The 285,303-nt window shown below is 41.0% G+C and overlaps 13 protein-coding genes and 1 long non-coding RNA gene across 46 annotated transcripts in view; 10 read left to right on the top strand and 4 right to left on the bottom strand.

Annotated features, from left to right (window-relative positions):
- Positions 1 to 60,610, top strand: part of nbeaa (neurobeachin a) — a 99,377-nt gene extending 38,767 nt beyond the window's left edge. The window contains exons 6-60 of one of the 12 annotated variants that reach the window (XM_040033289.1): positions 641 to 767; positions 2,564 to 2,683; positions 3,550 to 3,696; positions 8,744 to 8,941; positions 9,878 to 10,011; positions 10,640 to 10,748; positions 12,636 to 12,788; positions 14,653 to 14,821; positions 21,386 to 21,465; positions 21,845 to 21,907; positions 22,291 to 22,388; positions 24,647 to 24,739; positions 27,318 to 27,426; positions 27,535 to 27,616; positions 27,873 to 27,996; positions 28,126 to 28,318; positions 29,190 to 29,876; positions 30,012 to 30,455; positions 31,155 to 31,372; positions 31,550 to 31,703; positions 32,179 to 32,202; positions 33,382 to 33,562; positions 34,949 to 35,073; positions 35,184 to 35,249; positions 35,384 to 35,552; positions 35,800 to 36,191; positions 36,599 to 36,735; positions 38,856 to 39,010; positions 39,839 to 39,965; positions 41,682 to 41,801; positions 42,708 to 42,841; positions 43,448 to 43,509; positions 47,849 to 47,913; positions 48,378 to 48,486; positions 50,105 to 50,271; positions 50,795 to 50,919; positions 51,005 to 51,151; positions 51,608 to 51,744; positions 51,876 to 51,993; positions 52,174 to 52,276; positions 52,358 to 52,473; positions 53,261 to 53,373; positions 53,631 to 53,771; positions 53,879 to 53,998; positions 55,186 to 55,338; positions 55,481 to 55,645; positions 55,723 to 55,812; positions 56,408 to 56,600; positions 57,042 to 57,113; positions 57,486 to 57,641; positions 57,986 to 58,156; positions 58,348 to 58,449; positions 58,858 to 59,054; positions 59,166 to 59,317; positions 59,417 to 60,610. In XM_040033289.1, the coding sequence (XP_039889223.1) occupies positions 641 to 767; positions 2,564 to 2,683; positions 3,550 to 3,696; positions 8,744 to 8,941; positions 9,878 to 10,011; positions 10,640 to 10,748; positions 12,636 to 12,788; positions 14,653 to 14,821; positions 21,386 to 21,465; positions 21,845 to 21,907; positions 22,291 to 22,388; positions 24,647 to 24,739; positions 27,318 to 27,426; positions 27,535 to 27,616; positions 27,873 to 27,996; positions 28,126 to 28,318; positions 29,190 to 29,876; positions 30,012 to 30,455; positions 31,155 to 31,372; positions 31,550 to 31,703; positions 32,179 to 32,202; positions 33,382 to 33,562; positions 34,949 to 35,073; positions 35,184 to 35,249; positions 35,384 to 35,552; positions 35,800 to 36,191; positions 36,599 to 36,735; positions 38,856 to 39,010; positions 39,839 to 39,965; positions 41,682 to 41,801; positions 42,708 to 42,841; positions 43,448 to 43,509; positions 47,849 to 47,913; positions 48,378 to 48,486; positions 50,105 to 50,271; positions 50,795 to 50,919; positions 51,005 to 51,151; positions 51,608 to 51,744; positions 51,876 to 51,993; positions 52,174 to 52,276; positions 52,358 to 52,473; positions 53,261 to 53,373; positions 53,631 to 53,771; positions 53,879 to 53,998; positions 55,186 to 55,338; positions 55,481 to 55,645; positions 55,723 to 55,812; positions 56,408 to 56,600; positions 57,042 to 57,113; positions 57,486 to 57,641; positions 57,986 to 58,156; positions 58,348 to 58,449; positions 58,858 to 59,054; positions 59,166 to 59,317; positions 59,417 to 59,507 (8,197 nt within the window). In that variant the 3' untranslated portion in view covers positions 59,508 to 60,610. Of the gene's footprint in view, positions 1 to 640; positions 768 to 2,563; positions 2,684 to 3,549; positions 3,697 to 8,743; positions 8,942 to 9,877; positions 10,012 to 10,639; positions 10,749 to 12,635; positions 12,789 to 14,652; positions 14,822 to 21,385; positions 21,466 to 21,844; positions 21,908 to 22,290; positions 22,389 to 24,646; positions 24,740 to 27,317; positions 27,427 to 27,534; positions 27,617 to 27,872; positions 27,997 to 28,125; positions 28,319 to 29,189; positions 29,877 to 30,011; positions 30,456 to 31,154; positions 31,373 to 31,549; positions 31,704 to 32,178; positions 32,203 to 33,381; positions 33,563 to 34,948; positions 35,074 to 35,180; positions 35,250 to 35,383; positions 35,553 to 35,799; positions 36,192 to 36,598; positions 36,736 to 38,855; positions 39,011 to 39,838; positions 39,966 to 41,681; positions 41,802 to 42,707; positions 42,842 to 43,447; positions 43,510 to 47,848; positions 47,914 to 48,377; positions 48,487 to 50,104; positions 50,272 to 50,794; positions 50,920 to 51,004; positions 51,152 to 51,607; positions 51,745 to 51,875; positions 51,994 to 52,173; positions 52,277 to 52,357; positions 52,474 to 53,260; positions 53,374 to 53,630; positions 53,772 to 53,878; positions 53,999 to 55,185; positions 55,339 to 55,480; positions 55,646 to 55,722; positions 55,813 to 56,407; positions 56,601 to 57,041; positions 57,114 to 57,485; positions 57,642 to 57,985; positions 58,157 to 58,347; positions 58,450 to 58,857; positions 59,055 to 59,165; positions 59,318 to 59,416 lie in introns of all 12 variants that reach the window. The other 11 variants (XM_040033291.1, XM_040033290.1, XM_040033288.1 and 8 more) reach the window with 11 other exon arrangements.
- A 2,298-nt stretch (positions 60,611 to 62,908) lies between these two features.
- LOC120734432 (serine-rich and transmembrane domain-containing protein 1) lies at positions 62,909 to 73,479 on the bottom strand. 2 transcript variants are annotated; one of them, XM_040033287.1, is made up of 2 exons: positions 72,976 to 73,479; positions 62,909 to 65,044 (listed from the first exon to the last, which is right to left on the bottom strand). In XM_040033287.1, exon 2 carries the CDS (start codon positions 65,041 to 65,043, stop codon positions 64,702 to 64,704), a length of 342 nt encoding a protein of 113 aa, XP_039889221.1. In that variant the 5' UTR covers position 65,044; positions 72,976 to 73,479; the 3' UTR covers positions 62,909 to 64,701. The 2 variants fall into 2 exon arrangements, with proteins under 2 accessions (XP_039889221.1, XP_039889220.1); XM_040033286.1 differs by having other exon boundaries at positions 62,909 to 65,048; positions 72,976 to 73,455.
- Positions 73,480 to 81,454: 7,975 nt separating this feature from the next.
- ccna1 (cyclin A1) lies at positions 81,455 to 90,032 on the top strand. Its single transcript, XM_040031956.1, has 9 exons — positions 81,455 to 81,797; positions 85,961 to 86,107; positions 87,699 to 87,918; positions 88,008 to 88,102; positions 88,248 to 88,474; positions 88,608 to 88,812; positions 88,922 to 89,035; positions 89,134 to 89,267; positions 89,403 to 90,032. Exons 1-9 carry the CDS (start codon positions 81,795 to 81,797, stop codon positions 89,452 to 89,454), a joined length of 1,197 nt encoding a protein of 398 aa, XP_039887890.1. The 5' UTR covers positions 81,455 to 81,794; the 3' UTR covers positions 89,455 to 90,032.
- Positions 90,033 to 90,477: 445 nt separating this feature from the next.
- On the top strand, positions 90,478 to 97,608 carry sparta (spartin a). 4 transcript variants are annotated; one of them, XM_040033277.1, is made up of 8 exons: positions 90,478 to 90,566; positions 90,922 to 91,753; positions 93,293 to 93,487; positions 94,193 to 94,349; positions 94,614 to 94,808; positions 94,911 to 95,072; positions 95,829 to 95,919; positions 96,934 to 97,608. In XM_040033277.1, exons 2-8 carry the CDS (start codon positions 90,953 to 90,955, stop codon positions 97,175 to 97,177), a joined length of 1,845 nt encoding a protein of 614 aa, XP_039889211.1. In that variant the 5' UTR covers positions 90,478 to 90,566; positions 90,922 to 90,952; the 3' UTR covers positions 97,178 to 97,608. The 4 variants fall into 4 exon arrangements, with proteins under 4 accessions (XP_039889211.1, XP_039889209.1, XP_039889210.1 ...); XM_040033275.1 differs by having other exon boundaries at positions 90,481 to 90,710; XM_040033276.1 differs by lacking the exon at positions 90,478 to 90,566 and adding an exon at positions 90,694 to 90,810.
- Positions 97,609 to 97,907: 299 nt separating this feature from the next.
- On the top strand, positions 97,908 to 103,433 carry ccdc169 (coiled-coil domain containing 169). Of its 4 annotated transcripts, XM_040033284.1 has the most exons (9): positions 97,908 to 98,243; positions 98,342 to 98,424; positions 98,702 to 98,812; positions 99,228 to 99,268; positions 100,360 to 100,458; positions 100,884 to 100,937; positions 101,078 to 101,106; positions 101,658 to 101,734; positions 102,118 to 102,235. In XM_040033284.1, exons 1-8 carry the CDS (start codon positions 98,167 to 98,169, stop codon positions 101,731 to 101,733), a joined length of 570 nt encoding a protein of 189 aa, XP_039889218.1. In that variant the 5' UTR covers positions 97,908 to 98,166; the 3' UTR covers position 101,734; positions 102,118 to 102,235. The 4 variants fall into 4 exon arrangements, 3 of the variants coding, with proteins under 3 accessions (XP_039889218.1, XP_039889215.1, XP_039889217.1); XR_005696007.1 differs by having other exon boundaries at positions 101,078 to 101,734; positions 102,118 to 102,165; XM_040033281.1 differs by lacking the exon at positions 101,078 to 101,106 and having other exon boundaries at positions 102,118 to 103,433.
- A 4,320-nt stretch (positions 103,434 to 107,753) lies between these two features.
- Positions 107,754 to 153,374, top strand: dclk1a (doublecortin-like kinase 1a). Of its 4 annotated transcripts, XM_040033270.1 has the most exons (17): positions 107,766 to 108,055; positions 108,629 to 109,024; positions 110,037 to 110,386; positions 123,465 to 123,564; positions 128,223 to 128,330; positions 138,145 to 138,239; positions 145,467 to 145,548; positions 146,190 to 146,362; positions 146,998 to 147,117; positions 148,546 to 148,692; positions 149,454 to 149,587; positions 149,761 to 149,838; positions 150,016 to 150,112; positions 150,214 to 150,294; positions 150,384 to 150,497; positions 150,626 to 150,699; positions 151,804 to 151,989. In XM_040033270.1, the coding sequence occupies exons 2-17, from the start codon at positions 108,664 to 108,666 to the stop codon at positions 151,859 to 151,861; spliced, it is 2,172 nt and encodes a 723-aa protein (XP_039889204.1). In that variant the 5' UTR covers positions 107,766 to 108,055; positions 108,629 to 108,663; the 3' UTR covers positions 151,862 to 151,989. The 4 variants fall into 4 exon arrangements, with proteins under 4 accessions (XP_039889206.1, XP_039889204.1, XP_039889207.1 ...); XM_040033271.1 differs by lacking the exons at positions 107,766 to 108,055; positions 108,629 to 109,024; positions 110,037 to 110,386; positions 123,465 to 123,564; positions 128,223 to 128,330 and adding an exon at positions 128,349 to 136,883; XM_040033273.1 differs by lacking the exons at positions 107,766 to 108,055; positions 108,629 to 109,024; positions 110,037 to 110,386; ... (1 more) ...; positions 128,223 to 128,330; positions 150,626 to 150,699 and adding an exon at positions 128,347 to 136,883 and having other exon boundaries at positions 151,804 to 153,374.
- Positions 153,375 to 154,807: 1,433 nt separating this feature from the next.
- Positions 154,808 to 159,587, top strand: LOC120734431 (regulatory factor X-associated protein). Its single transcript, XM_040033285.1, has 3 exons — positions 154,808 to 155,488; positions 155,608 to 155,718; positions 158,772 to 159,587. The coding sequence occupies exons 1-3, from the start codon at positions 155,063 to 155,065 to the stop codon at positions 158,874 to 158,876; spliced, it is 642 nt and encodes a 213-aa protein (XP_039889219.1). The 5' UTR covers positions 154,808 to 155,062; the 3' UTR covers positions 158,877 to 159,587.
- Positions 159,588 to 159,973: 386 nt separating this feature from the next.
- smad9 (SMAD family member 9) lies at positions 159,974 to 166,103 on the bottom strand. Its single transcript, XM_040033279.1, has 8 exons — positions 165,956 to 166,103; positions 163,645 to 164,200; positions 162,814 to 163,029; positions 162,385 to 162,648; positions 162,176 to 162,286; positions 161,374 to 161,595; positions 160,597 to 160,853; positions 159,974 to 160,223 (listed from the first exon to the last, which is right to left on the bottom strand). Exons 2-8 carry the CDS (start codon positions 163,838 to 163,840, stop codon positions 160,080 to 160,082), a joined length of 1,410 nt encoding a protein of 469 aa, XP_039889213.1. The 5' UTR covers positions 163,841 to 164,200; positions 165,956 to 166,103; the 3' UTR covers positions 159,974 to 160,079.
- Positions 166,104 to 169,391: 3,288 nt separating this feature from the next.
- Positions 169,392 to 177,598, bottom strand: alg5 (ALG5 dolichyl-phosphate beta-glucosyltransferase). The gene is made up of 10 exons (XM_040033280.1): positions 177,248 to 177,598; positions 176,164 to 176,332; positions 175,921 to 175,967; positions 175,226 to 175,294; positions 174,997 to 175,089; positions 174,771 to 174,884; positions 174,595 to 174,654; positions 174,349 to 174,500; positions 170,385 to 170,470; positions 169,392 to 170,074 (listed from the first exon to the last, which is right to left on the bottom strand). The coding sequence occupies exons 1-10, from the start codon at positions 177,308 to 177,310 to the stop codon at positions 169,959 to 169,961; spliced, it is 969 nt and encodes a 322-aa protein (XP_039889214.1). The 5' UTR covers positions 177,311 to 177,598; the 3' UTR covers positions 169,392 to 169,958.
- Positions 177,599 to 178,083: 485 nt separating this feature from the next.
- On the top strand, positions 178,084 to 180,737 carry exosc8 (exosome component 8). Its single transcript, XM_040033269.1, has 11 exons — positions 178,084 to 178,160; positions 178,511 to 178,547; positions 178,642 to 178,705; positions 178,789 to 178,862; positions 178,959 to 179,004; positions 179,098 to 179,203; positions 179,310 to 179,355; positions 179,447 to 179,543; positions 179,687 to 179,807; positions 179,920 to 180,026; positions 180,515 to 180,737. Exons 1-11 carry the CDS (start codon positions 178,144 to 178,146, stop codon positions 180,631 to 180,633), a joined length of 834 nt encoding a protein of 277 aa, XP_039889203.1. The 5' UTR covers positions 178,084 to 178,143; the 3' UTR covers positions 180,634 to 180,737.
- A 712-nt stretch (positions 180,738 to 181,449) lies between these two features.
- supt20 (SPT20 homolog, SAGA complex component) lies at positions 181,450 to 199,443 on the bottom strand. 6 transcript variants are annotated; one of them, XM_040033266.1, is made up of 24 exons: positions 199,296 to 199,443; positions 198,687 to 198,782; positions 198,508 to 198,543; positions 198,238 to 198,363; positions 196,760 to 196,886; positions 196,560 to 196,663; positions 196,269 to 196,385; positions 196,106 to 196,159; positions 195,819 to 195,958; positions 195,454 to 195,610; positions 191,278 to 191,334; positions 191,052 to 191,129; positions 188,723 to 188,892; positions 188,592 to 188,624; positions 188,374 to 188,485; positions 188,111 to 188,216; positions 186,843 to 186,998; positions 186,160 to 186,472; positions 185,959 to 186,074; positions 185,704 to 185,759; positions 184,990 to 185,067; positions 183,626 to 183,716; positions 182,839 to 182,927; positions 181,450 to 181,720 (listed from the first exon to the last, which is right to left on the bottom strand). In XM_040033266.1, exons 2-24 carry the CDS (start codon positions 198,687 to 198,689, stop codon positions 181,571 to 181,573), a joined length of 2,469 nt encoding a protein of 822 aa, XP_039889200.1. In that variant the 5' UTR covers positions 198,690 to 198,782; positions 199,296 to 199,443; the 3' UTR covers positions 181,450 to 181,570. The 6 variants fall into 6 exon arrangements, with proteins under 6 accessions (XP_039889200.1, XP_039889198.1, XP_039889197.1 ...); XM_040033264.1 differs by having other exon boundaries at positions 184,990 to 185,103; positions 185,959 to 186,071; XM_040033263.1 differs by having other exon boundaries at positions 184,990 to 185,103; positions 199,296 to 199,442.
- A 56,511-nt stretch (positions 199,444 to 255,954) lies between these two features.
- On the top strand, positions 255,955 to 258,930 carry LOC120734418 (UDP-glucuronosyltransferase 1-2-like). Its single transcript, XM_040033252.1, has 4 exons — positions 255,955 to 256,129; positions 256,328 to 256,626; positions 256,720 to 257,433; positions 258,209 to 258,930. The coding sequence occupies exons 1-4, from the start codon at positions 256,111 to 256,113 to the stop codon at positions 258,791 to 258,793; spliced, it is 1,617 nt and encodes a 538-aa protein (XP_039889186.1). The 5' UTR covers positions 255,955 to 256,110; the 3' UTR covers positions 258,794 to 258,930.
- A 1,961-nt stretch (positions 258,931 to 260,891) lies between these two features.
- LOC120734420 (UDP-glucuronosyltransferase 2A1-like) lies at positions 260,892 to 284,133 on the top strand. Of its 7 annotated transcripts, XM_040033255.1 has the most exons (7): positions 260,939 to 260,997; positions 261,152 to 261,334; positions 261,461 to 261,545; positions 261,745 to 261,939; positions 262,639 to 262,808; positions 263,368 to 263,414; positions 283,488 to 284,127. In XM_040033255.1, the coding sequence occupies exons 4-7, from the start codon at positions 261,869 to 261,871 to the stop codon at positions 284,070 to 284,072; spliced, it is 873 nt and encodes a 290-aa protein (XP_039889189.1). In that variant the 5' UTR covers positions 260,939 to 260,997; positions 261,152 to 261,334; positions 261,461 to 261,545; positions 261,745 to 261,868; the 3' UTR covers positions 284,073 to 284,127. The 7 variants fall into 7 exon arrangements, with proteins under 7 accessions (XP_039889192.1, XP_039889195.1, XP_039889189.1 ...); XM_040033256.1 differs by lacking the exons at positions 260,939 to 260,997; positions 263,368 to 263,414 and having other exon boundaries at positions 261,004 to 261,334; positions 283,488 to 284,133; XM_040033258.1 differs by lacking the exons at positions 261,152 to 261,334; positions 261,745 to 261,939; positions 263,368 to 263,414 and having other exon boundaries at positions 260,892 to 260,997; positions 283,488 to 284,131.
- On the top strand, positions 270,469 to 273,595 carry LOC120734422. The gene is made up of 3 exons (XR_005696006.1): positions 270,469 to 272,592; positions 272,720 to 272,795; positions 273,089 to 273,595. It is a non-coding gene; the product is annotated as an uncharacterized LOC120734422 (long non-coding RNA).
- Positions 284,134 to 285,303: the final 1,170 nt, after the last annotated feature.

The raw sequence follows: 285,303 nt of genomic DNA, 5'->3' as shown, positions 1-285,303 counted from the left end.
TGCTACTCCAGCTGCCTGTCTGATACTGGCCTCAGCAGCTGCATGAAGGCCATGATAACGCAGTACGTGTCCTACTAATGTGTACCAGGGATTCACTTGAGAGGGATTTATATCTCCTTCCTGCTGTATGCGCGATCCTTCTGGGTCTATTTTAAAAAGAAAATATGTCTGCTTGTTTCAGGAAGAAGCTTAGCTGTGAGACTAGGTTTTATGTGGAGGTTACAAGCGCGGGAAGAGAAAAATTATGCGGGTAAAATGGAGGGAAGAGGATTAGTGGTGTTTCTCACAAACCTACAATCTGGGACCCTTGGCATCGCTGAAAGGAAAGCACCTTAAAATCCTGCTTTTTGTGACCCTAAAGGATGCGACATGTAGCTGTGAAAGGTGCCTTGTGCATGTATTTCAGTAGTAAGGATATCTTTAGGTGCAGTTGTATTTGTGAAATAAAATCCAGCTCTTTTAGTCTAAGCAGCTTCATGGTTCACATGACATTTATAGGGGTAGCTCATTCATGAAGTTAGCCTAAGCTAATTTGTTTTCATTTACAGCTAGCTGAAAACTTATCACAGCCATTTTCAGACTCGTATCTCGACTCTACACCAAAGTGAAATGAGTGTTTCTCTTTCTCATTCTTCTTCAGTTTTCGCACCAGTAAAGGAATCGGTTACTCCGCGCACTTTGTGGGAAACTGCCTCATTGTGACATCGTTGAAGTCGAAAGGAAAAGGCTTCCAGCACTGCGTGAAATATGATTTCCAGCCCCGCAAGGTAAGAAAAAGAAACACCCATTTTCTGGAGCTCCTGTGCCACTTGTTAAATGACACAGCATCAGGAGAGTGCTGCTGCTCTCCCCGTCTCTCTGCACACACGTCGAATGTTGATGAGTCCAGATAAGGTCTGTCAATTAAGACCTGCACGCTGCCCCTGTACCGCGCTGTCAGCATTTTGCCACTGTCCCACACACGCGCTCGCACACATCCTCGCACGCGCACATAAACAAACACACATTACTTGATGAGATGGCCTTCCAGAGGATTTGCTGACCCAGTAGAATCCCTGCACCGCCTAACGAAGTTCCCAGTGGTTCCATTTGATAAATTTTGAAGCCACCGTGTCTCACAGCGTTTTGCCTTGTCGTGCACATGCGTTAATGCGTGTGTGCATGCATGTACGAGAGACTGAACGCTGGCAACGCACACTTTGTGCTCCCTACTCCCCATGTATACATGCACCTGCAAAATTATAGCTTCCCCACCCTCCCCTCTGCACTCCTGTTCCCCATTGCAGTCTCTCTCCAGGGAACCTGTGTGTATTATCACCAGGGAAGATGTTTTCTAATGAAGGCACACAAGCATATTGCTGTAGCCATACACTATAAAGGTGGGCAAAGTGAAAAAAGAGAGAGAACAACAAGCGTTCTGTTGAGTAAATGAGTTCAACACTGTTGTAATTCATGTTAGCTGACCTTCTTATAGTGAGCTAAAGTAGAGGGCAGTGAGAGTGAGTATTCTCTGTATTACAAAGATATGAATTTTCACTAAGCTAGGAAATAAAATAAAGTCTTGATGAAAACATACAGTAGTGGATACAGCAGGAGGCTTTTGTCAATATCTTTCAGTAGTTTGTGTTTATTAAATAACAAGTGCAAAGGTGCAAGTAACACATTTTGTTCACCACAGGCTTCAACAGGTTTGCTTTTACAGTAGCTTAGTAGTCTGTATGATGCATTCAGCCACCAACAGAGCCAATGTCCAAATCAACAACATCAGTGTACCAGATATTTTGGAGCAATCAAGGCTGACAGTGTTTTTCCTTTTATTACTTGCAACCCCGAGAGATCCCTTCACTCTCTCTGAGAAGCAAAAGGAAAAAAAAAAAAAAAGAATAAAAAAAGCAAATTATTTGCTTTTATTTGCCTAACTTGTGAGCCCTTTTTTTGTGTTTTTTGTCGTTGTTGGTTTCACTCTTGGTTTTCCTCTCTGCTGTCACAGCACAACACCCCAACAAACACATGACAACAGGCTATAACTCGCTCTGCATTTCAAAAGCAGATGAGGTATAAAAATAGGAAATCCCAAAAAATGCAATTGCAGCACGGGACTCACGGGAGCTCAGGTGTCATCACTGTGGACCGCCTGACCCCCGTAGCAGTAAACATTATACGCCAAGGCCGTTGCCTTATTTCTCAGTTCTCAGTATGAATGCGTCACCTTTTCACTAAGTTTCAATTTAGTTTAAATTCAGCCCTGAGGGTTTGGATGTAATGCGTCTGATGGACAAACAACTGTCAGTAATAGCCAAGGTGAGAGCAGAGGCAGAGGAATAAAATCGATTAAAATATCGTTCTGGTTGTATATAAAAACGAAAAAAACCAAAACAAGAAAGGTCTCAGTCGTCACGAAACAGTTCTGAAGAACTCCCACAAATATAAAAGCCTCGGGTAAATCAAAGAAATTTAGTTCTTGTTTTGGTAATTTGGTGCAGTGATGCTTTTCTTGTTTTGATTAATCATCTTGTGTGTGTGTGTGTGTGTTTTATTTTAATGTGTTTTTTCAATTTTTCAGTGGTATATGATCAGCATCGTCCACATCTACAACCGCTGGAGGAACTCTGAGATCCGTTGCTATGTGAACGGTCAGCTGGTCTCCTATGGTGATATGGCCTGGCACGTCAACACCAACGATGTAAGGGCGCTGATGTTGTTTGCTGTGGATTTTACGTGGTAGCGTGCACAGTTGATTATGAACGTGGAGTTCATTATTCAGCTGCTTCTATTTGACGATTGCTTAAAAAAAAAAATAGATTTAGCTTCAAAATAAGGATTTCCGCAGCACTGTCAGAAATCCAGTACTGGCCTGGCTCTACTTCACACCTCTCTCCTGTTGTGATATTGGCAGACATCTGAGGTTTGCCCTCTGCATTTGTCAGCAGGAACAAAGTTGTCCTTGGGCCTCTTTCCAACATAGCTCACCCAAACTCCAACTTCCAACTTTTCCATTTAGCAGGTGACAGGTAGCTGCACGGCCTTTGTTCCCCTTCCATCCTGGCCAGCTTTTGACATTGCTGCCGGTATTGAAGGTTGGCGTTGTAAGAAACTGAGGGAGAGGGTTTTGCTGTTCACGCAGCTCATTCAGAGACTTGAAATCAAGGGTCTCGGAAAACGTCGACGCTATCGGGGTTTGTTTGGTCCCGAGGGCCCAAGATAAAACGTTTGTCCTCATTTTGAAAAAAGGCAGAGGAGTAAAGATTTCATTGTGATAAGGGCTGTGAGAGCGAACGGGACAAATGTAATAGCAGGTGAGAGTAGAGTTGGGACCGAGCGATTAGGAACCAGCAGCTATCAAAGACTTATCTGTTTTCCACCATCCACTGTTTATTGCTTCAGAGATCTTATGACTCAAAATGAACCATATCTGTCTTTCAGATCACTGTAAAGATCAGCAAACTTCAAAACATATTATTTTTCTCCAAACTGTCGATTACTCTGATTACATTTCTGTTTGATTATGTCTGAAAGGTAACATTATCTTGTGCTCTGTCTTTCCTTCAGAGTTACGACAAGTGTTTCCTGGGTTCATCAGAGACAGCAGATGCTAACAGGGTGTTCTGCGGTCAGCTGGGGGCCATTTACGTTTTCAGTGAAGCTCTCAACCCAGCTCAGATTTTTGCTATTCACCAGCTCGGCCCAGGATACAAGGTGAGATAGCGCCCGCATCCATGCTTATCACCACTATAGCACATGTTCTCCAAATGCTTAGCAGTGCTTCAGTGTCACAGTTAGAACATCCCGGCCTCCTGACTATTATTTAATGTTTCTATATGCTGTCGGTTTCCATTCATGTTGTTGTTTATAACCTGAGGATTTTACCTGTATCATCAAAGTCTGCACTGTGCACTGGTACCTGCTGTGTGCTGATTTAAACACCAACAATAATGGTGTTTGATCAAATGTAATATCATAAATCAAAGCGATCTTGAAATATTGGGGCCTCACCACAGACCACAAATCTTAATAATTGCACTATTTTAAAGTTAAAGGCAGGGTTGAACTTTAAAAAAACTAAGAAGGCTACAAAACCAACACTGGATAGAAGCTTGGAAAAACATCTGGTTTTTATGAGTCTCCTTGTCTATTGTGATTGTATGGTAGGGTCCGAATGTGTAAACAACATGAAAGCATGGGTCCATCCTGCCTTGTGCCAAGAGTTCAGGCTGGTGGAGGGGTAATGGTGTGGAGCATATTATCTTGGCACACTTGGTACCAAGCGAGCATGGTTTAAACAACACAGCCCCACAGAGTATTGTGGCTGACCACGTCCATCGCTGTATGACCACAGCGTACCCATCTACTGATGGCTGCTTCCAGCAGGATAATGTACCAAATCATTTCAAACTGGTTTCTTGAACATGACAGTGCACTCAAATGGCCTCCACAGTCACCAGATCTCAACCCAGTCGGGCACCTTTGGGATGTGGTGGAACGAGCTGTGTGGTGCTATCATGTCAATATGGACCAGAATCTCTGAGCAGTGTTTTCAGGACCCTGTTGAAGACATTATGAAGTACTTCATCCCAGTACTAGAATATGAAGTGTGTTTAACGAGCTGATTAGAAGTAGTATTTTAAATAAGAACATTTTTTTTGGACACTTCAAACATTTACCTGTTTATAAGACTTTTCTCTGCTGCTACTGTTGACGTGTCCATTGTCTTGAAGTTGAAGCTACTTCTTGCTTTTTAGCTCTAATGTGTGAAGCCGTAACTTGAAAGCAGGTAAAAAACATCTGTACACATTTTTAACAATAATACCAAGTTTATTCCAGTATAGAAAAAGCACGTCTTAGAAAACTAAATGTAAAAATATACATCAAACGTTATTGTTCAAAGCCAGGCTTTCTCATAGAGGTCATCAGTAATGTAATCTAAAAGGTGCAGGAGTTTTTCCATTTGATTCATCGTGCTTCTGTCAGTTTCAGTGTCATCAACATCAGTTTGTGAAGACAGCAGCAGATGATGTTGTACAGCTTGAGTTCATCTACCTTCCTTCTCAGTGAGCTTTTTGAATGCCTAGATTTACTCATACACCTAGTTGTTTTTTTTTTGGTTGCACTCATTTCCTTGAGGTTAAAAAGGCACAAAAGGCAAATACAGAACTATCCATACATGCCACATTTTAACTCAAGTGTTTTTTGGGTTTTTTTTTTTAGGACTTTGTGTTCCTGTGGTTATTAAAGTTATTCAAATGAGGCTTCACAATGTTGGGTGTTGAGCTCTGATTGCTTTAGAAATCACAGTTTCTGCCTTTTGGTCTGGCTATCAGTGGCAGCTGAGATGCCTTGCCAGCTGTCTGCTTCTTGTTTTGGCACACTCGCACGCCTCAGGCCACTTACGACTTGTTTATGAAGGTGTCCAAAGATGTCAGAATTTTAAAAACCGCGAGTCGTCATGGGGATAAGGCAGCTGATGTGATTTCAGCTGCTTATTAGAAAGAAAATATCCTTAATCAGATTTTGTTCTTTTAAATAATGTTTTTCTTTGGCATGTTTGCATGTATTAGATGGCAGCTGTGTGGATACATGAGCGATCTGGGGGAAGGAGAACAGGTGAATGGGATGCAGTAAAGATCTGGCCGGCCTGAAAGTGAAACTACAGCTGTCTCTCATATACGAGCGCTGAATCATACATGTGGCCTTTACACCTTTCCTTTTTTCTTTTAATCATTGAGGCATTTGATGAACTAGACTTCTCTTCAGCTCCTCCTAATGATCGCATGCATGGGGTTTGCTGTTTCTCTGCCATGAATACTGATTCCTCTCTCTGTCACAGCCCACAGTTTCCTGAGGCTGATCAGTCAGATGATTGCCTCTCTGCATGGCTTAGAATGAGCTTCTCAGATGCCCAGAAGAGACCATTAAATGGCTCAGTTGTTTTAAAGCCACAGGCCTTGGCGCTGGCATTGTAATGACAAGTGCGTGGGCTTTTCGCTCGGCCAAAGGAGGGACGCCAGTGGGTCTGTTTGTGTCACGCAGCTTCCTGTCTTAACTCGAATGTAGGTCGGTCCTCGTTCCCGTGGCTTCACGCAGATGTGGACGTGTGTGTGTTATACGTTTCTTCTTGGGTTTTGCCCAATCTGTGTTTAATCGAACTGTATCCACATATATACACACAGTATGTGTGCGCGCAGCCGTATGTGGCTTCTTAGTCCCAGCCACTGTCAGTGTTACTGTTCAGTAATGAGGAACAGGAAGCAGACAGACACTCTGCTTTAGCACAGTGAGGGTGCGCGTGGTGTTCCGGTTCGACGAGGCTTATGATGGCTGACACGCTGATTGTGCTAAATGTCTGCGTGCGCAGTTCAGCACTTCCATGCTCTCCTAATGACAGAAGAAGAAGACGGGACATAACGTCTTGTTTTTCTGTGCGGGCCACGGTTGAAAGGAAGCTCTGGTGTTATTTTTATCTTCCTCTGCGTGTGTATGTGTGTGTTCTGTATATGTCCCGCCACTCGTGTGTTGAATATGTCATTGGTTACACTGTTTATAGGAGGTCCAGATGTCCTCGTTGCAGAGCTCTGCCAGCAATCTGGCCACAACTTAATTAATGAACCATGCGAGTATGTATCTGGACACCTGCATTGTGCGCTTGTGTGTGTTGTTGTGTGTATGTCTCATATGTTTCATTATAGTGACATTCACAGTCTTTTTTTGTGGTGCGAGTTGTTAATGTTGAACCTTTAGATTTCTGTGCAGATTAACATGTGTGACTAACGCTGGCTACAAATGTCTTGGTAGATTTCTGATATTTTTGCTCTAATTCAGTTTTAGAAAGTGTTTAGAGTTGACATTTAGTTTTGATTATTTACAGATAGCCAGTCCTAGATTTAGATTTATTTATTTTTTTTATAAATAGCTTATAATAAGTCAGGCAACATTTCTGTCAGATGCTGGAATTCTCATCCTGAAGAGTTGGCCGTCATTCAGTAAACTGTCTGGAGTTGCAGGCAGGCGAAGGATGAGCTGAATGGTTTAAGCGCGCGTGCACGGGCTCGTGCGCCGTTATCACTGCAGGCCATGTCGTATCTGCATCTGTCAGGTGCGAAAAAGGCAAGAGTTGTCGCTTTCATTCCTCTCGGTGTGAGGGGACACATGTTTTTAAGTGCAGCCGCGTAAGGCTTTACATATGTAAAAACCCGCGCTTTAATGCATGTTCCTCCTTCCACCTGACGGATATCCCCTTATGTCTTCGTACTTTGAAGAGTCAGCAAAGATCTTTGACGCTTTCAGCAGCCCGCCTTCCCCCTTTTTACTATGGCAACCTGAATGCAAGCTCACATTTAAAGGAGCTGCGTCTATACATGCACACACACACACCTTGTAAGTACAGCACAATAAACAGGCTGACGCTGCAAAAAATCTGCATCCTAATAAGTGCATTAATTTCACATTCAGGCTATACAATACTTTTGTAGGGCCCACTCCAAAATAAACTGAAGAGGCTTTTTATTAGTGATTGTGAAGAATTATTGCAGAATTTCAGGCAATTTTTAACAGATAAGCTTATTGACACACGCTGCTTCACAGAGGAGCTGTTTAACACGGGGTCATCAGCTCCCGTATCTGACTAAAGTAATATCTTCTTAATTCAGAAAATAGAAGCATGCTGTAATTACCATTAATTACTCTTGCAAACAATGCTGTGCTGTGAAGACTGTGAAAAGTGGCTTTAGATGCAGATTAGTGGCCTCTCCCGGCTCCTCTTTGCGTGTCCATGCAAGGAAGCGTTTTGTGTTTCTCGTAACTGAATCAGAGAAGATTTAGTGTAAATTTGTATTCAGCCCTTGGATGGAAATAAGGATGTTACATTTAGTGGTGCATGGTTAAAACTGCTCAGGGCATTTTTAATCTTTTTTTACGCTAGACCTCAGATGAAAGGTTTAGAAGAAGACGGGCCTGCAGGTCTGTCATCGGCCCGCGGCTTTCCTGTGCAGTCAGGCTGAGTGAGGTACCTGGGGACCCAGACGCTTGTAGGTGGAGAGCGGCCCCCGCCTAGAGCTGCTGCAGAGGGTGGCAGATCAGTCCGCTGGCCTTTCATCTGCTGGGCTTTATACTTTGTGTGTAGCAGCACTGCTGCAGGACACATGAACCCAGAGACCTGTGCAGATAGACGGATATAGATACAGATGAAGTGCAACCTACAGTTCCTACAATTTGTGCGTGGACTAAAGAAATGCGTCTATCTTTAGACCGCGTGTCCTGGTTTCAACATACTGCTGTGTTACATTCGTCCATAATGTCAGTGGAGGAACAGAAAAGTGAGAAAATGATCCAAAGTAAAGCTATTTTAGATTCCAGGCTGTGTGGGTTTTTTGTTGTTTTTTTTGTGGGATAAATGTAAATAATGTTTCCCTTCTCTTTTGTGTGTTTGGTGTTGGTGGACTACAAAGAGAGAGATAAATTTGGATCTCCGAGTGCTCCTCTCCCACACATCCGCTCCCCCATCCATCTCTTATTCTGGGCTAATTGAATTAGTGCCCGGGTTAGCGCTGTGTTCATTAAGCTAATGCTGTGTTGTTTACACACGGCTCATGCTGCAATTAAGCAGACTCCATTTTGGGTGTTGAACTTGTGCACACAGAGACGCGCTTCTGTCGTCTCGGGGAAAGTCATTTGTCTGTCTGATTCAATGGTTTCCTCACACAACCCTTGACATCTTCTTCTTCCTCCTCCACCTCCACCGCCACTGCAGAGCACTTTCAAGTTCAAGTCCGAGAGCGACATCCACTTGGCTGAGCACCACAAGCAGGTGCTGTATGACGGAAAGCTGGCCAGCTCCATCTCTTTCACCTACAACGCCAAGGCAACGGATGCCCAGCTCTGCCTGGAGTCGTCGCCCAGGGAAAACCCTTCCATCTTCGTCCACTCACCGCACGCACTCATGCTACAGGTTAGTTTGGCTTGTTTCTTCTGAGAGAGCTCGCTCTAAATCACAGCCCACAGCTCTTGATGTGTTTAGTAATGCATATGTGAATGACTGAAGTGGAATGAAGTGATTGCTCAGTGTGATTATCGAGCTAGTTTTTCATAGGCTGACTCACACTCGCCTCAATTGCATTTGTGAAAATAAGTGGTATTTACCTTGCACTGTAGATATAAGGGATTTCCTCAGTATAAGATATTATAGCTGATATGATATTTAAGAAAATATATAAAACAGATTTTATTTTGACAGGACTCTTAGATCTTAGTTTAACCTTCTTTGAAGGATACTGCTTGTAGTTATGTTTAAGCAAATATCTTTCAAGGTTGATGGAGATCTGCTCAACCAGTGGTGCTTTCCTTTTCTTTTCTTAAAAAAATCTCCTGATTTCTGAGAATTCCCTCAGTTGCACAGTGTGTGAAAAATGCACCAACCATTCAGGCAGCAAATTCTCTATTTTATAATTACGAGGGCACAAAGGGAGTCCTGTTTTCTTATCCGGTTAATTTAGTTAAGGGAGGTCTTGCAGTCGCCTTTTTCATGATTTTAGTTCAGTGGGTTAAAACAGCTTAAAGTGGTACACAGGTACCATTTATAGCCCTAAGGAAATGCTCCGTTTTGAGATAATTAAAATTATTTTGAAGTAAATTGTTTCAATTTGTCTCCGTGGGATCTAAAACTAGTCTTTTAAAAAAGCAAAACAATAGATGCACTAAATGTGTGTGAAAAGAAGCGAGTCTTAAATTACCATATGTGGAATAAAAAAATGTCTGCAACATTTTCTATTCTTAAGTCTGCATATGAGAGCTGTTTGCTCTTTAATAGTGGAAGTGAGCATGTGATTTCTACTGTGTGAACATGTCAAATAAAGTCAGCGCTAACAGTCTTTTTTCCAACCCCCAGGATGTGAAGGCTATTGTTACCCACTCCATCCACAGTGCCATTCACTCTATAGGAGGCATACAGGTCCTGTTCCCTCTCTTTGCACAGCTGGATTACAAGCAGCTCAATGACAGCAGCGTGGACACCACTGTCTGGTGAGTCATCTGCATAAATACAGAGAACCTGATGGCTGTCTGAAGAGCACTTATATCAACTGCACCATTTTTTCTTTTTCAGCAGAGGAAATCAGGCTGAAGCTTCAAAATATTACATGTTTTGTTTGCTATGCAGTGCTGCAGCTGATCCTGGTAGGGACCCCGAAACAAACTAGGGAAAATGAGAAGAAGTAAATATAGACAATGGTTGACATTGGTATGTGGGAGAGTTGTCTTCCTTTTAAAAGAATAACCTTGGTTGTGCTGCAGGCTACAAAATAACTGATTACAGAGAGTAAAAGGAGGAAGAGCGAGGTGTTTTAGAAAGTCAACGTGTTCTCCTCGCTCCGAGATTCCCCTAAACTGCCCCATCTCATGAGTATTAATCCAGTTACATCCAGTATCGAGCAGCTTTGCAGTCCGATTATTTAAAAAATATATCATCAAGGAAATGACAATAAGAAACAGCAAAGCACCTTGCTTATTAAAAATATATGCTGGGGTATGTGAATGTGGGTCTGAAGAGTGATGAAGCAAACACGACATGGATCGTCTTGCCTGCAGTAGTAAACATGTTTGTCCAGTAGTGATTTCAATGCAGCATTGCTGGTGTGTGCTTATGTTGCAGTGCTACTCTGCTGGCATTCCTGGTGGAGCTGCTGAAAAGCTCAGTGGCCATGCAGGAGCAAATGCTGGGCGGTAAAGGCTTTCTGGTGATCGGATACCTGCTCGAGAAGGTCAGTACAAGAGCCTCCAGGAAAGAGTTTGCATTCTATTTGAGCTCCATTAAGTTCATCAGGGTTTTTTATCAAGCTTTACTTACATTTCCGCTGTATTCTCTGCTAGGTAGCTTATGTGTATATAGCTATTTAAACCTGATGCGGTGTAATAATATTTTTGTCATTTGTGGTTTTGTTAAAATGTTTTGGGCTATACTGACAGGTGTTTCTTTTATTTTGTTCAGTGCGATATTAAAGGTCAAATTTAATGCAATGTTGATTGCATTTCATCAGTATTACAGAACTGTGCAAAAGTCTTGAGCCACCTGTCTTTCCTTTATGTTTTGCTTCTAATGAGCCAGAAATTCCTGATATACATGTTTGCATGTATGTTTTCAAGCTTTCTGAAGGTCTTTCAAAGTTTTATTTGGACATTGGCTGCTTTTCCACTCATTTTCAGTCCAGTCCTTGTATCTAGCCATCTTCAGAGAAATGCTTTTGTTTGTTAGTGTACCTATGAATCACGAGATAAACCAGTGTTGTGTCTACACATGAACCACAATTTAACAAATTTAGCATTTAGTTACTAGCAGCCTGTCACAAAACACATAATTTGTTTCCCATTTCTGCTGTTGAATCTGTAAATTTCAAAGATAAATTTGACATAAAATAGTATTATTAGTTAGTTAGTTATTTCCAGAGAGCTATTAGCCAATAATGTGACATATTTCCACATTATACCGCATGTGCAACTTAGTGAGAGGAAAATGGACTAGTGGAGGACAAAAGCAGAAGTGGCAGGCTGAAAAATCATACAGCAGATGAACAGTATGTGAGTCAGGTCCTTAAGAAATAGGACAAAATCCAGCAAAGACCTACCACAGGACCTGAGAGATGTATCTGGATCTTAAGTTGATCCATTTACTGTTCACTGAAGCCTCATCAGAAATGGTCTGAGTGGAAGAGTGGCTGTCAAGAAGCCATACTTAAGGAAGAGAAATGGGTGGGGAAGGCTGAGATATGCTAAATTACATTAGAATAATTGGACTAAAAATCAGTGACAACAAGTCTTATGGAGCGATGAATCCAAATTTAAATATGTGAAGTTAGGAGAGAGGTACAGCAGTGTCTACAGCCAACTGTAAAACACGCTGGAGACTTTTACCATGCAGTACCATCTGCAACATCTTTATCAGTGAAAACATTTCAGCATGATAATGATCCCAAACGCCAATCTAGTAAAAGCATACCTGGATAGAAAAACACACTGAAACACTGTCTGTCATGGATTGGCCTCCCCAGAGCTCACACCACAATATTACTAAAGCAGCGTGGGATCATATTGACAAAGAACCGAACAAAAGGCAGCATAAAAGAGCTTTGAATGTCCTTTAAGAAGGCTGGAGAACTATTCTGCTTAAAGACATTACAGGAAAGCTTACCTAAGAGAGTTCAGGCTGTGCTAATAAGGTGGTCATATCAAATATTGACTTACAAGCTTGTTAGAATATGATTTAGTTGTGTATATGTTTCCCATTCTTCTAGAAAAACGTAAAGAAAGGAGCGTTGTCTCAAGGCCTCGGTGCAGTGTAGGTATTAGAAGTTGTTGTGCGAAGACTGAAATGTGCAGAGGAAAGAGACAGCGATATCATATGCACACTTCTTAACAAAACAGATGGTGTAAATTAATTACCTGAGACCTGTGTTGACCTCTAGCTTAGGTACCTAAAATTATGTATTGAAAAGCGTCATTCAGCAGGTGATTGGCTGTATCCCGTGGTTACACTGGCTGTACTGTAGGATGACAGCAAATAAAACGTTAATAATAATAATAATTTAAAACAGTGTTTATCAGCTTTTTTCTTTTATCAGCTTCAAACCTATAATTGCGTGCTCTTTTCCTAGTCTTCACGGGTCCACATCACCAGGGCAGTGCTTGAGCAGTTCCTGTCCTTTGCCAAGTATCTGGATGGTTTACCTCATGGAGCGCCACTCCTCAAACAGCTCTGTGACCATGTCCTCTTCAACGCTGCCATCTGGATACACACCCCCGCCAAGGTCTGTTTATTTTCAGGCATCTCCTAAAAATGTGTGCGAGTGTGTTTTACATGACCTTGCTGCAAAGAAAATAAAGGTCTGGAGGCCTGTAAAAAAAATAACCAGCGGAGGGAAGAACATAAAACATAAAAAGAAAGCAAGAGATACTGTTTTTTTTCTGATTATTGTGTGCTCTAGGTTTGGTCTGAATTCAGGAAAAAAGAGAGACATGTAAACATCATAAAAGAAAGATGAAGGAGGGGCTGATATCTCTCACTGGCTTTTGCCCTTTACAATAATATAATAAACAAGGATGGAAGAAGACATTGGGGGGAGGGGCTGGGGCATTACACAGGAGAAGGACAGAACACGCGAACGAGGGGAAAGAAAAAGTGACATTTGAAAAGACCTCGGGACAGAGAGCGATGTGTTGTTCCTCTTTTCCTCCTCACTCTGAACTCGATGTGGCATCGCTGAAGGGCCCCTCAGCTCTTGCCTCCATTTATTCTCAAATCTTCCTGGCTCCCTGTCTCCTTCCCTCTGACCCCGTGAGCTGATTGGCCTCTGGGTATAGCGGTGCAGCCGACGGCGTCCTGGAGTAAAAACAGAAGCTATGCAAGCTTCTCAGGAGATGGAGGAGTGTGCGAATGTCAGAATGCAACACTGTACAAATACAGCGTATTGATCTTGGCTTTTATCTCAGAGATTCAAAGTGACTGAAGTATGTGATTACATATTGTGTTTTTTTACCTGCTATTGAGTGCCACTGCAGGAAAGACGATAAGTCCTTATTACATGATAATAATTAAGAAGGGTCACAATAAGAACAGCATAATAAACATACTAAGCAGCCCCACACACACAAGAAATCTTAAAATCCTTTAATCTTACTTCCTTTGTACCGTTCTGCCTCCCGCTGAGTGTTATTATTTTCTGCCTCTCAGTGTATTATCATTACCTTCGTTATTGGCGAAAATAGCCTCGGTCATGTTCAGGACCTAATGAAACACTTGAAGAAATCACATGTGAATCACATCGCCCGTCTCTCATAATGTGTCCCCTGCTCAGTTTTAAAAGAGCCCGTTTCTCCTGGTAAACACATTCCTTTCAGAGAGGGAGGAATATATATTCTTCTTGTTTTTGTTTTAATAAGCCATTGTTGGAGCAGCGGAGCCCGAAGTGTTGCAATACGATCAAGAATTTTCGTAAGTTCTGCTGAGACGGTTTTAAATTGCACCAGATAAACAGCTTAATGTGTGAAATGTAATATAATGAAGGCCATTTAAGTCATCTGAGTGCACTCTCCTTTTTAGATGAGCTGTGATGTGGTATGGTCAGGCAGTGGCACCCTGCTAATTTCATCCGTTTAAACAGAGCTAACTCGTTAAGGCTGGTCCTTAGCGTCACGGTCACTGTAATGAGCTCAGAGATTTCTGAGCGTACAGCACGCTCCAATCTATGAAAGTGCGACTGAGAGGATTGGTTAGTGGAATATCAATAGAAGGGGGGGACTTTTTACTTTTTACTTTTTTTTTCTTTTTTTTTTTTTAAACGGAACATAAAAGGAGGAAAGGAGCAAATTAGCGATTGGAGAACGCACGCCTCAAATGCCAGAGTCAGTAACTGCCTCCTCAGATGAGGCTCGAAGAGCTTCAGGCACAGAAACATCAAAATAACACAAAGCAGGAAAACACTGGTGCTTTTACTGGAGGGAAGTTTCCGCTGTGGCCGTCCTTTCACTGTTAAACAGCTTTTTTCATGTATATCATAAACACAAAGTGATGATTTATTTCTCTCCCCAAACTACTTGTCCGTCAACATGCGCATATAAAGACAACGCACGTACCGTGCATGTGTTGTTTAAATGTATTTTGTGTATATACAGGTCCAGCTGTCCCTGTACACATACCTGTCATCGGAGTTCATCGGCACTGCCACCATCTACACCACCATTCGCCGCATCGGCACCGTCCTGCAGCTGATGCACACTCTGAAGTACTACTACTGGGCAATCAACCCCCTGGAGTGCAGTGGAATCACCCCCAAAGGTCTTGGTATGTTTACAGTGCACACAGTTTGCATGAACACAAAGGCATGCTCGCTGTAAGAAGAAAGACAAGAGTGAATAAGGAGCAATGACAGTCCCTTAGGCTCACAGCTCACATGCTCACAGTGTTTCCATCACTTCACCACTAGGGACTCAAAGACAGTGCATACGGTGCACTCTGAGAGAGACACACACACACACACACACCTACACACACACACACACACACACACACACACACACACACACACACACACACACACACACTAGTGATAAATTGTGCGCAGTTTTAGGGTTCAGTATCAGGTCCAAGGACAGTTTGTTATGTGAACTGAGCCACAGCTGCTCTGGCTTTGCTTCTTTTACTTTGTTTTTGCTAATTTGTCAGATCCCATCCTCTGTGATTCAAATATGTAAAGAGGCTGCTGTCACACACATCACAGAACTGATACAGTTACAGCCAAACTAATGCGCAGTTTAGCTGGTCTATTACCTTAGTTTAACAGACTTAACTTTCTAGTATTAATACATGACCACATAAAGGCTTCCAGTCGTCTATCCAGGAAGTTTCTTTTACTGTGTTTTGCTCTAAATCTCCATTATTTCTAAATTAATACGATAATTGTAACCTTTACACGCCTGTTAATGACTTCCTTCTTTCCTTGGTTGTGTTAAAACGCTTCGTCTCCTGCCTCGTGGCGTTGTTGTTTTTGTTGTCTCGGTTAACAAATGAATTTCACACTTGTCATGAAAATAGAGAGTAAATAATTCAGAGCTCAGACAGAAGATATTTGCTAGAATATACAGTAAAATATTCTCTTCTTAAAAGCCTGACAGTCGCCCCTTTGAACCACATCAGTTTAACATTTAAACGAATCTTAAAATCATGATTATGTGAGATTTAAGGAATGTTTTCTTTCACAGTTATGAGCAGTAAGTTTGAGCTTCTTGTTAATCATTTTCATTTGATTTTTATTGTGCTGTAATAGTGGTGCACTTGCTTTTTTTGTTAAAAGATGGAGATGGGCCTTGCAAAAAAAAATAGTTTTAGAAATGCAGCTCAAGAGGTTTTTAAATTGTGAAAGGGAGTTTTTGCTGACAGTTCAAAACTAAAGGTCACCTCAATACCTGAATAAGTGATTAATAACTTCAAATTGCCGTACAAATTTGCAGTGACATCGTACTCACAGTCATTTCAAATAGTTAAAGCTATGAATGTATATACAGTAAAGAAAATGATCATTTCTGCTATATATTACACAGTTGTCTTGATGTATGCTCAATCATCCAGGTAAGTAAATCCCCAGAAGTTGATTCTGTTCATCTGGACGTAGTTTTTCAGTGGGAGAAACGTTTCGTCACTCATCCAAGTGACCCTAAAAATAAACTGAACTTGACCCAACCTAAATCGTTGGACTAAAATATAAATTTTTATTAAGATATCTACATTGTGGGCACTTTCTTTTGCAGTTCTCCACAGGGTGAAACAGATTTATGCCTCCACAATATGAGTAATACATGTATACACACACAGACACACACACATTCAGAATTTTTCCCAACAACCACTGGTGTTTATGGGAATGGCTGAGCAGCTTCTTTTGTGTATTTAAGAGTGAATAAGACCATTTCAGAAGCAGACACTGCATGTTCTCTTTTCCAACTGCTGCATTTTATTTCTTAAGAACAGAACAGGTGATAGCTGTGACACCTGTGTAAATAAATCTTTTATATTTCCTTAAATGTACCCACACCTTGTGCTTCTTGTGAATGCAGTGTTTTTGGAAAAAGGTCTCAAAGATTTGTCCATGGTTTTTTTTTATAAAGCCACTATAAAACATATCTATGTTAAAATAACACAGGGCTGACTCAGATATTCAATTTTCTTTGCCTTTGCAATAGAGCAGGGAACAGCTAGCAGTGCTAGCACCGCCGCTGTTGTCACGCTCTGTAGCAGCAAAAGGTCGGAGGAAGCCTCACACTTTAATCAACCTCTCCTTTTGCCCGGGACCCTCCGCTGACTATGAGTACGCATCCCATGTCTCCATGGTAACAGACATGTGATTGGCAGATCCAAGGGAGCTTTTGGAATTTCTAATCAAGTGGCTGTCTGGCTTCTTTTCTGTTTGGCGATATTACTGTTTGCCTGCTGGGATTTAGCCCCATAAAAAAAAGGCGCAGATAACAGTATAGCAGCAATTAGCCCCAGACACATTCGTACTGTAGTTCAAAGCTAAAAGCAGCTAGTTGTGGTTTGAAAGCCTGCAAATGTATGCACTTGACTATACTGTATGAATGTGATATGCACTCATTTGCATAGTAATGGACAGTTATGTTGCTCATACCATGAGCTTTGTGGATAAAAATGCATTCAACTAGCTGAAGAATGGGCTTGAATCCGAGTTGGAAGGACAATTTTGTATTTTTAGTATTTTCTTTTTCATCTTGCACCAGACTTGGACTGAGCTTAAAATACCAAATTCCTTTAACTGTGTATTTTACAAATGGCTAAATTAGGTGGTGGTTGGAAGTTCCAAGGAAAGAGCGTGTAGTCTTCACAATAAAACCTCTTGGGTCTTTTGCTCTTAAATTGCATTAACTATAATCAGATGTCCTCCACTGAATTAAAAAAAAAAAAAAGGAAGGGGCTCTAAATGAATTACACTCAGCGGACACTTAACGTACGACTTGTTAGTACCAGGCTGGAGCTCATTTTCCCTCCAGAGCTGCCTTAATTCTTCATGTCAGAGATTCAATGAGGTCCTGGAAGTCCTCTGACATTTTCTTTCTGCATTGACGTGATAGCCTCAAAGAGTTGCTGCAGATTTGTTGTGATGAGAGTCTTCTGTTCCATCACATCCCAAATTTGCTCGCCTGGATCTGGTGAATGGTGAGACCATTTGATGACGGTGAACTCCTTGTCATGTTTCATAAAGCATTTTGATATGATTTGAGCTTTGTGACATGGTGTGGTATCTGTCAGAAGGTGGTACACTGTGGTCTTAAATTGAAGGACGTGGTGTGCAACAATAGTCAGTCAAGTAGGCTGTGGTGTTTAAACCATGCTCAGTTGGTACCAAGGGACCTGAAGTGTGCTGAGAAAATATCCTCCACTGCCCATTACGCCACCATCAGTCTGAACCGAATATACAAGGCAGGATGGAGCCGTGCTTTCAGGTTCATGTTTCACACTAAATTTTGATTTTTGTCATTAAAACGGAATTGATCAGGTGATTATCAATTTTGGTAAGTTTTTGTTTAATCTCAATTGTCCCTATTAACCCAGTGTGGTCTTCTGTTGCTTGTAGTCGATCTGCAGTCAGAGATGCTCTTCTGCAATAATACCTTGGTTGTGACGAGTGATTATTTGAGTTACTGTTGTCTTCCTGTCAGCTCAAAGTAAACTGGCCATTCTTCAGATTGTTATGAGCTGACAGGTATACCTAATAAAGTGGCCAGTGAGTGTCTTAGTCATGACAAATCTCTTTTTTTTTTCTTTCTGTCTATTCACTTTTTTCTTTATGTATTAAGCCTCGTTCAGCCAACTTCAGCGACTTTTTCTATGTACTTTGTGTTAATTGTTGTAAAATGGGCAAATCTTGAGGAAATTCATTTTCTTTTTAGATCAAATCTGAAGTGTGTGTTTGTGTGTGTGTAGTTGTGGCAAAGGGCCCAAAGTCAGAACAAAATCGCACCACTTTAAACCTCTTTATCTCTCGAAAGCTTGCCATTATCCAGTTAAAATAAAAACTACTCGTTTGTTATCGTAAATTAGACTAGATAAAACTGTGCAGCCAGACTAGGAGCACACAAAGACGAAAATTAATTTCAAAGAGTAAGTGATGGTAATTAAACCTGCCCAAGGAAAGCTGTTTAGAAGAATATAAGCTTTATTCAAGGCGTCTTATGACAAAAGAGCTTTAAATAAGGAGGTTCCACTCACACTGCTTTCACCTGGTCATTTAATGCAGAGTGGCTGGGTAAACATGATGGATGGTCAGTGTCACCAGTTCAGGCTACACGCACCAGCTTGACAGATAAGGATGATGGATCGCAGTGGATTGCTTGGGTGTCATGTTTTGGCTCCGTGAAGAGCAGGAGAACAGACTGAAACACGTACACACTCGCGTGATTGAAGGGCAGCAGAGCGTGACAAAGAAATGGAGGGACAGGCTTCACATCGTCTTCCTTTCACACCCTCGGCCTTTTATGTTTCTCGTGAGCCTACTTCTGCTGGCTAAGCAACAGTGGGTCAAGTCTTGTTTCTGAGAGGACGTGGTGCATTTTATTCCGTTTACAATAAACACTGTTTGCGATTGTATTTCTCTTCCTTTGAGGAATACATAATAAAGGATAGTTTCAAACACCCTGACACAGCAACGTGTGAAATGACAAATACACACAAACTGGACATCATAAATGTTTACTGGTTCTAATAAACAGAACAATTCTGTCGGGAGTGATGAGGACACGTAGCATTTGAGGTTTATTGGGTTGCATTGTGGGTGCTTGGTTGCTAAAGGCATCGATACAAAAAATAGAGTAGTTGAGGAAAATGGAGAATAAGTAAAAAAAAAAAAAGTAGGAAAGGAAGAAGGGAACTTTATCTGACTGCAGTGGGATTCAGAGGATAAATGTCCTTGTTTTTGAAGGGTGGGTCTTATATCATTCTTGTTTTGATCTAAATCGATGCATTTTTAGGCTTCCTGGCACTGCTTTCCATTAGCTAGTTATTTGGCAGCTGTTTTGAGCCGATTCATCACAGCTATAAATTCAACTGTATCTGACGTGCACATTAAACACTTAAAAAAAAGAATGAAATACAGTTACATCAATTAAAATTTAATGCCATCATCTGAGTTGTCAGTTTTTTTGTCTTAATCATTTTAAAAGTGATAGAGTTGTGAAGCTTTGACGCAGCTAAATGTCAGAAGGAACAAACACTATTGCTCTTTTTGCATGTGTGTGTGTGTAAGTTGCCCAGTTCTAGATGTATCGGCTATAGAAAGTATGCACCTTTTCCTTAACAGAACTTTAGTAATTCAATGTTAGTTATATTCCGCCAAGTCACCACAACAGTCTCCTCAGCCTGCTTTATATTTCAAGGTAAAGACAGCACAATAATACAGAGAAACCCAACAATCAGATGACCTCCCTATGAGCAAGAACTCGGTAACAGGGGGAAGGAAAAACTCCCTTTTAACAAGAAGAAACCTCCAGCAGAACCAGTGTCAGGGACAGGCGGCCAGCTGTCGTGACTGGTTGGGGATGAGTGGAGGGAGGCGGGACAAGAGACACACTGTGCCGCTCTCAAAAATACATTTTAAATCATTTTTGCATCATTTGGTTTTAAAAACAAAAAAAAATGGCACAGCATTAAATCAACAGGGCACTGCTTTCATCTTTACATAGTTCTACATTAAGTTAATCTTCATAAATTAAACTATGCAGATAAATAATAGAAAGTCTTTCACTTCATTCATTGTACCAGCGTGATGGATGTGACTAAAACTCGTAGCAGAGTAGTCGACAGCTCTTTTCCCTCCTGCATACCGTGCAGGTTTTGCCACATTGGAAAAATAATTGCTCAAGGGGAGAACATATCTTTTGACAAGTATGTTGACCATTTTCCTGAAGCCTTCATTACTCACTGTGTTTAATGGGTGCACATTTTTGGCCTAATGGAAGGGGAATGTGTTGGTTATTTAAGGGCTTCTTTGTGTGCTCGGTGGATTTGCAGATGCGTTTGAGTTCGCGATGGACAGTTCACGTTACAAAGCACTGCACTGTTTTTCTTGGTCTTCATGCATTTATCACACTGCAGTTTGTGGTGTGTTTTCAGGTGGTGGAATTGTTAGTCCAATAATCACACAACTGGTATGTTAACTCCAACTTTAATGGTTGCCTTCTTTCGTTCCTCCACACAAGAAGAAACCGACCCTCCAAAAACTTCTACTTCCCCTTCCAGCCTCCGCGTAGCCATGCCCCCCTTCACTGGACACTTGCGCAGTGGGACAGATAAATCTTAAAAGAATAATTCAATGTTTTGCTTTGCACATGACTTCTTCTTGGTTAAAACCAGAGTATTTCAAAGCATCGGATGAGGACCTTTTATAAGGGCATGCTCTTTGCCTTCTGTGAAAGTAAACTTACACGGAAAAAACTGTTGTGTTTTTTTTAGCTCGATTATCTGTGTGTAAACCACCACAGCAAACAACTCATCCAGTACCAAAGCTGTAAAGTATATACAGTGGATTACAGCGGTTGTTTGGTTTGGATCACATTTTTGTGAATTACTGCGTCTTTGCTGTAATACGTTAGATTAGTACAATCATAAAATATCCAAATTGCCACTAGAGTTAATGACAGTTATTTACAGTCATATAGCAGAGTGAGTGTGTGCGAGCGTGTTTGTGTTAACGTGTTTTTCTCTGCTCTCCAGGAAGCCTAATAAAATCCAATATCAGTAAACACCAAGGCTCAGTGGTGGGCTTATTTAGCCGATCATTATCGAGTGTAAAAATGTATTTTTAACAGGAAATTAATTTTGTGTTTGCGCGTCTTTGTCTAGATGGACCACGACCGTCCCAAAAGGAGATCATCTCACTCAGAGCCTTCATGCTCCTCTTCCTCAAACAACTCATACTCAAGGTAAAATGAGAGAAACCGATTTACCGTGATCTTCATCGCATAAGATCCAAGAAATCGCTTCTTTTTTAGCTTTCTTTTCCTATTATGTCCTCTGTTGTTTTTTTTCTCCTGGGGACTGTTGGCTTAATCTAAAATGTGTGTGTGGAGAATTGCATTATAGATTTGCAGCGTGAATAAAACACTGTAGCCTTTGTGTTTGTGCGCTCTGATATTGATTTGTTCCTGTATTTGCATGTGTGTGTGTGTGTGTGTGTGTAAGGTTGTTACTGCTTCATGGTGAAAATGCAGCCAGGAACAGAATTAATGAAGCGGTGTGTAGTTAATAAGAGGTAAAAAACAACAGATCACGAATGTTTAACTGAATGTCTGGTTTTCACAGGACCGGGGCGTGAAGGAGGACGAGCTGCAGAGCATTCTCAACTATCTACTGACCATGCATGAGGTAAATGCTAAATTCTGTATTAAAATAGACACTGAGAGAGGGCAAAAGAGGGAAACGGAGAGACTGTGAGAGCGGTTGAGTGGAGCTGGTGGCAAAATGTGCATTATAATTTGTGGGCTGAAGTTATGGTCCACTTAAACGAGTGAGTGTGAGTCAGCTTCAGTGCTGTGACCGCATGAAAAATGGAGCAACAATGAACTGAACAGAATGTTCTCTTCTGTAACAATTATATCTATTCTTGCTCTGAAATACCACCTGCTATTCTGTAATCCACCCCCTCCGCGTCCACCCTTACAACTCCGTCTTTGTCCTCTTAACCCTGTGTCCGTCTGTCCCACAGGGCTTTCTCCATCTCACCTGCTTCATCTTTCCTTTCTTTGCAGGATGAGAATATTCACGACGTGCTCCAGTTGTTAGTGGCCCTTATGTCTGAACACCCGGCGTCCATGATCCCCGCATTTGACCAGAGAAACGGCATAAGGTGAATGCTGCTCACACATCTGCATACACATTAAAAAGGTTTTACACAACACCAGAACCTGAAAAAATAAGTTTATGGTTAGAGCTATGCTGTTTGTGTCAACATAGGCATCCATATGCATCTATGTCGATATCTATATTAGTATTATATATTATTTTGTTATAATAAAACCCATGATTTATTATGAATAATTTAATTAAAGTAGATAGTGTTCATTCAGAAAAGTGTAATATCTTTCATAAATCCCCAAACTGCTGCGTCATAGGTGTTGTGTTTCTTATTATTATTACTATTTGCCTCCTTGTGCTCTTGGCAAACTTTTAAAAAAATAGGAATGGTAGATGTGGTTTATACATTAAAAATCATTCGTTTGTTTCTTGGGAATTTATTGTTTCAAATTAAAACGACAGGATGCTTTCATAAAGTTTTATAGGTGCATAAAGATTGAAAATATGGCAGTTTAACAAATTGCTACTTGGTTGCCAGGCAGCATGATAGCGTCATAATTTCAACATGCATAATTTAACTTTTGTAGACGAGTTAAATGTTAGTGTCATAAAATAAAAATTGTACAATGCTTTTAAAGGGTGATATAGGTGTATAAACGCTAAAAACTGACCATTTTAACCTGTTGGCAGGTGGCTAGAAGGCAACATGATGATGTTATATTATCTGATGTAGATAAGAACCTTCGGTGGTCTAAGATTTACCTATGTGCCAAGTTTGGTTGCTCAGCTCCTGGTGGTATAGGAGGAGTTTGGGGACAAAGAAACAAATGGAGATTTAGTATATTGTAGTAGGATATTTAACAAGTGTCTCCATAGTGTAGTGATTTACACATTTGCTTGGCAAACCAAAGATTACTGGAGAAACAAGTCGTTTTTGGAGTTGTGTCAGGAAGGGCACCTGGTTTAAAAGTCAAACACGCTGGCCCCCCCACTGTGGCGACCCCTTGTGACAAGGGAGCAGCCAGAAATAAATGTTTAAGAGCAGGTCGGTCAAATCAAGGCATACACCAACAAAAGTTCGAATGTGACCTGCTGAAGTGTGAAGATTGCAGGAAATTAGGCCATCGATGTTTGACTTTTCACTTCTGTACCAGTAAGAATTGCGTTGCAAATTGTTCAGAAAGAAAAGGACCTGTTGTCCGAAAGGTTAAATTCATCGAGCCAGAGGTCAGAATCATCATCGGGGCCTTCTTACTAACAAAGGCATTGCATTAAGGTGGTAGGTGGGCGGATGTGTTTCTTTGATTCATAAGAAGAGTTCCTTTGTAACAGCAGACTAATTGAATGTGGGAAAACTGAGATGGGATGAGCCCGACTGATATAGGATTTTTAAGATCAATATTTGGTCATTTATATATCTGACATATTGGCCAGTTTTTTTCCTAAAATTTGATATGTGTAGATATTCAAAAGCCAAATATTACTTATGCTCTGCCTGACTGCCTAGCTGGTTTTATTTGTGGTGTTGCAAACGCCTGTGCCCTCTGGTGGACAAACTGTGCAATGTCAGTATTTGTGGTTGAAGGGTGTTTCTCCCATCTCTTCTTTACTTTTTAAAGTTTCATTTATTGGATGTTATAAATCCTGATACTGATATATCAGCACCACTCTAGTAATTACCCTTGTGTCAGTCTGTTCTGTTCATCATCCATAAAATGTGAATGTTTTCACAGTGGGCTGCTTTACAGTAAAAGAAAGGGAGGGGGGGGGTGGAGAATGTGTTGGTTTTTGGTATGAAGCCCCTTTCTAAAACCAGTGAAAGATTTAGACATAGATTTAAAATTTACTCAATGGTATTAGTTTAATTGTTTAATTCAGATAAAATTCCTGTAGTTTCACATTATGTTTCTCGAGTAGCTCGAACTACGCAGCCTTTTTCAAAGACGTACCCTTGCTGTGCTTGTAATTCCCCCAAAGCACAACGACACATGGATGTCTTTTTGGTTGCTATGGTAACTCTTCTGTTGCTAGAGAGCTAGTTGCAAACTGTGGCTTGTTCCTCTTTTTTTTTTTATTTTTTTTGATGTACTGTGTGCACGCTTCTTTGAAGAAAATGCTTCAGTCAGCGCTCGTGTTGCAAACTGTGACTCTTAAGAATGTTTGCTGAGTTTCAGGCAGCAGGTGTTTACTACACAGCGAAGAACCTCTAATTTTGCTCTTGTTTTTTTGTTTGCTTGATGTTTGCTATTGTAGTAAAGAAAGATGTTATAACTGTCTCTCTGACCTGTGACTCTGTCTCACATGTTACAGGGTAATCTGCAAGCTCCTGGCCTCTAAGAGTGAGAGTATCCGGGTCCAGGCACTCAAAGTTCTGGGCTACTTCCTCAAGCACCTTGGTCACAAGTCAGTACTGTTTGCTGAGCTTTCCTGGTATATTTCCTTTGTGTGGTTTTCTGCAGCACTGAAGTGAGGGAGTACTTGATATTTTCCTATAATCCTTTTATCTTTTACTACTAAACCCCCCCCCAAAATGCTGCATCAGTGGAGGGAGATGGAGATGTGCCACGCATAGTGTAGGTTTGAGTGTGTGGAAAGACACTGCAGTAAAGCTGCAACAGTGCAGTCTCCACTGAACCTTAGAAAGACTGTTTGTTTGTGTGTACACCAAGATAATGCCCTCGTCATCATGTCCAGGCGGAATAATCCTTTTGACAGTGTGCACTGGCAGGGAGGTGGAACCTTGATGAGCAGCAGTGAATGCTGGGGGATTTATTCATCCCATGTGACAGCCGCGCCTCTCGCTGCCTGACATGAGAGCAGGCTGCCATAATGCACCTGAGCCCTGCACCGTCAGCCCCCCACCTACTTAACATCTGCTTTAGCCAAACATCCCGTAGGGCTGCCCCTTTCAGTCTACATGTCATTTCATTGCATATGGAAATTTAATATCGATCCTAATTGGTACATCAGTCTTAAATTAAATAGTAAAGCCAATCATGCATACGTTACAGTAAAGTAAAAAGTGCTTTTTCCTAATAATCTTCAAATATTCTTAAATATACTGAACATTGTCAGGTGGTATTAGATTTACTGATAATCTGATTTCTCATATTAAAAAAAGAAAGCACAATAAAAAAATCAGGGTTCTGCTATAATAACGTCTTAAAAGCCAGTGACATTTTGAATTAAAGATTATCTTACCCTGAACTTATCTAGACATTTCCCAGCAGAACTGCATGTTAGAATATAAATGTCTGATGTAGCCAGAGCAAAATCTTTAAAGTTCATGCGCTGTCCACTGTAAGAGCGATCTAGGTAGCTGTTGACTTTATATTTAAATAAATACACGTCTGCTGCTGTGTTTCTTGGGAAGGTTTTTTTCCAGCTGTCAGTCAACTCAAAGCGCAGCTACTCCTAAAAGGCAGATGGCCTACTTTAATCATGCGGCGTAATGCAGAACTGTGCGCAGGTCTTGAGCCATCCCTCAAGTCCTTAAAGTGGTCTTGAGTTCTCCAGGCTTTTCAAGTTTACCAAGTTCTTTTGGACATTTGCTGCTTTTTCAGCCATTTTCAGTCCAGTCCTTGTACCTGACCATGTTCAGCTGAGCTATCTGCAGCAGTATCTGAAAGTCATGTCAAGGAATAGGAGAAAATCCAGCAATAAACTGACACAAGACTTGGTAGATCTAGCTCTAGCTAGTTGATCCATCTACTGTTCCCTGAAACCTCATCAGAAATGGTCTCTGTGGAAGGGTGGCTGTCAAGAAGCCATACTTGAGGAAACAGGAAAAAAAAAAGAGTGAATTGTGCCAAATTACACAAGAAATGGACTAAAAATCAGTGGCACAAATGCAGAAATGCGCCAGATTTTGATCCACCATGCAATGCCACCTGGAAAGCAGCCTTAATTGCCAGAATGACAGTGGTCCCACACACTGTCAGTGCAGTGAAAGCATGTCTGGATGGGAGACTATTAGTCATGGATTGGTCTCCCCAGAGCGCGGACCTCAACATTACTGAAGTGTGTGATCATCGTGGTAGAGAACAAAATAAAAGGCAGCAAACATCCACAGAAGAGTTTCAAATGTGCTTCAAGAATTATTCTATTCCTGAAGACTACTTAAAGAAATTACAACAAATTTTGGCTCAGAATTGTACAAACAGTGTACTTCCATGTGTGTTTGCACGTTTCAGTAAATCGCTGGATCTTTTTTCCATTTTCCCTGCAAAATATAAAGAAATGTGAAGTAGCTCAAGACTTTTACACAGCACGGTAGTCGTCTTCACTGCCATCCTTCACAATAGCCTGCCAGACTCGGTAACAGCTTCTTGAGTACAGTTACACTGAATCTATAGACTTGCCTTATTATGACAGCCAGGTATATAGACGATGCTTTTATTTATAAGCCATTTTGCCTCGAGTTTATTCCATTTTTTTAAACAAAGTTGGAAGTTTGAGCTGATGTCAAAACCAATTTCTCTAAATGAGAGTATGTTTTTGGAAAATATAATTTAAAACGGCACAATAGTAGCTAAAGTGACTCATTATTTTGACTGTATATGCGCGTGTGATTAAATCCTCCAAAGGCTTTGGTCAGGAATATGAAGGCGCTTCAAGCATTATTCATTTAATTCAATTGTAAAATACTCAGAAGTTATTCATCCCTGATTCCTGAGCCTCTCAAGTTTAAACCCTCTTATAAGCACAATTTTTACCCACCGGCAAGGTAACTAATAAAAGTTAATCATTCACAGCCATATGAGCATTGCCCCGCTGCCTCCTATGGTGTCGTCGTATTGTTAATGCCTCTTGTTAATTTCTCTTGTTGGTATTCAATTCGTATCCTCTCTGGTCCCATCATCGCTGACAGGGCCACATGGTGCCACCTGCCAATATCAGACCGTCACCCGGTCAGTGACAATCAGTGTCAGTTTCAACTGTCATAAAGCCTTTACAAATGTGTGTGTTTGTTTCCCTGCAGGAGAAAGGTTGAGATCATGCACACACACAGCCTATTCACGCTGCTGGGAGAGAGGCTGATGATGCACACCAACACCGTCTCTATCACCACCTACAATACTCTGTACGAGGTAGGTGAATGTCAGTAAATATTACAATGGATCAAGCCATCGGATCTGAGTTGTTGGGATCTGTGTGTTTATAATTTAATGACTGCTGTCAATCTTCTAACCGTGCAGATTCTGACTGAGCAGGTCTGCACTCAGGTTGTTCACAAACCACACCCAGACCCCGACTCCACTGTCAAGATCCAGAATCCCAGTAAGTGCATAAGCACTTCACCTCGCATCTGTGTCTCTCTGCGGTCTTTGGTCTGCCAGTAATGGAGTGTTTTGTTTGTTTTGCCTTTTCTTAATGCGAGTAAACAAACAACAAAGCGTAAATTGAGAAGCTGACACTGCTGCCATCTTCCACTTCTTGATCTCATTCCAAATGCTTTAAAAGTATTTGCTTCTCCTTCTCTCTCATCTTGTTCTTCTCTTACCTTTACTTGGTTTTCTTTTTACCTCACACCCAGTGATTCTGAAAGTGGTGGCCACCTTGCTGAAGAACTCCAGTCCCAGTGTGGAGCTGATGGAAGTCAGGAGACTTTTTCTTTCTGACATGATAAAACTCTTCAGTAACAGCCGCGAGAATCGCCGGTAAAAAGCACACAAATCACTGTACCTGCACTTATCCAGCCGTGTTCATTAGCTCCTCACTGTGGCTTTTATTTTGAAATCAAACTCATGCTACAGCTCATCTCACATGCTGCCTGTTTTGTGCACCAGCTGCTTGCTGCAGTGCTCCGTGTGGCAGGACTGGATGTTCTCCCTCGGATACATCAACCCCAAGAACCCAGAAGAGCAGAAAATAACCGAGATGGTGTACAACATATTTAGGATCCTTCTCTACCATGCCATCAAATACGAATGGGGAGGATGGAGGGTCTGGGTGGACACCCTTTCAATAGCACACTCCAAGGTAAGAGTGGGACATGCACAATTCAATAACAGTTCCCAGTAGTCTTATTTCGTTTAGTACAAGTATAGCTTGTTATTTCGATTATGTTATTTCTGCTGTATTTTATATTTGGTGGTATGGCTCTGTCCTGAGACTTCCAAAGCCTTCCATGTACATACATGAATGCCAAAGATGGCGAGATTGGCAATAAGACCGAGCAAGAGCAGTGACGGTGTCAATAAAAGCAAACGTGACATTAGTAAAAATCAGAAACGGCAAATAAAAAGGAGGAGCTGTAGTAGAGAGGAGTGCAAAGTGGCTTGCAGATCGGTAACAACTGCAAGCAAGCTAATGGGAGATTGTCCAATAGGAGCCTTAGATAGGGCTTAAGCTCATGTGGGCTGCCACTGATGACAGCTGTTGTGCAGCACTGCCGGTTGAGCTTGACTTTCTTGTCTGCTGTTTGGCTACAAATGAGCAGATATTAATGGGGATTTTCCAGGTGCTGATATTCTGATTCAAGCTGCTTATAAGCTGTACAGAAACCTGGTGATTTGTGCAATTTGACCACTGTTATGTGTTGTTTCAACATCTTCCAGGGCCAGAATGACCCAGCATTGAGACACTTTCAGAAACTGATCACCTCTCTTTTCACTGTTCAGTGACAGAACTTTAACTCGCCCTTTTTTCTCATCTCGGGGTAAAAGTGAAGGGGCATTATGGGTAATGGTCTAATGGCCCCGGAAGGCTAGTGTCCCAGTTTTCTGCACTTTGGTGTAAATGATCTATGAGTCTCCTTTGGACTACCGTGTGGCTATTGATGTGAAGATTCACTTTTGTTAGTGCTTGTGTGCCGATAACATTACCAGTTATAATCTACCATCTGTCACAGGTGACCTATGAAGCCCATAAGGAGTATTTGGCGAAGATGTATGAGGAGTACCAGCGACAGGAGGAGGAAAACATGAAGAAGGGAAAGAAAGGCTCAGTTTCCACCATCTCCGGCCTCTCTGCCACACCTGCGCCTGTCGTCAATGGCAACTTGGAGATCGATGACAACTCCCAGACGCAGACACCTGAGAGTGAGGCGGAGTACAGCGAGGGGACCGGCGCAGACTCACGCAACCTCCTCGCAGAAGGCGCGGTGAAGAGACCTAACGGAGAAGCACTTACACCTGGGGAGCAAAGTGCAGGTCCAGGCGTGAGAGTGGAGGTCCATGACCTTCTGGTAGACATTAAAGCAGAGAAAGTAGAAGCCACGGAAGTAAAGCTGGATGACCTGGACCTCTCTCCTGAAGGTCTTGGTGGAAGTGTAGGTGGAGGAGGTGGGGGAGGAATGGAAAATGGACCTCTGGTTGAGGTAGATTCTCTCTTGGACAGTGCTTATTGCAGTGTGGTTCAGAACCTAAATGGGAATCTGGCGCCTAAAGATGACACATCTGGTTCGGGGGTTGGAATGGGGACAAACCTCGGGCTTTCAGGAGTCAGCCTGGATGATGATGGGAACATGGGTCCCCTCATCACATTGGCGGATGAGAAAGACAGTGTCCCGAGCAACAACGGATTTCTCTTCAGTAAGGTAGGATTAGTATTACTGTGCTGCCTAATCCTTCTTAGTCCTTTTTACTCTCCCAAATAATGTTTCTAAATTTTCCTCAAACCTGAAGCTGTACTGTTTTCCCTTTTTTTTTTTTTCCCCATTCATTCCTTCCAGGTTGATGAGAAGTTGCTTCCAGCTTTGGCAGCCACAGACCCCCTTGTACTGCCCAGTCCAGATCAGCCCACTCCATCCGGCCCAGCCCCAGCTCACTCCACCACCAGCGCTAGTGATGACCTCAGCCTGCTGGCCCACATGACCAGCTGCGGCTCTGATTTAACACAGACCCAAAGCCACACTACCGGGGAACTTCCAGAGGATGGGCCCTTCAAGATCCAAAGCCCTCTTGCTGACATCAGCTCAATTGCTGAGGCTGAGAGCCAGACCCAGGGAACCTCTAGACCAGATTTCCCAGAGGGAGAGGGCACAGCCGGTGCAGACGGAGAGACTGCAGGGCTTAAGACTGGAGGAGATACAGCCAGCACCACCTCTGACACAGAGAGGTCAGATGATGGGAAAGACAAGGACACAAAGAAGATCCAAACTACTGCAACCACTCAGGTGTGTTTAAGTGTGTTCAGCTGGTTAAGAGGGAGCTCCTCACATGTTGTGTACACACTGGTCAGCAAATAAACTAAGTAACTCTGCCATGAGGTGTTATCCTGCACATATGAGTGATTTTTTTTTAATTTCCTTCGCTGTATTTATCAAAATGTTAAAAAAATTATAATGTGAATGCATTAAAATAAAAATAGAAAAAAGTGTGTAATCATCCTTACAAATCGCATTAATACCTATTGTCTTTCATCTAATACCTCATGACTTTCAAGTGGCTGCAGTGCCTCATTATGTTACCCTTGCTTGTTGGAATTTTGGGTAATAAAATCACAGAAAGCTGGGGAAAGTGCTTTTTCACCTCCCCCACTGAGATTTATCCTCTCAGTTTAAGGACTGAACAAGTGAGCCACTGGTCACAAGCCTGCCTCTCTACCCTGTCCAATGTGATTTGTATTGTGATTAAAATAAACAGTTCAGCAGCAGTCCTGTTTTCCCGGCCAAAAAGCTGAGAAGCTGCCCACACACGAGCTAAGTTTCAGCAACCGATCAGTGAATGCACAATGAGAGTCTTCTGTGTTTTTTGGGGGGCTTTTTTCCTGTGGTTTTGACACCTTAAATGAAATTGAATTTCATCGATGCGTGTATGCCAAGTCTTATATTAGACCAAATGAGCTTCACTTGCTTATTCAACAACTGTTACAGGCCCTCCACGGTCGCACTGCAGCCCAGTTGGAGAGGGACCTACGCGTTGATTTGGGTTTCAGGGGTATGCCCATGACGGAGGAGCAGCGGCGTCAGTTCAGCCCAGGCCCGCGTACGACCATGTTCCGAATCCCAGAATTCAAGTGGTCTCCAATGCACCAGAGGTTGCTCACTGACCTGCTGTTTGCCCTGGAGACAGATGTGCATGTATGGAGGAGGTGAGTTCGATGCTGTGTTCGCCAGGTGTGTGTTAGTTGACCATTTTTAGTCATTTTACGCCTCGTTTTAAATAAACTGATTATGCTAAAGATCTGATTCATGTGACAGCTATATTGTGTTTTCCTGTTAGAAACGATGTCTTACTTTCAAACGGTTTGCATTTTATTCTCTTCCAGCCACTCCACGAAGTCGGTGATGGACTTTGTGAACAGCAATGAAAACATCATCTTCGTCCACAACACGATCCACCTCATTTCTCAGATGGTGGACAACATCATCATTGCCTGTGGAGGCATTCTGCCTCTCCTGTCTGCTGCCACCTCCCCTTCCGTAAGTGGCTCTTCTGCACCCCTCTGTGGTAGGAGGTAAAACTGCAGGTCGACAGCTCTTTCACAGGCCTGTTACTGGAGCGTTAAAGCCCACACAGACTTTTTTTTTTTTTTTTTTTTTTTTTTTTTTGTATGTGTGTGTGGTTTTTTTTGTTCCCCTTGCAGCACAGATCTTGTGTGCCTTGATAGGGTTATTTCCCTGAATTAACCTATAAAATCACAGTAGACAAAAAAAAAAAAAAAAGACTTATAAACGAATTTAACTCCCAATTAAACCAGTATGTGCAACTGTCAACCTAACCCTTCTTAACAATATTTAGTTCTAATCCCTTCAATTAACCGTTTTCGTTAGCTTGATAGCCTATTGTTTTAAGCGTTTTTGCATTTTAACCTTTCTTTTCCTCTCTGTGTTACATGTGTTTTGTGTATTTTCTTGTCTTTTTTTCTCTCTGTTTTTGTCTGTTTTGCATGTGCAGAATTCTAAGAGTAGTGCCAACACTGTAAGTTTGCAGTTTCTTCCTCTTTTTCTATTCTACTAATACTTAACTCTGGTTTATTAACCATTGTGACTGACACTAACCCTTGCTTGTCTGACATCCATAGTGTTTCTGCGTGTTGTGCTCCTCTGCTGCTTACCTTATATTGTCTAAATCTATTGATTTCTTAGTCTCTGTTCATAAAGATTAAGTATGTCAACCCAGTTAGAATACTATGTGAATATAGGGGGTGAAAAAGCCTAAAAAGCCACAGGGTGGATCAATAAGAAACAAAAGGGAGAAGATTATTTGGGGGGTATATAGTCTGCTTATATATTTTACGAGAGAGAGTATTTCCAAACGTCCTTGGGGGTTGCATCTGCTAAGCCTGTCCCATTTGTATCAACGCTAAAGAAGGCAGGAGGAGCCGGACCCCAGAGGGGGTCAAAGGGAGAGGAGGTGACCCCTGTTCCTGGGGGAGGAGGCGCAGGGGGAGAGGTGCGTAAAGAGCTTGAGACTCTCATCATCACCAGAAGAGCTAAGAGCACCAACCCAAGCCCTTCTGTCTTCACCTTGTGTGTCTGTTATCCCCCAAAATGTCTGTGCTCACTTGCTCTGATGAGCCACCAGATGCTTGCGCTGTCAGCTCTCCACAGCCCTGCACGTCCTGCTTACTGAAGCAGAGACACAGAAAACTACACCACTTGGTTTTGACCCCTGCAATGCTCCCTTCAGATTTTCAATGTAGTCGCACCACAGTTTGATAAATCAAGGGGCCCATAAGATATTCAAGGCTAGCCCAAGTGTGTCCACACTACTGCTGTTAATGCTAAAAACCCACACTGTCTTTGCCACAACCCCACTGTCACCATTATATGTGTGTCACCAGGCTGTACTTTGTGTTTTGTAGAACACCTCATGTTGCCAAACGTCATCATTATAAGAATGTTTTTCACTAAACCAGCATGACACTCAAGGTTGCCTTCCGTGTTTGTTGTGCAACGGCCAGCCGTGACCGTTTTGGTCCTGCTCATTGCAAGGCGCGACTGCATAGGTTTTTTTCTGTTGTTTGTTAAAATAATAAGATAACTCAGGATTTCTTCATCCCTCCTAACTTCTGAGAGCATCCAGTGCGTTGTGTTTAAGTGCCAGTTTTTCACTGAATAACTGGCGAGCACGTGTTGTGTTTTCCCTCTTTCGCAGACGGAGTTGGAGAACATCGAGGCGACGCAGGGGATGTCTTCAGAGACGGCCGTCACTTTCCTCTCTCGTCTCATGGCCATGGTGGACGTGCTGGTGTTTGCCAGCTCCCTCAACTTCAGTGAGATTGAAGCGGAGAAGAACATGTCGTCAGGAGGACTGATGAGGCAGTGCCTCCGCCTCGGTGCGTCCGAGTTGAATCTCTTCAGTGTTTATAAAATGTTTAGATGAGCTGATTCTTAGTCGAGACCAACAGTTCTCAACTACGAGGGCCGCAGGAAGAAGTGCAGGAGGAGCATGGGTGACCAGGTCAAGCTAAATTATAAGGCAGCTGTTGTGTTTTGGCAACTATCAGCTTCTGAAGGCTACGTGCAAAAAAACAAACTGCTTCATGGCCTTGTTGCATATGACTGGAACTGAAAGTTACTTATGTCAGCATTAAGATACTGAAAAGTTTTCAAATTAAATGTGTAGTTTTAAAGTTAAACATATGAAAATATGCCAGTTTTTATTTCCCTGAGGTTTAAAATGCTTTTTTGTTTATCGCTATTGGAATAAGTATTTTTAAATTTTACAGATATACTGTAGATAAGTCCATCCATTTTTATCTGCTTAGCCAATTCAGGTTTTGGGGAATTGGAGGCACCTTGGGTAGAGAGCTTAGAGAAAGAGAGGGACAACCACTGGAGATTTGAAAATAAAAAAACAAATTCATTTTTTGCTAATTGGCAAAATAACCACAACAAGCTTTCATTCCAAAATACTTGTTGATTCCCTTTACACCATCTTGGAGGCAGTCCTGGCTAACTCTTGCTAATAATTGGCTGTCTCTGTTGTGGACCACCTTTTTATCATTTAGCAGCTTGTGACAAATCCCAGGTCTCAATCCCAGATGACCCCCATTTTTCACAAGCTGGCTCAAGCTGACTAACAAGGAATCCATGCAAGAGGTTTATGTAAATAAAACCTTCATTAGAGAGAAAACAAACATGAACTTGAGTGGAAAACCCAGGTGAGCTGCTTTAGCCGGTGAAAGCAGGCCACGACCGCATCAGTAGGAGGTTCATCACAGGGTGCTTCCAGTGGATCCAGATTACTTATATTTAATCTCTGAGTCTTTCTGTCGCTGTACCTTTCTAAGGAGGAAAGATGGAAGGCAGTTCCTCAGTTTGAGAGCTCCAGTGATTGGTTAATTAGCTGATTATTGACTTATTCAGTGTTTTATAATCAAGTAGAAATATTTGATTGCTGGCAGAGCACATCAGTTTACTTAATTTCTTAGATTATTGTAAGTGGAGTATTTCTAGGATGACCTTACATTTCTGCAACACCATATTGTAATGTAATTTCTGATGTAGGGCAGAGAAATGATCACATCACAAAATAAAAAGTTCTTTGTTTGTAATGTATGGGTGCATGTATGTGTGCTTTAAATAAATGCTTATACACGCTGGAGTCACGACATGCATGACTTCAGGACATCCCCTGTTTGTTTTTTCTTGAAATGTAAAAGCCGACTCCATTACACTATACTTACCTGTTTTTTCCTCTACCTCTCCGTCTCGTTCAGTATGTTGTGTGGCGGTTAGGAACTGCCTGGAGTGCAGGCAGAGACAGAGAGATCGGAGTTGCAAGTCCTCCTTAACCAGCAGCAAGTCACAGGACAGCCTCCACAGTGCCTCCACCGCCAGCAAGGTAGCACACGCATGAATCGAGGACGCATTCAGCAACACCTAAAACTGTCACAGAAACATGCATATATATGACACGCCACCTTTTGATATCCTGTCTTCCATATTTAGCAGGATCCAGACAGACTTCTCCAGGATGTAGACATTAATCGTCTCCGAGCTGTGGTTTTCAGAGATGTGGTAAGCGTGCGGGTGTATTTTTGGTATATACAGTATTCGTCTTGTTATAGATACAGGGAGCAAAAAAAAAAAAAAAAGATGCCTGAATGTTTCTCTGCTGAATAACTTTGTGTGCGTGTGTTGTTTTGCTGCAGGATGACAGTAAGCAGGCTCAGTTTCTGGCGCTGGCAGTTGTTTACTTTATCTCAGTTCTCATGGTTTCGAAGTACCGGGACATTTTGGAACCCCAGCGAGAGATTGGCAGATCTACCAGCTTATCCGGGAGAAGCATCCGCCACGAGATTAACTCTCCAACCAGTACAGGTGACCTTTGTTTTTCTTTTGCTCCATCATCCTCCACATGCAAGCATGATTTTGGATGTTTGCATTGTTTGACCAAACAATGATACTGATAAGAAGAATCAATATGACACCAATAAAAAATAAATAATAAAAAAAAAAAGAGTATGTTGTAGAATTTCTTGATAATCCAATCTGCACTGAGAAAATATACTTCTTTAATTGTATCAGTGTTTATCCATAAAAAAAAAAATCTTCCAAATTTCTCCAGAACATCCATCCACAGCCTTCTCCGACCGCGACAAACAGACCCCCACCCCTGTGGATGACTCCCCTCGTGCCGGCCTTCCACACACAGACTCGGGCATTGGAGAAGAGGGCCATGTGAGCGGATCGCTAAACGGTTCGGAGATGGGTCTTGGACTCGGGCTGGGCCTGGTGGGGAGAGAGACGGATAAAGACAGAGACAGAGACATCGGAGGAGGAGGAGGAAGTGGGGGAGGAGGCACAGATCTGTTATGCAGTCTGTCATCTGATGTTAGAAGGTCACAGGAGAGCCTTTTGGATTCTCCCCATAACCCCGGCTCCACCCCCAACGCTAGTCAAGCCCCGCCTTCGTCCATCTCCAGCATCAGTCAAACAAACAAAGGCATCAATGTCAAGGTGGGCGTGTGATTCCAGCATCCACATGAGCCTAATTCTGAGAAAACAATAGTCAGCACGTATCTTTAGATCTCTGTTGTAGTTTCTTTAAATATTTGAAAATCACTGTTTTATTTTAACTAATAGAAATCTGGTTTAATGCAGTCAAAATGTATGTATCCATTTATGTTTACCCTATACTGTAGAGGTCACGTGAATTTTCTATTACTTTTATCGCCTGTATTTGTAGCTGGTTGATTACCTGAGCTTAGATGCTCCTTTCAGTGAGCTTATGTGTGATTAGAACATACTCACTTTTCCATGTTAGATAAAAGAACAAAAATAAAACCACCATTCAAAGCAAAATTTAGTGATACGCCTCATAAGTATCGTGTTCTGTCTCTCGTTCGCTGCTCTCGGGAATGCAGGAAATCCTGAAGAGCCTGGTGGCAGCTCCCGTTGATGGAGGGGACTTGGGACAGGAGTCTGGGCCAACTCCCTATCACCCAGACCCTGCCTTGAAGACGCACCCCATGCTGCCCATGCAGTTCCACTCCTTCGACAGGTCAGTCCCAGTTTTTGGACCTACGTGGGGCGTAAAACAAGCAGAGGTATTAGCTTCGGTGCAGCCTGACACATCCATCAGTTAACCGATTTTGGGTACAGAGACTACATTGTTTAGTGTAGTGCTGTTTGTCAAGTTGCTTTGTACCAGTTTTAGAAAAACAGTGGGTGCAGAAACCGATCGTTGCCTCATATGTGGATAATTCTCACTTTGAACAAAGTTCTTTTGATGGTAACATTTACAAATACACACATTGTGCTCCCCTGCCAGCAGTCTGTGATATGTTTTGTTTGATGGTGACTACAATGGCACAAAGACAAGAAAGGCAAATGCAGCTGAGTGGTTTGAGTAAAATGGATGCATTAGTTTGAAAATTCAGTTTTAAAAAAAACAACAGTAATGTTAATTTTTGTTTATCAGCAGTGATAGCAGGATAGTTTGGATTTTAGATTTAGATACTTGGACACGATGGGGGATGATAAGTTTAAAAAAACGTTTCAGGTTTTTTTGCTGACGACATGCTGATGTCTCCTGTACAGAAACGGGAAACAATCACATCTGTATTATTAGTAGTTTTGAAATGCGTGCTCGCCCTTTCACAGTTTTGACTGCTATGTTGACATTTTTGGAAGATTAATCAGATCTCTTTCTGTATCTCTGCACAAAAGAAAGACCTGCACTTGTTTTAAAAAAAAAATAAAAAGCATGTTCGCAATAGTTTTACCTACCGGTACTTTGACATTTAAAATAGTCTCTAATATTGCTGCTAAGCTCCCAGTAGTCTCTACATCTGAAAAATAAATGTCCTTGTTGCTCCCTGATTTTTGTCAGCTGTTATGAATAAAAAGCAGAAATTACTCTTTGAGAGGACGTCTCCATATCTTTGGGGACATTACTGGGCCCTGAAATTCACTCGTACTAAAAGGGATGTGAAAAAAATGTAATGATGATGATTCATAGGTAGAAAAATTGAGTTTGCTAAAAGAAAGTTTTCTGTTTCTTAGGTCAATAATACATTAATTAAATTAAGAAACAGTAGTTTCTACATTGAAAGACCCCTCCCCGAGCCTGCTTATGCTGGAGGTTTCTTCCTGTTAAAAGGGAGTTTTTCCTTCCCACTGTCCCCAAAGTGCTTGCTAATAGGGATCATATGATTGTTGGGTTTTTTTTCTCTGTATGTATTATTATAGGGCATGGATGGGCAACTCCAGGTCTCGAGGGCCGGTGTCCTGCAGGTTTTAGATCCTTGATCCAACACAGCTCTCGAGGCCTGGAGTTGTCTACCCCCGTTGTAGGGTCTGCCTTACGATATGAAAGCACCTTGAAGCGACTGTTGCTGTGATTTGGCGCTATATAAATACAACTGAATTGAATTGATGTTTGCACATCTGTCTGAAGAAGAACTTACCCCTTGAAAGCCTAATAGGAAGAAGTTAGTGAGGGTGGTCTACCCTTGGAAAAACTCAGAAACTATTCTAACTTTATTGATATATACTGAGGTGTCAAAACTCATCATTAGTGTTACAAAGGACGTTTTCAAATGTCATCTTCGTGGGGAAAAGAGTTTATTCTATTCTATTTTATTTATTTGGTGCTGTAGCATACAGTAAAACCCAGTGATTTGACAGTCTGACCATGCACTAGGCGACAGTGGGGAGGAAGAACTCCCGTTCAACAGCAAGAGACCTCCAACAGAACCGGGCTTAGTGAGGGACAGCCATCTGACATGACTGGTTGGGGTTTAGGACGGAGACAAAACAGAAAAGAGGATCATAGAGAAATGGCAAACGGCAAATGGGATGCACCACATCGCATGCAGTGGTCGTATATGCATATATGGAGAATTCAGAGGGTAGTGGAAGTGAAGTACTCAGAGCGTCATGGGATGTCCCTCAACAGTCTGAGCATATAGAAGCTTAACTTAGGGATGATTCAGGGTCACCTGACCTACAGGGTTTATTAGAAAGCATAGTTTTAAGATAAGTCTTGAAAATGGAGAAGGTGTATGTCTCCTGAACTATCGCTCACTGTACTTTTACAATAAGCCTATTTCAAGGTCTAGACGTAACAAATACATGGATACATGTTTGCCTGATGCCTTTATGTCTCGTCTTTCACAGGAGTGTCGTGGTTCCAGTCAAAAAGCCTCCACCCGGCAGCCTGTCAGTCAACACTGTGGGCACGCCCACCACTAGCGGAGGAGCCTCAGCTGGCAGCACACCCAACATTTTTGCTGCTGCAACAGCAACACCCAAGAGCATGATCAACACTACAGGTGGGAGAGAACACACAGCTGTAGCGCACGCTTAACCCACCCATGTCTTTTTGAACCTACTCGTGTAATTTCGACGTGCATATATTCGATATTTTACTCATAAAGACTTTTGCCCAGTTGGTAGTGTGTGTGCTAAAGGAGATGGAGCACATAGAGAACTGCAGCATGACAAAGGTGTTTGTGTAAAAGGCCTCAAGCAGCTCAGAAACCGCTCAATCAAGCAAGGTTGAATTTCTTCTTTTGTTACAAAAAGTCTTTGAAGCTTCACGCTTTTGTCCTTTAACAGGCGGAGCAAACTGAACCAGCAGATCCTTTCAGGGTTAGTTTTAGCTTGTATATGAGGGCAGATGAAGGAAGTTGCAGACTGCGCAGCAACTATAAGATACTTATCTTATGGTGGACGTTGCACATATGGCTCATACTTAATACTGAATGCAGAAAAAACAGAGAGATATTGTTTATTAGATGATCCTTGACCCAAATTTAGGATAACGACAACATCAGCAGACTTGCAGATCATCCTTTCTGAGTAGAATCATGCTCAGCAGATCCACTGCAGCAGAGTGGATTTCTATTTGAGGCTTTGTCAGCCTGTTAGACATATTGTACTTTATCATACATGCATAATGGAGAAGGAAGGGATTTGTTCTCTGGAATGGATTCTGTATATTGATTGAAAAGCTTTTTTCTCAAACCGGGGCCATTACCAAAAGGACAAGCAGCAGCATGTCCAGTTCCTTTATTACTACCATTACTGTTAACTTCATACTAATCTTGGTTCTTGTTACTATCGTGCTTTTACTTTTTATCATTTTCCCTCCTGTCCAGGTGCCGCAGATTCGGCCTCCTCATCCTCATCTTCCTCTTCATCTTTTGTCAATGGTGCAACTAGTAAGAATCTGCCAGCGGTGCAGACAGTGGCACCCATGCCAGAAGACACCATGGAGAATATGAGGTCAGAACTCTCGCCATCATACAGCCTTTGGCCATTTCATTTCATAGGTTCAGTTCCATCCTACTTTATTTTGTCCCCCTGTCTCCGGCTTTTGTTTTTTATGTTAAATTGTCTTTTTTCCTGCCTCATTCCTGTCCCTTCATCCTCCCTAAAGATTTCTCACTTCACTTACACGTTCATTACAGGATTATAGGGTAAGATGAAGTTTTTTCTGGACTGATGTGGCTGTGGACATTTTTATTAGGCTCATGTAAGACACACCACATTTGACATGCTAAACTAATCAACCGCAAAAGACGGGTTCAGGTATCGTTCCATCAGCTAATATCAGCTAATATTAATCATCTTCTAGCCACACATATTATATGTTGTCATGCACACGTACCCCTGACACTTCTCACTTACCGTACAGTATGATGCTCATCACCTCTGATATGAAAACTTTGTATGAAAACGTCACCACTTACTAATTAAGACCGTTAATGTCTTAAGCTCAACAGTCTTTTTTTTTTGTATTTGTAAACATGTAAATGAACTTGTCATTAACAAAAATCTGTTTTGTCTTCAGACTTTATAGGTGTCACTAAAAAAATTATGATCATCTGCAATATGAGGTCTTTACTAATTACCAGTTAGCATAATTAGCAGTATTCCTTTACCATTGTAGGAGTTTGCACTGTAACATTTTTGTTATACTCTACTTAGACATGTTAGCAGATACAGTCATGTGTAAAAGCAAGTTTTCGCAGGAATCTGTGCAGTCCTGTGAAAAAAACTAAGTACACCTTCACGGAATTAAGAAGGTAAGTAGCAGCCAGGTGCTGCTAATCGAATGCACCTGATTAATTGATCATCGCCACGTGTGAGCATCTCTATAAAAGCAGATGTTTTGGCAGTTTGCTGCTCTGGAGCATTCAGGTGTGTCTAAGCACAATGCCGCAATCTTCCCCAAGTTTACTCCAACGTCAGACTGTGCAATGCTTAGGGAAACTGCAAAAAACTCAAGAACTACATCTCAGACTCCACATAGTAACACTGCTTAGGTTTGTAAAGCTGCACAGCTGAACAAACCACAACGAGATCAAGTGGAGATGTTTAGCTGTAATGCACAGCACCATGTTTGTCAGCACGGTGGTGGAGGGGTGTGATGTTGGCTTGTTTTTCAGCCAAAGAACCTGCTTTTTGGCTCCTTTTGTTATACCAAAGTATTTTAGAGTAAAACATGAGGCCATCTGTCTGTCAGATAAAGCGTGGCCCAAATTGGGTCATGCAGCAGGGCAATGATCCCGAGCACAGCAGCAAATCTACAACAGAATGGCTGAAAAAGAAAATGATCAAAGCTCAGACCTCAACCTGATTAAATGTGGCGGGCCCTCAAGAGAGCTGTGCATAAATGAATGCCTGAAATCTTCAGTGAAGTCAAGCAGTGCTGTAAAGAAGAGTGGGCCAAAATCGCCACACAGTGATGCAAGAGACTGATAAGGAAATCAGGAAATCATTACTTTGCTCTGTAAGGTGAATCGTGGGGTTTACTTTCACAGGTTTTTCACAGGACTCCATATAGTTGTGTAAAAAGTTTTTTTCACATGGCTGCACATGTTCTTCTAAAAGTGCGCACACACAGGAGTGGGTGGGTGCGTGTGCATGTCTCCCTTAATCAGTGCGCATGTCTGCACGTGTGTTTTTATGTGTGTGTGTGTGTGGTTTGTATTGCAGTGCCTATTGTGAGGTGGCGCAGTGTGCGCTGCGCAGCGGTCAGACGCCCCCTGAGCTCAAGTCTTTTAGCTCTCTGGCTGGCTTCCAGGCAGCCCCCCGAGATGCAGGACAGTGTTTTAGGCAAGGAGATACTCGTCCTGTCCCCATGCCCCTCCCTCTGCCCCTCCTCCACCACACACCCTCTGCCACGCCCAACCACTACTAAATGTTCCCAGAATGCCATGCAAGAAAGGGCCGACTTCCTCAACAGCTTCAACAATTTTTCAGTAGCAGAGTCAATTCTGTCATTTCTGGCATGGTCATCTCCTCACACTAACCCCAAACTCCAGGCCAGACCTGAGTCGAGATGCTTGTTTTAACCTTCACCGCAGCTTTCGCAAATCATCTGGTTCTCCGAGCAGGTTAAAACAAAACCACAATTGGTAGATTAGCGACCCAGGTCTGTTTCAGAGATCGCATTACCTACAAAGCCAGGAATATAAACTTCACTGCCATCGCGGCTCCATAATTGAGTCTGCTGCTTTGTACTCTTCATGTCTCAATTTCTAAAGAATGGAAAAGCATTTAAAATGCAGCTGTACACACATAAAGACGCAGTATACCATTCAAGAGACAAGTCTGGCAGTTTTTCAGGTTCAGTTTTTATCACACTTTAACCTTCACTCATCCCACAGTGCTAAGCTGACCGGCTAACAATTATCCTTTCTAACTCATCTTTTTCCTAGTAATACTAATACAGACATACTGCTTCCATACCACACCATCGTTTTTTTCTACATTCTGTGTCCGACTCGCACTTTTTTCCGTTTCGTTCACCTGCTTTTTCTCTTCTCCTGTGTCCTGTGCCTCCCTTCCTTGTTCTCACGTGTCTCCACATATTTCTTTCATTCACATTTGTCCCTTCTCGCCTACTGTATATCCCCTGAGATTTTTCCTCAAATGCTCTTGTACCCTCATCTGTATGTTGCTCATGTTATCGGCACGCCTATCGTTTTCATCCTTGTCTCTCGATTATCTCCGCCACAGTATCACCACAAAGCTGGAGCGCGCTTTGGAGAAGGTGGCCCCTTTGCTCAGGGAGATATTTGTGGACTTTGCTCCGTTCCTGTCCAGGACGCTGCTGGGTAGCCATGGGCAGGAGCTGCTCATAGAAGGTACAGGTGCTGTACACGGCTCCTTTTTCTCTAACTGGCGTCTCTCTGTGGAGTCTCCTCATTCACTGTCCCTCACAGTAATGTTTGTGTGCGCGAGACAGAGTGAGATCGAAAAAGAGTGAGTGGAGGGTTGAGAACGAGGTGGTGTGTGTGTGTGTGTGTGTGTGTGTGTGTGTGTGTGTGTGTGTGTGTGTGTGTGTGTGTGTGTGTGTGTCTTTGAACTGGCTGCTTCACCCATTCGTCAAGCAGGTAGGATTTTGCACTGTTTCTATTCAGCTAGCTAGATGTGTCAATATTTTTAGATAAGATTATGCCAGTTTTAGCGTTACGGGTGTAAGAGATTGTACTAAATGCGTTGCAGTCCTGCCTCTGCTCACCTGCTTCCTGGTGTCCCTCATCTTTTTCTCCACCGTTTGTTCTTGTCTTTTCTGTGGCATGCTTTTTTTAAACGATGATTGTGCACAGCAGCAGAAACCGCTGACACTACAGTGTCTTCTTGATGATATTTTTGTATCTTGCAGTGGTGTGTGTGTGTGCGTGTGTGTGTGTGTGTGTGTGTCACAGAGAATAAAAGAGAGGCTCCTGACTGTGTTGTATGTGTCTGTGCCACAGGTCTGGTCTGTATGAAGTCTAGCACGTCTGTGGTGGAGCTCGTAATGCTGCTCTGTTCTCAGGTTGGTAACTTCTCACCTCTCCTCTCTGTGTCTTGATGAAATGTCCTCACGCTTTCAATCAGTTTTGTCAAAACCTGACGTGTCTAAGTGTTTTTGAAAGGCTTTTTTTTTTTCGGGTGGGGGGGTTAGAGCACACCGGAAGCTTCAGAGTTATTGATCTGCCCTGTGAGGCAGGGACGACTGTGTAATAAGCGCATTGCAGATGTAATCTAATATCACAGCATAGTTTTCCCTCAATAATAATAAAATCAGGGCTAGAATTGTGACATATGCAAGGTTTAAGTTTTACATAAAAACACATTATGTCACAGACGTTGCATCTTAATTCGTTTTGTCTGGCTCATTTATCCGTCTGCTATCACAGTAAGCCAGTAAGCTCAGTTTTCTTCAATAAAACTCCATAAAACTCAAAGCGAGAGTGACACTTACCTTCGCAGAGCCTTTCACAAGTGGAACCTGTCACCAGCTTTTCTTTTCTTTTAAGTTGTAAAGTTTCTCAAAGCGCTCTTGTTCTTTTAGGCGTTCATTTCCATCCTCTCGCTCTCCATTTTCTTCATCTTTACCTCTATGTCATCTTCTCTCTCGCCTTTTGTCCTCTTACATCTTCAGCCGTGGTCATTTTTAAATCGGTGTTTCAGGAGCAACTGCTTTCATCTCGTACCACTCTCCACACTGCCCTTCTCTTTACCACTCCCTTTTCTTTTCCTCTCTGTTCCACTTCTGGGTGGCTGCTCGTCAGCATGTATAGTATTACCATTGGCTCCGGCCTTGTCTGCCATTAGAGACCCGGGAGAGCAAACCCTAGCCCAGAAATCGATCCTCCGGATGGGGGGATGTAACAGGAGATAGTCCCACGTGTCCTTCACAGCCTTAAGAGCCAGTGGAGCTAATGGAGGTCTGATAGTTTGAGGCTTTCAGCAGCACTCTTACCCTTCTCCACTCTCCATTCTCTCACAGACAGGAGCATTTTCACTTGTTTCTTTCATCTTTCCTTTGATCAGTGTTGCACTACTGTGCACTTTTCACACAGTCAGTGGTAAATGATGAAACCGTTTATGTCCTCTGAAATAAAGCTTTTTTTTTTCTTTTTTTTTCTTTTTTAAGCCGTTTACGTGTTGATCAGCTCGTCCAGTCAGGGTCTGATGATGTAACAGCATTTAGTGTGAAAGAATGAACAAATGTTTGACCAATTAAAGGAAATCCCCGATATAACAAATGCAGATGCCTTCACACAGGTTCACTGCAGTACTGTGTATTAATAATCAAGGGTTTCTGGCATGTATTGAAAAGCCAAGAAGGCATAGTTGTTGTTGTTTTAATTAGCATCATTGAAGATAAGTGGCTTTGAAGGAGGAATCATAGTTTAAAAGGATGGCCTGGATGATTTTAGATTAGTGGAAAAAATACTTCAGTATTATTGGTTGAAAATTGTGATTACCAACACATATTTTATCACTGTGATGCTGGTCATTAGGTTGATGTTTAATGAAAACAAGAAGGCCAAGAAAGCAGGACATTTGTGTTGTCATGGTTTGAGGAAATGCTGGCTGCAGATCAGTTTTGTCCTGTATTGAAACTTCTCTATCCTGATGAGAGAGATCCTTTCCAGTATATGACAGTGCCCCCATTGCATGTCACGAGAGCTCAGTGAAGGTTTGAGTATGAAGTTAATGTGAATAATGTCCTGTGGCCTCCGAGGTCACTAGATGACAACGATATTGAACGCCTATAGCAGACGAATTCTGGGAGACCAGTTTTCTCCACTTTCACTATCAAGACACCAAATGAGGGAATATGGTTTGGAATAATCATCCCTCCTGTAGAGTTCCACGCGATCAATATCGGATCAGTGAAGCTGCTCTGGCATCTGCTGTCACTGCGTTTCTGAGGTGCTTTCAGCAGGTTTCTCAGGCAGGAACTTCAACCTACTGCAGGCTAAAAGAAAAATTAAATTCAACATGTAGTGTAAGCTGTAGTAGATACTACATGTGTATATACTTTGCATTGCATTGCATTTGCATGCCCGTGCTATAATATTGTTTGGCCCGTCGGTGCTGGTTCCAAACTGATTTACTTGATAAACTTGAGAAATGTTTAAAAATGGGGCGGTAGATGTGGTTGCTAGGCAATATAACAGCATCATAATATAGCATCCTTTCTGATCTAGCACAGGTGACTCAGAAGGGAGTGCGCTAATTTACAGGGAGTGCAGAATTATTAGGCAAGTTGTATTTTTGAGGAATAATTTTATTATTGAACAACAACCATGTTCTCAATGAACCCAAAAAACTCATTAATATCAAAGCTGAATGTTTTTGGAAGTAGTTTTTAGTTTGTTTTTAGTTTTAGCTATTTTAGGGGGATATCTGTGTGTGCAGGTGACTATTACTGTGCATAATTATTAGGCAACTTAACAAAAAACAAATATATACCCATTTCAATTATTTATTTTTACCAGTGAAACCAATATAACATCTCCACATTCACAAATATACATTTCTGACATTCAAAAACAAAACTAAAACAAATCAGCGACCAATATAGCCACCTTTCTTTGCAAGGACACTCAAAAGCCTGCCATCCATGGATTCTGTCAGTGTTTTGATCTGTTCACCGTCAATATTGCGTGCAGCAGCAACCACAGCCTCCCAGACACTGTTCAGAGAGGTGTACTGTTTTCCCTCCTTGTAAATCTCACATTTGATGATGGACCACAGGTTCTCAATGGGGTCCAGATCAGGTGAACAAGGTGGCCATGTCATTAGTTTTTCTTCTTTTATACCCTTTCTTGCCAGCCACGCTGTGGAGTACTTGGACGCGTGTGATGGAGCATTGTCCTGCATGAAAATCATGTTTTTCTTGAAGGATGCAGACTTCTTCCTGTACCACTGCTTGAAGAAGGTGTCTTCCAGAAACTGGCAGTAGGACTGGGAGTTGAGCTTGACTCCATCCTCAACCCGAAAAGGCCCCACAAGCTCATCTTTGATGATACCAGCCCAAACCAGTACTCCACCTCCACCTTGCTGGCGTCTGAGTCAGACTGGAGCTCTCTGCCCTTTACTAATCCAGCCACGGGCCCATCCATCTGGCCCATCAAGATTCATTCTCATTTCATCAGTCCATAAAACCTCAGAAAAACCAGTCTTGAGATATTTCTTGGCCCAGTCTTGACGTTTCAGCTTGTGTGTCTTGTTCAGTGGTGGTCGTCTTTCAGCCTTTCTTACCTTGGCCATGTCTCTGAGTATTGCACACCTTGTGCTTTTGGGCACTCCAGTGATGTTGCAGCTCTGAAATATGGCCAAACTGGTGGCAAGTGGCATCTTGGCAGCGCCGCTTATTTTCTCAGTTCATGGGCATTTTGCGCTTGTTTTCCACACGCTTCTTGCGACCTGTGATATTTGAATGAAACGCTTGATTGTTCGTGATACGCTTCAGAACTGCCATTTAGACTGCTGCAAAGATTATCTCACTATTTTGATACTTTTCTGAGCTGTCAATTTTTTTGACCCATTTGCCAAGGATTTGCTAATATTATGCACCCTGAAGGGTGTGATGCTAGACCACCCCTTCTCTTCAAGATGCACATCACCAATATCTAATGGGTAGGCTTCGAGCCAACAGCTGGGTAGACAACAGCTGAAGAGGATGATGTGGAGAATACCATTGCCTATATTCTGCACCCTTGAGATTCTGCAATAAAGAAAATGTGTTTGTGACAAAATTATATGATGCATTTTATAAGATTTCACAGGTGCATAAATGGATTATTTTAGCTTGTTGCTAGGCAACATGATGACGCCATAGTGTCTGATATGGATAAGAACCATCAGGGCACCAAGATGTACCTGCATGCCAAGTTTGGCTGCTCAACTCCTGATGAGCTAAAGAGGAGTTTGCAAACAAACAGACACCCAAACATAGATTTTGTGTATCGTAGTAAGATTACCTGTGAGTGTTCAAGGATTACAATTTAATTCTTTAAAACAAAGAAATGGAGAGCAGAAGTAGAAGGCAGCATAGCACAGAAACACTCAAGTGAAGTACTTGTAAATCATATGTTTTATTTCATATTTTATTGAAGTATTTGGGTAATTGTATATTGCGCCACTAGTCATTCTGATGCTCTGATCCACTTTCATGAGCCATTGTAAAACCAACAGTAAATGAATTAACATTCTTTAGTCTCCAAAATAAACTGACTACATGTTTAGAACATGAATAAAACCAGTATAAAATGACCCGTAGAGGTGTGTGCGTGGCATGACCTGTTCATCATTTACCCTTTTTTGCTCCCAGCTGTGGTTCATCGTACTCTTTTTGGTGTCTCTTCTACACTTAGGAGTGGCAGAACTCCATTCAGAAGAATGCTGGACTCGCTTTCATTGAGCTTATCAATGAGGGAAGGTAATCCATCACACTTAATGGTTATCGCAGCACATCACTCTGTAATTCACACATTAACACTAATTCTGTATCAGTGCTTAACAACTAATGGGTGTGATAGAGCCCTAATGAGAACCTTGCCAGGATAAGTGCACAGTGCCATGTGTGACCAGCAGGAAGTCGAATCATTATTGTGCAATTACATTTACAGCTGATTTGAGCCGGTCTAATTTCAGTGCTTGCAGTTTTGCTTTTCCTTTTTACTCCAAACTACCCGAGTATCACTGCTAAACCCAACAAAGAAAGCACAAAGTGGAAAACGACAGCATTGCATTGAAAATGAAGCAGATGTTAGCTGAAATCATTAGCCATTCTTATTGCTGCACTTCCCATCTTGTTGAGAATTTATGTTTTCTCTAAATAGAGATGGTTCCTTCCATTTTATTTTATTCTTTTGCTCTTTTTCCACTTACTTCCACTGCCAGACTCCTGTGCCATGCCATGAAGGATCATATTGTGCGCGTTGCGAATGAAGCAGAGTTCATCCTGAACAGACAGAGGGCTGAGGATGTACACAAACATGCTGAATTTGAGGTATAAGCACAAAATACAACTTCTATTTGTCACTTGCTGTATGTATGCGAGCAAGAAGCCACAGAAACTGGACGATATGTATTGTTTTCAACGTTTTTAAAAAAATCAGCAGTGCAGATAAGTGAAGTCCTTTTGTTTTGTGAGTGCTTCAGGTATATATTGTTCAGGTTTATCTGGTCCATTTTCCAGAAAGCAGGTTCAACAAACTAACTTTGAACTCTGGGTTGGACGAATTTAAGTTTTCAGCTCCAGAAATAAGGTCAGTAAACTCTGCGTTAAGAGCATGCATAAGTAATGGAGCAAAAAGCCATCATTAATGGAGCTCTGATACCAAGAGTCACCATGGCAACAAGTAAATAATAAGCAGAGCTTATTTTTATCCATTGGAATATGAGTGTGAGTCAGTGTGGGCCATGACTTTTATCTTATGAGAAAAGAGTCAATTCAACCATCGTCTGGGTTTGGGTCAGCAGTCTCTGTGGATAAGCCACTACCCACACCTCATGACCGCAGCTGAGTGTCGGACCGTACACTGATTTCTAAATCAAATTTTTACACCCAGTATCACTGATTTAGATGATTTTTAGTGGAAATGGCCTCAAAGTTTTCAAACTGTGAATTTTCAGACACTGAAACCTTTACAAATTATGCATCTAGTAACTGCATATCAAGGTATAATCGATGCATATCGAGGCATATATTTGCAGCCTGTTTAACTTTACAAAGTTTCGTTCTGTTTTATTGTCATGCTCCCACTTTTTCTGTCACTGTGAGCGACTACAGCATCACAAATTATTGTGTTTAAATTTAATATTTAAACTTTAGTTTTAAAACATTTGCAAATATTTCTGTCACTGAAGTGAAGTGACTTGAAAAAACACTTTTTTATTTTTTTTTAGAAAAAACGGCTGCATTATTGTTCAAAGAATCACGGAGTTAGAAAGATGTAGCCTGTTATTTTAAACTGTTCATAAATCCATGATGTCCACTGATTGCTGTCTATGCGCTGACATCATTGACTGATTGATCATAAAAGCACTTGTGTGAAATATAACAAGAAGCTAATATGTAATTGGGATTTCATGTCTGCAAAGACGTAAAATTGTGCGATGAATTCGCTCTGCTATTCATTTTTCTATCAGCCTTACAAATGAGAAACTAAAACCAGACAGCAGACAGGTTCACAGAGTCTGTTACCGCAATAAATGCCTCAAAGTTTTATTCAACTCTTTTTGGAACAGAAAACTCAGTTTTTTTCTCATCTCAGGGTTGACAAACAGCCTTGATCCTCCAAGAAAATGATAATCAACTAATTCCCATGTTGATATTTAAGAGTAAATGGACTATCAGTATATTTTTTTATATAAACATTTTTTACTTAAGTTTTTTTTACATTAGATTGCAATTGACAGTTTCGGAATAACTTCAGATAAATCTTGTTAGCATATGTGCAATATAAGATAAGCCGTTATCCACGCGTGTATCGGCCTGATGTGTAAGGATCCTCATCTGATCATCTACTGACTCCTTGTCAGCACCATGTCCTCATCACAGTAATGGTCCACGGTCTTACTGTTTCTGGTCCTTATTTAACTTTCCACGTCCCCTTCTCCTCCAGTCTAACTGTGCGCAGTACGCTGCAGACCGAAGGGAGGAGGAGAAAATGTGTGATCACCTCATCAGCGCCGCTAAGCACAGAGATCATGTGACTGCTAACCAGCTGAAACAGAAGATCCTCAACATCCTGACCAATAAGCACGGAGCATGGGGAACAATGTCACAGAGGTAGACCATCACCGTGTAATCTCACGAGCGATCCCTGCAGGAGTATGAGTAAGGAGTCAGATTTTGATATAAATTAATGAAATGGGTGATAAAAATGTGCAGTATCTGACTCCTAATATATTTACTGCCTGGAAGCATCAAGAGACTGATGTCCTTATTTTGTTTTAATGCACTTCAGCTTTTGCTCATCCAGACCTTCCTACAGGCTGGCGGCCACATGTGATGTAACATGTAACATCTAACCTTATCCATCCTTCATTGAAGTAACTGTTGGTTGTTTACAGTTCATAACTCAACAATATTTGTTCTTCCTCTTTATCTAAAAGCCCGTTATTGGTGTTTGTAGAGTTGAAAAGGCCCTCATGGTCAAATGATGCCCTTTATCCTAATAACGAGGAACCTTTTAGACTGTAGGAAATTAGTTTGGGTGGTTTTTAGCATAAATGTCACATATAACGTCATCTCTGTCTTTAGACAAGTGCCTCAACTGAAATTGCTCATCTTTTTTCCTCCCGACTTTCAGCCAATTACACGACTTCTGGCGTCTAGACTACTGGGAGGACGACCTCAGGAGGAGAAGGAGATTCGTGCGAAATGCCTTTGGATCTACTCACGCCGACATGCCGCTCAAAGCTCTCGATGAGTACAGTCAGTAATGTTTACTAACATACAAATATTGCTTTGTTTTGTTTTTTTCCTGCATATTCTAACATGCTCACTTAAACATAAACAGGTACAGAAGACGAGGAGAAGGGACTCAAAAAAAAGAATTTCCGGAGTCAGTCGGTGGTCACCCAAAACCCGGAGGCAGAGCTCATGCTGGAGGGAGACGATGACGCTGTTAGTCTGCTGCAGGAAAAAGAGATCGATAACCTCGCTGGTAAGAAACAAACACACACACACACACACACACACACACACACACACACACACACAGACTTTGTTACAGTCCAGCTGAACAATAAACTCTCTGACTCTTGTTTTTAGTACGTTTTCGTCCGAGACTTTTTATCTCCAAAGGCAAGTTTGACATTTGAAAGCTTTGCAGCTAATCTAACAGTCTGGCTGATTTATCTCACAGAAGAAGATTAAATCACAATTCACTAAAAACTGATGCAAATCAGATCAAACACCTTGTTTAATCCAGTGATTCCTCCCTGGGTTTCATAACCGATCGGTTGTTTCCAACAGAGGGGAATGATTGGTCAATCTTAACTAACATGAAATGACCCTAATGTGCTGTTTTATATTCCCCTGTGATCATGCTTATTGGCATGACCCGGATACTTGTATAACTACCGATAGTAATGCCTGACCCTTGAATTTGTCCCCACAGGTCCGGTGGTTCTGAGTACTCCAGCTCAGTTGGTAGCACCAGTGGTGGTGGCTCGAGGCACTCTGTCCATCACTACTACTGAGATCTACTTTGAGGTAGATGAAGAAGATACTGCGTTTAAGAAGATGGACCCTAAAGTAAGAACAAATCATTTTTCTTTATAAGTGATCAGTGCACAGAAAGAGAGAGGAGGAAAACCGGTAAATTACAGGGTTAACTTATAAGTCTTTCTTTGTGCTTTTTTCCCAATAATGTGCATCTTCATTAGGTGCTTGCCTACTCGGAGGGTTTGCATGGCAAATGGATGTTCAGTGAGATCCGAGCTGTGTTCTCCAGACGATACCTGCTACAGAACACTGGACTAGAAGTCTTCATGGCCAACAGAAGTAAGTCTCCAGAGTTCTTACTGAAACGATCATACTCACAGGTGACACTGCAATTAACCCGCTTTAGTATAGAATGACTACACTACCTGATCTGTTTAAATGTACTCTTGGATATTAGCTCAGTGTTAAGTGAGTGGTTCATTTTAAATCAGCATTAACTGTATCTTGTTCTCCCTCTAGCATCTGTGATGTTTAACTTCCCCGACCAGGCCACCGTTAAACGGGTGGTCTACAGTCTCCCGCGGGTCGGTGTAGGAACGAGTTACGGTCTGCCACAGGCCAGGTATGCACAGCTCTGTCTTCGAAGGGCAATGCCAAGATTTGATAAATGGAGAATTAAATTTCGTGTGTGTGTACATTTCAGGCGGATTTCCTTGGCCACTCCTCGCCAGCTGTTCAAGTCATCCAACATGACGCAGCGCTGGCAGCGGAGAGAGATCTCTAACTTTGAGTACCTCATGTTCCTCAACACTATTGCAGGTGAAGTCCACTTTAAATGAGCGCTGACTCTTCTACCTCTGGACCTGTCAATGATATACGTGTGAACAGAAGATCGGTCAAGCACACAAATCTGGCTGATATGTCCAAACATTTCTGCTGAGTCATACGGACATTTCTTATTCACTGTGAAGTTTTTTTAGCAGTTTAAACTTATTTGGTTGCTTCGATTGCCAAGGGTAGAAAACGCACACTTCCATTGTGTATTTCCTTCATTGGTGATTCTATAAACACTTTAATGAAGAGGGCAGACAAAGAAGGTGACAGATTTGTAATAAGATGAATGCTTTGTCTGCAGTTTGCCAAATTGTTCTTTATATACTAGAACACAGATTTAGAAAAATGAATAAAACCACTTGTTTTAATACATGTCGAGATACTGAGTAAGTGTCAGAAGCACACAAAGAAACTGAGTGAATATTTGTTTAACTCCTGACATCATTTATCAACAGTTTGTACTTTTATCTCTCTGCTTGACTTTCTTTTTTTTTAACTAAAAACATGCGTCTTTAGTTAATGAGTGTATAACATTTCATCTGGGCTCAGCGGTTCGTTAATATTTCAGCACGAGTCCGGCATAATGGATGTGTAAGATTTTAAAATATTTATAGCAACATTTCTTTTCCCAGAGTAACATTTACACAGACATTTTATAGTTTGTTATAATCTAAGAGTAGTGTGTGTGTGTGTGTGTGTGTGTGTGTCCTTGCAGTTTATAACAAGACTAACGCCACACTGTTGTCGCTGATCGCTGTTGTGTCTTCTGCAGGGAGGACCTATAATGATTTGAACCAGTACCCTGTCTTCCCTTGGGTCTTGACCAACTATGATTCAGAGGAGCTCGATCTCACACTACCGGGCAACTTCAGAGACCTTTCCAAGGTTAGAGCTCCCACCCATAAAACTCTTTATGCACCTTTTCCAATTTCCTGCGTGTGTGCTACTTGGAGATGCTATCAACTCAAATGAATCAAAGTCACAAAATAGCATTTACGGTACATAATGTGCCAAGGAATAGCACAAATCTCTCCTTATCACATCCCCACCAAGAGCGTATACACCCCGCTATGCAGAAGAACGCTAATGTGTGGTTTCTCTTCAAAGTATTCATCCAGTTATTTCTCTCTGATTTCTTCTAGCCAATCGGTGCCCTGAATCCCAAACGAGCAGCATTTTACGCTGAGCGCTACGAGACATGGGATGACGACAGCGCACCTCCTCACCACTACACAACCTTATACTCCACAGCTCATTCAACACTGATGTGGATGCTCAGAATAGTGAGTGCCTACTTAACACACTTATAAACTGGAAACAGCTAACTAAACACACGCCAGACACTCAGGGCTGCTTTTCACATGAACGTGTCTGTTTTTTGTTCCTGTAGGAGCCCTTTACCACATTTTTCCTCAGCGCTAATGATGGTAAGTTCGACCATCCAGAGAGAGCCTTTTCTGGCATCGGTCGCTCGTGGAGGAACTGCCAGAGGGACACGGCTGATGTGAAGGTAACGTGGAACAACCTACTGAAGTGACTGGTTTGAGGTTGTTGGACTAGATGTATTCAGCATAAAATCCATCCGCACTGAGACCTAACACCAGGAGCATGAAATTATGATTTCATTTCTTTCATTTCCAATTTGAAAGTATTTAGAAGTGGCCTTATGGCCTCAAGTGGTTAACATATTTGTTTTGCATATGAGGAAAGGTCCTCAGCTTGATTCCAGGAGGAGGCACAACCCCAGTTTTGAGGGTTTACAAGCCAGCGGTGGTCGCACTCCAGGATAAATGGGAGTTTTGCAGGGAAGGCATCTGGTGACAAATCTGTGCCAGATCAGACATGTGGAGCCATTTGCTGTGGTGACCCCTTGGGAAATAAGGGAGCAGCTGAAAGTACCATATGTGAAATATTTGATAATAATTTGCTAAAGGAGCATCAATAATTGATGTGGATTTTTCTTAGATCCAGTTAACTAAAGCAGCAGCATAGCCTGTTATTATACTGAGAGTGCAGAGGGTGGATTGTTAGATGTTCACCAGGCTAGGTATTTTGTGTGATTTTGGTTTGTTGGCTGTTTGTTTCTGATCGTGGGGTGTTCGTTTTATAATATAACCCACAATTTCAATGTTTTTTTTTATATGAAAATGCATTGAAATTAAATTTAGCTTCCACTAAAACAACAAATAACGAGTTGGTTTTTTACATGTAACAAAGAAATAATTATACTGTAAGTAATTTTAAGTGCTGCATAATTATTTTCAAGTACTGCATAATTTTCTGGTAATTTGGCTGAAAACAAAATAATATTTTGCCATCTTACAGAGCAAGTAGGCTGTACCTGTGTGTGGGCTGTATTATAGAGTGGCTTAACCGAAATTGTTTCTGTTTTAAGGGAAAGGAGATACAAATTGTACTGCTTAAGTAATTTTCGGTATTGTGTAATTACCTGGTAATTTTGCAGAAGAACAATATTTCCCCATCGTAAGTAGGCTGTACTCTTCAGGTCTTTATTTTTTCTATTATTTAATTGTGCTTTTTTGTTTATGATGTACTCAAAATCAGTTACAATATCATTTGTGTCTCCTTTCCAGTAAGATATGCAGACATTAAGCAAGGTTAAGCCACCACACGGCACAGCATGCTCCTCAAAAAGAGGCAGTGACTGAACAATGTGTTTTTGCTCATGTCCATAAGGAGCTGATCCCAGAGTTCTACTACTTGCCCGAGATGTTCGTCAACAGTAATGAATATGAGCTTGGGATGCGCGAAGATGCAGTTCCTGTAAGTGATGTGGAGCTTCCCGTCTGGGCCAAGAAACCCGAGGATTTTGTTCGCATTAACCGCATGGTGAGAAAAACAGAGACTTGTTTTTTTTTTTAATACTAAACCTGGAAGTTTTGTTTCTTTTTTTTTTTTTTTTTTGCCTCACCTTCAAATCTGGAGATAAACTGCGAATATTCTCTCTCTCTGAATCTTTCCCTCTCTCCAGGCATTGGAGAGCGAGTTCGTGTCGTGCCAGCTTCACCAGTGGATTGATCTAATATTTGGCTACAAGCAGCGAGGGCCAGAAGCGGTGCGAGCTCTCAATGTGTTCAACTTCTTATCCTACGAGGGAGCAGTCAACCTAGACAATCTAGATGCTGTACAGCGTGAGGTTTGTTGACGATTATCATTAAAGTGCAGAAATCGAACTTGTGCGTGGTAAGCCCATCTCTTCCTCTCTGATTCCAGCTGATTGAGGCCCAGATTCAGCTTAGTGGTCAGGTGCCCTCCCAGCTGCTGATCGAGCCACACCCACCTCGGTCCTCCGCCATGCACCTGGTGAGATACCTCAACAGCCTTAGCACATCTTGGCACGCACTTACAGACAAACACCTGATGAAAACACCAAGTCAACTGTAGGAGCGCTGCAGAGCTACTGAGCTAGTAGTGCTTTGAATCTTCATTGTTTTCATTTATTTATCATATTTTTAAAACATTTCTACCCAGTGCATCAATTATTTTTAGTCCGCATTCTCCGAGAGGAATAGCTTCCATTAGCAAGATGTAAGCTATTTGAAGTTTTATTACATACAGTAGTATGTAATGGTGTTTGTAGCCTCTCTGTAGTCCCTGCTACCCTCAGCAGCATGAGGCCTCTGCTTCTCTACATCAGAGCCATCAATGTCAACCCAAACCCGTCAGACCCCGAGCCCTCAGCAACCGGTGCATCCGCCTCCTTTCCTAGACCTAGAGCCGCCCTCAGTGTGTGTACCTGCTCTGACCCTGTGCTCCCACTAATATACCGTTTCCCCTGCCGTCCCTCTGTCTCATCTGTTCTGTCTGTCCCTCTCCCTTCGTCTCCATCCCCCTTCCTCCAACCTACCCTCTTGCCCTTTCTCTCTCTCCCTTTCTCTTTCTCTGTCTGTCTCACCAGTGTTTCCTTCCCCAGAGCCCTCTGATGTTTAAGGATCAGATGCAGCAGGATGTCATCATGGTGCTCAAGTTTCCCTCCAACTCTCCCGTGACACACGTTGCGGCCAACACGCTCCCCCACCTCAGCATACCAGCAGCCGTGACGGTCACATGTAGCCGGCTGTTCGCCGTAAACCGCTGGCACAACACTGTCGGTGAGTGTACATTGATGGAAGTCCGCGTAAAATTTAAATTATTAAAGAATTTTTGCGACTGATTTCCCAAAGCCGGTAATGCTTGTATACTTACAGCTGAGCCCGAAGCATTTGCTCTTGTTGTTTCATACTGCCCTTTAGTCCTGTTTTGTTCACACCCTCGATGTTGACATAGAAATATTTGTTAATTAAAGCTTCAATTAACCTTATTAATGACCTCATTAGCGCAACAGACTACGTGTAATTAATCATGGTAATGTGATTATACAGGATCACGGGCAGCTTAAGTGGCTTTTAGTACCGACTGCCACACGAGGCACTTAATTTTTAATGTACGCTTGCATCAGAGCTCCCATCAGAGAGCACTAGATCAGGCCTTCTTCACCACTTGAAGATGTGCGTATGTATGACTGTGTAATATTTGTGCCTCAAACCCTTCAGGCCTCCGTGGAGCTCCAGGATACTCCCTAGAACAAGCTCATCATCTGCCCATTGAGATGGACCCTCTCATTGGTCAGTGCTCACACATATTCACAGCATTTTATCCATTCAAAAAGTTATAGATGCAATTTATGTTGAATTTTATTGACCAGAGGTGGGATGTGGCCCAGATGCAGATCTGAATCAAGGAGTTTTTAATATTATAGGTTATTGCAGAATTTATCACAGATGCTTATATGCAGCTCTTGTTTTTATATAAGCAGTTGCAGTATAACCATAGTTTTGATACACATGTTCTGTAAGTAGATAAAGGGAATTTCCAGATCACTGGGGGAGCTGTGGCCAAAGGCATCACGTGATGCATCGGGGATTTAGATATACTGTTAACCATTTTCCATTTTTCTGCCCTCATTAGCCTGATTACATCTTTTTCTTCCCATGTAGCAAACAACTCAGGCGTGAACAAGCGTCAGATCACTGACCTGGTGGACCAGAGCATCCAAATTAACACACACTGTTTTGTGGTTACTGCTGATAACCGTTACATCCTCGTCTGCGGCTTCTGGGACAAGAGCTTCCGCGTTTACTCCACAGAAACTGGTTGGTTTTTGTATTATTTATAAGTCATGTCAAGCACTAAGTACAGCAAGCATTTCCTCGAGGCTGTCAGCTTCCTTTTTGAAGCTTAAATTTATGATTCTGTCAGAGTCTTTGCTTTGCATGTTTATTAATTTATTACATAGAAGAGATGCAGGCTTTTTTGGAAATACATGCAGGCACATGGAGGTAGATGCTGTTTTTACTGATCCTCGGGTTTAAAAGGAGACACGGCTTGATTAAGTTATCATCACGAAGCACTTTTATCCCACCGTCGCCTTCCAGGAGTTTGATAAGGAGAGGCACACACACGTTGGCAAACTTGTCTACCTCCCTGCTCTCCACAGGAAAGCTGACCCAGATAGTTTTTGGCCACTGGGATGTGGTGACGTGTCTGGCTAGGTCAGAGTCTTACATTGGAGGAGACTGCTACATCGTGTCAGGATCCAGAGATGCCACTCTTCTTCTGTGGTACTGGAGTGGGCGGCACCATATTATAGGGGACAACCCTAACAACAGTGAGTGGTGAAATGGTGGATACAGAATGTGTGCAAGTTAACTAGTCGTTGTTTGGGACATGAGTGCATGAATGCGCTTCAAGGTCAAACATTAAGTTGAATAATTAGAGCATGTTTATTGTATATTTACAGCAATGGAAACATTTTGACTGCAAATGTAGTGGTTTGACTCCTAACTGTGTTTTCCTCAGGTGACTATCCTGCTCCCAGAGCAGTACTGACAGGACATGACCACGAGGTGGTGTGTGTGTCCGTCTGCGCGGAGCTGGGATTGGTTATTAGTGGAGCCAAAGGTTTGTACATCTTTATATGTCTTTCCCCAGAAGAGGTTTATTTGCAAATAAATATTTAATTTAATTAAAAAAGACCCATATGGAAAAGAAATAGTAAAAACTTATATGTGATTTACTCATGAAAGTGGCCACTTTCTCATTACTTTCATATATTGTTTTAGTAAGTATCCAAAACATACAAGTTTCATTATATAATTTTTCAAGGGATCTTATATCTGTTTTCACTCTTATATGCTTTTCATACAAGTTTCACACAAGACAGATACAAATTTTATAAGATTTATAAATATCTTTTCCATATGGGGATGCACATCAGAGAACAGTGGCGTGGACGCAGTGAACGTTAATCACAGTGAATGTTGCTTTTGCCGAAGCTTTACACTATCTTGCTTTGATCTTTTCCCTCAGAGGGCCCGTGCCTCGTCCACACTATCACAGGGGACCTGCTCAGAGCCCTGGAGGGTCCAGAGCTGTGCCAGCAGCCACGCCTCATCTCGGTGTCTAGCGAGGGACACTGCATCATCTACTATGAGAGAGGCCGCTTCTGCAACTTCAGCATAAATGGAAAACTGCTGGCACAAATGGAGGTCAACGATTCGACGCGGGTAAAGCTGTCAGGGTTACTCGAATGCAAACATTTTCATACACTGGTGTTCACCTTATTCAGCCATAAACCAAGAGCTGCTTTTAACTTGGACTCTTTTTTTCTTTTCCAGGCAATCCTGCTAAGTAGTGACGGGCAGAATTTGGTGACAGGAGGCGATAATGGAGTTGTTGAGGTGTGGCAGGCGTGTGACTTCAAACAGCTTTACATCTATCCGGGCTGTGATGCCGGAATCCGTGCCATGGACCTATCACACGACCAGAGGTAAAACAGGAAGAGGACAAAGACTGCGTCACCTTTGTGATGTGATTACAAAAGTTTCGATGGTTCGCAGATGTGATTTACTGTGTTCTCTGCCCTCAGGACTTTGATCACTGGCATGGCGTCTGGCAGCATTGTGGCATTCAACATAGACTTCAACCGCTGGCACTACGAACACCAGAACAGGTACTGAGGACAGTGCGAGGAAGAGGACGATGGCGGGAGGAGAGGAGGTGATGCATTCTGCTGTGTATCTGCAGCACAGGGGAAACTACAGGTTCAGAGACGATGGAAAAACAAGTACCGGACCTTAGGCTGTATTCCCTTGTGAAGTTCACTTGATTTTAGGATGCGACGGCGCTGGTGGAAACTGCTTCCTCTGTGCATACGTGTATGTACGCGCACACACACGTGTGTAACCACAGACACTTAATACCCAGAAGATACACACCAAAACCTGCTAATAGAATAAGAAGACTGCAGAGTGGGGAGGGGGAGGCAAGGTGAGCAGATATTGTAGAGGTCTTTCATACCTGTACCACTCACAGGACTGGTACATTTGCTGTTCCTCAAAGAAATCCTAGGTTTTCTTTTCTTTTCTTTTGGCTATGTTTAACATTTTGTTCTTTACTTTTCATTTGAGGAGATGCCAGCACATCGCTTATTGGGTGGATAATTAATGAAATATGTATCTAAACTGATAAGAAATGGTCAGAAATGAACCAGCTCTACCCATTGTTCAAAAACAGGTGCTATTGGCTTGATCTTAAATTCACCCTTGAAAAATTGCTGGAAGGTCTAATTTTTTAAAATTGTTGAATCTTGTTTAATTTCACCTGTTTTATTCTTTTCTTTTCTTTTTTTGAATATTCATTTAGGTTTTTTTTGTTCTTTACCCTCAGCAGGCTTAAATCAGATTTTTATGTAAATAAGGCTCTGCTTCCTTCAGAGTCTACACTTCTACTTTCACTACACGAACTGCGCTTATCACCTTTAATTTATTAATGACTTGCTGTATGTAAAATACTGTGTAATAATTATTATAATGTTGACAAGGCTGATGGTAATAACGGTGGTAAATGTTTTGCCAGGGAAGGTAATGATAAAGAGGTCTTACCAGTGCCACCAAGGATGACGAACACAAGACTGACATGATTTCCTTTGTATATTTGGTGATCGTTCTGTCAAATATGTACATATAGTCTCGGTTCAGGCTTGGCGGGAGACTTGATCAGCTGAATAAGACTGGAAGCGCAAACTTTCACTTACCCACATTTGTTGATTATTTAAAAAAAACAAAAAAGAGAGAGAATCAAATCAATGTAAAAGTTTTGTTTTGTATTTGCACTTTGCACCAATCACATATCATTATTTATTAGCTTGGTTCTTTCTGGTCGGCTGCCATTTCGTTTAGGTCCATTTTCCTACGGGATTATTTGTGCATTGATGTTTGTATTTAAAACGTTGAGCTCATGTGTGATTATAAGTTTTACAACCTCACAGTTGTAAGCAATATCATGATTCTGTAGCTGATAGAGGCGGGGCGGAGGGCGGAGAGAGAGGATGAAATGTGAGATGTACCGTATGTGTGAAGCCATCTTGATCAAATGCGCACATGCACATACTCTATCGACAGGTTCAACTTACGTATCCAAAAAAAGGTTAAATATTTTTGGATCTATGAAACCCTAAAAAAAACTATTGTATTCATGTTTTATTGCAAAGATGTAAAATATGACGTGTGAGTTGGAAAAAAAATCATGATAAGAAAATAAAATATGCAAAGAATTTGATGACTTGGCTTTTCATTGATCACAACCGTGTGTCACGCGTACATTTATCGCCATTTTGAGTGAAATCTTACTTCCATAAATGCGATTTCTAGTTAAAACGCTGCATTTTGCACACACTTGACATTTGTTGAACTACCTGCTGTTTTTTTTTTCTTTCCTGTTTGTGAAAATAGCAACATCCTGCATCACAGACATCAATACCCTGTTAGTAGTACAAAATTACCACTTTCAGTTTTCAGCATTTCCTGCATTGTTCTTTTCTAAAGAACCCATTTAAACCTACTCCTGTGGAGCTTCTTCAAATAACACCGGAACAGAACAGCCGTCCTCACTGAAAGTTGTCTCAGTGATTATACAACCTGAAATTTGACAGACGACATTAAAGAGAGGTTCAGTTTTATCTATTTTCTTTTATTTCACCAGTTTAAAATAGTCATTTGTTCCCATAGCTGAACATCTTTATGTGCAAAATTAAACTAAAAGCTAAAATTATACACAAGTTGTTGAATTTGTGAACTTTCGCTGTGAAACTATAAACAGATTAATATTTTACTGCTTTGCTGCAACTCTTAAAAAACACAATCTTGCTTGCTTGGCTGCTTATAAAAAATGGCCACACATTGCTCTCATCAAACATCATTTAATAATTTGATTCAATTCAGTTTTATTTATTCATTAAGCAGCCTGAACTGTTAATACAAGGCAGGATGGATCCATGCATCGTTTTTCCAATCTTCTGTTGTGAGCCCTTACCAACTGTAGCTTCAGTTTCAATTCAATTCCATTTTATTTACATAGTGCCAAAACACAACTTGCCTCAAAGCGCTTTATAATGTAAAGACTACAATAATAAAGAGAAAACCCCAACAATCAGATGACCCCCTGGGAGCAAGCACGTGGCAGCAGTGGGAAGGAAAAACGCCCTTTTAACAGGAAGAAAGAAAATGTTTGTTTTCTAATAAAGTTTCTAAAACGCGCCTTTCATATTCACCCAGTGCATCAAATGTAAGTCACTGACCGGCCATTGGGAGTAACTTGGGGGTTCAATGTCTTGCCCATGGACACTTCAGTAAGCCACTTACTCTGTGATACTAGGTCTGCAGATTTTAAACATGCCTCAGCTCTTTGTTCATGAATATATAGACTATATATCTCTTTATGTTTTAAGTGCTTCTAAATAAGAGAAACATTGGTTTTGATCAAATTTACATGTCAAACAGTTAAAATGACCAGGCAGTAGAAAATAACAGTAGTTTAAGTATCAATTTATGCCACTAAAAGTGAATTTTATAGTCTAAAATTATAAATGAAATATTAAAATGATATGACTTAATTTCATACTGAAACATTTTGATTTCTATTTTTTTTTTAAATTAGATTTAAAACTAATTACTTTAAAATGACCAGAACTTTACAATCTGATTGACTGACTGACCTGGGTGTTTATTAATCCGATTACAATAAGAAATATAGTAAAATAACAAGGCTATGGTCACTATTTTAATATTAAAATTAATACCACCTCATGTTTTAAAAGAATCTGTATTTGAATGTGCTATTTAATGCTATCAATGTTACCTGGAAATATTTGCGGTAGTTATTACTTTGTAATAACCTTAAATCAGGCCAATATGTTTACATATTATCATATTGTAAAACATGAACTGTACAATTACAAACTACACTTACTTTTATTTGCACATTATCAGCCCTAGTTATTAATCTCTTTATTTATACTTTATACTATACTACATCTACCATTGCTCACCTAAAAACTACGTTCAATACCGCACTCTATATATGGTTATTATTGCTTTATTACTATATCGTGTACCCACTTTTGTTTCCACTGAGCTGTATAGCCACCGAAAATTCAATTAAGGTCTTGAATACTTAATTATGGCATCTTATTGATGTGTCTAGCGCAGTTTTTTTTATAAAGATATTACCAGAATTAGCCAAATATTAATAATAAAAGAGGAATGGATACATATTTTTGTATATATTTTTGGGTTGTATGTGGCATTTTTTTCAATCATTTAAAAAAAAATTTAAATCCAGGGATTCGTGGATTGGGAAGAATGAGCTGAAGTGAAACTACAGCAAAGCTAATAATTACATCCAATTTGTTTACAGTATATTTGACGCTTTATCTTATGCTTAGTACTACATCCATTTTCCTAATTTTGCAAGACAAACAAATCCATTAACACCTCAATTATAATTGGAATGATAAACGAAAGCATTGCCGCTAATCTCTTTTTTAATTAGTGTGATGTTTCAGCATGTATAGAAGTTGAAGGGATTTTGTGATTAAAGTTTATACATGGGGGAGTGCTGAGTCTGTCAGACCGTACCACCTGAAATACACAGATTAATTGGAGAACAGTGAGGATTTGTCAAGGAGTCTGACAGCTCTGGCTGTTTTTATTGCTTGTGGCTGTCATCTGTGAGCCTTTGTGGTCTTTACAGTTTATTGACTTTTCTGACAAAGTGTGGCAAAGATGAATGAACCGTTTTCAAATAATTCTCTCTGTACGTGCCATACATTTTTGTCACAGTGTCAAAAAGACTTCAACTCACAATATTAAAAAAATAACAAATAAGTAAATGATGTATTTTCAGAGTAAACAACCATTTCTCTAACCGAAGCCTGGAATAAAAGCTGATGGCAGCAGAGAGCTGCTGTAGTCTCTATGGAGACCGGGATCGGACGCCTTATAAATTGACAGGCAAGAGTGGTAATCTGTCACGCTGGTAGACCTGTCTTTCAGGCTCTGAATTTCCTCTTGTAGTTGATGGCACTTTTGACCTGGCCTGTCTGGAGCTGGAGTCCGTGGGTGCCTGTCTGTCAAGTCTCCAAGCGTCATTTCTTTCTTACCTTCACATCCACATCACCTGTTATCGGTCCTCTTCTTGTGCAACCTCCTTTCTTCATACTTTGAATGATTACAAGCCAACCTGACGTGATCACAGTTCGGATGTATCTTGCCTTTTCATTTCCAAAACCTTACTGAGACACATGTATGTACTTCATGTACAAAGTTAAAGAGCTTTAATAGGATTTTTATACCGAGTTTGCAATGTAGTCTACAGACATTATGAAGCATGCTGTACAAAGCTTCACTTCAAACAATAGTATTTCTTCTAAGTTGAACACGAGTGCAATACGAGAAATGACAAAAAGAAAAAAAGAGGAGAAAAGATAATGAGTCCCTCATTATGCTGTTCCCCGCAAAGGGAAAGCAGAATCTCAGATTCATTTGTCTTAATTGTGAAAGTAAGACTCAGAAGGGTGCGTTCACACTCACCCTTCAAGACCTCGTCATCACATTATGAGCGATATTTCCCCTGTGCCTATGCAGATTGCATGGCCCCGCCAGAATTAGAATATGCATGCACGGACTGTAATGCCATTATGTCAGCTTCTTTGGGGCTGACAAAAGGTTTTTGTGTTTGTATGTCACAGTGAGGAGGTGCTGGACCTCTGTGTGCTTTATATGTGTGCGCATGCTTGCCTTTGTTTGCATGGGCATGCACGAATGAGAGCACATGTGCATATGTCTGTACTGTATGTGCTCCCTCCCACATCCCTCAGGTGGAGAGTGCAGAGATAGTGGACCTCTGAGATGAGATGCTACATATCTCCATGTTGGTGAAGGAGCTTCCTCCCTCGCTGCTGCAGTCGGGGACAGAGGAAGAAGAGGAGATGATGTTCTTGAGCCTGTGTAGGGAAATGACGAGCAGCGTCAGAAGGAACACCAGCAGGCCGAGAAAGAGCCATACATAAACATAAACATTCCCTGGACGCCCCGGAGATGAGGCGGCCGCAGATGTGGAGGCAGAGGTCGGGGAGAAACGGAGGAAAGTCCCATTGTCTACTGACGAGATTCCGGTCTCATTTTGGTCCATCAACGGAACGTCAATCCCAGACATCCTGACTGTTGTTTCGTCATGGAATAACAAGAGAGACAAAAGGAGCAAAAACATGTTTAGTTTAAAAATCCAGTATTTACAAAAAGCCTTTAAAAAGTGATTTCTCTTTGTCTGCTGAAGAATGGGAGATGCTTCCTGATGCCCACACCCTCACATAATCCCAAACAGCCTTGGTTGGAAATGATCAATTAAAAAAAGGATTTTTGTTCAGATTAAAAGTCAGGAAGCTTTTTGTTTTACTTTTTTTATGCCGATGACACTGCCATGAACAGCAGGGGGAGTGCTTGTCTTATTGAATGCCTGTCAGGCTCGGTGCCCAAAGCTGTGCGTGCTCATAAATGAAGCCATCCTTATCTGATGAAATTAAACCCCTTATAATCAGCTTTCACAAAGACAGATGAAAACCAATCCTCCTCCACTGTATATTAATATTGTTAATAATATTCCATCACAAATTACTGCATGGCACGAAACTGGCGAGGAAATGCGAGCGACCGCTGGAGGAGCAGTCAGAGTCTTTGTGCTGGTGAGACACAGAGGGGAAGGGGGCTGTGCTGAATTTGGGTTAGACCAGCCTTGTGTCTTGACTTGATCTATGACAGCAGAGGAAAGACACTTCAAAGCGAGGAATAAATGACCATGACCGGTATGAAAGCTAGAGGTCAGCAGCACACTTTTCATCTCCCAGTGGTATGAGCTCAACTTCTTTCTTATCTTCTGTTCCTGGCCTCCTTTTCTCCCCATTTTTTATAGCCTACATTTCAGCATGCCCCATATGTGAGCCCGGCCACTCGTGCGATATTAAGGCTGGAGAAAATTATACTCCTGCCTTTTGATCTGCAGTAATCACCTCTATTAATCAGATCAGTGCTGCTGAAAACTGCGAAAGTAGCTACAATGTAAAAACATGTTAGAAACTGGAAGGTTTCACTTTAAATGCTTTGCCATTTCATTTCATTATGATGTTTCATTGGGAATGTTGCTCTGACAATATTAATAAAAACATTATAAACTTGTCTCAGTGTCACAAAGTGTTCTCTCAATTTTGTAGTTTGCTGCTCAGACACCAAATCAGTTTGATGTGGACTAATAATCATTTATTTAACCTGACCAATGAACACTGTGTTTTAAATTTAATAATACTACAAAGGGACAGTTAGCTAGTAGATTTAACCTTCATAAGCTAATTAGTTAACTAAGCTTGAACTAGCTGCTTGTTATTCTGAATTGGCAGAGATTAAATGATGCAAGTTGAATAGCTGGTGAATGCAAGTTATAAGCATTTTCAATCTATTAAACGCTCATAATGCTACATTGTTACAGTCATTAGTATTTTTTATATATTATTATACACTGATGAATCCCAAGCAGCAAACCTCTGGGTCTGAAAAATGATAATACAGAAGTACAAAACTGAAATTCTTCAAATGGACATTTGAGCAACTGAAGTCCATGCTAACCTTATGGAAGCTTCTTTTTGACACTATTTTGATTAATTAATTGCATTTTTCATCAGTAGGCCAAAAGTTTTGGTTAGTATCTCAAGACATTCACACTAAATTTTAAATAAGTCATCTCTAAATTTGGATTTACCCAGAAGTGACTAGAAACTGCAAGATACTCAGTGAAAACTTGAAATATTGAGAAATTTCTACTTCTGTTCGATCCTGTTTGTTATCTAACAAATAATTCCCTGTCATGCAGTTGATTAAGTAGCACACAGTAAACCGAAAGTTCAAATTTTATTAGCAAGTTGCTTACATCTAATTAGCCATTTGTGGATAGTCTTAGCAAACGAAGTTTGCTAAAACATTAGCTAACAACTGATGCTTATTAGCTTAGCACTCCATGCTTTCTTTCAGATAAGGTAATAAATGGTGAGAGGTGTAAAAGATTAGGCTCCTTTTTGATAAAGTTTACAGTTAAGGCTGCCTGCCCACTTTTTTAAGAGCTTCATTTTATCCACTGACGCTTTGGAAAATCATTACTCAAAGAGTTATAAGACTTGAACCAAGCCAATAAGCTACTAAGTGAATATGACCATTAAAAGATTTGATTTGGATAATAAATAAATAAATAAATAAATAAAAGAAAGTGAAAAGACTGTGCAATTTAAATACATTTGGCAGTGAATGAACTAATCATGCCAAAATGCACACCAAATGCCAGCTTCCAAAGGGACTAACGTCAAGCCTTCACGAATGGAGTTGTTTTCATCTAAAATACTACTACTACGTCTAATAATAATAATAGTTTTGTATATATATATATATATATATATATATATATATATATATTTTGTGTGTGTTGTGTGTGTAGTAAAATATTTAGTACCCTAGTTACTGATATGGTGCTCCTAACTGCATCCACCGCTCTCACTTTCTAAGATTTTGCGCTCTCTGAAGTTTAAACATTTCCATGATAACAGTAACCTCCACCAATCAAAGAGATCTCTGTTTCAGCTGAGGATTGTGGGTAGAGTTCTTTTCCACAGCACTGCAAATTAAACACTTTTTTTTATTAATAACACAAAGTTGATAGGTTTCCACAGCAACACATAGCATCATGCCACAATGTTGCACTTAGTAACAGTGGATAGCTGAATGGTTACAATATAGTGACTCCAAATCAAAATCCCAGTGGGGAAAATGAGGGGGATTTTCACTTCTGGAAACTCACTTTTCTACTTTCTTCTTTACTTGACTATATTCTACATATTGCTGAATAGTTTATGTTTTGTCCTTGTCCTCCACTATGCTCTCCTGCCGTGGCCTTGAGGCTGGTTCTACTAGAGGTTTCTTTTTGTTAAAAAGGAGTTCTTCCTCCCCACTGTCACCAAGTGCTTATTAATATGGGATCATCGGATTGTTTGGGTTTTCTGTCTAATATCTGAGTTATGTACCTTACAATGTAAAGCGCTTTCAGGCAGTTGTTAATCTGAGATTGCTCTGTATAAACAAAACTGAACTGAATGTGCAAACCAGTGGGTGACAAACAGTGGCTATATCCATCTTTTATATACAGTCTGTTTTGTTGCACAAAGTTTCAGATAATTTCATTTGGTACAAAACTTTCTGTGATGATTTTTGCTTATGAAGTTTGGCAATTTGGCACTCCATTCCCAGAATCTTTTCTTCCCTACGTATTCACTCCATTTTATTCTCTTACTGTCTCTCTCTGGATGGTACATTTGGCAATAACTCTAGCTCTCTTTAATTTAAAGCCCAAACTACCTTCAGGGAGATGCACAGCATAATGAGGAGGAATGAGTTGGGCTGCAGCCTTTCTGTGATTGCGTGCTCTCTTGCCCTAACTCTGTATTCTTTATCAAACGCTCCCAATGGTTGTCCTGGCCCAGTGAAAAACTGTCTTGCCGCTTTTGTTAGCTTATAGTGCCTCTCTTTTTCCCCCGGACTCTTTTGGAAACTTGTATTGATATTCCCTACACACGCTGCTCACATTGCCTTTCATTGCTTCTGCTGTCTTTTTGCAATGCATCATTCTCTGTACTGTTTTCTCTCCCAACCTGACATCTTTCATTTAGTGCATAAAATGTTTTGGTCACATTAGATTTCCAATATATTGAGGTTAAAAAAATGTCAGTAATTAGTCGTGTACACATCTGAAACATCCCCAAAAACTTGCCAGTGAACTCCTGCCTACTTATCTATCTTCAAATCTCTCTTCTTCTCCTTCTTCTCAGCCACATTTCCTCATCTTATCTGTTGGCCTCGTCTTTCCATACCACTCTTTCCTCCTCTGTATAGGTTGTTGATTTTAATGATATGTTGTTTTGAAATTTGCACTGAAGCTTGTTCATTGTGAGCTGAAGTGGCTGATAATTGTGCTTAATGATGCTTTTTGTATCCAGGCAACGATGCACGCTCAGTTCTTTTTTTCAAGCTAATCTACTTTAAGAGGGCAGGCCATGCAGTCCTTCTGACTCTGGAGAGGTGAGCCATACACATGCACACACACACACATGCACACACCCGCCTACATATAATAAATACCAGTAGCTATTTTCCTTAGGAATTGCTGCAAATGTAGTACAGAGAACACAGAGGACTAATTGGGAAAATGAGCTATCTTTATACAGGAAAATTATATGAATTTTAAAAGTGGCTTGGCTTTCACGTATTGGAACATGAGTTGTTTATTCCTGCCTCCAGTGAGTCAGCAATCTCACATCACATGCTTCTGTTAACAAATTTATGGTTTTTCTTCTATCTGTCAGGTAGAAACCCAAGTCTTTGACTTTATGTATTAAGTCTGTTGCAAAAGTTTTCTTTGTTGATCCTTAACTGCATCCGGCAGTGATGTAGTGCACAAGTGTACGAGATCCCAGAAGGCTGTCAGCAAAAATATTTACACTGTGTTAAGTTAAAATTTTAAGTGGCCTTCGTCTTATCTCTTGTTTTTCTCTGGTTGTGCTGGATCTGGGTTTTGTATAATGTATAATGTTTTGCTGCAATCAGGCCTTGCTCACTATTCGTTCTGCTGACTTTGGACAGATCGTTGGTTATTTGCCCTTGAGCCTCCCTACACCTCCTTTCTCTGACAGAGAGGATAAAACGCTGGCTGCTGAAGATGGACTTAATTTCTTTTGCCTGTTTTAATGTGTGCGCTTTATTCCCATCTTTTTATGTGTCTCCCACAGAGTTGTCGTCTCAAAAAATGATGTATCTGCTCAGTAATTCATGATTTTTATTAAGATTGCTCATAAACATGGATATCAGATATTCAAGCCCATTTTGGGGGCAAGAGGCATGCTTAATACCTCATGAAAATCCTTACATCATTACAAATAAACAGGATTTATTTTCTAGGTGTAAGGTTGGCGACATAATTAAAAGCTTTGTGATCTTAAATTGTTGCTCAGAGAGACACTTTTTTTAATAGACACAATATAACATTTTTTTCTATCCATGCTGTCAATGTCTTCCTATTCTTGCCACATCTCAGATTCACTGAAGTGTGATCTGGACTGCTCTCACACCTCCCTCTGAGCAGAAGCTGCTTTTTTAAAGCCAGAATGGCCCCTCTGTTGGACAGCCTCTCCAACAGAGAATGAACACCACTGCTGGTAGCTGCTCCTCTGAGAGGAAATAGGATGAGTGAGGGCCGTACCTTGAGGCTGGACATCAGCAAACTTTACTTGACATGACTTACATCTCTGTCCTTTAATACTTTTCTCCCAGTTTTACTCCCAGTCAGGGTTGCAGAGAGTTCAGCACTGTGAGACTATTCTGCCTGTTAGTCCTCTTATTCTCATGTTTCCCCTTGAGTCTAGCAGCCTGGAGCTCATCAGTGGGTTCTTGCTGAAGTGCTCTCTTTTTTTTGCTCTCTGATATGACTTGTGTCTGATTAAGTATTTCAGCTTTTTATTCCTATAGCAGCATTGGTTTCTGGGCTTTGTCATGAACTTGAAATATGTTCTGTATAGACACGGCTCTCTGCTGCACAGTTCAGCAAATTTTCTGCGTATCTTCACTGTTGCTTTCTTAGACTTTATATGTATATATATATATATATATATTTGCCACTGGTCTATCTCTATAGACAGTGAGCCTCGATTCCCAAGGCTCTCTCTTTTTCCTGATCAAACTCCTTCTCTTTGATCTGCACAATTTCTCGAGGTCTCTCCTCAAACAACCTCATCCTCTGCTACTGGAGTATGTTCAGCCAAACTCCTTCTGAGACACGGTGCCGCGTAGCTTCCCGTGCTCCACTTTCTCAATCTGTTCTTCACCCAACACCCTCCTAATTTTCTCATCATTTGTGTAATCTTCTTCACGGTCACCATTCAGCTTATGCCTCTGCCCATTCGTCCCCATCAGCCCTCTTGTCCTATTTTGCATGTTTTCATTTCTTAGTGCGTATCGTCTTTTTTTTTCTTCTATGCTTGTTGATATTGCTGGACAGTGCACGTCTTTGCAGTTTTATACCCGATGTGTTGATAAAATCATAGAACAAAGCAAATCTTACTGTGCTTTCTTGTAAGCCTTGTATGAGTCTAATATTAATTACTTGATTAATAAACGTTCAGGCCTTATGCAAGTCTTTTTTTTTTCACATTCAGCATCATTTATGCTCATTCAGGGCCAAACAGAGACAGCCTCGGAGCCTCTCTGCAACTTTTTATTAAACCTTGTGATGTCCGAGAAAGAAAATAGGCCCGGCCATTGCTGGAATTTTAACAATCCATGCATGCGGCTTATGCAAATATTTACTAAAACTGAAAGTTCCCACTGAGATGGATTCTCGTGTTTGTTTAGTTCTGGTACTAGCCCTTCACTTCATGAATAATGGACAACATCCATGTGTTTCAAAATGTCATGGCATTTGGACCATATTCTTTTGTGGAAGTGTGTGCATGTGTGTCGATGCGCACATACTTTTTCATGCACGAAAAAGCACACAAGAGGAGCCAAAAAACCCCCCAGAAATCCTGGGGATATACATTGTATTGGATGCATGCAACACTTGCACATGCATATGTATACTTCTATAGTCCAAATAGCAGATTACCAGGAGATAAAAGTAACCTGGATTTCAGCCATGCTACGTATCTTACATTCAAAGCCAGATCAGCTGAAAGCAGACCTAAGCCTCACCACATGAATTCCAATTTGCTTCTGCAGTTGCAAATACCACAGATAACGCACAAAGGGTCAGAGATATGCAGGAATGATGAAAGTATGAAGAAACAGATGTTACAATATTCACCAGAAGCTGTAAACCGTTTCTCTGCTCTTCTTGTTTAGCATGACAACAAACATCATCTCTAGTTTTTTGTGCACTTAAGCAAAGCATTAAAAAAATGTGCACAAATATAAACATAACTGAAGAGGCTCCAGATTTAGAAAAAGGAGGAGTTGAACTGACTGCAAAACTACTAAAGAGCAAACTGCAGTTTCTATTCTGCGCTTTTTACATTTCAATAGCAAAATCTCGAAGCGCACCTGACTGCACTCAAAGCTTTACCGGGGGTCGTGCCCCGGTGTTCAAGCTGCTATCTGATTCTCTCAGATATTCAGGGCATGAAAGTGCTGCTTTCAAAAGGCCAAATTGGAGTGAGATCTCAAAGGTGCTGCGAAGGGTTTAATCTAACTGACAATAAGGTAGCATGAGTTAACCCACGAGCAGACAGGAACAGTGATCATCATGAATAGGAAGCACTGGACGATTTTTTTGGTCAGTGGCCAGTGTGGATAATGAGCTCCTTGCTTTGATGTTTCACTGTGTGTATGTGTGTGTGTCTGTTAGTTCATCCCTGTGGTAAAGTGTATTTTTACACCTCATTCTCATATCTGTTAATTACTCCTGATATTTCTGAGCGCCGTGGCATAAAACCCGATGCTGAGTTACTCTGCCTGTGCAGCTCATTTACTCTCTGATTATTATGATGAGCTGAGTGAGTCATACATCAGTTCAAATGCAAACAAACCCCGCTCTTGTCAGGATTGCTCTGAAAGGACGCTTTCCTCACCCTCTTGGGGGGAACAATTGCCCCACTCATCGCTTGTCACGCTTTTCCTCCTTTTCCCAACTGTCACACCGGAATCCCGCTCACCTTCCAAGTTGGTGACTAAAATGAATTCTTCCCGCCATGCATGCGTACATCTCGCACACTTTTCCTTTTAAATCTCTCTGACTTTGACAGGCTGCCGGTGACAGCAGCTTCACCGCAGCTCTGCGGGTGTTGATAAACCATAAATAAAGTTGTCTGTGAATGAAGAGATGAGTTCAAGCTGAATAATCTCTCTGTGTTTAGCAGGATCCTTCCTTATAGATCTCATCAACAGATTCCCTGCTCTGTCTGGTTCATTATAATAATTTGGAAAAATGTTGTAAAATAAAACAAAGTAGCCTGAAGCATCAGCAGCATGCATGCAGTTGATGAGAAAAGAAAGAGGAATGGATACAGACCTTTATTTTTCTTATGTGAAGCAGCTGCTCCTCTCTCACGTTGTGCAAAAATCCATCTCTTGTTTGGTCTTTCAGCCGAGCAAACCAGATCTGTTGCCCCTCAGAGCTTCCCTGTGAGCCTCCCCTCTCCCTCTCTCTCTCTTGCTCTCTCTCTCTCTCTTGCTCTCTCTCTCTCTCTCTCTCTCTCTCTCTCTGTCATTCAGTGTGAAACACGGCCGCACAGGCTCGTCAGCCAGAGACGAAGCAGTCACATATGGGTCCCTTCTAGAAATGGAGTAACACATATAAAAGGCCTACAACAAAAACTGTGGCTGCTTAAATGTACTGACACTTCCTTTCCTTGAGAAGCAGCAAAGATGGGCAGAAGAGAGGAAATTTTAATTCCATCCTCACCTCTCTCCCCTTTCCACTTCTCCGTCTCCACCCTCCCACTTTTCTCTTTGCTTGCTCATCAGCTTCAATAACGATCACACCAACGGTCAGACACATTCACAGAGCAGAGCCGCCTGACAGTTAATAAGCTGCTCGCAAAGCCTGTTAACGCCACACAACAAGTTGTCAGACAGACACGCAGGTAAATGAAATGACAGTTTTAGCCATTTTAATACATTTCTGTCAGTGTGTGCTCAAACACACAATTGAGCCGCCTTTGCTTTGGCTCTTCTGTTTGTGTGAGGGACACACGGCCAGCTCTGTGCTCTCAGCTAAACTGTGTCAGTAGACAGCATCCAGTGGTGAGTAATAACCGGCTGCTGTTGTGGAGAGGCAGACCGAGCTGTTTAAATGAGACCCCAGACCTGCGGATGAATGAACAACAACAAAAAAAAAGTAAGTGTGTGTGTGGGGGGGGGGCCCAAGTGGAAAGTCGTAGCATTCAACATCTCTTTCTCACCTCTCTTCATCTTAAAGCTCTTATCTCGTGTTTTCACTCCCGTCTCTCTTCTCTCTTTTTTCTCCTTCACCTCCTCAAAGCAGTTAGCAGCGGCTAAGCGCATCTGTTCTGTTGAAAAGTCTTTTTATGTGAACTGAGTATGGACACATGCCGCAAATTACACATGAAACGAGGCGCCTTTTTAAAAAAGGCTTCCCGTAACTTATAACTTGCTGTATTTCATCGAGTGATGAAACAGAGAGGATCGTATTCTCGACAAACTATGTCGATTTATAAGCAGGAGAAACACTCTGCCAGTGGTGTCAACCACTCTGGATTTATTGGGACAGGCTTTGAAATATGTGTCTGCAGCTTGACAGCAGAGATTTAAAGCAGACTGGTGGCTGTTACAATTTCCGTCTCTGTCCCTGCTCTAGGCCACTCTCGCTCTCTTAATAGGTCCCTGCATTCCATTAGAACTTTGTAGATTTGCCCTGCCAGCCACGATCACACGACTGCACACCTACCAACATCCCAACTATCTTTCTGTCTGCTACTAACAACAGACCAGCTTCTTTTACTCCTGGCTGCCTGTCATTTTTTTAACCTGCTTGTTCCTCACAGTAGCCTCTGCCTATCTGCTTGCCCGGAAGCCTCAGCCGTTTTTCATCGCCTGCTCTCCATCTGTGGCCTCCAACCTGTGCTGCACATGGTTTTTGAGACTAAGGCACAGCTGTGATTTGACTAGATTGATATGCTAATTTCAGCATGCTAAAACCTTTTAAGAAAATGATGCCAGTGTGTTAATTTTAACTAGATAAAATTCTTATTGTGTGCACCATGCCTGTTTAGCATGTTAGCATGCTATTGATCATTTACTTCATTAAAATTGAGCTTGATCATGTCATTAAATGAAGGGTCCAGTAACCTCAGGTGCTGCTGGAACTGAAATATTTCACTAAAAAGGGACAGGCTAAAAGCCTCTAGATGAAAAGCTACTGAATTCATTCTTTACATGTCTCTATCAAAGATTTCAACCCATTAATTATAATTATTTAATGTGTTTATAATTATTTAAAATTCTTACCACACTTTGAAATGCCCCACCCCCTACTTTACCTGACTTTTCAAAAATGATTTATTTTATCTGGATGAACTGACGTTTAAATTGCTTTGCTTAGCACTAGATATGTCTTCTTTTGGTGTAAAGCACTCCAAATAAAATCCAGTCTCATCTGACTTAGCATAAATTATGCTTGTTAGCACCTTAATGGTATTCATGAGGTGTTAATTGTGTGGCAGATGTCACCTGTCTCTGCTCTGTGAAGGGAAAAAGGCACCTCCTCCTCCACAGATGCCTCTATCTCCTGCCATCTGCCCGCTGACATGCGCACCAGAGAGGAATAGCAGCAAAGAAGAACGCAGGGCAGAGATGAGATGACTTTATTTAACATCCAAATCCAGCATCGGCAAACATCACAGCTGGTATTCAGGTGTACGTACTCTGACAGCTATGCTAGAAAAAGGGCTTTGATTTATTGGATCTGCACAAATATATATATGACTATATTTTGATTGGCAACCCAATAAGAAGCTGGTTTTGCATTTCATTTAACTACTCTAATAATTATTTGGCCTGATCTCACACCATAGAAGACTATTTCTAAACCTATCAAAGGGAATCACTGCAGACACAGAACTTTTTTTCTAAATAGGGAATATGCTAGGCAAAGCTAATTAAGGCAATGGGAGTACATGCACCCTCACTCTGTGCAAACTCAAATGTTCTTGTGTGCGTTTGTGTTTCATGTGTGTGTGTGTGTGTGTGTGTGTGTAAGAGCAAGAAAGAGGACTGAAGGATAGAGATAAGCGCTTCGGCCTCAGCTGGCTTTTGTCACTAATCCCAGAAGGCGAAGAAGTAGCTGCCGATTCCATGTCATTCCCTGATTTCCCAGCCTGTTCTCAGTCCATGCCATCCTAGAGCTGCCCTTGTAAGGACACCAGTCTCTGCACTGCATGTTAATGAGAAGAAACATGCAGCAGTCGGGGTACAGCTGCAAAGGAAATCTCTGTTTGCTAAAACCCGTGTGAACACAACTATGAACTCTGAGATAAACGGCAGGAAAGTGTCACAATATTAGTTACGGATTATGTTCCAAGATGCGTACATTTTAGATGTGCCGCAAGATATGATTTACATCCCTCTGGTAATTTGAACCAATTTGCCGAGCATCCCGCTGAGAGGGAGGCTCATAAAAAGCAAAATTTCCCTCTGTGATGAGCACAGGAAAACTGCTTCATATCCTCTCCTGACTGCAGGAGAAAGTATTGCTGCGTCTTTAATCACGGGGAGGCAGCGTGCCTTTGTCTCCAAGATGTACGAAATTATTAGTGACATTTGAAAGATTCTGAAACCAATAAATATGCAGCACACTGCCGCTTTTCGTCTCACGGCGGTGGCGTGCCAATCAGAGTGATCTTCAGAGATCTGAGAGCGTGGAGCAGAACGAACATACTGAGGCGTATCAGTGACACACCCACATGTCCACGCACACACACACAGAGGACAGAAGCCTGATAGGCGAGCACTTGTCCAGAATAACAATGAGAGATAGCAATGTGATACTGGGGCTGTCTCAAACCACCCCCTAGCAGTGCGGGCAGCTCGACCACAAGAGCACAAGTGTAAGCTCAAAAGTCCGACAGCCGACCGAGGCACCATCCTACTCCAAACTTCACCATTAATAGCACTTTGCAATTTTTTTGCGCTCTCCTTCTGCAGGGTACACTCTAAATTCATGAAAGAGGAGAAGAAAGAAAAACATCCTCAAAGTCAGATTCATTTGAATATATGAATAATTTACTGCACCAAAAGATTTGAGGCCCTTAAATTGCAAATAAAAAAAAATAAAAATAGAAGCCCTTAGTCTCTTACTCAGACATTCATAATTCATATGTCCCACAGCTCTGACTGGGAGATATTTGATGTACGAGCAGTCCGCAGAAGGTACTGGGGATACAAGGACAAAACGCGGCACTTTGTCTTTCAGCGTGATTACTGAATCGTTTTGTCTTTGCTGTGAATATCAAGTGGTTGACTTTGTTTTCTGTTCTGCTCTCTCCTCCTTTATGTTTTCCTCTCATTTTTTTAATTAATGAAAAGGGGAAAAAAAGAAGAAAAAAGCGGTAAACAAACTTTTTGTCAAAGGCATGCCGTGATATAAAGTGTAGCCCTGGGGTTATAAACTGAACAGCCTGTGTGTGTGTGTGTGTGTGTGTGTGTGTTATACGGCATCCTGATTTAAGCAACATAATTATCCTGCCATTATAAGAAACAGACAATAGCACACCCCTGCTCTCTGTGCTAATTTTCCTTTCATGCCTCTGGTTTACTGCAGTGATGGACCTCTTAATGAATCAGACTGGCACCAAGCTTCCGCATCATATCCCTGATTAAAAAGTCCTTAAATCTACATGACAGCTTATAAGTAAACAATAAATAGAGTGGGTGGACGGTGGGAAACAATATGACCTTTAGTTAAGAGACAAGGGAGGAAGATTGTAGTCATCATATTTAATGTAGGTTGTTGGCATCTCCTGCGAGCGCTTAGACTCCGTCCTGCAGTTTTCTTCAGTTTGGCACAGGTGATTTGTCCTCTTTGGAGTTCTCTGATTTGAAAATGTGCTTATTAAAGCACTGATTGCCTTCTTTAAGAGCCAGTCACTGCTGCTGATCAGTTTTCAACCCCACACGAGGCCTGTGTTGGCAGCAACTAACAAAGCAATGCTAGAGTTAAAGACCTCTTCTGTGTGGTGTTTGCGTGCGCAGATAGGCTGCAGAGACAACGGGCATACAATGGGCTTGTGGGAATAGGGATTGGGATAAGCTTAATCAGGCTGAGCTGCCAGTGTAGGTTAGCTACATAATATTTCCTCTTCTTTGAGCAGCTGTAGCATGAAAATGGCAAAAGGTAAAAGGCAACTGTAAGAAGATATATCTGACTACATTCCAGTTTGCCATCCTCTAAATGTGCCATCACTGGGGTGATTCACTGGACTCTGATGATACATTCATGACCAATTAAATCTTTTTTCTTCTTGCAAACTTGAAAGTGAATTGGAAAATATCTGTCCAGCAAGAATAATCCTCAGCAGATTGGGGATGCCTTTTCATCTCCTTATCCTTCAAGTTAGTGGCAACTTTCATCATCCTTGCTTCTATTTTTGAACTTTTCTGTGCTCAGGATGGGAGACAGTCTCAGCTCTGGTCCCTCTCAGCACTGTAACACCTCTGGACCAAAGGCCTCCTAGAGATATGAAACTCGTCCTCAGCTTGGTGTCTCCTGGACTGTCCTGCTCAAACCCCCAGCACATCTGATGCATCCAAGCCTTTCACTGGCAATGCATCCCACTAATGAAATGGTACCAGCCCTATGCTATCTGTCACGGGCAATCTGCATCTGCTTAGGGAATGAACGGAAATTAGAATGAGAGATTAAGAAAACAGAGGAAGACGGACAGACTTTGTGTCCCATGAGCTGGTGCCTGTGCAGATATTGATTTTATTTTAACAGAAGAAAATAACCACAGCAGGAAACCTTATCCCCCATGCCTACTGTATAAAATAGGCGAGGATATATTATCAGGTCTTTGGTAGAACAAAGTTCCAAAAGCGTTTTTCCTGTTAGAAAGAAAATTACTGCTCTCCCTCGACGTAACATCCTCCTGTTTGTGTTTGTTTCTCCCACACACTGATTCAACAGATGACGGATGATTCAAATTTTAACGTATCAATTTACATTACATTACTTTGGAGGAAAAGAATACACAGCTGAGTTTAAAAATGACATATAACAGTGGAAGAAAGATGCTCCTTCCTCTGCTGTGGCATGAAAACACTGTTTAAATACAAATCATCAAACATGAATTTTAAATACATGAATATGTTGTTATATGTGTGAGGAAAACATGTCTAAAAAGGGTCGTTTTGAGACACTGTGGACTCTGTTTAAAGGTGGAAGGTTTGGTAATGTGCCCGTAAAAAGGCACAGTCGGCTACAAGCGAAGGAGCCTTACATCAAATACTAGTGTCAGAAAATATTAAGAGCAATGATTGACTCGAGGCTAAAGAAGCATCCTTGTGACCGAAAGGCTAAAAGTGGGAATTTCTAAACTCAGAAGCAGCATGACTGCTTCCTAAATACCTCTATACCTATAGTTCCTGCTGTGACGAAATAACACTAATAAAAACAACAACTCAAGATTATTCCACAAGGTCTGTTGCCAAAGAAAGACATAGACTTTGAGACACTTTGGAATTTTAATTAGCTGAACATTTCCTCGATTTGCATCACCTCCTTTCCCGAGTGGGCAAAAGTTCAGGGCTTTTTTTGCTAAATTAAATTTAACAGGGTCACAGTGTCATATGCTTAGAATTTTATTCAAATCTTATTATTATTATTTCCTTGCACCATAACTGAAGAGAAAGCCTGCCACCTGATGGACTACACAAAATGTGCACTCATTTTTCTCAGGCAAAACACACACAGGCTTCAATAAAGATCATTCATTCTCTGTGAATCCACTGACTACACATTTTTGGGTGTATACTTATGTACATGGAAACTCCCTGTTCAGGGGCACATTACATAAAGGTATTTTTTTAACTTCTAGCAATTTATAGCTTCTTGGAATACATTTTAATGTTTGGATATGAATGTTTCCGCTTTGTTTTCTGCTTGTTTGTTTTTGTTTTTTTGGTGTAGTTATCTAATAATGGATCAGTTGTGACTCCGACAATGTGTCATCTTAAAAATGTAAAAGATATTATTTGCATTGCTGCTTGTCTTTGATCAGTGGCTGTTGATCAATGGTCATGACAATTTGCATATTAATGATCAAAGAACTGACCTCACAGCCCATTGTTCACCAGGGGTGCTAGTTTCAGTCATTGTGCAGAGGTACTGTTTATAGGTTTGGGGAAGCCTTCAGGAAACCTGAGTAAGGAAACATTTCTCCCACTGAAAACGCTACGTCAAGATGAACAAAATCAACTTTCTGTGACTTCCTTACCTGCATGATTGAGCCTGCATCAAGACGTGGTGCTGAAGGTTCTACAAAAGTCTTTTAACATGATAACTTGTCTTCTACTTATGGATCTTTATTGACTACAGCTTAAAATCAACCCATTTAAATGAACTCAGTCAATTCTGCCATGAAAGTTCAAATTTCACATTTCAAATTTTATTTGTCACGTTCACAATCATACACATGCAGTGAAATGCTTGTTGCTCTGCAATGCCCGACCATAAAACTACAGGAAACATTTACAGGAAAACGGATATAAGAGTTGCATAATAGATAAAAAAAATAAACATTGAAGTAAGCTTGTAAAGAATAATATGTAAAGAATAAATTAAGAATTTAACCTAAGAAGTAAAGTTTGAATTAAGAATGAAAGTTACATTTTAAAATAAAATGTGCAATAAACAAATTGAAGAAATTATAAAAAAAAGTGTGCAAATAAACAATGTGCAAAGTAACAGTTTACAGTGGAGTAAACAGGTTACTGAGGTATAGTAATGAGGTACATCATGTTATTATTATTAGAGTGCATGTGCATTGATGTGATGTATGAGAGAGTCCAGTCCTACGGTCCTACACCTGGTTTAGAGACCGAATAGCCTGAGGGAAGAAGCTCCTCCTCGTTCTCTCTGTTTTGGCCTTAAGGGAGTGGAAACGCTTCCCAGACCTCAACAGTGAGTAGTCCATTGTTGGGGGGGGGGGGGTCAAATACACTGATCTGATCAAGCATCTGATTGAGAAATCGAAAGAAATCATCAAAATCCCACAAATTGCTATGACATCCATGTCCATGATGACTGAAGGTAAACTTCTGACCACACACGGTTGTGTGATCAGGCCTGTACAGCTTCAGGTGTTTCACCAAATGCTGCTTGATGGAGCAGATTTAAACAGTGACCCAGATAAATGTCATCTTTACTTTCTGCTGTCACATTATTCCTCCATCCATTACCAGGTTTCCCATGTTTTAGCACGTGAGTGAGAGAAGACACAACGTTAATATTATTTATAATATAATATAATATTTATATTTATAGTTGTGAAAATAAAAGTAGGTAAATAGATTTTGTACTCAAAACTTTACACAAGTTAGGGTTAATCAGTGTGCATATTTTTGTAACACCCACAACTTTATAGATGACGAATATGGTAAGAAAGTGAATTTAAAAATAATATTTAACATTATTCATAAAGCAGAAGAGGGAAAAAGGCCAAGTGAGATTCTCTGTCAAGCAGTTTTTTCAGCATGTTATAAAATGATAAAGTCCTCTACGATTCACAGAAATAATCTTTTCTTTTTCTTCTTTTCCCTTTTTTGGCAAAGACTATTTATATGTGGAGTATGGCGAAGAGTATTAATAACTTATACATGCCACTTTAATGAGCGGCAGCCTTCCTGTTCAATAATTCTCCTACAGCCCCTGCAGCACCTGTAGATTTAATAAAACACACTGACCGAACACAACTCATTTTTCTCGCCTCAGGGCAACAGTTAAGATTGATCTATAATATGTAGAGTCGAATTTGTGAAGAGTTCAAATAAAACTAATCAATCACGGGAAAATATTGAGCGGATAAATCCAGTAACCCATGTGACGTTGACCGTCGGCGGTTGCGTTCTGCCACGTGATTGGACAGAGACAGGAGGAAATAGCTGATTTTCGAGGCAAACATCGCCGAAAGAAAGTAAAAAAAAACAAACCCTGCTACACCCAGAAACCTGCTTCAAGTCACGCGAAGAGATCCAGAGGGCGCTGTTGGTACAGATTATTAACAACCAAGTCAGGGGCAGCTGTCGATTGTCCGACTTGGTCGGTGGTGGTGACGCTGAAACGCTAAACTGCTAACTGCACTGATCCTGATCATGGTGAGTTTACAGTTAGGAACAAATACACTAAAAAGTACATGTAACCATGAGCGGGCAGTGGTCTGTGATACATCGGGGTGATGCACTGTGTTTTCACAGTGCAACATCCTGTTTTCCTTGATTTTTTTTCTGACTGATTCCTTCTGCTAATTTTTAGTAACCATGGCAATGTGAGATCATAATTGCACCGGGAATATTCATAGTGCCGTGCAGGTCCTGAGTCACCCCTGATTCCTGGATATTTTTCCTCCAATGATCCAGACTTTCTTGTATTTTTTAAGTGGTCTTGAGCAGTAGCTCTCCAGGCTTTCTAGAGCTTTCACAGTGTTTTTTTTTTTTCACCCATTTTCTGTCCGGTCCGAGTAATGTTTTTGTTTTCTTCGGGTTTCTTTTATTTATTTGTTTGTTTGATAAGGCACTTAACACTGACACGAATGATTAAAGCTTAAAAATAATATATCAATGTTGCATCTACAACAACTTAGCAAATAAAAAATTTTTAATATCATACTTAAAAAGGCCGACACAAAAACATCATAATTTGTTCTAACTGCTTTTTTTTGGCGAAGAATAAAAGTGTTTATAGCAAACATTGATTTTCAGTCGAAAATTTTGAAATGTATCCTGCATTTCCATGTATGTTTGCACATTTCAATAAATCTGTCCTCCAAAAAACAAAAATATAAAGAAAGGAAGGGTGGCTCAAGACTTTTCACACTACTGTAAATGATTCTTTATTTCATTTTTAGAAAATATGAAAACAATGCATACTAATCTTTCCTTACTGAAAGATTAAAAACATGCCTTTTTAAAAAATAGAATTACTGAAAAAACACTGTGTTCACACTCTTAGTGAATGAGAACTTTTATACTTTTTAACATCCTAATAGTGGATTATGCTTCTGAAGTCACAGAAAGTTGATTCTGTTCATCTGGACGTTGCATTTTCAGTGGGAGAAACTTTTCACCACTCATCCCAATGACTTCTTCAGTCTTAGCTGATTCCAGGTTTTCCCCACCCTTCTAAACAGTGCATGCACTGACTAACAATGGGCTGTGAGTTCAGTTTTATGACTGTATACAGTTGTCATGACCACTAATCAATGACCATGAGTTAATGTAATTAGCGAACTGTGTCCTGATATATTTATATGGCTCAGTGGTATTTCAGAACAGGATAATAGACCCCTTCTTTCACTTCCTCCATATGCAAAGTAGACATTCTGGGTGAAACTGGGGAACTTATGGCATGCCCATGTTTATGCCATATTTGTCTACATAGTGTGTTGATGTTTGTGACACACAACTTCTGATTATTAGCTCAAAAGTAGATCAAACTTCCTTTACTGCCTGATCTCATACTTTAAATTCAGATACATTTTGAAGAGTTTACTTATCTCAAAGTCTTTATTGGATCTGCTTTTCCTCTGATTTTAATAATAATAATGGATTGGATTTATATAGCGCTTTTCAAGGCACCCAAAGCGCTTTACAATACCACTATTCATTCACTCTCACATTCATACACTGGTACACTTTTAGTACATTAATGGTAAAAACAAAACAAAACTGTCTCACCTGTTCGTTTAGCAGGTGACTCTATGGTTTTTGAAACTTGGAGACCCTTAACAGAGGATTTCATTTATAGATTTAGACTCGTAATTTTTCTGCAATCCACGACTGAATCTCGGTTCCTGTAATCCGCCATCTTACTCACGCACTAGCTTTAGGCAGTCCTTGCCAAAGTGAGTAAAAATGACATCAAGATGTCATTTGTAAGAGTTACAAACCCATTCTCTCTCACCGTAGTATTGAAAAAGGACATGCTCAGGAATACATGGTGTAACACTTTTGCAAACAGTTTTTTTGCTGCTGTGACCTCAGTTGGTGTAGATTTAAGATGACCTATGACTTTTCTCTCTTTTACCATTTTTTTTTGTGTATTTTTACTTGCAGAGCTGAAAGATTCACTTTTCAACTTTTAGTTGTTTAACTCATTTAATACCAGCAGTTTTTAGTAATAGTAAACTGATCAATCCATGCATTTTTTTTTCACGTAGCTTCACCGCTCCCTGCCTCTTGTATTTGATAGCTACAGTTGTGGTTAGTTTACAAGTTTACATTTGCTTATCAATGACATGAATGCCCTGCTAATTTTGGGTTTTGCCATCTTCAACCAAACAGTTTCAGTAAAAGCAGTTTTAATTATAGTATAAGCAGCACAACACTGAGCATCATCCCTGCCATACATCCTCCATCTCCTGTTTTTCTAAAAACAGGAGATGGAGAGTGATTGGAGTCAAAATGAGCTGAAAATCTGTGACAAACTAGAATTAGTAGAGCTTTAAAAAGGGAACAGTACAAATTTTATATAGAAATTCCACCCATGATGCCAGCAGGGACACAAACAGTAACTATATTCTACATTGGAGAAACTAAAAGGACATTCAGCTGTGGTCAGAAGTTTGAATTGACTTTTCTGTAATCCACACAGGGTCACAATTATACATACGGGCTCAAATACATGCATTCACTTAAATCTTTTTATAAGTGGTCAAAGAGTTGTACAAAGTCTTGACAAGGCCAAGGAGTGTTAACACCACATTAGTGATTATGGTTGATTACAACCGTTATTTTCATTTGCCAGGATAAAAAATATTTGTTTGACAGCACTCATTGGATGGACCAATGCTCAGAACAATAGGGACGTCTAAGAAACTCAGTGAAGATCTAAGAAGGAGAATCGTAGAGTTACAGAAGTTGGGAACGTCGCTAAACAATTTCTAGACACCTGCAGATTCCAAGATCATCAATTCAAACTAGACTATATAAGTACAAGTTATTCAGATGTGCCTGAAGTCTGGAAGAAGACACAAACTTTCACCTTCATGCTCATCTGAAATTTGCAAGTGCATACATGGATGACCCAAATTCCTGTTGGAGAAATGTTTTATGGCCAGAGGGGTTTAGGAACAACCCTTACATTGGGAGGGGGGTCTGATAAATTTGTTAAGCAATATAGGAATAAAAGCTTTAATCGTTACACTCCAGAGGCACGTCATCTCATCAGAAAAAGACTTGGCTATGTTGATCATGACTCAAAGAGGGAAGGACACTCTTGGCAGGGTTTACATTCTGGGCCAGAGAAGACAGACAGTTTGAGAAAGCAGTAAAGGAAACCAAAGCCCCCATCTGTGAACGACCATCGTTCAAAACGGGTGTTGGCTAACGACTCGAGCTTATCCACATAATCATAGACAAAGATTAAGCTATTTGGCCTCAATGACAAGTAAATGTAGTAAGGAATAATGATATGTAATTCATCAACTTCACATCAAAACAACAGTTAGATGGCTGAAGCTTGGACACAGTCGGGTGTGAACTGTGATCCCAAACACAAAACTGGTTTTGTAATGGATAAAGCAGGCTAAAATTAAGCTTCTGGATTGGCCTTCCCAAAGCCCTGACCTCAACACGACTGATAATGTGTGACACATGTCCACCATAGTTTAAATATGAACCCTACCAATTCTGTCAAGAAGAGATCTACCCAGAATTATGCCAGAAACTCATTGATGGCTACCAAAAGCATGTGTTTGAGCCACAACATGCTAAGAGACATTTAACCAAAGAGACACTTATACCATAGGTTAGTGGGGTGTGTATGTATATTTTAAAGCCTGCGTGTGTACTTTTGAGCCTGTGAGAATTATAGAAAGCTATTAAAGATGCTGTACAAATATTGCACCCTGTTAAAAGAGCAGTTGAAAGTAATAATTAAAAGCCCAAAGTGACCATGACTTTGATGCACATGATGAATGCGTATAAACTTCTGACTAAAACTGTAGTTGATCTCCCTTATATGATATTTTCTATGTGATAGTTTTATTAAAAAAACAAACAATTTCATCCGCTTTAGCGCTGCGAAACCTGTAATGTGTTTTCCAACATTTCCCTAACTTAAAATCAGTCACTTGCAATCCTGTTTGGCTGCTATACTGCTTTAAAGCATTTTTACTCTGAAAGTAAAGTCTTCATACTTGCTTGCTGTGTTTGCCAATGTATACAGGAAATTGACAGAGACCTGATAATCATTATAGTCTTTCTGGATAAAAAAAAAAGCATATTTTTTACTTGTTCTTTTCCAATGTCTTTGTTTAAAGATGAACTTTAGCAAAAGTCAACGCAGTCGAGCCAGCAAAGAAAATATGGCACCCTCAGCCAGAGTAGATACACTGCAGAGGTCCAAACAGCGGACGGTGCTCGGAGTCTTGTCAGAAAATGAACTGCGAGGTCGATCCCTCAGCCAGGTAGGTGACAGAGAAAAAACACTCCCCACCGCTGTTAACATGACAATCATGTTAGCTTGTCTATGTTGGTTCTCAGTCATCTAGGACAAAGTAAACGTTTCAGCTTTCATTTAAGAGGCTTCTTCATTTGATATTCAACCTCTAATGGAGATTGTGCCATTGGATGTCATCCCGAAGGTCGCTGAGCTACTATTGTCACATGAGCCAGGTACAGCAAATTTATTACACCATAAAAACAAGAAAAATTAAATATTTTAGAAATACCTCAAAACCTTTTTAAAACTAGTAATTACTGTATTTACCAACATACTGGTCTTGTCTGAGAAGCCAGAAATTAATCAAGCATAAGATTTAACATCTAAAATGGATTTTTCTGTTCAGGAATGCAAGTAAATAATTTTAGTTTGGCTTTGTAATCACATCATTTTCCTGCTTTTTTGTAAAACAGTAAAATTGAAAATGAACTGTTCACCAAAATAACAGTAATAATTATATTTTATACTTAAAATTGTCATTCTGATTAAAGAGCTTATGCGTATTGGTAGATTAATATTACAGAAACCAAGGTTGTTAAATCTAAACTGAAAATTAAAACTAGACACAAAAAACTAAAAAGCAGACCTTTGAAAAAAAGTTAAATTACTTTGTGAACTTGGAAAACTAAATAAAATAAATAATAATAAATAGTGGTTTTTTTTAAATCAGAAATTGCCTCATGAGGCTTTGATAGTTGTGTTTATTGAGACTGTGGATGACTGTGTCAACTGCTTTCAAAAGGTAATGGGTCGTTATTGTAATGTATTTACTGATGTCCTTAAATCTTGTCTCTGGTATGTGCCCACCATAATAAAGTGAATTACTAACAACTAACAACTAAAACTAAGACTGAAACATTTGACTTGAAGCAAAAGGTTAAAATGAAATAAAAATAAAAATTAAGACTAGAAATGAATTAGAAAAGTGTTTTTGGTTATTATCAATACTGCTGATTTAGGGTGGATGAGTAATAAACCTTACACTAGGAGTTGGTCGGATAAATTTGTTAAGCACTGCATGAATAAAAGCTTTGATCAGTGCCAGTGCAACACAAGACTCCACTAGATTGATCAAAGGAGAAAGGAAACTCTCGCTAATGTTCACAATGTCTGGACTGAGAAAACAGACGGTTTGAGAAAGGTGTAAAGGAGGCCTTTGTCCACTGTGAACGACCATCGTTGACAACGGGTGGTGGTTGACGACTTGGGAAGCTTTCTCAGGAGTTTCAGCTGCCAATCAAGTTGCCTCAGATAATTTTAACAAATCAAACGATGATGAATGGGACAATGGTAGACAGAGGCTTCACCCTTTGTCCCCATTCTCAGTAATGATCAACGCCCCTTTTTCATACCTTCACTCATGTGTCGACCCAATAGTAGGTCAGCGACTCTCAGGACCAAGTCCCACTGGGGGTTTAAATATCTGGAAGCTCTCCCCTCTGTTATTTCAAAACTGAACAAGACTCGTGGAGGAGAAGGGAAACATCACGCAAGAAATCCAGCTCTTTTCTTTTTAAGGAACCAAGGCCATCATGTTGGGTTATTATCATTTTCAGGGTGGCCAGTTTTCCAAACACAGCTCAACCTCAGAAAGCTCTCAACTCAACTGTCTGGGCTGCCCTTCCAGCTCCAGCTTTGATATGTACGTTGAAGAGGCTTGCGAAGTTGTCCTTGCGGCTTCTGGCGAAGAAGTTGTCGGATACCGTAATTACCAAGATGAGGAAACCAATGCCCTGCACAATGAAGATGTGGTATACATGCTGGAGCTGAGTTCAAGTGAGTATGACAGATTAAAAAAGAATCTACCAAGAAAACTTGTTGTTTTTTCCTCTTTCCTTAATGCTCATTACTTTTTACTTTTATAGGTCCACGCCAGGATGCTTCTACGCCTTCTGAATCTGAGGAGGTTTTTTGTGTGGAGTATGCCAGAGATATTCACCAGCACTTGAGGAATAATGAGGTTTGAATTTTTTGTTTGTATGTTTGGTTATTTTTATTTATTTCTTTGCCCAGTGACCTCCATAATTTCTTTCAACCTTATTGCAATGTAATTGTGACTTGTTGTTCTTTAGTTCACTATATAATGTTTTGGCTTCTGATTGCAGATTGCATTCAGGCCAAGGCTAAAGTATTTAGAAAGACACCCAGAGATCACGGATGACATGCGCGTCGTTCTGGTGGACTGGATGGCTGAGGTGGCGCAGGAATTCCAACTTCAAGCTGAAACTCTTCATCTTGCTATCAATTACTTGGACCGATTTCTCTCCCTCATCGGAAATGTGAAACGAGGCAAGCTGCAGCTGGTTGGCACGGCTGCCTTGGTGATTGCTGCGTAAGTCACTGTTTGTTTCTAATGATCAATGCTTTTTTTTCCCTTTTCTTTTTTGCTAATAGTCTGTGCTAATAGTCAACCTTACATATAACATGCCATCTGATCTGCTACTTTTTTTTTTTTTTTTTTTTAGAAAATATGAGGAGAAGTCACCTCCTAAACTCGACCAATTTGTGACCATCACAGACAACACCTACACTAAGAAACAGCTGCTCCGGATGGAGCAAGCATTTCTAAGTGTGCTGGGCTTCAACTTGGCGGCACCCACCATAAACTCGTTCCTTCACCTTTTCATGGCCATCCAGTCTGTCTGTGCCAACACCAAAAACCTGGCCCTGGTGAGTAAATTGAACCATTTAACAACAGTCAGGCCAAATGCCTTTAAGGAATATGGATATGATTTTCTATTTTTATTTATTGTATTTTTTTTTTATTTCTGCTTTCTAGTATGTGGCGGAGTTAAGCCTGCTGGAAATGGATCCATTTCTACAGTACAGCCCATCTATGGTTGCTGCTGCAGCCTACTGCCTAGCTTCCTACACCATAAATACGTCTTTATGGGTAAGTTTAATATTTTATTTGGTTAATCTAATTTTATTGAAATTTCTTAAGAAATTAGGAAAAAAATGTGACTTTTAACCTGTGTTTTTCTGCTTTAGCCCGATTCTTTAGTGGCTTTTAGCGGATACACGATGGCTGAAATTTCTCCCTGCCTGACTCACCTGTACAAGCTATACGCCAGCGCAGAGAGTCGCCCACTACAGGGCATCAGAGAAAAGTACAAAAATTCAAAGTAAGGAATGGTTTATGTATTTTAAAATTCAAACCACTTAAAAAACAACTATGATAAGATGAAAGCCTGTCATGTGCAGTTTTGCATGTCTTATTTTCTGTCTTTCCTTATGATGTTTTCTGTCTCTGTTTACAGGTACTGTGGCGTTTCATGGATCACTCCCCCTGCTTTTTTGTTTTTCCCGTGACTCACTGCTACACCCATCTGACACAATGAAATGAAGAACAAAACAAACAAGCAAGCAAAGTGGCATTTGCTGCCAAGACTATTCATACAAGCTGATCTGGACATTTTTTTTAAATGTATGCAGATGAAAATAACCTGTCCAGATGATCCAGATATCTGCAATACATGTAATAAGCCATGTCTGATATTTTTGGAGTTGTTTTGCATGAAAATGTCTGTTTTCTGGTAAGATGCCGTAGAAGTGGTTACCTCAGAAGGTTTCCTGCATCACACACTATTGTCTTTTCATGCAGAATATTTGCTTTTTACATTTGTATATATTTGCAGTGTGTGCTTTTTAAACTTTTATTAACTTTTTTTTTCTACAGCACTTGTACATGTGCAATACATACTTGCAAACACAAACCGCAAGATTTATGTTAACACAGAAAATGATTTGCATTAAAACAAACCGCCTTTTAAGCCTGAACTAAGGCACCATTCTGCGCAGTTAATGTAAAAGTGAACTAAAAGCCACTTTTTATATGTACATGGTGGCAATGGAAAAAGTTTTGGAAGGTAGTATTTAGTGGTAGTTTACTAGAATTATGTGTTATGACTGATTGAAAAATGTTTTTAGACGGTATGAACTTTTCAATAAAAGTTCATAGTTTCACAAGAGTTTTTGTCACTGTTTTATTTCTTCTTCTGAATGAAATTCTTAATGCATTTAAATTGCAATGTTTAAATATTGTGCATTAAATTGTAAATTAAATTTCACACCGGGATTTTCGGCGTTTTTAATTTGTCATGTAAAAATGACATCTTTATTTTTAACGGTATAATTAAAGGATATATAAAAGTCCGTGATTTGGGGGTCTAAACGGCTTTATCGTCATCATCATTCAGACGGGATTGACATATGTTTCGTAGATTTTAGACTGGCAAGGCATCTACAACAGTTAAAAGACGGACAATCGGTTTGGAGTTTACTTTGAAAGGACTGGCCGGAAGGCGTTTTTTTTTCTCTCGCGCCTATCCCGGTTACTTTGATGCGCGAGGCTGGTGGAGCGCGAGAAGACGCCGCAGAGTTAAGAGAAAACTGATATGAGGAGGGGATTTTCAAACCTAAATGTCAGTAGAACACTTGAAGATTCAAATAACGACTCTTTGAAGCATTTTCTTTTTTTGGCAGTAATTGAAGTTCAGTTTCCTAGTAGTCTCCCAGTGATGTATGGGAAAGCTTTAGAAAGCTCGCACGCAGGTCTTGTTGTTCAGGTAAAACCTGCCGTTTAACCTCTCTGCTGGCAACAGCTGCCAATAACAGTTACATTGCTGAGATTTTTCTCACGTAACTCATAAACGCTGCTGTCACAGAGTACGTAAGCTCTGAATTAGTGCCACTGACTACATTTTCTTTCTAGAACAGGTACTATACACTATACACACACAGAAGAGAGCTAACAAGCTTTCATTATCTCCTCTCTAGTTTTCTTGCGCCCTTTCCTCAGTGGTAGGCGATGGGTGAACCTGCTGAATTACTGCTCATCAGGGACCAGTATGAGCTGGCGTTTCATTCTTTGAGTCGTGGACTGGCTGCTGAAGAGGCAGAGAAAAGAGCCGAGGCCCTCGAGTATTACAGGAAGGGTCGGCTGCACCTCACTCAGGGACTGGAGGTTCCCACTGGAGGGCAGCGGCAGCAGGGAGCGAACTGGGACACAGCCCGGCAGCTTCAACAGAAGATGAGGGATACTTTAAAGACAATTGAGAACCACCTTTCTGACCTGGAAACATCTCAGCTTACTGTAACAGCAAACCAGAGAGACCAGCTGTTGAAGGATCTTTCTGCTCCCCAACTTTATCCAGACCTGGCACCTGACGGCCAGCCTCCCCAAAGCTCTTTCCACCATCTCTACCCCACCATACCTGCTACCACCCACAACATTGTCCCAACCCCCAACACAGTCCCTGTCAGTCCCGCGTCCCCTCCTGCTCCAGACACACTCCCTGCAGTGGTTTCAAAAACTATAGCCATGGCCAGTCCAGCAGAGCAGCCTCCAGCATACACACCACAGCCCACAGATGGACACCGTATTCTGGCTTATGCTCCTGTTGAAGGTGGCTTTTGTCCAGGAAGACAGACTGCAGCAGTAGCAGGAGAAAATGGAACTGAACTGCTGTGCATCCCTTCCGGGGTGCAGCTGTTTTTTGTGGCACCAAACGGGCAAGTCAGCTCACTCTCCTCTCCAGGCTACCTTCGCATCATTGTGGTGAACAGTCAGCAGGATTCCCCTGCTGAAAAACCTGCAGTGTTTTTACATGTAAGTATATTTGTTGTTAAGTGTATGTTAACCTGTGAGAGTGTGTATTTTAGAAAAGCATTTTTATTTTGGGCGTGTGTCCTGAAGAGCAAGCAGGTGTGACCCAGGTGTGTTGAGAGCCCATACTCGAGTCAAGAATGTTCCTTACAGAATGATGACGTGTTCACTTCTTAACCCTTAAACAAAGAGAAGTAGTACCTTTTAATGTGATTGTTTATGTACAAGTCGAACAGACATGTGGGACTTTTTCATATATACGATAGCAGTTTAGTTTTATCACTTTTAAGAATGTATGTGAGAAATTAAAAGGTCCTACTTTTTTATACAAATGGTATAAAGTCTTAGTTTTTTGTAGACTGTGTTTTGGATGTTTTATTCAACAATCAAAGTGTGTCTCAAAATGTTGAACCTGACTCTAAAAAGGCAGGTGTAAACTGAATTCTTACACTTTTTTTAGCAACAAATGGTGGATTAGATGTATTTCTTTTCAGAAAAAAGGCCTTTAAATTTTTTATAAAAAAATATTAAAATAGTTACATATTAAATTTTAATCATGCCACCAATTGATAGATTGCCCACATGCTTCACCCTCAGCTTGCAATCCCATCATTGTTGTTACACTAAAACAGCAATGTTGCAGATGAAATTGGTTGCTGAAGTACAAATGCTTATTATTTATTAGACTGTTAAATGAATAGCATGTTACTGTTGCTAGTTTGTAACAGTTTCATTTGAGACTTATTATAGCTTGTTCATCTATAGAACAGATATTCGTTGCTTAATCTTTCCTGTGCAACAGTGTGATTTTATCTACTTTATATCCATTCATATCCTTTTTACTTTGTGCTTTCTGGCAACCTTCTGTGTGATGGCTTTTGTATTGAGTTTATATAAAATACCAATCTATTCTGGCACCTTTACAAAGCCTGTATTATGCTGTGCTGTAAACTGCACTGCAACCCATGACTCTTGTTTCCCACCCGACCAGGCTGGTAGGCTGCTCCTGTATTCTGTCCTTGCTTTGTTTTGGGCCAAGACAATGGTCCCATTAACAGATGACTCTGCGCTTCTGTTGTATTGCTGTTCAGTGTCCTGTGCCCTCACAGGGGTCATGTTATCAGCCGGCATACCAGTGGTACGATGCAGCAAGTGTCTGTATTTTGCCTCAGTTGAGAAGTGACATTAATCCTGAATCCTTAAATCCTACAACGTGTCTATAAACAGACTAGAGGACATTGTAAATACTTGGAAATGAGAGTACAGTTTTATGCTCAAAAGAGAAAAAGAAAGCACAAATCCTTGGGAAACCCTTCAAACCAAATCTTATAATATCTTCCAGTGAAGTTATTTGATGAAATAAATTGCATATGGGACATATTCCCCCTCATGGAAACAAACACTCAGCAGATGTTGTCATTTCTCACTCTCTGTGTCATATTAAAGATTTCAGGTTTCTGTTATAAACAGCAGATGTGGATCTAATTTCAAGGACTCTTAACATTCATCACCTACATATTTTAATGTCATTGTGTTTTCCAGGTATGCGATTGGATGTACCCACTGACAAAAGACACCCCAGTGCTGCTGGCTAACTCCGGGATCTTTATGTTCCCTGACTCCTTGGCAGAAATGCCAGGGTGCTATGCGGGTATAGTGTTGTCTTCTGAACTGCCTCCTGCAGACCTGCAGACTTTTCAGGACCTCCTGTCACAGCTTGCTGAATTCAGGATCCAGGTCAGCTTTTACTTCCTTTAGGAAACAAATGCAAGGGTGTGTATGTGTTGGAGCAGAGCTTTGGTGTAATTTTTATAGGATGTTTCTCCTGGTTTGGAAACAGAAAGACCTTGTAGGTAGTAGCTCCTGATGGTGCCTTGGAAATTTTATACATACATATACTGTCAATTTGCTAACTAGTACAGGGAAGATGAAGCTTTTTGAGGCCTGCTATTTATTTGTGCCCAAAAATGATCATTGGGTATGTGAGGGTGTAATGATTTTATCTCTCCATTTTTACCTGTCTTATTGTCTCTATCACAAAGGTTAGCTGTAAAACTACCCAAAACTGTCAAACTGAATTAAAAGCCTTGTGAAACTCTACATTCAAAGCAGTTTGTTATATTGTGTCCATGCATTTAAACAAGCCCTGATTTAATACCTGGAAACGATGCAAAACAAACTCACTGTCTTAGTGAGTTGTCTTAGTAAAAGCATTAATTGAACCTTTTTGTGGAAACTGAAAACTCATGTTGTGGCTGGTTTAAGTTGTTACACTAGATATACTAGAAACACATTTTTCTTTGACACTTCTTTGACACAGGAGGAATGAAGTGGTTATGTCATGTTGTAGGTAAAAAAATAGTCCATGCCAACTCTGTTTGGGCGTACTTTTTTTTTTTTTTAAAGCAACCCACCCACTGTTTTTGTCCCTTGACTTAACAGGGTCCAGAGGGCACAGAGTCAGAGGTAGTCAACTTGAGTACGAAAGTCCCCCTTAATCCCACAAAAGAGCAAGTAGAACCGACTACATCAGCAGGAGAGCAGGAAAAACTACCACTTCCTGGATGGAGTGAGAAGATGGGTCAAGGAATCTTGACAGGTGAGTTTATAAGCAAGGGTCCTAATGAAGGGGAAAAAAATAACTTGTATATATCCCTTCAAAGTGTTGTATTGAATGCTTATACATTAGACATCCCTCTGTATAAAAAAATGCCCACTAGTGGGTGTTGTTTATCTTTGTAATGCCCTTCAGTGCTTCAAAGAAAATGTTGTTGAAATAGCTTTCATATAGTTTTATTAGAAATTTTTTAAATGACAATTTCTTTGCTGTTGTACATTCACTATCTCAAATATATCTCCATAGGAGCGCTTCGGTTGAGTGATTCACTGATAAAAGGAGCAGAAGCTACTGGTAGGGCCATTCACAAAGGAGCAGCCAAGATTCGAGACCAACTCACACCTGAAGAGACTCCTTCAGAGGTCAGCCCCAGTACCACCAAACGTCTGGAGATGGCCAGAAAGGCCACTGGGGGTGCTGTTCGAGTCAGCCAGTTCTTGGGTGAGCACTACTTTGAAATAATCCAAGACATCATGTTTTTAAGTCATGGAATCTCTGAACTCTACTTCCAAAATAATAATGATTACCTTTCTGTATCTTTAGTGAATGGTGTAGGCACAGTGGCAGAAAAACTGGCAGAAAAGATGGCACCTCATGTGAAGAAACATGGTGCAAAACTGGTTCCAGAAGCTTTGAAGAAGAAAGAAGACGGCCAAGCTTCCAAAATGGATGGAGCCAAGTTTGTAGCGGTCAGCACTGTGCATGGTATGTACAAGACTTCAGGATGTTCACAACAACGTTACAGTGCAGTAAAAAAAAGTACTGAAATGAGTAGACTTGTTTCACATTTATCAAAAAAAAAACATCCTGATGATTCTCAAGACTTTTGGAAAAATATTCTGTGAATTGATGAGACAATTTTTTGGAAGGTTTGAATCCTCTTGTCTGCCATAAAGCTAACATAGCATTAGTAAAAAGAAGATCATACTATTAGTCAAACATGGTGGTGGTAGTGTGATGGTCTGGAGACTGGTTTGATGCTTCAGGACCTGGAGAACTTGATGGAAATCAATTATGCTCTGTATTAGAAAATCTTGAAGGAGAATATCAGGCCATCAGTTCACATCCTGAAGCAGAACTGTGTTTGAGTTATGCAGCAGGACAGTGACCTGAAACTCACCAGCAAGTCCACGTCTGAATGATTAAAACCCCCCAAATAAATGTCTTGAAGTGCCATAGTGAAAGTCTGAACTTAAAGCTAACAGAACCAGTTATTAGGTTTAGAGGGCATTTACTTATCTTTGTCCAATATTAAAATTTGATTGATGATCTGAAACAACACCTGTGTGACAAATATGCAAAAACTCAAGGAGAGGGCAGATGTTTTTTCAAGACACTAAATGTTAATCAGTTAAAAAATTGTGCATAAACTGATACAATTCTCATATCATCACTAGCACTAACTATCACATTAAAGTTCTAAAGTATAAGGTTTCTAAAATCGGTGATATTTTGAACTAGGTTTGGCTACCATTTGGTCCAGTCTGGAGACTGGAGCAAAACTTGTTGGGAAAAGTGTGGCAGCAGAGACGGTCTCAACTGTCACTTACAAGTAAGTTCATATATTTTAATTAATTCATGCTTTAGTATCATGAGTGGATTAATGTTATCTTTTGTTTCCATCTTGTTTCTGAACCTGTTTGGTCATTTTAAACATCAGTACCAAGCTGGATCAGAAACCAGTCTGATTCTTACCTACTTTGCCTCTTTCTTCTTGGGATGGTGGTGCTCTGACCTGCTTTTCACACCTATTTCTTTTCAGATTTAGGGGCTTAGAGAATCTTTTAAACTTGTCCAGAAACATATGACTGCACAGCGGACTAAAGGAAAAGGCTTGTAAACTAACACGTGTACCTGCTCAACCCTTTAATGCACACAGCAGTAAACTGTCAACAAGATAAATACAACACAACATAACGCGGAACTAACTTAATCAAAATGGCATTTCTTAGTCATACATGTCAGACACAGAAAGTATGTGTTTTGGTTTCTGTTTTGACTCTTTGTAATTTAAAACCTTGCCTAAACAGGATACGTAACAGATTGGGTTTTTCCTTTGCTCTAGCCCCATAAATGCAACACTGCTTTTATGCTTCGTGTCTAATTCCCTCTGTGTGTTATGCAAAGAACAGTAATGGCTTTGAAAACATAGGTGACCTACACTCAGTGATATGCCTGAACACCTTCTGTGTAGACAAATACATCCCTGGAGTTGGTGCTACTGGGCTAATGTTCTGTTTGAGCTGTGGCTTCTGTGTAGACACAATATAAATATCAGGTGTCTTTCTGGGTCTGTCCATGTTACTGTTACATGTCAGCTTGTGCTGGGTGGTGATGCTTATGCTCTTCATACTATTTATCTGTAGATATTTTCCATAGTTTGTTGTTAATAAACAGCTATAAATAATGATATGACTGTGTTTTCCTAATTCTTTTGTCTTTTTTATGTGAATGACTGTAGTAAACAAACTTGCCCCAGATTTCAATTCACATGCTCATTAAATTTTCTTCCATCACACAACTCTACCACCATTTCTGTAACCTCACCACATTAATTGTGGTGAAGGTACGGCAACAATGCAGGCGAAGCCACAGACACTGGTCTCCAGTCGGTGATCAACATTGGCGTGACTGCAAACAACATCGATAATGTAGGCATCAAAGCCTTTTTCAAGAAGGCCGGCAAGTGCACGGGCAAGGAATTGGCCGCAAAATCAAATGAAGAGAAAAAGTTGCAGAAGGAAGTACAAGAGGATGAGGCTGAGGCAAAAGATGTACAGAAGAACAAGGAAGAAGAGAAGAAAAAATAGATTTCCAGTGCATCTTAATGCCTTCCTGCATGTTTTATCTTTGATAGGGATCTTATGAAAAATAGACCTTTCAGTTCTTTGCTATATTTTGTCATGTCCATGTGAACATACTAGAATTAATTTAACACTGAATGGAGTTTTGCTTCTAATTTTAAGTTATTTAAGTCTGTGTTTCATTTATATACAGATATTAAGATATTCATGTTATATGTACAGATAGTCTTCAGCCTTGAATGTATGTATTCTTTTACTAATGTGATTAAAAGTTTTTATGATTTATAGGCGCATTTAAGCAAGAGATGAATTTATAAAATGTCTGTCAGGAAAACAGAAAAGCAACAAACCAAAAACTCCTGCGCCCTTGTCGACGTTTCCTGATAAGCTGTGCCAAAAAAAAAAAAGAAAAAAAAAAAAAGTCGTCTGCCAAAAACTGCTCGTATTTAAACTATGAATAACTTGTTGGTCTATAATATGTGAAACATATGTCACATGCATCCCTCGTGGAGGATATCAAGTCATCTTGAGCCACAAACAACATTCGTGTAACAAGGTAGAAGCCGCGGTCAGTTTTTGGCAGTGACTTCTATATATCCTTAATTTTTCCAGTTATAAAAATCTGGTTGATATTAAAAATGTGTTTTTAAGAGTAATCTGGCCAAGAGGATAGCAGATGTTGCAACAAATATAACAATAGTTCTGTAAACATACTTTAAGTGGACAAAATGGACCGGGTTGGTTATAATGTAAGTACAATAGAGGGAGTTATAAAGATACTTAAAAAAACATCTAATTTTAAGATTTGATATATAACCCCTTTGTAAACCCTGTTCACGGAGGTCTCTCTACCAAGATACGTAAAGATATTCCACATAAAAAACACAAAAAAAACACTGGATATCATTTTTTGGCACGCGATCACTTTTTGGCACAACACCGGAAACGGCGGTTTCCGTAGAAACCCAAACAAAGCTTAGATTTTTTTCAGAAACATGGCTAAAGCTAGCGAGGACTGTAAATACGCGTTGGCACGGCTGCAGGTAGAACTGGAAAAGGAGAGGGGGATGAAGTAAGTCTGAAATAACAACAGAAAGACCTTTTTTGTTTGTTTAAATAAATGTTAACTTACACACTGCAAGAATAGTATAATTTAGTTCTTGGTCGTAGAGAAATGCTTGAAGAGTCAGTGTCTGATCTGCGGAGTACCATGAGTGAACTCCAAGAAAGACTGCACAGTGTTGATGGGGAAGGTAAGCAAAATTAAAGTGACTGGTAGAATTGGTTGGTCAATTGGTTGACTAAATATCCGTGCTAAAGAGCGCTTGAACAGGTGTAATAAACTGTCTAGTGAGTGTATGTGTTTAAATGTATGTTAGCTTGAGTACTGTTTACCACATGATATTACATTAGGACCTCCAGAAAAAAAAAAAAAGGTCAGACATGGTTCTCTTTTTGTTGTCGGTAATGTCTTCAGTCCTCAAAAGGACTATATTATGATGGTTTTCTATGTTTCTGCTGATGTATCAGGAAATGAGTGGAGGACAAGGTATGAGACACAGGTAGAGCTAAATGGGCAGCTGGAACGGCAGATCTCACTCATCCGTGAGAGACTGGAAGACATAAGAGGAAACCCTGTGGGTAAGTTCTCAGGCTTTCAAAAAACTTTACTGTGAAAGCACATTCATTATGTTGCAGTTTTTTCACAAGTGTTTGTAAGTAACCACACTATACCTCTGTGTATAGTGTGGTTATCTTTCTCCAGATCAAGAGTAGTGTCATCTGCAAAAACTCTTTTAAATATATGAGCTCAACATTTCCAATACATGAAGCATTTGTGATGATGATGCTCGTGTAAAATAGGCAACTTGGGAGGAAAATATTTTTTTGCATCTTTTAAATGATTAAAATGCATGATTTTTCAAATAAACTCTTTTTTTCCATTTAGTGCAATAAATAAGACAAGATGGAATACTTCCACCCATCTCGAGAAGTTTCTTTTTTTCAGTATTATGCATGCACACATAATACTCAAATACTCTTGTTTTTTTTGCAGACCGACTGGCTTCTATTCGGTCGTATGAGGACATGCCAGTGGTGAGTGCAAATGTTCATTTTCCACTGAGGGTTTGTCTTTATCAGTTTTGTTAAATTTTATATTTCTTTCCAAGGACAGTTTGACAAAGCGAGAGGGAGCTGCAAGTGTAAGACAGAAGCACGCGCCACAAGATAGAGCCAGAGATACAGAATCGGTTAAGGAGAGTGGACAGCACAGGCAGGACTGTTTGGCCAGCTGCTCTCTATTCTCCTGCTGATGCAGGATGAATCAGCCAGAGTTTAATCACAGCGCTGTAATCACAGGATTACAAACCATGGGAGAGTAATACACACTAATTACAATACTTTAAGGCACACCAAAGGTTGCACAATACAGTCTAAATATGTGTGTATTTCTTAGAGCAGTGCTAGCAGATGCTTATTAGTGTAACCAAGGAAACAATATTGCATACTGGAAGTCTTTAGACAAACTGAGCATGACCGTATGAGAGAGTGAGCATGTGAGAGGAATGTTATCACGATACTGTTAATATGGAGGTAAATGAAAGTGTTCTGGTAAAGTAAGCAATACAAGAGCATGCTACCATGTCTAAAGCTCTAAAGAATGAGGCTAAGAATATTTCTGATTAGTGATCTCAGTGCCTCAAATGCATCCTCTTAGTGGCATACAACTCTAACACAATTAATGATTAGGAAGAAAGAAATGTGATCTAACCAAGCAGAAAAGAACACTTGGCTGATCCGAGGATTCAGACTGATATTCAGAGAGTGGTACTCATAGATTTCAAGTATTGCAACCTTAAAACACTCTGCTCTCAGGTGCACAATGAAAAGAAGCAGACTGTTCCAAACCTAGAAAATTGCAAAGGTCTTACTGGTCTTTTCTGGGCTATAAATCTTACCATTTCACAGGGCTAATGTGTTTATATGGTTATTAAAATATGTATGAGCTCAGTCCATTTTTGTACTCGTGTTTTCTGCATTAACGATGCTGTTATTGTTTGATCCCGCGAGGCAGCACAGTGCAATTCAAGAACAAATTGATTGGTAATTCAGCAGCGTGACACCCTCGTACTCTGTGGCCTCTTTGTCGTGATTTGTTTCTAATTAACGGGAACGCTTTGGCACAGGAAACACTGAGACAACGTCTGAAGCTCCTGACCGGGGAGAAATCTGACCTCCAGAGTCAGCTAATGGATTGTCATCTTCAAATTGAACAAGAAGGAAAGGTGTGACTCCTAGCTGTCCCTTTTGACATAGAACAGTGAGAGGGATTGTTTGAGGCCACAACGTCTGCTGTTCTACTTATGTTTTTTTTTTTTTTTTTAATTTCTTAGACAAGCAGCTTTAGTTTTTTCCAGGTAATAAATAGTTTACTTGTGAGTAGCCACCATTAGCAGTGGATTGAAAAAGATTTAGTTTTGTTTATTGTTCTGCTCAACAAAGAGAGAGATATTCGCTGAATGCTGGTTTAGCAAACGGCATGTGCAGTCAGTAATCCCTGTTGCTAATTAACATTGAAGACTTGAGAAGTGCACACACAAACATACACACATTGTACCCACGAGCAGATAGATTATTGCCTGATAGAACAAGCGTGGCTCATGAATACAAATTTGTGACGGTATATCTCGCTGTTTTTTCCAAATTTCAGGCTTTTCATAAAACCAATGATGAGAGGCGGGCATACCTGTCAGAAATTGCTAAGGTAAGCAGTCACAATCTTAAGCAAATACCCGTTAACGACTAATCCTTGACTGCTAAACACATGCTCTGGTAAGTGTTACAGTAAGTGTTATACTTCTAATGACATACTCTGCATGCTGTGTTTCTGCTTTTTTCATGCAGCTCTCATTTATTCTCCTGTTATATAACAGGTCAGTCTGCTCAGGCAAAAAAGGGAGTCAAGGACTTTCCTCTGTATGTTGCAACAAAACAGGTTTCTGCAGAGCGCAAGCTGAAGTGAAACTGAGTTCACTGTGTTTTAGAGACCATAGGTCACAGTTACTGCAGCTTTACATCATGTGTCTACAGCAGGGATGTCAAACTCATTTTACATCATGGGCCACATATAGCACACTCTGATCTTAAGTGGGCCAGACCAGAAAAGTACATTTAACTGAAGATTTAATCACTGAGATGTCTTTAATGTACAAAAATGTCAGTTTAATGGTGCATTTACGTTTTTCTTCATAATAATGTGTAAAATTACAGAAAAAGGTTCTGGTAGCTCATTGCTTGCCCAGCTGTAAAACTGATGAAAATAAAGTTAAAAGTTCAAAATCTATGCACTTCTTCACATTTTTCAAAGCCTTCCAGTGAGCCAGATTTGAGTCTTTACTGGGCCAATTCCTGCCCACGGACCTTTTGTTTGACACTCCTGGTCTAGAGTGGACTTGAATTACTAATCGGTTCTCTTCTCCTACAGCTGTCATCTACCCATGAAGCTCAAAGAAGACAGTACTTTGCACAGCCACAGAGGGCACCAGAGAGCAAACAAATGAGGTCTGTGAAGCACAAGGCCCACAGATTATGGACAAAATAACATAAACTGCAGCGCAATAACATGCTTTATAGAATGAATACAGAATGAGCTTCACTCAAAGGTTTTTATTTTTATGGTGTTTGGCTTAATTCTGATTTCACTTATTCATTTGGGAGGAAGCAATACATGTGTCACTGAAATCAGTTTTCCCTCGACTCCTTAACTGTGTATTCATGCTTGACAAACAATTCATGCTGTAAATAAATAAATCGATTCTGACATTTTCTAAGGCTATTATTGACATAATGACTGTTATATAAAGCCACTGACATTGTTGTTTTAATCAAAGCAATTTTGGTAGATATAAATTGTACTTTTCTCCCTTTCATCTCCTGTTGCTTAGAGGGAAGCAGACTGGCAGGAAGGCAGAGGCTGATTCTAAGAAAGGAAAAGAGGGAGGAGAAGAAGATGGCGGCGAGGCCTTTGTGAAAGAAAGAGGAGGAGGTGATGATGGAAGAATAGCAGAGAGAAAAGGAGAGAAGAAATTACAAAGGAAAAGCAGGTTACCCACGCTTAAGCACAACCCGAAGCACGATCCGTAACCCAAACTTAGTCATGTTGCTTTTGGTTATGCTTTAGTTCACATTGCGACTGATTATGTTGAAATACTGCAGTTTCTACACTAACCAGCCACTTAATTAGGTACACTTTGTACTGTCCAGCACTCAGCTGGACCTCCTTTTTCTTTAAGAGCTGCCATAATTCTTTATGGTATTGATTCAACAACCTGCTAGAATAATTCCTCACAGATTTTGGTCCTTTTTGCATCATGCAGTGGCTGTACATTTGTTGGCTGCACATCCATGATCTAAATATCCCATTTCACCACAACTCAAAGTTGCTGTACTGGATTGAGATTTGGTGATTGTTGAAGACATTTGAGTAAAATTTGAGGTGATTTGAGCTTTGTGACATGATGCAGTGTCTTGCTGCAAGCAGCCATCAGAAGATGGGTACACAGTGGTCATAAACAGATTATTAGCAACAACACTCAGGCAGGCTGTGGTGTTTAAACAATACAGCGCTGATACTAATTGACCCAACGTGTGCCAAGAAAATATCTCCCACACCATTACACCACCTCCAGCAGCCTGAACTGCTGATAAAAAGTATGATGGATCCATGCTTTCAAATTGTTTATACCAAATTCTGACGCTGCCAGCTAAATGTTTCAGCGGCAAGACTCATCTTGCCAGACGACATTTTTCCTATCTTCTGTCGTCCAGTTTTTGTGAGCCCTTTTTCAATTCAGTTAAATTTTATTTATATAGTGCTCAGTCATCACAAGGCACTTTATATTGTAAGGTTGAGAGCCCACAGTAATACAGAGAAAACCCAAACAATCAGAAGGAACCCCCATCAGAACCAATTTTGAGGGAGGGGCAACCATCTGCAGCAGCTGGTTGGGGGTGAGGGGAGGGAGACAGGACAAAAGACACAGTGTGGAGAAGAGCCAGATATTAATAATGACTAATGATTAAAAGTAAAGTGGTGGATAAACACATAATGAGCAAGAACAGGTGAATGAATGAGAATTGCTCAGTGAATCATGGGAATCCCCCAGCAACCTAAGCCTATTGCAGTGCTGCAGTGGGAGGATTCAGGGTCACCTCAGAAAGTTTTAGGCCTGATCCTAAAATCAGAGAGGGTGTCTGTCACCAAAACAAAATCAGAACCGCAATTAAGATAGCAGTCTGAGTGCTCTATATGGTACTATGAGGTCTTTGATATGAGATGGACCTTTAGATTTGATTCTGGATTTAACATGGAGCCAATTAAGAGGACCTAAAATGGGAGAAATACTGTCTTTCTCATGTCAGGACTCTTGATGCAGCATTTTAGATTAGCCAAAGGCTTTTTAGGGAGTTTTTAGGACATCCTGATAATAATGAATTACAGTAGTCCAGTCTAGAATTTGTTTTTCCAGCATTACTCTGACACAGGATGTTTCTAATTTTAGAGATGTTGTGCAAATGCAAGGAAGCAGTCCTACATATTTGTTTAATATGCGTATTGAAGGACACATCCTGGCCAAAAATAGCAAGTAATACCATACTGAGGTGCGGTATTCTACTTCAGTAGCTCGTCTGCTTCAAGGTTCAACGTGTTGCGTGTTCAGAGATGCTCTTCTGGTTATTTGAGTTACTGTTGCCTTCAATTCGAAGAAGTCCATTCTCCTCGGACCTTTGACATCAACAAGACATTTTCAACCAGAGAACTGCTACTCATTGGATATTTTCTCTTTTTCTGACCATTCTCTGTAAACTCTCAAGATGGTTGTGTGGGAAGGTCCCAGTAGATCGGCAGTTTCTGAAATACTCTCTGGCACAAACAACCAGGCCACATTCAAAGTCACTGAAACCACCTTCATTCCCCATTCTGATGCTCAATTTGAACTTTGGCAGATCAATTTGATCATGTCCACATGCCTAAATGCTTTGAATTGCTCTCGTGTGATTGGCTGATTAAATATTTGTGTTAACAAGCAGTTCAGCTGGCATACTTAATAACATGAATGTGAATGTATTTCGTTTTTTCTGTCCATTTGCTGCAGTTGGTATTGTGTTTTTATTTTTGTATTTTTTTTTCCATTTGATAAGGTAACCACAGTATTAACCTGATGTCAAGCTATAAAAGGCTACATTCACAACAAAGTGTGGGCTTAGTGTTTTCTTACCTGTTTCTTTGAACAAGGAGATGAATTATTTAAAAAGAGAAATGTTTCAAATATGGGTTTTTAAACTTTTGTGGCTAAGGCCTTTATTTCAGGACAGGAAACAAGCTGAAGGCTTTGAGTCTAGTGTGCTACAAGCCTGCCAAGTTGAACATTTCTTGTGTCACTGCAGTTTTTTTTAACACCTCCTACGATTCACATTACGTATGCAGCACCACATCACCGCTCTCGCTGTTTGTAGTTTCTCCACAGAGCAAACAGTCACCCATGTCCCACCTACTGACCACCTTTTCAAATGTGGGTGTCAGAAAACTCTATCGATATGAGATGAAGTAGTGAATAGGAAAAAAAAAACAAAAAAAACAAACACCAGGAGTACTGCTTCAGTTGTATTTGTGAAACGTGTAGGATGGTTTCAGTTCTTCTCAGCCTTGCTGAATTACACTGAATTAAAACAAAATCACAAAGCGAACAACATGGTGCCATAGGCATAAATTGTATAATTAAATTTTTTTGTCCTGTCCCTGTAAATCCTCTGAAAAGTATCGCCTGATCAGCTCGAGTCCTAATGCTTCAATTTCCACGGGAGGAATTTGTTTATTGAGCTGGTATTTACTTTTTGATATGGCTGACTTGGTGTACGCTTCTAAGTGTGATCCACAACAGCTTGTTTATCTTAGATTCATGACTTCATTTAGACATAGCCAGTTCACATCACCTCATGAAACACTGAGCACATTTGGAGTGTACCACTCTCTCCTCCTAACTAGTCTCTAGTCTTCTGCCATCTCAATTTCACGTATAAGCTTTTTTTATTTATTACAACTCAATGCGTCTTGCCGATGAATCACACAGCCACAGAGGAACTACCCAAATGTCTTCTCCTGACAGGTGAAAGAGAATGACAAATCACAACAGCGACTCTCAAAACACAATGATTCACAATACTGCTGCATTACTATGCTAATTCATTTGGCTCGCACACTTTTGTGGTAGCACACGTGTTCACACACCCTTCTGTGTAGTGTGAAAGCATTGCATCAAAATACATTAATCACAGGTTGTAAATTGAAAGCAGGTTTTAATTACTCCAGATGAGACTTCAATATCAGTTATCAGTCCATAAATCCATCCAATTGAGCTTCAGCTTTCTTTATCATAACCTCACAGAGGTGTATTTGCAGAAGTGTTCTACATCGTGCCTTTTTGTGTTTTTCTAACATTTGAATGAAAACGTGGCCGTTATGCACATTGCTGAGAAAAGGAGCTTGGCATAAAAATATGTTTTTATGATTGTAAAACTGTCTACTTACATACATAATTTACAAATAAAATCATACATGCCCACATGGAGGCTTAAAAGTCTTAACCACACACACTTCTCTTTATATCTGCTACGAGTCATGCTGTGCTACACTTCAAGAGTTGGCCTCTATGAAGAATTGAAGAAATGAAGAACTTACCTAATTAGTATGGATGCAGTATTTCCAAGCCTATTTCATTCTGATTTTGTTCCACCCGGTCTGTAATTAGTCAGTGGCACTGGTGACACAAATGTAGATGGAAGCAATATATGTTTGAAATGCTTGATTACTGTGAAATGCTGCTTGCTAACTGCAAGATACTGTATGATCCTAAGACATACAGAGCTGCTTTCACAGTGTACCTCACATTTTGTCAGTTCTAACATCAGATATGTTTGTTTTAAGTCTACCACAACACCAAAATCCATTTCTCTGCGCTCTCATCTGTTATTTGAAAAAAATGTGGAAATTTATAAATCTGACATATCTGACTCTCTTTTGAAAATCACATTATGTCTGAGAGTGTCATCTCCTCTCTGTTTGTGACGCACACCAAGTCCCCAAAATAGAAAAAAAATTGTGGGTGTGTTTTTTTTTAATTATTTTATTTTAAACTTAGTTATTTGTCTTTCACTCTCACACAGTAAAGAATTCATGGGCACTCACAGGCCACTTTATCAGGTACAAGTACTGGGTTGGACCCACATTTACACACATTGCTCTCAGCAATGCTTATTTTGTTGTGGCGCAAATTCAGCAAGGTGCTGGACACGTTCCTCTGAGAGTTTGTACCATATTGACAGGATAGTGTCACACAGTTGCTGCAGATTTATTGGTTGCACATCCATCATAACCTCCTTAAACTACATCCCAAAGGAACTTTAGTGGACTGAAATCTGGTGGCTGTGGAGGACATTTGAGTGCACTGAACTCATTGTCATGTTCAAGGCACCAGTTTGTGTTGATCTGAGCTTTGGGACACGGTATGTTATCCTGCTGGAAGGACCCATCTTCTGATGGAAGCAGCCATGAGAATATGGGAGCACTGTGGTCATAAAGGGATGATCATGGCTAGCATGGTAGGCTGTGGTATTTCATTATCACACACAAAGACACAGAGACAGACTCTGTATTATTACTGATGAAAGTGACATCATCAAAACATAACGCTGTAAATAAAATAAACGAATGGCAAAGATGTGAGAAATTGACGGCACCTTCTTGTTCTTCTTTTTTTTATCATCATCACTGGCACATATAAATGTTAGATAATACGCACATGCATGTGTGTGGTTCATTAGTGAGTGGTGGAGTGGGATTTTTGTAGTCTCTGGAGTCTATGATGTAGGTCAGCAGTCTTTATCTCTTCCTGCACTGTGAGACTGGTTCCTGTCTTAACCTCAAATTTCAAAGCTCGTAGGAAGAAACGAGACAGAAGCATCATTTACATCTCTCAGTTCTCTGCATTGATGAATTCAGTGTAACTGAACCTCTTTTGAGCTCATCCATGCATTTAATTCCCAAGAAAAAAAAGTCTTCATACAGCAACAACAGTACATCATTGTAGAAGAAATCCAGCATGTGGGTTTGTGTATAGAGTTAAAGTATTACATAACAACCCACGTGCAAATGTGGGTTAAACACAATGCTGCATTTACGATCAGTTAAGTTATAAATAATGATTTATGTGAAATATGAGGAAGGAATTAAACTGGAAAATAATCACAGAAAAATATTTGTGTTTTCTCTCTTTACTGAGCACCACAGTGATGATTTAAAATGCCACAAAGCAGGGTTGACACCCCCATCCACCCACCTCAGTTGACGCGTGCTTTTGAGGGGCTGGGTGGGGGTGCAGGACCAACATCCTCCCCAGCACGGGTGGGAAGCGTGTGGTTGCATCCTAATGAGGGGTGGGGGCGCCGAATGAAAATCACGACAGAGTGACGTGGAGGAGGAGAGAGAAAGGGTGGGTGTAAAAAAAAAAACAGAAAAGAGAATGGGAGGGGAAGCAGCTGCCTCCAAGTCCATTTCCAGTCCAGCCTCTGCTGCTTGCTTTCTCACAACGCGCGCACAAGCACACACACGCACGTATTCACTGGTTTGGTGTGGTGGGGCACATCAACCGGACAACAAAGAGACGCACAGGGGGGGCTCACACACTGCAGCCAGGACAGCATCACATATCACCGGCGTCCAGTGTCAGGGACGAGCGCACTGAACTCCTTTCTCACATCTGCTGGGAATTAAAGCGTCAGTCAGACTGGAGGTGACCGTCACAGAAGCGTTAATTGCTCGCGTAGGTAAGCCTGAGCAGTTGCTTTTTAAAATTATTATCATCATCTCATACCAGCGTGATTAACTGTTTTATTTGTGGTTTGCTGCAAAGTCTTGAAACACACTTTTATATGTTTTTAACGAGTCTTTTTGGGACTGCAGAATATAACCTGGCATATTTTAATGATGGGCATCTATAACGGGACCGCGATGTTGTGTTTTAACTCCGGCCCAGGAGGGATGTTGGTCCAGCTGCGGCTCTTCTGAATATTTATAGGGCCAAATTAATAGGTTATTATCGATTCGTGACTGAGGCTCTCCAGCCATCTGCACGTCACAGTAGCTCGGGCGCACTGTCACACACAGCGTGGGTCGTCAAGAAGCGCACTGTCCACTGCTCGGCTTAAGAGCACTTAATCTGTCATTAGTGGGGTATTTTGAGACAGTGCGCCAGCGACGGATACCGGCTGGCTGTTATATCAGCCTTCCGAACCTCTCCTGGGTCGGATATTCATTTTCGGCACCTCCTTTTCGTTTGTTATTCGGTAGTTCAAACTTTATCTTCTCCCTCACCTCCCCTCCTCTTTGTTGTTTCCCAGACAGTACTGCCGTACTTGTGAGCCTCGGTAGCGAAATGGAGATGGAGCATTTTGACGAGCGGGACAAAGGTCAGAGGCACAGCCGCTCTAGTGCGAAGATGAACGGTGTGCTGAGTCCCACACACAGCGCCCACTGCAGTCTGTACCGGACCCGGACCCTGAAGACACTGAGTGCGGAGAAAAGAGCCAAGAAAGTCCGCTTCTACCGCAATGGAGACCGGTACTTCAATGGGATTGTGTACGCCATTTCTGCTGACAGGTTCCGGACCTTTGACGCCCTGCTGGCGGACCTGACCCGTTCCCTATCCGACAATGTCAACCTGCCTCAGGGCGTCCGGACCATATACACCCTGGATGGGTCAAAGAAAATCACCAATATTGAACAGCTAGTAGAAGGTCAGTATAAATACATATGTATATCTGCGACAATTCAAAGCACTGAGACACACTTCCTCTCATCTATGACCTTATCAACATGTTTGTGGTTATCTAACATAATAGGATGCCTCTCTTCTACTCTCTAAAAGAGTAAACACTCCCTGACCTGTGAGCTGAGGTGTTATGTGATCTTCCCTTGCTCCCCCTCCTGCTGCATAGAGTAAGGTCACTAACAAGACTGTAAATGTAAAGTAAGAAGCCCCAATGATAGATAATTTGAAACAGCCTGTACATGATACTTTTAGGGGGCATTTCTTCACATAAAAAAGCCTAACCCAGTGAGCACACTGTAGATGACTGCTTTAAGATTATGCAACTCATTTGATGGCCAGATGGCGGTCCAGATATCCGGTGTGTCAGCTCAGGTTATCTTGGTCTGTTTTACTCTCTAAAAGTTACAAGCCAATATCATTAGGTCAGGAGGGGTGAAAGAGGAAGAGCTCTAAGCTGTTGGCAGCAGGTTTAGATGATATGGACTGTTGATTATGTGCAAACAGTAAAGAAATAAAAACAACCTTTGACCTCAAAATTGATAGGGTCCACTGACTCTGGCATAATTATCGCCTGAGATGGAAAGGTCGCTTCAGATCAATACAAAGCTGATCTGAGTAATCGCATTCGTCCAGTGATGAAACATCTCTATTGTGACGGGAGTGGCCTCCTCCAGGATTTAAAGGGCACCAGGGGTCACTGAATGGTTTGAGGGATCTGAAACCAATGTTAATCATATCCTTTATATGCACAGATCTGAATATAGCAGAACAAATAAGAGTGTATATTTTTTTAAAGAATGGTGTTCACCCCTTCAGTAGAGTTTACCTTTAGATTCTCACCCAAATATATAGTTTTTACTCTTTATAATCTATTTCTTTTGCCAAAAGAAGCCTAAAGATTATCTCTTTTGTTTGGCTGTTTTCTAAATAATCCATCTTTGATACCCTCTCTTTTTTCCAACCCCCCATCCCAACAGGTGAAAGCTATGTTTGCAGTTCGACCGAAGCTTACAAAAAGTTGGATTACGCAAAGAACGTGAACCCCAACTGGTCAGTGAATGTCAAGGCTGCGGCAGCATCGTCCCGCGGGCTTCCGTCTCTGGGCAGCACCAAGACCACCGCCTCAGAGGGTCGCGAAAGCAAGGACTTCATCCGTCCGAAGCTCGTGACGGTGGTGCGGAGCGGAGTGAAGCCCCGGAAAGCAGTGAGGATTCTTCTGAACAAGAAAACAGCCCATTCCTATGAACAGGTCCTTACCGACATCACAGACGCCATAAAGCTCAACTCTGGAGTGGTGAAGAAGATCTACACGGTGGATGGCAAACGGGTGAGAATTCCTTACACAGTTCACTGATTTGTAGTTGTATGGAGTAAATAGAATTGCGCTTGCAGAAGAAAAGCAGCCTGTTAGTGTTTGCATGGTATCAAAGAACATTAGACGTGGCTTTGAATTGGTTTTATTGTGGATGACATTGGCTGTTAGCCTGTATTAAATTCGAACTAAATCTCACAATGGAGCCAGTGGGAGATGTGTCACACATGATGAGTGTCTCCACTGAGAGACACACTCAGAAAAAGAGGGAGATATTATATGGCTGTTTTAGACTGGATTGGAGAAGGGAACTGAAGATCTATGGTCTGGTAAAGGAATCAAAAAAAGGGTGTAAATATTTAATGAACATGATCCTGAGCCTTTTATGAATGATGAACATTTTTGTCCCCATTCACAGCCGGAGCTGTGTAGGGAAAGAGCGGCACAGAGACTGAAAGAGGTCAAATGAAGGTAAAAAAAAAAAGAAATCTATGAATGGAGTCTGAGTTCTCACCCACGCTGCAGCGATGTGTGCCAGAAATCAGAGTCATACCCCCCCTTGATAGTCCACCCACCTAACCCGCTTCCTCTCTCAGTGGGTGGGAGGCAGACACTATAAAAAGAACAGGGTTTAAACCAGTTGTGTACGCAGACGTAGTGTGTGTACGTGGATCACACATATTCCTCTCTTTATGTCTGAGTGGAAACAGCACTGGACTTGACCTGCGTGGCAGCCGTGTGAGATCAAGTGCTCTTTCTCACACCTGTGTGTCAACAAGAGGACGGTGCAGAGAGAAAGAGGCCGTCTCTGCCAGCGTGTCAGGTTTTAGCTTATACTTCTGACATGCTTTAACTCTCCAGTCTCTTCCTGTTTGCTTTCACGTCCCCAACTCCATCCCTCACGCCAGCCCACATCATCATCATCATCGTTTCTGTCTGTGCATCTGTCCGTGCTCTCTGCCTCTCTCTAGGTCATGTCGTAAGTTATTGAATGCACCGCCAGCAGGAGCATCAGTTAAACAGATTGTACTGGATGTAAAGGGTGTCTGGCTACTTCGTGTCATACAGCTATCTCCTAATAGGGCGCTGTTTGACTCGTCTTAACAACTCGTCTCTTTGCCTTGTGGTATTTTCATGCTTAATAGGCATTTTGATACACTGCGCTAGCATCTATCCCAACTCTAAACATTGATCTGCATGTGTTCGCACTGGTTTATGATCCCATTTCTGAAGCCACACTGTCTATTTAATGATCTACCGCTAACCCAGCAGGAAGTGACCTGCTGTTTGAACGCAGGCCCAGCCAATAAAATCCTAGGATCGCCTTAAGAAACCTCCTGTCGGGGATTAAACTCACACTTTTGCCCAGTGCCCACTTCCTCTGCCACTGGTTACACTTATGTTGGAAATTACAGAATAAATTCTGCTCCTACCACGTTCAGCCTTCTGCAATTTGAAGTAAGCGTATTACGGCTATGCTATTTTTAGTTAAAGTATTGATCGGGCCTGTAGGCATGGTAACACGCACACTGCCAAATTAGCTGGGCTGGGCTGAGTGCAGATCCAGCTCCTTCGCATTTTTATGTCTGATTTTGTACGTAGGTGTCGGTTAATGCCTGTGGGAGAGTTTGCGATTATGTTATTAAGAGAGGAGAAAAAGGGGAGAATGTGGGATTCAACTTGTAAGGTGGGAATTAATGGTGAATAAGCAGCGAGCAAAAGGGTTCAGAACATTTTTGCGTGGCTACAAAAAGGGGAACTCATTAAAGAAATTTAACCTCAGCATGTTTTTTTTAAGTACCAATGAATGAACTATTATGTCTGAATAAGCATAGGAGTAACATTTTGGATAAATAATGGCAGGGGTTACCTAATGTACCTTTTGACATATCAGAAGTGTGCCAAAGGTAATTTCCTGAGTGTGTGTAAGGATAAAGGGACTTTAAGGTTTAAGTAGAGTGTGCGCGCAGGTGCATGCTCGCGTCCTTGCATGGTTTTGCCTGTGTGGCCTGCTGCCGTCAGCTGAGCCGCGTCAGTCATTGAGCCTACAGCAGAAGTAGGTTTCTGGGCCTTGCTGGCAGTAGCGTCGAGTCCCAACAGAGCTGCAGAGCCTAGAGAGAGAGAGAGAGAGAGAGAGCTTGTGAAAACCAGAGCTTGGGCTTCTTTCCTTCATTAACCCCTGTAATGAGGACAGAGTCAGTGCGGAAGGGTTTACGTGTACACGAAAAACGATCTTCAGAAGTTCAGTTCAAGGAAAAACATGCATATAGATGCTGCTGAGGGAATGTGTTTAGCTGTCAGTCATTTGGTTACACCTGTTCATTTCTATATGCAGGTTCAGGTGCATGTATGAATCTGTACCTGACTGTGTGCAGTGTTTCAGGTCTTTTGGGTGAAATGAAAGCAACGGTCTTTGGGAAACGCTGGGATATTTCTGCAGTGCTTGTTATGTTAGTATGTTATGTAATCTCAAACAGTCTTATAATAACATACCCCGATTAAGAAATACATACTACATATAATACAGCTATAAATTAGATCTGATTCTTAGTTTGAACAGGCATTAAGTAACACATTTCTGCACTTAGTGCCGCCAGTACATTTTAGTCAGTAATAATAAAGCATTAGGATGTTCTAAATGCTGCATACCTACATGTTTATCTACAGTAATGCATGTATGCAATAATGCATGCGATGGAGATTGGATAAGTTCTGAACTCTCTCCGCGAGCTCATTCCACCGTGTCCATTTGGATATCATATTTCCGACTGTAATGCAAGAATCTAGATCAAGTTCCGACCCCCACTATACTGCTACATTGATGCTAACATGCTGGTCTCTTAGTATCTGATAGCTGTTATTTTTAGCTCCATCCTTTCGCCTTTGGGGTTACCACAAATCTCCTATTTCTCAGCAAACTCTTAACCCTGCCAGTTTCTATGAAGATTTGATCTAGTTGCTTAGGAACCAGCGAACCTGATGTGATATCATAGCACGGTGGGATTGTGTAGCTTGGTTGGTCTTAGGAGAACAGAGACGAGCCATAAGTGGCTTAGGACACAGACACGGCTGGCCTATTAATACTTTTGAGCTGTGTTTACACACACACACACACACACACACACACACACACACACACACACACACACACACACACACACACACATTATGTAGGACCCCAGCTGCCAGCCTTGAGCCTGCTGAGGCCACTTAGCATGGATAGTGACACACACCCTTTTTTGAATGGATTCATCTAGATTTCTGCTCATGCATCACTGGCCATTAACTGCAGGCACTTGATGCTGATTACTCATTTCTAAGGTCGGTTGCATTCTATTATTCAGAGTCTCATTACTCAGACCCTGCAGTTTGTACCTCAGGGGGTTGAGCACAGGGAAATAGTAGCATTCTCACATTAAGCGCTAATGCTAATGCTAAAGCTAAAACACGCATAAAAAAGGGGACACTTAGCCAAAGTGGTATAAATGTTTACAGAAAAGGTTTTAAAATGGAAAAAATATGCAAAACAAAGAGAAAAAAATGCTAAAGAAGAGGAGCTGGCAAACAGTCAATTAACTTCCATAAAGTTAGAAGACAAAAAAAAAAAACATGAAATATTTGAAATCATTGGTAAATTAAGCAGCATAGGCTGATATGCTATTTTTGTTCTCTAAACTGAACAAGGTGGAACATTACTTGAGTCCACGCTTCTCCTAAAGCATCATATCATATCATTAAGTTTAATGCCATGGTGGCCATGTTGCTGTAGGGTTAATGGCATCAGCGTGTCTACTTGTTCGTCCCTTCAATGATGAAATTATGCTAAATTATAGAAAAAAAACACAACACTGTTACATGTAAGTTGCTGTTTGCTGCCATTTAATTTGATTTAATTTAAAGAGGTTATGCACTGTTCATCTCCTTTTCCATTATATTCTTATGTCAACCCTCTTTTACATTTGGTATTAAAAAACAACATAATAACGTCTCTTAAGGTGAGGTAGAGGTTACTTGTAGGAGTGATGAACTACTTGTTCACTATCTGCAGTGCAGCTCTCGCTTCTTTAACTGCATTGTTGGCTTGTCCTTCTGCTTGTTGGCAAGGCAAAAGAATCTCTTATATCCTTTTATCGTCATCTTCTGTTTCCTCTGCAACCTCCTTTTTCTCCACCACGCCCTCTTTAAAATTTTCTCTCCACCCATGACTGCATCTGTTCTATTTGCATCTTCATATATTATTCATCCTCATCACCCAGTTTTCAGTCCCCACATCTTTACGTCCTCTGGTCTTATATGTCCTCTCTCCTAACTTTTCTCAGTATGTCTGTCACTTTGCTGGCAGCCTTCCACTGTTTTCTTTTTTTCATGGCTGTCTAGTCTTCATTTAATTAGCACACTCGACATGCATCCCCAAATCCAAGAGGCTGCAACATATGGCATTGCTCTTTCTGCCCCCCCCACCCTCACTACCCACCCTCCTTTTTTTTTTTTGCATTACTCCATATTTGCTTTGTTTTTCATTGTTTTAATTGTGCCTGTCTCCTTTCTCCCTCTGAGTCTGAATCCAGCTCTGCAGTGACTATAGACAAGGTGCTACATTAGTGATACTTACAGAACGCAAGGACAGCAATTATGTTATGCTCATATTCAAAGCATTAGATCTTGTTATTCGCTGTGGGATGTATTTAATGTTGATGATGTCACATTTTCTGTATATGAGGATCGTGGGAAGCAGAGCCCCCATCTGCTCCTGCTGTTCTGCTGAGTCACAGTTACTCAGCACAGTGTGGATATGTGTATTTGTTGCTAGTACATAGTCAATTTGTTACTGTGGAGTGTAGTTTTGCATTCCCAAGCAGAAATGCTAAGACTATACTGCTGTTTTTGTGTGTAAACAGGCAATATAGAAGGCTTTTTTGTCAGGCTGTCTGTCTGTCCGTCTGTTTCCTTCTGGTTTGGTAAACCAGTCTGTGTGTGTGTGTGTGTGTGTGTGTCTTGGTCCACCAGTGAAGAGTGACTGTAGCAGATTGGAGAGCCCATTGTAGTCAGAGCATCTGCTGCCAAATTAGGATCGATGGCAGACGTTTCCAGCCCTGGCAGACTGTTCAGGACTTAGTCACACCACAACTTTATCACACGCACACACGCACACGCACATGCATATACATATACAGTCTGACTCATTCACTTCCTGAGTCACTCGTTCTCTAATCTGCCTCAAATGAATCTGCATTTGAAAGATTGGATTCCAGCTTCATGCTTTTGGCTGCTTAAAGAGTCGGACTGACACATATCATCTATCAGATTAGATTTTGTCTAATGTGACAGAAGATATATCTTATTTGAACAAAGCTTATCCAGGCCAGCTGGAAGGCAAAAATGCCGTGCTTTGTTAATAAACACCTCAGAAGTTTTAAAATTGCAAAAGATAAATGTTAATGTGTGGCTAACAGAACCAAACCTTCAGAAGCAAAATCTTTGCATCCTTTATGACCAAGAGTTGTATTTAATGCAGTAGTGGGTAGTCAGCACAACTCACTACACTTATTATTATGCTTTTTTTTTTAATGGTGTCATGAATGTTTTTTAAACCATCATCAGAGCCTGCACTATTGCTCATTGTTCTTTTTTTCTGTCTATCAGCATCAACTTCAAAAGGTCAGAGTTTAATCTGCATGTTATGCATTATAGAGTAGTGCATGTTTGTCTTTCCTCTATTATTGCAGTTAAAAAAGGCTGAAGTTACATTTTAATTGGAAGCCATATTGGAAGATTTGTTTAGCCGTGGTTGAGTCAGTCAGACTTGGACTGACGACTTATTTGTTCTTGATTTATTGGTAAATGTGTGTTTATGTTTACTGCAAGTAGCATATTGGGACCGCATCCTTATCCAGCCTCGTTTTGTATAATAATTAACCTGATTTTGAATCCTTGCCACAGGTTTTATTTTCTTCTGTTAGTTGAGCAAAATAAGACATTTCAAAGCATTTGTCAGAAAAAATTATGATGGAATTTACATTTTATGGATTAATTGAGAGCGTGATCAGCAGGTGAATCAACCATGAAAAGAGTATTCCATCTCAGCCCACAAGTTTGTTCTGCTTAGCAGTTAGTTAGACTGCTTCCTCGCTGCTCACTTAATTGATCCCGTGGCACCCGCTTACTCTAAAAACCTGTTTTAGCTCATTAATTCAGCATACATTCGTATTTTATGCATCGCACACACGTGCTCCTGCACGCGCACCGGTTTCCCACTATTGGCTGAAACCAGTAGCTTGAAAGAGAAAGAAGGAGGAAAAACATCTTTACACAAATGAATGACAGGAAGATGTTGTCAAATTTAGAAAGACGTGCATCAAACAGCTTCACAAGAAAGTTTGCTTTCCCCCTGTGGAGGCCAGAAGCAGTTACATAAACTGTTATGCAACAAAGCATCCAGCCAGGCAGGCAGGCAGTCTGCTGCTCTGGTTTGAGGTGAACGCAGTAACACCAGCGCCAACTCAGCCTGCTGCACAGTTAATTGGCCCCACATCAATGCTGCTTTTTGTTTCTTCTGTTTGCTTTCCCCCCCGGTTCTTCCTGCCAGCCCTTGTTCCCCGCTCCTCTCTGTCAGTTCACATTCAGTTTCTGGTGAAACTGGGCTCTTTGCGTTGTGCTGATTAAATCAGCGGGAGGTCACGTGTAAATTCACCGTCAGGGTACGGACAGTGTCCTGATCTCTGTTAGATCACTGTCTCTCTGTCCTTTAGTCAGGTGGCTCTGCACTTCTCTGTGTCTCCTCTGGGTCTACGAGGACATTAGGAGGTGATTAGAAGAATAAGGAAATTAGCTTGCTTTAGTTGTTTCATGTGAGAATGTTTTTGGTGATGCTGTATTGCTGCTTAAATATTAAAGCTTTGTCAGTCAGTGTCATGGTTTTTTTTCTTCACATCAGAGGCTCTGAATGATAGAAACAAACACTTTACCCTTTGTTGTTTCTGTATATCCATATTTGTGTCAGAGCATCTGTCAGTTAATCCGTCAGTCTGTGTGTCTGTCAGTTCCATCTGTCTACCCTTCCATCTTCGGTATCCTTACAAGGAAAGTTTTTTTTCAGAGCAGTGTGAAAGGCCCTGTTGGCTCGCTACGGTCGATTCAGCACCACAGACAGCTCCTCCTCAGTCTGAGACGTGGCATTTCCGTGGGCTGGATTATGTTGACCTCACCATCTATTGTGGTGCAAAAGATTAGTGGTTGAATCTTCTTTTCTTCTCCTTCTGCTCTTGTTTCTTTTTTTAAATTCTGGATTTGTAGCCATATGTTTGACTAAGTTTGTTAACAGAGAAAGAAAAAACATTTTAAAAAGTACCCAAAAATGAGGTGCAGGAAGGGTACAGACTCATTTGTATTTTTGTTTTCTTTTTTAATTAATTGGGATTATTTCTGGTTCATAAAAGTCATTGAATGATCAAAATCACAAACTGCCACCTATGCTGATGTGTTCAAAAGCCAACAATATAAACTGAGTGACTAGTGATGTGAAATCAAGAGTACGAACTAAGTGAAATTTAAGCAGAATTCAACCTCCTGTTACCTAGTAGTAAATACAATTGCATGCAGCCTCACATAGTTACACATTATCGTCTCTATCTATGATTGGCTGTCAGAAATTCTCACTAAAATGTGACAGGAGCTGACAGGTGTGTCTTCCACCTGTCAGCTCCTGAAATCAGACAGAGGGACATAAATAGGCGATCCAAATGAGTAGAGCGAGAAGTGTTGTCACTGATCATTTGCTACCAGCATATGATTCACGAGAGCGGATGGAAAGTGAGAGCCAGGCAGATGCTTTGATTTAAATGTGTGTGTGTGTGTGCAATTTTCCTTGCCAAATAAGCATTAACACTGTATATGCCATATGTTATGTGCGATCTTATAAAAAGCAGGATAGATGCTATGACTCACAGTAGATTAATCTGCATACTTAAACTGTTTTCATGTGTTTTTTAAAGTTCTTTTGAGTCCCAGATGTTCCTACTTAAGCTTTAGGTAGGCGAATTTAGGTGAATACATTTGCATATGTTTAATTTCAATTGTAGGTTGTTCTTTTGTCATTACATTTATGTGCTTCAGTTCTCTTGATTCAAGGTAAATTGAGTCAATTTCTTTTTTCATTTGTGGGATTTTGCATTGGCTGTGTCCTCTTCCTGTGATTATTAAACAGCGCCACCGTGTGGTGGCAGTTATTTCCCTGCGTCAGTTTCTCATCCACCTTTGCTGTGATGTTCTGGACATTGCATTAGCTGCGACACCGTGTAAGACCAAAACCTGCAGGTTTCCCCAAATATGATTTGTATTTGTGCTGAAAGACAAAATGAAAAGCAAATAGAAGAAAGAGCGAGGAACAGACACGTCATGGAGTTAGGTGATTCTACACTAGATGGCGTAGTGGCGACATAAAACAGCTTCATAATGGACTGTTGGTTGTTTTATGCACGTTGACTGGGAGCTGGAGGCTTATTCTGCAAGGATTTCTCTAACTGTTTTTTTTTTTTTCCGTTGTGGAAAATAAACAAAACTTGCCCCCATTGTTATATAAAACACAGTGATACCTATTAAACTGGCCTGTTAAGCGTGATAGCAGTGGGCAGTAAAGGAAGAAGTTCGGGGTCAGGGCCATAAGGCCCAGGAAAGAATAAGCTGACATTTTTTCCTTACTGGTGCTGAGCTGACGGGAAGATTATGAAATCTCCACACTCCTCTGCTCTCCTCTCACTGTTTTAGATTAGATTAGATTTAGATGAGTCTTTTCCTCCGGTGCTCCGTTTCTCTCACCCCGGCCTTGTTTATAGCAGCAGTAGATGTTGTGTAACTGTGCTGGTTCTCTGGGAGAAGGGAGCATCAGAAACATCAAAGTGGCTTGTTTTGTCATTGGGCTCGGATAAGGGCTCGGAGCAGCAGTCAGGAATAGATCTTCTCCGCTGCCCCCCCCCCCCTCTGTTTGCTTCCTCTCTAACTCAGGGGATTTGATGATTTGGTTTAATCTCTCTGATTTTCTTTTTGATTGTTTTCTTTTCCTTTTGTTCTCTTCACCTTTACCAGCTCACTCATCTCCTCATCATCAGTTGATCCATCTTCCTGAGTGTTTCAGAAAAGCACTTCTTCCTCTCTCAACGTCTTTTTTTCACCATTAACCAGGTCATGTGCCACAAGGGCGTGTTTCTGCATTTTTGTGAATGAAGCAGATCATATCATACTATGAGCAAATCATACTCATAGTAGATAAAATATTAATGATGGAGCTCTCTTATCACCATGTACGCATCGTTGCAGTCAGTGGCATGCATCAACCATGCAACAGTGCCTTAAGGGCATCATCACCATGGCAGCTATACTTTTACTCACCAGTCTCAGTAGACAGTTTGTGTTTGTGTGTTGCTCATTAGCTGCCCCAGATGAAACTCGTCCTTATCTTCCCGTCCTTATCATCCCTGAATCCTCATTCTTTCGCTTATTTATCTTATTACACTCTGCTTTTTTCCCTCCGTGTTTGCCCAGTATTTTTGTTGTTCTCAGGTTGATATGCTTCAAATATCCTAATTTCAAACAAGGGTCTTTGTTAAATAGCAGCAGTCCTGGCTTAAGGACTCAATCTAACTAGTTCAGAGCAGCAGATGTATACAGATATATAGAGCCCTCTGCTCCAGTCCTGCACAAATTGATTGGAACAACAGGATGTGCGTCATGCCAATAAAGAGCACAGATTTCAAAAGAGCCCAAGCTTTAAATCGATGAGGCTCAAACGAAGAGTCTTAGACGTCAAAAGAAAAATCTTTCCATTAGAGATGAAACAACTAGTGGATCAATATTTGCACTCAACATTTTGCAGTTGTAGCTCCTCAAATCAGAGAGCATTGTTGGCTCACTTTCTTTTATATAGTGTATACAACATAAACATTGTTAGAATAGCTCTAATAAAGACATTTTTTTTTAGAGATCATAGATTTGTGCATAAAAATGCATATATAAGAGTCATTTCTACAGTCTCTGGTATGGATGAACACACAAAAATATAGTGGTTCATATTGATTAATAAACAATTGTGCAAATGAAAGGCTGTATTAAACTAAAATCATCAAAAGAAATATTTATTTAAAGTAATTTTTCTGTGTTAAAAAAAGTGCAAAGGTGCTGAGACTTAGCATGATAATTACTATAATTGCATGCAGTACAAGAGGGCAAAAGGTAGAGGGCGAGGACAGTTTGGCAGTTTTTGCAAAAAGGAGAGAGAGCCACATGTGTTGGTTTATGTTATGCTGTCTGTTATACACCTGGAGAAAAAATCTGTGTGGTTGCACTTTTTTCCTGTTTTTAGGGACGTAAATGAGAAATACACAATATAACATATGGTGAGCCCATAGGATGGCAAGTCCATGCCGTGCTTTTGGGCTGTGCCTGGCGGGCCTCTTGGAGTTAGATGAGGTGCTTTGGGCATCTGGCTAGGGGACCTCCTTTTCACCTCCTAGATGAGATGTTTCAGGCATGTCCTGCTGGGAGGGGGATGCAGAGCAGACCCAGGATACTCTGGAGAGGTTATTTCTCTCAGCTGACTTGGGAAACTGGCTCCTGTGGTTTCCTGCAGACATCAGTGGTCAGAGTGCTTGCTGCGACCACACATGCTGCAAGAAGTTAACCACTGAGCCCATACAACTGATAGGGGACACTGCCACAGCAGCTGAGAGTGGCTCAAGATGGCTATGATTAACGAGAGCTTGCAGGTAAACCCTAACCTTGTCTTCACCACTCAGGTAACCTTGACACACCTACTGAAGGGTTCCCAGGAAAGTGAGCACTCTCACCACCTCGCCTGTCCTTGATTATGACAAGAAAGCCATTACATCCAGTTGCTTCAGCTTATAGCAAAGCATCTTTGACATTTGTTTCACCCTGTCAGATCAGTAGTTCAAAGTGCAAAGATATCATCAGGACTCAGGAGCTCAACATCTCTCATCTCTCTCTCAAAAACAAGGTCACAATTGTGTTTGATTATCTAAACAATTGGCAATTCATTTTCTTTCAGTCAGCTCATTAATTAATTGACCAAGCAGCATGCGTCATTAGAGAGTGACTGATGTAACGTAGGCTGTGTAAAGACAAAGAGAGATGTGTTCATTGGAGCATCACAGGTGACAGATTCAGCTTGCTGCAACTAAACACGAGTGTATGTGAGACCAAAGTTTGCCTGAGCCTGAAGCAGCCAATAACATTATCAGTGACAAACTTTTCAGTAATCGCTGTGCTTTCAAAGTAGAAGTTGTGTTCAGTGTACTGTAAGCACAAAATCTGATATCACTTTGAAAAAAATGTGAAAAATACTCGAATTAAAAAACTTTACCTTTAGAGAAGTGGCCAAGTCGTCAGCACTGACGCACTTGGGAAATGTTTCCGGCATCTGTATCACGCCATCTTGTTAGGAAGTTGAGCCGCTCGCCCCTGAAATAATCACCAGCGCTATCAGGGGACATCAGGGAACAAAGCAATATGCACTCTGTTATGAAACTGGAGTAATATCATTTCCACACGCAGACACACACACACACACGCACACATACGCAGACACACACAAGCCTTAATTTAAAAAGTTAAATGAAAGTGATCCATACTCCACAGAGAGCCTGTGTCTGAGATTAAACTTGTTTTCTATCTCCCCGCTGGCTCATCTGTGGGTCTACGGGGGGTAAAGCAGGACAACTCCCTTCTTGACATACACAGACGCACACACAGAGTGGCCTCTTTGCTGTTTATTTGGCATTTTGCTGATAATGCTGTTACATCATTTGTGACTTTCTTTTGGGGCACTGATTGGTGGCTAATGGGAATCTAAATGGATTCTTGGATGCTAATTGCCATGAAAATGCAATAACTGAAGCTTTGTGTTTGTGTGCTAACTTCAGGCGGTGTTACACTTGCATGCAGCCTAAACTATAATAGCTCCTAATAGGTTTTTGGTAGGAGATTTGTCATACTAGATGAATGAACTATTGTCTTCCAGTAAATCCCTTTCTGACTGTGCTGTTTCCAGTGGAGAAATATCATTTGGAATATTGATGTCTTGGAATTGAAATGTGATGGTTGGCCTGTGGGGTGTAATTAAAGTTATTTGAGCAATTCACGCAGCGTTTAGATCAGATATGGAATTAGCTGTTGACTAAATCAAATAGGAAAAAAATGAACGGTGGTGTGCTTTTCATCCTGTTTGTCATCATAAACAGCCCATTGCTGAGGTTTCTTCCTGGTAGAGAACCAGTGGTCTTACAAATTAAAAAGGCACATAACACCTGTCTTGTGCTGCAGCTGAAGATTTGTGAACAATGTGTTTATTAGGCATGTCTTAATGAAATGGTATCCATCTGTAGACAGCCTTAAAAAATAATCCAACGCTAACTGTGGTGTTAACCAAATCTGTGGCTTTGGTTTTAACTGCACATTAGGGAGCTCATCAAATAATGACAGCGACGCCTTCAGAGTCCTTTTATCTGTAGGTCCGTCTACCTCATCCATCCTTCTCTTTGTTATTCACCACCATTTATAAGATACTGGCCTGCATTTAACCCCACTTGCTTCTCTGGATGTCCGGTGCATGAGCTACGGTGCATCAACAAATTAGTGAGTCAGCAAGGTCCCATTATAGTTACTGATAGACTGATTAGGTGCAGAAGCAGCACAGCGCTGCTGCTTGGGGACTTGTCGGGAACATGGACTGTCTATAAAGAGGTTTGGCGAGCACACAAAATGAACCAAACAAAACCAGCACGCACACACCTCTGGTGTTCTTCACAGTCCTCGGGCTCAGTGAATGTGCCCCTTCACCCGAGCACAGGCAGAGGAAGCCAGTGTTGTGAGCATGCACAATGCAGAGTATGTGAGTGGCTCTCGCAGTTTGCAATGTATACATACAAACACTATCAGCAGCTTAGAAGTAACTAAAGTAGACTATGTGACTAAATTTGGCAACATGTTAGCAAATTGCTGTTGTCAGAAAATCTCATTTTCCTGAATAAAACGTTGAGCATTTATCCAACCTTACAAAAACTGAACTCTTCCATCTTTTCAGGTGTCATGCCTGCAGGACTTCTTTGGTGATGAGGACATCTTTGTGGCTTGTGGACCAGAGAAGTTCCGCTATCAAGATGACTTGATGCTGGATGAAAGTGGTGAGAAATACCTTCTCCTCCATTTCTATCCTCATGTTGCCTATTTTATTCTTCCCTCCCTTCCTTACTTTCTATTTTCTATCAAATTAACCAAATCTTTTTTTTTTAAACCATTAGTCATTTTATAAGCACTCTTTAAATGACCCCAACTTTGTTATTGTTACGGTTTGACGGGGAGAACTCAAGCGCAGGACTCCAGAATCAGCTGTACACAATAATTTATTTACAGAATCCACCTTGTGTATTTACAGGAAGTGCAGGGCAGTGCTATATACAATTAAGTGAGGGATGGGGCTCTGGGGAAATCCAAGGGGGTAGTCACGCGTTCTCCAACTCTCCACACTCACGGCCACAGGTTCACTCATCCACACTCGACACAAAGAATCACACGGGGAGGGAATCCAGGAGGAGAGATGGGGAGACGAGGAATAGTTACACAGTTCACTTTTAAACATTTGACTTAGCTTTGCTGTAGACTTGACTTTCACTAACGCGTGGCAGACAACGATCCAGCGAAGAACAGCAGTCACCTCCTGGCTTAAATGCTGACCGCCCTGATTAGGCTCAGTTGTTTCCTCCCACCGAGGGCGTGAACCCACAATGAGTTCTGCCCCGGCAATAGAGAAGAGGAGAGAGAGAGAGTGGAAGTTGGAGAGAAAGATAGAAAAAACCTCAGATCAGCTGGACACTGATCCTGCTGGGTGTGACAGTTACTATTTGTGCTAGAGACAAAAGGAAAATACTTTTGGAAAGAATAGAAGATATTTGGTGTATCATGGCAGCACAGAGCTGTCATAAGGTTTTTTTTTTTCCAACGCCATTGCATGGGCCAAATTGGAGTTTTTGCCAGGCCCATTCTGGCCACCGGGCCTCATGTTCGACACCCCAGCTGTAGGCTGTCTACTTCATCCTCATCTCTCGGTCCACTGCACTTAAACCACCGTCTAACCTATTTTACCATTGTTCCTCTCCCTCTTTTCTGCCTGTCTCCCCACCGCTATCCACTGAGGATGTGTTCTGTCCTCACTTTACCCATCTGTGTGTGCTGCTGCCTGTCTCTCTCCCCCTTCCCTTCACTCCTGCCATTTAGTGCTCATCTGTATTCTTACCCTCTCATCTCTCTTCCTGTCTCCTACATGAATGAGTGTGCACTGGGTTTTGTTGAAAGGTTTATTCAATTTATTTGTTTCCCAGGTATCCATCCCGCCATGGTTGCAAACCTCCGCCCCCTACCCTCTTTTGTCTCCCTTTTCCCCTCACTCCTCCTCCTCACTGTTCTTTCATTTGGAGCACATTGTGCCTTCCTGCTTTCATTAGCTATCTCTTCCTTTGGTAACCTTCCTCTGTCTTGAGAATGATAACAACAAAACTTTCTCCTTCATGCGGCAAGGTTTATAAGCCTGTGATTCGACTATGTTTAATTAATTACTGACGATTGTCTCCATAAGCATTTTAAACCAATCACTTATAGCTAAGAAGCACCTCTTATCCGTGTGATGAAAATTTAATTATCTGCCCACGCTTGCTACAACTGTGTGTGAACAAAAAACACACTAACAGCACAGCAAGCATGCCCACTGTCGTCCTTGCTCTTAGAGTTCGTAGAGTACATTAGTACATTTTCTAGTACATCAGGATTTGCTGTATTTTCTTGCTGGAAGAATACAATAGGGTCATTTCCGCCTCAAAGCTTCCTCCAAATTCGTTTTTGAGCTGCTGTTGTGAAAAGAGCTCCAGTCCTCTTCGAAACACTGTAAATCTGTGGAGTTCAGCTGCCTGTTTTCGGTTTCTTTTCATGTATTCCCAGTTTGTCTCAATGATGTTGAAATAAGGGCTCTGTGGGGACCACAGAAGTGGTTGCAGGGCTGCTTGTTCTTGTGTCTCTGCCTGTATCGTAGGCTGCTGTCATGCTACTGAGTGAAGACTAGTCAGACAGCTCCCTGATGAAAACACGTGTTTGAAGAATCCAGATATGTCAAACTCAAGCCTGTACATCTCTAACTTTCACCTAAAACTGCGTTTAAACTTCAAGCGTTGATTTCTGACCTTGTGTTGACTATTTAATGTGTGAAGGACATAAAGGCCTGGTAATGTAATCGTAATTCAGTTAATTATACTATAGTGATCTAAAGGAAAGTTTTCAGGCGCCCATGTTTATATTTTGCTAGAAAAGTGTGAAATAGGTCCAAAGATGCATTTGTGTTAAATAATAGTTCTCCAGGCTTCTTGAAGGATGTTAAAAGCTTCCTTTTTTTTTCTGTTTTCTGTCAAGATGATCTCACACTGCTTCAGTAATATTAAGGTTCAGGCTCTGGAGAGGCCAATCCATGACTGATATAGAGTTTGTGTGTTTTTCTATTCAGGTGTGCTTTACGGCAGCGGGAGTGTGTTTGGGATCTTTCGCATAAGACCTGTTGTCACTAATTTTCCATACAGTTCTTGTGTAATTTGGCATCCATAAGTCTTTGTTCTCTATTTGTCTTCCTTGAGAATGGCTTCTTAACAGGTACACTTCCATTAAGACCATTTCTGATGAGACTTCAGTGAGCATTAGATTTATTAACTGAAGGGACAGATGTTGTTGGTACAAAAATACTATTTTAAGTCCGTCAAACTGTGTTATCTGTATTATTTTTCATAGACTCATCTAAAGAAATTGGAACAAATAATGTGTTTTGTTCAGGCTCCTAGTAACAAAGTGGCTAAAGATACTATTTAAAATAGATTCTGTGTTATCCGTTACGTGTGGACACAACACTGGTCATTCCTTGTGTTATGTGCATTTTTTAAGCCTGAATGATTCATGGGTCAGTGTTAAGTGGCTTAATAATTAATGAATAAAAGCATTCCTGTGAGAATGGTCCGGTACAAAAATGAGCAGTGATAAAGCAGCCAATGTCCAAAGAAAAACTTTGAAAGACCTTCAGAAAGCCTGGAAAACTAAACCAAATTAGTAATGGCTCAATACATGGTACCATATATCAACTGTCCCCCGATCACTCCCAGTATTTCCCAAGAATGTGTGCCAAATGCATTTAAATGCAACACTTCTAGTTGCAAATAGCCAGATGTAACATTATCTGATTGTTGTGATAATTGTTGTAATCAGACTACTCCTTGCTCCATCCCCAACCATATCCAATATTTATTAAACTTCAGTTTCATTTAACTTTTATTAAAACGAAAAAGGGTGCAATCTCTTACATTTATAGGGAACATCTTCTTCATATCCAAAATGTTTCCACTAGTCTCGTATGAAAGGTCCTCATGTAAATATTGTGAATAACAGATTACCATAAGAAAATGTACCCCAAAGATACCAAAGATAAGAGTATACATTCAGCTTTTACCCACGTAGGATCCTTTGTTTAATTTCTCAATTAAATGCTCTCATGTGACCATTGAGGGGCAGTATGGTAATGTTCTCTAAACATCCCAAATGTCCTTTATGAAAGTTTGGGCACAATCAACACCGTTAAAAACGTAACACAGATTCTTCTACATAGGTCGATTTTTATCCAGAGAATTCGTCTGAACCACATTTCCCCCCCAAAAACAGTGATTAAAACACAGCCATATCTAATGTTTTATAGACACAGAGCATGATTTGACACCTCATCATGCGCTGGCAGACAGAGAGCAAGAGGCAGAAATAGACAGACAGGAACGGAGAGCGACAAACGAAACAGACAGCGTAACAGAGAGACATCTGGAGTCAGAGCTGCAGACAACTTCGCCTCCTCTCAGCATCGCTATAATTATCGCCTCTGCCTCAGCTCTGGCACACTGTCATCATGTTAACACTCGGTATTGTACATTAATCACTGGGCCACAAACGTCTGCCACACAAGCAAATGCAAATGCAGACAGACACAGCCAGGCTCTCATATGCACGCACGCACGCACTCGCAGGCAAAAGCACATACACACACACACACGCACACAGACATGTGCGGGGCAAGCTGTACAATTTGTCTTTCCCACTGGTCTATAATGGCAATGAGCTATAATGGGGCTGGGTTAATGAACAGTGGAGGAGTAAAGTTTTGGGGATGGAGCCGACACGGAGCGTGTGTTTTAATACCATCACATGGCTCATTTACTAGCGCTGTGTGTGTGTGTGTGTCTGTAAGACCTCCGTGAGTCATAGCTGTCACTTCTGAAGCACCACAATAATTGCGTTTGGAAAACGAGCCCACTGAAGGTCAGGGCTCGTTTTTGCAGGGGGACCTGAAGGTAAAACCAATTACAAGTGTGCCGATACATTAGTGGTTTGCTGTTCTCTTGCATGGCTAAAGGTTAGACTCACTCAAAAACAATATTAAAACAGTAGCTGGCTTAAAATCCATAAACTTTTCATTTCAGTCTAACAGAGCTGTCGTGTTGTTCGAGTGCTCTGATGGTGTAATATTAAGGCTGTTTCTGTGCCACAAACCAGTGTCATGTTACAGTGTCGCACACCTAATGTCAGTTTATTTGAGCATGAAATCCCGAGTGCTGCAAGAAGGTAAAAAAGCTGCTACCTCCTTAGGATTTGAATTTCTACAGCTTACACATTTTGGATTTCAGCGCACTGGATGAATACATAAAGGTGAGTGAATGAATATTTGCTAAACAGTCCCTGAACACCTCTATCTGTCCTCTCTTTGTGCTTGCAGAGTGTCGTATGATGAAATCGTTGATCTATGGGAGGATGTCAGGCTCTTTGAACCGAGGCTCCCCCAGAACTGTTGTCCAATCGCTGCGCAGCAAGTCGCCTGCATCTGGTAAGACAGCAAAAGTTTCTGTCTTCTTCTAGTCCTCTCTTTAAGTAGTTTAACACACCCTGTAACTCATCCCCTGCCTTTTTTTTTGAGCTTGTGCATGTCTGCAGCACCTCAGATGCGTTCGCCGTGGTCGGGAGTTGTTTGTGTAATAATAGCTCATCGTCTGATTGCTTGGTGTTTTCTAGATCGTCACTTAATCGGCATCTCAACGCAGTATGAATGAACACGATGAAATCTGAGCTCTGTGGAGTGTCTCGCGGCGTACATATGTGAGCTGCGCCTTGTTGCTTGAATGTGAATTCAAATGAGAATGTTTTCACAAGGGAGGAGAGAAAAAGGCAAACAGGGATGAGAGAGGTAAAAAGCAACAAAAAAAAGAGAGAGAGAGGGAGGGTGGAAGGAGTGAAGATGAGAGGGAAAGATGAACGGGGCTGGTGACTCAATCCTGCAGCTCCCAACAAGCCGTGCTTCACCTGACATACTAATGAAATGTAATAAGCTTGCACTGGTGCCTGCTCTTATTGTTTGTGCCTGAGAGTCTGTCTAGAAGTCCTTTTGAGATAACAGCAGACAAAACGTGTGTGAAAACAATCATTCTGATAGATGAATGCAGCTTTCATTAATGCACCACAACTGTTTGTGTGTGTGTGTGTGTTTAAGAGGCCAAACATTCATTCAGTCTGTCTCAGAGCTGGCGAGAACTTGATGATTAGTTTAGAGCTTTGAACAAAATCAGGCCATTCTTTGTCTGATTGCACAGCTTGAGCTTTGGTTGTGTGTAATATGCCTGGTTATGCAACAGTGCACTTAACTTTTCCTCCACACTGTAATCATTTTATGATTTGTACGCGTATAAAGACCTATTGGGGTTTTTTTTTTTTGGTAGGGGGGTTATTGAGTGGGTGATGCAACACACAGAAACTACTAAAGAAGAATTTGTTCCACCTGCTGCTGAAGTCCAGAGGCACCATTTATTTCTTTATTATTATTATTATTATTATTATTATTACTATTATTATTATTATTTTAACCTTAAATCGTAACCGTAACGTGACCACGCAGAACGAACGCGAACATTTGCTGCTGGATTTTTTGTTGACCTGAATAGGAAGAAGGATGTAAACAGCTGGGGTAAGGAGAGAAACTTCTGGATGCTGAAGGCTTGAAAACTTTGGGGAAAGGTTATGAGAGTGAGTCATACACCACCATCTGATCTTGCTGGCTGCAGCAAAGTCTGGAATAAAGGTGTATCCTGGTGTGTGTGTGTGTGTCTGTGTGTGAGAGAGAGAGAGAGAAAGAGAAAACAAGAGACTGACGGAGGGAGGGACTGATTCGTCTTGGTTGCCATGGGAACATAGCACAGTAGGAGCATGTAGCTACAGACACAATGGCCTGTGACAACCATATATGGCAGGGACTTCCTGTGAAATGGCCTGCAGAGGGGAGAGGAGCTGACTGACATTCGGCCCTCGCCCTGACTCAGAACGTCCCTGCGTTTTTTTCACGTCGCCAAAATGTTCACCTTCTGGTGTTGCTTCCGCTGCTTAACATCATCAAATATTCCCTGACTGGTGTTGACTGTTTTCTGTTTGTATTTACTCCCTCAGACATTGTTGGTCAGGAACAAAACAGCAGTGGAAATCTGTCTGACCCTGACTAACCTTCTGCTGCTCTATTTTATTCAAATGTTAAAAGCACATCGTGTTCCCTCCCCTTGAGGACAACATGTTCTGTTATAGTAGTGAACAACAGCTGATACTGCTGAACCAGGAGCACATTCACTTATCAATGTGTATGTACAGTTAGGTTCATATTTTCTTTGGACAAAGACACAATTATTGTAGTTTTCTGTGGATTTTAAATCAAACAATCACTGTGTGACTGAACCATAGACTTCCAGCTTTAATTCAAGGGGCTCAGCAAATGTATTACATTAACTCTTTAGGAATCACTTTTTTTTTATACACAGTCCCCAATTTTTAGAGGCTCTAAAGTAATTGGACATTCGTCTAACAAGCAGTTTAATGGCCATGTGAGGCCTGTTCTGCTGTTATTCCTTGAGCTCATTCCAAGTGTTAAAATTTGAATTTGGAAGCTGTTCACTGGACCTCTCAATATGAGGTCTAAAGATCCATTCTTAAAAAGAAGGAATGAACTGGCCAGCTCAGCAACACCGAAAGACCAGAAAGATCACAGAGGAGAACTAAAGTGGATCAGTGATCAGAGAATATGTTCCCAAAGAAAAACAACTTCATAACATCAAGCCAAGTCAAGACCAACACTCTTGGGGAGATAGGAGTATCATTGTCAAGGTCAACAATCAAAAGACACCTTCAAAAATATAAACAGACACTTGTGCAAACTACTGGTTTGGCTCAAGAGCAAGACATCCATCCACGTTAGGCTTTGCCAGAAAACATCCAAAACAGCCTGCACACTTCTGAAGCAAATTCTTTGGACAGATGAAACCAAAATGAACTTTTACCAGAATGTGGGGAGGAGAAAAGTAAGAGAAGGAGAACAATAGCTCATGATCTGATCTACAGTATCTGCCAAACATGGTGGAGTCAGTGTTATGGCATGAGCATGGATGTCTGCCAGTGAAACCAGTTTACTAGTGTGTGTCGATGATGTGACTGCTGGTAGAAATGATAGCAGAATGGACTGTGATAAGGCGTACAGGGCTGTACTCTGCTCAGACTTGAGAGCATGCTTTTCAGTTACTGAAGAAAAACTGAAGACAGAGAGACCCACAAACACACATCTGAAGATGATGTAAAGGTCTAAAGAAAACACAGCATTTGGTGATATCTGTGGTTTCTAGACTTCAGGCACTCACGATTTTCATCTAAGCACTGAAAACAGTCTTTATATTTAAAATCATGTTATTTTGTTCAATTACTTTTGAGCGTCTGAAAATGGGGGACTGTGTCAATGTCCAATGACATTTGATAGGCGTTACTGTGATCAGGTCTCATCACTGGTAATGAAAATAAAGACAATGTATTTATTTACAAACTTTATTTACATCTAAAATGTTGCGTTAAAGGCAAGTTCAGTGGTGCAGTTTCCCAGTGTGTGCCGTCTCCTCTTGCTATGTGCGATTTGCAGGTTTAAGTATTACTACTGCTGAAATATTTGATCACAAGTGTTTCTTTACTCTGTTTTATATCATTCTGATCGGGCACGTTATGGTTATTGGACTGCTATTTACAGATGTCAACTTGGGATTTTTGGAAATTTTGAGTATTTTGGGTAATTATAGACTACAAGCATTTAATCAGTAAATCAAGAGAGAAATTAACAGATTAATTAGCCGTGAAGCTTATTCTTAGTCCTAAATTAGAATAAATATAACAAAAACTGAGATCTGGGGAGCATGTGATCTTACATCATCAACACATTTTCTCAAAATAGAGACATTTTGAGCGGTAACCTGCTATTCCTGAGCTTTGAGTTCACAGCCTCCTGATATCAGGACACAAATTAGAGTTAGGTCTTTCAAATAAACATCACAAAAGACATCACATTTTGGGCAGTTACATTCACTTGAAAGCCAAGGCTAATTTTCTCCATTGTAGTCCTGTGTGCACCAAAACATTAGTTAAAGTTGAATAAATCCTCAGAGTTAAAATGCAACAAATTACTCAAAAATCACTGTGTGATCATATTGCTGTTAGTTATGGATGGACATCTTCACAGTGGAAATAAGACTTCGACATCAGTATGACTCTTGGCAGACAGTAGAAGTGTTATTTTTCATCCATGATGTCAGTGCATGATGACGATCTCCTATAGTTTTTAACCTTGCTCCGGGTCTTTGGGTGTGCTGAAAAAGCAGCCTTGAATTCCCACATTAATTTTCCCTTCAGCCAACACAGACATAAAATTCTTGATCACATATAATAAGCTGGACCTGAGGAGCTGCACAGAGCAGATGTGAGGCGAGAATTATCTGCAAGGTAGTGAAAGCCAGATAGTGAGTGCACGTAACACAACACGTGTGCTGCTAAGCACCACCTGGTGTTCTTTGTGTGTGTCTGGCTGCTCCTCATTCTGCACGTTTGCAGGGTAGACCTGGACACCACTAAAGAGGCACAGAAAAGCAAAACAAGCGAGCTATAGACAACCGCACACTCATACGGAGACAAAGAATGCGATCGGGAGAATCAAACTGAAATCAGAGCTTTTAAAATGTATCCACATAAGGCACAGGTGTGGTGTTTAGTCTGTTTAAATCAAACTCTGGTTTGTTTTCTGACTTTGTGCGGTTCGCTTGTGCAGGTGTGTCGACGCAGTGATCGCAAGACCTTTGGAGGAGTTGGTCTCGTTGCGTTTCTAAATGAACTCCAGAGTGGTTAGTTTTTGGTGTGAACCTCATCCAATCAGGATCCCAACCAGCTACCAGGTGTATGTTGTAAGTTATAGCTAAAAAAAAACTATAACCCCATGTGCTTTGCATTCTGAGACGCGGCAAGATACTATAGATTTGCAAAAGTCTACACCAGCTAACAGCTAACTGTGAAACAAATGCAAATGTTCAGTGTACTCCAATAGTCCAGGACACAGCACCTTTTTCCTGTATTTACTTTTGTTCCTTGCATCCCAGACACATCTGGGCATTAAGGAGACTGTGTAAAAAAAAACCCAACCAAACAAAATAAAAACACGGGGAAAAGCTCCAAGCTCTTCCATGCTGAAAGAAGGTGGCTAGGATGCCTCCTGGGCAATTCCCATTAGAGGTTTTCCAGGCACCCCTCACTGGGAGGACACCCAAAACTCACTGGAGAGATTATGTACCTCATCTGGTTTGTCTTGTCATCTTATCAACTTTAGATAATCAGAAGGTAATGGATGGATGGAGAAGTTATGTGACTTGTGTGGTGGGAATAGGCAGCAAACGATTAGGTAGAGCTACTCTACAGACCTGCTGTGCAGTATGTGGAGCAGGTCATCTACTGATAAGAATCCCTGGCTGCTCCAGTCTGCATGCCAAATATGCAAGATACTAACCCCAAGTTGCTATGAGTATGAATGTGTGTGAATGTTAGAAAGAAAGAACTTAAGCATAGAAGAAAGTGTTTATGTGAATGAGGCATGTTGTATAAAATACTTTAAGTGCTCCGGTAGAGTAGAGAAGCTCTATATAAGAATCGGTCCATTAACCACGAGTCTGGTTCACGCTGAAAAAACGCTTTCTTAACTAATCCCTAACTTTTTAACAATTTTACTGTGTTTTCAGAAGAAAGCAGCTATTAAAAAAAATCATTCTATTTTTAATAAGCATTAGATCTAAAAAGTTCACACTAAGGATTTGTGATAAACAGCGGTTGTATAGTGATCAACAAAGCAGTCACAGTTGTGTATTGCTCGCAGTGAGCTTATACTCCATATAAACTGCAACACACAAAAGTGAATGGAATATATGTAAAAGCATCTCTGTCGAGTATCGGATTTATGTTGGATATGTGATGGAGCAAAAAAAGGATGGTGCAGCCTTTGCGTTCCTTTATCAGACTAGAAAAACACGTTGTCTTTGGTCTCTTTCATGAACAGAAAGCCTTCTGAGAAATACGCTGAATCAATGCAGAACAAACAACTTCTCGTCCCGCTTCCCAGCACAGATGAAGTTTAACTCTCCGTCCTTGTACGTACCGAAGAACATCAAAGCTCAGAGACTTGTGTGCTGAATGTTTGTTAGGTGAATCATGCTCTGTCTCGCCGATGAATCATAATTGCACAGAAATAGAATAATTTGAAATTAACGAGAAGGCATCAAAGTGAAGGAAAATTAAATGTTATGTTACAAATTCCATTTAAAATTATTCAACCTTGCAATTTTAATGCGTCGCTTGGATGCTGCCTCGTTCCCCTTTCGTATTGACGGTGGTCGTATTTAGCATTAGTCTTTTGGTTGTGTGTCGGCGTGTGGGCAGATTGTTGCTTCTCAGGCTGACATTGTCATCACTCGAGCGTCGCTCTGAGATGATGTCACAAGCACACAAACCCAAAATAAAGTGAGAAAACATTTTGCACTCATACATAGTTTCTCCTTCCCCTCCCCTCCATTTCACCATCTGTCCCCCGGCTCTCCTCGGATGCCTCATGTCAGCTAAAATTAACTGAGAAGTGCAGATGTAGTCAGGAAGAATCGCTCTCTCGCTGCCTCGGCGTCTCACCTCGTGCTTTCCGTCATAAGCGGCTCCTCGTGAATGGAGAGACTTCACGCTGAAGTGTTTGGGGCAGCTGACCCAAAAATAAATGCAGGGTGTCTCGAGAGGATTCCCTGCTGGCAGCGGCAGCTTCTGAACCAGCCTTCAACGCATCTCTTGCTCGGAAAAATCCAATCATGAAAGGCCCGAATGTACTTTGAGCAGAGGGGATGTAACAAATACAAAACAACAGCACTAAATGCATAAGGACACATCCTTTCAGGCAGCTTTGGTGTTATGAAACAGAGCTGCTCTGGTGCTTTTATTGACTTCTGTTATGTCATTTGAGAATTGAGAATTGAGTCATATGAGAATTTGTAATGTTTCACTGTGTTGTCCCAAAACCTGCCTTCATGCATGATTTTATCTATAGAATTTGCTCAAATATGCTGAAAATGTTCAATTTTTAGAACAGAGTGTGCATATTTGGATCTAAGAATAAAGGCTGGATACACACAAGCTTCCAAATTCCTCATATGGAGCAGGATGTGAGCCGATGACAATGTAGAAAATCAAGATCACACATTTTTCTCTTATACTGACATTATTAAATAACAGTTTTAAACCACTGTGCTTGTTTACCCATACAGCTTGTAATAGCTGAATGTGTTGCTGCTGGGTACCATAATTGAGCAGGCATTATTTTATGCTTGTGTGGATTAAATAGAATTTTTAGACGCATTAATGTCTCGACTTGAGGAAAGGCAGTGTTGGTCTATACTTGGTCCGCTCTGTCACAGAAATTTACAGTTCCCAGATGAAGAACGGTGCTGTCTTGTTTTCTACTTAGGAACCGAAAACACTTTAATTAACTCGCAGGCTTTATGTTGGCTCCGTGTAATGGGTTATTTAAACAATGAACATTGTACTGTCACACTGCTCGTCAATAGCAGTGACAGATCTCCTGGATATACTTCACATTCACTCTGAGGCTGTGTTTTTATTTCTTTTTTCAAGAGTCTTACATAATATGCAGCCAGTGCATCAATCAGGGCATCACTCAGCAGGAGACAGGAGCACACGAGGTGCTTTTCAATCTTCGATACTAGCCCAGCTCACTTGTCATTAATATTATTATTATTGTTGTTGTTGTTTTTCTAAGCATAACACTTGCTGCATTTAACACAGTAGGTGTGAAAGAAGCTGAAAAACAGCGTCTTTTTGTGGCTGCATTGTGGCCAAATTGGTATCCTTACTCCAACAGTGGATCTCCTCATGTGTGAATGTTGAGTCACGCTGGAAAAATGAACCTAGAAAGAAAACAAGTTACACTGAATTCATTTGGAACCGTTTGCTTTACAACCTGGCGACACATACTGGGAGAAAAAACCTGCCTGTGTATCACAACCACAAACTTCTCCATTAACTGGTCTTACCAGAAAGTCTTCCAAAGCTTTTGTGGTGGAGTTGTTTCAGCATTAAGCCTAAGGTGGGCTCATTTTACGAGCACTTTTTAAATGACCATAATCCTGTTATTGTTTGTGCCAGAGACAAAACTTAAACTGAAAGTAGATAAGACGAGCTTTACGGAGATATTTAATGTATCATAGTAGCACAAGGCATTCATAAGGCACTGCTAGCTGAACACTGATAGAAAGAGATTTCACCATCTGTGTGTCACCTTGCTGTAACTCCTCAACCAGTCTGGGCTAGAGAGAAAATTCAAATGCTTCCTGAAGGATGAGATTTTATTTTTTTTCATTTACAGCCAAAATTAGAAAATAGCTCCAGTAGGTCTGGGTGAATCTTGTTTGCAGTATCCTCTAGTTTGGCCATGTAACTTGAGGAATGATAAAACCTAAAGACATGCAGAGGACGCTGGTGCAATGGCTGCTGCTTTGGGTGAGACTTCTAATAAATAGAAGAATTATTGTTCTTGATTTTTCCTGAGGATGTTTCCACGAGGAAGTGTAAAGCTCTTAAAGTAGGACAGGTTGCTCCTGAGCATTACAGCCTCCTTGGTTGGATCTATATCTACTGCATTAGTTATATTATCAGTTCTAATCCGCCCCTTTCTCAGCTTGTCTCATATAAGCAAGGAGGCCAGTGGCTAGATATTTAAAATATAGATGTAATTTTTTTGTACTACACCCCCCTCCTCTCTCTCTCTCTCTCTCTCTCTCCCTCTCTCTGTCTCTGCTCACTGGTGCGCGTCAGAGTTTGCGCAAGCAGCCTCTCCGCCTCTCTGTGTAGTACACTACAGCCCTGCTCCGTCTCTCCCATTCACCACAGTTTATTATCACACTCGGACGGAGCGAGTACAAAGGTGCTGTTCTTCCTCCTCCTCTCTTTATCCCATTTTGGATTATCACTGTGCTTTTCATCATGCTGGAAGTGGAAGGTAGGAAACCGCCCCATCCAGGAAATAAACTCCTGTAATGCATGCAGCTTTTATAAATACCATTTCCCCGGGTAACGTAAAACTTTAATTGTCCCTGGATCGGATCATTTTTGGACACCTCTGATTGTGTCCGCCGTGTCACCGCAACACATGCCAAGCTGCTGACTTTGTAAAGTGTCGTGTAGGGATTTTTCTGGTAAGAGGTCAGTGAGAGCTGCCGTTAAAATGTTAATGCTTTTGTTGTGTAACCAGGAGGAGTGTCTGCCTGTGTGCGTAACGCCATGATGTTGAATTTCATCAATGAAGAGCTTTAGGAGAAGGGTTTCTTTATTTTTTTATGTTTTAATGATGATAATGATGATGATGATGATGGCGATGATACGTGTGATACAGCGGCAGATGTTATATCTTAGTCTCTTTTGTGCTTTCCTCCTTTGTCTTGAATAATTCAGAAAGTTCTTTGATCTCAGCAGGAAATACACAGACTTGTGAGCTGGGCTGAAATTGTATTTAGGTGAACGTTACAAATAATAGGAACTCTTTACATGCTGGAACTCTTTATATCTCAATGCCAGTATAAACAGAGCTCAGTGCTGGCAGCCATAGAAAGGAAATTAAACCGCATTTTTAAAAAAGGGGTGTTTGTATTAAGTCTTGTAGTGTTTTCTGAATTCTGCTCTGAATCTCTTCAGGAAGATGACATATGCCTTCAGCTGAACTCAGTTGCTTCTCTGACCGTTTTTGTATTCTCCAAGCAGCCTCTTGTTGCCAAGAAACAATAAGTCATGTTTTCAGTAAGATGAAATACAGGCTGGTGGGGTTCTTTTGCCGGTTAATGATGCTCCCGGATTTTTCTTTTTCTCCCCCTGCCAAACTGCACACAGGATTGGTGTGCGAGGTTGATTAATGTATGTTCTTGTTTAATGAGATGCTGTTGCTGGGTTTGTTTTGTTAGACTGAAAAAAGAAAAAAAAAACTAGTGTGGACTTCGGTGCTCTTCTTTATCTTTCTCCCTCACTCTCTCCCTTGCTCTCCTCTTCCTCTGCCTCATTCATGTTAATGGAGAGATGCTGAGGGCGGAAGTGTAGGCTGTTGCTAGACACTAATATAGCTGTTCTAAAAAAATAGGCATTTGCATTTAAGGAGTCATCTATTACAATATTTATGTGTTTTGTTTTTTTTTTGTTTGTTTTTTTAAAGTGGTCTCTCCACTCTCATCCATCCTGCTCCGTTTTTTCTCTCCTTTCTTTTCTCCCTCCAGTGAACGGGACGCCGGCCAGTCAGCTGTCAACTCCTCATTCGGGAAAATCTCCCAGCCCCTCCCCAACCAGTCCAGGCAGCCTTAGCCGACGCAGGGTAAGAATGGGAATACACGAGCACGCTCGCAAAGCACGCACTAAGAGTCAGCCCGTAGCATTTAGTGACTCCAAATCACAAAACTTATAACACAATTATTCTATTTTCTCAGGAAATGGACAAAGCCGGGACTGAGCATAGGCCGACTACATCTTAGAATCACTAGATTATGAAGAAAGCACAACTTCCCAGCATCTTTAGTATTTCAGACCTCACCCAGTGCTGCTCTGGGCTTCCAGCAAGGCAAATGTTCATTTTATTTGGATATTATAGCACATATTCTGTCCCTCATAAAGAACTCTGTCTGCCTTTGGTGGCTCAGCACTGAATAACGTTAACACCGACTTGTTGAGATCACCTGATCTGTCAGTCGGTAAATTGTGCAGTATCTGATATAAAGATGAGACTGGCTGATTGGCAGTCTGCCCCAGTCTGCAGTGTGTTTTTAATTTCCAGAAATTGGATTGCATCCTTCTTCACCTGCTGGGCATTGCATTGCATTTGACCATCTTTCAGCAAAAAGATGCAATCAGTACACACTTCTGATATAGAATTTCTTTTGTTTTTTTAATCAAGTCACATTATTTTGTACATGTCGAGTTGTGTAAATGATGTAGAAATACATTTTATACTAGTCTATTTGATTATTTAAGCCCTTTTTTGTCATGTATGCCTGTTAAAGTACCTTAATAGCAGTCTGTTTTCTGTAGCTAACAAATAAAATTACTGCTGTACAGAGCAGGAGCATGCAACTCAAAGGGAAAACTTCGAATTAAATATCTCGACTTCGTGTACACTGTGCGCGCGCGTGTGTGTGTAGATGCTTATATCAAAGTATTTGTTAATCCAGTCCTTGACAGTGATGTGGGTGAGCTTTTAAGAACAGCTCCAATCCCAATCACTCAGCTTTCTGACAGCATCTCTTAAATTTGTGCTTAAGCCGACTGCTGTTTTAGTGTCTTCTCCCTCCTAAACAAACACTCGCTAGCTCAGTTCACCTCAGCCTCTAGAATACCAAAATACAGATACATGTGTATCCACATAGGCTTCTACTCGCAGGTTTCGTGTGTTTCTAATGCGCACTGATTGAAACTCACTGCACGTTCTGCCTGACTGCAGGGATGCAGCTATGATGTATGTTGCAACTATTTATTTACACAGGCGGATTTTATGGGAGGAAAGCAGAGGGGGTCATTACCTTTTATATAAGTATGTGTGTGCATGTGTGTGCGTGTGTGTGCATGCATGACCGTATCCTCAGTCAGCGTAGGTTAAAGAGTCCATTCCTTGGGTTTTCCTGTGCTATTTTCCGTGAATCCGGAAACATAGATGAATGGCAGAGAGTCTGAATCCATCAGTGAGAAGTTATATTGACGCAATCTGAAGGTAACCCAGGATAACAGATCAGCTATGAGCTGTAGCTATAACAGGGCTTCCACATTCATCTGAATTATGGAACTGGGTCATTATAGTTTACAGTGTTGAGAGGAAATGTTCTGGCTTGTGCGCACATTTATAAGCTCTACCTCCCTTTCTATGTTCTTTGCTCTGGTTAAATAAATGTGGGGCAGTCATTGTTGAAAATGACCCTGCCCACTTTCTGCCTCTTCCACAATATGAAAATCCAGTGCTATAAACGCAAACACACCACCTATCCTTTGGTTTTCGTAACCTCCTTAAACCTTCTTTTCTAGCCCATTTCAGACCTCACTGTTGCAGCAGTTACATTCTAGTTGAGTGTCTGTTTCTCAAAGAGGGATTATTCCAGCCTCTACAGCAAGCCCGCGATGGCTTGACTGCTGTAAGGAGGGGAAGAAGCCTCACAGGCCATTATCTCTTCCTTCCACTCTGCAGCTCCACGCTCTTCAGCCATATTACGATGTAATTCTCCTCTCCACTTCTTACTTCTTCTATCTTCCCTGTTACAGATTTCCTCCCTGTCCCTGTCCCTTCCCTCCCCGACACCTTCTAATTTCTCTTTTACAGTCGTTTCCCAGTCATTCTCACACCCACCCCCTCCCTCTCGCCTCCCCATATCAAAGGGTATTAACTTCATGGGGAGAAATTATATTCCATCATCTCTCTTATAGATGTTATTTAATCTTCTTTGAGAAGGAGGCAATAAGTCCAAGACCCTAATTTGCACATTTCCTCCTCTCCTTCTTTGTGATTTGCGTGTAAGCCCGCACGAATAATTACAACTCTGCACCCCTTTAAAACTAGCAAGTAACATTACCAACCCTGAAGAGCAATCTGAGGCTTAGAGTGGCTAAAATATCACAGATATGAGGTTTAGGTGGTAAAATGCAAGTTAAATATAACAAATAAAAGAATGAAAAATCTATTTCCTAAGCAGCCACAGGGGCTCAGTGACCTACTGCGAGTGCTGTATTTAACAGTTCACCTCGCTGGACCATGCATTTAAACACTTAGAGGCACTTTGCTGCTTGAAGTAGGTTGCTAGCACATCTAGGACCATCACAACCTATTTCCCCAAGCAGAGACTACAAACATAGCATTGCACCATTGCATGCACACGTCTGCAGAAGAAGGTGCATGCACAGTAACTTTCATGTTCGTGCGCACTTCAGTGGAATACTTTTGTACAGAAAATTTGTGCACAGCAGCTTCATGCACACTTACACATTTTGTGTGGTGTTTTTTTTTTTTTTGCAAATTTGATGCTCTCTGTGACCCATTTTTACTAATTGTCAAGCGACGCATGAAAGTCTGGTCTACATTCACAAAATCGTCCCCCTGCCCGCCGTCCCCCCGCCCTTCCACTTTGCACTTCTTATGAGCTTTTCAAGGCCGCTTGCCTCAGTGAAAGCACTGAGAGCATCCTAAATTTCCGTATTAGTTTTATTTTCATATAAGATCTATAGACACATTATTCCACACAGGCACGCACCCACAACAGTGTTTTCTGTCAATATCAGCTCTGAGGCATAATTCAATGTGCCACCGAGGTCAGCGCTCTTCGCAGTCTGTCCGCTCCATTTGGTGTGAAAACAAATAAACATACAAAAAAAGACAATGCATTAAGAGGAGAGATTGACAGATCGAAGGCGACACTAACAGAAGGTCTGTGTCGCAGCAGCTGTGATGCATTTAGGAGAGTCTAAGAGAAACAGAGTGCTAATTGTTATCTGTAGTATCACCTTCATCCTCCTCTCACCGTTCATCCATTCACATCCGTAATCTGTTGAATTGCATGCTCCGTCTCTCATTCTCAGCGTTCATGTTATGTGTCGGGTGATTCATTTTTAAATTATTTGTGTGCGAGTATGTGTGAAAGGAAGAGTGCCGACTGAAGCAGAAAGTGCGCATCGTGAACTTCTTATAAATGTCTCATCTCATTCCCACGAGTGTATTGTTGCTGAAGATTGTATTTGTTATTTTTGGTTGTAATATACTTCTTATTATATGTTGTGTTTGATGTCATTAGTTGGCTTGTTTCTGTGACTGTCAAAGAGACCGGCCGCATCACACGGTGGACTGACCCGGAAGAGTGTTTCTTTGCCTTTTTTTTAGAATAATTTTTTGTCTTTTGTTTGTTTGTCACACACACAAAAAACAACAACCACAGAAAAACATCAGTTATCCAAATTACTCATTAATGATTCAAATAGCACTCACATCTAAAAAGGCTTGATGATAATTTTGGCTCTTTCCATTAACGCGGATTTTTGTAAACATGTCAATTATCGACATGTTGTCGTGGTTCCATCGTGCGATGCTGCTCTCTCTTTTTGGCTCATTTTTGTTTTTGTTTGCTAAATGTGTTCATTTTCATTTGTTGACGTCCTCATTAAATTCATTGTCATTTCATTTTCATTTTGTGGTCTTTATTCTCTTAACTCGACACCGTCACTCATGTTCCTCATGTTCCATCAGTACAGCCGTGGGGATGGCGATTTTCTTCTGTAGCACATTTATCAGTGCTTCTCCTTTGTTAAACCTGCCTGCTGTGGGCATTCAGCAGAGCAGAACAGCTATTACAACACAAACAGTCTCAGAGGAGCAGTTATCTTTCATTGCTCACTGCTTTTACTCTCAATTTCATATATATATGGGCGGGGCAGCCTAAATCTCCCCTTCTTCCCTTCTTTAATTTTCCCTGAAGTATTTAATCACATTTCTGTGATTTCCTGGGATTGGAGTCCATACAGATTGTGATTAGGAACCTTCACTGTGTCCAACTGGCAGAGCAGAAAGACCGAATCCCCCAAATGGTTTTGATCTTTTCATGAAAGTCAAGTAGATTATGTTTTCTGTCCGTCTCCCGTACCCTGTGTTCTTGAGGAACAACAAGAAGGAAAAAAGTCCCATTAGCATCAAATCTTATTAGATTTTTACCACCAAAGTAAACACTAATAAATCTTGCTTCTGCTGGATATTGCCTGACAGGGAAAGCAAAAATAAGAGGTCTGGCTCTGGCAGCCTGAGGGACAGAGACCAAGAAAGCCTCGCTATGTGTGCTGTAATCAGATTCAAACAGAGGCATGAAGGACAAAGCTGGCATTACGCTTAAGTTGGTTATGTAAATGTGTGGTGCATTTTTAATGCTCGGCTCTACAGTTGACAGATTTCCTTTCCAGCCGCGGAATGAATGATTCTTTCTTTCTGCTGCAAACCTACTTCTGAGATGATGCTCCACATTTAAGGTCAACTGTGGACATCCTGTTTAATTCCTATTTATGAGCTGATCAGTATGCAGTTGCTGAGTGTTGCCCTCGCAGGTCTGAAGAGCAGTGGCTCCAGTCATGATGTAAAAGGTTTGTCAGTGTCGTTGTGAGTCATAGTTACAGAAAAGGTGTAGAGATGTAGAGCTAGGAATAGTGTATTGTGCAACAGGGAGAAAGCTGGAGTGTCTAACAATAACAAGACAGTTCCTGCCAAATCTCATGATCAATATCAGCCAGACCAGACTCCATACATTTCTCTGCTGCTTCATCACTCCACCTCTCTCCCTCTCTCTGTCTTTCTCTGTGTTTCCCACTCTGTCTGTCACCCCATCTGTCTCATCGTTTTCCACACAGAAACGAGAGACTCAAATTTCATAGAAGGCTGAACCTATCTCTCAGCCCGCAGACAGGAAGTGCCCATATATAGGCTACCGTCTCTACACTGGAAGCTGCTGTTCTCCTGTCTGTGAGCAGTTTCCATAGCAACAGTATTTTGTTTCCCTCAGTGGCAGGAAGCGAGAGAGAGAGAGAAAGAGAGAGAGAGAAAGAGAGAGAGAGAGAGAGAGAAAGGAGTTCAAAATGAGAAAGCGAGCTGAGGACAGCACTGGATGTGTGATAAGAGCACAAGAGAGGTAAATATCCGAGTTGGGATGAGAAAATAAAAGAACAGAATAAGGATGTTTTTTGAGATAAAGCACAGGAGGGTCATTGGCTTTATGGGTATTAAGTGGGTTTTCTTGTTCCGGGATGAGTGCCCAGCCAACAACAACATTACATAAACCAAACTGAGCCTGACTCACAGCTACATTTACCTACGTGGTTTTCAGGTCACAGCAGCTGAGATGAGTAAAAGAGCAGACAGCTACTGTGGCAGAGATACAGGGCAGATCAGCTCTGCAAATAGTTTTCAGATCCAAGTCATTACAGGCATGGCTTTTATCCCAGTCTGCCAGGACAGCAAGCTCCCCGGGATTTACAAATGCTTAGGACATTTCTCTTTCACTTAAAAAAAAATACATTCAAGATCACACACAAATGTTCTTTTCTGAGCTTTTAATCACAGACTGTATGTAAAAGATGGAATTAAACGCTGTGACATCACCCACAGAGTTTAAACATATCTTTAAGACTCAGTTTTGATTTTAAGGATATCGTCATGTTGTCAATTTTTGGAGCCAGAAGTCACTGTGTTTGAACAATAGGGTCCAAGTCCAATATTAATTATCAAACAAAATCACAGACAGCAGATCCAGCTCAGTGACTTGAAAGAGCAAATGTGAAGCTTAGCAGGTAGCAGTCTATTACGGTGAAAGGGATTATTGATGAGCGATTGTTATACAACGGAAAGCATCAAAATACATCTGGCTACACATGTAATGGGAAAATGTGTCATGTCCTGGAGAGGTCGTCCATAATTATGTAGTTGAGTCATGCATGACGCTCACAGACACAGACCATCTACAGAGCAAACTGCACTTGTTAATAATGCACAGTGGCAACGTTGCTCCACTTATATTTTAGAGGAACTGCAATGGTGCGTGTTGCCATCACTGGCCAGCCTGCGTCTTCCAGCTGCAGCTAGTGGATTTATTCAAGCACTGGAAACGCCCCAACCCCGAAGACTGACTGTAAGCCACGAGAACGGATTTGAGCAGAGGAGAGATTAGTAAAGAGTAAGGAAGGTGGTAAAATCCACCGAACACGTGAAAAACGCCACCTTCCAAACGAAACAGGATGAAAGTCTTCTAGTGCAGTAAAAGACTGAAGCAAAACAACAGAGTTTGGCAGCGAGGAGAAGAGAAAGGTGCACAGGAGTGGAACAGACACAGAAATCCAAGAGGGGTAGATTCTCATTTACAGTCCCGACTAGATACTCTCCATCCTTGTTGCTTCCATGACAACCAGACAGAAGGTTACAAGGTGGAGGGCATAATGAGTTTTTGTCTTTAGATAGATAGATGCAGACGCCTCTTCTCATCCTCTCTCTTTCACTTTAATGACCCCCCACTTACTATCCAGATGAAAGGCATCTGCCTTTATTTAGTGTCACCGGAGCCCATGTTTTTACGATTTATTAAAGGTAATCGTAAGGAGTGAGAAAACAGGGAAGAATTACTTCCAGTTGTGAGGTGAATGGAAAGGAGCTTATTTGGATGCAATCATCTCTATGATATAGACACACATAGGGGGGTTGCTGGCTTATATGCGGATCAAGTAAATCTGTTCGGACTCGTTTTCAGATTTTTTTTTTCATGAGCACAGTATAGACACAGCGCAGGGCATTACATCAGAAAGATGCGCAAACACAGCCACAGCAGTAGGGCTGTTGTGAGGATAAGGCGGGTTACACAGTGTTCCTTTGTCTATTTTTGAACATACATATTTGTTTTGGCTAGGACTGTAGCAGAAGGGACTGTGATTGTGTTTGTCTGGGTTTTTTTTTATCGTGATTATGGATCGCAAACTATTTTGGGTAATGCCGCAGATTAGTAATAAACCCCTTTCCATCCTGCTCTCTACCCTGTTCCTTTCTCTGCAGGGGTCCCAGGGTTCTTCCACCTCTCTGTCTTCCACTAAAGGTTCGAGCCCAGTGGAAGACGGTGATGGACTCGTTCCTGAAGGTGAGGAAAAAAAGCTTGCTTTGTGCTTGCAAATATCATGCATGTCTGAATCATGCATGTGACCTTTGACGCGTCCCTTGCCTGCATAGCATGATTAGTACACGATGCTTTCGGCAACTTTCTGCTCCTATGCTGTCTTACTCACCTCTCTGTGACACTGCTTTGAAAGGCTGGAGGATTTTTGGTCTCATATGTGACATTTTCATCTTTGATTTTATTTATTTTTTTAAAAAAGTATCCAGAGGACCTTTTTTTCCCCCCTTATAGATCTTTTAAACAGATTCATGAGACACTTAGCTGAGCATCGACAAATCATGCCTATTTGCATCTTGATTTATAAACAAAAAAGTCTTCTGTGTGATGTAATTGCAGACCTCACTGGCTGTAAAAATATGAATCTTTTAGATTTAAAAGGTTTCTGCTATTTGCTTATTTTTACATTTCAAGTCTGCAATCATATTACAGTTTGTTTAATTGTGAAGGTTTTTAAATCTACCTTTATGTCTTGAAGAGACTGGTTAGACAACAGTTGATAATCAGACATCATAGCTTCCTCAGCATATATCTGTGTATATTCTATGGTGCTAAACTGTGTAAACCAGTTTATGTTCCCTCTAAAAACCAGTGCTTCTTCCCCGCAGCTGAAGTTCTAGTCAATGAGGTTCCAGCTGTGCCATCCTACATATCAGACCGTTACAAGGTGGGGCGAATGTTAGGAGATGGGAATTTTGCAGTCGTCCGGGAATGCACGGAGCACTCCACAGGACGAGAGTACGCTCTGAAGATCATCAACAAGGGCAAATGCAGAGGCAAGGTAAACAAACATCCACCGAATACGACCCAAAAAAGGCAAAAATTGTACTGACACGTCAAGAAGAATAAAGCTCCACATAATCCTAACTTCAGAGGATAAATTCTTCCTCCCTTCACCCCATCCGGGTGAGGCAGATGGCCGCCCCTTCTTGAGCCTGGAACTTTCTTCCTGTTAAAAGGGAGTTTTTCCTTCCCACTGTCACCAACACGTTTGCTCAAAGGAGGTCATGTGATTGTTGGCGTTTTCTCTATTTTCTTTGGACTGTTGTGGAGTCTTTACCTTACAGTTAAAAGGGCCTTTAACTATTGTTGTGATTTGGCATCATTTGAAAAAACTGAATTGAATTGAAATTCAGTTTTGATAGCTCATTTTTTTTCCACCCATAAAAGAATATTTTGCATTTTTAGAGTAATATCCCTGTTTTGCCTAAAGACCCGCTGATATCTTCGGGTTAATGTGCAACCTTTATGGGAAGGATGTAGAAATGTACTCCAGGGTGCTACTGAGTTGCTGTAGAGAGGCACCAACAAAGGTGTGACATACATAAAATGAAAATCTTCTAAATGTCAGGCTATTCTTGGTTCCTTTACTGAATGTCTTCCACTTGGCTGAATACCTGAACTTCTTTTTACCAGGAGCACATGATCCAGAACGAGGTGGCCATACTTCGCCGGGTCAAACATCCAAATATCGTCTTACTCATCGAGGAGTTTGACACTTACAACGAGCTCTACCTGGTCATGGAGTTGGTCAAGGTGTGTGGCCATGTTTGTACACTGTTACTTTATGAGTTTGTTCACCATCTGCTCCAGTTAGGAACGAGCAGGGACATTTTGCCAAGCTGAGATAGCGGATGGGTGTATTCTCTTACAATACAAGGGTGATCATCATTATCTCAAATCTACGACTTAGAGGAGCAGGGAGGCAGTAATAGTGACAGAGACAGAGGAGCGGCATTCAGCCTGTGAAGCAAATGATGAATTTTTCCAACCAGTCACACAATTCGGGACTAGAGTGAATCCGCCAGTGGCCCCGAGTGCTCGTGCGCTCGCGTTCTTCATTCTCTCTCGCTCTCTGAGTCAAGAAATGTTTGTGCATAATTCAGGAGCCAGGAATGTGATCCATCTGTTCGTGCTGTGATGTGGAGTACTACAGAATATAGATGAGAGGCAATTTGTGGAAGAAGTGTGTGTACTTGTGAGCATGTCCAAAGTAGGAGGATCAAGAGGAGGTTGTGGATGAATGGGGTGAAAAGAGTCGCTGCTAAAATGACAGGGGCCGAGAGAAAGAGAGAGATAGATGAATTGAAAGTAGAGGATAGGCGCAGAGAACGAAAGAGAGAGAAAATGAGTGTTCTTTTGCCTGGTCCTGCTCAGTTCAAGTCCTTTAGTTTAAACTGTGGAAAAGCCTAAGAGGCAATAATGTGATCAGACAAATTTGTGTTGCAATTCCAGGGAAGGCTCATTCCTGTTTTTGCAAGCGGAAATGATACCCATAAAAAACAGCGAGGAGAGGATTTACAAAGGACTGATGTAAATCCCATCTTTTGGCTTAATTTCTCATTGACTAACTTCAGCAGCCACGTCCCAAAACTTTGCAGAATGCCCCCAAATTTACAGCAGTATATTCATGTTCGTGTACTTTTGGGCCTCCGATAGCGGAGGCAGAGAAAAATAAATGAAATGTATTAGCTAAAGCCTGAGCTGGCATTTGACAACTCTCATATTGAAACAGCTGCCAACGAGCAGGTCAAAGCCTTACAGTGTGCTGTGCTGTTCGAGGATAGAGGGAGATTCAGCACTATTTTAAGCCTCTGTTCCACTTAGTCCACTCAATGAGAGAAACGCAGAGGGAATGAGAGGGAGATTCGGACAGGATGAAAAATCAGAGAAAAGAGACTGAGAAAAGCCTAAAAAATGACAAAAATGAAAAGAAATATTAACGCGGGGGGGGTGTCGTCTTTCAAGCAAGGTGAAGAATTAGGATTTACCCCCACCTCCTTGCTGCTGCTGAGCAGACAAAAAAGTCTTATGGTTAAATGAAGTTTTTAGCCTCTTTTCAGAAAAAAAAGGCAAGCAGCTGTGAAAATTTGCAAGTGAATCTGTTCTGCTGGTGCAAAAAACACCAACCAAACTCTTGTGACATCTCCTAATACTGACCCGTCCATCATGTCTTGTCCACAGGGGGGAGATCTGTTCGATGCCATCACCTCTGCCAATAGATACACAGAGAGAGACGCCAGCGGCATGCTCCACAATCTGGCCAGCGCCATCAAATACCTCCACAGCCTCAACATTGTCCACAGAGACATCAAACCAGAAAACCTGCTGGTGAGTGGACGTCACTCAGATTGCATACATGTAACTTGGCGCGGCACTGGTGCACCTCCTCTCCTTTCCCGCCGCCTTTCTGAATGATCAGTGAAGTAATATCACTCACTACGGGGCCCTCCCAGAGCAGAGAGATGACTCATCCCTGCTGCCCTCACACCTTCTGCACGCTCCTTCTCCAGCCTCCCTCGTTTGTTCTTTCCTTCCCTCCTTCTCCCTTCTGTCAAACTCCCCATCGTCCTTGCTTAACTTCAAATACCGCTCTTTGCCCCCCTACTAGAGATTGTCTGGGCAGGAGTCAGACTTCAGAATTCAGCTTTTTAGTGGCCACATTTAAACCTAGTCAGCCGATTTCCTGTTTTGCTTTTTCTCTCCAACGAAATAAGAAAGCCTTGAATGGTTAAAAAAAATCAGTGGCCTTCTATTCATGTAACTTTTTGAAGGTAATGACATGCAGATTACCCCATCCATGTAGCAGACACCCAGCAACACTAACATTAGTTTTATTTTTGGCCACATAAATGCTTTGCTGCGTTAAAAAGCTGGTCGCTCGCTTCGTCTGTGTCTGTAGGCGTAGGGCAGATAGAGTAGCTACAGCTGTGAGCTGTTAAACAACACACTGAGTGGTGAAATTATTAATAGCAACCCCCATCACATAATGTGTTTTAACTTTGTTTGTTGTTTGTTGCCCTCATAATAATGCTGTACATTATGGTCCTGCTTCTTTTTTTAAAAACATTTTTGCATTCCTGTGTGTTTAGGTGTACGAACATGCAGATGGCAGCAAGAGCCTCAAACTGGGAGACTTTGGTTTGGCGACCGTGGTGGACGGACCGCTCTACACTGTCTGCGGGACCCCAACATATGTAGCACCTGAAATCATTGCAGAAACAGGGTGAGAGCTGCAGCTGCATTTAGCAGGCACCTTTAAGAATGACGGCCAACTATGATGGCCAACATATCTGTCGTGTCTTAATGCATTTACAGTAGTAGATATTTGCCTTAAAGGTCATGCTCTGCATGTTTTCTCTATGTTTGCTTTGATTTAACCTCTATTTTTTTTTCCAGGTATGGTCTTAAGGTTGACATCTGGGCAGCTGGAGTCATCACCTATATCCTCCTGTGTGGTTTCCCACCCTTTCGGGGGTAAGTTAACAGCAAGCCCTACCCTACATTTCTCCCTCTGCTTTAGCGCTTTTCTTGAAAGTGTGTTATGCAGGACCCTCTACTGGTCAGCAGTAGTATTGCACCTTTATTCGTTGACTCGCTAATTAATATTTGGCTGATGCACCCATTCATGTGAACTTTTTTTTTTTTTTGCAGGAGCAGTGACGATCAAGAAGTGCTTTTTGATCAGATACTAATGGGACAGCTAGAATTTCCTCTGCCCTACTGGGACAATGTGTCAGAGACCGCTATGGTAAATATCTGCTGTATGTCTGATTGGTGTGGATGGATCCACATGTTATAGAAAATCCAGAGTAAAAAACTAACCGCTTTTTGCTTTTTGGGGGGGTGTAGGAGCTGATTCGATCCATGCTGGAGGTGGAGGTCGATAAGAGATACACTGCCCTCCAGGTGCTGGAGCACCCCTGGGTCACTGTAAGTACAGTGTCAGTAAATCTGTTCATTTCCTTTGTTTTCACCAAAACACTGAATTTACTTCCTTTCTCCTCATTTGTCTAATCCAGGACGAGGGTCTGTGCGAGAATGAACACCAGCTGTCGGTAGCAGGAAAGATAAAGAAGCACTTCAACACCAGCCCAAAAGGCACTGACACCACTGCAGGAGTGTCAGTCATTTCTGTAAGTAACCATTAGCAACCATCTAAAGATGTAGCTGTTACACTGAGTTGCATCAGTTTGTAGAGAAATCAGCAAGTTTTTCACGTGGCGTTTAGATTGATTGTGCCGATTTCTCTTTTGTTGTTCAGTTGGATGACAGCTTTTCTATGCAGAGATCTGGGTCGTTGGATTTCTACCAGCACCCGGCCATGTACTGGATAAGGTACGCCAGGTTTCCATAGAGACACGACTGGGTCACAAATCAGCGAGAAATCAAAACAGACCAAAACAGTGTCTCTAAAATTGATGTCTCCCCCTCCTTTGCGTGCTGCCCTGCTGACTGGCTGCTGCTGTGCTGCTTTGACAGCCTCATGTTGTACTTTCTGTGCTCGGCTTTTTGCTTCTCTCCTTTCATCCCTTGCTGTAAACACAGATTTCATTCCTGCATTACCTGCATCGTTATTGTGCGTCACCGGTTAAAGCCTTGTCCTCTGTGTTGTGTCACCTTTTTATCGGTGTCCCCTGCTTTTCTTTAGTGTGTGTGAGTAACGACGTGCCCAATTAGAATCACCCTTGCTGATGATTCTCCTGCACATCTCATTTGCACAGTTCATTTGTGAATGAACCCTTTCTAAAGAAATAACCCTGCGGTGTTGCTTGTCTGAGTGATTTGCTGTGATGTTTTTGTCTGATGTGATGCTCCCTCACCTGGTTACCTCCTCAAACACCAGGGCTCGTTACTGAGCTCACATTACCTGACTCCTCTTGTGTGACTGTGTCCCCTGATTTAGGAGGACCACAAAGTTCATTGTTATAAAGGTCACAGAACTTAAAGTAACATGGACACTGACTAGAGGAATTAAAAATAGGCTGGAAAAAATTAACAGTGACTTAATTTATGAAGTTTTCCAGCACAACAGAGTTTAGTTTGACTGATTAGAAATCCTGAACATGATGGACCTGAACTTGTGCAGATGTTTCTGATTTGTATTGTGATTAAAAAGTGATATCCAGAATCTCCTCTTTATAACATTTACTGTGCCTGAAAAATTAAACAAGAATGTTGAGCCTGCCTTTATCCGAGAGATTTATTGTGGAAAATTAGATAGACTGTTCCTCAGATGCACAGCTAAACATAACATTTCAGAAAAGAAGAAACAATTGTCAGTGTCCATGGTTTTTCACTTCCTTGTTACTGTCCAATTAAATATTCATTAGTAACTTAATGAACATGTGCAAAGTTCTTCTGCTCCTCCTTCCTGGATAATCCACTGTGCAGCAGACAGATCTGATCCTCATCTTTTCCTCCTTCTCCTCTCTTTTTCAGGCCACCCCTCTTGATAAGGAGAGGCAGGTTCTCGGACGAGGATGCCACCCGGATGTGAAACCCCTGCCGCTGCAGATGATGCCAACTGTGAATTCAGTAACAACAACAACAACAAAAACACTACGGGCGGAGCCCCCCAGTTGCCTCCCTGGCCTGCCCACGGCCCCTCCCTCTCTGACTCCTGACACTTGCTCTGACCCCTCCCCAGACCCCAGACTCCCATCCGACTCTGATGACATCTCCATCAGCTCAGCCAGCACCGCCTGCTCCCCCAGCTCGCCCTTCTAGAGAGCAGGCGAAGGGGAGTAGGGGGAGGAAGAGGAGGAAGGTGTGCAAAGGAGGAGGCGGCGAGGGAAAATCCTCATCCAGCTCCTCCCTCTGCATGTGGAGGAGGAGGAGGAAGAGGTGTCAACCCCTTTCTCCCAGTATCTCTGAAAAAAAGAAATAAAAATATCAACAGAGAACTTCACACTTCCCTGAATCCAACTTTCCAAACCTGGAGGAAAGATGGACCAAGGGGTGGATAAGAAGACATTAGAGAGGTTGGGAGAAAGATTCAAGAGGCAACAAGAAACAGGGATCGAGAGGAAGAGGGAAAAGCCAGAGTGAGGTGAAAGACTTTTGTTGATTTCTTTTTAACATTTTCTCATCTGAGCACATGTTGTAGAGCTCAAGGAGCAAGAAAGGGCTTTACCCTTCAGTGATGATCCGGGCTCGACATGGAAACTTCCTCAAGGCGGAACAGCTCTACAAGGCAATATGAGAATATGGACCAATGTTCATGTTTTATTGAACCTTATTTATTCATACTTTAATTCACAGCATTTTTTGATATGTATTTCTCTTTTTCATAGAAAAAAAACAATGTTTTTATTGACTTCTCCTTAGAGCTTGGTGGATTTAAAATAATGGGATAGTGCTTAGAAGTAGAGTGCAGAAACGTTTAAGTAGGTGACAGCAGACGTGATGAAAACACAACGTTGGAAAGCGAGCTAAAACACGTTGGGGAAGGATTTTATGGAGTTTTTTCAGTTGCAAAATGTGTTTTAAAAATGGCTTTGATGAAAAAAAAAGATGAAATTGTGCTGTGACGCTGTGCTCAACACAGTTTCGGCGCTGCCTTCCCCCATAACGTTGGATCGCAGTCATACAGTTTACATTTTACACAGACTGCTATTCTAAGACGACAATGGTGCATTTGACTGCTCCTTCTGGTTTTGTTACTTGCTCGGTTCACGACATCTTGATACACAAAACTCAGCAGCATCCTGGTGCTTGTGTAGCAAACTCGACATCTGAACCCATTTGTCTTCAAGCCACACATTTTCACAGTGACCATCACGCTAATTCTTTTTATATTTTATGAACACTACACACATGTTTCATCAACATGTTCAAGCTATGGTTGGTGCAGCTCAAGTATATGGTTACACAGACACGTTTTCAGATGGAGAAGGCGCACAGTTAACAGTTCACAAGAGGTGCCTATTTGCACATTTGCACTGCAGTCCTCTGAGTGAGACATGATCGAGAGAATGACAGTATGGATGCCAGAGAACCAGCAGTACAGCGAAAAAGGGTGGAGGAGAATTTATTTCAGCTCTGTACAACCTCATTCATGGCTTCATTTCTTCAGATGAAAGCATGACAGACATACAGTAGCCTATTCTTATAAAAGAAACAGTTTAGTGATGAAGTATTGTTTATATGTTGTGTAAATAACAATTTTATTTATTTTGATAGTTCACAATACAGTATATTTCTTTACTAGTAGTCAGTCTATGAGAATTGTACAATAATAATACAAAAAAATACAACAAAATCAGTCATACATGCGTATCAGTCAGTCAGCGAAGAAAAAAATAATAAACTAGAGGAGATCATCAGGTTGACGTGAAGCATTAAGCATGGGTGAGTTGGATGGATTGGTAGTGGATATGAAGAAGAGATCATCAACTTTGCCTCCTACTGGGAATGATGTCACTTCTTTTCTTCAGAAAAGCAGCCAGTAATATGGTTTCCCTTAAACTGATGTGAGATAAGAGATGAGAAGACAGATGAGTGAGAGAAATACAGAGAAGTGTTAGGTTTTTTTGTTTGTTTGTTTTTTGCAGATGATCTCCTTGCAGTCGTCACACCAGTCAGACTCTCTGTATTTATTCTCATCATTGCACATATGCGGTAATGTGCTGCCATATTGACCAGATCAGTATGAACTTGTGCTCTCCAGCGCACGGACACGTGGTTTACCAAAGTGCTCTCACAGCTGACCCACTGTATTACAGTCCATTGCAATACCAATACCTGTACCTCTGTTCAACAATGGTCTATGACTATAGTAATAATTAAAATATGTTTAAAATCAAACTGTTTGAGTCTTTTGTTTTGTGTTTAGCTCCTGTTTATAGGACCTTTGTTTCATTACTGTTCTGTACCAAATACACAATTCAGTCCTTGGCTTAACTTTTTATCCATACAGACGTCAGTTTTGTTTTCTATGAAATAATTACACTTATTCCACACAGGCCCTCTGCTTATTATTAACTTTTGAATGCTTGGTGTACTTGGCTCTGTTATGGATCCTGTCTGGATTTGAGTAGAAAGTGTGCAGAGAGGTTATTTGAAAACCTTCTGCGAACATAAACTGTAAATTAAAGATGAATGTATTGAAAGTATGAATTTAAATTCATACTGACTGCGGGAGCAAGGCCAGAACATCCAAGTAATATGCTTCCCAGCATACCCCTCTTCCATCAAGACTTTTTTAAGAAAGGTGTCTATTTTAGTCTATTTTTACACATAGTAGAACTCTAATGTGTCCATGTGACAGGAATATTATGAACATAAGCATCCACTATGATTAGGAAAGGGTAAATCTATAAGTAGGATTGTAGGGGCATTGCCCTTTCAGCAGGCAACAGTGTTATAGTAAACATCTCACAAGTTGGTCGTAGTTGCCCGTAACTGGCGTGCATGTGTTATTTTGACCACTAGGTGTCGCTTTAACACCTGAAACCAAAGCAGAGAAGAAGAAGATTTTCATGTTTCCTGACCGGTGACAGGCTAAACCAATAGAAGTAAAAACTATGACATTTGCTTCTGAAATACTGGAATATTTATGAACTTTTATTTAGAAATTAATTTAACGTCTAATACTGGAAAAATGGACCAGTAAATGTAAGCGAGTAGCTGTTTTAGCTAACCAACGTGGGGCTACTAGCTAGGTCGCTGTAGCGTCGTTTGTTTGTTTGCCGCTATCATGAGCGAAGAAGACGCTTCCGTATCATCAAGTAAGGACAAAGACTCCACTCTTCTGCTTACTAAAGACGGACATAGGTACTATGTAAATAAAAGCGGAGTTGTGGACAGTAGAAATGTGATAACGCCGCACGAACCGGAGATCAACGCCTCCTACGACATGGACGATCCGGACGAAGAGAGCGACGTTCTGGACGCCTCAGATCCCAGAGACGGCGCAGCTAGCCCGGAGGAGCTCAACGACGAAGAGACCTCCGAGGGCGACAACGCCCCCAAACAGTGTACCTACGAGGGGTGCACGGAGACAACAACGCAGGTGGCCAAGCAGAGAAAGCCATGGATGTGCAAAAAACACCGCAACAAAATGTACAAAGACAAGTACAAGAAGAAGAAGAATGATAAGGCCATGTCCAGTGGGAAACTTGATGTAAGTTAAATACTCTCAGTGCTAGAAGCATTTACCATGATGTGGAGGTCTGATTTCCACACTTTAGGGCCAAGCCACAAACAAAACCTGCACATTTAATTGCGTTTTTCTGTCTGTAGGAAAACTCTGAAGAACGTCCTGTGTCTGTGAACAAACAGCGTCTAGGTGCCATGGGGGACCGTCCAGCCAGACCTTCTCTGATAGAGCAGGTCCTCAACCAGAAAAGACTGGTAAGACTGGTTGATTGTTCCATGATGAACATGCAGACAAATGACAAGCATATTATTCTGTAGCACCCGGCTTTAAGGGTTAAATGGACATGAAATATGATATATTTGCATGAAGCTGCAGATTTATTGGCTGCACATCCACGATACGACTCTCCTGTGCCACCGCATCCCTAAGGTGTTTACTGGATTGAGATCTGGTGACTGTGGAGGTCATTTGAGTGCAGGGAACTCACTTTCATGTTTGGGAAACCAGTTTGAAATAATTTGAGCTTTGTGACATAGCTTTTTGTCCTGCTGAAAGCAGTGATGAGAAGATGGGTACACTGTGGTCATACAGGAATGGACGTAGTCAGCAGTAATACTCAGGTATGCTGTGGCATTTAAACAATGTTCATTTGGTACTAAGGGAAACAAAGTGTGACAAGAATATATCGTCCTCATCATTATAGCATCGCCAACAGCCTGAAACATTGATAGAAAATTTGATGAATCTATGCTTTCCTGTTGTTTACCTAGATTCTGAACCTACCACCCGAATGTCCAATTTTGATGAGCCATACTGACTGTAGTCTTAGTTTCCTTTTCTTAGCTAACAGCAGCAGCATTTGGTGTGGTCTTCTGTTGCTGTTGCCCAGCTGCTTCAAGGTTTGACATGTTGTGTTTTCAGAATAGTTTGGTTCTAGTAGAGCTGGGCGATAGAACGATAACGATATGTATCGCGATATAACTTTTTCTCGATAGAAAAATTAAACTATTGCGATAGACCTCGCCGCTCTTGTCCTCTTAAAAAAAAAAAAAAAAAAAAAGAACAGCCAATCCAAATTAAGTAGCGCAGAGCCGAACCAATCACAGCCGCAACGTCACTTGTTACGTACAGCACAAGTGCCAAGCCGCACATGTGTATTTGTTTGGGAAGCAGCCAGCCACCGTACCGCCCGGGTAATGGAGGAAATGAGTCTGCCGACTAGAAAAATCAACCGAGCGTGACCGAAGGCTACCGAAGAGAAAACAGATGATCCAATGCCGGAGAGATTGTCGAACGGAAGAGCCATAGAAGTTCCGTAGTGTGAAGGTATTTCGGCTATTTCAAGTCCGACAAAAAACAGAGTAGCGTTCACTGTAAATTGTGCCGAAAGCAAGTCTGGAAATACAATAAACTGGTGCATGCGCTACGTCCACACGTACCCGGGTATTTTTGAAAACGATTTTTCTATGCGTTTGCACCTTTCGTCCACACATAAACGGCGTTTTTGGTCACTGAAAACGAAGATTTTTAAAAACTCCGGCCAGGGTGGATATTTTTGAAAACTCAGTTTTTGCATTTACGTGTGGACTAGAAAAACGGAGAAAACGCAGCGTCAAAGGTGTGCGCATTTTTTGACGTCACACTGCGCGCCACGTTATTGTTTCGGTGAAATGAATTTCTACAATACTGTTACTGTTAATTCTACTCTCTGCAGTGTTTAAATGCTTACATAGACACACAGTTACTGTCCCTCCACACATACTCGGTTCTGCTTCTATGCCCCAGCTTTGTTTACTTTTTCCCACCGAGGCTTCTAGACTTCTGATTGGCCAACATTTCTGCACGGTTAGGAATCTAGCTCCACCTGCTGCTTTGGCATGTTCATAGCAGCGTTTTCCTTCATTTCTGCCTTTATGTGTGGACGGGATTATTTTTTAAAACGAAAACGGAAAATCTCCGTTTTCAAAAATACCCATGTACGTGTGGACGTAGCCTCAGTCTCTGACTGGAAGCGCTAATTCGTCATTCGGCTTTTGTCAGACTAAAGTAACTGTTAAAACTGTTTGAAAAGCTAAGCTATACAACAAGGAGAGATTGAGAATTTCCTTTTAGTTCTCAGTTTATTTGATATTGACAAAAGTTAGTCAGTTTTGTCTGTTCTTCTGTAAAACAAACTAAGATTTATTTTTAGAATTAATATTTTGTTTCTAAGTGGAATTGACAATTTAGTAGTCTGTTTAGTTTGTTCTATTTTGGAACTTAAACGCTTTAGCGGCTGCCTTTTGTGTAGTTTGCAATATTTGCCTTTATTTATCTGAAAAAGTCTCATGTTCCTTAAGTACATCTACCCTGTTGAACTTATTATGGGAAATAAATATTTAAATAAAAACAAGCTGCTGATTATTTCACATTTTACTTGTGAGCAACGGCACATTTAAATTTTACAAATATAGTTATTTGGCTTATATCGTGATATATATCGTTATCGCCTGAAATGAAAAAAACATATCGTGATATGAAAAAAATCTTATATCGCCCAGCTCTAGGTTCTAGCAAATGGTTGTTTATTTCAGCTCAACACAGTCCAGCCATTATACTCTGACTTCTGGCATCAACAAGGCATCTTCACCCAGAGAACTGTTGCTCACGGGGTATTTTGTCTGTTTTTGGACCATTCACTGTAAACCTTGGAGGTGGTTGTGTGGGAAAATCCCAGTAGAGCAACAGAATCTGAAATGGAGCAGCCAGATTGGCACCAACAACTACTCTAATGCTTAACCTGAATTTCAGAAGGTTTTCACCATGTCTGCCTTAATGCTCGAGTTGAGCTGCCGTTTGCTTTTTAATGCAGTTGAACAGGGCCACCTAATGATGTGGCCAGTGAGTGTAAGTGTCCTTATTCTTAGTTTCACATCTTTTATTTTCTCAAAGGAGAACCTTTAATATCTCCTTTTTTTTTTTTTTACTTTACAGTTTTTTTGGTTTTGGGTTACACTGATGTATTTTCTTCCAATGATCCCAGAATTAGGAAAGTTTCTTTCAGCTGGACTAAAAAAACAAAAAAGAAAACTTACATAAAAAACAGGCATACACGCAAACCCAAATACTGTAATATTTTAAAAGCCAACAATGTTCCAAGTTCATAGAACTCGAAGATTCCCGGGAATCATGGGAAAACACCTATTGGTACCATTAAAGCATCCAGTTCATAGAACAGTTATGACACATATTTTATTAGTGAAAGCAGAGTAATGTTGATTGTTTTGTAGTGAAATATCTTATGTTTTCCAATGTATTTGTCTTCCAGTCGCTTCTCAGGAGTCCAGAGGTGATCAGCTTCCTGCAGCAACAGCAGCAGCTTCTAGCTACACAGAGCCGTAGCCAGTCACAGCAGCAGTTCCAGAGCTGCTGACGGTGGGTGGCGGGCGTTAGTTTTTGTGATGCATAAAGCGCACTAAAGAAATACACTGGCATCTGATGCGTAAATGAATCGTAAGCGTACACTGAAAGCATGGATTTCTTCCGTCATGCTGTGAGAGAATAAAAGGACATTTTGAAGTTGTGCTGAGAATGGAAGACTAAACTGATTCAACTCCCAGAGAGTGAAGATTTCTTCAAATCACATACTGACCATGTATTTAAACCAGGACTGGTGCTGTTTTTGGTACATTTTGTCCTAAATTTAAGCCAATATTTGTTTTCACTTTTTGTTCATTTTAAAAACATTGTGTCCTGTTTTGTTTAGTTGTTGAAACTCCAGTTCAGACTGTTTTCTCTGGAAGAATTGCGCCTTATAGGAAATGTTGTGATTTGGTGCAGTATTAATAAAATAAAATTGAGTTATAAATCCTTAGTGTGTGTGTGAGATTTAACTTGAAATGCTATTGTTGTGACAATCATTTGTGTGGTGCATGTGGTTTCCTGCAGGTTGACGACTTGGTTTTGACAAGACTTTGTCTATTCTCCCTGAACTGTTGCACAAACTTTAACTGATAACTGAATACAGAGGAGAAGAAGGAGGGATATATTTTACAAATGAAACTGTTACTGCATGATCCCTCTGTGTTTAAGTTGTAGTGTTTGTCCCTGATGAGTATATGACAATAAAAAAGATGCAATATGAGTTTTGTTTTTGTTTTTTTTAATGAGAAGAAAAAAAAAAAAAAACACAAAAAAAACCAAAAAAAAAAACAAACCAGAAATTCAAACCTTGGAAAACTGGAATCACAGAAAAACGTAATGTAACAAGTAAAAAGCAACCAGAACATGAAGTCAAACATTGGTTGATACAAATACAGTACATACCACGCCAATAACACTTTGGACGTATAACAGTTTAAGTACCTACAAATATATCCCACTTTTCCTGTGCAGTTAAAGCATCCCAGAGGAAACTGAGGAGGCTAACTGCGTTATACTGAAATTAGGAACACTTAGTGTAAATTCAGCTAAATAAAATTCATCTTCACGTCTGCTTTAGCCGTGTGACAAAGGTGTAACGCATCTTTGTAACTTTGCATGAGATGTCAAATGTAGGACAGAAAAATGTACAGAATCTGTGACTACCTGTCAGGAATGAGAGCGCACACACAAAAGGTGTGTGTCTGTGTTCATGTTACGACACTGAAGAAATTGGGTTGTGTGGGGAACCCATCTGTGTAAGGACTTTATCCAGCCACTGCAGCGGCCCATGCAGATGCACTTCAATCCAGCAGGGGGTGCTGGTCACATCTTGACGGTGGTATTCAGCTCCCCAGCCCTAAAGGAAAAGATGCAACAACTGGTCAGCTGGTAATATTGACTCTTCAGTTAACTATAAAATATTTAATGCAAAGAAAACAAGTAATCCCACCTTGTGTATGGGAGGATCTGACATGACTGGCAGCACTAAGCATGGGAATTTTAAGTTACCCTGAGAAACTGAGCGTATATCCAACCCTTCTCATTTGATTTTGACTGAGCATGAATAAAAGCATTCATATGCACTACAGAAGTTAATTTCACGGTTTCCAACCTGTACCGACCTCCGTTTCTATACATCTAAACAAACAAAACTGAGAATTACCATAATGGGCGCAAAAATTGCTATCAAATAATCAGCATCCTCTTTCATAAGAAAGCTCAGTCAGTACCTTTACGAAGCTCATGCGGATGGTGCACATCTTGGTGAGCTCATAGACGACCTCGAAGCCGTGGTTAACGGACTGGGCGAGAAGCTGAGCAAACAGCTGGTTGTTAAAGATCTTGAGGCTGCAGCCGCTGGGAATCTTGCACACGGTGGTGGTGTGGAAGCCGTGCTGGAAATTACAGTTGCGACTCTGGACAAAGATGCTGCTGTCACTCAGACACTCTGCATACACTTCGCCGCCCACGTAGTACAGGTGCAAACCTGGAATTAAAGGGAGATGATTAAAAAAAAAACTAAAAAAAAACTAAATACTAAAGTTGCTGAATGTTTGGTGCTTTAAATGTGGTGCAAATGCAATATTTACAATTTAGCATAGATCTAAAGAATATAAAAAAAAGCTACAAGAAAGACATAATTAATGAGCTAACCACAATATTTCATTACTTCACTGAAAATTAACTGATATTGATGGATTTTTCTCATATTCCCTTGAAAGAAAAACCACAGAGGCTTTTATGTCCGCAAACAAGGAAACGCTGAGTGGTGTTGGTACTGTTTGTGAACTGGGGACCAACTATCCTCAAGCCTTTGTCCCATCTCTGTCATTTAAAACCACACACACATCCTCACACTGCACAGTTTATTGGAAGCCACTAAAATGCTTGATGTCGATCCAACAAAGGCAGGCTTTGTAAACACTGAGCATGAGGGGCAAAAAAAAAAACAAACAAAAAAAAAAAAAAAAAAAAAAAAAAACACCCCCAAAAGCCATCCAGCCTACCTTTGCCTATGTGCCTGCGCGTGTGCTCGATGGTTGAGTTGCGGTTGACGTTGGAAAGTAGGCCGAGGCAGAAGCGGTTCTTGTTGTTGGACGGGTCTGTGAAGCCGTCCACCAGGACGCTGCGTGATGAGGCATGGAAAGTCTCCCCCACCCGGTTGTTGAGCTCATAGTAAGCTATGGAGCACCAGTACTCGGGTTCCTCGTAGCAAACGGGCCTTAAATCTGAACAGGAACAACAAATGCTCGAGAGGTGGGTGTTAGGGATAAAACATTTTATCCTATTTATCCATTTTAAATTTTAAACCCAATGCAAATTCATATGAATCCAACCTGATAAAACTAAAGCAAGTTTTGCACGATTTTATGTATTCTAACACAGACTGTATATAAAAGATGGATGCAGCTTCCAGCTCTGAAAAGTAAAGCCAAGTCTATTTAACCTATATTCTTTCTGATGTCTGGTATTCCTTGGCTTATTTAGACTGTGAGCTCAGTAAACTCTCCTGATGAGTTCATGGTCTCCATCACTGGTTTTAAGTCTTGAGGAATACAGCACGATTGTCATTTTGTAATTGATGTTCCTCGTTATAGTCAAGAAGGAGACCAGCGCATTGCGATTGACAAGTTGCTACCATACTATTTGAACTTCACTTTCTCAGTCAGTCATCACATCCACTTTCAAATCATGCACTTTGAGGTTTTACAGCAGGACAGGTGGGTGATGTCACAGTGGCTAACACCTTCTTCCACATAGAGTCTGCTGTTCCTAACACCTGTATATCTTTGTGTTGTGAAAGGATACCTCTGTGCGGAGCAGAAAATGTGAGTTTAGGAGTCTCTGTGGAGCTGCTTGGCTTCACGTCCTCTTGGGGATTTGTCTCCATCATGCTGTACGGAGGTGGTGGAGTCTCAGCTGGAAAACCGTGTTTTGAATGACAGAAGAGAATAAATTACGTACTGTTGTGTGAAGATTCAACGTGAAGGTATTAGCTTGCATACTGTGATTCTTACCTGTGATATGATATGGACTACCAGGTTCTGCAGAGCTGTTGGGGGAGTTGGGGTAACTCTGCGAGCTGGGAGACTGGGTGAGGGACGATGGAGGGGAGGAGGAGGAGGAGAAGGAGGAGCAGGGAAGGGCAGGGAAGGAGTCTGGGTAGATGGCGTTCTGGGGCATCAGCGGCTCGTTGTGAAGGGAGGCGTTCCTAAATTTTGCCAGTAAACTGTGTTGAGGGTTGAACTCGCTGTGGCGTGGAACAAGGACTGGTGGCAGCACTTGGGGGAGGGGGGCAAAAAAGGGTGGGGGTGAGAGCCAGATGGAGCTTTAAAAGATCATATTACGGCAAGTGCTTTAGGCTTGGGAACACTATTTGATCAGGCGCCCTTTCTCTATGGCTAAAATTCAATAAAGGCCATATTTTTACAGCAAATTTAAAGTACCTGGCGTCTCCACCCGTCTGTAGTGGTAGGGGTTCACACAGATGTCCTTCTGCTTGGAGCCGAAGGCGAACTCGCAGCACTCGAGGGCTTTCAGCTCATGGTGGGACTGCAAGTCAGGCCAGCGCCACACCCTGCAGTAGATAACATGGGGCAGACCCTTCCTGTGGGACACCTGCAACCTCCCGTCCAGTGACCGAGGAATGGTCACACACTTACCTGGAGGATTCACATGAAATAGCTCTTTTTAAAAACAGAACTCTACCAAATTAAATGCGCTGTGTGCACATTAACATTAAATGTTTTTGTACCACTGACCGTTTTACTGAAATACTAAAGCATTATGAGAAACTCTGTTTTCATTTTATTTATTGTATATTTAATTTACATTTTTAAATTCTTATGGATATTTTTAACCATGTTAAAAAAAAAGAAAGAACCAACATTGCATGTATGTGTGTATGTTGCAACTAATGTGGCTTTTATTTGAACTGTGAAGCACTTTGTCAATCTGTTTTTTGAAAAGTGCTATACACATGTAAAATGATTGGAAATAATTTATTATATAATATATATATTATGTATCAACTCTGATTTATAGTTGATAAAATTTATACCTTGTGATCTCATCAATGAAGTGCTGCCCAAGTAAAACCCTTAGTCATTTCCTTTGATTCCCACACAGGTAAAAGCACCCCCCCCCCCCCCCCCTTGCTTGTGTTGACTTTCCCATCTTGTAAACGTCGTCCTGTCTAAATAATCTTCATGTTTATTTTGACCTCTACAATTAGAACCGCTAGACTAAACTTCTATATTGGACACTGCGATACTCACTAGGCTGCCCGGGGCAGCTGAGCGCTCTCTCCAGCTCTTCCATTGCCCCCTTTTTCTTTTTCAGTTTCTTCACTAGAGAGTCTACAGCCTTTTCCGCCCACTTCTCCTCCTCGTCCCCTTGTTTCCAGCCGAGCAGGCGCTTCACTGCCGGGCTGGTGAAGGAGAATAAGGATGTAATGGAGGTAGAGGAGTTCATTATGAGATGGATAAATGGGTGGCAAGACGAGCTGATGGGTCCTGTTAAAGGGATAAAAGTTCCCTTGTGGATAAGAGTGAAGATGCAAATAATGAGCAGCCAGAAGAGTAAACAGAAGAGGTGAGGATGAAAGACGTGGTGTGATGAGTCTGTGTAAACAGGCGCCGTTGTTTCTTTTTCTTTTTTGTATTCCACGGTTACTTCCGAGCAGCTCTAGTAGAGGCGCTGGACTCCTGCCAGTGCAGCGCAAACCCCCTAAATCCCCTCTCTGTGTTGGGATCCGGCAGCTCTGGAGTCGAAGCCTCCAGCAGGGAAGGTTATTCTTTACACAGCCAGAAATCCAGGTCAAGTTTCAATCATCTGGCAGGAGAAGCAAGAGATTGTATTAACAGATAATTCAGCCAAAAAACAAAAAGAAAAGAAAAAAAGTTTGGAGGTTAGGAAGAAAAAAAAAAAAGAGACCTCGGGTTTTATTGGAAAAGCAGAATTAAGACAGAGTCACTAAGGTGATAAGCTGGTGATGAGATGAGAACAGCCAGAGAAAACACCTCATAACCAAAAACTACTCATATTTAATGAAGTGGGCATCGAAGGTGGATTTCCATGATAAGGAGGGCCGTATCAGCAGGGCGCTGTTACAGAAAGCACGCCCGCATGAAAGTGATCTCCCCACATGCTGAACAGCAGTGTTATTATTCTCTATGGAGAAAATGAAACACTTCACAAAACTGCTGCAGAAAGCACAGGCCAAGATGGCCAAGCTCATTTCTAGATTCACCAACAATGAGGAATGTCCTTTCTGGCCTCTGTTTCTATGATCATGCCACTGACGCCCAGGAGCCATACTGTCTGGCCAGAACACATCACAGGGCAGGAGGGGGAGAGGGAGGGCGACAGACAGAGAGCTCTCTCCCTCTGTTTGCCTCTCTGTCCATCTAAATCTACTGAACATTATATATTATTATATGAATGCCAAGAATAAGGTGTAGACAAAAAAAGTATCAGATTAAAGTTCTATTATTTAGGTAGGGTTCGTGGGTTCGGCAGCATCTTTCTACTCAAAGAAATTCCTAGATATTCATAAAAATAAACACGTAATTGTATTAGTGTCCTGTTTGTGAGTCTTTCTGTAGCATCATGCCCAACCTTTTGGGTAAAACGCATAGTTTTACATCTTGTACTATCAGCTCTTTGCAAATCATCCTTGCATGCCAGAACGCTTTTCCACATGTTTGTGCGCATCTGATGCCGAAAGGGGAAAAAAAATATGAATCTATTGGCAGACAGAGTTTATAAAAGTGAACTGGAAGCTCAGCTTTCCCCCGTTTCCTGTAAAAGAAACAGAACCACTTTAGACTTTCTTCCGAATTTCTGGGTTTTTTTTTGTCAAACTAAACACAGGTGATGAGTTATGCGGATCTGTATGTTCACTTTTTTTGCCCTCATGTGCTCATGGCCAGCGCCGGTTTCCCGCAGACAGACACACAGACAGCTGGGGTTTACAATGACAGCAAAAAGCGCACAGGGCTCAATGCGGCATCAGTCCACCGCTGCTGCTGCTTTTATGAAGCCTGGCGTCACTCAGTCTGCAGGCTCAGATAGGCTAATTACCTAATGCTTTATCACCAGGACACCCCTTCCCAAAAAAGTAAACACGCCAGCTTCCTTTTTACTACAACTCAACTGCGAGTCATTCAGCTACAAAATCCAGGCTCGGACCTAACCTCCACACCTTCACTGCAAATATGCGATTAGGAGCAATGACATTGAAGTCGCTCGGCTCATTCTTGCGTGATGAAGGCATGCTACTACAGAGAAAAACCTCCAGCAAATCAAACACGTGTAGGAGCAAAGAAAACTGCAGTTATTATTTTTAAATACATCTTGAATACTTAATTCAGCTCAGCTTTGCAACTTTATACTGAACTCAGCTTGTAGATGACAACTCTGAACAAATGAAACCCCCCTTAAAGTTTGCCGACAGTGCAAGAGGGTAACATTTGATTTTGATACTATTTCTCTCTTAACAGGAATTCAAATTCGCGTGACATAAAAAAACAAATATACATTTAAAACATTTAAAGGAAAAACGAGCCAGTTAGTTTAATTTCTCACCTCTGTAACAAGTGCAGTGCAGACAGCCGTGTGAGTGTGCGAGGCTTTCCTGTTTGTAGTAAGTCAGGCCAGCACACTGAGGCTGCGAAGGTGTGTGCCTGTTTGTATGTGTGTGTGATTGAGTCTGTGAGCATGTGTAGAAGGGTCAAGTTGGCCTCAATAACACTTTGCGCCCTGCTGGTGATTTCTAAATAAAAGCATCGCCAACTCAATTTGTAGATGCCAGTTTATAAACGAATATAGCCAAAGGCTCCATTTGACAAAAGCCAGATTTAAAAAAATGAGAGAAAAAGTTTCTACATGTTTCTACATTTTTGTCTATCTTCAATCAATATTTGAAAATTCTACTTTTAAAAGTGAAGTACAAAACTACTTTTGTCCGCTGTGGAAGAGAGACAGACATAATTAATAACTAATGATTAAATGCAGAGTGGTGCGGTAAGCACCATGAAAGTGAAACACTTGGCATTACAAGTCATTAACTTTAATAAAATAACATCATTATTTTTTATTTAAATCTTCTAAGTGAAATTATTATCAGTAATTTCTACAGGTAAGTGTTAGAAAGGAGGTTGTAAAGTAAGTCTACATGAAAATAAATAAATAAAAAACATAAAAAAATGTTTTGTTTTTGTTTGCTTTTATAATCTTGTAGAGGACATCGCACATAGTGTGAACTTCCGCGTTTATTATGAAGGCTCAGTCTTAGTTATTTCCGGCGTTGTTCGTTGCGGTCGCTTTGACGCAGGTTTGTGAAGCTCGGAGGCTCCACTCCTCCAGCAGCCCCAGCCGAGCGCCACACAGCCTCGGCGGCGTCAGCCTGGCTGGAACCGCAGCGCCTGCATGCTAGATCCCTCCGCCTCCCCCCCTCTCCTGGAACTTTCTCAGGATTTCAGATTCAGCGCTCGCGGCAGCACGCACGAGCGTTTGTGTTCGAGCACCTGAGCTCCCAATCACCTAATCACGATATAAAGGAAAAGAAAAATAGAGAAATAAAAATCCCCAAATCACACCTGTTCTAGTATTGCAGAAGATTTCACTGATTTTACCTGATAAAACTCTAATAATTATAGTATTTAAAGTGTTTATCAGCGAGTTTTTGTTACACCCATCTCTCTGCCTGTGAGGGTCTGTTTGCTGTCATCTTCTTCCTTTACAGCAACGAGCACCTGTTGGGCGCAGGCCAGGCTATAGGTGCAATGTACCGAGTATAAGACTAAATCTGCTTCTATATATTAACTTTTAAGTTATATATAAAGTCCAGCTCGGGGAGGATCAAATCTGCTATCATATCCAACCACCTCACACTGTTACTTGCCTGTGGCCGCGCGCACGTGCACGCACATGCTGCACCTGTAGGCTTAAAAAAGAAAAGATCAAGTAAAACATCTTCCCGTTTAGTACTCAGTCTTTATGCATGATTCCACACATGCGGTGAAATCATCTTTATTTATATATATAGTTTTTCTTCGTCTTAAAAATCCAAGTTTGTTTTGTTATCCATTGTTGGGAGCGCTGAGGTCTTTCTCATTGCGGATGGATACGATCCTTTATTGGGAGTGCCGTGACTGGTCCAGTTAATGACGCAAGCCCGGCTGGCGACAGTGAGTCTACAAGTTTGACATTTTCAGAGTTTACAGCAACTGCTGCGGGATGTAACAATACTCCCAACGCGAAGTGAAACTACTTTGAATATCTCATAAAAAAACATTTTTTTTTTCATCTTAACCACCAGGTAAACCATCAGGACACACCACTAAATCAATCGGCCGGTGTGCGCCTAAAAAAGTGGGGGACTAAGAGTCCAAGGTTTGGTTCGGGGACCGCCAAAGAAGCCACGGGAAGGTTTCAGAGCAGGACCGAGAGCAGTGGGCTGTGCAACCTGTTTGATCACCGTTTTAGATGCGAGCACAACAGCCTGGAAGGGTTTTAATCGCCCATTAGAAACACAGGGCCTATTTTGTGGAGCATTACATTTGGTTTCTTGAAATTAAATTTCATTTCATATCATGGAGCTAATTGGTGCCAATCGAATGCTTTTGTAAATCTTTAAATATGGCACCCTAATTTTCTGCAGTGCCAAATCTGGAGGCAGGAAACTAGAAATGTGCAGCTTGCGATTCCCCACTTCTGTGTCTTGTGTGGTAGGGCAGACACAGCCAGACGAGTGGGGCACAAACAGGATGCGCTCCCTGGGGCTCCGGGAGGCCCTCAGAGACATCCGCATGAGCGCGAAGCACAGACCTCAGGCTTGCATAAGAAAACAGCACTATTAAAGTTCATTTACTCAGACCACAAAAACGCTTGCTGGACTCCTTCCAAGATGTCCACACTAGGCCTGGGAGACAAACAAAAGGATGAATATTGAGATAAATACCGCAGTCCAGGGTTTCCTACTTTCTTTCATGTTGAGGAAAGGCCAGATCACACTGCCTACTGTGCTGAACATTTCCTAGCGCTGACCCCAGATAACTTAATCAGTTAAACATGATTTATACCAAATTAAACGTTTAGTGGAGTTAGAGCCTGCAGACATCTAGTAATAATATTTCAAAGGTACTTTCCTGACCCTGGTACTCTCTGTAAGAAGCCTGAAAGGTGCCTCACTGCATGTTTGGGAACATCAGTCACAATTAGTCAAGTTTTAAGACCCATTAAAGATCCTCGGCCCTACTACAAGAAACTCCTTTAGCTTCAGTATTAACAAAGACATGTCATGTCTTTACCAAACGCTGTAGCTGCAGTAAGCATTGTTACAAACACAGCAGAGTAGTTTAAGTTTCTCTGTATTGTATGAAACCATGTCATCACTGACGGTTCTTTAATCTCTACGTCAGAGGTGTCAAACACGAGGTCTGGGGGCCAGAATTGGTCTGGCAAAGAACTCAATTTGGGCCACTGCTCGAATTTGGAAAATATAAAATGTGAAGGAGGGCATTGATTTTGGATGTGAATTCATAGGTTTCATAGCATTTCCTGCTGATAAAGAGCTGGACCATTGCAATTGGACTTCTTTTTATACTAAATGGGGTTAACTGTGTAGTTAAACATCTTTACACTGACAGAAAGGGCAGTTTCGTTGCTACGGCCAAAGATCAAAGTGGGCTGTATGTGGCCGACCGTGTAAAATGAGTTTGTTTACTGCACATTTCTATCAATTTCTTTCTCTTTCTGCTCAGGATAAATCCTGCCTGTCACTCGGTATCAGCTGGAATAGGCTTCAGCCCAACTGCAACTAAGGTGAGAAAAGCAGTTAAAGGATTGGATTAATGGATGTTTTTCCTCCCATTCACCAATCTGATTACATACTGTAAAGCATGTTGTTGTTTTCATACCATCAGTCATTCATTGATTCTATTTGACAGCAGTGCAAATTGGGGGAAAAAAAACAAAAAACAAGAAACAAAGAAAATCAGCAAATTCTGACAACTCAAAATCAATCAAATGCTCATATTTTTTTGAATTAACAACAGTTGTCAGTTACATTTCTGTAGCTCAACCTATTGTTGCAGCTTTAGTTACTAACAATTATCGAGTCATAAATCACTGACTTTTTTATTATTCTTGTTCATGTCATTAAGCCCATCAACCCTACAAAATAAAATTAGTCCCTCACATCAGCAGGTCCTCCACATAACACCACTAAAAGTCCTTCTCGCGGCTGACTGGGCACAACATGATGTAACTTAGTTCAAGGACGAGCCACAGAGATGTTCTGTAACCCATGGCAACAGATTTTTTTTTTTTTTTTTTTTTTTTTAAACATAAGCCATAACAAACAGTAATCAAGTAAAAATAAAGGCAGGATCATGAGGAAACCACAACTGTGTCATTACTTCACATCCAGTGATGCCTGGAAAGGAGAAGTATTGATACACCGTGCTTTGCTTCTGATTACAGTGAATGATGGACACAGCTGTAACGCTTCCCCCCCCCAAACCACCCAAAGGCTCGGTGGCCGTATCATAGGCCGTCTCTATGATACGAGGGTTCGTCTGATTGGCTAATCAGTCTTATGCGATGACTGCAGTTTCCAGGCTCCGGTGATGTAGCGCAGGCGAATGAAAACCAGGTCTCGTCCCATCTGCAGCCAGCTCCAAAATGGTACCAGCTTGGACCCTGTTAGAACAAACCCAGAGGCACTTCAGCTTCAAGTCGTGCTTTCATAAGACAAATACTGGAAATATGCCTGAGCAATAAAAAGAAATACTTTATTGCAGTGGTGCTAGGCCGGCTTATATGACGCTCACACACAAAGATCAACTTCTACAAATGCCTACAATTTTCAATTATTACAAAAGGTCTAAAAATAAATGCAATCAACCACAAACAGACTTCCAAACACACACTACAGAGATATTTATAGCCCTCCAGATAGGTGGCATGGTGGGAAGAGATATATTTCATAGAGAAAAAAAAAAAGTCGTACCTTCTATTTCAGTCCAGTTGACTGCCACCTCAGCTATGGGGATTTTAAAACACTGGGCAATATACAGGAGCTCCACATCAAAAGCCCTGTGAGAAGAAAGTGGATTTAAAGTTCCTGTTTTACTGCAGGTTAAAACCTAAAACCTCACTGTAACTCCATCACCTGTGCTAGGTATAAATCCTCAGGACTTCTTAGTTATTTAGTATTAATTAAGACTGTTTAAATTTCACCAAAAATTCACTTCTTGGAGTTTTCACCAGTTAATTATCAGAAAACAGATGAAACATCCTTGTGACTAGTGTTTGTTTCTGTTACTTTGTATCGTGGACAGTTTGCTGCTCACCTAACGGCCACTCAGGAGGGATCTTAGCAAGATGTCTGAACCACCTTAACTGTCTGTTTTTGATTTGAAGGAGAAGCAGATATATTCAGAATCTATTTTAAATTTCTAATGGAGAGCCCTGCCACCCTTTGCTGCAAGCTCATTTCTTTCACTTGTATCTGCACTCTCCTTCTTTTTGGTCTCTACCCACAGCTCATGGCTCTGGGTGAGGGTAGAAACGTGGATTGACCAGTAAATCAACAATTTTACTTTCACACTCAGCGCTCTCTTCACCACTGCAGATCCATCTGTGAATATCCCAATCCACTCTTCCCCCACCCGTGAACAAAAAACACAGGATACTTAAACTCCTTCACTTGGGGCAGCAGCTCATCCATGTCCCCGAGTCAGCGGCGCCACACCATTTTATGCCTGAGAATTGTGGACTCAGACTGCTTAAAGTCCTAATTCACTTTAAGCGTGTGTAAAGTTTATCTGGTTGCAATTTGTAACATGACATAAATGTGGGTTTCAGCCCTGAAAATTCCTCATGACATAGATTTGCCATCCTACCGTTCATCTGGGGTTGAGATGACACTAAGAGTACACCAACTGTAATTCCCTGAGGCATGGATTTGGCACATATAATGTCCACAGCTCCACCGAGACCTTGTACTGCTCATGTGAACGTCAAAGCTCTGTGTAAAGTCTTCTCCAGCACATTCCAAAGAATCTCAGCGAGGTTAAGGTCTGGACTCTGAGGTGGCCAATCCTGCTCCCTCAACCACTCTGACTCATGAATCCCGGCACTGTCATCTTGGAATACTGTGTGTTGATTTAATTGATGTAACTTTCTGGGTTTAGACCCGACCAACTGAAGCAATTGCAGACATAACGATAATCTTGTATGGTAGGCATCACTCCATCTGCCTCTCCTCTCAACCTGATGTAGTCATCACTCTGGAACAGAGTAAATCTGGACTCATCCACATGACCTATTTCCATTGCTCCAGAGTCCAATCTTTATGCTCCATAGCAAATTAAAGCCATTTTCTCAGATTAGCCTCACTGATAAGTGGTTTTCTTAAGGCTATGCAGCTGTTTAGTTCCAGCCCCTTGAGTCCCTTTTTTGCAGTGTTCATTGTGCACTTTGCAGAAACATTCTTACTTTCACAATTAAACATAGCCCTGACTTCTACTGCTTTCATAAAATGGCTTTATAATATGCCTTTTTAATATATATATATATATATATATATATATATATATATATATATATATATATATATATATATATATATATATTTATTTATTTATTTATTTATTAGGGGTGCAACAATACACAAAATTCACGGTTCGGTTCGATACTTTGGTGTCACGGTTCGATATTTTTTCGATACAAAAAAAATGTTCATGCCTTTTTAATTTGTCATTTATTAAATTTTCACGGCACATTCCGCACCACATCTCTGTGCGTTCATCATTTGTTTGAAGCCGGCTCACCTCCTGCAACTACTTTTCCGAGAATACGTGCTTCTTTTGTGGTTCGGACTCCTTCTGACATTTCTTGAGGTGGAGGAACATCACAGTAATTGCTTAAAGGAGCTTCTTCGACATCTTTAAGAGTTCCTTCTTTTGGCGCACCGGCCGGTCACGACCGGCGGGGGAAAAGTCACTCGGGTCAGAACATGGGGTGCCACCATCATCCCACTTCTGACACCAATGTGGCGAGCTCAGACAAGGAGGAGACGGAGGTGTCGTTTAGTCTTGCTTCCCGTGAGCTAGCCAGGGAGCACAGCCGTTTATTGACATCTGCAGAAGAACACTGCCGCTAGCTAACTGCTCAGCGCGGCAACAGCACAGCAACAACAACAACAACACACAGGGCGCCCTCTGACCCCGGAAGGACACACCGTCGCAGCGAGAGGGCGTCACCCGTCACTATGGCAACATAAACAAAACATAACTGTACAAACAGAACCCCGAACAGCCCTGACCCGCTACAATATATATCCTGCTGCTTTTACACACGCACTCACATAACGCTCAGCGATTCTCTGCGCGATCAACCTCTCACATGTTTAAGCTTGCTGCAGAGATTTCACTTGTCATGTTTGCATAGTAAGCTAACGATTGATAAGACGATGTCAGAGGAATTGGTGCGCAAATTATCACCACTCACCAATCAGTGCTGTCGCTCTCTATACACAGTTCACGCGATTGCAAAGTGAAAGCAAAAAACAAGCGCAAATTCAAACGCGATTTCAATATGTCACATATTGACAGTGGCTCACCGATGCCAATGACATAATTACCCAGCTACATTTCCGAAAGAATGCAAAAGCATTGACATATATTTTCCTTCCTACGATAGGCCGACGGGCAGGGCAGAGCTAGATTTTGGTAGCTCGACTGGAAAAATCGCTAGCCCTGGGACGTCGGGCAGGCGATTTTGCGAGCCCTGTATCTGATTGAGGAATCACTCATGTTTGGAAAAGAGAGTTTATTACAGAGAAATGGCTCTTTCCAAAATAAAAGCTATACTATACGCTTCTTCTGGGCTATATTCTCAGCAGCATATTAAACATATCAGGTCCCCACAAGGAGAATCATGTATCATGTATTCGTTGTGTTCCCACTAGTGCTGTCAGCGTAAATCTCGTTGAAATGACGTTAACGCCACAACTCGGCAAATCTCCGTTAACGAGCTACCGCGGATCGCCCGTGCATGGGGCTGGACGGCCAACACGTTAACGAGCTAACTGCGCTAACACACTAGTTCCCACCCATGTAATTGAGCATTGCGTGGCACATCCAACATACTGTTTTACTTTAGTCCATGACGCGCTTACCTTCAGGGTCATACGTCACATGAAAACCAAAATAGTTCCAAACGCCAGATCTGAATGAGGGTGGGGGAGGTTCAATTTGCCATGTTGGAGAGCTTAACTTCTGTCTCGCTAGCTTGCCCTGCGCTCAGTGAATCTGCGTTCGACTACTCCGCCTAGGCTGCACTGTCGAGCGCAGATCCACTGAGCGCTCAACACAGACAGCATCGTCAGAAGGAAAGTTGATAAAATAAATTAAAAATTTATTTCATATTGTTTGATACATATGCGTACCGAACCGAAAGCACTGTATCGAACGGTTCAATATCGATACGAGTATCGTTGCACCCCTAATATATATATATTTATATTTCCTTTCGGCTGAAGTTCAATTTTTTTGAATTTGTGAATAAAAGGACCTGAACAATCACACCACCACTGCGTTTGGCAACAAGCACGTTCGCAGCTCAAAAAGCGCACTTTACTGAATAAACAATGATGTGGAACAAGTGAAGTAACACTATTTTAGCTTAGACACACAGCTAGACGTCGCTCCGGGTCAATCGGCTCTCTGAAATTATTTCTCTGCCTTCTCAGATGTGGCCTCAAAACTTAATTTGAATTTTTTCACAATGCGCTCAGTGTGTAATGGCCTTTAGACAAAATTTTCCAGGAATCCCTTTGCTAAACATATGACACATTGGTTAAGATTTGTAAATTTCTGCTTTTAATATAGTCGAGGTGAATGCACATTAGAGCTAATACTTTAAGCTAAGACATCATCATGTGCCAACAGTGGAGGCTGATTCCTTACCATCGCTCTACATGGAGAGAGGAGAAGGTCTTGAGTGCAGCCTCACGTGTGAAAAGCTTGAAGCCACACTGAGTGTCCTTGATCCCCTTCACGCAAAAGAACCACACCAGGAAGTGGAAGCCATACATAAGGAACGTCCGAAACAAAGACCGCTGCAAAGACACCAAAGTGTGGTTATTTACTGCTCTGAAATTTGTTTTCGAACACATTATTTTTTTTAAGCAGAATAAAATAAAACCCTGTTACCTGAGCTACAGAGTCTTTCTCTAGGTGAGCTCTGGATCCACATGAAATTGCCATGTTCTCCTAGATGTGAGAGCAGCACATGAGGCGTTAGGCTTGGCCACATTTTAACCACTTTTACACACTTATATATCGAATAAGTGAAACTGAATTTAAAACAGAACAGAACACCATCACACCGGTTTGGGGTTGAGGTCATTGAGTCCAGCCTCCACTTTCTCAATGTCAGAAAACTTTGTGGCTCCATCAGCATCTGCCATCAGAATGACTTTCCCTCTGGAGCTCAGAGTTCCCTTTAAAAGAAAAAGAGATAAAAACAAAACAAAAAAACCAAAGTCAGCTCCAAACTGCTGCTTCAGGGTTCCCATTTGGACACACACTGTAATCTCACATCTACGATCTCACCATCCGCACAGCTCCTCCTTTCCCTCTGTTCTTCACCAGCGTCAGGACGCGCACTTTATCAGCACTGTACTTCGTAGTGTACCGCAAAGCAACCTGCCAGGACAACACAACAGTGTCCACTCATGAAACTGATCTATACTGGCTGAAAATGTTTAGCTGAGCAAAACGGAGTTGTGCTAAAATAGAAGGCCTGGTTACATTTGCCCCAAAAAAGATTTAAAATTATTACCTCTGTGGTTTTGTCTTTGCTGCCATCATCCACCACGATGACCTCATAGGTAAAAGAGGGGTTTTGTTTCTGCAGTCAGAAACAAAAACAGACAAAAAAAACAAAAACAGGAGAGACTTGTTTCACAACAGCCACTTTACCCAGATCATTGTTGCCACCTACTGGTAAGTCTGACAATAACATATCCAGCAATATACGTTTTTTTTTTTTTTTTTAATAATGAACGTTATCCATCATCAGTGCAGACAAAAAGGCACTAACACCAGTTATTCAAGAAACCTAAATACACAAGGTTGCGGAAAAAAAAGGAACCAGTGACCAAAAAATGTAAACAAAATATAAAAAAACTAAACAAAAAACAAACTTGAATTGTATCTCTGAAAAGATACAACTAATTTAAGGGCTTTCCTGTCATTAAAATTTTTGAGCCATCTGTTTCTACATAGTTTAGCCTTAAAGTATCTACATTTATTTATTAATAAATGTTCTTAATAAAAACAGTCCTGATAACAGTCTTTTTTTGTTTGCTTTTTGTGTGTCAGATTTTGATTATAAATAAATATCCCAACTGTAATTACAGTTACTGTTAAATGTGGTAATTGGATATCCGGTGATACATGTCGTTGTATATGCTTTTAAATGTGCTGCTTTTTACTGTAAATATAATTAAGCTTTAATTCAGGCTCTGCACTTACCTGCCTGTTTTCCAAGTACTCCATAGCTTCATCCATCATCACTGGTACTGAAGGGACACACAGTAACACACATATAATAGCAAGTACAACCTACTGCAGGTGCACAGTGACATGATGTCTGACTGCACCAACCTGGATGGATTCCACTACTAACGCCTAAGTGAAAACTGTGACTATTTACAGTGTGTGTCTAATGCGGGCATTCATAATGACTGACTGAGCAGAAAAGCAGACTTTACTCACATCGGAGCTCCTCGTTGTAGGCCGGGACCACCACAGAGAGCTCCCTGGAATGGGGATCATGCAGACTGGGGAAGAGCCGCTTCTCTCCAGTGGCGGTGAGAAAGTATTTCTCCTTCTCATGGCGTGTTAGGTCCACCATCCCTGCGGTTAAGTGTGCTATTACGAGCAACTGAAAAGTGAGAAATATGAGAATTGCATTTGATTTACAATTGAATCTTTCTTGTTATGCATTTTGGCCAAACATCTCCAAAGCACATTGTTTCATAAGTCTTGTGGTTTGTTTAGATCCAAGACTGAAAACCTACGCTTCGCTCCCATGTTCGTTTTAGAGAGAAGACCTTATAAGACTTTCTAGACTCATGATAACATATGGTACATATTTGCTCGCATGCTTTTAGATATAGACCAGTTTCTAAAGTTTTACATTTTAGGACATAATAAAAAAAATAATCTCGTCCTTAGCAGATCTTAAAATTGAGTAAATACAACCTCAGATGAACTACAAAATATGACATAGGAATGCAGAGAGTAATTAGCAGTCAGGTGCCTGCTATTAACTAATGATCAGCAAGTTTGAGCACCTCTATAAAAAAAAAAGAAGGGCGTTTTCTGGTCTGTGTTACCCCATCCCAGGGGTGGAGTAACACAATGCCATCATCAGCTTGCTTCTCTGTGCTAGAGAAGCAATTGGTGGTTTTATATATGCTTTCTATAGTGAATAGGACTAAAGCTCTGAATAAATACCAATCAATACATGAGTTATTTACAACCAAAAGATCCGGTATCAGCCAATGTCTAGTTTTTCTGAATTAAATGTCCGTTTCATGCTCAGATATTTTTTCTGCATGACACTTGACCCCTCTGTTGCTTTAGAACAGAATGAAAAGGAAGTATCATAAAACTGAGGTACATGAACAGGCCTGTAAAAGTCTACAAGTGGCCCGAGTCAAACACAATGCTCAAGGATAACTTGGAAAAAGTACAAAAGGAAAGATACCCACGCTATCACTGTAACTGTATTTGGGCAACTTCTCCCAAAACAACTTAGCTACAGCATCTCTCATCCAAAGCACTGATTACTCACCACGACGAAAACTACAGCTGCCAGTGCGACGAGGGCTTGAACTATTTCACAGAGGAAATCCATTTTCCATCAGGTTACCTACCCTACACCCACTGACAGACAGACCACCTGCAGGGGCTAGCTCAGAAACTAGCTGGCTTTCTCCTTTCTTTTGCTTTTTGACACACAGCCTGTGCTCTAACTTCCTGGTGTGTCCAAATATATGTACCAAATTACAGGCTTACGATATTATTCAGAAGGTTAAAATGTTAAAAATGAGTCCTTATGTTTCCATTGCTGTGAGGACACTTCACCTAACTCCACTTCCAATCACAACTGAACACAACGACGATACGGAAGTAGTGACTGTTTTTCTCCCACATCATCATATTGGAGGAGGAGAACAACGAGCGGCACAGTACCGCTCGGCGCTGGGGCACACTGCCTCATAGCGGACAGGGGTGGAAATGGTGGCAAGGACTCTCTTTAACATGTACGGTACATAAAGAGAAAAGGGAGGTATAATGCTAGGAAGAATAAGAGCATTTGTCAAAGCAATAAAGACTTTTCTTCTAGTCCGCAACATTTTGTTGTAACATTTATGGAAAACAACAACCTGCATCCCAGCAAACAGTCCCCCAATTCCCTAAAGGTCATATTTTGGACAAAAATGATTTTGTAAAACCTATCGGAAATGTTTCCTGAAGATTTCCTACAAGTTCAACAAAAATATAAAAAGCAACTCAATAAATGGCTGGAGTTTATTTACTTGCAGATAGATTTGATCAGAGACGACTATGGACAGTATAATGCTATGATTTGGTTAGAAACGCGTTTGGTTAAACTTTGGTTATGCGCTTCTTCCTACCCGGCTACCGTAGGTCATAGCGCGAACCCACGTGGTTAATCAAAACATCATGGCGGCTGGCTTCAAGTAAGAATATACAAGCTCTCCGTTCTATGTTAGTGAAAATATCACTTTTAGTTTGCTCTGTTTATTTTTTTCCTGTACTTACCAGCGGAGTAAATGCATATTTGGTGTTATAATAAATTAAATTATTTATTACACAAAATAAAACGAAAATACCGGACATCATGCATGTGACAAACAGCGCACTTTATTCATTCTTGTGTCACAGCTGTAGTTTATGACTGGCTCAGATATTTGTCATTGACGTGTATAGCAAGAGTACACGGTCACTCTCTTCGCTGTGCTGTTTCTGACGGAGCTTCTGATGTGTCTGTGCTATGGCTTTCTTTACCGCGTTCCCTTTTAACTTGCAGGACTGCTGAGCCTCTGGAGTACCACCGGAGCTTTCTGGTCAGTGTTGAAAACAAGTTTATCCAACACTTGACAGACAAGTGTTGCTCTCTGGATAGATATGAACTGTTATTTGTTTCTCGTTTCTCTTCAGAAAGAAAACTGTCGGCCTGATGGACGAGAGCTGACCGAATTCAGAACCACAACACTGAACATAGGTGAGACTTCCCCACAGTGTGTGTGCGCGAGAGAGAAGTTTCTGTAACCTACATAGGATTTTTAATTTTATTTCCATGTTTAGGGTCGATTTCCACAGCAGATGGCTCAGCCCTGGTGAAGCTTGGAAACACCACAATCATATGTGGAATTAAAGCGGTAAACGCATTTGCTTTTCCTTTTTGTTGTTGTTTTTTTATTTCGTGAGTGTGGACCAGGTTGATGAGTACTCACCTATATCGCCTCCTCCTGCAGGAGCTAACAAACCCTACAGTGGAGGCACCTGGTAAAGGCTACATTGGTAGGTGTAGTAAGAAGTCTTCGTTTTCTCCCATTCTTTCTTTGTTAATTATCTGATATCACATCATTCAAACATTGATGTAATCTCTGTCAGTGCCCAACGTGGACCTGCCACCCCTGTGTTCCTCTCGCTTTCGTCCGGGACCACCGGGAGAGCAGGCCCAGGCTGCCAGCCAGTTTATCGCTGATGTCATTGAAAGGTGCGCGACTTCAATATATGTTAGCTTTTTTAGTTTTTATTTTAAATGAGTGACAGTTTTTAAGCCTGGTGCTGGTTTAACTGAGTTTTTATGTGGCTTTTTGAAGCTCTGAAGTGATAAAAACAGAGGATCTGTGCATCGACAGAGGAAAGGTAAACCCAAGAGTCGCGGAGCTACACTGACACACAATTTGACCTTTAATTATCCAGCCATGGGTACTAAAACTGCGGACTCTTGTTGCAGCTCTGCTGGGTGCTGTACTGTGACCTCATGTGTCTCGACTATGATGGGAACATATTGGATACTTGTGTTATCGCACTGCTGGCTGCTCTAAAGAACAGTATGTAAATTTCTACTGTAATGTAAATTAAAAAAATAAAAATAAGTCCATGTGTCGTAACTGGTAATAATCAGTAGTTGAAACAAATCAGTAGTTTTTCTTTAAGCAGTACATGAACTTAACAGTATCCTGGCTCCTCACAGCACGACTCCCAGAAGTCACCATCAACAAGGAGACCTCTGCACCAGAGGTGAATTTAGAAAAGAGACGTGAGCTTCAGATTCACAAACATCTAGTCAGCGCTTCTTTTTGCATCTTTGATGAGTAAGTTTGTCTAGCCATTATAAAAAAAGAACAACCCAAAAAACAAATTTATAATCTCTATTTTTAAGTGACATGTGCTTCTTTTTCTAATCCTGGCCTAATCTTGCTGCAGTTCCATACTGATTGCGGACCCCACAGCTGAGGAGGAGACTCTGTCAACAGCAAACCTGACAGTGGTGACTGATGAGGATGACCGGCTCTGCTCTGTGCACAAACCAGGTGAGAAATAAGTTTGAAGGGATTTGCCTTTCTGAGACTGCATGGTATGTAGCATGAACCTAACTGGGTTGAAGATATTTTGGGCTTATCCCTTACTGCAAGAGCCAAAGCATGTAGCTGATTTGCCAGATTTAATGCCAATGTCCTTCCTGGCACGATGCCAAAGGGGATTTATGTTTCTAGTTGGGGTAAAATCAGCAATCCTTCGTTTGCTTGCCAAGCAAATGTGTTAACCACTACGCTATGGAGCTACTCTTTTACCTGATTTAGTATTAACACGAAAAAAACATCCTCAAAATACCCCTGTTATATGAATCAATGCATGTGTAATAGTAACACCAACATAAACTGACGGCTTCAAAATGAACACTCAGGTTCAGTCAACAGAAATAAAAAAAAATAAAAAAAACAACAACTCAAAAATGCCAAAAAGACATTTTTAACTTAACTGGGAAATACTGTTCTATACATTGCTACTTGTTGCTCAGGTGGGACATCACTGTCAGGAGAGAGGCTGCAGGAGTGTATCAGCCGAGCAACAACACGACAGAGAGAGATCCAGAAACTCATTGACAAAGTTGCACACAGTGTGAAGAAGGCACAATAATGACACTCGGACGATGCTTTTTTTTTTTTTTATCTAAAAGCTGTATTTTTCACTGTCAATATATATTCTTTTTTTTTTAATAACAATAAAACTGCTGACAAAGACCGCTTTAAAAAATTATTTCTCAGTGTCCGGAAATGTCTCACACACACACTCAGTTGATGTCTCGTAAGAATACGCTCATGGCTCCTGTACTAATTAAAAGGAAATGCCTTTTCAAAATGTGCTGTACAAAAGCAGGTACACCATCTTGCATGATGATCTTGAGTCCTCGTTTGAGCCCTGTGCTGGGACTGCTTAAAAGAAGAAAGACTTCCAACAGACTGAGAGGTAGAGAGCTGCCCCCAGGCACAATTCCAAGATCAGATTTGCATTTCACATGTAACGGTTACACAGGGAGGATTTGGTGTCGGTACGCTCAGTCGGGATCCGTGCTTAAAGGGCAGTTTCTACCTGGGTCAACCGAGCAGAGGCAGGAGGATCGGGCTTCTCGAGGGGAATCCTCTGAGAATGTGCATCTGCGATCCTCTCAGTTCACAGGGCCTCCATCAGAGACAGCTCTTCCACAACGGAGGGGGGTGGTGCGTTATTGTGGAAGCCCACTACTTACAACAATCCTCTTCTGTGTCATCTCAAAAAATAGCATTAACAAATTTTTTTTAACTTTAGGGCTCCCTTTTCTAACACCCCCCCCCCCCCCCCCTTCTCCTAAGGTGGACACAGTTTTGGTTCTCTCCCAAACATCTGACAACCATTACATACAAATTTGTCAGCTAGAAAAAGACAAACAGAAAAGAGTTTTTTGTGGGGGTTTTCGTTGTTGTTTTTTTGCCTACACTCTCGACAGCGAGGCAGGTAAAGCGCACAATATGGATCATTCACGTCCTTTTGTGTGTGGATTTGGGTGGGGGGAAGGTTTTAGTGTGATTTAAGTCTTTCATGATTTGGGGAGGGGCTGAGGCGTGCTCCTCTTCCTCTTACTTCTTGGTTGGCTGGCGGTATGGTGCCGTGGCACTCCCCCCTGAGGAGCTGCTGCTCCCATAGCCATTTGCTGCTGCTGCTGCATTTGGTGCTGCAAGAATTGCAACTGTTCAGTGCAAAAAGAAACATGGAAGAAGGACAAAAAATAGACTTCAGTATGTTACGACAAATAAGATAATGCAGAAAGAAATAATGATATTGACTTTAAGATTTATGTAAGCATCTCAAGCTCATTTAACACACGTAAACTGGAATCCCTTGCTAAAACGTCTTCTAGCAGAGTGCCTTGTGTCGTACAACTGGCATGGGTTAGTGAAGCTGATCTAAAGCCTGATACATAGAACATACAAGAAGAGTGTGCGGAGAAACACAGGAGAGTGGTTAATGGGTTGCAGAGGGGAAGGAAGAAGAAGGAAGAGATAAGATTTGGGGCAGGTCATGTTTTGGGGAGTGAGGCGGGATACAGTCAAGCAGCACCAGTGGCGTCTGGAAGACAAAAATTATTGGCTGTGATCCTGGCATAAAAACAAACAAACAAACATGCAGCTCAGCAAACCGTGCGTTGTGCTCAGAGTAAGCCAGCAACCTCAACTGGGCAAAAGAAAAAAAAATCTTAACTCAGATTCATGCTTACAGTGGAACAACTTAATGTCTCTGTCGCAATGCCGTCGGCTACCTTTCAGCGGTCTGTTCCCAGTGACACAGTTTCAGAACCTGCTGCTAAATGGCTGTGCAAGAACATGCCTCCCACTCTGACACTTTGTTAGTTGTTGCCATTGGAAGTGCTGCGAGCTCTGGTGTGTGGGTTGCTGGAAGCACTGGGGCTACTGTGGTCTTTATCAAACAGCATAGTAACCAAGCATACAACACAATATGGAGTGAATGGTGTTTATCTATAAAATGTATTTGAAAGAAGATTTTTATAAAAACTTATAATTTATTTATTTATTTTAGGAAAATAATACGGTTTATACTAAAACTATCTCAGTATTATATAAAGGCTATGGATGGAAGCTATTTTTAAAATCCATTAACGTGATAAAAATACTAAACCTATATGTCATAAAGCTAGTTTACCTAATTCCCTCACACTTTATGGTGCAGCACAACAGAAGCCTGCAAGCTAAATAAAAACAAGGAGAGCTGGTGGAAGCAGGTGTGTCTAATCTCAATAGCTCTTACAAACTCTATATGTGTATATGGATGTCAATGTTGCCGTATTACTTGGATCTGTGGCTGGTGCTGCTGCTGAAGCCTTGGAGAAGGCAGCGGGGGCCCAGACCCGTCCAGCCCACAGCCCAACTGGGACAGCACTAAGGTGGAGGGGAAGGGGAGGAGGGAGACAGGAAGCCCCAGAGGGAAGGACATGATGGCGAGAGGGAGAGAAGCAGCAGAAGAAGGAATGGGGGGGGGGGAGTGTAAAGACAGGAAATGAACAAGTGAAAAAAGTAGAATATTTGCGAGGATTAGCGGGAGAGCAGGGGCGAGTTGTGGTTTCAGGAGTGCGTAAACACACACAGAGATGGAAGAAAGAGAAGCAAAAACAAATGTTGCAGGGAGGCCAAAGATAAATGACCGTGTGCGTTGAGTTTTAAAAAGCGCATTATGGAGAAATAGCGTGAATTGGGAGATTCAGGGAATTTAGCGAATAGGGCAAATTGAGAAGAGGGACAGGAGGACAGTGTAGGAGGAAAGACAGAAGGGTGGGGGCAAAAAAAAAAAAAACAATTAAAAAAAAAAGAAAAGAGAAAATGTGGCAGAGAAGAAGGGGAAGTTGAGTCTCTCCTGTCAGATGTTACATGTTCCACTGAGAGGAACAATGGCTAACTTCAACAAAATGGTCATGTTTAGTTACAGACTGAGAGTCCTAACGAACAGTAATTACAATCATGAATACATTAGTACATCTTATCTTATTAGTACTAGTTAGTGTCACGGTGTCATTTTGTTTAGGAACAGGTTAATGAAGAGAAATGTTTTGCGTGTGTGTGTGTGCTTGTGTGGCTCATACCTGCTGCCTGTGGAGACATGAAGCCTCCCACTCCCAGATTTATGACAGCCGTTTGCTGGTTCCCTAAACTTTGATCTGACCCCTGGTCACTCTATGAAGAAAGTCAAAGACAACACAAGGCTGTCACACACAACTGCCACCAAAGCAGAACATGTGACAATAAATCACACACATATATATTTAAAAAACTTAAAAGGGGCAAGCAGTAGTGATTTTGGTTCCACATCGTTAGGAAATGAAATGTTTTGGCAGTGGTTACAGATTCTGTACATCACGGCCGCTAGACGCCATTCCCTGTTATTCCAATCAGATTTGTTCAAATTAATCTTTTTTAAGATGCAGAGTGTCTCAATAACTATTAAGAGGTTTAAATATTTCGCAATGACTCAAATCCAGGCAGGATTTATCAGGTTCAGTCCTAGTCAGTCTGGCATGCAGCCCAGTTACTCCATCACATTAGTTTAATTATAGCCCTTTTCCCATTGTACCTACTCGGCTCAACTCAACTTGGCCTTTTAGAGTTTTCCATTAGTTGGCAGTACCTGGTGTACTTTTGTAGTACCTACTCGGCGATCTGAAAATGTGGCATCAACAGACCGCATACAACCGACTGGCCAATCAAGTCCACTGGCGAGTCCTTCCCAAAAATCAAACCCAACATTTTTACAACACAGCAACGAGGGAAATCCCGAAAACCCAGCGTAGTACACCATCATCTCGATATCCTCCATTGCTGTGTTGTGTCGCATTAAAATGACGCCATGGGACTTTTGGCTGTGTTGCTATAACGACGGAAAACACATTGAGATGGCACTCAACTGTAATGGAAAATGAATGAAATTGAGTAGAGCTGCGTTTAATCTAAAATGGTGGATTTGATTTTTGTGAAGGAGTCGCACTCATGACTCATTGAGTGATGCGACCGATTGGCCAATCGGTCGCATGAGATCTGTTGATGCCACATTTTCGGATCGACTCAGATCGCTTGGATCCCTGGGCTGAATAAGTACTAAAAAGTATGTGGCAGGTACTGCCACCTAATGGAAAACCCTAAAAAACCAAGTTGAGTCAACCCGAGTAGGTTCAATTGGAAAAGAGGCAGTACAGCGCTCCCTTTAAAACCATGCTAGTTTTCTCAGTTCACAGGTATGAATAGTTTTTGTATTCTATATTTTTTTAATAGGTGTGCCTAAGCTAACTAACTAAATGATGCCAAGCTACACATCTGTGAAGATGGACACTAAACATGACCAAAATCAAACCTCTCATATTTATTAGAAGATAATTTCTAACATCCCTCTGTTGCTGTAATTTAATTAAGATGTGTTCTTCTATACTATGAAAATATGGTGTTTGAGTCTCACCGTCTCCCCCCCTTGCTGCTGAGGACTGGAGGTGGCTGACTGACTCTGCTGTGGGGAGAACTGAGACAGCTGCTGCTGCTGCAGAGAATTAAAGATGAGAGGACCAGTGGGGATCTGAAGATGTAAAATACACACACCAACAAACAAAAAGTGGTGGAATAAAACACAGGGAGATGAGGATGAAGGACAGAGGGAAGGCAGAGGGAAAGGAATGATGCACACGTAACCAAAAAGGGAGGAAAAAGGAAATGGAGCGTTAACAAAGAGATCGGCACTGATCATTATTACTATCAGACTAACAGAGCTACAAAGGACTATAAAGGGAATGGCACAAGCAGTGATCCTCAAACAGGCTGTGTCTGCATTCAGATTACATCCTTTACTTCTTCTGGTGCTATTCCTCTAGCAAAAAAACCTTTGCTAAGAGACTCTTAGCAGTTCAAGAGGTAAAGGGGGTAAAAATGTTATAAAGCTAAGTTGTTGTTCAGGCCAGGACATTGCATAACAAAAGATGCATGCCCCTTATTGCACTAAAGCACTTTCAAGGGTTTACACTACATTGCATATGCAATGAGGTGTGGGGAAATTTAAGCTGCTGATTTCACTATTTCAGGTGTGCCAACACAGGTGAAGATCAGGACTAAGTCACTATGCCAAACAAATACCCAGTGCATGCTACTGAAAGTGTGTTAAGACTAAACTGTAGAGTCATACCTGGAGTAGGTTCAGAGGTCTCAACCCAGCACTGCTATTCAGGCCAAAAGGACTCCCTGGAAAACAAATCGGAGTTACCACGAAACAGCGAGACAATCAGGGCTTTATCTTATCTCTTCTAATGTCATTAGACCCAGTCTTTTTTTTTTTTTTTACTGGACAGGTACACACTCTAGAACTGGATTTAATTAAAAAATAACTCTGTAAATGTAATGCAAAGGTAATAAAAAGGGGGCCATGACTATGGAATCTTACCCGCCTGTGCTGCAGACTGCATGGTAGGCATCAACCCTCCAGTTGGCAGGATTCCACTCAGGTTTAAGCCTGTGCCCAGCATGGGATTGGAGCCACTCATCAAAGCCTGAGGACTGCTACACAGACAGTACAAGATCATTATTAAAAGCGACAGTGATCAGCAGGTGCTATGTGGCATTCGAGACAGTTTAAAATTATTACCAGACTGAGCTGACCACGTTGATGAAATTGAGCCCTGCTGGATTGGCCATGACCTGTGACGATGTGGTTCCTGTGGTGATGGATGTACCCATGGTGGGCAGGGGAATGGTCATGACGGGCAGCGTCTGGCTTAAAGCTAGCGGCTGTTGGGTAAAAGGCGTGAGGAGGGCATTCTGTGACTGGTTCTGAACCAAGGGAGGGTCTGAAGGGGTAGGGGTCACTGAAAGAGGAGCGGAGAGGGCATCAGGGGGGTGAGGGGTCGAGCATGGCGTATTGGTAGGCGTTGGGGTAGATGGCTTGGGGGTTCCCGATCCTGAAAGGGGGAAAGAGGGCCAAAATAGTACAACACTTTAACAAGACACAGTACTTTTCAGTCAATTAAAATCCATTATTAAAACTAAATTTAAATTATGAGGCACTAGTTATGATACCAAAACCTGATCCCCCTTTTAATGTCAATTTGCGTGACATCTTAGTTAATCCTTTGATAATACTACAGAGAATAGGGCTTGCAGTTGTCCAGTATTATGTGTATTTGCTAAGCTCCCAATATGTTACTGTTTTTCCCATTTTTGTCAACATAATTTATCAGAATATGTTCAAAAACTCCAAATTGGGAAAATTCAGAAGCTTAAAGCAGATTTAAAACATTCCAGAACAACTAATCGGACTCCAGCACTCACTCTGATTGGATCCCATTGGGGAGAGGGAGGCAGGTGACAGCAGGCCCACCTGGCCCAGCTCCATTGAGTGCTTTCTGTTCAGAGACTGGCTTTTGGCTGGAGGGGGTGTAGGACACTTAAGTAGACCACTGGTGGTTTGTGAACTATATGGATTACCTGAAAAATAAAGACATAACATATTTATAATAGAGATGGCACGATACCACTTTTTTATGTCCGATACCGATACTGATATCATAAATTTGGATATCTGCCGATACTGATATAAATCCGATATAGCGTATTTTATAATCAATAAACGTTTTTTTAATATCTTGCTGCTTTTTGTGTAAGTTCGTACTCAAGTTTAAAAAACAAAACAAAACAAAATTTATTCTGTTATACCTGTATGCAAAAAATACACTGCACCCAAAATATTTCATAGTTCAGCAATACTGAGCTAATAAACTTAAACCTACACCATGCTCCCTATGCTGGTATTTTAAAGAGTAATTCGTGGAAATACTAAGCAACCTAACTAATAGGGTTGCCAACTCCCAGCAAAAAAAATAAAAAAATAGGGAACCACCCCCACCCTCCACCTTATAATGCTTAATTGACGTAATCGACTTTCATTTAATGCATGTGTAAAAAAAAAAAAAAAGAAAAAAAGAAAAGAAAAGCACAGAAATCAATACTTTTTCTACAATAATTAAATAGATTCAACATCTTTCTTCAACAGAATTGCAGACTGCACAGATGGTACCTTCCCAAAGGAAAAATTACTGTAGCTTACTAGGTTATAAATTGGACATAATAGTTGTCTTTGTGTCTTTGTGCCCCCCCTTCCCTGTTAATGCCCTACTAGCCGTCAGCTACGTAGAAAAGGATCCTGGTGTAGAAAGTAATATTAAATAAATTCTAACAACAGCTTTTTTATTTCTCTCCGATATCCGATCCAGTAATTTAGGTCAGTATCAGACAGATACGTAATATCGATCGGTCCATCTCTAATTTATAATACTCTTTTCCAAAAAGAATGCACTATTAGAGCAGATCTGGTTCCACCTTTGCTGAGAATGACCTTGAACAGACTCAGAAACATGTTTGCAGTGCACTTAATGCCTCTCTTATAATGCAACTTAATTATCCTAAAGAATCAAACTAGCAGATTTGCCTGCAACCCTTTTTTCCCTTCGAAGTAGCACACAAATACGGGGTGTTTTTAGCCACTAATTAAGGATTTGTGTGACGTCAATGAACAATCGCACTAGAAGTAGAAGTTGTACCTGAGGAGCTGCTTCCTGATCCTGACGGCAGTTTGATGGGAGGGGGCCGGTGCTTCACCCCTTTTCCCAACAGAGAAGTCTGGACCAGTGGAGAAATACCATCACCCTGCGTGTGACAGTTAAACCTGTTTTTTAGCCGCACTGCATAACAAGAGTAACCTAAAAGTAATGTTCTCATCTGCACTAATTCCAAATCACCAAATATTGATCAGTTTGACACATCTGAATCTCCCAAGCAAAGAAGCATGAATCTTCATGTTTACCTCATCTTTGCTAGGGGAGGGAGGCCCCTGACCCATGTTGCCTGAGTTATGGGACACTTTGACCTGACACTTGACGTCTCTCTCATACACTCCTTTGTACTGAGTAAGAAATCTGTTAAAAAGACAAAAACCTTGCATCACACTTTCCTAACACCAGATCCCTAAAAAGTCTGTATGAATGAATGAATTTCTGAAGAGCAGCCCACAATGTGACTTACCGGTCCGCATCAATCTTTGAACCTATGAGGAAACTGTGAATGACACACAAAAAACGATGAAGATTAATTTAATCAAAGCAGCATTTTAAATTCAGTTTAATATAACCAGTTTGTCTTAAAGGTGTCCGTACGGAGGATGTATGAGCTTTAGGTCTGGACTGTCGTCCTCTGCTTTTGATTCTTTAGCACAGTAGATCTTCCCGTACACAAGCGGGTCTCCCATCGACTGGAAAATAGAAACCTTGGTCCTCTGAGCTTGGCCCCCAACTTCACACTCAAATGTGTAGTCATCTACAACTTCCTGTGTAAGGAAAAAAAAATAAGAGGACAAAAAAATCTAATGACAAGAACACCTTAAACGGATGTGTGCAGTGACATTATATTATTGTGCAAAATTTAGCAACTAAGTATTGTAATCATACAGTCCGTATATTTAATGTATGGTAGAACTACCTGTAGCATCTTCAGTTCCAATGCTACAGTCACAACAGAAATTGTAGCTACTGGGAGAATAGTATTGCTAACTTGGTTTATATAAATATTTTGACTTTATATAATATTAACACATTAAGACATATTGAGAAGAAGCAGAGGTTGAAGAGAGTTGGGAGTAAGCAGTCTTTAATGTGGATATTAAAAGACACATTCCCTGTATTGAGCTTCAATTCTTTAACATTCAGGCGACCAGATGACCCCAACTTCAAATTTATATTTGCCATTATCATGTTTTTAAATTGTAAAAATGTTACATGCCACATGTTTAACAATCTACTTCTCCAATGTTTTCCCCCCCATTTTTAAAACAGAAACTAACCGATTGTTGTAGCAAAGGATAATGGAAACTAATGTGGAGTCATAATTTATGGCTTTATATTTTAGTGTAATTCGTTGATAATTAAGCTTCTGAGTTTTTTGTTTGTTTGTTCTTTTACACAAAATATTTTAATGGACATGGACTGAACCACCACTCACAACCACTAGCACTTTATATAGCCTCTGTAGAAATTATCCACACCCTCACTTATCTTAACTGCACTACTGTATAGCTCTGTGTAAATAACCATTCTGTACATACGATAATTTTTAACCCTACAACTGTTTACAACTTGCATAGTTCCCATTTCTGTATAGCTGTATATCACAGATTTCTGTAAAGTTATTTATTTCATATTCTGTATAGTTTTTCATATTTATATCCTGTTCATATCCTGTACATAGCTTGTACTCACTACAGCCTGTACATACTTATAGTTATAGAATATTCACAACATACTTCATAGCGTGTACATTATAACATACCATAATAGACCCATTTCTGTAATATACTTACATATCTATATTATTGCTAATATATATTGTAATATATCTATATCACTAAAGCACTTCTGGATGGATGCAAACTGCATTTCGTTGCCCTGTACCTGTGCATGTGCAATGACAATAAAGTTGAATTCTATTCTATTCTTCTATTCTATTCTATTAAATGCAACACAAGTCAAATATGATGCATGTCTAGATTAAACAGAAGCATGGGGGTAACAAAGGCTGAACAAGACCCTGATGAACAAGTATTGCCTAAACAAATGAAAAATTGATGTAAATTTACTTGTAGAATTTGTTTGTTTGTTTTTTTAATTTATTTTATTTTTTCACATAAAAATGACTGAAAACCATCATTAATCATATCAGAAATTTTTAGCAGATTTGTGACGGATAAGGAAATAGTACAAGCAACTGGATGTATTTAAAAAACACAGCATAAAAAGGTGACAGTAACAACCTCAACTCGGTCATTTTATTGGTCAGACCCACAACATTAAAAGTGGGACAACCTCCTTGTGGATAGGGAAAAAAAATCAGTGGTTATCTGTGGACTGCATAATTTTTTTAAAATTTATTTTTGCCCTTGAAGACCAATTGCAAGTAGCTGCACCATAGTTATCTCAGTTTTTTAGAGACAGGTTGCCTCCCACCATGTATCCTGTGCAAACACTTTGCAATTGCAAAGGCTGCTTGGTGGGAGAGATGTCTCTAAACACCTGTGGTCTGACTCAGACTGACTGCTATCACTCTCAGACAAATTGGAAAAGATTAGTATATAACTGCCGCCTCATTTACAAACAGAAAAGAATTGGAATCAATCTGAATCAGTCTGTGCCAGTAAGCTCAACTTATCTGTGACATCTCTTTGCAATAGGAGACTCGGCTCAGCTGGTTAAGTAAATGCATAAAACCAAGTTGCAGAGCACCTTTATCACTTTCCAGTTAAGCTGCCATCCTGCAGCAACTGTGTCACTATTTGTGGAAGAACTACACTGTAGAGTGTGAGAATGTAAATGTTTGCTTTTCTTCCTTTTAAAGAAATAATTACCATTTCAAACAAACACTCCTTGCTTATTTCTGACAGCAAACAGCCATTAATGATCTCAACAATGTAAGGTTATCTGCTGCAAAACTTACCTCAGCAGGCCAGATCACAGTTTTATGTTCAGAGCTTGCCAACTGCAAAGACCTCTCAACCACAGCGTACTTTTCCACCTAAATCAACATACATATAAAACTGTCTGTTACAGGGAGCACATTTCATTGCCAAGCAATCCCTTGTGTAGTATTAAGTGTTTTTTTTTTTTAATAAGTAGTGTTGGATCAAGTATTTAAGTGTGGGTTTTATAAAAGAGCCACTCACATCAATTTCCTTGGGCACAGTTAGTTGGCAGTTGTTCTGCTTCCACATGTCAACACACTGCAAGAGATGATAGTTGACAAGCCAGAACAACAGGAAGAAAAACAGGAGGTGTTAGAGAAAATCTGTGAGAATTAAGTGACGTGAGATTTTTGTCAACGATAGCTAACAGTAAAGCGGAACACACCAGAGTACTGACACACCAACTTGTTTTCACCTATTGTTCTAATGACTCCCTTTGGGTTTAGTCGATAATTTAGAAAAATGTAAATAGACAAAAAAAATGGGATCTGTGCTTTGGGACACAGTGAATAGACCCGAGATTTTACCATGGCTGTTATGCGAAGTAACATCATCTACAATTATATTGTCATAACAAACAGGCGAATGATTCTCATTTAGGAAAACGTCTGCCAAATTTATGTGTCCTGTTTTCATGTAAAACTGTAAATGATCACAAAAGTATCAGCTTTTAGAAACATTCAAAAACACAGAAAGTGTCAGTGAGATAGTAGCTCATCCAGCTCGTGAGCCATCACAATTCAGAAGTGATTGTGCAGAATTAAGGTTATAAGTTCTGTTGTCACTGATTGGCTGTGTAATCTAACGAGGATTCAAATCCACTAAGAAATCAAAGAATCTTACAAATAGTCATATACAGAATTATTAATTATTATTCTTTCACTAAAATCTGACAGATCAAGGAGGAGTAGCAATTCTTGTGAATTGTGGAGGGATGGAACAGACAGACACCTCACCGTTGAATAAACTTATAGGGCCATTGACTGGATGAGCTAAAAATAATTAATGCAGCAATCAAATTGAAACAAATTTTTGGCATTTATCTTAACTCTTCTGTACAAAAGGTCAGACATCCTTGAGCTATGTCTTCCCAATGAAGCAGAAGATGCTCATATTGGTGCCACGGCAACTCTGTTATAAATACGGCTGTACCTCGAATTTCCAGGTCAGTGTTACTTTTTTTTTTTTGCCTGTCCCATTTGGTTCTTTAGCCATCAGAATTGTTGTCTGAAGACCACCCAGGATACCCAATGGATTTACTTTGCCAAATGGATCATCACGGCCTTGCCGTATTGGTCCATTTGAAATAAATCAATTATTTATTTTATTTTATTTTCAGTTGTTACAGACGGGGCAGACATGACTGAGGGATAGGAAAGGGAGAAAGAAAGATGAAGGAAAAGAAAAACAGAAGGGAAGAGGGACAGTGAGAAAGGGCACTTAAAAAGAGAAAGAAGAGGAAAAAAAATCTCCTGGGTCAACTGTTGAGAGAAAAAGAAGAGAAAACAAGCAAAAAAAACAGAGCAACATCAATCTAGCTAAGTGTAAACAGCAGTAAATACTAAATGTTCAATGTTGTTGTGTAGCAAGCAGGACCGACAGCGCACAATGTGCTTGGAAATAGCAGCCAATAAAGGTGTAGTTTATGTCTATAAAAAGTGAACACCCGTGTGCACACCTGTGTGGATCAGCACGCTTGTATTCAAAAGGTTTCCCCATGTATTGGTCTGCTAGAGGATGTAGAGAGCCATAGCCCCGTCCCCCAGGGCATGAAGCAGGCATGGAGGAGATCCAGGCTCCAGACATCCAGAGGCCCCAGAGTGCGAGAGCCCAAGGAGGACCACCCTCTGTGCCACCCTCCTGGGAAGAGCTGAGGAGAGCCCCAGATGAGGGGTCACCCAGTAGCCACGGAGCAGAAGCCAGAGGGGGCTGCAGTGGCGTGCCCGCCGGCTCTGCCGGCAGCCAGCTGTGCCAGAGTGAACCGAGCCGCAGGCCCAGAGGCCCGAGGGCCCCCTTTGCCCCGGAAGAGGCCTGACCGAGCAACAGGCACCAGGCCCTGCCAAGTAGTCACCTAGACCCAGGAGATGTTACCCTTTCCCCCGGGGTGGAGGCAAGCAGACCGCCCCAGGCTCCGCAGCAGCAGGGAGGCCCCGCATCCCAGATCCCAATCGGACGGCCAACACCTCCTCCCAGCCCCCCCGCCCCGATGGCCAGCAGAGAACACGGGTGTGTGAAGACCCCAAACCTCCCTCCTCTCGCTCATGTGTAGTGTTGCTGCGTGTTGTTCTAAGGTGCATTTAAAACACGGGAGAGCATGGTGCTGCTGCCAGAAAGCAGCAGGTGTTAGCACGGCCCCTCCCGAGACCCTCAATGTCTACATGGATTTAAAATTGAGAGGTGGGCACCGGCGCCAGAGATGGGGTTGAATACACAGACCGTCCACTGGACGCCGTTAATGTGCCCACCCTCAAGGCCCTATATGTATGTGTTATGAGAATGTGAGTAATGTGGATGTCTAAGTTGTAGAATAAAATTGAGGCACGGGTGGCCAGAAGGGGACGGGGGGGGAATCCCTCCTCTGCACCCTGGTGACACACCCGCACCCCAAGGCCCTACTTGTGTGGGTGGGTGTGTTGGAGCGGGAAGAGGGAGGCAGCCGGGGATGGGGAGGAAAAGAAGGGAGGAGCAAGATGCCCCTCCCTGGGGCCAGCTCCCGCTGAACCCAGTAGGCACCCCCGTCCTTTGGCACCCACCAAGGCAAGGGAGCCCAGGCCCATCCAGATCGGGGCCTACGGCAGCAGGACCGCCCAGCCCCACAGGACCCGGGGCAGCCCACCCGACCCCACCGCAGAGGAAACTGTACCCACCCTAACATTCAATCATCTCCCAGACTGCACAAGACAGTAGACACCCAGGTTAAGTTTATTCTCCACCTCTCCTATGACTCTCCCCCACCTGCAGAGTGGACTCCTGCAAGGATGGAACAAACTCCCTGTCAGTTGAAGAGCCCCCTAGTTAGGCCGATGTGCCAGCGACCCCCTGCGCCAGGGCTAAGCCCCCATGCACCCACCCGCCCACAACCTCGGCGACACACCAACAAGGACCTAAGCCCCCAAGGCCAAGCCAGAGCCCTAGCACGGAGGCGAAGCACCCATGAACCCCAAGCCCCCACGCCTGCCCCGCATCCACTCAGGGGCAGCCAGGCTACCAGGCCAGTAACCTACGTCCGCCAGCACAGACCCTCCCCCAGCCCTGCTGCACACAGCCACAAGGAAAACACCTTGGTGCAGCTACTTGCAGAACAGGTCAGTGTTACTTACTAAATGACATAGTTACAGCGGGAAACGCAGCATCAGAACTAACTGTGCTGTCTTTGAGAAGGGCTTTCTCAGAGTCAATCACGCCTAGCCTAGAGGCTACCAAAGCCTCCAGTGGATGTAAAATACTGCACCAACAGTGCTAACAAGACAGATCATATTTCCCTCATATTAGGTTCTCTTCATTGGCTCCCTGTTAGAATTGAATGAATTGAATTTAAAATTCTTCTCCTAAAATACAAAATCTTGACCAATCAGGACCCATCATATCTTAAAGGCCTCTTAGTATCATGCTATCCCAAAAGCACACTTTGCTCTCAAACTGCTGGCTTACTTGTAGTTCCTAGAATTCCTTAAATTAGAACAGGAGGCAGTGCTTTCAGCTATTAGGGCCCTCTGCTGTGAAACCAAATCCCAGTTTGGATTCAGGCCCTCACCTTCCACGTAACCTGATGTGTACCTCCCGAGAAATGCAACCACACTTGGGGCTGACGCAGCATGACTGGCACGGATTATGACATATGTCTAAGAGGGGATTGCAGTTACACTGCAAGTTACAATGTTACAACGTAGATTTCCTGCATGTAGATTTCGTAGATTTCAGACTAATGCCTGAACTAAAGCACAATTCAGGCATTCGTCTGTGTTTAGTTTTATCTCCTTTTTCGCTCTTTTTGCTCCCTGACCCTGATTCTGCTGGAGGCTTCTTTAAATATTTCCTTCCAATTGTCACAATTTCTTGATCATGAGGGGGATTGCCTCATTGTTGGGGTTTCCTCTTGAATACCGCAAGGTCTGTAACTTGTGATTTGAAGCGACATAAATAAACCTGAATTGAGGGGCATGGCATAAAAAAATGGATCACCTGCATCCATTATAATAACATGGACCCTCAGGTTTTACACAAACTTGTGGAGTACATACTGTTAATAAAGCCAAATGGAGCAGACAAAATACACGGAGATACAAATATAATCTATAATAAAGTAGTAGTAGTCCCAGTTCATACTTTTGGACCTTGATATATACTTTACAAACTGTGTGGATGTTTCCCACTTACGTTTCCGATCTTTGAGATCTTCAGGTCTATGACAGGCGCGGGTTTCCTCTCTTTTCTTCTCTGTAGGTAGTCGTAGAGTCGTAGCTGTGGTGGTATGGGAAGGTGGGACAGCTCCTGCTGCCTGTTCAGTGCAGCCCGAGAGTGCCTCTTGAAACACCTACAAAGCAAACAATTAACGCGTGTTAACAAAACCAAGGTCCTTGCTTCATTTATTGGCTTTTTTCCTTTATACAGTCACAGAGCTTGCACTTCCCTGCCTTCAATTTCACAAAATAAACATCCGTAAATGAGATCTTTATCCTGGTATAGCCGATTTCACACTGAGCTGGCTTCAACCTAGATGAGCATGAGAGGGTATTCAGTACCGTTTCATGGAGCGAGTGTTCATTTTCTGTTTGTTGTAAAGCAGGCGGTTAGCTGTGCAAGTAACAGAAATGGAGGGGTCCAGGCACAGAGGTTCAGCTGTAGCCAAAATCAACTGACTTTCCAACTGCAGTTTGTCATCCTAAAGCAAAGAGAAAGGACATGTTACAGAAAACACCTGAGCCTGGAAAATTCTGGGATGGAGCACCACACTAGTAACTCCAAGTGCACTTTAAATGAAAACACACAGCAACATGTTTCAGATAAAACATACTGAACAATACTTTACCTGTGTCCATTTGTGGTGGTCACTGGTCATGGCATGGACATCACAGATGAGAGTCTGCAGGGAAACAAAGTTGTTATGAATATAATGTAAGTCAGATTTATTGTGCTAAAGATCTAATGTGGTTTTCCACTCATGCCTCCTCATAATCTTATTCTGTCTTTACCTGCATGGTTGGCCGCAGTAGGATATGTCTGCTCTGATAGGTGGGAATCTTGGTATTACCAGACTGCCGGTAGTCTCTGACCTCTACTATTACACAGCCACAGTGGAAGATGTTCACCTGACACACAAAGCATGACCGAGAGGTGGTTACAAACACAGGGAGCTCATTAATCAAAATAGAAACCTTACATGGTTCTTAGCTCTTTATATATTTAAGCAGAAATGTGACACTTTTGCACCATCTTTTGCTTAAAATGATTGGATTTCAAAATGCACCACGCTTGCACACAACCTGTGATTTCTCCAACAAATCCACCAAAATAGGGGGCAACTCCTCAGCGTCGAGGTACTCCAGCAGTTCTCCTTCTTCATATGGCAGGCGAATGGTTTCAGAATCTAGAAAGTAACACAAACATGCAGGTGAGAACACTGCAGCACAAAGAGCCAAAAAACAAAACCCAACGGTCAATGTAATGATCTAACTTGACTTACCAGATCCATTTTTGCCCCTGAGCATTAAAGAATAGCCTTCATTCCCAGGGTACAGATTGACCACCAGACATGATACAGACTCCTGAGACACCAGCTTCTCCAGTAGATTCACATTTCTCCTCAAATTCTTCAGAGAGACAGCAAATGAAACACACAAAAGACAAATTCTCCTCATTAGAAGCACAAACCTTATTAGTTATACCTGCTTAATGGCATTTTAAAAAAATTATTTTTTCTTTAAAAAAAAAAAAGATATTTCTCTTGTGGCGAGTGCAACAGAACCAAGGACTCCTCGAAGTGAAGCCTAAGATGCCCCCCCCAAAAAAAAGAAGAAACATGTATACAGATTAGCAGCAGTGTCTCTTTCCAAAGAAAAAAAAGAAAATCCACAAACCTTGTCATAAGCAACTTAACATAGGGTCTATTTTACCTTTCTTTCTTTTTTCTTTTTCTTCAATGAAAAAACAAGCATGCCACTAGGAAGGACGACTCCGTAAATGATTATATCCTGTCATGCTGTTACTGGCAATAATCTCTTATCACAGCTAGATATAGACTTCCTTCTTCAAAGTTATGTAGTGAATGTGGTTAGTTAAGAGGGAAAGTAGTTCCTGCAAGAGGCTGCTGAAGAACATTTTTTGTTGTTGTTTTTTGAACAATTGGTGGGGTTTAGGTTATGATTTATTTGAGAAAAGACATCTTAAAAATCGGACAACTCTCATCAAAACAATCGAAACAACAAAAGAAAAAGTATGTCAATCTATTCTTGAACAAATTGTCTCTCTAAGAGAATTTTTAACCAACAATTTTCCTCCCCAGTGGCATAACAATTTTAAATAAAAAATACACAAATAAAATAAAAGGTACTTTGAAATGCTCCCTTATTCACAAGAGGTTGCCACAGCAGGTAGCATGTTGGATTTGGCAGATCTTTACGCTGGATGACCTTCCTTGCTCAGCCCTAAAGAAATCTGTGTCTACTCCCCAGATCAAACCAAGAATCTTTAACTTGTTTGGCAAATTTGTGAAGCAGTAATATACAGATTCATTAATTTATAAAAATGATAGAATGTGTATTCTCCAATGAACAAATACGAAAGCCAATTTAGATATTCCTGAGCTAATGTTTATAATACTTTAATAAACATGTACATGCTTATTCCTATATTATTTAAAGATAATAATGTGAGTTATGTCAGGTTAATTCAGCAGGTTTCGCAGTAAACAAAAGCAGGAAGCAACTGTAAGTTCTGGATCCACAAGTTACTGGGGTAAATAACTGTTACAAAATTGTTGTTTCTCTAACTTTACTACAGCTAAAACGTGTTTGTGCAGGTCACGGGAAACAAGGCGGTTTTGTGTCGTAAACAAAAAAAATCCACTTTTTCCAAATCATTCCCCAAGCTTGGTTTTAAGTAAGGTTTTATTAGATCCAGTAATTACCAAGTAACAAGTGAGTCATGGTGCATAACACAAACCTTTAACTCTGGCTCTTTCTCACATTCCTCTATGTAGAGCTCATAGAGCTTCTGGTACAAACTCTTCCTCCCGCCAGATGAAATTCTTCGTTTGGCTGGTCGTTGTCGAGCACTTTCAACAATGTACTGAATAACAAATAACACACGCGTTATTAATGAATAATGGGGCAGGAAAGAACTTAATAACACAATGAATAAATTGTGCTTCATGTTTCTGAGTACATAGTTTAAATTTATTTCAGAGCCAAAACAAAACAGTGGTTATATTACCTCCGCTCGATCCAATGCATATTCCAAAACTTGTTGCTTTGGGGGATAAAATTAAAGTGAAACAGATCAGCAACAGCTGGAAGTCACAGACCAATAGAGATCGGAATCTCACATGAAACACTACAGCAGGAGTCCTTTGTCTATGTAGAGATGAATGAACTGACAGAGATTAAACTTACCATTGTGGTCCACCGCCAGCTGCGAGCTGAGTGACGGTAGACGATGCTGTCCTTTCTGACCCACACTGTCACCTTCCTAAAGTGACCATTCACAGCCTGCACGGCAACACAACAGAGGACACGCAGGCAGCGTGAAGAGAAAACAAAAACACAGATTACTGGTACATTCATAGAGATGCACTCAGTGTGTTGCTGGCACGCTGGTAAGAGAGTGCTGATGCCAAATCATCCAGCTGACACTCAGAGATGCCACACACAAGCAGCTGCAAGGACTGAGGAGCCAAACTGTTCCATCTAAGTTCTTTTACCATTAGCTTATATTTTAAAATGCAATAACAAAGTAAACGTGACCACACGATGTGTCAGAGTTAATACAACAAAACAGCAAAGGTTAGTGAACTCTGGTGACTGTGAGCCCAGCCAAGAGAGAGCAGCTGAATAGCAAGAACTCGTTGATGCCTGACCGTTGGGCTAACATAGCCACCGTTAGCATGCTAGCCCGTTCCGAGTGGGCAAAGCTGTAAGTTACAAGCTACGCTGCCAGGCTCACGTCTTCCGAGACACAACCCGAACAAGCGACGACAGTCTAAACAAACAGAGTCGACTTGCCTTTTAGATTGCATAGCGGTCGACTGTAGCTCCGATGTAAGAAAACGAAATGAAATTGAAATATCGGTGTCTTCATTGAAAAAAAGTCGGAGCAGCAGCCATTTTCTTCCAGTGTGTCAACAACAGCTAAACTTCCGGTTTGAGCAGCTGTGGGCGGAGCCATACTGAGCGCCTACAAAGTTGCGCGTACTCTTGGACTATAGGTATATTTATATATATTTACAATAGGCTATAACTGTTCATAAATAGAGGCTGTCCCAAACTTTAAAGCAAGAACATAACTAGTTGCAGATGTAGACCTCTGGAGGTTTCAACTTTATTTACTTTCATTACTTCAAGCAGTTAATTTCATAAGTGAATAAGTTCATAAAAAAGCAAAAACATGTTGTAAATGCATATACAGTTACATGTCTTATAATATTGTATATTTTTAAAGGGTTTTTTTTTAAAAAAAAATGTTGCTAGGCTAAATTATACCTAATGTACTATGTCACATTTATTACTAAGCTTAAATATGTTTTGTTGATCTTTTGAGTTTTTTCTGTTTTTTTTGTGAAGAAATAAAAAAAAAACTAAAAAACAGCTCTTATGATAGTAAAGGTTGCTGACTCCCCTGAACCAGACACATTTGCTTTTTTGTTTTTTTGCAAAATATATGATTAAATTAATCTGAAGATTATAGTTTACATCTTGATATGAAAGTGGTGGAAAAACAAATGTGTGCAACTGCTGATTAGCCAATGCTATCAATTTAAAGGATGTTAGTAAAATAGAATTCTTTAGAACTGCGGACTGAACACAAACATCCCCTCAAGGCAGCTCACTCTCTGGGCAGCATCTACTTTTAAGGGAATTGTTTTGTAATGTTTATATATTCATTTTGTTTCCAATGTTATATTTAAAAATACTTTAAGAAGTTTGTAGTGCAGTAAAAACCTGATAAAGGTGGTATGACAGATGTTTACTTTTATTACCAAACATTATGTAGTAGGTAATGGATAATATTAGGTACTAATTTTTAAATAACTGGACATAAACGACTTAAGCTTATGTAACTTGTTTATTTCTCAGCTCATTCTCTTTCTCTTGACAATACTTCAATACTTCATTTAGACATATAACACAAAGAAGGAAAGGCAAAATGTGAAATGTAAAACTGAGGTCAGAAGTCAAATGTTACATGATATTTGGATGCAAACAATATTGTGATATTTAGATCATTTCATACATGTTCCCAGTATAAACAGAAAAGGATAAAATAAATTTTATTCAATTCAATTTTATTTATACAGCGCCAAATCACAACAACAGTCACCTCAAGGCGATTGTAAGGTAGACCCTACAATAATACATACAGAGAAAACCCCAACAATCATATGACCCCCCCCCCTATGAGCAAGCACTTTGATGACAGTGGGAAGGAAAAACTCCCTTTTAACAGGAAGAAACCTCCAGCAGAACCAGGCTCAGGGAGGGGCGGGGCCATCTGCCAAGACCGGCTGGGAAGAGAGAAGGAAGACAGGATAAATCTTTATGAAAGTTTGACTTTATTTGACCTTGAAAAAGAGGTCAGAGGTCCAAAGCACTGTGATATTTAGAATCCCCATATATCATTCCCTACATGCCTACATGTTGTCAACGCAAATAATGTCAGTAAGAAACATAGTTTTAATAAATAGCTCTGTATTATTATATTATTATCAATTTGACCTTCAGATTAATCTATTGACCTTAAAGGAGAGGTCAGAGGTCAAACGTGACATGATGTTTTAAATCTTTTTATGGTATTTTCTATTTTCAATACACCAGCATTTGTAAGAGTCATAGTTTCTAAGTTATAAGGCTTTTTGTCAACCAAAAAGTCATTAAGCCGACCTTGAAGACCTTAGTGGATGCAAGCAAAATTTGAATGGATTGTTCGCATGACCCCACTCCAAACCCCTACAAAGTTTTATCCCAATTTATTCCAAATGTTTCGAGTTATCATGTTTATATCCAGACAGAATGAAATGCAAGAGGTTTGGAAGAGACAATGAAAATGATCCGAAAGGATGCTTTTAAAAACAAACAAACAAAGATAGTTTTAAATAAGACAGAGCAGCAGATGCAGTATATTAATTCAGGTTTCCAAGTAATTTAAGAATTTATTTGTTAATCAAACAGCAGCTACTTTGTTGCCAAAATTGTTGCAAAAACAAATTGTTCTTCTAATTCTTGAAGTGATATTTCAAAGAGGATGAGAAGTCACTTAAATGATAGTAAGTTTTACATACAGTTACAGTGTATGTAAATTGGTTGATTGAAATGCCATGACTGTGCAGTAGGGGGAAGTGTAGGATAGCCAATTCGTCATGCTCATGTTTCATGTTCCATTTGGCCAACAGATGAGGTGCACAAATATAAAGGAAAATTGATTTCATATGCTATAAAGTTACTGTGTGCTTTTTTCTTTCTTTCTTTTCTTTTTTTGTACAGTTTTACCTCCGAACTTACCTCGTAAGCTTAATATTCACTTTAGAACATAACAGAATTTTAGTTTTGAGCATATACTGACTTCAGATTGTGCTTTAGAAATGTATATAAAAACATTTTATATAGCCAAAAGAACGGACATGATTATGATTTCAAAATATACACTTCACAGAGAAGTTAGATAACTGAAAAGTTCTGAATATTATTGGTTTATTTCAGTATTAGTGAGCACCATAAATGTTCTGGCTGGGAATCAGTTAGGACCAGTACTCACCTGCTCTGCACACACACATGCACACAGGCAAACACAGGACAGGGCTTGCCTGAGGTCAGTCACATTTCAAATGAAAGCTTCTAAAACATTTGTATGCACACAAAGGGCAGGACTGCAGTTCATTTGCCTGTGGAAACGGCTTTGACTGACTCAGTAATTAATGTTTCTCCACTGACTCAAATCCCACAGCTAGCTTTATGAAGTGATGAATTTACCAGAAATGAGGCATTACAGCAACACCACTTCTTGGACAGTTATTTGAAAGGAAAATAACAATCAAACGAATGGGTTACTGAATTTTTGTGTGCACATACATAAACAGATTAAGAAAATGAGTAAAGGAAAAGTCTGTTTCACATTGGATAATGAACACCATTCTCCAGCTTTTATACTCTGACTTGTTTCTGTCCAGGACTTTCGCAAAGACCCAGGCTGCGATGCTGAATTGACATATCTCCTCACAATAATTCATTCTTTATGTCATTACAAGCTGAAATTCATTGGAGTTTGGCATGAACAGTGAAGTATCACATAATACTGAACAGCGGGAGAGTTGGAGACTGTGCTGAAGAAAAGCGCAATGTGACTAAATGTGATGCCAGTACTCCGTAGAAGTGCCCAGATGAGCCTTCCTTACTGGATCTGGAGCATTTCTAGATGTGTGAAAAGATTAGCATCAGAGCTTGTGCAAAAAGCAAAGTCACATAAATCTGTTAAAATTTACTGCAGACATGTGCACCGTGAATGCATACGAGGAAGGTATGTTCCATTTTAAGCTTATTGGGATGATTATGACTCTGAACACAAGTGATGGGAAATATTTGGCAGGAGGTCAAGTGGGTGGCAACTGGTGCAATACATCATAATTTATCTTGCTTGGTCCTGAGTTCAATTCAACCATCAGGCCAGGGTCTTTCTGTGTAAAGTTTGCATGTTTTCCCCATGTTTGCGTGGGTTCTCCCCGGGTACTCCGGCTTCCTCACACATGTCCAAAGACATGCAGTTAGTGGGGATAGGTTAATTGACCAATCTAGGTGTGACTGCGGGAGTGAATGTGAGTGCGAATGGTTGTTTGTCTCTGTATGTTACCCTGCAACAGACTGGCGACCTGTCCAGGGAGTACCCCGCCTCTCGTCCTATGACAGTTGGGATAGGCGCCAGCGCCCCCCCCGCGACCCCGAAAAGGATAAGCGCAAGCAAATGGATGGATGGATAAATAAAGTGCAATGCAGTGTTTTAAAATGAAGGATGCTTGTTTCCATACAGATTTTTTTGCTGATTTTTCACACTGAATGTATACATTTTTCTATTTACAGAAACCTCTGTAATAGTAAAAACAAAAACAAAAACTGATGGCAGAAAATTACCAGCACTTTTTCCCTTTTTGTTGGAATGTATTTATTTTTTCTTTTCTTTCTTTCTTTTTTACAGTGTAGTAATCCTTTGTTCCTGACAAATTAAAAATGACAGCTCAATACTCATGAACTACCACTCATGAATTGTGGAGAAAGTTGCATTTGGGTTTTTGGATATTGTTTCCAAAATAGACCTGCAATCATTTTGCTCATCCATGGTGCACTCTGGCAAGGTAGCCAGAGGCCAAGGCTGTCGACTTACTATATAGGACATATTTGTATGCAATGGTGGGATTGCAGTATAAACAGCTCTTGGTTTTCATAGGAGTGTACTGAGTCCAGACCACATTTGTTTTTCTTTGGATAAACAATATAGTATAGTACTTTATTCTATTGTAAACAGTATTTTATTCTATTTTATCTTATCCTATTCTGTTAAGATAAGATAAGATAAGATAACTCTTTATTGTCATTGCACAGTCATACATAGTACAGTAGTACAATGAAATTGGAAAAACTGTCCTACGTCGGCACTACATATAACACAACACGACACGATATGACACATCACAACGCAACAAACAACATAACACAGTACATTAACTTAGTATAAAAAAAGAGTTGTGTTGTGTTTTTCTTAATTTTTACTGCTCTTAACTTGTACTTTCTGGCGTGACCAAAAATTTCCCATGTGTGGGACTAATAAAGCTTTATCTTATCTTATCTTAAGACATCTTTTTTCGTAGCTGTCTCAGATCTATTGGGGATACTGTAAGGATGCTTGACAGTGATTACATTACAATTAAACAAATTAATGTTCAAATTAACATTTGCTTTATTCAACAGCTGTTGTGTTTTTCACTAATAACTACAGAATAAACTTGTTCTGGCTTAATTAACTGTGTAACTTTGGCCTATTCTTTCCTGTACATCTGCATTTGTTATAAAATTGTACAAAATCATCATGGCAATATTTCTAATTTATTCTTACATGGTGGAATTTAATGTGTGATTTTACTGGATTGGCACAAGCGAGGTTGACAGGTGGTCTACATATTTGTATACCATGGTTGTGAAATAAGCAAAATTAGTTATGACAAGCAAACCTTGAGGGAACAAAATAAGCACAGTAAATGACTTTCAGGATTCACAACGTGGCAGATTTTCAAAGTCATTTAGATGTGATTTCTTAGTATAAAAATCTTAAAAACTAATCATGCTGGTTTACTTACAGAGGACAGGGGGCCTTTTTCCAAATGCATTGTCATTATTTAGCTGTGCCGTGAGCTCTATTCATATTTTTCCACTCCAGGGGGAGATTTGAGTGAACTTCACGCAGGCACATCGTGGTAAGAGAGACATTTGAACATAGTAGCAGATCACGAAATATAACAGGGAGATAAACATGTGCTGAGGAGGAATGGCAGAAACAAATTCTTTACACACTGATGACAAGCAGCTGGCCCAATTATGCACACATCTACCATTAGTCTGTTCCCCTCCACGAATTCTCCCACCTTGTTAAATATGCAACCTGGAAAACTATGGGAAAGAAGACTTTTCCATCGGGACTTGAGTGTCAAAAGATGGAGACTGCAGCTGTGCTGGAGTTTATAACATCAACCTCAGCTGAAGGCAAAGGATGCACTGATTTTCCAAACCCAATACCTTGAAAAGCGGATGAGATAATTCTCTGGAGGATGTGGCTTTTCAATACTGCACAATCTGACTCCACATTTACATTTATCTAACTTTAATTATAAACCAGACAGTTGCCTCTATCCCGAGGAAACGGACTTAAGGGCACGAATGAAACACAGGAATTGTTTGAATGTGAAACTAAAATAAGTGAAATGCCTATTTTCTAGAAATGTTTTCACCTAAAATCTATTTACTCAAAGCTACCCGAATTTCTGAGGATCATCCACTCAGTGCTCTCACTAAGCGAGCTCTTATTATTACTTAACAGGGAAAAATGTGTAGCATGAGTTATTATTCATTAATATTAACCATACTTGAAAATATTCAATTTGCATCCCCACTTGAGAAGCTTTTATCCATGAACTTTCTGCTGTGAAATTTAATAATTCAACACAATAATTTGATCATGTCACATCCTGACCATAAAGCGAATAGCGAACTGTTCAGAAGTGGATCCAAATGTAGCAGAAAGCATGAGCTGCATATGATTACTTTATGAATGCGGGGGAAGATAACAACGCTGTGGTTCTGAGGGCCACCAATCACCACTTCAAAGGGCTCAGTTGTGGTCCTGAGGGGATTATACTGTAGCTGTATAGTTGGACCTGCATGCTGCGAGCTTGTGACTTGGCTTTTGTTCCAAACAATGAGCCATTTGGTCCTGTTGCATGGAATTACACTGCTGAAAAGGAATCTCATGATTTCACATGGAAGAGGAGCAGGAGACCCACAGAAAGTTGGCCCGTAGCAGCAGTGAGAAAACCGCCTTTCGCTTTATGGATATGATTGAAATATAGCCCGTGTTTTACTCAGGGTTTGAAAAACAAAACAAAGTCTCGTTTGTTTTAATACACTTCCTTACTTTTTCAGATTTCTCATTCAATATTTACTTCTTATGACGCATCAGACACAGGTGATAAGTTATGCATTACATGGTAAAACAGAGAGGAGAAAACAGTTGAGTTTCTAAAGGCTGCCTTCAATTATAAATCTAATCTTCAGTTCAAAAAACTCCATTCCTGTGACATGCAGTAAACACTCACACATATTAAATCAGTTTATTATTATGACTTTCATCAGCATAAGTCTTTTGCTGTTGGAGGTCTAAGATGACTTCATCTGTTACAGCGGCAGAGCTGAAATAAAAAACTAAAACGTTTCTTTGGTCATTTGCTCAAGTTCAACTCATACTACCCTAGGAGCTTACGAGAATTTAAAAAAAAATTCTCAGCATTACGTTTCCAGTTCTGGGGAAGATTTGGAGATTTACATGGAACTAAGCTGCCAAGTTGTGATCGTCAGTCCCACTGACATCACAGCTGCAGCAGTTCAGTAAACTGTACACATTTCTTGTTTGTCTTTGACAAAAACCACAGCCGTGAAACTAGCACACTTCTCCTTTGTTTCAGGTGGACAAATATTAAGATAATATGCTGTTTAAACCAAGCTTCATGGCTCAAGATAATCTTGCTGAATGGTAGGGCTATTGAAAACCTGTCTGACCCTGTGGTTTCATGTTTCTTGGTCACTTGGGGATTGGTATAGTAGGGATGCTGCCACATTTTAACAACTGACAAATAATAGACACAGTAAAATAGAATAGAATGTGGTGGAACTGGACTAATACAGCATAAATAAATATTTATAATCTCTGCTATATGTAAGACTATAAGAAAACATATTAGTATATGAAAAACTGTACTGGATCTTAGAAATACATATATTGCACACCATCCAGTGTACATACACCATTCTAGATATTTCGCACAGCCCTAATTATACAGCCATTTAAAACAGTTCAGGAACAGTTTCAGCATGTGGCTTATGCACATATTGAAAGAGGGGGAAGCAGTTGGGGAGGGGTTGTTGTGGGTTACTGAGAGTTCAAGAGTCTGATGACTTGAAACAATTACAGAATCTGGCTGTCTTGGTCCTGATGCTACAAACCCTCTTACCAGAACATTGCATGATGGGGGTGAGCAGAGTCTCTGTTGATGCTGCAGGATCTGCTGAGCCTTTCTGCGCGACGTCCTGGATGGATGGAAGAGATGTCCGGATGAGGTTTCTTTTCTGCAGTCCTCACTACTCTCTGCAGGACTTCTTATCTGGGGCCTTATCTGGAGCTGCCAACCCAGACTGAGCAAGAGCTGGTCAACACGCTCTTTATTGTTCCTCTACAGAAAGTGATGAGGATAGAAGAGGAAAGGTGTGTTCTCCACATCAAGCACAGAAAGTGCAGATGCTGCTGAGCCTGTTTAACCAGTGATGATGTGTTTAGTGACCACTCCACACTGTCAGTCATCTGTACACCCCAGAAACTTGATGCAGCTGACTGCCTTCAGCTCCGCTCTATAGGGCTGATTTTTGCCGTTCTGATGCGACCCATCACTGTTGTGTCATCTGTATACTTGATGATGTGATTAGAAGCAGATGCAGCGTAAACAACAGTAGACTGGGGACAAAACCCTCAGGGGATCTGATGGAGAGAGAGAGATGGAGCTGGAAATGCTTCCCACTTTGTTTCACGCTCTCCCTGACTCTGGTCTGTTGTTAAGCAACACTAGCAGCCAAGTGAACAGAGAGATGCTGGTACCCAAGTGGCTCAGTTTGCTCACCAGCTACTGGGGGATGATCATATTCAATGCTGAACTAAAGCCAACAATCAGCATTCATACATGAGAGACTTATCCATGCCATGCTAGTGTTGTGTATTTGTGTGCGAGTTAATTTGTTGCACAAAGTTTTTTAGTCCTGTGCCTTTCTGATGCTGGGGGAAGAGCAAGAGCTGAGGGCTTCCCTTCTGAGGTTTTAAGTCGTGTCATGAACAACCCCAAAGCCAACTAAAGAACGGAGCTACAGTTTAAAGCTTGAAGCTTTGGCAACCGCCTCTCTTTACTTGTAATAGCATGGTAGCAGACTAGGTGTCTACATTTCAATAATGTGACCTCTTGGCACTCTCTGTTGTTAATGGCAGCTTCAGAGTTCAGGCCAAAATGGGGTGATTCACATCCAGAGAGGCAGCTGAAGAGCTGCTGGATAAGTAATAGTGAACGTCAGTTACCCAGTAGGTCTTGGAAACAGTCCCGAAACTGCAGGAGGGACCAACGAATATGTGGGTGTGGGGGGGTCAAGGGAGGAACAGAGTGAGAAGTGGATGGTATCCAAACCAGCAAACATTGTTCAAGTTTAGAGGGTAAGCACTGGTGGTTATTAGTCTTGGATGTATTCCCTGGTGGAGGCATAACAAACAACATCCTTGAATGATATACTGGGTAATGAGGTCTTCACTGGCTAAAGGAGCTTGTTTCCCCTTGTTTATTCGACTTGGGCATTTTTTTTCACAATAGTCTTACCACACCACTCATTATCTTGGTGGTTTTAATGTCTTTATGGACGAACTAAACTGGAGAGGGTTTGTTAACTGGTAAGTTTACATACTTGAGCTAATAAAAAAATACATATAAGAAATATGTCTGAAAACCACTAACCTAATTAAACTCTTACCTACAGTGTGTGTTGCTTTTGTAACAATTATCAAATTAACAAGTTAAAATTGCTCTGCACTGAGGCAGCTCCTCTTCCTCTGAGTGAAAATGAGACCACAGAAACAAAGTGTACACACCAATCAGACATAGCCTTATATTTAATATTGTGTTGGTCCTGCTATTGTTGCCAAAATAGCCCTGACCTCTGAAGGTATGCTTTGGTGTTTGGCAACGAGATGGTAGCAACAGATCTTCTAAGTTGTGAGAAGGAGCATCCACGGATCAGAAGTGTTTGTCCATCACATCCCATAATTACTTAATTGGATTGGGATCTGGGGAAGTTGGAGGCAAAGTCAATACCACAAACTTGTTTTTTGCTCCTTAAACAATTCTTGAACCATTTTTACTTTGTGGCAGGCTGGATTATACTGCTGCAAGAGGCCACAGCCATCAGGGAACTCGGTTTCCATGAAGTTGTGTACATGGTCTGCAACAATACTAGGTAGGTGGTATGTGTCAATGGACCCTAGCAAGGGCATAGATTTGGTTTTGGCATTGGTGGGGACGGATGATTCACCGAACCCTGCCGTTTCTTTCCCCCCCCCTTTTTGTCTTTGCTTCTTGATAAAAAAAGGAGAAATATACTTGCCTACACAGGGCTCTAGACTAACTTTTTGCCATGGGCGTACCGGTACGCCTAACTTTAGGCGTACACAAATTTTATAATAATTTATATAATATAATGTGTTTTTCTGGATACACTGTGCTTTTTCAGCATTCAAAGATTGATGACACCGTGTCAGAGCACTGGCTATGAATTTCAGAAGGATCAGGCCTTAACTTAACAGAAAAGTTAGCAATAGTTCTTTTCCTATTACAGCTACATCCACGTCTGTCGTGCCTAGGCTGCTCACTAGGGCTGGGTATCATCACTGATTTCTATAATACATTCGATTCCGGTTTTCAAAGTCCCGATTCGATTCATCTTAGCCTCAGACAGTCAGAAATATTATAATTCTGATCATTTATCAGTACTGACTTCTTCAGAATTGTGAACATCACAGCAGATGCCTTTGTGTGAAAGTAACTGAGAATAAAACACAGAAAAACATGAAGGAGATTTTCCTGGTCTGGCTTTTTATAGCAGATAACCTTAAAAATATTCTACAATGTTCTGCATATAAAGTTTAAATTTCTTCAGTATTGAACAACAGAAAAAATAGGCTTTCTTGTCCGTCATTTAAGTGAAAAAAAGAATAGAAAAAGACAGCAGCCGACAGCGCTGTAAACAACGGAAGACTGGTGGGTAATAAGCGAATGAATAATACAGAAAACAGAGATTGGAGACGGGAAACTGTTCTTGAAGTACAGAGAGAGATAGAGAGAGCTAGCTGTGCATGAAGTGTGATTTTAATAGTCGTGGAAGCAAAACAGCAAAATTCATGACGACATTGATCAAATGTGAAGCACAGTTTGCTGCTTCTTTTGCTGCTGGCTCGGTGAATTTTGGTTGGAGAGAGACAAAACCTGCAGCTCAGAATCAGCGCAAAAAGACGTAAACACAGCGCGGACCCGACGCAGAATCGCTAAGCTCCGACAGCGTGTCCGTCTACGGGCAGTCGGGTGAGAAAGCCGAGAAAGACAAAGTTGATTCTGATGCGTCGGGTCTGTGTTTACGTCTTTGTGTGGAATCCGTGTACCTGCTCTCATTTGCTCTTTGGTTGTTGTTGAAATGGTTTTGTGAGCTTTAATCTGAGAATCTGGCGTTTCTGGCAAAACACAGTTATATTTAAAAGTCGATTCAGGATTTAATGAATTGATATCGCTTTATTCAAGCTACTCACCTCCCACTTCCACCTGCACTTTCAACTGGACCACGGCGAATCAGAGAGGTCCCGCCCCTGACTATCTCTGATTGGTTTAGTCCACGATAGGGGCAAAATGTGTGTCTGTTGTTGACCACAGGGAAGGTTTTTTTTTTTTTTTTTTTTTGCTACCTGAACAGTTGGTTGCACAGGTGCAACCAAATATTTTTTTTTAGTCGCACCACTGAAAAATTTGGTCGCATTTGCGACCAAATTGGTCGCACTCTAGAGCCCTGTTACATATGCTATTCTACATGCTTTTAAACCATTTAAAATTACAATTCATAGTTTTATATGTGAATTATATAATGTTAAATTACTATTAAACAAATGACTGACTAAGTATTTTAGACTTTAGTTTACTTCAACCATATTCCATATATATCAGGTATCATACAAAGATAAAAATACAGTCATGACAATAAGAAAATATGACTTTAAGGACTTAACAACATTACAACATTACAGTTATATTACACCAACATCTCTTATACATTAGCACTAAGGGAACACTGAATGACCTGATGGTTTTTGTCCATAAAACTACTCATCTAAGATTTCCACAAAGTAAAAGACCTCTCAGCAAAATGATGCAACATTTTAGCCACACTATTGGCCCGATCAAATCAGTGAGCTGGGATTTTTTATTCTAAACATGAACTACTGTTACAGCAACAGACATGGACTACTGGTGTCTCACACAACAACTCAATGTCCACTATGTGAAGGAGCGAAACACATGCCTTCTCCTCTCGTTAACTGAGATAAACTGCTGGCATATTGGTTTTACATCTGTACTGTCCAGTCTGTCCTGGTGGACATACAGCAGCATTGTTTAATCTCATTTGAGTCATTGTTGACCGTAGCTATGTTTTTAGTCTTCTGAGAGCACTGAAGCGTCTTTTAGCCTCAGTACATGCGTTTTATCCTCAGCTTAAAATTATTAATTATGTGCTTGATGTGCCTCATGTTTGGCCCTGGCTCTTCCCTGCCTCTGTCACCTGATAAATAACAATTCCAAATACATGCAGTCACACATGTGCTTCAAATACAGTAATGAACCAACAAGTCATCATCAAATTTCACCTGTGATCTTGTATTACCATTGCTCTCTGAGCTTTGTGTTGGTTGGAATATTTGCAAAATCATGACTACCTTGTGACATTTTGTCTCAAAAATTAGCCCTATGAATATGTCAGTACCATTAGGATGAAATTATTGTGTCACCAACATTTAATGTTAGACGTATAATTTTAACAGCCTCTGTAAACTAATATCCTGGCTTGCTCGAGGCTGCCGTTATCTCTGACAGCTTCAATCAAAATTAGAAATGCTACTGTGGGAGACTGAGAGAACTAATAGTGCCGCCTGTTGTGCAGTTAGTTTCCAAAACACGTTATTCATGGTTACATACAATTTTATACTGATGTGGGCCAAAGCCTAGCATAGCCTGTAACGTTATTATGACGGACACATTTTATGCTTGAACTTAACTTTAAGTGACTTACAGGTTTCTTTGAAAAATACTTTCTTATATCCAGGTTCTTCCTTTTTGCTGCCATCCTCCTCTCCTCCTTGCAGGGCCTCGCAGCGCAGGCTTGCCGCTGCTAAAACTAAACAGAGCGCCCTAAAAGGCACAGCCAATCACATTGGCCATATTTCTCACATGAGGTATGACTCCATTAGAGAACGTAATTTAACTCTTTCTGCACCGCTGGGTGAATGAGACGTCGACAGATCGTTTTTTTCTTTCTATCAGGTTTGTTTTTCTTTACTCAAAGAGATCAAATTATTGGTGGGTACAATTCAATAATTGCTGGATATTGGTGGGGACATGTCCCTTCCGTCCATGCCAAATCTACGCCCTTGACTCGAAGAGATCAAATTATTGGTGGGGACAATTCAATAATTGCTGGATATTGGTGGGGACATGTCCCTTCCATCCATGCCAAATCTACGCCCTTGGACCCTAGGCTTTCCAACAGAATATTGCTTAAATCATCCACATCCTCGATGTGGATCCTGTTGCCAGGTTTTCCCTGGGTAACCAACACACATGCAGCTGGCCATCCACATGATACAACAGAAAGTGTGATTCACCAGACCAGGCCACCTTCTTCTTTTGTCCATTTTTTGTGCTTCTAATGCATCAGTGACTGAACTGCCTACAAGGAGATTTGCAGAGATTTCCAACACAAGTGCTAAATAAATTATCCTTGTCAGGAATTGACACTCACTACATTACCAGCACTAACTGTCTTTTTACAAGAGGCACAGTGCAGCTTCATGCAGCTGTGGCTCCAGGGTAAAGTTGGTGGACTGATACCTGACTCGTTGAATCTACGCGCTGAAGTATTTTTGAACTCTGAGTTGCTCCTGATGCATCCATCAGAATGCAAATGTTAGAAAGTGTTTAGGCGTGTGTGCATGTGACTGGGTGAATCATGACTTGCAGTAGAAACTGCTTTTGATTGCTCAACTGAGAAAGGCATTATATAAATACCATGTGCTTTTGACTGTCTCAATGTGCGGACAGGCAAGAGCAAGTCACTCGTTTTCTTTGTCACTGACTCATTCTTTCTACTTTTTTTCAGCTGCAAATAAAGACTCGAAGGGACTTTAAAAAAAGACAGGAAACACACACGCACCTCCTGTTTCCTTTTTCTGCTCATTTTCCGATCTGGCAGCTGGATGTGTGTTTTGTTAAAGCAGAGATTTACTGCAAACCCAACACTGTGCCAGTGTTTGTATGCATGCATTAACATCCAATCATAGCAGGAGCACATGCACGGCGTCACACTGAGAAACATGAAAATAAGGACAGACATAATGTAAGCCAATTACTGATGTTAGTGACAAGATACTTTGGCTGCTGCCATGCTGACAAAAACATGTCACAGCAATACGTAACCCAAATCAAGGGAATGGTGAAAACTAGTAATTGCGATGAGCCATAAATTAACTTCTGCTCAAGTGCAGGAGAAATCCTATTCTCTTATGACTCATGCACTTGTGCAACAAAGGGGGTAAAGCGATCCTTCATGGCGATACAACACATTACCGAGGATGGATGCCATGTAAAGCAGTAAAGTGCTACTCCCCACCAGTTACACTGGTGCAGGCATAATTATACCCATCATTACTGTTGTTTTAAAGATAATGAGATGATTTCAAAGTTAGGATTTTCCCAGTCATTGCAACATAACACACATATGGATGTTGTAGTTTGCAAAAGAAGAAATAAAAAAAGCCACTCATAGCCCCATTTGTTATAGAGGGCTATGGACTGAGTGGGAAATATGAGTTTCTACCTGGCATCAGTAAGATGAGCCACTTACAATACATGCTGTGGAAGGAAATGAGGAGCAACAACTGTCAGAGTGATCAGGGGGAGGGGAAGTGGGGAATCATTTTTAATTTCCTGTTACTTTTATATTAGTGGAAAGTCTCAACATAGCTTTTATATTATCAAGTGTCAAGGAAAAACACCAACAAAAGCTGGCCGTGGGATATACTATGACAGAAACAACTGCTTTATTGTGACAAATAAAACCTCACAAAAACACAAGTAACCTTAAGCCGGTGTAGCATTCCCAATTCAATAATTTATGAGGCAATTTATGACATTGCCAGGACAGATGCAGTAAAAGTGAGAAATGTAAGTTGAAGCAAACTGCGTGTGCGCTCACCTCTGGCGAGGAAAATTAATTTAGTGAGAACTGGCAACATTTCAGGCTTTAAATCCAAAAAAGTGTTAGGATAAGATAAAGAGTCTTCGTAGTTTCAGGCAACACTTGTGAATTGCAATAAACTGCTGCACAACAGGTGTGAAAGTCTTTGTCCTTCATTGCACGCGTGTGGAAAAGGCAGACTCGGCAACTGTAAGCTGATGTGAGCTGATGTGTGGTGACGTGAGTTGGCTTTCGATATAAAGTGCTGCTCTGGAAATGACCCAGATTTGTTCTGTCTTCGTCCCATGCTTTTGATTTTATCTTAGCATGGGCAGGCCTCGGACTTTGAAACAACACATGGCGGTCCTTTATGAACATTAAGCTGGGAACTGACCCAAGCTAAGTGTGCGATAGTGTGCTTGTGTTTGAGACAGGGAAAAGGAGAAAGCCAGGAATAATTTCAGATGGGAATGGCCTGATGGGACAACTTAGCATGAGGCCCTGGCCAAGGGAAACACATGCAGTGCCAGTGAGTGAACACATGTCCTCTGTTTTCCAATACAGTGACAAGTTTACTCCATTACAACTCTTCCCACTTTAATACAGCAATTGTCTGTGAGGATTAACTGGACATTCAGGGCACATGAATGTGGAACAGCTTTGAATACAACAATAGAAAGTCCTGTCATGTAACTACAATGGCAAAGACCACTGAAGGTCCTTAAATAAGATTCAGAACATTCAAATCGTTAGTAGCATCAGAATTATTAGGCTTGGAGCTCTGGGTGACATCTATTGAGTGTTAAATTCCATTTTGACCCTAACAAGGGGAAAACACATTGATTATACAGTATTATAGCTGGACAACAGCTTCTCAGACAGTGCTGCTCATAGGGTTTAAATTTCTGCAAGATTTGGCGAGATTGCTGAGGTGTGTTTTCCTACAAGTCCTTCAAAATTCAGTCCCCGCACTGAGGAAATGTTGTGAGGCTAGCCAAAATATATACACTACATGTCTCCACAACTCTAAAACAACTAACACTTTTTTCACCCCAATGACTTCAATTGCTTTTAAAGCTTACTTTAGTTTATTGTTCAACACATGACAGGCCAGAAATATTTAGATTCCTATGATGTAGTCTGTGTAATGGAGGGGTGTCAAACAAAAGGCCCGGGGTCTAGAATCGGTCTGCTGAAAACTTAAATCCAGCCCACAGAACAGCTATAGAGAGTGCATAGATTTTTATTCTACGATTAAATGACAAATACTTTTTTATAACTATTAATATGTTGACAGTAAATTAACAAAAGTGTGTTTATATTGAATGTTTATTGTAAATTACCAAAAAAACCTTTATATTTTATAACGACAGAACAGTCTGTGCAGTGGACTGCCATACCCTTTTCAGTAATTTTACTCCTTGATCATGTAGATTCACTGTTCCGACCCATTTAAAATCACTTAAGATCAAAGTGGGCTGTATGTGGTCCACGATGTAAAATAAGTTTTGAGCTTCCTGGGCTAATGGTTGATGGTTGAAAAGTTGAAGGGCTTAATGAAATATAAACATTTCTTTTTCTTCTGGGAATAAAAAATATTGTATTTCAACAAAATCCACAAATGTAACCCTTTCCCTTTTTATTTATTTATTTTTTTGTACATGTATCAACAAGTGAAACCTTCTCTCAGACACAATCAAAAGACTTTTTCCATTTAGTTTTCTTCTATTTGTTACAAACCTGACGTGTAAATGTCTTTGCTTATTTAGGACTTCTAAAATTGAATGCTTTATATTTGATCTTCTCTGGTCCTTGAACAGCACATTCTGACTGTGCCAGTTTTCTTAGTATTAAAGAGTTGACATAGTCTAAGGGCAAGTGACTCACGCTTACATCAACCTTTTAATATCCTGCTTCAGCATGTTGAACCGTAGTTCACTTCGTTCTCTTGTCTCTGTCTTTTCTGGCCCTAAAATCTTATGCAATGTACAAGGAAAGTATGATCAGACAGACAAAGTATTTGCCAAGGTCAGTGTGGTGACATGAAGCAATAAATCATCCTAATTTCCCTGCATGTGTTTTAAGTGAAATCCATGGTTGTTTGATTTTTTGTTTTTTTGCTGAAACTTTTATTACAGTGAAATCAAAATCAAAAAGCACTGTGGTTTACCAGAATCCAGATTTACTGTTTTAATTTAATCTAGCAACATGTTTTTGTTGTTGTTGTTGTTGTTTTCAATCAAAAGCAGATGGCTGTTTTTGGTGAAATATATACAAACACACTTTGTTAGGTACATGTGTTCAACTGCTCATTAAAGCAAATATCAAATCAGCCAATCACATGGCAACAACTCATTGCCTTTGGACATTTAAAGATGGTCAAGATGACCTGCTGAAGTTCAAACTGAGCATCAGAATGGGGAGGAAAGGGGATCTAGCAGATTTTGAACGTGGCATAGCTCTTTCTGTGAGTGGTCAGAGTATTTAAGAATCTGCTGATCTACTTAGATCTTCCCACACAACCATCTCTAGAATTGACAGAAAATAGTCCAAAAGGAAAAATATTAAATGAAAATGACAGAGATTAGAGGAAAATGGCCAACCTGCTTCTAGCTGATAGGAAGTCAAAGAACCAACCAAGGTATACAGAAGAGCATCTCTGAATGCACAACATAGCAAACCTTGAAGCAGATGGGGTACCGCAGCAGTGCTGCTCATGTCAGCTAAGAACAGAGGGGTAAACTGAGGGTACAGTTTGCACAGGGTCACCAAACTTGGACAGACGACTGGAAAAATATTCACGAGTCCCTGCATGGATCCATCTCGCCTTGTATCAGTGTTTCAGGCTGGAGGGAGTGGCTTAAAGGTTTAAAACATGGGTGCCAAACACAAGGTCTGGGGCCAGAATCAGCCTGGCAAAGACTCCAATCAAGTCTATTGAACAGCTTTGAAAAGGAGCTTTTGGAAAGGAGCGAGGGAGTCCATACATTTGAAACTTTTAGCTGTATTTTCCACAGGTTTTACAGCTTTTCCTATAGAATTTAGAGTATAGCGCAAAGTAAAACAGACAGACTTTTTGATTTAAATTTGTCATTGACACGAATGACTCCCATGAACGTTTCCGAGGTGATGAAGTGTTGGCTTTTTCTTAAATATTTTACTGAATTAGTAGGACAGTAGGCTGGCTTTCAGACAGCCTTTGTGACCCACACAAAGGATGAAAAAGAGAACTGCTGGTGGAGGCGGAGGTTTTAGTGTTCCTGTTTTTTTGTCTAAAACAAGTGGACCAGAACTTGACTGGAGATTCATACAACTGCCTGAGGCTGTTGGAACCCTTTACCTTTCACCAGACCAACTTTCAGCTCTCTGCTCTGTGAAATCACTGCTGAGCCCTCCTCCTAAAAATGTAATTGCTTTCATCCTTCACCCAAATACAGTTGAATGGCTGTTTAGTTACTCTGTGATATAATCAAGATTATAAAGGAGCTTTATAAATGAATTCCACTGACTAATATTACTACCACTACCAGTAGTAATAATGATAACAATAAAGGTTTATTCATATTAAAAAATATTTTGTAAATGAGAATTGTTGTCCAAGTCTACAATTGAGAATAGTTTTAAATTTTAAAGTCTTACATTTAATCCTCCTGTATACCTTTAGTCATTCTTAAATCTAGACAGAATTAAAACTGCCAGCATTCAGTACGTATTTAAAACAGTTTGTGCCTGTATCACATTATAAATGCCCGAGGAATGGGTAAAAGTACAGCCAGTTGTGGAATCACAATGCCCTGGCCAAGTCTTATTTAACCATAAATCATTGATACTGTCTAATATTATTTCATGGTTTGATATTCTTTTAAGATTTATATCGCTGATAGCCTTGGCTGTACTGTGCAGTTCAATGGATGATTGAGCTGGAGGGATTGTCGGCTGTAAATGTATTTGGCAATGGTTATTGGTTACTTTCTGACTCCTTTAATTGCAATGATGACTACTGCCTGAGAGAAAAGTGCTAAAATGATGGAATGACACCCATGCATGCATGAATATATCCCCATGGGCTTTCCAAATGCACATATTCCATTTGCATTAAAAAAATACTTGTTGCTTATTAGACATTATGGAAATCATTAATTGTCTTTTTGGCTCCAAAATCTCAACTGAAAACATGCGTGCACAGTAATTACTTGGTAAACATTTTCCCCATTTTCTGGCATGACCTAATATGTCTGGATAAGTGCCACTGAGTGGAAAACCTCAATAGGCGGCAAGAAAAGAAAATATATAATGTAAAAAATCTATTTCTTATGTAAATGGATGTTTTGGCAGTTTGTTGCATGCATCAGTTGCATTCCTATAGTTTCCACCCAAAGGGGAATGTGTCCTGTTTAGGATTTAGGGGGGGAAAAAAATCACAATTGTTATTATGAATTATTGTTCTGCACACACACACACACACACACACACACACACACACACACACACACACACACACACACACACACACACACACACACACACACACAGAAAGTAATGATAATTGGGCAGTAAAATCCATATTGGCATGAATACAGAGACTATACTTTCTTGTGTTTATTGTCTCCAGAGTTCTGGATTATAGGGTTGCAGTGAGGTGAAATCAGAACTTTTTGGATTTCTATACTCAGAAACTCATGCTTGTCATCTGTTTTTTGTAGATGGCAAACAAAGCTTACTGCAGAGTGCAATCATTAAGACACCTCATGTAGTGCTCTTGTGGGGTTTAAAAATGAATTATGAGTTGTGATGATGCAAATGATAGAGCCGTATATTGCATTTGAAATAAGATATACAGCGTTGATTTGAAAAGCGCAATACTTACCACACACATATGTATAGAAGGGGCGAGTCCTTGGTGTCAGAGATGATAGAAACCCTCAGGTTCCCATCACTCTTTTTCACTTCTTGCACTCCTTCTTTTGAACCCACTGACACCCTATTAGCATTCCAGCTCCTTTTCTCTCTGATTGTTGCCAAACATAAATCACAGGTTTGCGTTGAGAGGGGAATGGCTCAGTCACGACAGTGAACCTGCTGGTTCAGGGCAATGGCATTATACTTATCCCTCTGGTTTAAATTTGCACTTGGATAACTGACTGGTTAGTGTGATGTCCCTGGCTTATTTTACACAGAGGGCCTGTGAGACTGTTAGGCGATGATGGCATCTTGACTAAGGATAAAAGGAAACATTCATTATCAAAATACAATAGAAAATGTCAACTAAAAAAAACACTAAGAAACAACAAAATGAACATTTCAAGAAAGCAATGAGAGCACTAAATGCACCATTTAAAAAGCAAAGAGATTCTGGGCTATGTACATATGTGGCTCACATTACTCTGTGTTTGGTCGTGCACTCTGCAACACAAATAAGTCCGAACATTTTGTATTGATGACGCAGCTCTATTTGCAAAGCAAATAAACCCCCAGAACTCTCCACATATGCTTTATCTCTGCTGTCCTATAACCTCAATGGCCAGAAACTTCATGGCCGATGTTGCATTACCAGCAACAAAACCTCTCAGACATAGATGGAGTGATTTCTAGCACATGCATGTTTGCTTGTAAAGTTAAGTAAATGTTTGACATTTTGGAGAATGCACCTTCATGACACCATTTTCATCCATATGGTAACACTTGAGCCAGCAGCTGGTTCTCCTAGTTTAGCATGAAGATGGTAGCTGTGGGAAAACAGCTGTCCTGGCTCATTCAAACGATGATGTCTATCCAACCATTTTAGAGTGGTTTTTAAAAAATGTACAGCACTGTTCGTAAGTCTTAAGCCACCCCACGTCTCTTTATGTTTTATTAGAAAAATGGGGGTGGTGGTCCAATTCGGCTCGGGCCTCCTCCATGTGTGTGTGGGGCGGTGTCTCTGCCATGTGCTGGGCAGTTTTTGGATGCCTGTGGGCCTGGGGTCATGTTCTTGCTTCGTGCCAAGGTGACAGGCCTCTGGCAGGGTCAGCTTACAGTTCCCTTTGGTTCTCTGGGACTCTTGCCTTTTGGGATCAGCCTTTCCTGCTAGGATAGTTGCAGAGTTGTTGCCGAGATGTGAGGCCTCAGGCCTTTGGTACTCTTGGGGGCTGTGAACGCCCGGATCTCAGGCTATAGTGGGGGGATTATTGTACCTTCCTACCCGCATTATTAATTACATTTTATGACAAAGACACAGATACTCACGCTCACTCACGCAAACACACAATGAGAAGATCGTTGATTTATGTATTTGTGCACTTTCATATTTTTCTGTTCCAGGTGCTGTATGTCTTTTTCCTTTTTCTTTTTTTCCTTACTTCCTAACAGTTGGTGAAACATTGTGCTTTTTCATTTGTGCTCTAAACTTTATCTATATTTTCTCCTATTTTTTCCTCACCTGTCAGCTTACACTTTGGTTTTACTACACATATATTGTAAAAACTGAAATAAGAGTAATGGGAATTAATAAATACACAGATAAACAAAACATACGAACAAGAGACGTCTCGAGAAAATTTATAGAGCTCAAAGCAAAATATGTTTGGCACCACACCACATTCAGAGCGTAATTCTGATTGCAAAAGCTGCAAGACAAGACAAGTTTAAAAAGGAAGAGAAAAAGATAGATGGGAAATAGGAGCAGTGATTTACTAAAACAGGTAAAGACACATGGAAATATCAGTCTGAAATTTAGCCCCAAACCATGGCAGAGTCTCGACTGTGTTTAGATGGTGGTGGTAGACACGCAGTGTTGTACCTTTCAGCCACTGTTCCATTGACAAAAGGCTTTTACTGCATATCCTGAAGGGTATCTGGCCCTTCAGCTGATACATACTGACGGATGGATCAACTGAAGCAGCAGATGCATCTCTCTGATCATGTGTCAGGTCTCTACTGGGTGTTTTCCTATTACTTAAGGCCTGACTTTCAGGTACTGTTTATCTGCTGTTGGCAATTTTTCAGGCCTGCCACATCTCCCTTAGTCATCCACTTATCCAGATTCATCTTTTTTTTTATTAGAGGCTCACTGCACACCTTATGCTAATCTCTCTGATTGTTGCCAAACATAAATCACAGGTTTGCATTGAGAGGGGAATGGCTCAGTCACGATAGTGAACCTGCTGGTTCAGGGCAATGACATTATACTTATCCCTCTGGTTTAAATTTGCACTTGGATAACTGACTGGTTAGTGTGATGTCCCTGGCTTATTTTACACAGAGGGCCTGTGAGACTGTTAGGCGATGATGGCATCTTGACTAAGGATAAAAGGAAACATTCATTATCAAAATACAATAGAAAATGTCAACTAAAAAAAACACTAAGAAACAACAAAATGAACATTTCAAGAAAGCAATGAGAGCACTAAATGCACCATTTAAAAAGCAAAGAGAATCTGGGTGGGTTATATACATATGTGGCTCACATTACTCTGTGTTTGGTCGTGCACTCTGCAACACAAATAAGTCCGAACATTTTGTATTGATGACGCAGCTCTATTTGCAAAGCAAATAAACCCAGAACTCTCCACATATGCTTTATCTCTGCTGTCCTAAAACCTCAATGGTTATAGGTATAACCTCACCTTATGCCAATATATGCCAAGTTTTCAGACAATAGCTCTTTGGAAATCAGCTGCAAATGTCAAAAATACCATTTTATGCCTGACAAACTGTGTTATTTTTGACATTTATTTTAGATTTTGTGACAGGCTGTTTTTTTTACCCTTATTTTTTATGCATATTAAACAAATGGAACATAATATGTTAGTATGCTTTACAGTTATAGAGCCAGGCATCATGTTTTTCCTGTTTTATGGCAGTTTAAGTCAGGAGAGTGATGTGAGAGTGGTATCAGACTTTCCTAAAAGGCTAAAGTCATTTTCCCCAAATGATCTCATGTTCTTTAAAAATGCAAATGACCTGAAAAGATAACACTTAGAAGAACATAACAGCAAAGGTTTGAGAAATGTCCTGGTGACTGCTGACCAGAGATGGGCAGTAATGCGTTACTTGTAATGCGTTACTGTAATCTGATTACTTTTTTAAAGTAACGAGTAAAGTAAGGGATTACTATCGCAAAAACGGTAATTAGATTACCGTTACTTTCCTGTAGGAACGCTGCGTTACTGTGTTACTGAAACCGTGGTTTTTTTGCCAGAATGTCTCATGGCAAACCTCCGCCTACCCCACTCCTGCTTTACAGGTGAAAATAGAGCAAGTCTTTGACTTTATTTATTTTCTGCTGTGTTTTACTTGCCTCTATTTGAAAGACTGAGTGTAAACGCAAAAAATATTTTATTTTATGTGCTGGAATGTGCAGAAAATAGGTTTAAATGTTAAACTAATTTCTTCAAGTCAGAGAATGGCGCATACAATTTAATTTTTACTTGATGCATAAAGTTAAAAGATTAAAACTGATAAAACAAGTTAAAAAAAGAGACTTTTCCATTTGATTACATTTTGTATGATGGATAAAAAGTAACCAAGTAACTAAGTAATTAATTACTTTTGAAAATAAGTAATCAGTAAAGAAACGAAATTACTTTTTTGGGGAAGTAATCAGTAATTAGTTACTGATTACTTTTTTCAAGTAACTTGACCAACACTGCTGCTGACTGCTTCAACAAACTACCAAAAGGCAAACAATCAAACAATCAGCTGCTATTACGTTGGCTAAGGAAAGCCTCCATAATCTATGACTGTTTATTTTATTGTTACATTTTTAATGTAATTTATCAACACAGTCATGCAATGTTGACACTGCCTTTAACTAAATCCTCCAAACTATGTAAACATCAAGATTTGATTGATTTAAGAGTCATTCATTTTTTCCACAGAGGCATTTTTATATGGATATTTTTATCCATAGATAAAAAGATCCATATAAAATAGATAACATTTTTATCCATGTAGAAATCAGTGATTTACTTAAAACCTAAGTAAATTATTCAGTAAGATGATATCTAAGATGATATCTAAGAACATATCAGACCACTGTACTTGCTTTGGTTGATCTCCTTGGTTCTCCTTTCTACTTCAGTATTCAGCGTGACTAAGTAATAATGCTAAGCAGGCCCAGTAACTGAAGTCTGGTCTGGACTAGTATGTTCTGGCCTTGTGCTATTGCCCCATGTATCTTCAAATAATAAACAGCTGTGGTTACTTAAACATTTTTTTATTCTGTCCGGATTGGATTCAAGATCTGATTACAATCTGATTACCTTGTGGCTATGTAATCTTTCTTGGCATTTCTGCGATTAGCTCCCTGAAATCTCTGTTATCTGTTTTTTTTATTTAATGCAGTAATTACCCTTATTTATACGTTGTCCTCAAACAGCAAAGGACCAGCTCAGCTTAGAAGCTGCTATTTTTCCTGAAATAGGAGGAGGATTTCTATGATTAAATTATGATTTGATATTAATTGGATGCACAGAAAAAGAGAGCAGAGCAGGGCAGAGGGCCTGTGCTGAGAGAGCCAGCAACAAATCTGGTGAAGTCATGTATATGGCACAAATTTTCTGGACTCTTTTTGATTATTTTATGAAAACATTTAAACCATCCCTCCTAAACTTGACAGAAATCTATTCATTGTAACAACCCACCTTCCAGGCTTCATGCTCTACTTTGTTTTCTTTTGGCAGCAGCCTTGATCATTAGAGAAGTGAAGCTAAGAGTTGGGAGTGATTAAGGTTACAAAAGTCTGTTCCTCTGGTCTACTCTCTCTCTGGGAAGTTGTACTTATAGTTTCCTTGGTTTGTTGGTTTTCTTTGTTTTGATGACTTTGTCTAATTCTCTTACATACATTCACAATCGCCCACGCATGCCTCGATGCATTACATTCCACAACTTGCTGTAAGTTTTGAGAAACTAATTAAATAAAGTCACTGGAAAAAATAAACCTTTTGTTTGGACTTTCTTTTGTTTCTAGGCTAAGCCAAGTTTGTAACATCATCCACAACTGTGTCCAATGGGAACCGTCAGGAAAAGGCACGAGAGATGTTGGAAGCAATTGCTTAACAGATTCCCAAGAAAGTGCAACAAAAACCTGGAAATGAGTGCTTGAGCAACTATGATGTTTAATAGTTTAAGAAGAATTTTTCTGGAAAGCAACGATGCCCCAATGAATACATTTTTAGAGTTTTTATAAAATTTACATGATGTCATTAGGGTGTTTGATTTTCACTGGAAACGTGAGGTAGAGTGGGTTCAGAGCTTTGCAATGGATTCCACATTAAATCTTACTTTAAAACATGACCAGTGCTGGATTTTGTAATACTGGAACACATCTGGAAAACAAATGTGGTAAACATGATGGCTGCAACTCGGTGCATTTAGGAGTGTAGATACAGTAGGGCAAAAAAGTATTTAGTCAGCCACCGATTGTGCAAGTTCCCCCACTTAAAATGATGACAGAGGTCAGTAATTTGCACCAGAGGTACACTTCAACTGTGAGAGACAGAATGTGAAAAAAAAATCCATGAATCCACATGGTAGGATTTGTAAAGAATTTATCCGTAAATCAGGGTGGAAAATAAGTATTTGGTCAATAACAAAAATACAACTCAATACTTTGTAACATAACCTTTGTTGGCAATAACAGAGGTCAAACGTTTACTATAGGTCTTTACCAGGTTTGCACACACAGTAGCTGGTATTTTGGCCCATTCCTCCATGCAGATCTTCTCAAGAGCAGTGATGTTTTGGGGCTGTCGCCGAGCAACACGGACTTTCAACTCCCGCCACAGATTTTCTATGGGGTTGAGGTCTGGAGACTGGCTAGGCCACTCCAGGACTTTCAAATGCTTCTTACGGAGCCACTCCTTTGTTGCCCGGGCGGTGTGTTTTGGATCATTGTCATGTTGGAAGACCCAGCCTCGTTTCATCTTCAAAGTTCTCACTGATGGAAGGAGGTTTTGGCTCAAAATCTCACGATACATGGCCCCATTCATTCTGTCCTTAACACGGATCAGTCGTCCTGTCCCCTTGGCAGAAAAACAGCCCCATAGCATGATGTTTCCACCCCCATGCTTCACAGTAGGTATGGTGTTCTTGGGATGCAACTCAGTATTCTTCGTCCTCCAAACACGACGAGTTGAGTTTATACCAAAAAGTTCTACTTTGGTTTCATCTGACCACATGACATTCTCCCAATCCTCTGCTGTATCATCCATGTGCTCTCTGGCAAACTTCAGACGGGCCTGGACATGCACTGGCTTCAGCAGCGGAACACGTCTGGCACTGCGGGATTTGATTCCCTGCCGTTGTAGTGTGTTACTGATGGTGACCTTTGTTACTTTGGTCCCAGCTCTCTGCAGGTCATTCACCAGGTCCCCCCGTGTGGTTCTGGGATCTTTGCTCACCGTTCTCATGATCATTTTGACCCCACAGGATGAGATCTTGCGTGGAGCCCCAGATCGAGGGAGATTATCAGTGGTCTTGTATGTCTTCCATTTTCTGATGATTGCTCCCACAGTTGATTTTTTCACACCAAGCTGCTTGCCTATTGTAGATTCACTCTTCCCAGTCTGGTGCAGGTCTACAATACTTTTCCTGGTGTCCTTCGAAAGCTCTTTGGTCTTGGCCATGGCGGAGTTTGGAGTCTGACTGTTTGAGGCTGTGGACAGGTGTCTTTTATACAGATGATGAGTTCAAACAGGTGCCATTCATACAGGTAACGAGTGGGGGACAGAAAAGCTTCTTACAGAAGACGTTACAGGTCTGTGAGAGCCAGAGATTTTCCTTGTTTGAGGTGACCAAATACTTATTTTCCACCCTGATTTACGGATAAATTCTTTACAAATCCTACCATGTGGATTCATGGATTTTTTTTTCACATTCTGTCTCTCACAGTTGAAGTGTACCTCTGGTGCAAATTACTGACCTCTGTCATCATTTTAAGTGGGGGAACTTGCACAATCGGTGGCTGACTAAATACTTTTTTGCCCCACTGTATGGTGAAGATTACCTGCTGAAGTTCAAGCCATGCATCAGAATGGGGAAGAAAGGTGATATAACTGACTTTGACCATGCCATAAAACTCACTAGACACTGCTGGTCTACTGAAATGTTTCCACGACTGGCTCTAGAGTTTACAAAACTATCCAAAAAAGAGCAACTATCCAGGGAGTGGTGGTTTCCTGGGTCCGAATACCTTGTTGGTTTCAGAGGTCAACCAAGGTATACAAAAGAGTACCTCTAAATGTAATGTGTGTTCGTCCTCGTAGGGAAATTACTCCTGTGCATTTAACCCATTCACCTAGTGAAGCAGTGGGCAGCCAATGCAGTGCCCGGGGAGCAGTGTGTAGGGACGGTACCTTGCTCAGGAGAACCTCAGGGTAGCCGTTCCGTGGAGTCAAACCCACAACCTTCCGATTGTGGAACAACCACTCTACCTACTGATGTGTGAATCTGCAAATGTAAAACTTACAGCAGCAGAACACTGCATCAGATGCCATACCTCCCAACTAAGGAAAGCAATCCTAGACTACAATTTGCAAAAATATGAATAATTTTTGTTTGTTGCAATATTGCTCTGATGACTTTTGATTCATGCTGCAACAGTCAGATGGTGGGGTCAGAATTTAGCATAAATAACATGAAAGCATGGCTAAATCCTGCCTTGTATCCACAGTTCAGGATATTTACTTGCCACATTTTAGGCCCCCTAGTACCAATCTTCTGATGGCTACTTCCAGCAGGACAATGTGCAATGTGATAAAGCTCAAATAATCTCAGAGCTATTTAAGCTATTGTGTTTACTGACAAAATGATGCATGCAGGCACATGCAAATTCTACCAGTAACATAACCTCCTTGACAGAGGTGAAAAAGAAAAGCCTGAAAGTAATAAACTAGGTACTTTAAACAACCAAATTCACATATAAAACTAAACAGAGGGATGATACTTAAGACTTTGACGTGCCATGACCTGCACTGCTGGCTTTCAGAAGGTGGAGACTACAGTGAACCTGTTTTGTCTTTTCTACCTAACACAGACTTGTCAGTTTCTCCTTTTCACCTACTGACAATTAATCTGATGTTTTTGTATTTACAGTTAAATTATTTTTTTCTCATAACCACCACTGATGTTTGAAGTTTGATGCACTTTTAATGCATTTTTATAGCCAGCAGTGTTGTCCAGTGTTCTGCACACAAGATTTTATCTGCACTGACAGGAACATGTCACAACATGACACTTACCTGTCAAATCTCCAGGTACATGTGACATGAATCTGTGTGGTATGCCATGAATCTGTCTATTTAAATTGCTGAGAAGAAAAAAAGAATTCACTTTTCTTTTTTTTCTTAGATATGAGGTAACTGCAGCTGAATGCCTGCATCTCCAGACAGAAATCAATCAAAGCAGCTGTACTTTTCAGCCAGTTTGTGCTGAGAAGTGTTGGGGTTGTTACTCAAAAAGTAATGTATTACACATTGCCCGTTACTTAATTGCTTGCTGTAAAGTAATTTGTTACACTACTCATTACATTATTATTTTTTCTTTGTAAAATGACCTGAAATTGTCTCATAATTACCAGCTGACAATGTTAACCTTAGGCTAGAGTCCCACATACTGTACCAGCACAAATCCCTATCCCAATGAGGATGCACAGATGATCTTTCTTTTAAAGAAAGACAACAACACAAGGAAATTTGAAAACCCAGCCTACAGACACTTCCGTGCGATTGCCAGGATTCAAACCTGACTTATCATCAATGTGTTATCTGTTGAAGTTCAGGCTCTGGCTGCTGGGCTGATGTTGTATTCAGCTTTATCATCAGTCTGGATTTTTGGCATGCTGTCTGTGCAGATGCTTGCAAAGAGCCTAAGTTCTGTTAGCAGTGGAATGTAATTGTTTCTGTCTGGGATGCTGTTTGCAATTTACTGTTGCAAAAAAATAAATAAAAGTAATATTCATATCATCCACTCATCAAAAGCTGTACTGCGCCACCATTTTCCTTCTTCTGCATAAACTAAAATCAGCTGATTGTCGCCAGGAAGAAAAAAAAAACACAATCCCTTGTTTATTTGATTTTTTTTAAAAACAATTTCTCAGCAATCAGATAACTGAAGAACCTTTGCAATACAAGTAACGCCATAATGAAAAATGTAATGTGAGTACTGTAGTTGTGATATGCGTGTTATGCCCAACACTGGTGCTGAGTTTTTCTTTAAAAACATTTGTGAATGTGTTACCTGTTTGTTATACTGGTAACTTTCTTAAGTGAACCCCAAACCCATAAACTCAGAAAAGCTTCATATTTAATTTGTTAGGAAAACATCTGTAAACATCTGCCAAACACAAGCTCTGCCACTTGCATTGATAAGGTAAAAATCAACACAAGTATTAAGTAAACTCGAATTTAATGTGTTCTCATAGATATGCTTGATGATTAACATGTCGTATGCTATGTTACTGGAGTTGCTTATTATTACAACAGCCTGCAAAGCCATTGTGACCTCAGACTTAGTGCAGCCTACTGCTAGGGTAGACATATTTAAAAGAAGATTAACTCCACTGGTGTTTAATTTGCTAATGTGTGTGTGTGTGTAGGTGAGTGGGAGGTTGTGCAAACAGTCTGAAAATATAATTTAAGAATGAATAGACATGATCAGCCTTTGCTCATTACTAGAGTGTTATAACACACCGAGGAAGGAAGCAAGAATGGGAAACATATCTTGGCTGCAACATTAAAAGCTGTTCGACAGTTGTTCAGGTAATGATACTTCACAGATGACAGTGGGCGTGGGAGGAACGTTTGAATTGAGGAGCTGGGGATGTAGTTAGAACTTAAACTGATCCAGAGTGGGATTTTATTGTGGGTGATCACAGAGGACAACTCAAAGTACATGTGTAGATTATATTTCTCAGACAGACTGAGACTGACTCAGACTGCTCAGCAGGTCATCTGTCCAGCATTTGAAAAAAAGTGTTATGTTTTCAGGAAAGTAAAAAATATTATATCAGCTCACTCATTAAATTATAATTTTTATCTTCTTCAGAACAAGGAAAACAGTTGGACTGGAACACTTGCAGAAACTGGTGGGATACTAACATTAATTATGAAGTTTTACCATTGCATGGTTGAATACTTGAATTGTACTAAAAAATGTAAGATGTGCAACCATATTAAACAGTATGATCAGATAATTAACATTTTAATTTAGTCCAGAGCTGTAATTTAATCCCGAGTCAAAGGCTTGATAGTCATAGCTGTCTTAAAACTGTGTGCCTGTGAGGACTGCCTTTACATCTGTTCATTGACTAGACTGGCCATCTACCACTCCTTAAAGTTGCAGTCAGTTATTTATTCAATTTATTTAATAGATAAAAAAGAATATTGTAATCATAAAAATACATTGATTAGTGTGCAATTATGCCTTTCATCAGAGTAATGCATTTTCATAAAGATGAGGTCTATCTGATAACCCTGTGCTAATGTTGTTCCTCGATTATCATAACAATGTTGTTCCAGGATCAACATTATTACTGTAAAAGACAAAGGAAAAAAACAAAACATTTTCTTTAATATAAACCTCTCTTCTGGAACAAATTGTAAGATTGTCGAATGTTTTCTTTATTAAGCTTTGAAATATGACAAATATGTTATCACACTAGGTTTGCTGTTAGCCAAATTTAGGGTACTCATGTTGGTTTGCTTGTGATACTTGTTATTAGCATTAGCTAACTTCTGGCTAATACTTTGATCAGTTGCAATGTTGATCCTGGACCGAAACTATTATGATGACATAGGCAGTGTTGGGGAGTAACGGAATACATGTACCGCCGTTACGTATTTAAAATACAAAATATGAGTAACTGTATTCCGTTACAGTTACCATTTAAAAAGGTGGTATTTAGAATACAGTTACTTTGTTGAAATAAATGGATTACACTGGTATTTTCCTGTTTCATAATGTGGCGGGTCAGGATTTTTTGGGTTTGTTTGACAGCTATGTTCTATCTGGTTGTTAAGTGATGACGTGACGAATCCTACTTCCGGGCCTAAAGTAGTCTGCGTTTAATATGGCTTTTGTGTTGTTAACATGTTTAATGTCTTGTATTTTCTTCTATTTAATCTCAAAAAGCTCCTAAAACAGTCAGTGATCACTGTTGACCTCCCTCGGCTTTTATTACCAAGAATTATTTATTTAAGCTCAGTTTTTAAAACCTTAGGATGTAACTACAGCCCAGCCCATGCAGCAGTATATGAATGACTAACCTCGTATTGTGGATGGATTATCTCAATTGTTCTCCTGGCTGAAGTTTAGTCCTTTTACAGCATCCTGCCATGCGATTACATTTGTTCCTGACCACCGAGAACACTCACGTTAACTTTTATCGAGTGGAAAAAAAGTTAGCTTGTTTATATTATGCTAACATAGCTGTGTCGCTAGCGGTCACGTAGCACATCATTATATACCAGCTAGCCAAACTTCAGTAACCCTACAAACGTCACTGCTGTTTAGTTTTCTGTCTTCATTTATATTGGAAGTGATAGCAGAGCTGTATGTTTTAATTTGTTTCCAAACCCCCGCAGTCAGGACATGCTATGTTGTATTTAGATAGAAGCTAGCGAGCTAACTTCCTGCTAACTTCTAACTCCGTTAAATGTCATAAATTCCGTTTTCATGGATGCCTGGATGTTAAACTCAATTGTTACACCTGGTAGAGCAGAACGCTGATCATTTTATTAAAGATGAAAGACTTTAGACAGTTTTTCAACTCTCAGTAATGCCATAGTGATCGTTTGATATATGGACCTGCAGCGGAGTTTAGGCCCAGACACGGCTAGTGACGTCAGACTTAACAACCGGATTGCTCCAGGCGGCAGCGCTACGGTTGCCATGGTTACAGGGCGACGCTCTCTCTCTGCGACTGTGTGTTTCCTGGGTGAGAGAGCACCTTTTTGTTGTTGTTGTGCTAAGCTAATAGGCAGAATGCTACAGGCATAGCTCTAAAGAATGTAGCCTCATGGGCAGTGTAGTCCGTGTTGCAGGGAGAATGGACTGCCATATCCGTTATGTGTCTGTGAGCAAGAGTGTGGATAGTGGACAAGTACGAGCTGTCATCGAGCAAAAACGGGAGCTGGAAGCATGTAAATATAATAATAACCACTGCAGCCAAGAAGAGTGCCTGACAAGCCCAGTTGTAAGTACGTTACTAAGACTCGACTGTACACTGTGTTCGTGTTTTCCTCCGAAAACAATAAGTTTCGTTGGAGCAGTCTTTCAACGCCTCTCTCTGTCTCTTGCAAGCAAAGTCGACCCACACAACAAAGTAAAGCTTTTTTTTGGCTAGAGCCCAACACGGAACCCGCCGTATTAGTCAGAGGTCCCTTTACTACGGTTCGGAGCCGCGGACCTTCAGTAATAGTAATAAATCACACAGCAATAGTACTGTACATTCACGTAGTTGTAAAAAGCATGATAATATATTAAGTAATCCAAAGTATTCAGAATACGATACTGTCATTGAGTAACGTAACGGAATACGTTACAGAATACATTTTGGGGCATGTATTCTGTAATCTGTAATGGAATACATTTTAAAAGTAACCTTCCCAACACTGGACATAAGAACAACAGCAACACGGCGATATCAGATTGTCCTAAAAATATATAGCAGAAGGTAGAGGTTTGTGGAAGCTGCCATGTTGCCCCATGATCCTGAACACATTGAATAGACAGATGTCACCCTTTACCTCCTCACTGCAAGCCTCATCTCCTGAATGGAAGTCGGGGCTTTAACACGCAACAGCCTACATAAATATGCTTATTTATTCCTGATATTGTCACCATTTCTTATTTCGAGCAGATCTGGACAACGAGACAACTCAACAATAAGAACAACAAGAAGACACTTTTCCCCTTTTCAGCAGGAAGATATGAATCACTTAAAAAAAAATAATAAAATTGTACAGGGCAGGTCTGGTCAGTGCATCCACCCTTCTCAGGAAAAATACGCTTGCACATCCTGTGAGAATTTCTTAACATTAGCTCCTGGAAATATGACTGAGTCTGTCATCACAGAAAAGGTGGGATGTGCAGTGGCTGTTGGCCAGCTGGCACCTCACCAAAATTATCCTGACAAAAGAAAAGAAAAAAAAGAAAGAGATTAAACAAAGTGAGAGTGAGAATGCTGTTTTAGATAAGAGCATAAGCCTGCATGTAGCAAAACTGCTCCTACACCAAAAGGGCTAAACCTAAACTTTGGCTAAGTTGTGAAAAAAATGGTTGTCATAAAATACTTATGACATATGCTAATTTGACTGTGGAAAAGCAGCATTACTGTTTTTAAGGCATAATTACTGAATCTAGGCAGTCAGTGATTAGATTCTGTTGGTGACTGTTAAGGTAAATTATCTTTATAAACAAATGTCCTGCAAGCTACCATAAGGGAGATGAGTAGCAGGAGGCACTGAGACATGTGCACTTGTTCCTCATTTTATTTGTGGTCTCCGATGTGTGTGTGTGTGTGTGTGTGTCAGAAATAAGCTATCATAGGAGCCCTCTGGAGAAGCTTGAAGAATTATCAGCCAACTGTTTGTATTGCAACGCCAATGACAATGAGAAGGATTAATGATAAATTCCTTACCTAAAAACCACTCAACAAAACTGTCAAGTAGTAGGGATGCTGGAAAAACTGAGAAAGGGATACAGAAGACAAACAACTGTGTGTGTCTCTGTGTGTGTATCTCTGGATTCTGTCTGCATACAGAATCCAAGTTCAAACTTTAATAAGTTCATGCACTGATGGAGGCCAGCTCATTATGGAGCATGTTTTCAGATTAAAGATTTTGACTTGGAGGGTTCTGACCTGTTTTAAAGAAAAGTGTTGACAACACAAACACATCAGTGCTATGAGGATAGGAAAAAACTGTAATGCTGATGCAAGTTGTTTCAAGTTGAGTCAGAGTGGCTGAGCATTTTGTGGAAAAGATAACAGCGGCACTTCCACAGTCTGGCCCGTTTCAGGAAAAAACAGTCCTGTGAGAGAGCAAATCCTCTTTGAAAACTACAGTATGCAGTGTGCTGCCGTGTAGACTGAGTTGGTATACGCTGAACCTTAAACCTTATAAGTGGTGCTATTAATGTTGAATGACAGTGTATGTATAAGGTATGCACATGTGTGCTTGAACATGTTTTAGCTAACCATATATGAGTTTAAAAAAATGGGGTTGAGTAGCTTTCATTCGGTCTTCTGAACTCTATAAGCTTCTAAAAACAAACACTAGATCATGATTCACACACAAGTGTTGATGTGGATGTGTGTTTGTGTATGTGTGTGTCTGTATGTGTGTGAATGGCTGGGCCTGGGTCTGGATTTTGCCAGTCTTTGGTCCCCGTGGGAGATGGCTGTGGAGGGTCGGAGGTTGTCCCTCCCTATAATATTAATATAAAGTATTAATAATGTAAACACTAATTTAAAGTTAAGCAACTATCATCGAATTATATCAAATGAGCTAAACAGACTGCAGCTTTCAAAGTTGACTGTGGTTTGTCTTTCTTATTCAGTCCTTTCTGCATTCTTTGCTTCTAACCTGATGGGTTGAAGATAGCTCATGCATGAAGGTGGAGAGATATGCCAAGTATTTTTTTTGTAGTGTTTGCCCTTTCCTAAGCAGTTTCCAGGACATCGTTCCAGATTTTGGTTAATAAACCATCTGGCCTGTAAGATTAATGTGACTTCAGATAGAAAATATATAAATGAAGATTAACTGCAGTTCCAGTGTGTTCATGTGTATATTCACACACAAACACACGCACGCACGCACAAATACACATCTTCTTGGAGCAGCTGTGACTCAGGCAGAAGAGTAGGTCGTCTAGGTTCGATCCCCACTGCTACTCCAGTCTGCCTGTTGAAGTGCAATGTACTGAACTCCAAGTTTTCCCTAATCTATGCGAGTGTGTGGGTGAATGTTACACAAAGTCTTTAAGTATAGGAAAAAGCACTTGTATGAATGTGTGTGTGAATGAGACTTGTCTTTACTGCTCAGTGGTATAGAAGTGTCAGTCTGTTTAATGTTTACATGCGGTAAGCTAGTGTAGTGTAGATTATTGCAGTTTATTACAGATGGATAAGACCTCCAAAATCTCTCCTTTATACACTGTGGGTATAGCAGCCTGTCACAGCCACCATTCTCCTGTCACTCATTACCTCCACTGGGACAACGGGGTTCAGTGAGCTCCAGTCCATTGTATTCTCAGAGAAACGCTTGATGGTTAATGTGTCATATTACATATTACTAGAGTCAGCTTAGGGCACCAGTCTGTACTGTCTTGCAGCCTACTGTCAAAGACAAAAACAGACAAAAACATGTAAGTGAAGATTAACTGCAGTGGTGGTGTGTGTTTGTGTGTGTGGGAGGATGTGTGAACTGTCTGAAAAAATACTTTGAGAATGAATACACATGACTGGCTTGTGCCCATCCGATGCAGCGTATGGAGTCTGTGTCTACAAGAGTGTTATAGCAATTTGAGGAAGCAGCCGAGACTCATTTAGAGTAGGAGAAAGTTATCTTGGCTGTAATATTAAGAGGAGTTTGACATTTGTTCAAGTAATGATACTTCACAGACGACAGTGGTAGTGGAAGAAACATATGAGTTAAAGGCCTGGGGATGTAGTTATATTTTAAACTGGTAAAGTAGTAATAGCAACAAATTACAAGTATTTTGTATTTGTACGTTGTTGCAAATACTAATATTATTTTATTAATATATTAATCTAGGACAAGGTTAGGTTTGCACAAACATAGCTGGCATAAATGTCTTTTTACCTTCTTACTTTGAGTACATTCTAGAGCCTGTAGTTTTTTAGGTAGTTACATTTGCACTTCAAATTTTAACACAAGATTCTTTTCTTTTACTTTAGAAAAGATTCTCTGTGGTTTTGCTACTCTGATGGTGTTGATTCTGAAGCGAGGCACAATCAGGAGAGCAACCGGAGCTGAGTACAGGCCACGGGAAAGAGCTGGTCTGAAAGATATGGGGCTGCCAGTCAGTGACAGCTTTGAATGTGAGAAGCAGGATTTGTATTGGATACATTGGGAAATGGAGAGCAAATGAACCTGGATGAGAATAGGTTATGATACAACCCAGTGTCGTGGCAAACATACCGGTCCACCGTGTCCATTTCATGCTTGGCCTCTCCAAATCGTGAAATGTACATGCATGCAAAAGTTGCAGTAACAGCAGAGAGAGATGTTTTATTTCAAGCCAATGTGAAAATAACAACAGGAAAGCGTTGAAAAAGACATTACTAACACATTACACTACCAGTCAAAAATATGGACACACCGTCTCGTTTAATGGTTTATCTTTATTTGTACTACTTTCTACATTGTAAATAAGACATCAAATATATGAAGCAAGATGTATGGAATTATGTAGCAAAGTCTTATATGTCTAATATTTTAGATTCCTTAAAGTACCCGCCCTTTGCTTTGTTGACAGCGCTGAAAACCCTTGGCCTTCTCTCAATGAGCTTCATGATGTAGTCACCTGTAATGGTTTTCACTTCACCGGTGTGCATTGTCAGGGGTCATCTGTGGAATTTCTGGCTTTCTTAATGGGGTTGGGACCATCAGTTGTGTTGTGCAGAAGCCTGGTTGGCACACAGCTGACAGCTGTATTTAACAGCTGCTAGAATTCATGTTTAGTTGGTTTTTTTTCAACAGCACAGTGACCCCAAACACACTTCCAGGCCGTGTAAGGGCTATTTGACCAAGAAGAAGAGTGATGGAGTGCTGCACCATATGGCCTGGCCTCCACAGTCACCTGACCTAAACCCAGTCAAGATGTTTTATAATGAGATGGATCGCAGTTTCCTATGATTAAGAACCCTGGGATATACTTCATACATTTTTTGCTCACTATCCTGCCGGTAATGCATCCATGTTCATTTCAACTTTTGCCTCTCCAAAGTGTGAACTGGCGTGTCTATTACATGCTTTGCCGTGACACTGGGTTGTATAATACGGTGAGACATTACTCATGTGGGTGGTAAAGGAGTGAGTGCAGCATGACTCAACAACTTTTGACACTAAGGAAAGTGTTGACCTGACAACCATTTATAGAGACAACAAAAGCTGTAACTCAGTCCTGGCCAAAAGACTTGAGTTACAACTGCTTTAAAATTACATGTGCCTGTGAGGACTGCTTTTATGTCCATTGAATGTCTGGACTGGTCTTCACAGAGATTGCTGCACAGGCATGAGTTTCTTCTTTTGCACGCATATTTAACACAAGTTCACACAAGAACCCATTATCTTTTGCCACCCAGCACTTATTCCAATTGTTGGCATTTGTATAGCATAAAAGAGCCGTAACACAAAGTCCCAAAACAAAAAAAATCCAAGAAGTAGCTGCTGGCAAGACAGATAGACAGAGAGACGCTCTGCAAAGCAAGACAAACAAATGTTTAACTTTCCTGTTAATATTACTGTTATTTGCTAAAACAAAACTTGGATTGGAAGGAATACAAGTTTATTTGACTCCTGTTCACACTCGAGTGTCAAATTTTAAACCTTGACACCCACTTTGACTTGTACTTGTATTTGCAGACCCGTATTGAACTTGCACCCTGAGAAAACAGGGTATCTATTCAGTAGTCGTACCAAGTGAAACAAAAATCTGAGGAAGACGATGCACATGGATGCTAAAGTATGCAAAAATAAAGAAAAGGATAAGATTAGATTGCCCTTCTCTATTCTTTTTTTTTTTTTTTTTTTTTTTTTTTTTTTTGCGCCTGTCCCGTTTGGCTCTTTTGCCATCAGAATTGTTGTCTAAAGGCAAAGAAAGATGCCCAACGGATTTACTTTACCAAATTGACCATCCCAGCCTTGCCGTAATGGTCCATTTGATTCACCTTTTATTGTTTATTTTATTTTCACTTACTGAATACGGGATAGACTTGACTGGGGGAAAGAAGGGGAGAAAGAAAGAGGGAAAGAGAAACAGCTGAGAAGAGGGACGGGGGAGAAGGGCAAAAGACAAAAACCAACAGAATGAGCAGGAAAAAAAAAAGAAATAAAAAATGCATATATCAATCACCTGGATCACCTGCTGAGAAAGAAAAAAGAAAACAAGCAGAAGAGAACAAGAGTAATAGAATAAACAACATCACAATGATATATGGGAATATGACAGTAAATACTAAATATTAAACATTATTGTGCAGCACATAAGATCAACAGAACACAGTGTGCTTTGAGGTAGGAGCCAAAAAGGGTGTAGTTTGTGGGTGTGATCACCCGTGTGTACACCTGTGAGCATGGACGCGCTTGTTGTTTTTTTTTTTAAAAGGTTCCTTCATATAATGATCTGCTAGAGGGTGTGGGGGGGCCACTGCCCCGTCCTCCAGGGCATGAAGCAGGTATGGAGGAGATCAAAACTCCAGACATCCAGAGGCCCCCAGAACACAAGAGACCAAGGAAGACCAACAGAGGGGCAGCCGCGCCACTGTCCCAGAAAGAGCTGAGGAGAGTCCCAGATGAGGGCTCACTCAGCAGCCGCGGAGCAGAAGCCAGGGGGAGTTGCAGTGACGCGCCCGTGAGCTCCGCCGGCAGCCAGCCGTGCCTGAGTGACCGAGCCCCAGGCCGAGAGGCCGGGGGCACCCCACCTCCGAAGTGGCCCGAGCGAGCCCCAGGCTCCAGGCCCCGATAAGCGGCCGCCAAGGAGTGAGCCGGTGTGTACCTGGACGCCCACCCCCGGACACAAAGAACCACCAACGCACCGATGTCTGAGGGAGTCCGCCACTGGCAGGGGAAGTGGTGGTAGGGGGAGATAGGCCTCCAAACCTTGGAGGGCCTAAGATGTCCCCAGAGAGGTGGCGCCTGACACCCAACCTGACATATAGACACAGAAATACAGGCACACACAGATACAAACATCCATTCCCACCCTCATGCTCTCATATGCAATTACTCAACACTCACCCAACGTGGAGACAGACATAAAGAGACGCTGTACACACGATCACACTCCCCAAGCATACTCTACAAACCGGGTCTAGGTACCCTTGTCCCTGGAGGGGGGAACTGCACCCAGACCCAGGTGGTGTTACCCTTTTCCCTGCGGTGGGGGGAGGCAGACCGCCCCGACTCCGCAGCAGCAGGGAGGCCCCACACACTCCAGACCACAGTCGGACGGCCAACTCCTCCTCCTAGCCCCCCCGCTCCAGCAGGTCGCAGAGAATGGGGGTGAGAGAAGACTCCAAACCTCCCTCCACCCGCTCATTGTAGTGTTGATGCATGTGTGTTCTAAGGTGCAATTAAAACCCAGGAGGGCATGGAGCTACCTGCCAGAGAGCAGCAGGTAAGCGCATGGTCCCTCCTGCTAGCCCTCAATGTCTACGTGTATTTAACATTGAGAGGTGGGCAACGACGCCAGGGGTGGGGTGTACACCCTGATGGTACTTTGGATTCCGTGTATCGTGCCCACCCCCAAGATCCTATATGTATGTGTAATGAGAGTGTGAGTAATGTGAATGTCTAAGTTGTGGGATAAAATTGAGGCAGAGGCAGCCAGAAGGGGACAGGGGGGGGGTAGCCTCCTCTGCACCCTGGTGACATACCCCTACTCCAAGGTCCTGCATGTGTGGGTGGTTGTGGTGGAGCGGGAAGAGGGAGGCAGCTGGAGATGGGGAGGGAAGGAAGGGAGGGGCAAGTGACCCCTCCCTGGGGCCAGCTCCCCCGCTGACCCCAGTAGGCACCCCCATACTCCGCGACCCGCCAGGGAAAGGGGGCCCAGGCCCATCCAGACCGGGGCCCAGCGCAGCAGCGCCCTTCTCTATTCTAAGTTCTTCATATTATAAGGTCAGTGATGACTTTTGTCTTCAAAACTACTCCCCCAATTTAAAGACCCATGTTTAACCCATTGCATCACTGTGCTTTACTCTACCTCCATTCTTTTTTTAAAGCCAGAGCATGTTTCGTAGTGTTTTCATAATGAAAAAGATATTTTTGCTTCCTACTGCAATAGTTGTGTTGGCCTTGGGTCGGCATGACTATGAGTTGACTGCTCCACTGCTTATTTCATGGTGTGACCTTGAACTCCTCAGTGTTTATAAGTATTTATGAAAGCGACTCTCTCCAGTGTAAACAGTTGGATACAGAGATCTTTTAACAAGGTGTGACTGAACTCTTCTGTGTTCTGCATGAGGTCCTCATGGCTAAACACAGGCCTGGTTCATGTAAAGAATTTCTGACTATAACTGTGCATGTAGCACGCAGACACGAGTCTCCAGGGCCTTTTAAAAATTTTTATTACTGGTGTTATAACTCTCTATATTTCTCCATTACAGTGTATCATATAACAGTCTTTCCTCAGGCAAGTGGCTGACTTGCTCGTCATTAGAAACCTTTTGAGAGAATTTATGGAATCCACATACTGCATTTTAAAGCCCATGAATAAAATATTGGCATATTAGCCCTTTAAAATAAAGTGCATCACATTTAATACAAAATAATTAAAGAAATAAATAAACTGCATGATAATTTTTTTCAGGAGTAAATTGCAAAAAAAGGAAACATGATACAATTGTTAACTCTAATACGCAAATTAATATTTAATTTTTAAAAAAAATTTCATCTCAAGGTTCAAAAAAAAAAAAATCTGGCAATTATTTTGTGGTTCAGGCTATAAAGACATAGAAAGACAACATCTATCCTAATCTTATATAACATAGCAAGAAGCAATACATAATAAAAAGTTGATAAGCTAGAGCTCTATTGAGTCTGAATTTTGTTACAGATAATCACATTAAATTCAACATAGTGGAATTTTACCAAAGAAATCAAAAGATCAAAGAGCAAATGTTATCTCTATGAGGAATTGGTGCACATAAGACACGTCCCTTCCTTTTTCCGTGTTTATTCTTTGTTTGCCAGAGAGCAGCAGCAACAGAGTTCAACATCCTCTATGAAGATTATGCAGTGAAACAATAACCCGCCCTTGAATGCTTCTTTCAATCGACTTCTGATGGATGTTTGTATGATTAACTTTTAACTTCTTGTTTTCTTACAAAAGACATGTTTTGTTTTCAATGGACATTTTCTCCTAGAAACATTGTTTTTACAATCTTCACCGTGGCTGACATGAGACTGACAATTTCAGTCAATCAGTCTATTACTTTGGTCCAGACTAACATTTCCCCCCAACTGCTGAATATCTTGCCCAGAGGGACAGAACTTTGTGCAGACATTCGTGTTACCAAAAGGATGTTTGCATGCTTATTAGCACTGAGAGTCACTGACAGACTTAAAGATCTGCTAGTGCAGCACTGCAGGCTTTTTCTCCACATCCACAAAAGACCCATGTACGAACAATTTTGGCTGCTGTCACTCAACTGACAAAGTAACTAGAATTGCTTTCAATCTGACTATGAGATACATTTTTCAGATAGATGTACAGCTAAATATATGAATATGAATGAATGAATTTCCTGTCCAGAAAGCTGCCAGTGACATTCTACTTGTTCACAATGAAAGACAAGGTTAGTGCTGGAAAAATAAACAGTGCACATGTGTCACATCTGCTGAGGTTGCTGAGGCACTATGCCAAATCAGTGAGGATGGGGAAACAGGACAGAACCATAAAACATGAGTTTTTAAAATTATTTTTTCCAGATCAGCAGCTTAACTTTAGTCAGACCTGCTTCATTTTGGATCTTGATGAGAAGATTTCCTTGAGGAGATCTGCATCTGAAATAATCTGTATCCTATCAGTCAAGTACTGACTTGTACATTTAAGATAGTGAGTCGGAAAGCCAAAAGCATCACAGATGTGTCTTTTCAGCAAATTATCAGTATTTGTATCTAAACTGTAAATGAATTGGTTCATGTGTGCTTCATGTGTGACTGTGTGAGGTCTCTGTAGAGCAAGTTTGCTTTTACACTGCAGTTCAGTTGATGACCAACTGATCTGTTCTTATCTTATCTGATCTTATACTGTAACAAATGTCTATAAAAATTACATTATTTTATTTTATTTTGTTTATTTTGTTTGTTGTCTTTCTACTGGAACCAGCTAACTTTCAAATGAAGTGCATCAGCCCTTGCTGGCAAATGCATTACTATTCATGCATCCGTTTTTTGCTGTTTATCTGGAATGTGGGAAGGGATGTGCTCAGGGTGGTGTGGCTTACGTCCGTACCAAGTGCATAAATAACAAGTCGTCATCCCAAATATGTAGTGCATAGTAGTGAAAAGTATTACTAACACAAATACTGGTTGCAAACATTGGTTTTTATGTTGTGGACGTCTCTATATATTAAATTAATTACAGTGTCAAATGTTTGTTTATATAGTTTATATAGTTGGTGGCAGATGTCAGTTTATAGTTGGGGTGAGGTGGGAAATTCCTGCGTTATTCCATAATGACACATTATGGAATAATGGCTCCTCTGGTGTGTTTAGCTTAAGTGCGACTGCGATGTAAAATTAAAAGAAGCGGCTAAAAGAAAACAAAGACAAATCAAAAGCAGCCGGCGGAGCTCGAGGATGTAATCACTTTTTGTATTTTGCCTCTGTGATCTTATCTTTTCTTTAATTTAGCTTGTTTGTTGTTTAGAAAAGGCAGAAAAATTAAAGAACAGCTTGATTTTGTGCATTAGTGTGGATTCATGCATATGACTGATAAACTAAGGCCTTATATGAACAAACAAACCCACCAAGATTGGTCTTACATTTTTTCCCTCCTCAAAAAAATCCATCCATCACTAAAACATCCTTCTTGTGAGCAGGCTGGCACATGAGAGAGTAACTTCATCGAGTGAGTCTTGCATTTGTGTTTGTTTTAAGATTTTCATCTGTCAGCTGCAGAATCCTGCCATAGCCCACTGAGATCATCCTCATTTCCACCCCTAGGGAAACATGAACTTTGACAAAGGCTTACATTCAAATAGAGGCATGAAGAGTGTCACTGTAATGAGAGAGTCATTTGGCGTGTCTATACATGCTCTCTAAGTAAAAAGAAAAATGGAATGTATGCCATTTCTTGTCTATATGTATCCACGTGAGGTACTTTAAGGGCCATTAAGTCATTTTCCAGTCGTGCTTCACCTTCACCATGGCTTCTACTTCATAAAACAGTCCAGCAATGGACAATTTCATAACTATTATTTGTTAGGTGTATGCAAATAAATTTGTGCATCTTCAGCTCAAATCAGAATTTTTACCAACTAGTAAATATTAGGAGAAACAGTTTTTATAATTTATCTACGATATTGTTTTTTAAACCTTTCTTCTCATGTTTCTCTTACAGCAGCTACAGTTTCCACATGGTCACAATCCTCTCTGATACTGTGATGCCAACATCTGCTTACTCAGACTCAAGCTGTCATTTAAGATGCATGGCACTTCTGGCAGAGTTTGCCGTTGCTTTTGTTTAAATTACCCTCTTAGTCATTCTGAATTTGTTATTTCTTTTGAATCATTTGACAGCTGATGAAGCCAAATCTACAAATAGATTATGTTCTAGTTTAAAGGATGTGCTTGCTTTCCGTGAATAGCTGAGGAAAGAATCAAGAGGAACCACCTGGAAAAATAAGGAACACAGACTCTAAAAGCTGATGGGAGCAGTTTCCTGTAATGTCTGTTCATTACTGTAGGGGGTAAGTTAAATACCAGCACTTTTCTTTTCTTTTCTTTTTTTTAATAAACACCAAAAACATTTCACTCTGTCATTGTCATGGCTAAAATAAACGTGTCACATGTATAAATTTAAGTTCTTTCTTTTGCAACCCCAATAAAAAAATGCTATAGGGGAGGTTTTGAATCCCTGACCTCCATCAAGAAAGAAGGAATTCATTTTTGGAAGGTTTTGTTGTTTCAGCCTTTAACAGATGACTGACAAGCAAGTTCTTCATTTTAGTAAGCTGTGCTGAAACAGATTTTCTATGGGGACTTGAAAAAGCCTCTAAGTCTCTAGAATAAAAAGGCATGGGGGAAAGAATGATATCAAATTTCACATGTGTACCAGTTGTCTTTGTAAGTGCCCTGTCAAACTTTGCACGCTATGGGTGATGAGCCTTTGGCCTTAGTTGTGTTTATAATTGTGTGTTATGCAAGTGGAAAAGTCACATCAGACATATTCCCATTAATGCTTGACAGCTAACTCAAGTGCTGATGTTCAGGCAGATAAAAAAACACCTCCCAGCGAGCCAGTGAAAGGAAATATTGTTCAGTACCAACATAATAAAAGTGCTTTTGAGTTACTGGACATACCAACCTGCCTTCTGGACAGCTATTGCATTTTATTTAAAGATATTTTAAAAAAAAGGTTTTCCAACAGTCCGACTTCAACAGACCAAACAGTCATCTAAGGGCTTAATTTTTCCATGTGGATACTGATAAGTTTGAATCAGGGCACAGGGCTGTGCTACAACATACCCTGGCCGTCTTTCCATTATCTGCATTCACTCACTCTAATATTGGATTAGGGTAAATGGTCATGCACAGAGCAGTAAAATAAACATTCTAATCATTCTTAAGGTGACAGCTGCACATTCGAGCTCTGACACTTTAAAGTGGATCCATTAAAACATACTATAACACAGCCTAATAAAGGAGAAGTGGAAAACGTGCTGCCCTTCGACTTGATTTCAGATGGAAGTAGAAGAAAATTGCTTGGATTTATGGTTTTATCATTTGAGATTGTTATTGAGACGATTGTCATGAACTGTAGAACAATCTGCCTCATTCATAGCGCACAACACAATGTGACACACTTTCCAGTCTCAGTTTATTTGTTTCTTACATGTTAATTTGTCATATTATAGTAATATGTGAACATCTTTCCCAGTAACATGTTTCGCCTATGATATTTAACACTGATTTATTTGTTGTGGTTTTCTTCTTTCATTATCTGTTTGAAGTAAAAAATGCAATGTTTATAATTAGGGATTGGTATCGTTTAGGTTTTATCCGATACCAGTACCAAACCGGTACTTTTGAAACGGTGAAACACAAACTTTGTCCAAAAACCTCTCATGTTTAGCTGTTTTCCACTTTTTCTTTGGTCATTTTAGCCTTTTTGGCCAGGGTGAAGGGAGTATCTGCCATCAAACAAGAAGCCAGCCGCATGTAACTACGACGGTGTTTGCTAGTTTACCTTACATGCATTAATGTAATAACGTGGTTAGCCTAATCAACGTAAATTACACACGAACAACATTGAGCTACTCATGCAGAGAAGAACGGCTGCTGCTGCCATCATCATCCGTCATCATTTCTGCTACACTGGCAGGGCTAGGGGCCAGGACTCTACTCTTTGGGTTTTTGGGGGATGTTGCCAACTCCGGGTCCGATAACAGGCAACCCACCCGCAGTAGATGTGCTCGGTGTGAGGTCTCGCAGCAAGCTATCAAATACGGTGCATTTCTCAGCTTTTAACAAAATGCTATACGTCGCCAGGTGTTTCATCAGATTCAAGGAGTTACCTCCTTTGCACAGTATCACCTTAAAGCACTTGTTGCAGGCTGCTGAGTTTGATTCTTTTGCATCTTTTGCTGTGAAGTACAGCCAGACTTTGACCGCTTCGCCTTGGGCATTTTTAATCTGTAGCTCTGCTCTAAAAGAACTTACGTACCTGGACCCGCCTACTACGCTCGCAAAGGTAAAATGATTGGCTGGAATCCAAAGTGTATGACATCTCAGGAAAAAAAAAAAGCACCGAAATGTGCACTGCTTTTCGGTCTGATTACTACCGTTTATGTTAGAATGGGTACCGGTATCCGGTGCCATTACCCATCCCTATTTATAATGCACCTGGATAAGCCAAAATCTTGCTTTGCAGTATAGGCCTCAGGCTGTAAAGTTTTATTATTACTAACAACGAGACTTTCACATGCCCCGCGCTGGTGGACTCCGGGGCGGAGCAAAACTTAATGGATGAGAAACTGGCAAGGAAATTAGAGTTATCACTTACTCCGTTTGAACCACCCATCCCCGCGTCTACGTTGAATAACCAGGTGTTTGCTTTTATCACTCACCAGACCGCGCCAGTAAAATTAGTCACATCAGGAAACCACAATGAGCTACTTTCCTTTTTCACTTTCCCTTCCCCTGACACCCCACTTATTTTAGGTTACCCCTGGCTACAGAGACATAATCCTCACATTGATTGGGCAGGGGAAAAAATCACCAGCTGGAGTCTGTTTTGCTTGGTGAACTGCTTGAGATCAGCCGTTCCCCCCGCCTCTGCAGAGCGGATTCCAGCCCTGTCACAAGCACCAGACCTTTCCTCCATCCCCCCAGAATACCATGATTTACAACAAGTGTTCAATAAAGATAAGGCGCTCTCTCTCTCCCACCTCACCGACCGTATGACTGCGCCATTGACTTACTCCCGGGAGCTCCGCTGCCCTCCAGCAGACTGTACAACCTGTCTCGTCCCGAGAGAGAATCGATGGAGAACTACATCCAAGAGTCACTGGCAGCAGGAAAAATCAGACCGCCTTCCTCCCCCGTCGCCGCGGGCTTCTTCTTCGTGGGAAAGAAGGACGGGTCACTCCATGCATCGATTACCGAGGTTTGAACGACATCACTGTAAAGAATAAATATCCTCTCCCATTAATCAACTCTGTTTTCGAATCTCTCCAGGAAGCCACAGTTCTCACTAAGCTGGACCTGCTCGGATACGAGAGGGTGATGAATGGAAGACTGCCTTCAATACTCCATTAGGGCATTTTGAATATTTGGTGATGCCGTTCAGCTTAACTAACGCCCCAGCGGTTTTTCAGGCCCTAGTCAATGACGTGTTACAAGATTTTTTGAACATGTTCGTTTTTGTGTACTTGGATGATATTCTGGTTTTCTTCAGGACTCTCGAAGAGCATCACGTCCATGTGAGGAATGTGTAACAGCGGCTGCTGGAGAACAGACTGTACATCAAGGCAGAGAAATGTGAGTTCCACACCTCATCTATTTCCTTCTTGGGCTACATTTTGGCAGGAGGACAGGTGAAGACCGACCCTGTGAAGGTCAAGGCGGTGCTGGAATGGCCGGTCCCGGAGTCACGGAAGAAGCTCCAACGCTTCCTCGGGTTCGCAAATTTTTATCGCCGCGTCATTCGGAACTACAGCCAAGTGGCCGCGCCTCTCACCCAGCTCACCTCGTCTAAGGTACCTTTCTTCTGGCCCCCAGAAGCTCATGCAGCCTTCGTAAAATTAAAGCAATTATTCACTTCTGCACCCATTCTAACCCATCCTGACACCTCAGCTTGAGGCACAGAAAAGAAGATCAGACACCAGCGAGGGAGGATAAGAAGGACAGACGCAACAACATTGTCATCCCCTATGTAGCCGGTGCATCAGAAAAACTCAGGAGAGTTTTCTCCAAGCATGACATCCCGGTGCATTTCAGACCCAGCAACACGCTCAGACAAAAACTGGTTCACCCGAAAGACAAAACTCCAAAACACAGACTTAACAATGTGGTGTATGCTGTACAGTGCAGCGAGGAATGCCCAGACCTCTACATTGGAGAGACCAAACAGCCACTTCACAAGCGCATGGCACAACATAGAAGAGCCACCTCCACAGGACAAGACTCAGCTGTCCATCTGCATCTAAAGGACAAAGGTCACTCTTTCGAGGATGCCAATGTTCACATTTTGGACAGAGAGGACAGATGGTTTGAAAGAGGAGTGAAAGAAGCCAACTATGTCCACTGTGAGCGACCATCTTTGAACAGAGGCGGTGGTTTACGACACCAACTGTCTGCCATATATAATCCAGTTTTGAGTTCCCTCCCCAGACGCCTTAACGCCCACTCACATCCTGGGCCATCTGACCTCAGGAATTTGCATGATAAGGTGGGGCCAGGTTTCACAATGAGCTCACCCGAAACCCTGGCTGATTGGGACCCACACCCAGTTTCACACCTTGGCTCAGGCGATTAGAGGATCATCAGGGGGTCCTTTTGTCCCTCTGTGGGGGATACTCCCACTAGGTTTAAATCTGGGACTCCCCACCATTTGACCTTAGAACTGAAGAAGCTTCTCGGATGAGAGGTGAAACGTCTTCAAGCAACTTAAAGAAGTCCAGACGCTTTTCTTTGCAAGCTCCTTTGACAAACTCTATTTTCATTACTGAAAATAACTGTGTTTTCATGAGAAAGTTATTTTCTGTTATTTTACGGTAGTATTTTGGCGCACCAGCTGCCGGAATATTACTGTTTTTTTAAGATTTGTTTTTTTTCCTATTTATAGATAATTTCATTGTTTAATCACATTAACATGTTCCTAATTTAATGTTTAAAATTCACTTGAAAAGGCAAAGATCCCATGTAAAATTAGCACAACAAACTGTATTTTCATTACTGGAAATAACCGTATTTTTATGAGGAAGTTATTTTCTGTTATTTTACGGTAGTATTTTGGCGCCCCAGCTGCCGGAATATTACCGTTTTTTTAAGATTTTTTTTAAACAGTGTGGGACACCTTTGAACTGGGAACTTGGAACTAATAACAGCATCTGACTGGAGGAGCGCAGAGTTCGAGTGGGTAAGTGCAGGCTAAGAAGATCTGAAATGTAACCTGGAGCCAAACCATGGAGAGCTTTAAAAACAAATAATAAAATCTTAAAATCAATTTAACTGGCAGCCAAATATAGAGATGCGAGTATCGGAGTAATACTCTCTCTCTTTCTGGTACCCGTCAGGAGCCTTGCGGCTGCATTTTGAACAAGTTGCAGGCGGGACAGGCTTGAGTGACAGATGCCTAAGTAGAGAGAGTTACAAGAGTCAAGACGTGATAATATGAAAGCATGGATAACAGTTCCAGGTCTTTAGATGACAGGATAGTTAAGAAATGTTCCTGAGTTGGAAAAAACTGCGCGAACAACCGAATTTATTTGCTTGTCCAGCTTGAGGGTAGAATCAAAAATGAAACCAAGATTTTTTACATGGTGATGTACATTAGCTGATAATGGGCCTAAATTGTTTCTTATAAGACTAATAGAGTCCTGCTTGCCGAAAAATATAATGTCGGTTTTGTCGTGATTTAGTTTGAGAAAGTTCAGAGACATCCAGCAATGTATGTTGCTAAGACTCTCTGAGACTTTCTGAGACTTTCTGCAGTGTACTATTGGCAACTGTGTATCATCTGCTTAAGAGTGATAGGAGATCTGGTGTTTCTGAAAAATGGAGCCTAATGGGAGCATGTATAAGGAGAATAAGACAGGGCCCAGAATAAAGCCCTGAGGTATTCCACAAGTGAGTGTAGCTGGGGAAGAGTATTTGTTACCCAGCATCACAGAATATGTTCTGTTCTCCAGGTAAGAGGCAAACCATTTTAGAGCAGAGCCTTGAATGCCGACACATGTCTTTAGACGGTTTAATAGGACTGTGTGGTCGACAGTGTCAAATGCTGCACTCAGGTCTAAAAGAATTAAAACTGTACTTTTTCCATAGTCAGCAGCTAGAAGCACATCATTGAACGCCTTCAGTAGAGCAGACTCTGTGCTGTGGCAGGCTCTGAAACCAGAAGGATATTTATCCAGAATATTATGTATATCTAAGAATGAGGATAATTGGTGGAGGACAACTTTCTCGAGAACCTTACACAAAAATGGCAGCTTTTTTTTTTAGAAGCGGCTGGACAACAGCTTGTTTAAACAAACGAGGAACAGTTCTATTTGAGATACTGCCATTTACAATAGCGAGGATGTTAGAGCCGACTGTCTTCAGCACATCTCTGAGAAATGGTGTAGGTAACACATCCAAGGGGCATGTAGTTGGTTTCATGTGCATTATTGTATCAGTAAGATGGGATAATGAAACTGGTTTAAATTCGGAGAAAAAGAATCAACATGTAGGTGGTTCAGAAGGGTCTTGGGATGGGAGCAGCTGCTCTGATATTATCAATTTTTTCAGTAAAGAACTTTTGAAAATCCTCAGACGTGTGTGAGGCAGCCTCAGATATGGCTGAAGTGGTGGGATGCAGGACAGAGTTGACTGTGTTGAATAGAACTTTAGGATTGCCAGAATTCTTAGTAATGATCTTGGATAAATAATTTGCTCTGATGGTGCGCTGATAGTTATTTAGACAATCTCTAAACACTTGGTAAGAAACGTGGAGCTTATCTTTCTTTGATTTTTGTTCTGCTTTCCTGCATTCCTGCCTGACGAGTGACCTTATTTAGCCAAGGCTGAGTTTTAAATTTTTGCCATCTACATTTTAGAGGAGCAATTGAGTCCATTATGTTGGTACAAGCACAATTAAAATATGCAAGAAGCTCATCAGGATTATTGCAATAAGGAGAACGTTCATCAAAGGTGGCTAAAGGAGATGAAGCGAAGGCAGCTGAGAATTGGGGAGCAGTTTCAGGTGTTATAGGACGTATAAGAGAGGGGGCCTGGGTTTGTTTGGAGGATGAGTGAGCAGTGGGAATATTAAACAAAAAGGAAATTATGATCAGATGGACACACATCAATCACTTCAACACCGATCACTGAGAGCCCAGATGACAAGATGAGCTCAAGAGTGTGGCCCTGCTTATGTGTAGGGCCGTTGACAGACTGGGTCAGGATAAATGAGTCCAAGAGTTGTGAAAATTCCCTAACCAAAGGTTTGGAGGGGCAACACATATGGATATTGAAGTCACCAAGGATTAGCATTCTGGGTAGCATTCTGCATTTAAAGTGATCTCTGAAAACTGTTGCCAAGTCGCCTCCACGATGTGTTAAGGAAGTTACAGTTTTCAGGACTCAATTCCACAAAAGCAGCTAGATCATCAGTGGGTAGCCAAGGTTCTGTAATAAAAAGAAGGTCCAAGCCATGCCAATTTAAGTGGTGAGGAATGTGTGACAGCACCAGATGGTACAAATTCCAGATGCTGAAAATTGGTGGTGTTGGCACCTCTGTTTTTCCCGTCCAGTCTAGTTGAGAGACGACAGGAAGCTGTCGAGATAGATGGTATTTGGTGAGAAAGTCCGTTTCCCACAGGAAGATTATATACATGCAGATTATGACGGCAGCCCCGGTGAATGTAGCACGGACGGCGAGCTATCCCCAAAGCAACACAGCGCACATAAGTTTGGGGAGGTAGCCGAGTCCTTGTGTTAAGATGTAGCAGTTCCAATTTTGAGTAGTGCATTCTGTCATTTGCATAAAGGTCCAAGCCTTTGATACGGCTATAAAAAACACTGCATAGTCCAATAATAAAGCTGAGCAACGGTAGGCATATCAAGCGTATAGTTAAAAGGGGAATCATAGTTTCTCCATTTGTTCACACAGCCAGGTTAAAACCACGTTAGCCAGCATGCCACAGCCACGAATTACAGCCCAGTGCCAGAAAAGTAGCTGTGATTACCTACCTGGCACTGTGCACACCATTGGCAGCTTGAGAAGGCAGATACTTGATGTGGTGACAGGCCAAACAGTAGTACATGCAGGGGGCAGCGAGGGCTACGTTAGGCTGGTGAGTCAGGTCCCCAGGAGAGTCTATCACAGAAAAACGATAAAATCCAGGCTTTCCAGGGTCAAATAAAAAGCCGTGCTCAAAGGCTAAAACAGTTAAATTAAATACTTTAGTGAAAAATTAAAACGGAGCTACACACAGAGAACACACACACACGAAGAGCAGCGGCAGAAAGACCCACCAGCGTACGCTCACCCGGAAACAACGGGGTCATTGGTGGTAGAAGACTGCCAAATCAATAAAGTTCTGTTGGAGCAGCCTTTCAACGCCTCTCTCTGTCTCTCGCTAGCAAAGTTGACCCAGACAGTGAAGCTAGTTTTTGGCTATGAGCCCGACACAAAACCCGACGTATTAGCCAGAGATCCCTTTACTATGATTTGGAGCCGTGGACCTCTCTGAGGTATCAAGAGAGTAAAAACAATTTTTTTTTTTTTTTTTTTACTAGCAGTCATAAACTACCCATGTGGAAAAGAAATACTAAAAACTTATAAAAGACTTGCATAAGATGTGGCCTGCTTCATATAGTGAATCATATAAGGCTTATATGATTTACTCATGAAAGTGGCCACTTTCTCATTACTTTCATATATTGTTTTAATAAGTATCCAAAACATACAAGTTTCATTTATATAATTTTTCAAGGGATCTTATATCTGTTTTCAGTCTTGTATCCTTTTCATATGAGTTTCACACAAGACAGATACAAACTTTATAAGATTTATATATATATTTTCCATATGGGTAATGTGTACACTTACAGCTGCATTTTTATTTTGTTAAATACAAACAAAATTATAGCAGAAGTGCTGTCACATGTCTGGCCAAAAGAGAGTACCAATTTGTTTATTTGGTACTTCAATGAAAAGCTTACTTTAAGAGTGAGAAAAAAATTCACGTTCACGTTTGCAGTTTTGTCTAGTTATACAATATTTGAAATTAAAAACACAAACAAACAAATAAAACAATACATTTTTGTGGGTGTTTTCTTGTTTGTTTGGTCTTTTCTTTTATACTATTTGAACACTAAAGTGGCCCTACAGTGAGATGACAGTGCCAGCAGTGGCCCACAGCTCAATTAAATTTTAGACCGCTGCTCTAATGTAAGCGTCTTGTTAATGTTGGTGAAGTCAGTTACACAGTGGACCCTGGGCCAGCAGTGCATGGGCAGGAATGCATTTCTTACTTGGAAATTTGGAGACCACTTTACATTTAAAGAACAAATAGATGGGCAAACTCTGCCAGTAAACAAGCTTCTCTCAGCTGGAAGTAAGTTCTTTTTAAAAAACTAATGTTAGCCTACTGCAGCTACCTTGTTTTAGTTGTGGTAGCTACCTGGGTTATGTGCCACTTCAGTATCTTCGATGTACTTTTGCTGTGTGATTTATTACTATTACTGAAGGCTGCATTACAACCTGCTAGCTGCAAATAATCATGTGCAGTTCTGAACACAGACAAAAAGAAAACATATCACTGATACAGAAATAGTTTCCTATACGAGATCTCTGCAAAAAGTGCAGCATTACCTAATGTCCACCCTACTGTTACTCATTTTATATTAAGATTTAAAAAAATCTAGTTGGTATTGGTATGGCGAGTAGCCTTCAGTAACATACATGTAGTTGTAAAAAACATGATAATATATTAAGTAATCCAAAGTATTCAGAATACGTTTCTCTCATTGAGTAACGTAACGGAATACGTTACAAAATACATTTTGGGGCATGTATTCTGTATCCTCTCCTCTTCCTCTCCTGTCCTGTCTGTCTACATCTTTCAGCATCTCTGAGTGAAGTTAATATTGCACTCATTTGTCAAAGGAGCTTGCAAAGAATAGCGTCTTTACTTCTTTAAGTTGCTTGAAGACGTTTCACCTCTCATCCGAGAAGCTTCTTCAGTTCTAAGGTCAAATGGTGGGGAGTCCCAGATGGGACTGTCTGGGACTGGAGGTGGCAGTCTGGGACTCTCCACCATTTGACCTTAGAACTGAAGAAGCTTCTCGGATGAGAGGTGAAACGTCTTCAAGCAACTTAAAGAAGTAAAGACGCTTTTCTTTGCAAGCTCCTTTGACTACGATTCAATTCAATTCAATTCAATTTTATTTATATAGCGCCAAATCACAACAAAAGTCACCTCAAGGCGCTTCATAGATACAGAGAAAAACCCAACAATCATATGACCCCCTATGAGCAAGCACTTTGGCGACAGTGGGAAGGAAAAACTCCCTTTTAACAGGAAGAAACCTCCGGCAGAACCAGGCTCAGGGAGGGGCGGCCATCTGCTGCGACCGGTTGGGGTGAGAGAAGGAAGACAGGATAAAGACATGCTGTGGAAGAGAGACAGAGATTAATAACAGATATGATTCAATGCAGAGAGGTCTATTAATACATAGTGAGTGAGAAAGGTGACTGGAAAGGAAAAACTCAGTGCATCATGGGAATCCCCCGGCAGCCTACGTCTATTGCAGCATAACTAAGGGAGGATTCAGGGTCACCTGGTCCAGCCCTAACTATATGCTTTAGCAAAAAGGAAAGTTTTAAGCCTAATCTTAAAAGTAGAGATAGTGTCTGTCTCCCGAATCCAAACTGGAAGCTGGTTCCACAGAAGAGGGGCCTGAAAACTGAAGGCTCTCCCTCCCATTCTACTTTTAAATACTCTAGGAACAACAAGTAGGCCTGCAGAGCGAGAGCGAAGCGCTCTAATAGGGTGATATGGTACTACAAGGTCATTAAGATAAGATGGGGCCTGATTATTTAAGACCTTGTATGTGAGGAGCAGGATTTTGAATTCAATTCTGGATTTAACAGGAAGCCAATGAAGGGAAGCCAAAACAGGAGAAATATGCTCTCTCTTTCTAGTCCCTGTCAGGACTCTTGCTGCAGCATTTTGGATTAGTTGAAGGCTTTTCAGCGAGTTTTTTGGACATCCTGATAATAATGAATTACAGTAGTCCAGCCTGGAAGTAATAAATGCATGAACTAGTTTTTCAGCGTCACTCTGAGACAGGATATTTCTAATTTTAGAGATGTTGCGCAAATGGAAGAAAGCAGTCTTACATATTTGTTTAATATGTGCGTTGAAGGACATGTCCTGGTCAAAAATGACTCCAAGGTTCCTCACCGCGTTACTGGAGGCCAAGGTAATGCCATCCAGAGTAAGAATCTGGTTAGATACCATAATTCTAAGATTTTCAGGGCCGAGTACAATAACCTCAGTTTTATCTGAATTAAGAAGCAGAAAGTTAGCGGCCATCCAGGTCTTTATGTCTTTAAGACATTCCTGCAGTTTAACTAATTGGTGTGTGTCATCTGGCTTCATGGACAGATAGAGCTGGGTGTCATCTGCATAGCAGTGAAAATGTATGCTATGTCTTCTAATGATGCTGCCTAAGGGAAGCATGTATAATGTAAACAGAATTGGTCCTAGCACTGAACCCTGTGGAACTCCATAATTATACGATGACCTGGATGACTGAGAACCTTCACAGACACTTGCACTCTTTTCTCTCCCTGTGAAATAGAGCAGCTGGATGTTTAGCTATCACCACCAGTGCTGGTCAAGTTACTTGAAAATAGTTAATGATGACTTCCCGAAGAAAGTAATCTCATTACTTTACCGATTACACATTTTCAAAAATAATTAGTTACTTTATTACTTAGTTACTTTTGAAAAACATGATACATAACCTGAATACGTAATAAAGTAATAGACCTTTCAGCCCAATTATATTTTTTCTGCATAATCCATCATATAAAATGGAATCAAATGAAAAAGTCTCTTTTTAAGAATTGTTTTCTTTTTTAATCTTTTAACTTTATGCACATTGCGTCAAGCAACAATTAAATTATATGCAACAGTCTTTGACTTGAAGAAATTTGTTTAACATTTAAACCTATTTTCTGTATATTCCAGCATACAAAAAAATATAAGTTTGTGTGTTTACACTCGCTCTTTCAGATAGATGCAAGTAAAACACAGCATTTTTTTTATAAAAATCCCAAGATTTAGCAGCACTTAGTCCTGTCGCTCTTAAATCTGTTTTCACCTTTAAAGCAGGAGTGGGGCAGGTGGAGGTTCGCCTGGTTTTGCAGCGGTCATGTCAGTGGGGGGGATCCAGGAGTTTCTCTGTGAATTTCAAATTCCCGTGGCAGCGTGCTAGGTGCTTGCTCAGATTTGAAGTTTAATTTTCCGCTGTAGAAATAAGTTTTCTTCCCACGCAGAGTGTACAGTGGATGCTAATATTTTTGTCACTTTTTACGGAATCAAACTCAAAGTAATGTAAGTACTTCCAAGCTTTAAATGCTGCATGGTCGTACTCTCTCCCTCATTTCATATTATCCATTGTTGATCTGCACACGTCTGTTGCTGCCAAGGATGTCCTACGCTTGTACATCATTGTCATGAAACACTCTCACAAACAAAATCAGGGTTTAGTAACGCAGTAACGCAGTGTGCTTACGGGAAAGTAACAGTAATCTAATTACTTTTTTGCAATAGCAATATGGATTACCCCTCTCTGGTCACCAAAATGTACGACAAACTGCCAAAACTGTGTGTTTGCTGATGTTTATTGAACTGAAAGAAATGCTGAATTTGAAATTAGCTTCCACTTAAAAAAAAGGCCACTCCCTTCCTGCCACCTCCTCTTCAGTAGCACAAGCTAGATCCTGCACCTAGTAAACTGTGTTTGACACAGAAATCCAAAAACTGCAACTAGTGTGGCTAACATTATCATTAGCTTTTTATTATGTGACCTCCGGTCAGAGCTATGTTGACACTTTAATGATGGAAGAGATCAGAAATATCTAAAAACTTATAACTCTTTTATATAAATGACCATTGCTGTTGGCATAGAAAACAAGTATGAAATGGTTGACCAGATACTGCCTTTAACATGCTAAATTAAAGATAACACCTGTGCTGAAATTGAGAAAAAACAACCAAATGCCTTATTTTTTCTCTCACACACTCATTAATGTGCAAGTCAGTGAATCTGCGGTCAATGTACAATTCCTGTCTTCTACTCTCTGAACTCTTCTGAAAAGGGGAAAGTGGGCAGGAGGTCAATAATATTTACAGCTACCAACACTGAAGGCGCCTGTTTACACATGAACCAAAATCAGGGGTCATAAAACATGTATGTTACATTGAGCTGAAAGATACACTTTATTATTAACTTAACTGATCTCTGTAAAATAACTATAATAACTAATTGGATGATTGAACAAAAAAAAAAGAAAAAACCCAAAAGGAAGTCAATTAGGGAGAAGATGATTACAAAATAAAACAGGAAAAGAATTAATTTAATTAGGAAACAAATAAAAACGTGACAAATAACATGAAGTCATAAAATTATGAAAAAATAAGAAAAATTTAATGAACATCCATAGCACCTCTATTATGTTATGTAAAATTATTTGTGATGCATGTAACTCATTTACAAGTGAAAGAACCTCTGAATCTGGAGTTTGAACTTCAGATTCAGAGAGTTAAGCAAACTGGACTAGATTTCAAGAACAGTCTTTCTGTGGGCAGGCTAGACATTAGATGGATCTCTCAACCCAAGGTAAGGAATTTCCTAAAACACTGTCCTTTAATTTTGGTGTCTATTTGGTTAAAAGGATCATGTAAATATTCCAGTGCTTGCAAGTGATGTATAGCTCTACATATTTGGCTGAAGAGCAAAAAATTTTTTCTTTACATTGTGGATACTTGATATAATTTATGAGATCACTGAAGTGATTATTTCTCTCTGATATTATAGGAGCCATGACATCCCATCATGTCTTTGGGATGCTTTCTTTCCTCAGTTTATTCCTCATTTCATTTACACCACATTGCGATGGAGGAAACATTCTGGTGTTTCCTTTAGATGGCAGCCACTGGATCAATATGAAAATCTTGCTTGAAGAACTTCATGCTAGGGGACACAACTTCACTGTGATCAGGTCGTCTACCAGCTGGTACATCTCTGAAAAGTCTGATCTATACACATCCATTACAGTTGAAACGGCTGTAGATTTTGAGCATTTTTTTGGTGGGTGTCTACAGGAGCTGGTGAAGGTATGTGAATAGTGTATGTGATGAGTCTGAATATAAATACTCTGTTATTTATGAAAATTTTTTCTTTTTTCACTTTTCTCATCCATTTTTTAGGTGGAAAGAGAGGGGGCATCATTGATGACTGCCTTCACACTCACCAAGAATTTTTTTTCTTTAATTTCTTTTGCACATTCACTGTGGTATGATGCTTTGAAAAATATTTTCGATGATCAAAATATGATCAAAAGATTAAGAGATTCCCAGTATGATCTGGTTCTAACTGATCCAGCTTTAGCCCCAGGGCTTATTCTAGCCAAATATCTCAAGCTCCCCTTAGTGCTCAACGTACGCTGGATCACCAGTGGAGAAGGCCACTTTGTGTTAGCTCCCTCACCACTCTCCTATATCCCAGTGCCAGGATCCGGCTTAACAGACAAAATGAATTTCATCCAGAGGCTCAAGAACATTCTTTTCTATAGCATTATACTGTTCCAGCAGAAATTTGTGGTGGACCCAGTATATAATGACATATGTGATAAGTATATTGAGGGTGGATGTGACGTCATCTCACTACTACAGGGAGCAGACATTTGGCTGTTCAGGTCAGATTTTGTGTTCGAGTTCCCTCGCCCCACTATGCCAAATGTTGTCTATATAGGAGGATTTCAGTGCAAACCAGCTCAGCCTCTGCCAGCAGAGCTGGAGGAGTTTGTTCAGAGTGCCGGGCAACATGGAGTGATCATCATGAGCCTGGGAACCTTAGTTGATGCTTTGCCCAAAGAGGTTACAGAGGAAGTCGCCGGTGTCTTTGCCAAGATGCCCCAGAAGGTAACAAAAAGTCAAAGATTCATACTTCCACTACTGCGTTTTGGATTGTTAACCTATAGTATTTTAATTTGTCCATATCAGCCAATAGATACACTGTGAAAGATGCCATTGTTTGTGTATTGCCATTCAGAAACCACAGTTTAGCATTGCAGTGCATTTTGGAGCCAGAAGTGTATGTAAATTTATGAGAGGATGGAGTGGTATGTTATTAGTCAGGAAGGCTAAATTTATAGTCTGTAAGAGTCTACACAAAAAAGATAGTATATTTAATGCTGGCACAGGCTACCAATAAAATAAAATTAGAGTTACACTTAAAAAAAAAATAACACAAGCAAGATTTAGGACAGATACCTTGGTTAGACTGTTAGTACAAATAAAGAAAGAGAGAGTCACACTTAGCATAGAAATGCTCCAAAAGACAAAAATAGAATAAACACTAACAAGAGGTTCTTTTCTGTAACTTGAATTAGGTAAGGTGTCCCTCCCATAGAGTTGCTTTGACGTATATTGTTTTTGCATTAGGTTGTAAACATGCTTGCTTTTGATGTCTTGACGTTTTAACCACTGTAAGCAGCCTCAACATCGAAAGGAACAGCAAATTATGACACTTCAGTGATCCCATCATGTAACTCCCGGAAAAGTTACTTAAAACTCATTAACATTAAGATTTTACTCTGAATTTGCATCTAAGTTAATTCTGTGTAGTTTTGTTAAGTGTTTTGTAAAGTCTCAGGGCTAATGGGGAAATCTTTTTTTTTTTTTTTTTTCTTACCAGGTGATCTGGAAGCATAAAGGAGACCGACCCTCTACACTGGGAAACAACACACTAATAGTCAACTGGATGCCACAGAAAGATCTTCTGGGTCATCCACAGACCAAAGTCTTTGTAGCTCATGGAGGAACTAATGGTGTCCAGGAGGCCATTTACTATGGGGTCCCTGTGCTCGGCATACCCTTGTTCTTCGACCAGTATGACAACCTTATACGACTGCAGGAGAGAGGAGCTGGAAAGATCATTAAGCTAGCTGATGTTAATGGCCACAGTTTTGAGCAAGGCCTTAAGGAAGTGATCCATCAAGAGAGCTACAGGCAGAACATTCAAAGACTGTCACGTTTGCACAAAGATCAGCCAATAACACCCATGGAGAAGGCCGTCTTCTGGGTAGAATATGTGATGCGCCACAAAGGGTCTCGTCACCTGCGTACAGAAGCTTATAAGATGCCCTGGTACTCTTACTACTGTTTAGATGTACTGTTCATATTACTGTCTGTGGTCACTGTGCTGCTTCTCTCTATTGTGGCTGTTTTCAGATTTCTGTGCTGCCGAAGACAAAGAAAGATAAAAACTAAAGAAAGCTAAAATATTTTCCATTTGGAAGATGACATACTATCTCTATTAGGGGTTTAGTTTTAATGCAAAGAGTTACTTGTAGCACACTTGTAAATGATTAAACCTCTTCTTCATAGCCAACAAGTTTGCTGGACCAACATTACAAACTGTTCAATGAAACTGTTCCATGTAGTAACTTTTTAGTTATATTCACAGGCAATAAAGTTAAAATAACAAACACCTAAACCTTTAGAAAGTGTGTTTGTTGATTCTGTTATTTCTTTGTTTCTTTAAAGCACAGCTGGGATTGTTTTTCTGGCTTTTTGCTTGGTGCATCACATGTTAAAAATCAAATCATAATTTTTACAGTATTGGCAAAAACGTTGTTGCTATTGGAGGGTTTATGTACGCCTAACCATCACATTTAATTGACAAAACCCACTGTATAATGATATGTTATGTAACTACAACCTGAAGAAATCTTACATTTCCTATTTGTACAACCCTGGTCGTATATATGAAACGCATATAAATGGTTTCCTATAGACTTCCTATCTGTGGTGTGTACAATATCATTATTTCTTGTGAGCACAAAACCACTACATACTTACAAGAATATTAAAATATGCAATGAAGCCCTTTTATTTATCTCGAATTGCTATACTATATTAAATCAAATGAAGCTTTACTGTCAGTTTGCTCTGCATGCAACCATAGTGCAGGCAAAACGAAAGGGCGTTTCTCCAACACATACACACAAAAGAACATCATACAAAAACACTTTCCCCTACATATAAACACACACACATCCCAAGACACAAAGCTGTACAATAGTCTCTCACTGCAGTCTCCATATACATCAACCAGTGGTTAAAGTGCACGTGACAGTAATAATAAATAATTAAAACTAAAACACTGCCAGACAGTCCTAGGTGCAGTTCTGTACATATCCTAATCAGCAATTCAGCATTCTAACAACTTGTGGGTGGAATGTGTTACTATTTTAATATTAATATATTTCATTATTCATATGCTTTTTATGTGTAATACTTTATTGAAAGAGAAAAGCTCAAAATGTTGCCATACATGCTCTCAAGCCACATCACAGTACATCCCATTGCTATTTTTTTTACTACTCCACTACATTTTAAGTCCACTACATGTTGAAACAGTATATTATGCACTATTACTGAATTAAAGTGCCAGAGGTAGTTCAATTGTTGGGCATTACCTGTATAACAGCTCCCAAACACCTTGCAGCTGAGGCTCTGTATACGTGTGTCAGCAGTGCATGTGTTGAACATGTTGAACATGTTCCAATTGGACTCAGTTTCCTCGGAATTCTTTCAAAGTTTTCAAAAAGATCTCCCAGGAGAACTTCATTATACATCTGAGCATGTCCAGCCCATCCAGGGCTCATGGCTAGGTAGTGGTGAGTTGGACCAGGTGAAAAATTTAATGGGGATCATTGATATGTAATCTAACGTGTCCTGGGTCGCATGCATGTATCACCATGGTTATTGTAAATGGACTGGTTCTTGTGTAGTGTAGTACTCCACCTCAGTACTCAAAGTGGTTTATAGAGCACTCACCCATTTATACAAGTGCTGATTGGAGCTTTGTTCAAACTGTAATTCTGAAAGAGATCAGACATTTCTGGAAACTTCCAATTCAAAAAAACTTTCTTCTTTTATATAAATGTCCATTTCTTTTGGCATAAAAGACAATTATGAAATGGTTAATTAGATTCTGTCATTTGACCATGGTTTTTGAGTTTGTTTGGACTTTTTCTTCCCTTGGAATTATGAGATGTTTTACTTGCTCATGTTTCTAGGTTGTGCTTCTTGTTTGCTTTTGTGTCTATTCCTTTTGTGTGTCCAGTCCGTGTTCCGCCTTCAACGTCCCCTGTTGTCTCTCTAAAATGTGTTTTGTCTCCCCAGTCTGTCATGTGTCTCCACATCTGTTTATCACTTGTCCTAGTGTCAAGCTAATGTGTCTTTGTCTGAGTCTCAGTGTGCACATTACTTCTTGTTTTATTTTGACAGTCCTTCGTCTCGTGTTTTGTGTTCAGTTTTGCTTCCCCTCTTGCTCGTTAATTGATCCAGTTCACCTGCACCTTTATTTCCCCAGCTGTGTCTTATTCCCCGATTACCTGATATGTATTTAAGCCTTCAGTTTTCCTTAGGTCTTTGTTGGCTTCAGCTACCTGGATTAGTTGCCTGATCAGAATAAAGGTTTGTGTTTGTTTTTATTCAAACCTATTTTGGGTCCAAATTTTCCTAAACAATGACAAGCTAGTACCTTGAACATGAAGAGTTAAATATAACAGCTGTGCTGAAGTTGAGAAACTGACTAAATGTATTTTTTACTCATTAATGTGCATGTCAGTGGATGTAAAGCTCCTCTCTTCCACTCAGTGAACTGGCAGTTACACACACACTGAAACTGCCTGTTTACTCCTGAACCAAAATTAAAGGTTATAAAGAATGGTACTTGTATTATGTTGAACTGAAAGACTAACTGGGTAGGAAAAAACCCCAAATCCCCCAAAAGGAGTCTATTTGGAATAAGGTAAGTGATTACAAACTAAAACATGAAATTAATTCAATTATGAAGCAAAAGGTTGAAAAATGGCATATTAAGTAATAAAAATATGAAAAAGAATAAATGAATATTCATGCCACCATTATGTTATAGGAATTATAAGAATTGGATAAGCCAGAATGGTTTCAAAGAACAGTCTATGGGCAAGCTAGACAGCTGTTGTCTCTTACAACCACAGGTAAGGAATTTCCTAAAACACTATCCTTTAAGTTTGGTGACTATTTGGATAACAGGCAAATGGAAATCTTCCAGTGCTTGCAAGTGTATATAATGTGCAGTTTTACATGTTTGGTTAAAGAGCATAAACTGATTCTTTACATTGTGATTACTTGATATCATTTGAGGTCACTGGGGTCATTATTTCTCTGATATTATAGAAACCATGACATCCCATCATGCCTGTGGGATGCTCGTTTTCCGCAGTGTATTCCTGATTTCATATACACCACAATGCAATGAAGTATTCTTGTGGTTCCTGTAGATGGCAGCCACTGGCTCAATATGAAACTCTTGCTAGAAGAACTTCATGCTAGGGGACACAATCTCACTGTGATCAGGACCTCCAGGAGCTGGTACATCCCTGAAAAGTCTGATCTATACACATCCATTACAATTGAAATGGCTCTAGATTATGAGCAATATTTAGATGTGTTCCTACAGGAACAGATATAGATATCTATATAGATATCTAATCCCTACTGATGCAGAGAGAAGTTCTTGACAACTTTTTGTCATGCACTGTTTTGTAGGTGCAAAGAGAGGGAGGACCATTGGCTTTCTTCAAACTCACCAAGGGTTTAATATCTATGCTTTCTCGTGGCCATTCACTTTGGTATGATGCTTTGAAAAATATTTTTGATGATCAAAAGATTCCCAGTATGATCTGGTTCTAACTGATCCAGCTTTAGCCCCAGGGCTTATTCTAGCCAAATATCTCAAGCTTCCCTTAGTGCTCAACGTACGCTGGATCACCAGTGGAGAAGGCCACTTTGTGTTAGCTCCCTCACCACTCTCCTATATCCCAGTGCCAGGATCCGGCTTAACAGACAAAATGAATTTCATCCAGAACATCAAGAACATTCTTTTCTATAGCATTATACTGTTCCAGCAGAAATTTGTGGTGGACCCAGTATATAATGACATGTGTGAGAAATATATTGAGGGTGGATGTGACGTCATCTCATTACTTCAGGAAGCAGACATTTGGCTGTTCAGGTCAGATTTTGTGTTTGAGTTCCCTCGCCCCACTATGCCAAATGTTGTCTATATAGGAGGATTTCAGTGCAAACCAGCTCAGCCTCTGCCAGCAGAGCTAGAGGAGTTTGTTCAGAGTGCCGGGCAACATGGAGTGATCATCATGAGCCTGGGAACTCATGTCGATGCTTTGCCCAAAGAGGTTACAGAGGAAGTCGCCGGTGTCTTTGCCAAGATGCCCCAGAAGGTAACAAAAAGTCAAAGATTCATACTTCCACTACTGCGTTTTGGATTGTTAACCTATAGTATTTTAATTTGTCCATATCAGCCAATAGATACACTGTGAAAGATGCCATTGTTTGTGTATTGCCATTCAGAAACCACAGTTTAGCATTGCAGTGCATTTTGGAGCCAGAAGTGTATGTAAATTTATGAGAGGATGGAGTGGTATGTTATTAGTCAGGAAGGCTAAATTTATAGTCTGTAAGAGTCTACACAAAAAAGATAGTATATTTAATGCTGGCACAGGCTACCAATAAAATTAGAGTTACACTTAAAAAAAAATAACACAAGCAAGATTTAGGACAGATACCTTGGTTAGACTGTTAGTACAAATAAAGAAAGAGAGAGTCACACTTAGCATAGAAATGCTCCAAAAGACAAAAATCAAAAGTCTATATAGGAGGATTTCAGTGCAAACCAGCTCAGCCTCTGCCAGCAGAGCTGGAGGAGTTTGTTCAGAGTGCCGGGCAACATGGAGTGATCATCATGAGTCTTGGAACGTTAATCAATGCTTTTTCCCAAAGAGATTACGGAGGAAATCGCCGGTGTCTTTGCCAAGATGCCCCAGAAGGTAAGAAAAAAATTGAAGATTCATATTTCCACTACTGCATTTTGGATTGTTAACATATAGTATCGTTTCCCCTCTATATCAGCCAAAAGACAAAGGTTTGTGCACAAACCATGGCTTCCTTAATTTTCATTTTGAAACCAATTTTAGCATTATGGGTTTTTTTTTTTTTTTTTTTTTTTTTTTTTTTTTTTTGGGCCAGAATTTTCTTAAAACAGGAGCGAAATGGGAGCACACACAGCTTGGACAGGCTTTAGTACAAATAACCAAATAGCAAGTCACACCTTTAAACAGACAATTGATTGAAAATGTACCAAAAGACAAACAGAATAAATTCTACAAAGTTATTTTCTGTAATTTGGGTAAGGTGTCCCTATGAAGGAGTATTATTAAATTATCATTTTGAGAACTGAGAGGTGTAAATTTCAAATTTCCTTTGAGGAAAAAGGTTGAGGAAAAGGTCAAGGCAAACCGACAGAGCTGCTGTACCCTCTACAAAATGCCTTGTGTAGATGAATTAGTGAAACAAATTGACCAGCTGACCAAATGCAGCTTCGTGCCTTTTTTTTTCCCGATACCTTACAGAATTGTTGTGCTACAAGGAAAAACTGTAGTTTTGTTAAGTGTTTTGTAAAGTCTCAGGGCTAATGGGGAAATCTTTTTTTTTTTCTTTTTTTTTTTTTTCTTACCAGGTGATCTGGAAGCATAAAGGAGACCGACCCTCTACACTGGGAAACAACACTTTAATGGTCGACTGGATGCCACAGAAAGATCTTCTGGGTCATCCACAGACAAGTCTTTGTAGCTCATGGAGGAACTAATGGTGTCCAGGAGGCCATTTACTATGGGGTCCCTGTGCTCGGCATACCCTTGTTCTTCGACCAGTATGACAACCTTATACGACTGCAGGAGAGAGGAGCTGGAAAGATCATTCAGCTAGCTGATGTTAATGGCCACAGTTTTGAGCAAAGCCTTAAGGAAGTGATTCACCAAGAGAGCTACAGGCAGAACATTCAAAGACTGTCACGTTTGCACAGAGATCAGCCAATAACACCCATGGAGAAGGCAGTCTTCTGGGTAGAATATGTGATGCGCCACAAAGGGTCTCGTCACCTGCGTACAGAAGCTTATAAGATGCCCTGGTACTCTTACTACTGTTTAGATGTACTGTTCATATTACTGTCTGTGGTCACTGTGCTGCTTCTCTCTATTGTGGCTGTTTTCAGATTTCTGTGCTGCCAAAGACAAAGAAAGATAAAAACTAAACGCTAAAATATTTTCCATTTGGGAGGTGACATACTATGTCTATTAGTTACTGTGGTTTAGTTTTACTCTTTAGATGTACTGTTCATATTGCTGTCTGTGGTCACTGCGCTGCTCCTCTCTATTGGCATTTTGAGATGTATGTATAGCTAAAGACCAAAACAATAAAAACACAACTGAGTTCTCTTTTATCAAATGTTTCAATGAGTTCTTTTCAATTCTAGAGATAACATGTAAAAACAGACTTTATTTTTTTTTAGATTTCTAGGAATTTTTAATTGGAAGATGGTGCTATGTCTGACCATTATTGTGGTGTTACAACACACTTGCTAAAATGAGTAAACTGGGTTTTAATTTAAAAAAACAAAAACAAAAAAACATGTAACAGCAGATCGCTTGAACTTAAGATGGGGTTATTGCCACAGGCTAAACAAGGAAATGCCATCAGCAAAGGAGGTAAAGTTTAACTTGCTGATTGGCAGGGCTGCACACTTGGGTGTATGACAGCTCTAGAGCAGAGCTTTCCCTCATAGCTGAGAGGTTTTATACACATGGTTTTAAGAAAAAAACAAGACTAACATGTTGCAACAAATTATCAAGTCTGTGACATGTCTGGGATTAAAAAGAGCTAGAAAAAGAACAATTTCAGAATGATGTGCATGCAAATGCTAAAATAAAAAAACCCAAACATCGTGGCAAATAATTTTTAGAAAGGTTCAATTTGATACAGAAAATTTTTTTTTTTTTTTTTTTGGTTTGTTTGTTAGGAAGGAGAAAAGCAATGCCTAATTCAGACTGGCAAAAAGAAGAAAGTCACATTTGGACATATTCATCGAGATTTTTTTTTTTTTTTTTTTATTTTTTTTTGGTGTCCCGTTTGGATCTTTAGCCATCAGAATTGTTGTCTTAAGGCCAAGAAAGATGCCAAGCGGATTTATTTTACCAAGTGGATCATCATGGCCTTGCCATATTGGTCCATTGGATTGACCTTTATTACAATTATGAATTTATTATATAAATTCATATTCATCGATTTTGACTGGTACTGCATGAATCAATGAAACACCAGAATTAGTAATGTTGTGGTTTGATATTCTTGGTTCTTCTGTTTTTAATGTAAAGTATTTTTGAGCTTTGAACTTTAACATTTATGAAAATTATAATATTGTAATGTTGGTCTACCTGTACATACACATGAACTTTACCATTCACGGCACGACATCATTCAACGATGGACTGGATGCAACAGAAAGATGATCTGGGTCACCTACACACAAAAGGCCATTTACCACAGGCTCAGCATAACCTTGTTCTTTGACCAATATGTCAACCTTATAGATTTGTAGGGGAAAGAAGCTGGAAAGGTCATACTCTTGGCTGATGTTGAAGGACATAGTTTGGAATAAGGTCTTCAGGAAGTGCTCCATCAATAGAACTCATAAAAATGTTTTAATGAGTTCACATCTATTAACATGCAAACATAGATTTTATTTATAGAAGTCCAGAATTTATAGAATTTTAATTAGAAGATGACAAATTGTCTGTTAATCATTGTGATTTAGTAGTGATACAAAGTAAACTTCTGGACTTCTAAAGGGTCTGCAGCCTTAAAGTACGCAGCCTCAACAGTCCTCATGGGCCGCGTACTCAAAGACCACTAAGGCCGGAAGTGCGAGGCTTGTGAAATGGGACGGTCTAGCCTCCGTCGCGCTGCCCAGGTTGCCTAGCAACCATGATACTAACAGCTGGAAACGTGTCATACAGCTTTGTTTGACAGACATGAAGGAAAAAATCTTTTGTTCATTTGTTTGTTTCTTTCTACATGAGCTTTGATCATTCTCTGTAAGATTAAGCTCAGCTCTCCCTTGTTTCAAATGCACTTTAGAACAACACGCAGCAACACTACACATGAGCGGGAGGAGGGAGGTATGGGGTCTTCACACACCCCCGTTCTCTACTAGCCATCGGGGCGGGGGGGCTGGGAGGAGATGTTGGCTGACTGATTGGCCTCCCTGCTGCTGCGGAGCCTGGGACGGTCTGCTTGCTTCCACCCCGGGGGGAAGGGTAACATCTCTTGGGTCTGGGTTCTGTTTCCCCCTCTGGGGGCAAGGGTACCTGGACCCGGGGTATAGAGTATGTTTGGGGAGTGTGATTGTGTGTACATGTCCATTTATGTCAATCCTTATGTTGGGTGAGTGCTGAGTGTTTGTATATGTGTGCATGAGGGTGGGAATGCATGTTTGTGTCTGTGTGTGCCCGTTTGTCTGTGTCTATATGTCAGGTCGGGTCTTAGACTCCACCTCTCTGGGAACTCCCAGGCCCATCTCCCCTCACCACACTCCCTGCCAGTGACTGATGCCCTCAGGGGTCGGTGCATTGGTGGCTACTTGGCGGGGCCTGGCGCCTGTTGCTCGGTCAGGCCTCCTCCGGGGTGCAGGGGGCCCTCAGGCCTCCGGCTCGGTTCACTCTGGCACAGCTGGCTGCCGGCAGAGCCGGCGGGCACGCCGGTGCAGCCCCCTCTAGCTTCTGCTCGGTGGCTACTGGGTGACGCCTCGTCTGGGGATCCTCAGCCCTTCCCATGAGGGTGGCACGGATACCCCTCCGGAGGTCCTCCTTGGGCTCTCGCACTCTGGGGCCTCTGGATGTCTGGGGCCTGGATCTCCTCCATGCCTGCTTCATGCCCTGGGGGACAGGGCTATGGCTCTCTACATCCTCTTGCAGACTGTTACGTCCCCCCCCCCCCACCATGGTGGAGGCAAAGGTAGGAAGGAGACAGCAACACTGGACAACCACAATCAACGAAGGAGGAAGACCACAGAACAGTTAAGTATCAGGCAGGATTTATTGGTTGCTTGCCTGGATAGTCAAACTTAACAACAGAAAAGAGGTGGGGGAGGAGGACTGGGCGGTTGATCTAAATCAAAGAAATTAATAAAACAAAAAGAGGTCGATAGCTTCCAGGGCCTAACTGAAAGAAAAAAAATGCAAAACAAAAGGCCTACCTAGCTACTCGACAAAAGGTCAGTAAAAACATACAAGAGTGGCATCAACCGCATAACCTAGTGTGACTAACAGAGTAAAACCTACAACCAGTGTATAGGGTACCCCAGCTTACCTGTCCAGCCTCCCACCACACACAATATAAAGAAGCCTGTTCGCAAATGTTTGTCAAAGCAGAAGCCAGCAGCCACCAGCTGGCAAGGGGCTGCTCATTTGTAGTAATCCTCGGCGTGTGATTGGCCAACTGGGCCCAGACCAGCCAATAGACACATGCCAATCAACTTCGAACTTGCCAATAGGTGGAGGCTTGACACCTGAAAGATAAATAGAACACAAAAGCAAAGCCACATCTCTTGGCACGTAACACCCCCACCCTTTAAGAACCAAACTCAGGGTTTGGTGACCTCTCTAAACAGCACGGGAGAGTACGTCTGCTACAATGTTTTCTGAACCTTTTTTGTGATGGATATTGAGGGTATAATTCTGAATAATCAGTGACCAACACATAAGCCACTGGTTGTGATTATACATTCTAGAGAGGAAAACTAAAGGGTTGTGATCTGTGAATACTTGAACTGAACTCTGACCTGACTCTGTATAGACTTCAAAATGTTGCAAGGCCCACAACAAAGCAAGGGTCTCCTTTTCAATGGTAGAATACCTGAGCTGATGTTTATCAAACTTCCGAGAGAAGTAACTTACAGGATGGTCAATGCCCTGGGTATCCTCCTGGAGAAGCACCGCTCCTGCCCCAACTGCGCCGGCATCTATTTCCAGTTTGAATGGTAAAGAGAAGTTAGGAGCAGACAAAACAGGGTTGCAACAAAGTAAGCCCTTAAGGCTTTCGAAAGCCTGTTGGCAACTCTCAGACCAAATAAATGGCTTTGAGGGACTGGTTAAGTCAGTGAGAGGGGCAGCAACAGAAGAGAAATTCTCACAAAATCGTCGGTAAAATCCTGTCATCCCAAGGAAACGTCGCAGTTCTCTCCTGGTGGTTGGTTGGGGGAACTCCCTAATCGCAGTGACTTTGGCATCTGCAGAGCGCACTTTTCCTAGACCAACTTGCTGGCCAAGGTAGAGGACACTGCCTCTAGCAAAATCACATTTGGCAAGGTTCAAAGTGAGAGATGCATTTTCTAGGCTAATGAAGACTTCTTTCAATGTAGCCATGTGGGTTCACCAGTCACTGCTATACACAACGATGTCATCCAAGTATGCTCTGCAGTTGAGGATGCTTCCCAACACTTTATTGACCAGTCTCTGAAATGTTGCAGGGGCATTGCACATGCCAAAAGGCATAACCGTATACTGCAGGAAGTGGTCAGGAGTGACAAAAGCTGAAATGTCAGAGGCTTGCTGTGTCAAAGGCACTTGTCAATACCCTTTTAACATATCAAGTTTAGTGATGTATTTTGCAGGCCCAATTTCATCAATGCAGTCATCGATAAGAGGTAAGGGATGTGCATCTGGTACAGTGACAGAGCTCACCTTTCGGAAGTCAGTACAGAATCTTGGGCTTCCATCTGACTTTGTGTCTAAGAGACATGGTGAACTCCAAGAGCTGGAGCTTGGCACTGCAAATCCATTCTGAAGAAGATACTCAACTTCCTGTTTTATGATTTCTCTCTTTGCTGGACTAACCCGATAAGTGCGCTGTTTGATTGGTGTACAGATTGGTGTACAGACGAGATCTTCAAAGGGTGGTGCTCTCGGCAGAACGCATCATTCAATCAGAGCTCCCTGACCTGCTGTCCATCTACACCAAGCGGTGCAAGTCCAAAGCTAGGAAGATTATGATGGACCTCTCCCATCCCAACAATGGACTCTTCTCACTGTTGAGGTCTGGGAAGCGCTTCCGCTCCCTTAAGGCCAAAACAGAGAGAATGAAGAGGAGCTTCTTCCCCCAGGCTATTCGGGGCCTGAACCAGGTGTAGGACTGGACTCTCCCAAACACGTCACTATAAGACTGGACTCTCACACACGTCACCACACGCACCACCACATATTTCCTATAATCCTATAATTCCTATAATTTATAATCCTTATCTTTATAATCTCTTCTGCTATTTGCACATTCTTTACTGTAAATTCCTAAGTTAATTTGTAAATTTTTGTAGTAAATTGTAAATATTGTAAAACTTTTCTTCTGTCATTTAATGGTCGGGCATTGTACAGCTACAAGCATTTCACCCCCATGTCATACTGTGTATGGTTGTGTGTGTGTGACAAATAAAATTTGAATTTGAATTTGAATTTGTGTAGGGTTAGTCAGCACCACATCATGTTTTATGACAGTGGTTTGAGACGGGATGTCATTGAACAGAGATGGGAATCCCGATATGAGTGTTATGATATCATTGCTCTGTTCAACAGGAAGGTGGGACAGGTATTGTGGTAGTGTTGACAATATCACAGAATTACCTAGTCGAGCACTTTGAGGTTCAGCACCTCGTAACACCAACCCATCTTCATCTGGAGTAATCTCCACCTTGGATACAGAAGCCATCGGAGATGTAACCACTTGCTCTTGGACCACAGGTGGCACAGTTGAAGGTTCACGAGAGTTGTACAGCTTCATCATGTTGACATGACACACCCGAGTAGGACGTCTGCGATCCGGGGTCTGAATAATGTAGTTGGTCTTGCTGAGTTTACTCTCTACAACATAAGGACCAGAGAATTTAACGGAAAGAGAGGAGCCGGGCACCGGAAGGAGAAGGAGCACTCTGTCACCTGGCTGAAATGAATGGTCAACAGCCCGCTGATCAAAGTGTCTCTTCATTTTTGCTTGTGAAGTGGCTAGTGCATTCTTGTTAGGGAATAAGCCCTCTTTAACATGTCATTTAGTGTTTTGACATACTCTGGAAGGCTTTTGGTGTTTTCAACCGGATTAGCCAGCCTCTCTTTAAAAACCTTCAAAGGACCCCTCATCTCACGCCCAAACACAAGTTCACTGGGACTAAATCCCAGAGATTCTTGGGTTGCTTCACAACAGGCAAATAAAACAAGCAGAACACTTTCATCCCAGTCCCGTTGAGAACTACAACAGTGTTTCCTTAACATGGACTTCAAAGTCTGATGAAACCTCTCTAGCGCCCCCTGACTTTCAGGATGGTAAGAACTCGAGGTTATGTGTTCAATGCCTAATGTTTTCAAGGCTTGGGCAAATACCCTAGACTTAAAGTTAGTGCCTTGGTCTTTGCACAACCTTAGGCAGACCAAAGGTTGAAAAGAATCTCAACAGCGCTTTGACAACAATCTGAGCTGTTATTCTCCGTAGTGGGATTGCCTCGGGAAACCTGGTTGAAACGCACATGACAGTCAAAAGAAACTGGTTTCCAGTTTTAGCTTTAGGTAGAGGCCCCACACAGTCAACAATCACTTTTTGAAATGGCTCCTCTACTACTGGGATAGGACAGAGAGGAGCTGGGGGGATTACTTGGTTTGGCTTGCCGGTCATTTGGCATACATGGCAAGTACGGCAGTATTGAACAACATCAGATTTGAGTCCGGGCCAGAAGAAATGTTTCAGAATTCTGGTGTATGTTTTATTAACCCCCAAATGTCCTGACCATGGATGGTCATGTGCTAAGGACAGTACCTGGGTACGATAAGCAGTAGGTACAACCACTTGATAAACTGCAGACCAGTCTGCGTCTTCCGAGACCTCACTTGTCCATCTGCGCATCAGAAGAACTTCGTCAGAGAAGTAAGCCAGCTTTTTCCTTTTGGCATCCTGTTGACTGAGAGTGGAGGAATGACACTTGGACAGGGTTACATCATTTTTCTGTGCAATAATGAACTCCTCTCGGGAGACTGGCAAATCCAGAACTGGTTGTGTTTTGTCAGCAGGTGGAACTGTGGCCTGAACCTTAGATCCAGAGGTAAAGTTAATCACGTCACCAACGGGATCTGACCTCATGAAGGAATCGGCCAAGTCAGGACCATACTTTTTTGTCTGGGCCCTCCTAACTACACAAGCTGGAAAAATGGCAGGCTGGTCTTGGGCTGAGTCAGAATCCCGGCTCAGCTCGGGTCTGTCTAACACCTCAGGAACGGGCATGACCTTGCCTCCAGCAAGGTCATTACCTAGGATGAAGTCAATACCCGGGATAGGCAATGCAGAACGACTAGCCACTTTAACTATCCCACTGACTAAGGAAGACTGAATGTGAATAGTGTGCAAAGGGGCAGACACAAATCCGAGTTCTACTCCCTGGACAATGACACTAGACTGGCAAAATGACTCCTCTGAAAACGGTAAGACATTTTCTCTAATGATGGACTGAGAGGCCCCTGTATCTCTCAGTATTTTTACTGGTTGATGATCTTTTGTATTCCCAGTCAGTGAAACCACTCCCTCTAGAATGAATGGTTTGAAACAGGGATCAGGGTGGTTATTGTTCGGTTGAAGTACCCTCCCATTCTCTGTAGCTTTAATCAGTCCCACCCCTTTTGGTTGTGAGAATAGTTGCTGTTTACGCTTTAATGCCTGACAATCTGCAATGAGATGACCCTTTTTATGGCAATAAAAGCATTCACGCTCACCATGGGGAGGTGAAGGTTGCCTCACTGGCCTCGCAACAGAGCGACTCGATTCAAGCTGTGCTGAGCGCAAGTGTAACCCATATTTAAGGATGGCTTGGATAAAATATACCAAAATGAAAAAAAGAACCATTAATCTTAGCAGTACACTCTGTTTATAGTGAATAAGCCATAGGTGCAGCAGTTAAAGAATTAACTGCTCTGGTGTAGGCGTGTGTTGCTCTAAGCCAATGAGCTGCTGAAACGCAGTGCAGGCCCCGCCTGCCATCTCCGTCCAAGAGAGCACAGGCTTTTCCTCCTCTCTCTCTCGCTCGCGAACTCTCCATGAGCAAGCTAGTGAGGAAAAAAAGACACGGCGATTTACTGAAACGAGGTATGGAAAAAAAAAGTAATATGAACGGAGAGTTAGCACTCGCTGCTTATGAAAGATTGTTTTATTGTATGTGTACTGCTAAGGCAAGTAACTAGCTGGTTCCTTTTACATTGTTTGGTCGACGAAGGTCGGGAGTTAGAGACGACGCCATTTCATCATTCCTGCGCCATCTCGCGCTGCTCCGCCTTTCTTTTCTGAGATCGGTGAGCAAAGTATTTTACTAGTTCATTGTTTATCTGTGCTTTTCACGAGTTCTTTGCAAGAAAAAATGTTCCAGTGTTTATTGGATAATTGTTTAAAAATATTTTGTGGAAAACCATTCAATTTACTAAAAAAAAAAAACAGCATTTGAAGCAAATGCACAGATTGTGTGTTTTACTGTCTATTTTCAATTTGCAACGTGGGTAACGTTGCAAATAATACATTTTAAGTGATAGGACTGTGAACTGTGATTATATAAAGAACTTAATATGTCCTATGACATTGTCGTTGACAGGTCAGGTTTTTTTTTTTCTGTTTCCCTTTGTATCTTCCTTTTGATGCATTGCAACGGATCCTGTAATCGATGGCGAGCCAACCCCGTTGAAGGACCAACTGACTTTGTTCTGTGCTGCACAGCAGAGTGTGATAGGCCAGCTGCAACAAAACAGAAACACACCACGCCACTTTGAACTTGTTGTTCCCCTTCTTCACACACACACATCCCCTGGACTTACGGACGGTTTATTTTAAGGACTCTTTTTACGGACTCTATACATCCCACAAACAGGAAGGGAAGTGGGTGGTTGGATCCATTTCTCCAGCTGAATAATTGTTGCAATTTGTTAACAAAGTCTATGAAGATACAAACAAGTGTTGTCATTTGGATCTTGGTAATTGAGATTGTGGTTCATTTTGAACGTGAACTTTGTACATCTAGAAGGGTACACCCAGGTAAGGTTTCTTTTATTAAAGTGATTACTGTGATTGTGCCACAGGGTTGTCACTGAGGAAAATACTGGTATCAAAAAGAGACACTTTTATTTGTAATGTTTTATATGTTTGTCATATTTTCTTTTTTGTTTTCTGGGTGAAAAGAAAAATACAAAGCCGGCATTTTTCAAAACTCAGTTGCCTGAGTCTCATTCAGTTTGCCTCTCCTGTACGTAGCCGAACCTACTGGTCCAAATCATTGAGCTCTTTTGCATCAAATTTGGGTCAAGTACCTTTTGATCTTGGAGTATTTGAAACACATCAGTGTTACACAAGGCTGTGGGCCTATCTGGATGGGAAATAGGGGTAAAAACATTCTTATGTGTCAACACAAACTCATCGGCCAACACAGCTGCTTTTGACATTGACGTCACCTTCTGTTCATTTAACAACATTATGACTCTCTCAGGTAATGAATTTTTAAAATCCTCCAGTAGCATTAACTCGCGCAGAGACTCATAATCATCCCCAACTCCGTTAGCAGCACACCACTTATCAAAAAGAGTCCCTTTTTCATGTGCAAACTCCACATATGTTTGACTGCTGGACTTCTTGTGGTTCCTAAATTTCTGCCTGTAGGCCTCAGGTACCAGTTCATAGGCACGTACAATTGTTTCCTTCAATACTTCATATTTCATGCTCTGCTCTAACAAAAGTGAAGCTACTACCTCCTGAGCTTTGCCCACTAATTTACACTGAAGTAAAATAGGCCACATATCTCTTGGCCAGTTCAGAGCAGTAGCTACCTTTTCAAAAGCGTTGAAATATGAATCTACCTCAGTCTCACGAAAGGTAGGTACTAGAGCAATATTTTTGCTAACATCAAAACTTTTTGGGGAGACTTTTGGGGTTTCTTTAGTGGCATCTGTTTTCTGCCCTGATGACAGCTTCAGAGCTTCTACTTCAAGCTGCTTTAACCCGATTTCCTTTTCAGCTTCTATCTCAAGCCTACGGACCTCCAGCTGGAGATCATAATCTGCTTTACGCACCTTATCCTTCTCTTGTGCCTCTAGCTGTAAACGCAGTAAGCGAACCTTAAACTTTGCATCACTGCTAGACGTTTGGGATTCTGGAGTGAAAGGCTTAAAGCGAGGCAGAGTTTGGGGAGCCGCATCCGAGTTAACTTGGGCACCCGGAGGTGTAGCAGGCAGCGCTTGCTCATCAGTTCTCTCTGGAGAAGCTGGATCAGCAGAGGCTCCAGGGGGAGCTAAAGGGTCCTGAGAAGGCACCCCAGCTGTAACAGGGCTGATTAAAATACCCAACTCGATTAATCCCTCCAACAAAGCCTGCTTAATCTCCTTCTTCACTCCATACTTTGGTACAGAAAGGTTATACTGGGAGCAATACTTAACAAGTCGTCTTTGCGACACAAGTCAATTTTTTCAACGCTAGGTTGATTAACAAAATCAAGCAGGTCAAAACTCATCTTCGACTGAAACCATGAAACGTGGCAACCCTAAAATCACGACACACTCTCATTAATTTAGGTTGTCCACAGCATAAAAAGATCATGGACGAGCCCCCACTTGTGTTACGTCCCCCTCCACCATGGTGGAGGCAAAGGTAGGAAGGAGACAGCAACACTGGACAACCACAATCAACGAAGGAGGAAGACCACAGAACAGTTAAGTATCAGGCAGGATTTATTGGTTGCTTGCCTGGATAGTCAAACTTAACAACAGAAAAGAGGTGGGGGAGGAGGACTGGGCGGTTGATCTAAATCAAAGAAATTAATAAAACAAAAAGAGGTCGATAGCTTCCAGGGCCTAACTGAAAGAAAAAATGCAAAACAAAAGGCCTACCTAGCTACTCGACAAAAGGTCAGTAAAAACATACAAGAGTGGCATCAACCGCATAACCTAGTGTGACTAACAGAGTAAAACCTACAACCAGTGTATAGGGTACCCCAGCTTACCTGTCCACCTCCCACCACACACAATATAAAGAAGCCTGTTCGCAAATGTTTGTCAAAGCAGAAGCCAGCAGCCACCAGCTTCTTCTTCTTCAGTCAAGTTTAACGGCAGCTTGCATCCAAAACTGTTGCATTACTGCCATCTCCTGGCTGTTAACCGTCCGTCACTCCTGAATCCTCAGATCCTCCTGATGAGACCAGTACTTCTCAAAAACCAAAAAACCACCACAGCCACCAGCTGGCCAGGGGCTGCTCATTTGTAGTAATCCTCGGCGTGTGATTGGCCAACTGGGCCCAGACCAGCCAATAGACACATGCCAATCAACTTCGAACTGGCCAATAGGTGGAGGCTTGACACCTGAAAGATAAACAGAACACAAAAGCAAAGCCACATATCTTGGCACGTAACACAGACCATTACATGTGGAAACCATTTGAATACAAGCGCGCTGATCTACACAGGTATGCACACGGGTGTTCACTGTTCGTAGACTTAAATTACACCTTTCTTGGCTGCTACTTCAAAGCACATTGTGCGCTGTCTGTCCTGCGTGCTGCACAACAACATTGAATATTTAGTATTTACTGCTGTTTACACTTAGCTAGATTAATGCGATGGTGTTGTGTTTAGTATGTTGCTTTGGGTTTTTTTGCTTGTTTTCTATTCTTTCTCTCTCAACAGGTGATCCAGGAGATTTTTTTTCTTTTTTTCTTTTTTCCCCCCCCTTTCTCACTGTCCCTCTCCCCTTCTGTTTTTCTTTTCCTTCCTCTTTCTTTCTCCCTTTCCTATCCCTCACTCATGTCTGTCCCGTCTGTAACATCTGAAAATAAAATAAAATAAATAATAAAAACAAAGGTCGATCAAATGGACCAATACGGCAATGCCACGATGATCCATTTGGCAAAATAAATCCATTGGGTATCCTTGTTGGTCTTCAGACAACAATTCTGACGGCTAAAGAACCAAATGGGACAGGCAAAAAGAAAAAAAAAAAAAGATTAAGCTCAACTATTGAACGGCGTATATTTTAAAGTAAAGGCTTCAAAACCAAGTTAGTACAAACGTCACTAATGTCACATAACTTTGCCGACATGTGGCCAACAGTAATGTTTTAATGTTCTTCGTTATTAAACATTTGCACATAAATAAGTGACATGATATTCAGTACTTACTTAAAGTTTACTCTTCGGCCGCCCCTCATCCGCCGTTTTTTTTCGGCAAAATTATCCACACCCACCGCTGCGCTATGCATTCTGGGATATGTTGAGCCACGAAGTCTACACTGCCACAGCCTTAAAATTCAGGGAAATGAAGGACGCATTTCAGGGCCACATTTCGAGCAGCCTTTGAATTGGGACAGCCTTCGGCGCGCCGCTGTGACGTAATCGGCCTTGAAATGCGTACTTTAAGGCTGCAGACCCTGAATTGGGATACAGCCCCTGTCTCCCGTTTACCTGCTTGTTGGATGAATGTGTGGGCGCGGGTGAGTGATATCAGCAGTTGGGTGTGACCTTTCAATTATTGTCTTATCTTACTGGCTTTTGCCTTTGTTTAATGGTCAGCAGGAATTGTTAAAGAACTTTGGCAGGGGTATAGGGCTGGAGCAAAGGCCTTGTTGTTCTGGGAATTTCTAAAAAGGAACTGGTAGTATTTTTATTTTTATTTATTTTTTTTGTGTGCAGTGTGGAGCTGGATGTGGGAAAAAAAGTGCATGAGTTTTACTGCCGGCTGAAAGTTGCACTGAAAGAACTGGTCAAGGTATATAATAATATAAAAGGCTGATCAGAAGATGCAGGCAGATGTGATTTGACATAGCTTTTTTTTTTTTTTTTGTACACCACCAAATTACAACAGACATCTTGATTTGCTTTATATTGTAATTTAAATCCTACAATCATAGAACCTCAACAACTAAATGACTACTTATGAGCAAGAACTTGGCAACAGTGGGAAGGAAAAATGCCCTTTTAACAGGAAGAAAGCAGCACAGGCTATTGCAGTGTAACTAGGGGAAGTTTCAGGGTCACCTGATACAGCCCTAACTCATTTGCTATGTCAAAAAGGAATGTTTTAGGCCTAAGTAGAGGGTGTCTCTCTCTTGAATCCAAGCTGGGAGCTGGTTCCACAGAAGAGGATATTTAAAGCTGAAGGCTCTGTCTCCCTTTTTACTTTAAAATATTCTAAAATATTCAAACCATCTTTAACAGGTTTGATTAATCCACAATGCAATCTTCAACATCGGCTGCAGACTCACCCACCCCCACTGCTGCTGTTCCACCTCTGACACCTCAGACACTTCACACCTCCTCCACTCACACTGCTCACTACTCTCCACCCCCAACCAAAGCATCCAGTTCACATCCAACACACTGCTCCAGCCTGTCTCTCTCAACCTGTCACATCTTCAACCTGAGCCTGAGGCTGGGGAGAGTTCCACAGCTCTGGAAAACCTCTTGTGTGGTACCAGTGCCAAAGATTCCACGTCCCAAGGACCCCAACAGCTACAGGCCGGTTGCTCTGACATCCCACTTGATGAAGACCCTGGAGCGGTTGGTCCTGGCTGAGTTTCGGCCCCTGGTGAGCTCATCACTGGACCCACTTCAGATTACCTACCAGCCTGGCACTGGAGAGGATGATGCATTATGCATTCATTCATCGCCTGTATTGTTCCCTCTCTCACCTGGAAACTGCTGGGAGCACTGTGAGAGTCATGTTCTTTGATTTCTCCAGTGCCTTAAACACTATTCTTCCCACAGTTCTGAACGATAAGCTGGAGAACTCAGGAGTGGACCATTACCTCAAAACATGGATACTGGACTACCTCACCGACTGACCACCGTATGTGAGAACTCAGGGCTGTGTGTCGGACAGGGTCTTCTGCAATATGGGGGCCCCAAAGATGTCTTCAGCCATCTTTTATGGTGTGATCTGCTGGGGCGGCAGCATCTCTGCTGGGGACAGGAAGAAACTGGACAGGGCAATCCGGAGGGCCAAATCTGTTCTAGGATGCCCTCTGAACACAATGGAGGTGGTGAGTGACAGGAGAACGGTGGCTAAGCTGTCATCCCTGTTGGACAACATCTCCCACCCCATGCAGGAGACTCTGACAGCACCGAGCAGCTCCTTCAGTGGCAGGTTGCGGCACCCACGGTCAGTGTTGGGAAGGTTACTTTTAAAATGTATTCCACTACAGATTACAGAATACATGCCCGAAAATGTATTTTGTAACGTATTCTGTTACATTACTCAATGAGAGTAACGTATTCTGAATACTTTGGATTACTTAATATATTATGATGCTTTTTACAACTGCATGAATGTACTATTGCTGTGTGATTTATTACTATTACTGAAGGTCCGCGGCTCCGAACCGTAGTAAAGGGACCTCTGGTTATTATTATATTTACATGCTTCCAGCTCCCGTTTCTGCTTGATGACAGCTCGTACTTTTCTACTTCCTTTTTCTCCCTCCTTGCGCTCAAAGACACGTGTATTGCAGTCCATTCTCCCTGCAGCACGGACTACACTGCCCATGAGGCTACATTCTTTAGGGCTATGCCTGTAGCATTCTGTAGCTTAGCACAACAACAACAACAAAAAGGCGCTCTCTCACCCAGGAAACACACAGTCGCAGAGAGCGTGCCTCACCCTGTAACCCTGTAACCATGGCAACCGTAAAGCTGCTGCCTGGAACATAGCTGTCAAACAAAACCCAAACAGTCCTGACCCGCGACAATATGAAACAGGAAAATACCAGTGTAATCCATTTATTTCAACAAAGTAACTGTATTCTAAATACCACCTTTTTAAATGGTAACTGTAACGGAATACAGTTACTCATATTTTGTATTTTAAATACGTAACGGCGGTACATGTATTCCGTTACTCCCCGACACTGCCCACAGTGTGGGATGGAGAGATTTCACAGGTCTTTCCTTCCTACTGCTGTCAGACTCTACAAGATGGTCTCTGCAGGTGACCACACACATGCGTACAGACACATCCCAGTGCCAAGTTCAATCTTCCAATATAACAGTATAATTAGTACTTTGATCTATTGCATATAGTATTTTATTCTATTTTTTTAATCTTATTCTATTCTATTGTTTTTCTCTCCTTATTTTTACTGGTCTTAACTTGTACTTTTTGCCATAACCAAAATATTTTCCACATGTGGGACTAATGAAGGTTTATCTCATCTTATAACTTATGATAATAGATCACAATTGTCTATCCTATAGGTAATACATATGTGATCTAATTTTTCTGCATCACTCTGAGACAGGATGCTTCTACATTTAGAGATGATGTGCAAATGCAAGAAAGCAGTCTTACATATTTGTTTAATATGCACATATGTAACCTTTACTGAAACCTGAGTGAAACTCTTTGAATGAGCCATTCCTCTGCAGATGATCAGTTAACCATTTTAAAACTACTTTGAAGAGTATTTGAAATGAAAGGAAGGTTTGAGAAAGTTTGCAAGGTCAAGTGATGGCTTAAGTGATGACACATGTAAAAAAGCATGGATGCTCATGAGGATAAGAGTAAATAAAATAAGGAATGAGAACTTGACAAACACAGATCCTAAGAAGCTGGTGTGATCAATGGTACATGTGAACTGAGGCACGCAGCAGAACAACTCCAAATGATTGTGAAAGCACCTGCTGTGCATGTGGGAATGACAGCCCTGATATAAGATGTGAGAGATCCACTGAGTACTACAGTGGAACAGTTAAGTCAGATATATAATCCTGGTTTTCATAATCTTTCCTACTACTGCTATGGTATGAATTGGCATACAGACACCTGGGCAAAACTTTAAACATAGTGGTGGTACAGGTGGCTTGAGAAGGCCTTTTTTTGTATGTAAGTGCATGGTGGTCAGACACGAGGGATGTTTTGGTACTAGTGGTGGATATGCAATATTTAAGTAAAATATAACTTACTAATGGGCAGAAAAAGAGATAAACTAGAATACTCTGCAACAGAAATATGGCTAGGGAAGTGCCTTGTTCAAAAATTTTCAGAAGGAAGTACAGGAAAAATGTGTCGTTTAAAAGATTTAATTTGCTTCAGCAGCTGAAATTACAGGTTAAAGCGCTGGACCTCTCTGAGTGCAGCCACCTGTCTTCACAGAAAGGATGACCCTCATCGGGCTGTACAGGTTTTATACTGCGTCAATAAGAAATGATTATTATGCCAGTCTTCTTCCGGAACCCATCCTGACGTCTCCATTTGATGTCCTCTCCGTCTGCTCTTCGTCGACATCCTATCTGCCCCTTTTTCCTGGAATCACAAAGACGGACAGAAAAACACCTCACTGCCTAGCCTTGATCATTTTAACATTACTGATACTAATATCCAGTTCAGGACATTTTGTTCGGACTCCCTTTGACCCCTATAACCATTATCAAGTGTAATGTGTAAGCATGCTGCAAAACCCTCTGCGCTACTACGTCATCTCAATATTTCAGCCCAGTCATACCACTGGATGAAGCTTCTGACCCTCAAACATGGAACGCCAACTTGAGCACACTGCACTGTGTATATAAAAATAAGAAAACAACTTTATTTAATCATTTTATAACGCTAACAGAAGGAGGCATTACAATGATCTATAATCCTTTTTTTAAATTTTTTTTTTATTTTTAAAAAGGGTCCTTACTCTTATAACTGCATGACATGTCAAGATGGTGAAAAATGACTTGGGGATTTCATTGCTCTTAGCACACGCTAGGAAGGAGAAAGAACTGATGGGAATGGTGAGGTAATGGAAGAACAAATAGATGAGAAGGAATTTGGATGTTCAAATGATGGCCAAGGAACAAACATTAATATCAACTCAGGGGAAAAGTCTGCGCTGGATTTAACTCTAGTGTCAAGATACGCAGCTGAAATTTGCAATTGGGATGTATGGGGGTAAGGAGGTATGTTACTGTTCTGCTGGAAAGGAATGATATTCCTAGAAAAGGATAACTTGTATAAAGACCACGTAGACATGCTGACCTCATGGTATGGAAATGGATTATGTAGGAATTTTACTAGCAATACTATAGTGGTCTGGCCCATTTAAGATTTAAATGCGCTGTATGTAACTCATATCATTGGTAGCATGACAATACCTTGGAGTGTTTTTAAGTAGGCAAAAGGGGCGCAGGGACAAAATTGGGGCATTCTAAAACTTCTGACCAGATGTATGTATGTGTCTGACTGATCCACTCACTCCCTGCCTCCGTCCAGGCCATGCGACATATGGTCATCTGCTCAACCACAGAGCTAACACAGCACTCTAGGCTGCCTATTCTTGTGTTCGCTGAATATGTGTCTGTGGTCCAGTGTGCTGTTTTATGCAGCTTTGTATTTTTAAGGTATTCTTGGTTTGAGAAATGATCAGCTTTTATATTACCTTTTGTTGGGTAATTGAAATCCTTGTCTGCTTTACAGGAATGTGCTTCTTAAATTAGTGACTTACAACAAATACATTTTTTTTCCATTTGGGGTGAGGGGAGAAAGACATCAGGTAACTCATTTACATTATGTAGAGAGCAAGGATTCCTTTAGTTAAACTGCTGACGATAGGTAAGGAAAAATTTGAATGGAATCTTGCTGCAGTATGTATACTGTCGTTTGTCATACAAGTATATGAAATCATTCCAAGTTTGAACATATAAGACTACCTGTACTTGAAAGTCAGGCAGCGAGAAGTCTGTTATGAGTAAGGGGATCATTATTTGCTTTGGTCTGTTACAGAAGCGATGCCGTCATTTTGTGCCTGTGGGATGCTCATTTTCCTCAGTCTTTTCCTCATTTCATTTACACCACATTGCAATGGAGGAAACATTCTTGTGGTTCCTGTAGATGGCAGCCACTGGGTCAATCTGAAAATCCTTCTCGAAGAACTTCATGCCAGGGGACACAACCTCACTGTGATCAGGCCGTCTACCAGCTGGTACATCTCTGAAAAGTCTGATCTTTACACATCCATTACAATTGAAATGGATGAAGATCTTGAGCATTTTTTAGATTGGTCCATAGAGGAATACATCAGGGTATGTGACATCTTTGGCTCCATTTGATGGGGAAATTAAGTAATTTGTGTGTGATAAACATGTTTTAAACACTCTTTCCATTTTTAGATGCAAAGAGAGCGAGCTTCACTGCTGAATTCCTTCAAATGTATGAAAAAATTCCTCTCTATGATTTTTCAATTCCATTCATTGTGGTCTGAGTTCATAAATCAAATCTTTGATGATCAAAATATGGTGAAAATATTAGTAGTTTCCCAGTATGATCTGCTTCTAACTGATCCTGCCATGCCATCAGGGCAAATATCTCAAACTTCCATTAGTACTTTATGTACACTGGATCCCTAGAGGGGAAGGCCACTTTGTGTTGACCCCTTCGCCACTCTCGTATATCCCGGTGCTAGGATCTGGCTTAACAGACCAAATGAGCTTTATCCAGAGGATCAAAAATATATTTTTCTATATCCTTACCTTGTTCCAGCAGAACTTTATTTTTCTGCCAATCTATGATGACATGTGTAATAAGTATATTGAGGGTGGATGTGATGTCATCTCAGTACTACCAGAAGCAGACATTTGGTTGTTCAGATCAGATTTTGTGTTCGAGTTCCCTCGCCCCACTATGCCAAACATAGACTATATAGCAGGATTTCAGTGCAAACCAGCTCGGCCTCTTCCAGCAGAGCTGGAGGAGTTTGTTCAGAGTGCCGGGAAGCATGGAGTCATCATCATGAGTCTGGGAACTCATGTCGATGCTTTGCCCAAAGAGGTTACAGATGAAATCGCCAGTGCCTTTGCCGAGATGCCCCAGAAGGTAAAAAATGCTGCAGGCTTTGTTTTGTCTCTTAATTGCACAGGTTAACACTATGCTTATGTAACAGAATGATTCTTCTTGTCAAGTTGCCTCTTCATGAAGAAAGATAAGTGCTCTTACTCAACATTGTGAGCTGAAATGTATTTTTTTTTTTGTTTTTCTGTTCAGGTGATCTGGAAGCATAAAGGAGACCGACCCTCTACACTGGGAAACAACACACTAATAGTCAACTGGATGCCACAGAAAGATCTTCTGGGTCATCCACAGACCAAAGTCTTTGTAGCTCATGGAGGAACTAATGGTGTCCAGGAGGCATTTTACTATGGGGTCCCTGTGCTCGGCATACCCTTGTTCTTCAACCAGTATGACAACCTTATACGACTGCAGGAGAGAGGAGCTGGAAAGATCATTCAGCTAGCTGATGTTAATGGCCACAGTTTTGAGCAAGGCCTTAAGGAAGTGATCCACCAAGAGAGCTACAGGCAGAACATTCAAAGACTGTCACGTTTGCACAGAGATCAGCCAATAACACCCATGGAGAAAGCCGTCTTCTGGGTAGAATATGTGATGCGCCACAAAGGGTCTCGTCACCTGCCTACAGAAGCTTATAAGATGCCCTGGTACTCTTACTACTGTTTAGATGTACTGTTCATATTACTGTCTGTGGTCACTGTGCTGCTTCTCTCTATTGTGGCTGTTTTCAGATTTCTGTGCCGCCGAAGACAAAGAAAGATAAAAACTAAAGAAAGCTAATTTTGCTGGGACATTCCAAATATTGTCCCTAGTGTTGTAGTTTCACTGCAAAACATGCTAATTATGACTCTGTATTTTTTTTTCTTAAGTAAAGTGACAATAAAAATAAAAAAAACCTCTAGAACTACATTTCACACACATTGTGTGCGTGCATTGAACCTGAATTTGGAAAGAAATTAAGTTGCTTTTAAATAAGAATGGAATCTAATGATTTGTAAACCGTAAACCCATATTTTATTCACAATAGGAGAGAAGAAATGCATCAGATGTTTAAACTCTAATTTCTACTGCATGAAAAAATATTTTTTTGGCTTTGATGGCAAAAAACGGGCATGATTTTTGTCATGGAAGTCATTACAAAAGCCTGGGAACACTTTGAGAAATCACTGACTGTTGTGGAATTTCAACCAGTAACTTCTAATACAGGAAGCTCTGGGATACGCTCTCTGCTTGAAAAGGAGCCGGGGAGGAGACTTGGCCAGCTCTAACTGCTTCTTAACCCTCAGGATGTTGATCCTGCTCTCTCTGAACGCGTGTCCACAGGGCCCACTACTTAAGCGCTCCACTCAGGCACACCTGTTATTAGCAGCTCTCCTTTAAATCTGTGTGCTTGATAACTAACTAGATTTCAATGTAGTGGTCTGGAAAAGTAGGCCCCAAGGATATGTTCATTTTTAAGGCTAGAATAACCTACAAGAGCTCTCAGTGATGTTAGAGTAATATGGTGGTTTTTACCTTTTACTCTTTCACAAAAGGAAAAACAAAACAAAACAAACATCTACAATTTTACACGTTCTGAATGCAGGGTAGGTTAATGCAATTTAGCAGGAGCAAAGCTGAAACCAAATCAAATAATCATATACTCAAGTGACTTTAATTATACCTACCTAATTAACCTACTCTGATCTAATGCTGATATGTGATACTGATCTTGGAGCAGAGACAGGAGGTTGGGCACATCCAGAATGAAGATGCCCCTGAAGTCCAACAGGGAAACAGCATGCCTTGGAAATTCAATCCCCAAGTATGCAGTGAAAATCCAAATCTTAAAGTTCTTATCCACAGGAAAACCATTAAAATCTTGGAAGTTGTAATTCAGCAGAAAAACAAAAGAAATCCAAATCCTCTTGGATTTATAATGAACACAGCACAAATAAGCAGAGAAAAAGCTGAATAATACATAACCAAGTTGATCACTCTGGCATCTCTACTAAAACGTTGAACTAGGTTG

The sequence above is a fragment of the Simochromis diagramma genome, unplaced genomic scaffold, assembly GCF_900408965.1.
Source record: "Simochromis diagramma unplaced genomic scaffold, fSimDia1.1 OVJJ01000216.1, whole genome shotgun sequence".
NCBI lineage: Eukaryota > Metazoa > Chordata > Actinopteri > Cichliformes > Cichlidae > Simochromis > Simochromis diagramma.
This window is presented reverse-complemented; position numbering and strand designations above follow the sequence as displayed.

Bases quoted from the DNA above. Each gene is read 5' to 3' on its own strand.
- sparta (XM_040033277.1), top strand. From the start codon at position 90,953: ATGGGTGAACCTGCTGAATTACTGCTCATCAGGGACCAGTATGAGCTG. The intron at 91,754-93,292 runs GTAAGTATATTT...TGTGTTTTCCAG, and splicing joins AACCTGCAGTGTTTTTACAT to GTATGCGATTGGATGTACCC. The intron at 93,488-94,192 runs GTCAGCTTTTAC...TTGACTTAACAG, and splicing joins TTGCTGAATTCAGGATCCAG to GGTCCAGAGGGCACAGAGTC.
- LOC120734431 (XM_040033285.1), top strand. From the start codon at position 155,063: ATGAGCGAAGAAGACGCTTCCGTATCATCAAGTAAGGACAAAGACTCC. The intron at 155,489-155,607 runs GTAAGTTAAATA...TTCTGTCTGTAG, and splicing joins TGTCCAGTGGGAAACTTGAT to GAAAACTCTGAAGAACGTCC. The intron at 155,719-158,771 runs GTAAGACTGGTT...TTTGTCTTCCAG, and splicing joins TCCTCAACCAGAAAAGACTG to TCGCTTCTCAGGAGTCCAGA.
- ccdc169 (XM_040033281.1), top strand. From the start codon at position 98,167: ATGGCTAAAGCTAGCGAGGACTGTAAATACGCGTTGGCACGGCTGCAG. The intron at 99,269-100,359 runs GTGAGTGCAAAT...GCTTTGGCACAG, and splicing joins CGTATGAGGACATGCCAGTG to GAAACACTGAGACAACGTCT. The intron at 100,938-101,657 runs GTAAGCAGTCAC...CTTCTCCTACAG, and splicing joins ACCTGTCAGAAATTGCTAAG to CTGTCATCTACCCATGAAGC.
- smad9 (XM_040033279.1), bottom strand. From the start codon at position 163,840: ATGAACTCCTCTACCTCCATTACATCCTTATTCTCCTTCACCAGCCCG. The intron at 161,596-162,175 runs GTATCCTTTCAC...GTTCCTGTTCAG, and splicing joins ATTTTCTGCTCCGCACAGAG to ATTTAAGGCCCGTTTGCTAC. The intron at 160,224-160,596 runs GTACTGACTGAG...CTTTTCCTTTAG, and splicing joins TCCGCATGAGCTTCGTAAAG to GGCTGGGGAGCTGAATACCA.
- dclk1a (XM_040033270.1), top strand. From the start codon at position 108,664: ATGGAGATGGAGCATTTTGACGAGCGGGACAAAGGTCAGAGGCACAGC. The intron at 150,113-150,213 runs GTAAATATCTGC...GGGGGGGTGTAG, and splicing joins ATGTGTCAGAGACCGCTATG to GAGCTGATTCGATCCATGCT. The intron at 150,498-150,625 runs GTAAGTAACCAT...TTTGTTGTTCAG, and splicing joins CAGGAGTGTCAGTCATTTCT to TTGGATGACAGCTTTTCTAT.
- ccna1 (XM_040031956.1), top strand. The intron at 87,919-88,007 runs GTGAGTATGACA...TTACTTTTATAG, and splicing joins CATGCTGGAGCTGAGTTCAA to GTCCACGCCAGGATGCTTCT. The intron at 89,036-89,133 runs GTAAGTTTAATA...TTTCTGCTTTAG, and splicing joins CCATAAATACGTCTTTATGG to CCCGATTCTTTAGTGGCTTT.
- LOC120734418 (XM_040033252.1), top strand. The intron at 256,627-256,719 runs GTATGTGAATAG...TCCATTTTTTAG, and splicing joins GTCTACAGGAGCTGGTGAAG to GTGGAAAGAGAGGGGGCATC. The intron at 257,434-258,208 runs GTAACAAAAAGT...TTTTCTTACCAG, and splicing joins TTGCCAAGATGCCCCAGAAG to GTGATCTGGAAGCATAAAGG.
- supt20 (XM_040033263.1), bottom strand. The intron at 195,959-196,105 runs GTAAAGTATTGT...TCTTTGCTTTAG, and splicing joins ACCACCACAAATGGACACAG to GATGACAAACTGCAGTTGGA. The intron at 183,717-184,989 runs GTGAGACTCAAA...CTTTCTTCATAG, and splicing joins AGCAGCAAGGGGGGGAGACG to AGTGACCAGGGGTCAGATCA.
- LOC120734432 (XM_040033287.1), bottom strand. From the start codon at position 65,043: ATGTCTGGGATTGACGTTCCGTTGATGGACCAAAATGAGACCGGAATC.
- alg5 (XM_040033280.1), bottom strand. From the start codon at position 177,310: ATGGATTTCCTCTGTGAAATAGTTCAAGCCCTCGTCGCACTGGCAGCT. The intron at 175,295-175,920 runs GTAAGTGCAGAG...TTCTGACTGCAG, and splicing joins AGTACTTGGAAAACAGGCAG to AAACAAAACCCCTCTTTTAC. The intron at 174,885-174,996 runs GTGAGATCGTAG...TTTCTTTTAAAG, and splicing joins AAGGAGGAGCTGTGCGGATG to GGAACTCTGAGCTCCAGAGG.
- LOC120734420 (XM_040033255.1), top strand. From the start codon at position 261,869: ATGAAACTCTTGCTAGAAGAACTTCATGCTAGGGGACACAATCTCACT. The intron at 262,809-263,367 runs GTAACAAAAAGT...TTTTTCCCAAAG, and splicing joins TTGCCAAGATGCCCCAGAAG to AGATTACGGAGGAAATCGCC. The intron at 263,415-283,487 runs GTAAGAAAAAAA...TTTTCTGTTCAG, and splicing joins TTGCCAAGATGCCCCAGAAG to GTGATCTGGAAGCATAAAGG.
- exosc8 (XM_040033269.1), top strand. The intron at 178,548-178,641 runs GTCAGTGTTGAA...GTTTCTCTTCAG, and splicing joins AGTACCACCGGAGCTTTCTG to AAAGAAAACTGTCGGCCTGA. The intron at 179,005-179,097 runs GTAGGTGTAGTA...AATCTCTGTCAG, and splicing joins ACCTGGTAAAGGCTACATTG to TGCCCAACGTGGACCTGCCA.